The sequence below is a fragment of the Leiobunum rupestre genome, chromosome 8, assembly GCF_980474605.1.
Source record: "Leiobunum rupestre chromosome 8, qqLeiRupe1.1.hap1, whole genome shotgun sequence".
NCBI classification, from domain to species: Eukaryota; Metazoa; Arthropoda; class Arachnida; order Opiliones; family Sclerosomatidae; genus Leiobunum; species Leiobunum rupestre.
Window position 1 is genome coordinate 24,456,160 of NC_143391.1, and position 286,290 is coordinate 24,742,449.

Sequence of the window (286,290 nt, forward strand, 5' to 3'; positions counted from 1 at the left end):
AATGTTACCCAACGTTCGGCGAGCGCGAACGCTTGGCGCGGTTTATCGGCCGGCCGCGGCGATCCACGGTGATGTAGCCGGAAGAGTCATCTTCGGCCAACTCCATACCTTGAGAAACGCCGGCAAATTCCGAGGAAGAAGCCATAGTCCCAAAAGCGGGCGACTAAAACAGGACGGGGAAAGCTAAAAAACTAGGCAGGATAGGGACTGTGAAAGCTAAGACAAAAGAAGCTAGGCCGAAAAGGCTTAGAGAAAAAAAAAAGAACTAGGGAAGGTAAAAGAAAGACGAAGACAAAAAAGACACGTCCTTCCGCACCAAAAAAAAACCGCATTCCGCAGAGCTCTAGTTGGGATCGGATGATAGTTGAGAAGCTACCTCCGTATGCTGACAGATGGCAGCAGCACGCCCTTCGCAGCCGAGAGAGAGGCTCCGGAAATATCTTTCCGTATTGGACGGCGGGAAATCCATGTTTATTCAACTAGAGGGAGTGGGGGCGGGGGGGGGGTTGTGGGCTCGGTTCCAGTGCGGGGTAACCTTGGTGTGTTCATGGACTAATTAGTTCATGAAGTGTCTAAGGTCTCTCTGTCTGACCAGACAAACACGAACGAGACCTTTCGCGCTTACAGGGCCTTGTTCTATGTCTGTATCCCGCTACTAAGCGAGAGGGTGGTTTGGTATCACCTGGCGCTGGTTGGACATCGACCGGCGAAAATTCAACCCACGGTCTCTGAAATTGTCGGGCACATGTAATTTCGCAACGTACGAAAATAATGACAAAAAGTACCCGCGTAGTAGTTGACGGGTATTAAGGCAGATGGCACTATATTTTCTAATTGAGAACTTGGCGCCCTTTCATATCGTTAAATATACACAAGGAAGAAGTATTATTATCCTCTAAACACGTACAAGAGCACTCGCCAATAGCGCCATTCAGGAAATACAAAGAGGAAATGTAGTGAAAAGGGGGGAAAGTCCTCGGACCTGGCAGAGAAAGGGCAAACAAACTCGCTTCTTATGGGCCTACTACGAACAGAGACCACCCGCACGTGCCTCGTCAAAACTTCGTTCTTTGAAATTATAGTCAGAATGGCCCTTGACTAAATACTTTTCCAAAGGGCCAGGAATAAATGAAGATACTTTTAAAGGATAGATAAAGCACGAGCATCGAAAAAAGTCTGCCTTACTTAACAGGCCCTACATGGGTTAGGGTGTGCAATAACTGGTGGCTTTACCGGGGAGTCGGGGTCCGGCTCTTGTAACCCATAAGGGCGGTGGCGCACTGGGAGATGTTAGCTCTGATCAAATGGTCCTATCTCCACCTCCGACTTCGGTCAGGTTTGGGCTGAATACTGAGCTTCGGTTCAGGCTAACGGAGAGGGTCCAGGCAAACTGGCCACCTCAGCGGATTGGGTAGCCTGCTGTGGGGCGGCCTCCATATGCGGGCACGGCGGTCCTGTTTCCCGGCCTTTTGGGGTCCACCGGGATCTCCGGTGCCAGCTGTGCCGGGTTACTTGGACTGCTGTGTGCTCGTCGTTCCCCTTTAGGAGCTCTCTCCAAAGGGTTTGACTCTTTACCTACGTAGGTAGGGTGTCGGCTGGAGATGCTACAGCATCCACTCTTAATCCCACTGCTGTGTGCGAAGTGGGGATTGGTCCACCCATTGCTGCACCTTCTGCTGGATTGAGTGGCTTGCGTCTAAGGTGCGAACATCAGTAGTAGGGTTCTGCTACCCATGCTGGATTTGTCACCTGTCCGGGCTTTGGGACGATGGCGTAGGGCACTATGATGATAGGCCTCCGGTGGTATGGTCTTTGTTACTAGGTACACCGGGCTATAAATTCTGACACACTGCGTTACTTAACATCACTCAACAACTTCAAGATCTTCACTTCACGTCACCTTCATAGGCCTCTTCCACTTATCCTCCTCCATCAGTAGTAGAGAAGGACTAAATATGAACATGTAAAATCCAAGATGGCCGCCAAGATGGCCACCAAAACAACCCTCCACCCCCCCAAAATATTTTCCAAAAATTTTTGTCCTTGGAAAAATTAAAAAAAATATTTTAATTTAAATCTCAAATTTCACCTTGAAGATGATCTTTGACCTCGACGCTCGAACACTGTCCACAACCACTAAGCCTCGGTCTATACTCCCAACAAGTTTGGTCACGATCGGACAAGGTCGAACCGAGATATCGGCGGTAATATGTGACCCCACCAAATACTTCCACTTATTTACTTTTGATATCGTTTTTTCGTTTTTTTCGTTTTTTCGCCGTTTAAAATGCTAATTAGTTATTTGCGAGATGGGGAAACGAATTCGCGACCTTCGCTTTATACCCTTGGCGGTTTTGGCCCCACCCAAAATACTTTAAACGTCTAAACTTGCGATAATAACTATTTCTATAAAAAATATTTGTTTTTACATTTAAAAGTCAAAGGATATGTGTAAGCGTAAGACGTCTCAAAAATCGAGCTCTTTAAAGGTTAAAAAATGAAGTTATTTATGGGGAAACCAGAAATTAAATGCAAATCGCCTAACGATAATCCTTGTTATTATAATGAGCCATGTCGCAAACACGCTTTTAATTTCTTTGATAATTTAAACTTTAGTGTTAAATGCTGGATTTGTCAAGAACAATGTCTTGACAAGACAATTTTTAAACAACACTTAATGGATCACTTATCGAGTAGTTATAAAAATCAAATTCGTATTGATGTTTGCGATTGTCTTCATTCAAAGAAACCAGAATATACAACCAAAGAAGAAATATTAGACGATCAAATTATTGATTATTTGAACGAGTTTAACGTAAAACATCAAGAATGGTTAAACGGTAATTGTTTTCTTAATTTTACATTAACTGTGGAATTCAAAATAGAAATATTAATTGCAGAAGCATGTTCCTTAAAAAAGAGGATATTTAAATCTATTTTTTTAATTTTAAACCTTAATTAACGTGTCATTATTAATTCTGTTTAATTCACAATGCGCTTCTGATTTGATCTGTCTGTTTTAAAATTTAAATATTCAGTTTTTCATGTTTGCAGATTGAATTTCGTACAATTTTACAAGTATATTTAATTTCAGGTTCCGAGTTGAAAATTATCTTATAACTGTATTATTCATTTTGAATTTTTGTTTAAAAACAAAATTTGGAAAAAAGTTATGTTATCAATTTTATTCAAATAAGCAACACTCGTTAGTTGTAAACTAGATTAAGTGTTAAAAACTAAAACCCAAAATTTGTTAGTAAACCATGATTTCCAAAAATTTACATATCAACCTCACAGAATGCTAAGCTTATCAGACAGTAAAGAGAGTCATAAAATCGATTGATTTAAAAGTTATTATAAATCCTACAAAATAAAGGTGTTTCGGATAGTTAAATTGTTCTCTTGGTAATTTGTATGATCGCTTACATGTATCGACTCCATTTTTTAAATTTCAATTAATTTTTAGTTTTTCATGATATTTATTATAAAGAAAAAATATCCAAAATAATGCAATAAAACCTTTAAATAATATTTTACCTCCGTTAATCTCGTAATGAGATTTTATCAAACCGCAAAATCTTCGTCACGAAATTTAAAAAAATATATAAAATATTAAGAAATGAAACATCTACATTTTAAGCAAAAAAATAAAATGTTGTATCTATCTTCGGGGCAAACGTTTCTAATATTACGCAAACATTTAAAAAATTTCTTGTGGTTTCGGGCTACTATTTTTTGCATTGTAACACATTTTCCGTATACAGTACCTGTTTATTTATTTGATCTGCTTTAAAATACTAATTGTCTGATTATTATAGGACAAGAAAATTTACACTTATACGAAATGTTTATTATATTTTCTACAAAAGCATGTTTGGATGTATTATGTAATAATCGTATGATTAAATCTTATAAGAATTATCGCGATGTTTAGTGTTATTTAAAACTTTGAATGTTTGAATTAGTAAAATATTTCAAACCAGGCAAGAATAAGTTCCACTTAACCGAGCGAAGAGTATATGAATCGCAAAACACATTCTAGCCGGGGGCCACACTATTAATGGATAGGTAATTAACTTCTAGTCGTTTTACCTGTGGGTAAAAGTGATGAAAATGTATTCAATCGAACCTGTGGTAAAACTGGGGTGTTATCATGTTGCCGAGCTTGTTCACCTTGGTATTAGGTATTATTTTTACGGTCTGTTATTGAACGTTCACAATTCACTTCTCTGTGATTCAATAGTATTTATTGACCATCGCCTTGATTAATGTGCATTGTATGTTACAATTATTACAATCAGTTTAATTTATTCCGATAGTTGGATTTACCACATACTATACAAATAATCCTTTAAAGTTGATCATAGCAAATTTAACATATTAATAATGGTGTCCTAGGTAAAATATTTACATGCCAAAAGAACATTATTAGATAAATAGACCAAGCTTAAAGACCATTTTCAATATAATAATATATCAAATGGGCTTTGAATTTTATAATGTAAAATATATTATAACAGATTTGACAATATGAAGATTATAGTAGAATATCGCATTAGGAAACATTTCCATAATTTTAGTTTTAATGTAGTATGCAATTGTCAATTTAAAAGTAACAGTCCATCAGTTTGATATTTAAGAACATTTTGCAAATTATGTTATTATTAAATTTTAGAGTCATTCCAGGTGAGATAATATTAAATTATTTTAGAATAAAGTCTTTATCTTTCAAGATTTACTGGTTCTATTAAATAACATGGAACAATGACAACATTTTTATCATCAGAGTAAATCAATCCTATTTCTTTTGAAAGAAATTGTGCACCGTTTTTGCAAAATAGCGCAAATTAATGTATCTTTTGTTGCGATAAATTCTATATTATTAGTGATTTGAAGAAAAAACCCATGGACAATTTCATATAAAATGGGTAAATTTGAATACATTTCGGCTAAATCATATTAAATTGGGTAAGTTCTTATATTATTGGATTAACTGAAATTATTATGATTGACTTGATAATAAATTGAAAACATACATTTTGGTAAATGCTTGTATCTTGGGTTAATTGAAATAAATAAATTTAATAGAAACAACATTGCCTACATTTATATAAATTTTAAGAAATTCAAATGTTATTTTTTATTTGAATAATTTTTGGTAAATTCCAATGATATTGCATAATTAATATCATTTTGTTTAGTTTTTTTAATTTTGACTAAGTTCAATTTACTAAGTGTAAGTTCATTTACCATTGGGTGGTGCCTCAGGTATTAACTTAGGTGATTATTATTATTAATGGGAATAATATCGATACATTTATTATCTAATTAAAATAAATATTGGGTAAATTTATGTAATGTTTTTGTAAATAGATAAGTGCTTGCAACGAACAAATAGACCGAATTATTGAAGAATAACTACGGATTTTATCGGAACATGAGGTATTTGGTGGCAGGTGTTTTGAAAACAAATGGCATGATTAAGAACTAGCTCAAAAACAGGTAGCTGATTTAAACAGCCCTATAATATTACAAATCTTTGTAAAACTTTAGTTTTGGGAAATACCGCTAGAAGACGCCAGTCACATTTATTATAATTATAATTAATTTTTTAGCAAAATATCGGTCGATCGAGTACTATAAAAAATATTATTTAGTTAACATTTAAATTAAAACAAAAGATAAAATAAATATTAAATTGTTTGTAATTTAGACTAAAAATATTACGTTGAATAATAAAAAAAGGTAGTATGAGTTTGAAAGACTTTTATTTTTGAACATGTTTTCAATACTTATAATTGTGTCTAAAAGAAAAGTTAACTACCGAAAAACTCCGAAAATGAAACAGTAAAAATGTTTCAAAGTTAAAAAACCAATGTTTCAAACTTTAAAAAAATGTGTGTGGAATATATAAACCTTACGAACCACCATACAAGTTACAAGCAAGTGTTTTGATAGGTCACAAAACGTCAAACATCAAAGAAATTGGTAAATTATATAAACGGCAAAACTGACAATCAAATATACAATTATACAAATAATTTCAATCCTTATGTGCAAAGATTTATTGAAAAGTTACTCCATCGGATGATATTACTGAAAGCACCCGAATCCAATTTCTACAGGATTAACATCCAAGGAAAAATTGAACGAATTTTTTACACAACGCTATCAACATAATGAAAAATTGAAATTATTTAGAAGTTTGTAAACATTTGAAATTACTTTGAATAAATTTTTTTTTAAACCTTATCAAGCTGGCTTATTTCATATTTACTAAACATTTTGGCTGAGGCAAGGAAGTTTGTACTTTTTTACAGACAAAAATACATTTAAAAAATCGAGATTGTTAATTTTGTGCGACATTATCATTCGTCTAACTTGTTTTCCTCGAGAACGGTGTAAATGACTAAAATCTATGCAAAATTGGTAGTTTGAAATGTTTTTCGTGACAGTGTGCTCAATTCGTGTACGACTGTTTTATAAAGCTTGAAACTATTGCGAAAATATAAAATTTGTTAAGTAGTAAATTTATGAAATTTTGTTTTAATAAATATTTATTTAAATGTGATGACAGAGAATACATTATTTATTTACAAGCTGAAAACACTTTTTAAATATTGTACGTCATTTAAACAATGATCCATTAATTCCCTTACGTCAAATGGGCAATAACCTATAAATTGATCCAAAAAATCTTCTTCCACTTGATAATCCTGTGAAATACGAAAGGCAGCGTAGATTTCTACGAAATCACAGAGTGCGTCTCGTTTTTCCAGTGGTTTATAAAACTCTTGAAATTTCGAAAAATTATCAACCAATACAGAAAACATTTGATTTACAGCAAACATGCTATTTCTTAACAGATTTAACTGTTCATCTATACGCAGTTTAAATTCGTCTAAAGCTATCACTTGCACTCTACTAAGTGAAAAACTGGTTGAATAGTTCATTTCGTATTCAAGATACTTTTGCGTAAAAGGTAATAATGACCACATAAATTTTCCACCATCGGAAGACACTTCAAAACTGTGATGGAAAGTACAATCGGAATAAGGATCAACGATCGGAATTGGCAGGTTAACTTTTTTTTTTATGTAGAGCTTAGATTTTCAATAATTGAAGACCATGATTTTGTGAGGGCGTCCCATGTTTGCAAGGAAATGATAGTGCTTTGGTTCCCATTGGAAATGTAAATTCCGGGCTCTTTCCGAAAAATTGATACTGTTACAACTAGTCGACTGTCCGACCTAAATTTTAAAGATACTACAACAACAAAAAACAATTTTAAAACAATATAAGTTATTTTAAAAATACAAGTTTTAACGTACCCTTTTTAAAAACCATTGTGTATTTAATGAATTCTTCAAGAGAAATAGTACCAAAAATCCACTGTTTTTTTATCAAAATACACAATTTTTGCCGAGTTAATTAGAAATTCAACGTAACGGCTATAAAACACAGTAAATTTAGTTCTAGCTAGATCGAATAAAACGTGCAGGAATGTTTTAATAGAGAGCGTTTCTCACCGTTCTTCCTTATCGTAAGGCTTTTTCTCCCGGTATACCCTGGAGTTGGTGCGCGTAACGTTTTCCCTCACGCTAAGATAGCCCGCCGGCTAAGACAGTTGGGGAAACTCCGCCTCGATGAGGGTTGTTTTATCTGATTGTTTAGTATGTAATATTATTATGTAAATTTATAACATAAAACTCAAAAATGAATAATACAATGTTATAAAATAATTTTCAACTCTGAACCTGAAATTAAATATGTTTGTAAAAAATTGTTATAATTTGTTTTTAAATTATCTTACATCCTTCTAGCTGTCACACTCTAAAATAAAAACTCTGATTTAAAATTTAAAACTTTTATTAATATTTTACAACATTTTTTGTTGACACAAAGGAACTATCGTTAATAACATTTAACACGCTATCTATAAAAACCACTAAATTGTCTATCGCCTTTAAGAACCCAGTTTTTGGGGCTCCTTCCAAAAGCATTTCGTGAGAATTATGCTCTTTTTGAAAATAACTCATTCTTTGTGCAATTAAATCCATTTCAAGATTTCGATTAAGTTTTTTCAATTCTTTATTTAAATGTTTAATCAGTTCATAGTCCTTAAACGGTTCCTTATTTTCTTTATAAGTCATTATTCGCCAACAAAAATCAAAGCGAAACTAGTTTGTATAGAAAGCGATGTGTTTTGTTTTTTCTAACAGACCACGTAATATAAACTACATTAACAACCCGATTTTAAACAGGTTACACAAAAATATTTTATCGTTACACCTTGAAATAAAAATTATAAATAAAAATTTTTTTAACTTTTTTTTGTGATATTATTTTACATTTCCAATTTGGCAAGAATAAATGGACACAAATGAATCTGATTACCGCGAACTATTAATGGTACATCACAATCTTTCCGTCTTTCAACAATTAAACCGTAGAAAGGGCGAAAAAAGCCCCAGGTGGATAATTCATCTTAACTCAATAATCTTTTTTCTTCCGAAATCCTTTGCAAATATTCGTTAGATAGGTTCCTTTCGTATGAAAGGTAACAAACTTTCAAGGAGTATTCTCTCTGCTATATATTCCGCTTGAAGTTTTCGTTTCTGTTTTTTCAATTCTATAATTGTATGCTGTAGTGACAACAATTCATTCTCCTTACACAATTCTTTATTTTGTTCAGCACTCATTTTTTTCGACTGTCGTCAACAGATTTTATTCTGTTATGTGTCAAAAGTAATGAAATAGGCAAAAATCCATAAAAATCAAAATTTTTGGTATTTGTTCATAGAGTGCCGGTTTTAAATAAAATTCTTTTTTTAATCATCACACTAACATCATTATGGAAAGCACGCGCCAGTTCTATTATTCCCGCCCATTATTTCGTTTTCCATGAAACCTAACGATCGTTTTGTCGTTATAAAATACCAACGTGCTTGTGAAAATGATAAATTGACTAATCTAAGTTATATATATTATATTTGCTGTTGCCAATAACTAAGTCTTTAATCCAATCTTGTGACGTATACGCTAAAATATAAAATAATAATAGATGTCTGTATGTATTAAAAATGCAATATACATACATTTTTGTAACGAAATTTTCCATTATTTAATATTTGTACCCAATTAAATTAATTATAAATATAATTAAAATGAAGCATAAGCAAGCAACAATAAAACCATTGACTGTACGCTTAATAAAGAAACCATTCAAATTAAAAATACAGCCCTCTAGAAATAATAATAGTGTTAATAATAAATGTAATTATAAATGTATTTCATAGTTTACACATAATATAGGTTGTTTACATTAAAAGACGGGAGATAAATAACTCCATATGTCATCTTCAAAACTTATTGTAGCCTATTGAACCAGAAAACGTACAAATACAATAAACAGACTAAGATACGATAAGAACGATTTATTCTTAATTTGTTACGTTTATTCAATACACGAAGATAAACGTTCACGAATGCAAATTTTTTCACGCGGACAAATACATGAAATTAAGTTTTAATACGCTTATAGTAGTTAAGATGCCTAAAAATTCCAGATAATAAGACGTACGTAAATTCTGGTACCTTACGATATTCATTTACCTAATTTTAAGTTTAATTTACGCTTAGATTTATCTTTGTTGTCAACTTATTTCAGAAAATTCAATTTACAAACTCAGTGAAATATTTCATGCTTCACATTTATAATTTTTAAAGCTTTTAAATAATTTTGTGTGGGGTCGATGCTATCAATTGTTAATAAAAAAATTATGCGTTATTGAGTTTTTTTATTACTAAACTTGGAGAGACTTATTTTATCAATAATTATATTCATCAAACAATCATAGAAGGGATGATCTGATTTAGAAAGAATTGTTCATATATACCCAGTTAATTTTTTAATCGGAATTGTATTTATACATTGTTGTTTTCTTGTAATAAAATTATATTAACTCTATTTTAACAAATTCTATATATAATCATATATACCAACATTTTTTAACTGTTTGTTAAATATTTATTTAATTATTTTACATAAATTAAATTATAAACATTAAGTTGTGTTAGTTGGTTGAACCGAACCCATGACATCCTCTTTCCGTTTCTTTAAATTTCTGTTTAATAACAAGAAATAGTATATTATGTCAAAACTTTAGGTAAAGTCTTGGTTAAACATACTTCACACTCTACTACTGATGGATAAAATATTCTCTCACAAATCAATTGCGCTATTTTATCATCTCTTATGGAAAATAATAACAGTGTATTTTATAGAAAAAAGATTTATTTACATGTTTTAAATCATTTTACAAGTTTTTTCAAGATTTTGCAATACTTCAATAGAAGTTTCCGCATTGTTGGGGATTAAAATTTGATTATTTTTACAATATTCTTCAAAATAAATAAGTGCTTCCAGCTGATTATCGCTCGGCATTTTCAAATCGTTTGTAAGCACAGGGTTAGACTCCATTAAATAATTCAACGTTTCTTCAGCCATGTTAAGAATATTCGAATCTATACTTTCTTCTTTACTAGTTGGTTCAACATTTGAGTTCGAAGGTTGAATCTTACCGTCGATTACTAAATCATCGTACCATTCTTGATTTTTTACGTTAAACTCGTTCAAATAATCAATAATTTGGTCGTCTAATATTTCTTCTTCGCTTGTGTATTTCGGTTGATTTGAATGAAGACAATCGCAAACATCAATATTAAGAAGTGTTTTATTAGAATAACTAGATGTCAAATGATTCAGCAGATGCATCTTAAAAACTCTTCGTTCCAGAAATAAAGCTTGACAAACCCAGCATTTAACACTAAATTTAAAACTATCTATAAAATCAAACGCGTGTTTTCGACATGGCTGGTCAAAATAACATTCATTATCAACTAGTGAATCGCATTTAAATTCTGGTTTCCCCATAAATAACTTCATTTTTTTAACTTTTAAAGAGGGCGATTTTTGAGACATTTTGCGTTTTCCCATTTCAACTGTGATATAATAAAAAAAATTTACTCGCAATTAGGTTTTACAGTGATATTATACAACTCAACAAATAACTTATATTTTGAAAAATATTAAATTCCTCAAGGTTAGCAGGTTTGTGTATTGATGGGGGAAAGCGCATTCCAACGATACGAACACCCTTTTTAATATATAAAAAGTACATGTATTTACGATAAATTTGTATTATAATTATCGTTTAATAAGGTTGAAAATAATTACAAAATATAAATTATTTTTGAAACATAATTATTTGATTAATTATTTCTAAAGGTGATTTTAAATATACTATATTATGAAAAAAGATTTTACCTTGACTTATTTTTATATAACCTGAAATCTTCGGGGTTTTTAATTTATGATAATATTAATATCTACACATACATAATTTGTATAAAAACTTGAATTATACCTTTAATCATTAGAAATATATTCGCCGTGTAAACGAGAGAGTTGAATATTAAGAAATACAGTTTTTCTTCAATTTTGGAGATAAAAGTATGTTATTTAGTAATTTTAATATTCTTTAATTATATTTTTTTAATTATTTCTTCATTTTATACAGTGGACGAGAGTTCTTGCAAAAATTTGTTAGAAAGAGGTTCTGTTAAAGTACAAAAAGATGGTTTTATTTGTTGTCCTTATTGTTTTGGATATACTGAGTCGTTAGAAACATATGGTGGACTCCTGTATTATTGTTGGAATAAACAATGTCGATTTTACTACCAACCTGTTGTTTTTAGACAAGGCAATTGTTTATCAATGAGAATTCCATCGGATGCATTATTAATCTTTCCTCAACATTTAATTTGTATAATATGTGGTGTAAGAGGAAATAGAAGACGTTCGAGAGATACAGATTGTATAGAATCCGAATATAGTTCGGTATGTATTTATCCTCAATCTAAGAAAAACACTGTGTATAAAATGAAATAAATCTTTTTTTATAAATATTTCTTGTATTATATAGAGAAAAGTTACATAAACAACAGAGCAATACAAAATAAAATTGAATTTTTTGAAAAAAAACCGTTTTTTAATTCACATTAAATATATACAACGTTTGTTAGAGCAACCAGTTTTTTCTTCTCACTGGCTCTGTGGAATGTCTCCTGGCAAAACGTGATCTGCGTTTATAATTTTATTGATTAATTCAATCTGGCGCGGAGATGCGAAAGTTGGGAAAAAATAGAGTAGGATCAATAATACCAGATGTTAATAAACATTTTGGTGTTTAATTGATATAATTAGAAAATTGTTGAAAAATCCAAACTAGTTTTAGAAGGCTGTAATTGTAGTTGATAACATTTACACGTAAGAATAATTAAGGGGTGGGTATCAAATTACTTCTACAAGGTTACAATGTTGAACCTGTTATATCCTAGAGGTAGTTTTTTATTTATGAATTTAAAGATATAGCTCGCAATCCGGCAGAATTTCATAGACCGTGTTTCTGGTAACGTGTTTCAGCAGAAAGTTAAAATTATCAATCAATGTAAGTAATGTTTAATTTTGAAAATAATTCAAATTAATAAACTTAATTTTGTTTTAATTTAGCCACCAATAAATACCCGTTCGTTTACTGTGTATAGTCAGAGAAAATTCTATTTACAATGTTGCTATTTTTAATTTAAAAAAGTTAATTATTTTTTATTTATTTTCAATAAATGGTTCTTGGAATTTTTATTGATTATGTAACTTAAAAATGATTTTCCAACTTTAGAATATATTATTTTACTATTAAAAATTAACCAGCCATCCATTTGGGTAAAATTATAGCCTTTCGAGTTGCAAAAGTTAGTGCTCGGCAGTAGATTAATCCATGAATAAAATAAGCTCGGCTATATTTCAATATTTATTTAAATAACCAATAGTTTAATAAAGATTGCAAAATGTTTAAATAATTGAAAGTGAATAAGCCTATTATTTAAATAAAAACAAACAATTACTTAAATAAATACCGCTTTTATTCATTGTAATTTGCTGTGTTTTTAAAATATGTATTGATTGTTTATTATGTCGTTATTGTATTATTTATTTATCTCCAAAAGTAAATAAAGTTTCATTTCAACAGGGGTAAAACATAAGTTATTGGGCGGATATTGAACAATCAGGCCTATTTGTTGTGTTTTAAAATATGTATTTTATTTCGACAGGGGTAAGCTAAATTGTATTTTATTTCGACCGGGGTTATACATAAGGGGCTATATCTCGGGCGGATATTGACCAGCCCCATTGTAATTTGTTTTAAAATGTGTATACATAGTTTGCACCGAAGGGAGGGGCCTATGGTCTCCAAGGAAACTGGGAGGGCGATCAAAAATTCAAACCATTTCGCGCGTAGCTACTAAATAGGTAGCCATTTTGTTGGTAATCTCGTCAAAGCGACAAAACTAATTAGATTTATGCTTTCAAATTTTAAATGGGCCCTAAACAAAGTCAGATAAGATTCTAAGGCCGGGTTATTTAAATAAAATATCAAATTACGACAGAAATATCTACGAAAAGAAGTTGACAAAGCTTATCAAAGTTAGGCCTTTGCGGTCATCCTTTTTACAATTACCTTCGCTATCGAATAAACAATTTTCGCTCTCCCTTGGTAATTGAACTACTCGAACAATTTTTAACCAGGCAGATAACCATTTTTAACGTGAAACTAATTTCTTAATCATTTGAAAATAATTAAAATCCGCAAACAGACGATTGAAACTGTTAACCCTCCCGTTTTACTAAGAAATCTACACCGGCAAAATGGCGGCATAGAATCGTTCATTCTAGCTCAAATTAAATATTTATTCTTGGTTCTTATATCTATACTTGGAACTGCGTCATTGATGACGTAGGGATGCAAACTATGTATTGATTGTTTATTTATTTATTTCCAGAAAGTAAATAAAGTTTAATTTTCAACAGGGGTAAGTTGGATATTACGTGATTGCCGTGGCCAAAAGTTGCCAAGGCTATAAAGCGAAGGTTTCCCCATCTCGCAAATAACTAATTAGCATTTTAAACGGCTAAAAAACGAAAAAACGAAAAAAACGATATCAAAAGTTAATTAACATAAGTATTTGGTGGGGTCACATATTACCGCCGATATCTCGGTTCGACCTTGTCCGATCGTGACCAAACTTGTTGGGGTGATAGACCGAGGCTTAGTGGTTGTGGACAGTGCTCGAGCGTCGAGGTCAAAGATCATCTTCAAGGTGAAATTTGAGATTGAAAATATTTTCGATTTTTCCAAGGACAAAAATTTTTGAAAATATTTTGGGGGGATGGGGGCGATGTTTTGGTGGCCATCTTGGCGGCCATCTTGGATTTACATGTTCATATTTAGTCCTACTCTACTTCCATCATCTGAAAAAAACCACAACAACAACAATAACAACACCAAAAACCACACCAAAAAAATAAAAAGGAAAAATCAAGACCTTCACTTACCCGCTAGGCCTTCACAACACTTACCACATTCCTTGGCTTCTTCTATTTGTCAAGACCTTAAAACAAAAAAAAACCTCGTCTCCTCATCCACAAACGAAAACGACCATACTCTTCGAAACGCCACATACAACACATAATCTTCGAGATCTTTGAGACCTTCACAAATACTCATTCATATATTCACACAAAAAAAACCCTATTAGTCTACACGACCTTCCAGAACAAACCGATATTTTTCAAAACCTTCACATTTACACTATAATATAATCTTTGAAACCTTCACGAGTAACAAACATAATCTTCGAGACATTCCCAAATTGTAAACATATTATTTTCGAGACCTTCACCAATTACTACATATAATCACATCAGACAACTATACACTCTTCAAGACCTTCGCACATACACGATATATATTCTTCGAGACCTTCACAAATAACAAACATAATCTTCATGATCTTCAGGAATAAACAAACCTATATTCACATCAAGTAAACAATTACTCTTCGCGTATAAACCTATACTCTTCAAGACCTTCACAAATTTAAAATATATCATCTTCGAGACTTTCACATCAAACATATAAACTATTACTCTTCAAGACCTTCAATAACAAACAAACACCTCATCTTCAAGACCTTACATAACAAACAAACATCTAATCTTCAAGACCCTCATACACCAATAATCTTCGAGACCTTCACCAACTCACCTCACTTATCCTCTTAAAAAAAAGTTGGCAAGCCAAAATATACCTCTCCTCGGAAGCATTGTCCCTAGTGGTATTAATTTCTCGAGATAACCCTCTAAGTTATATCTCCCCAATTCAGAGTTATTTATTAATAACGTAATCCCGGTTCAATCCCGCCCGGTATAAAATTTTAATTTGAATTAAAATAATTGAAACGAAACAACCGAGATTAATTTGTTCAGAATATTATAAATTAAGTAGTTACAACAGTGAGTTAGACAAACTAGAACAACGCACAATTGAATTTAACCCTATTTACAGAATAATTTTATCAGTTAAATGTAATACGAAGCAAACTTTAATAAAAGAAATATCTACAGAGGGTATTTGTATTTTTATCGCTTACGATATAACAACACAGAAAACCTTCTTTAAACCACTTCACACGAAAAAATGATAATTAAAGCCAACAATACCGCCCAAAAGCTCAACACAGTCAAAATTAAAATACAACTAGCGGTATTAATTTCTCGAGATGACCCTCAAAGTTATATCTCCCCAATTCAGAGTTATTTACTAATAACGTAATCCCGGTTCAATCCCGCCCGGTATAAAATTTTAATTTGAATTAAAATAATTGAGACGAAACAACCGAGATTAATTTATTCAGAATATTATAAATTAAGTAGTTACAACAGTGAGTTAGACGTACTAAAACAATGCACAATTGACTTTAACCCTATTTACGGTACAAGTTTAGCAGTTAAATATAATACGAAGCCAATTTTAATGAAAGAAATATCTACAGAGGGTATTTGTATTTTTGTCGCTTACGAAATACTTGCCGCATAGTTAACGCTCATTTTATTTCAACGTTCGCCCGATCAAGAAACCGTAGATATCTGGTAGTGGACGACTCGTAGACTGTCGGAACCTGTTGACGTTGTGACACATACCGCATGAAAAAGACCAAAACCGTCCAATTTCCAATATCATATAATGACTCGCACACCCAGGATATCAATGAATTAGGAATCGTAGATATCCAAATATCCACACCAACAAAAAACTTATTAACAAGAAGCGAAAAACTTACCATTCACAAAGCACAGAAAGCCACTTGACTAAACGTATATCAATAAATGACCGTAGAGGGAATAGTTAGGGTTCTTTATAAATAAACACAAACGAACCCAATTGATGAACTGCATTAAACATCTTAATCAGCCGAGAAAACGTTTAAAATAAATTACGACCGAGTTGAAAACCAGACCAACTCGATATGTTGTTAATAAATGAATTATTAAGCTTGAAAACCAATACGCTAAACCTAATAGATAAGAATATACGACTGAAAAAACTAAATAAATTACAAAAAACTAACGGGTTCTACCCTTTATCTTATCTGCTGACTGCGCTAAAACAAGATTTGACCATTAAATTTTTTGAAAATGCGACGTATACACTTTGAAGGTTCCGTCAAAAATTATCCTTTCCCAAACGTAAAGGTTCTCAAAACCTTAATTCACAAAAAATAAGTAAAAAGGTTCCTCCAAAAAATGAACCATTTTGCGGAAGAAGTAAATAATTTTAAAAGAATAAAAGATAAAACAAATATACAACCGCAAAAATAAAACGTCAAATAATAGAAGAAACAATCTTAAACTCCATTCATTAAAATAAAACGTCAAATAATAGAAGAAAAAAATCTTTAACTCCATTCATTAAAAAAACACTAAACAAAAGTACCAAATTGAAATAAAGCAACTTATTATATTAAACAAGATTAAGTCTTTATAATTTTTTCGTAAAAAAACCACATTAGGCCTTCACAATTTCATTCGTAAAAAAATTCAAGACTTTGTTAACTATTATGCTTACAATGAGTGTCTTATTTGCAGTATAGCTTGAAGTTATCGTTGGTTCTGTGGTAGAGCGCTCGACTGCCTAACTGAATGGCCCGGGTTCGAAACCTGGGTGACGCATTTGTTTTTAATCAAATGAGAAATCGCTAAATTAGAATTTCTTCGATGCAATAATTTAAATCTTTCACGAAATCTTGCTCTATTTCAATTAAACCAAAATTTCATGCTCTATTGAATACGCTTTCGATAAAGCTGAAGGTCTAATTTTCAATGAAACGTAATAAGTGTTGGTGGTTCTGTGGTAGAACGTCCGCCTGTCAAACAGGCGGTCTCGGGTTCGAAACCCGCCCGATGCGATCGCAAATTGATACTAAGACGAATACCGTGAACAATTGGTGGAAACCCTGCCATTGGATGTTGAGAGGTAGCATTGCACTCGGTCCGTCCCAAAAGTAAATAAGAAAGAGTTGGAGAATTACCATCCGTACATACACACCACAAACTCAACACCCACAAACGTCATAACAATAACACAACATTACCACCCTACACATAAACATTACAATAGCGAAATTAAACCTGTCGTGACGGCGAGCGTTGACGAAAAAAAAACCACCAAACCAACCCCGACTGCAAATTAATCCGTTAACGCTCACCGTCCCACGGTGGTTTTGTAAACACGGTTTTTCGACTTTGTTCCCTAATTACTAGCAACTGCGAACGCAGAGATCTCGTGAAACTGCGTACGCAGTGATTACACTTTGCACCGAAAATGCGAACGCGTTCGCAGGCCTGACAGACCCACAGACCCACAGACAGACACGGTCGTTGTATAACCCCTCCTAGGGGACTTTGTCCCCTCGGAGAGGTAAAAATGTGTAAAACTTTTCATTTTTATCTATTCTATATTCTGTCAAAAAAAAAGGTTGCGCTTTGCCTCTCCTGTCCTTTCGTGGGGTTGGGTTGGGGTTTGGTTTGACGGGGTGCTCCTTTCTCGTTGTCGTTGCTGGTATGTTCCATTTGCTGTGTTTTCGCTTTATTTTTATATTCAAAATTTCATCGGCAAATCATTCCGTCTATCCTACAGCCCCGGTATGTATTAAACTACGGTACGGGGGTATACAAATAAAGATAACGAATGCCTTACTTAGAGATACCGGTATCTCCGGTGCCCACTGTGCCGGGTCACGTCGGTCACAGTGTGCCCGTCGTTCTCCTTTTGGAGCCTTTTCTGAAGGGCTTGGCTCTCTAACTACGTAGCTAGGGTGTCGGCTAAAGGTGCTAGAGCATCCACTCTCTATCCCCCAGCTGTGTTCGAAATGGATGCTGGTCGTCCCATTGCTGCGTCCTTTGGCGGGATGAGTGGCTTGCGTCGAGGGTATGACTGTCAGTAGTAGGGTTCTATTGCCTATGGCTGTTTTGTCACTTGTCCTGGCTTGTGGACGCTGGCGTAGAGCATAATGATGAGACCACTGGTGTAATAGGACGATTATTCGCTTGGAGCACCGGTATACCAATATCTGACAACATGCCTTCCTTAGACGTATTATATCAATTGTGGCGTAAATTGCAGCCCTGCAGGCTTGGACGAGCCGCCGAAAGTCCCAAAATTATTATTATATTTATAATTATTATGAATGGTCCTTTTGATCAGGAAGAGCCTGAAGTCCAGAAGATCTCGGAAAGGGGGATGAAAAATAAAGGGGGACTACGAATTTGTGGCCGAAATTCGCGGATTTTCTCCGCCTGGTGGTGTTTTGGCGGGGACAATTCGGAAAAGTGGAATAGCGTTACCTCTCCAGTCCAGGTGTAAATGTTCTTAGGTTTCATTCATGAAAGACTATCGAAGAAACTCGGACGGCCACTTATGGAAACTGTCGAATTGAAATTACGTACCTATTATTTGTCGACCCCCAAGTAAAATTAAAGGTATAAGCTTTAGACTACCCCTGGCGCAGGTCTATAATTTCTATATTATCTTTGGTATAATAAGGTCCGTGGTGCGATCCCTCCCACCTTGGAGGAATAAAGTCCCCAGTTAGAGGACCGTGAAGCAGGGCCGTTTTAACCCTTCCGTACTCCCGTAGGCCTTAGGCAAATATCTCATTTACCGACTTTTCGGACCTTCGTAGGCCCTATTATATGGAATCGTAGGCAGTGGCGTAGCTGAGAGCTTAGAGGCCTCCCCGCAAAAATCTCAATGCCCCCCCCCCCCCTTTTCAATATTTTTATGGTGAGCAGGGCCCCCTGAAGCTCTCCCCCCCCCCCCCCGCGCCGCGGACCATCAGCTACGCCACTGATCGTAGGCCCTAATGTCTCCTAAAATTTTCGTAGGCCCTAAGCACTTTGCCTAGTCTGCTTTATGGATAAGGCGGCACTGCCGTGAAGAGCTGCTGAAGCCTCGCGCCATTTCTATGAGTTGGCTTAAGCTATAATCTAATTTGACCTTGAAGTTGGTCATATGAGCTAAAAATGATCCCGTATATTTATAGTACAAACTTATGCTTATGAAAAAGTTAATTATTCCGATAAAAATTTCGACTTATCCTACCTCTATCATCAGTAAAGTAGTGACGAGAGGCTACCCCCGGCCACACTTGTTGGCGCCCACAGTGTGGCTCACTCCGGATTCCAAGATGTCGCTACCTCCGCTAGTTCCACTTTGCGCAAAGCCATACATTTTAGTTCCCTCTCCCTTGTTTGACTCCTTAACTTTGTAGTATTATTTACCGTCCGTGCATAGCCTGATTAAGGCTCCTTTTACCCCCCCCCCCCCTCCCCGTCTACCCGCAAAAAATGTAGTAGACGATAGCGTCGCTTTTCCATTTGATGGCTATCGAGCGCTTGAGATCGCCCAGATCAACTTACCAAATTCGAATTTGCTCCTATAATTTCAACAAATCAACGGACCTAGATTGCCGTCAGAGCAAGGTTTTCACTTTTTATCTCGAGAATAACTCGCTTGAATCTTCGAGACGTGTTTCATTTCTCAATCGGATTGAGATCAATTACGTCAGAGACGGATTAGGAGCGAATCTCGAGCAGTCACAGGGAAAACGTACTTATGCATAGCTGGCTTTCCTTATATTTCCTCCATGAAATTCCCAAAACTTGCCACTTGCAGCAGCTGTCAATAAGAATATTGCGCAAATTTACCATAGAGATTGAAGTTTTTTTAATTGTTCAATCTTAAATGGGGGAAGGAGCCGGGAGTAGTGGCTCACTCCTGTAATCCCAGGCGTCCGGGAGGCAGAGGTTGTGGATTGCCGTTTGAGGACGACCACTAATTCCCCAACGGGTGGTTGTCATACTTCCGCCACGGGTGTCCCAACCCTATCCCCAAGTATCCCTCCGTTGGCGTGGCCGTAACACATATCTCGCACCTGATTAATCAAATGGACGAGCGGACTGAATTGTCCCACCAGTTACAATCGCTCATAACGAGCTTCTAAAAAAAAAAATGGGGGAAGGAGTCACAGTTTGACATATCGGCAAATTCGTGTAAAAATAAGAAATCTACTCTGCTTTCATATGTAACATAATTACACATAAGTATGCCACTAGCTCTATTTCTTCACTAACGGTTTGTTTCACAGATATTGCGTCATCCGTACCCTACGTAATATTGGACGTCATCGAATCTCAAATACCGATAATGCCGTTAGAGGATAGCGCCGCCGATCGAACGCTGCCGATTATTTAGATAACGCCGAAATGCCGCCGCCGATAAATCTAATTTCGGCGGCGCCACCGCCACCGCCGCCGAAACATTTTTATTTCGCCGCCGAATTAATTTCCATTATTAAAGTATAATAATTGCGTTTTGAGATCTAAATTCGAACTACATAGATTTTTCTTTTGGTAGTGCTACGATTCCTAGGCTGTTGGGTGCAGACTTGGAATTAGCGGGAGTCTTGGGGCCAATGGCTCTTAATAAAAATCAGTGGGCTCTTAAAATAAATCATTCGAACGGGGGTTGCGGGCCACCGGGGCTCTCAAAATAATTAAAAAATATTTATTAAACATTTTACGGAAATTTCTGGAACATGATTTGTACGCCGTTTTTGTGTGATATTATAATATATTTGCTTGTTTTAAAGTTAATAAATGTTATGTAAGTAACGTAACCAATTTTTATTTTCCTATTTTCCCTACCTAATTTTAAATTTTTCCCGTTGGTTGTCTGTACGATAATGGCGGATTGGCGGCGCCCAGTAAAAGTTTCTAAAAAGAGTGTATAGATAATAATACTAGTGAAATGGTAGTAAATAAGTACAGTATTGTTATTACTAGCGTAAATGTTTTAGTTTAATAGTATCATATGTAACATAGTTACTCATAAGTGTGCCTCTGTTTAACATCTCTGTATTAAAAAATTAAATGAGACCTTGTTTCACAGAAAACCGTCATCGACTGGGAAGTGACGTCAATTACGTCATATCCTTGCAACAAGGTCTCATTATGAAAAAGTTCTTTCTGGCACACTTATAATTAAATAAGTTACATATGATAGTATGTAACCAAAGTTACCTCTTCTTCATTTTGGAAACAAATGATTCCTATATTAATAAAATACATTCTATTAAACATGTATTTTTTTAAAATGTGTTTAACAGTTTAAGTTGAGGGGAGGGGCAGTTTTCCCCCTTAGGCGCCGCCGCCACCGATTTTTTTCAACGCCGCTGATTATTTTCTCTAAATCGGCGCGCCACGCCGCCGCCGTTGAAAATTGGTTCGGCGCTATGCTCTAAATGCCGTCGCCCAATTAGCTCTACGTGATAAACCGACGGCCATTATTTTAGTAAACAAACTGGTTTGAACAACCAAGGCTCAGGAGCTAAAATGAACTACAATATAGTGTCAAGTTCTGTTAATGTAATTAATTTGCAAATTAATGAAGTTCTCGGAGACTCACGTTCTAAAATAAATTTGCATTATCAAATAAAAGAAGCAGGTTTATTGGAAATTCAGGTTGAGCTTTTCTGGCGCATCTACAAGGTTGGAGTCTTTGCAGATTCTTTTGAGCCTAGGCCTAACTCTACTAGGCTTGATATGGGTTTTAATAACGCTGGTGGAATATTCCACTTCGACGAATTTTTCCATTTTCGGAAAGCGATCACTTATTGATCATTTTCCCCAACCTTTTATTTTTCTAAATTACTCATTATTTAACTTCATCCGCACAAACCGAGCGAGTTTATAAATTTCAATAAAGCTACATTGGGCTGACTAAAATTTCGACGCAAAAAATTCCTTCTTAATTTAGAGGTTTTCCATTGGCTTAAATAAATATTTTAGTAGCCAATAGAGTGTTGTCGTCTGAAACCCTGCGATGCGACATCACCATTGCAATTTGCCTATTGATAACAAGTCGGCCCAGGCCGTAATATTAGTTCCACGTCAGTGTATTCGAGTGGGCAAACCCATACACCCTTAGTAGACACAGGTAGGCAAACTAATACAAAAACTGTTGAGGCAACGTGATTTCTTATCGTTGGATATATAAATTGCCATCCTAAGTTAAAGAGTGGGTGCCCCCACCCTCAGGATACCCGGGTGGGCAAACCAATTTAAAAGCTGTTGAGGCCATGTGATTTCCTATCGTTTGATATATAATTTACCATCCTATGTTAAATAGTGGCCACCGCCCACCCTCAGGATACGTGGGTAGGCAACCCAATACAAAAGCTGTTGAGGCCATGTGATTTCGTATCTTTTGATATATAATTTACCATCCTATGTTAAAGAGTGGCCACCGCCCACCCTCAGGATACCCGGATGGGCAAACCAATACAAAAGCTGTTGAGGCCATATGATTTCCTAGCGTTTGATATATAATTTATCATCCTATGTTAAAGAGTGGGCACCGCCCACCCTCAGGATACCCGGGTGGGCAAACCAATACAAAAGCTGTTCAGGCTATGTGATTTTATATTATCTCGGTGATTAAATTATTATTTTCTTAGAGCAGATATTTAATATGGATTATTAACAACTGCATAAATCATATTATTGCAAGAATGTATTTATGTACTAAGAATATGGCAAGACGGAGATTCTGTCCCCATGGTCGCATACTTTTCAGCTTAAGGGCCTGTGGCCAAAGCCCTAGCCAAAGTGCTAGCCCATTGAATTTAACATGTTTGATTCTAGCAAAGCAGACTTTTGCAACACGCCCTAAGTTCGACTGCTTTGGATTTTTTGGTCTCACTCTTTCAAGTAGACGCTAGCGTAGACGATTCCAATCTTTTACTTTTATTGTTCTATGAGACCAAATTGTTTTTTATCGGTCACTTTCCCTTTAAGGGGGTTGTTCGGAGGGGGCAGAAATTAACGGCACTGCGTGCGCGTCAAAGAGATCTATCGAATGAGACCAACTTGTTTTTTTCGGTCACTTTCCCTTTAAGGGGGTTGGTCGGAGGGGGCGGAAATTAACGGCACTGCGTGCGCGTCAAAGAGATCTATCGAATGAGACCAACTGTGTTTTTTTCGGTCACTTTCCCTTTTAGGGGGGTTGTTGTTAGGGGGCGGAAATTAACGGCACTGCGTGCGCGTCAAAGAGCTCTATCGAATGAGACCAACTGTGTTTTTTTCGGTCACTTTCCCTTTAAGGGGGTTGTTGGGAGGGGCGGAAATTAACGGCACTGCGTGCGCGTCAAAGAGCTCTATCGAATGAGACCCACTTGTTTTTTTGGGTCACTTTCCCTTTAAGGGGGTTGTTCGTAGGGGGCGGAAATTAACGGCACTGCGATAATATTATTTTGTGCCACATATAAACGACTTCGATAAGAAAGTGTCACACTTATTTATTACTTCTGACCACACACGGTTTCGATATGAAAGTGCCACACTTTTTTCTTACTTCTGACCATACACGGTTTCGATAAGGGGGTCGAAATTAGGGTGGGGGGAGGCGAAGTTTGAGGTTAACTTGACCCTAAAACGCCGTAAATATACGTAAAAAAACTCGGAAAAAGGAACGAGAATGGCGACAACTTAACTTGACAAATCCCCCTCCGCGTTGCAAGGAAAGACTAGAAGTTCCGAATAACATATGTACAGAGTGGTGTGGCGTGGTGGGTAGAGGCGTCAGGTTTTGGAGATCACGCGGACCGCGGCTATCTGTGTTCGAGTCTCGGTGAGGCCTCTAATAAAAGTTAAATTAATAAATTATTTTTCGCAGCTCCATAGATAAAATAATTTCGTATATAGATAGGAAACTTCATGTTGTAGAAGTGACGCCAGAATTTTGGCCGACATCTGGTGGCGGCACCCGAATAATATTATTTGATGAAGTTCGCACTACACGAAGTCCGTACTAGAACCTTGGTGTAACGCAATCCCAATTGCAAAGGCTTAAGCGAGCTATATGTATTAAAAGTACTTTTTCTTGAACTGAGACCAAATTTATAAAATAGCACTAAAGAAATAGCATTCAGTAAAGATTTCAAGTTTGTTTTAAACGCTATTTCTGGTATATTTGAAGACATTTACCTTGCAAAATACGTTTATTCCCAAAACTCTGACCTCAAATTCCCAAATACTTTCTACGCTCTTGAGAACACAGCCAACTGGCGCAGTCACTAGATGTCAGGGCAATCTCGTGAGAGTCAGTTTGCCCCATTGAAGTTTCCTATCGATGGTGCCGTCGCTTTTCCACAACAAACTACAACAACACTTAACGACAATCCGTCCATAGCAATAGTCCCACTTCGATATATATATATCTCGATGTGGAACTAAAAAGGTTAAAATCTAACGTAGTCCACCTTTTTACTGGTTCGTGGTGAAACAAACCGTTAGTGAAGATTTCGAATGGAATAAAGGTACAGTGGCATACTTATAAGTAATTATGTTACATATGCTGTTTTCATATTTCCCGCTTTACCGTAGCACAACCAACTTCGATCACGTGTACTGCGCTGTACACGCGATCGAAGTTGGCCTTGACCGTAGTCATGCGCATTTTTCGCTTTTAAATATCAGTCAGTGACCTATGATCATTGCTCATTATTTTATTAACTCCCTCCTTTCTATCTGTCAGAATACTGAAAATCTCTCCTAAGGTGCGATAGTAAGTTATTTCTTTACCTAGGCCATGGACTAATTAATTAGTCCAATAAATATTTCCATTCTAAAAAAATACTAGCTGTTAAGGCTACCCAGCCCTAGCTCTTACTGGAACAGGAGCAAAATAAAAGGCGTCAAGTTTTAATTTTGATCATTCTTTCTCCGTTTTTGGGGCATGATCCTTTCCCCTTCGTAGAGCTTACGTGAAAGTAAGAAATATTATCTCATACTTTTGAAGATATATGCATCTATAAAACGTTTTCATTCAATTTCAGTATCAAAAAGAGGGTGTTATTTAGTTTGCATTAGAATTTCCACGACCAAGGGTTGACAGTAGACATTAAAATTTGAAATTGACAATGGCTTGGTCTAAATATCAAATATTTTTGGCGTTGATGATGGTTGTTACTGGATCAATTAATACTATAGCCACAAAGTAATTACAATTTTACAAATCTATATGTTGCTGAATTAATGTTAAATTAAATTAACCATTAGATATGCGGATAAGGCTAAAGCTGTGGGAAAAGAAGAAGAGTTGGGGAAAAGAAATTTTGATCATCCATTTGTACAGGCTGTTGGAATGTTTTTAGGCGAGCTTTCATGTCTCTTTGCCTTTAAATTGATGTTTTCATTTTATCAAAGAAAACGTCAAACTAATCCTGATGTAACCCTTCCAACTGGTATAACGGGAAACCAAAATTTTAGCCCCTTGATTTTTCTACCTCCTGCGATGTGTGACTTATTAGGAACATCAATTATGTATGTTGGCCTAAATTTAACCTACGCTTCAAGTTTTCAAATGCTTCGAGGTTAGGATTATATATTAATATAACTGTTATATCATTTCTAATTTTTTTAACACTTATCTAGGTTCGGTTATTGTTTTTACTGGATTGTTATCCGTAGCATTTTTAGGCCGCGTTTTAAAGAAATACGAGTGGCTAGGAATTGGATTTGTTATAGTTGGCTTGTTAGTTGTTGGTGTTTCTGATATTTTCTTTAGCAAGAAAGACGATGATATTAAAGGAATTAATAGTTTAATTACTGGTAAATTTAAAATCAACTAACTATTGTTCAATTGATTAATGTTCTTACATGAATTTCAGGTGATTTATTGATAATTCTTGGCCAAATTATCACAGCTACGCAAATGGTAATTGAAGAGAAATTTGTCTCGAAACACGATGTTCCTCCTTTACAAGCTGTTGGTTGGGAAGGTGTGGTCATTTCGTAGTTTCAATGTGAATTGTTTTTTATTTAAAATATTTTATAGGTCTATTCGGGTTTGTTGTTCTCATCACACTTTTAATACCCATGAATTTTATTCCTACTGGAAATAAGTTTTTCAACAATCCTAATCATTGTATGGAAGATCCTATAGATGCGCTGTATCAAATTAAAAACAGTGGGCAAGTCCAACTTGGTGTACTTGGTAATAATTATTTTGAGAAAAATTCATTCATTCTTCGGCTTGTATCTTTTATTTGTAAAACCTTAAATTTTTCAGGAACTGTGGTCAGTATTGCTTTCTTTAATTTTGCTGGCATTAGTGTAACTAAGGAACTCAGCGCAACCACTCGTATGGTGTTAGACAGCGTAAGAACGCTTGTCATTTGGCTATTTTCCTTGGCTGTATCATGGCAAGATTTTAGCTACCTGCAATTGATAGGCTTTTTTGTTTTGATTATTGGAATGTGTTTGTACAATGATGTTTTCATCCGCCCATTCCTTATCCAGAAAGGAATTTTAAGTGGTGGTTACGATAGCCAATCGGTTCCTATTATTAATGATGAGGAACCAATTGCTCAAGAAAAAATACCTAGCCCAGAAAATAGTATCAATGCTGATATTGAAGGTGCTAGGTATTCTTAGAGCTTAAAATATTTTCTTGTACTGTTAATTTCCATTTCTTAATTTCTATTTATCACAATCTCATATCTTGATTTCTGATACTTGTGCAATATAAAACTTTACACTACAATGTTTTTAACTTTTATCTATTGTCTATAATTAATATGAAACTAAAGCCAAAAGAAAATGAACTGTGATAAATTTTATTAAAACAATATAATTGAAAAATCAGTATTGTCAAAGCTACCTTGACAACAATAATATTTAGCAAAATTAAACTTGTATATATAGGGGCCAATTACCATATATTTGAAAAAAAAAATAAAAGTTATTTTCATAACTTAGATTCATTTGTAAATCTTGACATAAAAGTATTTATAACATCAGACACTCTTTCAGGATTATTTAGATGGACATGGTGAGTACCCGGAACTTCCACATATTGAAAATAAGTACAATTTTCATTGTAGATTTCCTTCAGCTCTCTTTCTATTTCAGGTGGGTTTTGTATGTGGCTATTAGTAGCCTTAACTATTATCAGTTCAGTTTTTATGTGAACTGCATAAGCTTTATAAGTTTCATAATCAATACTAGGTAGGAAAGAACATTTTAATCTCAAGTCCCGGGTAAATTCTACTTTGCCATGATCAACCAATTTAGCCCCTCTCTCGAGTAATACAGCTGCTGATTGCTCAGTAAGAGACCCTATTGAACTGAGGGCTAGTTTACCAATCGCTTCTTCTTTCGAATATGAGGGTGGTTTCTGTTTCAGTTTCTCTTCAAGTTCAGAATGTAAATCAAATAGTTGCCTTGAAAGCTTCCTCATATGAGATATAGATGAAACTGGTGGTTTTACGAGATCTAGGGAAATCAGCTGTAAAACTTCTTCAGGAAATATTGAGGCATAGATAAGGGCAATGCAAGCTCCCATGCTGTGTGCCATTATGGTGTATTTCTTCCACTTCAGACATTCGGTTACATATTTAACTTCCCAGCAGTGATCTATCATTCGATAAACATGACCAGGACCCCTATGAGATGAAAGTCCATGTCCAATGAAATCAAAAGCAACAACTTGCAAGTTTTCTGACAGGAGAGGTAGCAGAGTGTCAAATGTGCCAGCGTTATCTTGCCAGCCATGTAATGCCAAAACTGGACGACCGTTGTCTGGGCCCCACACTTTTGCTGCAATGGTACCCAAAGGGGTTTGAAATGACACTTCCTTGGAATTGGCCATATCCTAAATATGTTACAAAAAGGTTTAGTTACATTTGATTGATTAAATAGTTTGATTACTAAAGAACCTTGTGTAAAATATGCCAGATTGAATTTGAAAAGATGTGTTTTTAAAGCTTTTGGCTGCTAGTGATCCTGCTGACATGAACCATTTGTGTGTATGTAAAGCATTTTTCTATGTTTTTCTTAAACACTTAATCGGTCAGACTTTATATTGACGTCAGAATGATAGGTCCGCCTTAAGTAGTTTCTAAGAAGTTCCTAAGTCATTTCATCGACCTTAAATAAAACAGGATGGTAGTAGAGTTGACAACATTGCAAACTTAAACTGTCCGTGACGTCATATTTCCGGTGACGTAATTATCAATGGAAGTAATTCCGTAAATAGTAAACCTCTTGTTTCGAAAAGCAAGCCTTCAGAGAAGAAACGCCGCAAAAGGGCAGGGCAGGGTTTCCCTTTTCTTATTTGAGTTTAATGTTATAAAACTTAGCGTTTATTTATTTTCAAATGTATTAATTGTATCGGTAGTAGAATTACTTATTTTATTTAACTCGTTACAAGTTATCTTAGGTAAGTTCTAATTTATAAAATTCTCATCATATATACAATTGAATTAATATAAGACTTGCCAAGTATTTCTTTGGCTATGGGGGTTGAATTTTTATGTTTAAAGGAGGGGGAGATGCTGCATTAAACCTAGATTGATTTATACCATCTGTGATTCATTTGCAAATTGCCCTTTGTAATCACTAACACTTAATGCTAATTTGAGCTGTTAAATTAACATTTTATGGGAAGCTATTTTTAAACTTGAAAAAAATTTGGTTTTAGAGAATAATTAAAATTTAGGCCAAGTGCTTTTAGGAGGTTACCTACTCAAGGATCCAGTGTACTAATTTAGGGCAACTTTTTTCAGATTGCAAAAATATTATTTATTAAAATGTCAACGTTTATTATTAAAGTTTTTGCTCTTCATTTACTTTACGCATTATATGTTACATCTCAGTGTAAGTTTTCAATACAAAATGTTTCTGTCAAAATTGAACTTTTGTGTAATGTTGAAACTATAGTTGCAGAGAAACAAACAAGCAATCCATGTATATCAAAAGAAACTTGCGGGCAATGCATCACTGCAGCTAGTGAGTGCGGGTGGTGTGATGAGGATGTAAGTTTTTTTTTATATAAGCTAATACTGTAATATAATTTGAACTTTATCCCATAGAATTTCACATTAGATGGAAGTAGGCGATGTGACTACATTAACAATATTGCATTTAAATGTGGAAAGGAACACATAGTTTTTCCTCAAAATCATTTTGATAAGACCCTTGTAAGCTTAAATTAAATCTTGTTTTTTTTTAACCTAATGTAAAATGATAATTAAAATATCAGGATAAAGAACTTAGTAATAAAGGAGCAAAAGAAGGTGCAGTACAGATAAAGCCTCAAAGAGTTCAACTTAAACTTAAGCCCAGTAAGATTTACAGGCTGTAAATGCTGTCAAAAGCAAAGTACTTACGGTTATTTTTTTTAAGATGTACCGTTCCAATTGATGGTGGACTTTAGGCAAGCTGAGGATTATCCAGTTGATTTGTACTATTTGATGGACTTGTCAAAATCGATGGAAGATGATAAAGAAAAACTAGCTGTTCTCGGTGATTTGTTAGCCGAAAAAATGGGAAACATTACGTCAGATTTTAAATTGGGCTTTGGTTCTTTTGTGGATAAAGTTGTGATGCCTTATGTCAGCACTGTCCCTGCAAAGTAATGTTGCAATTTTTTTAAAGAATTATCCCATTTTTAAAATAAAAAATCTCATGAAACTATCTAAATTTTGTAACTAGACTTAAAGAACCATGTGATAAATGCGCAGCTCCTTATGGTTTTTTTAACCAAATGCCGTTAGATTTGAACACTAAGAAGTTTGCGAGTAAAGTTAGCGCTTCACTGGTTTCTGGTAATTTGGATGCCCCTGAAGGTGGTTTTGATGCTATTATGCAAGCTATTGTCTGCCAGGTAAAGAATACTTCTATGGCCAAATAACGTATCTTTAATCACAAGCAATTATAAATTGGGCTTCATTTCCATTTTAGGATGAGATTGGTTGGAGAGAAAAATCAAGGAAAATGCTTGTCTTTTCCTCTGACAGTGGTTTCCATTATGCTGGTGATGGAAAAGTAGGATAAAAATTAATTTCATCATTTCCTGTCTAGATAACACTAATGTATTTGTTCCTAGTTGGGTGGAATTGTGAAACCAAACGATGGACGATGTCATTTGAATAAGGAAGGTTACTATGATCAAAGTACCAATCAAGACTATCCTTCCCTTAGCCAATTAAACCAGAAAATCATAGATCATAAAGTCACTGTCATTTTCGCAATTACTGCCAATCAACTTAATATCTATGAACGTTTAAGTGGTCAATTAGAAGGGTCCAGTACGGGAAAATTGGAGAATGATTCGTCCAATGTTGTAGATTTAGTTAAGGAGCAGTATGATGTAAGTTATTTTTATCTCTTTTGTTTTTAGTAATTTAATCTTTTAAAATTTTACGACAGAAAATAACATCCGAAGTTGAACTAAGAGATAATGCCACTAGTGATGTAAAAATTAGCTACTACTCCACTTGCTTAGAGTAAGGATTTAACTATAATTTGCATCACAGCTAGGTTGATCTTATAATTTTAATTATTTCAGTGGAAAAAGAGAGAAGACCAATGTTTGCAAGGGTCTTAAAGTTGGAACCAATGTAACATTTGAAGCTCAAATTGAAGTTACATCCTGTCCAAAAGATCCCAAACTATGGAATCAAACGATTCAAATTTATCCCATTGGATTAAATGAAGCTATGATTATTGACCTTCAAATGATCTGTGAATGTGAATGTGAAAAGCCTTGGAATGAAGTAAAGTCTAGCTATAACCAATGGTAGCTCACCAGAAAATACAATTTGTACTGTATTTATAATCTAGGTGGAAAACAGTGAGAAGTGTTCTGCGGGTAATGGTACCTATGAATGCGGTATTTGCTCTTGTTATAATAACCGCTATGGTAGAGAATGCGAGTGCGACTCCAAGGACACTAATCAAGCTATCGACGAGGCTGCCTGTTACTTGTAATACCGATTTTTGCACATTGTCTATAGTTTTGGTTGCATAATAATTTTTGTTCCTATTATTGAAGAGGGAATAGTACCAAGCCATGTTCTGACCGAGGGGTTTGTCGATGTGGAGTTTGTGAATGCTTTACTAGACTGGTAAATTTAAAAGCCGCCTAACACCTTTCATCCTCTCAAAATAAAAATAAATTTCTTGCAGAACCCAGCTGAAAAGATTTCTGGTCAATTCTGTGAATGTGACAATTTTTCATGCGATCGTGCTGATGGAAAAATTTGCAGTGGAGAAGAACACGGAACATGTGAATGTGGAAATTGCAAGTGTAAACCTGGATGGACTGGAGTAGCTTGCGAATGTCAAGACTCCCACGAAGCTTGTATTGCACCTAATGGGGTAATTTTTCCTCACAGTTCTTTTTCTTCAAAACCTTTACAAAACGTGTATTTTTTGGAAATTTAGAAAATATGTAGTGGCCATGGCTATTGTGATTGTGGACGTTGTAAGTGCAATGATTCAGAGGTGGAGCGCTACAGCGGAACCTACTGCGAAGATTGCCCTGTAAATATACATTGTGTGGTTTACAAACCACTTTGGAATTGAATAGATAATTTAATTATTTTCCAAAAAATTTTAGACTTGCCCTGGCAAATGTGATCTGTACAAAGACTGTGTCCAATGCCAAATGTTCCAGACTGGCGTACTTACTGAAGAACAATGTAGAAACTGTACATTTGTCCCAATCAAAGTTGAAATGATAGAACGTGAGTATTGGAAATCTTCCTTTAGGTTAACTTTAAAAATATTATTATTGAATGTAAAATATTTGTCAATACAGAAGAAGAAGAGGATGAAAAAATCTGTATATTTAGAGATGAAAGCGATGATTGCAAATTTATCTTCAAGTACAAGCTTGAAGATGAAAATGATCAACTTATCTATGCCCAAATCACTAAAGGTGAGGACTTTTAGTTGGCAAAATTTTTGGTTGTTAACTGGTTGGGAATTTATATATTTAACTTTGCCTTGTATTTATAGATTGCCCTGAAGGTGTAAACATTTTGGCAATAGTTTTGGGTGTAATTGGTGGCATTGTAGCTATTGGATTAGCATTGCTGCTTATATGGAAACTGTTGACAACAATTCATGATCGCCGAGAATTTGCCAAGTTTGAGAAAGAAAGGCAAATGGCCAAGTGGGATACGGTATGTTACTTTTTTTTTCCATTTTGCAATCATGCTGTTGAAATTCCACATATTGAAATATTTTTTTTCTTTACTTACCTAAACTCTAATAGGGTGAGAATCCAATTTATAAACAAGCAACATCAGTATTTCAAAACCCGACTTATGGGGGTAAAAATTAAAAGCCTCCTCTGGTCTTTCATCGATATGCATCTTAATATTGCCTTAAACTCTATTTTTAATGTACATAATCAGAGAATCGGTGCTACAACAAACAACACAAATACCCTGACTTAACATTTTAAACTTAGGATTAAATAACTAGCTTAGTTTTTTCGCGTGTTTTTTAGTGTTGTGAAATGTTTTATTGAACCACTAATATTTGCGTTTCTTCCGCGAAAGAAAACCTTTTAGACTTAGTAGGTAGCTAATCTTCCAAAGCTATTTTTCATAGCTTTTTTAAACAAATATATCTAAGTGATATTTATAGTAAAATATATATTAAGTAGGTTACATTTTTCAAAGAATTAAAACTTAAAAGTGCATTAACAGTTCCACATATACAATTTTTATATGTACATAATTTTATATGCATTTCAACGCTCTTTGTAGGATTTATATTTAAATTTTGTAATGAGCATTTATATTATGTGAAAAAGAGTAGATCTTGTAAAACTTCAAGCTACCTTCTTTTGAATTATAAATGTAATCTAAATATTCTGCTAAAAAGTGAAAATAACTAAAAAGTGCTTCCCTCTAAAACTTTATATAAAGTATAAAAATATAGTGGTTGTGTTTTGTATTTTTTGACATTTTATTTTTGCCTTCAATTATTTAGGCAATGTCCGTGCCAAGTTTAAAACAACCCCAAGTTTTGCCCTACTTGTATTTAGAAATCAGTCATGTAGTAATATTGTGTTCCAAGTAACTTTTAATTTCATGAAACTTTTCATTTTCCATTTACAATTTAAATTGAATTATTGTGTTACTAATGCATGTCAGAACCAAACACCATTTCCAAGAAGGTTTTTCGTAACAGGAAATCGCTGTGAGCTGACTTTTTTAGGAAAGGGAACTACATGTTGTTTTATCACTAAGTTTTGCTCATTTCCTTTTGCTGTTTTTTTTTTCTATCAACGGAAATACCAGATTTGGTCCCAACTGCTTTTCAAACATGAACTGTTTTCGAATATTGTTATTGTAAATATTGTAACATCTTTAGCTCTTTAAAAAATATTAAAATGATCGCGTTAACCAATTTTTGTAGTATTTGTTTATTTATATTAACGTTTATTGGCTCCTTAAATTGTCAAAGTAAGTGCGCAAGATTTGAGAATTGCTATGATAAAGTAGGCTAATTTTTCTATCCACATAGGCAGCCCCAAATCATCGAAAATTGTCAGCAATAACTGCATTTCTAAAGAAACCTGTGGGCAATGCATTGAGTTAGCTGAAAATTGTGCATGGTGCTCTGAGGATGTAAGATTAACTTATATTGTTAATTTAATTTATAATCATACTATTAATTCGTCTCTACCAAATGAAAAATGCTGTTAATTTGAGCTTTATACTAGAAATACACAGGAATCCTGATAGATACTTAGAATCAGTGACAAACTCGGAATTTAATTGCTTGTAATAAATATATAATACCAGAAGTTAATAATTACTCTCAAAGTGTGTCATTTAGCCGAAGTGAATAAAATATAAATTCTGGGCCCCAAAGAGAACCGTAATACTGGAGATAATGATACTTTTTCGGAGAGAAACCCCAGGAGAAGTATACCTCATTTGTTCAATCCCGGGCCCCTAGGCTGCACGGACACCGGTAATTTGTACCGGCTTCCTCTCTCTCTTGTCAGGCCTGATTACTTATAATAGAGAGTTTCAGCAAACCTATTTCTAGGAGCTTACGCGAACCATGGACTAATTAATGTATACACAGGGACGGTCCGCACAACGCCACTCTCTCATAAAATCGGCGACTAAGTCTTGTTAATGCTGTTCTCTCTTTTCCTCCCCCCTTAAGCAAAGTAGCCGAGTCAAAAAGTCATCAAACGGAAAAACGATGCTGCCCTCTATCTGCAAGTCTTGGAGTCTATCGATGTTGGCGTCTGCTTATGATTTGAAAAACAAACGGTTTTTTTCGTTCATTTGAATAAGGTGTATGATTTAAGAGCTTTAATTTATTTAAGTAGTTTTACAAATTAATTATGAGGAAAAAGCTGTGTTTACCCTTCGTGTAAAAGTGATTCGAAGTATTGTCATAAAGAACACACGAAAGATTTCTTTATACCTTTCCTGTTCATCTTTTTCTAAGCCTTGTCCAAAAAAATCTTTGATTTACCATTATCGGAATCACTTAAATCCACTTTTTAAATTTTCTTTTGGTCTGGAGAAATTGAGAATAACGTCTCGAATGTATGGGCCGAAAAATTAATATCAATCAATTTAATTGTTAATATAAATGAATTCATTTACCAAACGCACGTGGAGCTTACAACATCGCCGGCAAGGCGACTGCTTTTTTTTGTACCCTTAAACCTTTCCTCCCGTTTCCATCCCCCTTGACTCAGTTTGTCGTTAGTTCGCACAATCGCCGCTCGAGGGCACATTTAGCAATCGCTAGCCGCTAAATTTCCTATGCGGACCGTCCCTGTGTATACATTAATTAGTCCATGCGCGAACCGTCTGCAACGTTCAAGAGATTGGTAGACGTTCGCGTAAACGCCTAAAAATGGGTTTTGCAGAAACTCTCTAGTATGCGTGGATCGAGTGATATCGTGAATGTATTCATTTCTACTATATCATTACACTTTCTACCATCTCCGTTTAACTTAAGCAAATCAGGTGACAAGCGTTTACGGATGCACAAAACGTTTCCGAAGTTACGAATTTTAAACGCCAAACAAATAATTTGCTAATTTTAGAAAAATAAATATGCTAAAAAATCAGTTGATAATAAAGATATTTTCTGTTAATATTTTTCACGTATTTTTGTTCAATATAAAAGATACGAAATAAATTTCGAGCTAAGCTTTTTTTTAATTATAGCCATTAGTATGTATTATCAAAAGTAAATAGGGGGAGAAAGTCTGGCCCTTGGGTCCAACCGCACGACGTCTTATTTGAGGGGTAAAATTTTTGGGTTTCGGAAATGACTTCCCCCTCGCCTCTTTACAGGGACACAAAGGTATCGGTTGTACTCCGCCACGATGAAACATAGTTCTCTATAAAATACGTGAATAATAAACTTTTGCTTTCGATAATTTGGTTAATTTAGTTCCTAAATAAAGTAGATATATGATAGAAATTAAAATGCGACATTTTAAAAATAATAACACGACTTTTGAAAAGAAATGAACCGTAACTAGAATAACGGTCATTTAAATCGTGGAGAGCGTGGCGCCATCTAAGAGCAGAGATCGGGACTAATTGGTAAATCTACGATGTTAAGGCCTAACAATTTGCAAGTTTAACTGAAATAATAGCTATAGCTACGAGCTTTTTTTGTTTATTTTACAATTGATATAGTAATTATTAATTCAAATCAACCGTTATTGAAGGAAATAATGGTCAGCATTTGACAGAGAGACTATTTGAAATCGCGAGGCGGTGACATGGTTGCCAGGGAATAAAATTCAAAATTTTCATCTTGACCGCGGACCAGAATACCACAAATATATATATGCAAATGTAACGACGTTTTTATTTTTCATAATACATACTAACAACGCATATGGTAACTGTACCATATCACTTACGCCTTAATAATATCCATGTTGCAAGTTACAAAACGTTGATACCAAAAAACGTAAATTAATTAAATGATCCATGGTCAAAATATTTTTTTGAGTGGCGGCTAGTAACCAACGTCATAATAACGAAGCCCACCCACAATAGAGTAATTTAACTTCGTGGCTTTAGCTATGGCCGCCATTTTGCGTGGGTTTTTTCTCTATGCGAAAAAGCATGGATGACGTCGTGTGACGTGAGACTGAAATCACTGAATAGGCGCTTAAATAAAACATCTTCAATGATATGGCCAAGAAGTAATATTTCCGAGAGTCAGGACCTGCAAGTTACTGTTTATATAGTGCTTGTTGAAATAATGGAAACTTTTCACCTGTAAACAGAACGCCGTGTTTTTGCCAAGCCTTAATATGTCAAAAAATCTACCTGGTTAAAAGGGAAAACTTGTTGCATATCGTACAGGTTTCGGAGATATCTAATGAACAGTTTGCAGGGCCGCTTATAACGCCGGTAACCTATACCATACGACATGGCTCGCCACTGTATGCGAAGGGGTAATGGTTACAGCTTGTTAAGTTTCACAAAAAAACTGGCACCGAATAATTTGGCGACGCTATATACTGTTATGGGCAATATAGTCGAACGGGACCTATATGTACCCAATACAGCTACTCCATTTGCTTGGCCCTTAGAAAGACATTGGAAAGACCGACCATCAAATATTAATTATAAGGTTTTACATATATAGGATGACACTTTGAAGAGTAAGGGAATTACCAAACGCTGTGACAACTTTGCAAATTTAGCCAAATGTCACAAAGATCATCTTATTCATCCTTCGAATGACATGGAAATGATAAAGGTATATGTTTTAATTTTTTGCAAAGATAAGAGTATAATATATTTTCGTATTTAGGACGAAAACCTCAGCAATAAAGCGGTCGGAGGCGAACCCATTCAGCTTAAACCTCAACACGTTCGTTTGACACTTAGACCAAGTATGATATAATATTTTATGAAAAAAAAGAAATCAGTGGACGATCTGATCTCACGAAAACACTCCCGGTAGATTCTCCTTATATTTTGGATGTGCAGTTTCGCCAAGCCGAAGATTACCCATTAGATTTGTACTATCTTATGGATTTATCATTTTCGATGAGGGACGACAAGGAAATCCTGAGTAGCTTGGGGAAGGTTTTGGCCCAAACCATGATGAACTTAACGTCCGAATTCAAATTGGGTTTCGGGTCCTTCGTGGATAAAAAAGTTATGCCTTTCGTTAGCATGGTTCCGGAAAAGTAAGTTAAAAATGACTTGCCGTTTATATCTTTATCCAAATGAGAAAATTGAGAATACTTTCTTCAAGGCTGAATCATCCTTGCGATAATGACAAACAGTGCGCCCCTCCGTACGGATTCCGTAATGAAATGCCTTTGAATTCAAATACGGACTTATTTTCGGTGAAAGTCAACGATGCTCCCATTTCGGGCAATTTGGATACACCAGAAGGTGGATTCGACGCTATAATGCAAGCTTTGGTGTGCCACGTAAGTTTGGAGAGAGGTTTATAGTACCGGTACGAGCGCTACAAGCGAAAATTTCAATACCCGAATATATTTTCAGAAAGAAATCGGTTGGCGAGAAAAAGCCAGGAAAATTATAGTGTTTTCGACAGACGCTGGTTTTCATCAAGCTGGAGACGGTTTAGTAAGTTACTAGCGTTATCTTTCCTTCCTATAAAACGATCCGACGTTATTATTTTCACACGTTTCCCTCTTTAGCTAGGTGGAATCGTTAAACCTAACGACGAGCAATGCCATATCGACGCGAGTGGAACCTATACAGAGAGTATTAATCAAGATTACCCATCTATCAGTCAACTTAATCGAAAGATCCGCGAGAACCAAATCAATGTCATTTTTGCCGTGACTAAAGTAAATATTCCTCTTTACGAGCAGCTGACAAAATTGCTGGAGGGTTCTAGCTTTGGAGAACTCGATGATAAATCTAGTAACGTAGTTAATTTTGTCCGAGATCAATACAATGTAAGTATCATTCGTGGTTTTTAAAAGAAATGGCGGATATCGCTTTTGCAATTGATCTACAATTTTGATTTTATAGAAAATAACATCCGCCATAAAATTGAAGCACAACGCACCCGACGACGTCATCATCAGATATTTTACAACCTGTTTGGAGTAATTATTTATTTCTAATTGTCACCTACCCTTGTTAAGCGTATCACCGTAGTTAAACCGTGCACATTTAGCGGAAAACTCGTGGAGAACAACACCTGTGACGGCCTTCAAGTTGGGAAAACAGTGTCGTTCCAAGTAGAAATATCAGTTATGTCTTGTCCGAAAGACAGGAAAGATTGGCAAAAAACTATTAAAATCTACCCCGTCGGTCTCAATGAAAATATCATTGTGGATATAGAACTTATTTGCGAATGTGACTGCGAAATGTACAAAGAAGAAGTATGTATCGAGCGTCTCCGATAGTCTTGGCGGGAAAATGTCCTTTTCACACCAAATTTGTGGTTTTTGAAGGAGCGCAATAGCCCAAGATGTTCCGCTGGTAACGGCACGTATGAATGTGGTATTTGTTCCTGTAACGACAAGAGATACGGCCGTCTTTGCGAATGCGACTTAACGGAAAGTCAATCGCCTCAAAACGAAAGCTCTTGCATAAAGTATGAATAAATTAACATAAAATTAAAGAATACAGGATTATTGTACTTCTATATCCCTCTTTCAGACCGGGTAGCTCGAATGTTATGTGTTCCGGACGCGGTAATTGTAGATGCGGAGTTTGCGAGTGCGAACCCAGAATCGTAATTATTCTTGAAATATTTTAAAATTATTATAGTTGGTTATCAATAGGGCAAAAACTCCTCAACGGAGGCCGTCGACGCAAAACATTTCGTCGTGCCCTCTTGAAACCAGCTCTTACAGAAGACGAAATCATTAATTTAGAAAAACAATTTTCTAGAAAGCAGACGAACAAATAAGCGGAGAGTTTTGCGAATGTGACAATTTCTCGTGTGAAAAATCCGACGAAAAATTATGCGGAGGTTAGAATTAATATTGAAACACTATAACCATGAATCTATTTAAATTTAATTTAATTAAATATATTCATGCTATAACCTATCGGCCTTTGTAGTAGTAATTCGCTTCTTACCCAGGGTCCGAACGTGGAAAATGTGAGTGTGGTACGTGTTCTTGCAATCCTGGCTGGTCGGGGCCTTCTTGCTCCTGTCGTAGTGGCAATAGCACTTGCATTGGACCAGATAAGGTATATTTTAAATCCCTGATACGGGAAATTTACTGGGGTACTTGGTTACTTGCCAATTTTAATTCCCGTAATTATGGCGCAGAAAGTATGTAGCGACCATGGTATCTGCAAGTGTGGCCGATGTAAGTGCCAAGATTCGGATGGTCAAAGACGTAGCGGACTATATTGCGAAGAGTGTAACGTAAGTGGTATTAGGATTAACGGATTTTTCCGTACAATTTTAATATCAGTACGCATCCTCAGACGTGCCCGAAACAGTGCGACTTTTACAAAGATTGCGTTCAATGCCTCATGTTTCAAACTGGTAAATATAAGGACCAAGAGGAATGTGAAAAGCGTTGCCAAAACGTCGATAGCTTTTTAGTCAGAAAAGATACGGTGGAAGGTAATAGTAAGTTTAATTGAAAAAAAGAGTTGAAACATGACGAAATATATTACTATTGCGTGCAGTGATAAACGCCCAAAATCAAAAGCTGTGTCTGCACAAAGACGAAAGCGACGGATGTTTGTTCTTTTTCAAATACTCCGAAGAAGAAGGACAAAACCCTTATATCGTTGCTCAAATTACTAAAGGTAATAATAATATTAATACCATAAATCTATAATTGTGTTCTATAGGTTTGTCAGTCAGTTACGAAAAATTGACGTCATACCCAGAAAGATAAGCACATCTATCGAAAAAAAGCCAATCTAAGAATACATTACCTACGGTACGGCACGGCTCTCCGCCGTTGACGACGAGGTGATAGTCCGCCATAAATGCGTGCTCATTTTACAAATAACTTTCACTTACGTAAACATATTATATACTTATGGTAATACTAATAGCCTATTAACGTACACGAAATAGATTTTTTTTTAAATTAGCTACTAATGGAGACTGTAGCGTAATTATATCAATTAGGATAATTATAATTCTCCGAAGAAGAGAGGGTTTTTATAGTGACAAATTGGGACGGGTTTCTGGAAACCTATAATTAAGAGGAAGATTATATCTATATTGATTAATTGCTCTATTAGCTGCTAGAAACGGAAACAAAAATTTCTACAGTAGCCTATAGTGTTTTATAATAATTTACGGTAGATGGAAAAAAAATTCAAAGAGGGGAATTCTTAATTAAGACGTCGAAGTTGATCGTTTACGGGGAAAGATAAATAGACGAGACAGCTTTTTAGGGCGCCGCGTCCTAATGGGGATTACTTTGATATTTTCAGCGTCGAATAAAGAATGCATCGGTCTTTACATTTTGACAAAAAGCTATTAGGGCCGCTACCATAATAACACGAGAGTTTACGATCGATTTGATGGTTCGCATCATGTATAGTAAATGAATTCAACCATTCGCAGATTGTCCGAAGGGTGCCAATGTGTTGGCCATCGTTCTTGGCGTGACCGGCGGAATAGTTCTCATTGGTGCCATTTTGCTTCTCATCTGGAAAATTTTCACCACGATTCACGATAAGAAGGAATGGGCCGAGTTCGAACGAGAGAGGAAGAAGGCTTTGTGGAATGAGGTATTTAATCTTCCTCTTAAAACAATAATCGTCACAACCCTTGGTTCTTTGCTAGATACATTGTTATCCAATGTGTCCATTAATCAAATTTTAATGCGTACGTATTTTTAGGATGAAAATCCTCTTTACAAACCATCGACTTCGGAATTCAAAAACCCAACTTTTGATCACACTTAAAATCTCAAGTTTTTATTTCGTTCGCGAGTTATATCATGAATCTATTTAACCCAGGAATATTCAGCTCTATCATTAGCCACGGTATACTCCAAGAGAAAGTGGGGCGGTGCCTATTTTCGCGCCACACGAGTGATTTACTTTTTTACCCAATAAGAACGAATTCGGAAATGATGTCATTTTAGCACAAGATAGTTTACGAAATCCATAATTACGAGAGCCATATTATTATTAAATAATAAATTATCTGTTATAATTTTATTATAATAATAACTATTCTAATAATAATATTAAATAAATACATGAATATATTTAATTAAATAGATTAATAATAAATACCGCAAAAAGGAAACAAGCATTACGCGCCATTTTAGGAACTAACGCTTCGATTGCTTACAAATAACCGCTGAGTTCTATTTCGACTACGTCACTATAAATTGGCTCCGCCCCACGCGTCACCGGAGGTGACCTAGGATATTCCAGTTGAATATTCATGGGTGAAATCATTAACGAATTATATAATTATAATTCGTCCATGGTTTAATAGGCTCATGGTTATATGTAAGAACCAGAATGTAGTCGGGTTACGTGGGAAGCACCCAGTTCGCTTCGTGATTCTAGGAAGAAAAACCACGCCCCTCCGCCTTTCCTTGTATATCCCCCCCCCCCCTTTCTGCTGTTAAGGGAGGGAGAGACTCCGGTACGAACGCAATCTCTCTCACATTGTCAGTCCGTGTAGGCGGAGAATATCTTCCGGGGATCATGAAACCGTGTCTATATTCTCCACTTTATATTCTCTCTTAACCCGAATATATTCTTGGTAAGAGTATAATGACTTTGATATTTCTTCGATTTAACGCCACTAGTCATCGTTATTGCGCGAATTTTCTTTTCCCGCTTTTGTGCCAAAACTCGGACATGAAACTTGCATTATCATGAATAATTTATTGAGTTTTTAGTTCGGAAATACAATTGTACGCTAAAATAAATAATGTGCTGATTTGGATGATTGTATAGTAATACAAGGACGTTGTCGGCTGCCGAGTCGTCTTCGTAAACGCTACGGAATGTCCTATTTTTATTTTAAATTAAACACGCAAATTAATAGCCTAACGAAATATCTCGCTAAAATCACTAGGCTGTTTTAAAGTTGGTATTCAGAAATATGACTCGAACCGACTCAACCGACCACCAAGAGACCTAATAATGGAAAAAACAATAAAGCATACCTCTTTAGAAATTTCTAACATATATTTTAATCTTTAGAAAAGGCGATACAAAACAGCTTCTTTAATTTTGGTAAATTTACTTAGAAATGCGTATAATTGTATAAAAAGGGGTGGTAAGAAAAATAAATTCAATTTACGGATCATCATCTCTTCCTCTTGGCAAGTCCTTGCTCGTTCTGGCGACTCCCACTATACTCGCGAGAATGTGGAAAATGGATGAAATAATTCCAAGTGCACCCCCGGTTAAAATACAATTGACGTCTGTGTTGTAATACGCGTCGCCGTAGAGTGCGAGGGTCGCTACGCTGCTTGAGAACAGGAACACCGTAATCACCAATTGATAGATACCGAAGAACAAGCTCTTGGTCACTTCCATGGACTGTTCGTCTCCTCCAGCCGTCAAGACTAACGTCAATCCGAAGAAAATGGACGAGCAAGCCGTGATTAACAGGACAGCGACACTGCTGGCTCCTCTAAAGATCCATGATCCGCGATAGACGTACCCGAGAGGTACCGTTACGGGCTGATTTAAGGGCCCGAATCTCACCGTACGTTCGCCGACTAAACTGGAAGCGTAAGCCGTGGTCCCCATTACTATGATATCCAAAAGCAAGGCTATGGTTGCGAAGCCTAAGGCTGCTCTTGCCGCTGCCGAATTACTAGCCATGCTGTTTGACCGTTTTGCGTTGATAGCGGTTTGGCGGACAACTAGAAACTGATTTTTGTGGTTTTCCGACAACACGGGTCAGAGGAACATCGTGATACGTCATTTTTATATAGGGCGGGGAAATGCTTTTATTAGGCTTTTATAGAAACAGGAAACCTTCGCTCTCTCTACAGCGATTTTTTTTAAGCCAAATACAAGTAGATGCGTGTTACGCTTAATACCATGAAATTATTCATGTATATATTTAATATGTCTAATTCTCCATTTGCCATCGGAGAAACGAATGGGGCTTAATTAAAGGAACACACCGGCGTTTGAATTTGACTCATTTTCCGCGCGAGTTCCGACAGAAGGGCTGTCAAAATGAGGTAAGGAAGTGAAGGAGCTAATCGATTTTTAAACGCCGGTTTGACCCTTTGAAATACGTCAAATTCATCGGTGGGCCGTCGCCACAGAAAAAAAGGCGATTCTCACTAGGAAAATAAACTTACCAGTAAATTAATTTAAAATGTTCTTCGTGAGACTGGTGTAGTTACATATAAATTAACGTTCTGAGATGGTTAAAAATAATGAGGTAAGTTTATTCTAGCCAGGGCCTAATTTCGTGTCGGCGCTCAGTTTTAAGATACCATGGTGCCAGTGCCGATGTGTATTAAAGGGCAACGCAAGTGAACTGGCATTTGTGTGAATATGTATGCAAAGTTACGAAATTTACGGTAAACTCTGCGTGGTCTCGCCAGTACTGAGGGTGGCTGTAGGGGGTTAAAAAGCACATTACTTTTTCATTATTTTGCCACAGAGCTTGCGTTGCCCTTTAAGTGAGTAAGCTTAAACTTATACCAGCTGGTTTGCTAAAGATGGACCGTCAAGTAAAATTTGGCATGATGGTATAGGAGGCAGGGGAGCTTTTACTAAATCTCAGAATTGGTGAAGTGTGATCGTTGGGCAGAGTCAGGACGGCCTATACTAAAGCTTAGACTATATACGTATTGCTATCAGCTTCAGTTCCGAGCTTGAATCCACATGTGTGCACCCACATCCGCGAAGGCACGTTAATTATTTTGGCACACTCGGCTTGAGCCGTAACATCGAGACAGAGATCCTCTAACCAGAAGACTAATAATTATTTCATTGGTAGTCTTGACAACAAGCATTTTTTGCATTGGTATTCTTGACAACAAGTATTTTTGCATTGGTAGTCTTGGCAACAAGTATTAATTCCATTGGTAGTCTTGATAAGAAGTATGTATTTCATTTTAGTCTGGGCAACAAGTATTTATGCCATATTGGTAGTCTTTTGGAAACGAAAAACAGACCTCTGCTTAGAGCACCTCTAGCTCGGTCACGCCAAAGATAATACAAACCTCGTGCCCTAGATTCGAAATCACTGCCTTGTGCGTACTCAAAAGCGTTTATCCACTGTCTGGCCGAACTCCGAACAATTTACCATAGTTACCATGGTAAACGACTATAGATATAGCGTACTGCAGCAACCAATAGAGGCCGATTTATTGGAGGTCGTGTTATTTAAAAGTTCTAAATGGACCACAAAATTTCAAAAATCGTTCTAGTTTGTTATCCGATTTCTATGCCGAAACGTCCAAGTTTGAATAGATGTTTCTATAAATTAACGTGGCCTTCTTGTTTTAACTTAGCTACTACGTCACTGCTTTAACTTCGGTAATATTAAGAGCGCGCGCTTAAATCGCGAGAAACCTCGGATTTTCACGTGCGCGTGCAAACCGCGCGTGTCAAAACTTTTCTAATAGGCTACGTTCAGCGGGATACAGCGGACTCAGCGCTGAGGTCAGCGCTGAGCGTTGAGCTTACTGTACGCTTTTTTTAACTTCCGGTTTCTACGTCATGTTGCTCAACGAAGTCAGCGGTCACAAAAATCTAAAAGTTGTTGTACGATTTATAGTTCGCTGACTTAACGAAGAAAATATCGTCTGCTACCCCTCCTTTAACTTTGTCGAATGACGTCACGATACCAATGAGCAACGGAAAAACCATCTCTCTCAGCCGATGTTTCCGCTGAGTGTCCGATGATCAACGTGACGTCAAAACCGGAAGTCAAAAAACCGCTGACCGTTGAGCTCAGCGCTGAGCTTTTTTAGAGTCGTTGAACGCAGCCAAAGCCAGGACATCGTGACGTGGGAGCAACATAAAAACAAGTTCGGCAAGCGTAGATGAATTTATAGAAAGGCCAATTTCACCGTAAAGTTACTTGTCTTTTAAGATTATAGGGGGCGCTGAGATTGTCTTGATTATTTTGCGTTCTTTTCGAGATTGAGTGTTTCTGGGATTTTTTAATTTTTCTTAAATTAACATAAATGATAAATGATGTTAAACACATCGGCACCCGGAACTAAAGATCGCGAAGTTCTTTATCGATTAATTATAAGGTTATTGCAATCTTGTTTTAAAATAAGCGTATTTATTCTGTTTAAATTTAAGCCTTGGTTTCTTTTTATTAAACTAAATCATTTTGTACAAAGTAAACATTTAACGTAGCAAGAACTAAGCTTTTTTTAACGAAAGACGCGGTACTTTGGCTATATAAGCTGAAGTGCTGCGTTTTACCTTAAATTTAGATAAGTTTTTTATATCCTTTTTAGTGAACTCTTCTATGATGGATACCAAACAATTGCTGTATCACTTTCTAACTTAGTAAGAGCTCATCCACCATGCCCCCCTTCGGATCGTCTTCTACATGTTGTGACAAAAGGGATTCGCCTAGAAAAGGGTGTGTTCATTGAGTCATTGTCACGTTGTAAATATTTGTGATTGTGTTACTTTCCTTGTAATATAGAGGAACAAGCCGAGGAACATATAAGATCAGAAAATCAGGCTTTAGGTGCTGGCATAGATCTTGAATATGAAACTGAAGGTGATGAAGTTGTAACCTTATTGTAAAAAGTTAGAGATTTTGACTTAGAGTTCACTTAAACACTGCAATATTACAGCACCATCATTGGCTGCTGAACCGGCTAGCTATGAAACGTGTTATGTCACGTCACATAAAGCACCCTGTAGAGCAGGAGCATTTAGTTTTGATGGTAATGTTTACTGTTAAGAAATTTAATTTGTAGTAGGTTTAATTTACAAAGACTTGATTATATTCAGGTCAGCTAGTTGCAACTGGCTCTGCAGATGCTTCAATTAAGGTAAAATATTTTGAAACTTGATGAAACGAAAATTTTTTGTACTTTCATTATTCCACTAGATATTAGATGTAGATCGAATGTTGGCAAAGAGTGCCATGCCAGCTGATGTTTTGAATCAAGAATCTACTCAGCAAACGATGGAGACCCACCCTGTTATTAGAACTCTTTACGACCATCTGGAGGAAGTTACCTGTTTGGAATTTCATCCTCACGAACAAGTGCTCATATCTGGCAGTAGAGATCTAACAGTCAAATTCTTTGACTTTTCAAAACCATCTGTGAAAAGAGCCTTTAAAACAATCCAAGTAGGGTTTCTTGCCATTGAAAGAAGTTTAATATTTAATTTATACTGTAATGATGTAACTGTTTTACAGGAAGCTGAAGTAGTTCGTTGTATGTCAATTCATCCGTCGGGAGATTACTTGCTGGTTGGAACGCAGCAGTCTACCTGTAATTTTTCATTTTTAACGCTGCTTTACATTTTCATTGTATGTAATAATTTTTTATTTTGCAGTGAGATTGTACGATGTACATACAACTCAGTGCTTTGTATCTAGCTGTGCTGAAGATCAGCACAAAGCGCCAATATCTAGCGTAAATAAATATTTTATCCAAATTATCAATTTTTGCTTCTTGATGACTTCTTTTTTCTGAGCAGGTAAAGTACAGTCCGAGTGCCAATCTCTATGTAACTGGTTCAAAGGATGGAGATATAAAATTATGGGATGGTGTTAGTAACAAGTGTATTAATACTTTCCCGCAAGCCCACGAAGGAAACGAAATTTGTTCCGTTATGTTTTCCAGAAATTCCAAAGTAACGTAAACTGAGGAAAATATCTTATTCTTATCATGTGTAATACTACCTCTTACTTTCAGTATGTGCTGAGTAGTGGAAAAGATTCATTGGTTAAGCTCTGGGAATTGTCTATGTCAAGATGTCTTATTGCTTACACTGGAGCAGGGGCTACTGGGAAACAATTGCATAGAGCGCAAGCTGTTTTTAATCACACTGAAGATTTTGTATTATTCCCAGATGAAAAAACTACTAGCTTGTGTAGCTGGGATGCTCGTAATGCGGAACGCCAGCGCCTTCTTTCATTAGGTTAACAATTTTCATCGACTACCTCTTTATGACTTGCTTCAATGAATATTATCTTCTAGGGCATAACAATGTTGTTCGATTTATAAGTCATTCTCCAACTGGACCTGCTTTCTTGACTTGCAGTGATGATTTCAGGGCCAGATTTTGGTATAGAAGAGCCGAGTCATATGACTAAACAAAAAGGCCAACATGAGGAAAGTAACCTCTATTCTCATTTGTATGCGCAAAAATTTTTTAAATACATTTTTTTTTACAAAAAAAAACTTTTATTTCAACCCCCTTAAACAATTTGCTCCAGAAGATTGGATTAACATTATCATACATGGAAAAATGATGCATTTACAACTTTAAAAAAATAATTTACACCCCCCTCATAATTTATTTACCCTAAAGTAGGTTAGTTTCCCAATGCATTTCTTGATTGTTAAAGATCTTGAACATTGGGCTACTAGGTTATCTTAAATAGGAAACCAGAATAAAAAATATAGGCACTTTGAAAATACTTTTGGAAGTTTTTAAAGATCAAGGATGAAATTAAGATCGTATGATTTTGGCGTTAAGAACAAGATTGTATTTTGTATATAGAAGCTCGCTCAGTTGAAATATCAGGCCCTAGGTTTAGACGTTGGCGTTATATTTTTAACTTCAAATAGTTTTCGCACAAAGAAGACTTGTAAAGTGGATGATATAATGATAACAATGCATTGTATAAGAGACCAATACTGAACGTATTTGTTGTTAGCTTCAACCAAATACCAATCCCTGGAAACTTGCCGCCGCGATTGATCTTGATATTTAAGCATCTCTCCAATCCTCTCGTCAACTTTCTTTAGTGTTCCCTATAAAGTGATCAAAGTTTTAATAATAGTTAACAAGGCTATAAAATCGCAATTGGTGAAACTTACGGTGAAGTTATCTACTGTAACATCTAAATTTTCCACCTCTTTTACGTAACTTTCCCATTCATTGCGTTTGAAAGAATTGACATATAAGCTAACTAGTTTGGCGGCAAACCTTGATAATGAATTGTCAATACACAATTCATAATACCCTAAGGTCGTAGACATTTTGTTTGTAAGACATTTATATTTATGAATTGAAATATCTTACGAACCTCCAGGATTTGCTGCCTCCTCTTCATATTGGGCTGTAGGTTGCCACTGATATGGCAGAACATGTTGCCCAGATGGGTGCCTCACTGCAAAACCAGCCATTCCATCCCCTCCACGCATTACCTTAATTATAAATTTATATCAATTACTAATACAAGGCCAGCTACACCACAGTTCTAGTAACAGCTGTTGGAAATGGCCAAGGCTTACTTACTTGATAGGCGATGTAAAGCGAGCTTCCTGGGGCTATGTATTGATAAAAACATTCTTCTTTACCGGCATCAATGTGGATTTTAAATTCAAAGGCTATTCCTAAATTATTTTCAAATACATAAGACTCGGAAGACGTGAAATCGCACAATAAAATTAAGAAGAAAGACAGTAAAAAGAGGGAAATGCAACCCCGAGCAGTCGCCGCCATTGCGGGTTCTATAGGGTTCATTCAAATGCCACGAGTAAAAACGTGGCAAGTATTTATATGGACTGATCAAGACTGATAAGCTGGGAATGGGCAGATGATTGTTTAAATGAGAGGCAAACAAACTTGAAAAAAAAATTATCAGATCAACTTTTGGAGAATTTTATTTTGAAAAATAAAAAAACTTATAATTTATTAAGGAAACTTTTTATTTCTTTCAACTTGGAGGATTCTTCATTTTCATCTTTTGCACTGCACTCTGCAAATTCCACAGACATATTCAAATCGGAAAATGCAAAATCTTTTGAACGACGACCCAAGAAAACTGTGTTAGTGCTGGCATCATGTGTAGAATCCAAGGCAGCGCTTCGAGTCAAGCGTAATGTATTTCTAAAAGTACATAGCATTATTAGTTAATATGTCTCAAAAGGAAAAAGTGAGTAAATAGCATTTTACATTTCTTTTTCAAGTTGGGATTGGATAACTTTAGCAGATTTTGCCATTGTTTCATCTAAAACAAGTTATAGTTAGATCAATAAATTTTTGTTAAGCATATTCAATATATACCTTGCTTATTGCAAACAATTAAAACTGGTGGGCTTGTTTTGGTTAGCGTTTTGTCACTTAGGATTACGTAGAGTAATCTGAAAACCAATTGTATGTGAGATTTTATTATTATCTATACTTATGTAAGTACTTACTCCGCAACATCTCTTAATTCTCGAGAAAAAGTGAGACTGTCAATAACAAAAACTACTGCCCTAAAGTAAATATAATTTTAACATTTGGCTCAAACTTCCAAGCTAAACATTTTACCTAGTCATATTTTTATACTCTTCCAAATACTTGGGTCTTAATCTGTCATTTCCAGGTATATCAACCAATCGCATCACCTATTTTTAAATTGAAAATGAAGCAATACTCTCAAAACCTTTGCTTAGTGTTTCTTACTTTGTTCTTTCCAACTACAATAGCTTCGGAGTTTTCTTTCATTGAGCTGTAAGATTGCGGCCTTTTTGATGAGATTAACTATAAAATTATTTGCAATATTATTTAAATATTGCTTTCATATCTTGAAAATAATCTAACACACCCTGACAAACAGTAAAGTTTTTCCGGCTTCTGAAAGACCCACAAGTAAAATACATTTCCTTAGAGTTTTGTTTCGACGTAAGCACCAAAATAATACTATAAAAACACATTGGAAAATCAGTATATTTTAATTTTGGTTAGTAGAAGACATGCAAAAAGCCAAAGGCATTACCTAATGTTATAAATACTACAAAAATTGCGATTATTATGCTGATCGTTACTGCATCAATTTTTCCATTGAGGTAGTCTTGAGTAAACGTTTTACTTAACGTGGGTTTAATTTTTTGCTGTTTATCCATTTAAATGAATAATTGGAGAACAGACGTACCATATGTCAAAACGCCAACACGCCGTGGTCTTTGAGTTGTCGTCTGCTTATAAGTGCCAAGTGGGGGGAAGGGGGAGGCGAGGTTAAAGTTCAGAATATTCGGTTATTAAAAAAAATTACTATGACTTTTCAACCCAGATTAAAGAATGTTTTAAGATTTCATAATTTTGCAGTATTAGCCAGGTAATATTTATTATTTCATTTTAAAACTAGATCACCTGTTTTTCTTAAGCTTAAAAATTTCCCTCGGACTCTGTTCCTAGAATGATGCTTTTATACAGATTACCCATATCTTAAGCCTTTGTTAATGAAACAGACAATTTAAGAAAAAGAGCATTTGTCGATGACCCATGTGTATTTCAGATCAAAGAGAGTCACTGGGCAATATAAATCATATTGCTCAACAGAAAACGGTAAAAATACCAGTGACGCCGAAAAAGTAACTGAAAGTACAGAAGATAAAAATAAGCAAAATGAAGCTTCTAAAAAGCTGACAGCTTTGCTATTGAACATTAAAGTATTTGGAAATACTCTACTACTTCTTTGGAATATTAATTTAGAATATTTCTTTATAATATTTTTAGGTAGAAGAATCATTTTTGAAAGAAAACAAATCATCTATAAAATTGGCTAAACCAGGAGGTGCAAAAACACTTAAAGCACAAACTTACAAAAAACAAATTGAGAAGCTACCACAAAATATTCGAAATGTCCAAGAGTAAGAACTAGCCAGTTATCATTTCTTTTATGAAGATAAATTTTATATTTAATTTTAGATCAAAATTTATGGAAGAGCAACTGAAAGCTGCAGTTAGTGAAGTAGCTGAGAGTTTGGGGGGTGATCATAAGAAGACGGAGTCAGAACTTCTTCAAAGACTGAAAAGCGACTTGATTATTACCAAAGATGGTGATAAGGAATCAGCAAATTTCAGGTATCTATTTTATGATTATTAAATTATCATAATAAACTATTTGATTATATTTATCCAATGGTAGTGACATATTTGTTGGTATGAAAATAGACCGTGAAAAAATGGCTATTCAAACCAAAGAGTACAGCACAACATATGATCCAACGTTTAAAGATATAAGCCATTTTAGCAAATCCTACCAACCCAGGGAGCAACAGAAACAAGACCAAACGTTTCGTACACCTCTCAAGGAAATTTAGTAAGTTATTCATGCGATTAATTATTTTAAAAGGAAAATTTTAATATTTGTTTATTTTAAAGTCAAGAAATTGATTTATATGGAAGCAAACCACTTGGCTTCTTTAAGAGTGGTACTACTGATGAGGAAGAACCAAAAACCTTGTGGAAAAGACTTGAGGAAGAAGAATTGCAATTACTAGTCACGCATCCACCTATCAATGCTTTTGAAGAAATGATCCGTTGGACTGAAGAAGGAAAACTTTGGCAGTTTCCTATTAACAATGAATTTGGTAAATATTAAAGTGTTTACTCTCTTATTTAATAATTTCTTAATTTTTATTTCCATAAATGGATTCTTTTCTTTAATAAAAAGGTTTGGATGAGGAAGCCAAAGTTGGATTTGAAGAGCATGTGTTTTTGGAACCTTTGCTAGAAGGATTCCCAACTAAAGGCCACATAAGGCATTTTATGGAGTTGGTGATAGTTGGACTATCCAAGAACCCTTACATTTCCGTTGAACGAAAAAAAGAAAATATTGAATGGTTTCGAGGATATTTCAAAGAAAAGGAGAGCATTCTTAAAGAAATAGCAACAATTGATGAAGCGGAAAGGTCCCCACCTTTAGAAACTAGTACATCTAGTTAGTTAGTTAATTTTTGAATTGACATAAATAAATTGATTCTTTAAAATTTGTGATTTTTTTAGGCGTAGTTTTTTTTCATATATTACATGAGATCTCCCTTTTCTTTTCTTATCATTTGTGAAAATAAGGTGTTTTTCTAGATTAGAGGGTTTATAGATTTAAGATATTTATGACAAGTCTATCAAACATATTTTTTGATTTAAGGAGCCTAGAAACGCTATAGGTTAGCCTATTTATCAGTGATAAAAATGTCCCAGTTTTTTTATGGCTTATTTAATCTATACAAAACCCTCCTGACTATATATCCCTTTAAATCCTGTATTTATTATTACGTTGATAAAACTAGTTCCTTTACAAAATACTAAAATTTAATATGAATGGGAATACTCTATCTTGGAAGAAAAAAAACCTTGGAATGAAAGTACCCAATGTGGTATTTTTTAAGGCCTTCTTCATTTTTAGAAATATTGTAATTTTATTCCATATATTAAATATATAGCAAATGAAATTAAATTTAGGTATTCTATTCACTTACAAACATTGAAATGTCAATTTTTTAAAGATTTAATTTTATGGCGGCATTCGTTTTTTAATTGCTCGTAGTTGCTGATAGATAATTTTAGGTCTATTTAACTAAATGGAAAAAAACTTATACCCCATTTATTATAAACCGAAGCAGACCAAAGTGATAGTTATTATGGTGGGTTAAAATCGATATAATTAATATTATATCTCGAGTGAAAAAATTATATATAATATAGGGCTTACAACATATTAGATTTTTTCAGCAAACATGTAGTTCGACCATAATAGTCCTAAACTCACTAATTTAGAAATTCCGTAGCCCCTCAATAATTACTAGCCCCCTATCCATATACTTTTGGGTAAAAGGGGAATGCGTTTAAACTTGTTTCATAGCCCAAAGTATGAGCCACATGAATTATTCATGTTTGTTTTATATACATAAAAAATCTAGTACGTTTTATCTCTGAAAGTCTGATCATATATCGTTCAAAAAAGAATTATGGTTTAACAGAATATTTGATTTTAAACACGTTGGAGAGTATTTAAATTCGAAAAGGGGTTTCTTGTAACCCAAAATGGGCTCCCCAGATTGTGTGGTTTTATAGACCCATAGAACTAATGATTTTATTTCTTTACAACAAGAAAGCTTTAAACTCTAAGACTTTCATTTCGAGTTGATTGGTAATCTAGTAGGTTTTAGAAAGAACGTATTTAAGTCAGTAAGAACCGTGAACGGCAACATTAGCTCCTGTTGTTATGCTTTTATAATTTCTAAATACCCACGCCATAAAATAATTATTAAGTGTCATCTGGAGGTTTCAACCCTAAAATATTTTAATTATACGCAGATACGAGTTTTTAAAATGCAAAATATTTCGTGACGTCTGCCAAACAGGACTTGTATATTTGGTTGACTACAATTCTTCCTTACGTCGCAAAGCTTATAAATTAATTTACCCTCGATTTTAGTACCTGTTGGTGGCCAATCTGGCCATACTGATTCAGCTCGCCAAAGCTTAGGGAAGGACATATTAAGATATTATAGTAAGCGGTCAAATAACCCTAAATAGCGCTTAGATAAACCGGAGGATAAACCGATTATGAAATGGTCTACTCTAAACTATTGTCTGCTGCGTTAAAGGACCCCAGAATCGTTTGAGTTTTGAGGGCGAGTCTACATAATCACGTGTTTTGGAAAGTGGGGAGAAATGCCTACGTCACGTGATGGAAAGGGCGGAGCTACCTGAAATTCCGCCCGAATATTTCAAACGATTCTGTGGACCTTTAAACAGATTCAAATCCTATATCCGCCGGGTAAACAGATTTTAAAAACTAAGGTTTACTAAATTACTATAGTTGAAAAATATAATAAAAATTATTTAAAAAAATCAAAAAAATCTTAGATATAGAAAAGTAATTATTTACATTTTATGGTAAATATAATATGTTTAAAAACTATTAAAAATAATTATTCCCCATAGAATGCGTAGTTTGAAACTGGATTATTATCAAAATAACTGCTTTTGCACAGCGTACGAATTATCATTCTCAAAAATACCCAAAATTGCCTTGCTTCTAGACTCTTAGGAACCTAAATACGTTTTAAGTTTTAGTAATAGAATATGTTTGACACCAAAATATTATCTTTCAGTCTGTAAAATTAACAGTTTTGCGGCATTAACAGAATTATCAACACTCCCTACAATCCATACATTGTGATAGTCTGCTGCGCCTTTAAAAACGCTAGTTTTGATATTCTATCTCCCTCTTGTCAGGCTAGTTAGTTGACAGCGCCTTAATGGGTATATTTCTAATTATATCCCGCTTTAATGCCATATTCAAGACGTTTGTCATTATCACTTATTACGTTACCAGCCGCCCAATTTTGTAATAATACCCGTACAATGTAATTTAAAATAATTATCCCCCACCCCTCCAAATGAAACTTCGAAGAGTTTCATGTTTCCCAGTCTCGTTACGAAAACGCGTTTTTGCGGATACCAATTTAATCGTAATATAATTTCCCTAGAGTATTTAGTATGTTGTTACGACGAAGTAATGAGGTACACCCCGAATCGGCTTTCAATTTTGTGAATCTATTTATTTTTAGTATTTACTACTGTACAAAGAGAACCATCTCCAATTTACTAAGGTAATTAACACGCTACTCTTTCGAACTCATCCCGAGAGTCGAGGTATTTCAAAATACATCAGCCTTGTACATTACGTAACTAACTGAACTCCTACGCGTTTTTAGTTTCCGCGTTGATTATTTTTTATTTCTTACAACTATCCAAAGAACTCACAGTGTTCTTAATAAAATGGGGGAGTATTTTGGTTTTTCGCGCTGCGTCCTTTCTCCTTATATAGCCAAAACCTTAGAGGGGGGGGGATTTGTGAACGGCCCCATATCCCCTTGTGAATTTCTACATCACGTTTTTTTTGCGTCTAAGCAGACGACACACCGACATTGACCGACTCAGACTGGCGCGGCCCGCGGGTTTCAAACGAAACTCTTTGCGTTCTTTTTCACTAAATTTAAGACGCCTACGCGTATAAAAAAATAATGAATTGTTAGTCGAATCGGCATAAAGAAATGAAGAAGCCACTTTCTCGGCGATTTTACTGGTGAGCTGTTGCATCCCAACTTTCGGCATTGACGGGAAATCGAGTTAGGCCTAACGCGTGTCGCCGGCGGCAGCGGCTGGCTCGCAACCCCGGCCATCCTCCCTTTCGGAAAATTCGTGAACCACGAATTAGAAAAAATCTTCGGAACGAACGGAGTTAACCGGTGATAAGTTTTTTATTCAGCCCACCGCCGAACGTGAATCATCAACCGCGTTCAATAAGTTCCTTTCGTTGGGGTAAAAAAATAATGTCGGACTCGGTTGAAATTTCGGTTGCCGATATTCAGGAAGAACCCTTCGAAACGGCTAAAAATGTCAACTTTAAAAGTCCAACGCCGGCTTCAGTCAACAACCACAACACTACCCCTACAGTGAGGAAATCACCTTCCGAGATCTTCAAAGAAAGCGTGAGTCACTATTATTTCTTTCGTAATGTACCACTTCGAAACGGATTCATCCCAGCCTGTCATTATCTGTCGGCAGGGTGGACGCGTTATGGAGTTGTACAAAATTGGGCAGCTGGTAACGTTATAATGATAAACAAACACAGACAGGTTAAGTGCCACGCGTCTAAATGTAAACGTGACTTTTGCCGCGTATAAAAGTTCGTTTAAAATCTACGTATGCAAATTAATTCATATTTGTTAAAAAAAAACCCCAAGAATTGAAAGAAATAAAGAAGGCCCCTGTCGCTTTTTAGTAGGAAATAATACCATTTCTGGTCGGCCTTGGGCAAAAGAAAAGATCTATCCATCATTGTTTTATTGCCTCCTTTTTTTATTTTCCGTACAAAGTAAGGAGGGAGGGGGTGGTGGCGCGAACCAGTCTCAAGTTCAGCAGTCGGCGAAATAGTTACACAATGCGGGCTCTGCCTAGGTCTATTTTGACGTAGGATGCTGGCGTTTGCACGGCGAACTTCAGCAAATAACGAGGCGAAGCTGGTGGAAAATATAGACGAATTCTTACGTGTTCTTCGGAAGGGGCAAAAAGGCCGGAGGATTTCCGCCCGACTATTAAACGAATGGAAATTCTATCCAACAATTCGCTATTGTCTAACCTTTTTTGTTAGCAGCTACTGTTTCGGTGAAGAATTTAAGCTTGGTGTACACCCTTTAAATTTTCTCGTTAAGCGGATTCAATATTATTTTCGTCGATAGCATTTACTCGTAACACTTCAATAACTGTTATCGCCTCTTTTAAATGTCGCTCGAACTTATGAGCTCGTACGAAACCGCGTATATTGACTTTGTACTTTATATATTAAAAAAAAAACCCTTTGAACTGAACACGAAACGATTTGAACGCCTAGTTTTTATCTCCTTTATAATTATCATTTATGGTAACCCATAGGTATGGACCAATAAATATTTATAATATGATATCGTGAAGTGGCTAAAATGACCCCCCCCCCCCCCCCCCGACGCGTGGAAATCTTTATAAAATCGGGCAATTTTTTTACATCTTACCCGGAGGTGTGCATCGTGCCCGCCGTGTATCGAAATTGCGGAAACTTCATTAATCACATTAATTCGACATAATAGGTTTTTGCTCTACGTATAGGCTACTGTTAATATTAATACACTCTTAAATTTATTATTTTTTTATCCGACAGATATTTTAACCCCTCCCCCTGAAAATAAAAAAATAAATCATGGCTTGAAATATGAAACTATTTTCCAACTCTTCAAAGGCAAAAAAAGCCGGTTTTTAATCTTTACTCTTCACGTTCACTAATAAAAAAAAACTATAAATTTCCCTCTCTGAAAGAAAAAAAGTGTAATTTTTACAAATATTTCTACCAATGGAAGCTCCGAACCCCCACGTTGAAACAAATTCAATGATGATTTTCCCCTCGTCCCTTAATCTTTACGTCACCGCCGAGCAGCCCGCTCAAAGGCAGCGACGAGGTACAGTTCTCGACTCTGAGCTTCAGTGTACCGTCCATTAAACGCGTGGCGCCTCGGTAACTTGGCGTGTAATTTGTTCCTCGGCCTAATTACAACTCTTTTAATTAATGCGACAACGTCGAAAATTCATTCCAATAATTTAAACTCTCGTACCAAAATGTAAATTTTATCATTGCACGTTGCCATGGCTCGCATGGCTCCTTGTCAAATGGAGTACTTTCTTCCGAAGTCACGATATTTGATAACATTTTGACCTATTTCGAGCACATTTTTCAGTTACAGACAGATAAATTTAATTTTAATCGTTTACTATTTTTCAATTCAAATTTAAATCTTTAATAGAAGTTATAGCAAAATTTTAATTTTTCTAAATAGGGTATATCCGGTGGATAGTTCTTATTTTCCGTAATTTTAATCGCATCGCGGTAGGCCGGTTTTTTATTAAAAAAATAATCAAAAGAAAAAATATTAAAATAATGATAAATTTGGGCCTCCTAAAATTCTTCCTTTTCAATCATGCCAGTAAATCCCGTAAAGATTTCAAAGATTCATTAATAACAATAATTAAAAACCTATTTTGTATAATACAAATATTTATGTCGAACACCTTCGGGGCTGACACGGGAAAAAATCTCGATAGAGGGCGGGAGGGTAGCGTAAGGAAAGAGGGAACGTCAAACGATTTTGTCTACAAGCCATAAAAAGTTGCGTAGAAAAACGCGCTATCATCACTTGTCTCTTCCCCACCTGATCCCATCACATTATACATCAACCATCATTCGAATTGATATAGAAAACGGGGGGAGGCCACCTTCGCTTACAAACTAGATATTTATCAATTCAATCCTGGTATAAATTCGCCCTCCAACTGCGTTATTATTATCTCAAAAGTACAGGGAAATTCGTAATTTACCGCGCTCCAGCTGGCATTTTTACGTCTTTCTGAACCGGTCTCTTTTATTAAGGAGATGTGAAATTCACCCTGTATCTATCTCGAGACTTTTTCGACCAATCATTTTTAAAAATATTATTAATGTAAAGGGCCTAATGGAACGTGTTTGTGGCTATACGGTTCTTATTACTCGGAATTCGATCAAATAGGCGCGAACAGGCCATATTAACCCCCTTTTAAACCCCCCATTCGCCTTTCTTTGAAAAAAGTTTCCTTTTTAAATTATTACAAAGGGGTGCCTTGCCGTTTGTTTTTTGAGTCCGGGCATTAACTACCGATTCAAACGGCGCGGACTATACTCGATTCCTAGCTTTGGTTTTAAATGTCGGATGAGTGCGCGGGTTACTTTTAAATCCCAGTTAATAGCCCCGACGGGAGGTATGGTAAGGGCCATTCTTCGTGACATCATTTCCGATATTTTCCCGCCCATATTCTCGCGCGACTCGGGCGCCGGAAGACTAGTTCGCAACGCGATTTCCGGTTTACATTTAATCCCGGTTTTCTGGATTTGGCGATACGATATTTAATATATCGGCCGGCCCGGGTTGAGATTTTTCTTTTAAGTGTCGCGTGCCAAAAAAAAACGGTGGTAAATTATTGCAGTCGGGTTTCGTTTTTAAATTCGCGTCGTTTTTCTTCCCGTCGCGTTTCCATTGTTTTCACGGTCTCGCCATGAATTCCAATAGTTATTCGTCGATAATGAACGCCTCCCCCGAAAAAACGCGCTTTGTGCCTTCGAAAATGTTCGTGGCTCGCACGACCAGCGCCTGGAGACTGTGGCGGATGATGTACGGCTCCGAGGAAGACGACGATGAGGTGAGCGCCGCGGATTCCACACGATTATTCATATTTATTACCCCCCCCCCCCCCATTCCCTTTCCGCCTACGCGTTTCCGTCTGGGTATACAGCCCCTGTTGAATCACCGCCCAGCTATAGAATGGAAATGGTGGCTAATTTGGTTGAATCGCGCGCCTTTTCCAACTTAATCCAACGACACTGAGACCTTTATTACTCGACCAAGTTTTTAGTGCCTACTCTGTAGTCCAGCATCATATTTTATAAACGACTGAAATGACCTTATACGCTTTAAATTTCATAAGGAATTTTCGTAGGCTTGGTTGGTTGGGAATATTTTTCCTGTCATCGTAAGTATTTAATATCTATCTTTTAAATAAGTATACTTCAAAAGTATACTTATAGCAATGTGACCATTCTCCCTTTTATTTTATAATTTTTCCTATATTTCAATGCTTTCCTTTATTTTTCTATAATTTAAGCATATTTTCTATATTTTCCTATAATTTAACCATATTTTCTATATTTTCCTATAATTTAACCATATTTTCTATATTTTCCTATAATTTAACCATATTTTCTATATTTTCCTATATTTAGGTATTATTATTATTTCGCGTGGTTTTTTCGAATTTCCCGCGTGCCTAGTTCGCTTTTCGTAATACAGATGTACTCAATCCCTTTGATAAAATGTAAACTGCTTCTCTAAAGAACTGCACTGAACGGAATTAAGAATATCGTCGCCTGCTTAAAAGAAGTTCCTTTTATATTAAAACAAATTTTAATTTTATTTATGCAAATTTTCCTATATGTTCCTATATTATCAAAGAAAATACTCCTATATTATCCTATAAATCGACTGTTGAATTTCCTATATTCCTATATATTTTTTTTGGTTTTTCAGTGGTCACCCTGCTATAGTTAGTGCAGAGAAAATATAAGTTCAAAGCTGGTTTCGCTGGAAATTCGCTCTTACTAGAACCCGCGACGGAACATGTTTCTCTTTTATAACGTAGATCAGACTAGTTTCTGAGTCCCTTTCTCACTTAAAATCACTTTTTTTAAATTCTGTCACTAAAAGTAACTTTTTCAAAAATTAGTCACTATTTATCGTTTTTTTTATTTTTGCGTGTTTAATGCTATTTCCCTTTAAAAACTGAAATGAACTCCGTGTGATTTAGCGAAAAGTAAATTATATTTTTAAAAATCCCGCAAATTACTAATTCTGTCGCTGGTTCATTTTGGCGCTGCAGCTGCGCTTGGAAGGAGCCTGAGCATTCGTCTGTTTGTGTGTTTTCGAGTGGCAAAGCATTTTTTTTAACTTTTAAAACCTTGTTTTTTTCTTTTTTAGTCACTTTTCATTCACTATCCAGTAATTATTTTTAAAATTGTTAGTCACTTAAATCATACAATTTTGCCGTGTGATTGAGCAACAGGCCTGTATAGATGAATATAAGAATATTATGTACTTCTGATCACGTGTAGTTTTAGCAATATCAAAAAAGGTTTTATGACCTAAAAAATATTTTACCCAGAATGTAAAAATTCCACTAATACATCTCGTGATATTGTATAAATTCGTAATTACAATACACCACGCAAATCGTGCATTAATTCGAAGAATTAATAGAAATATTAGCATCGCTATTAACCTTAGGTGATGGCGTTGATTATAATTGCTCGATTTCCCACGCCGGCTTTATTTGTCTATTTAAAAAGGGAAAGAGGAAATAAATGACGCGTGAAAAGAATTTTATTTCGCGAGGAGATTTTCACGGTGCTCGAAAGGAGGATGTCACGCCTTTTTAAAAATGAAGGGATGGCCGCGTAATGAAGACCGCGTTTAACGCCTGGGCTTTCATTAGGCGGCCGGACGAATATGAAAATATCGACGAAGATGGGCCAACGGGAGGGGGCTGCCAGACTCGGCAATCGTTTTATTATGCGTAATAAAATGGCCACTTTCCAATGACTTTTAGTACGCCTCTTCACCACACGTTCCCGACTTAAGGGCATACGCTTATTTTGCGGATCGGGATATTTTAGAGTGGGGGGGGGGGGGGCTACCTCGTTAAAAATCAATGCCCTACGTGATACGGATAGTCAGACTTTTTGGCAAATACAGTGATGCAAGAAAGTATTTATAGATACACTTGTTAGTTTATCGCGTGATTGTTTTGCGCATTTCGTGACCAAACGTACCGGTTTAAAAATCGGTAAATAAAATCAAACACTTGACCTCTCTTATAATTCAAATTTTATCCTCTAATAAATTACATTTGGTCAAACCTGAATGTGTTGCTAGCCCTCCTGAAGTAAAGAATTTACAGACTTGCCTATAATAATAACATTAATTTATATGCAGGGAACTACTAAAGTATAGCTATACACTGTAGTTAACAGTAGTTTCCAGGACAATACAAAGCACATGGTGACCACACCTCCCTATATTTTATGTTCCTATATTTTCAATGTGTTTCTGTAACTTCCCATTTTCCTTTGTGGAAATTTTCGGGTTTCATCTGTCGCAAATATGTCTTTTGATATCGAAATTTAAAAATATTTTAGAATTAACCAATTATTAAGCCAAATTCCAATATAAAATATGGAATTTCACTATGTTTTCCTAAATTTTTTATTAAATTTAGCATTTTTTTGTTATTTTTTAATGGAATTTATCCGATATTTTCCTGTAATTTTAATGGAATTTATCCGATATTTTCGTGTAATTTTAATGGAATTTATCCGACATTCGCTTTTACTTTGCAAAATATATATTTTATAAAATCCTATAAATACGTTAAAAGAATGAAATAAAAAATAATTAAGCAAATGAAATGCAAAACCCCATTTAAATAAATGACCGCCATGTTGACCATCTCGAGCTAGGTATAGTCGTTGTAAAAATAGTTTATTTTAAATTGTGACATCACCCTGTATACTGAAGGTTAAAGCTTATAGCTTTGTCGAATAATAATTAATTTCGAGACATGCATATAACTGACGCTTTTTATCACTGCCGGTTTTGGAAGCACGGAAAGCGATTTCTGACAAAATTTTCTTCACTCTTTCTGGCATTTTTATTAATATATTCCGCGCGATGTAAAGGCATAGAAAGAAAAAAACACTTCACACCTAAGGGGGTCTTAAATGTACTAGGTCTTACATTTTTCGAGGTATTTTTTTTTACTTTCAAAGCCTCCCCTCCCTCAGCCGCTCTTAGAGATTTTATCATTCGCTAATGGGGACTTTTTTTAATAAGAAGGTTAGCTTTCGTTGGTTTCTCGGGATCCGCAGACACCTTTTAATTCGTTTTAATTGAAAAGAAAAATTCATTTGAAAGAGTTCAATATCTCTTAACGTCGAGCGTTCGTTTGAAATAATTAAGTTTCGTGTTTTTTCCTGTCTTTGGTCGGGTCTCTTTCGCGTAATTATAGGTGAACGCGAGAATCGAAATGACACCTTTCGATCTGTCCCCGTACGTCGCGTCTAATAAATAGTTAAATACGCTATTTCCGAATCACTTCCGAAGATGCCGCGGGCCCGAATCCGATTTAGCCCCCGAGACGGTGTCGAAGCCTTAAAACCTAATATTCAAACTCGGGATTTTATTTTTTCTAAACGCGATTCGAAACATTTTATTGGACGATGAGGAATCTAATGATAATTATATGATTATACTCTTTGGTGGATTTGTCACCAAGTGATCGATTATACGGGCTACCCTGCTGGAATGCTTCCCTTTGAAGGCCTCCGTCTTTTGTATCTGGCAGTTCTTTGACTCGTACAATTTTTCTACGCTTAACGAAACGTATGGGACTAATTACTCCCTTCTAGCATATGTAACATAATTACTCATAAGTATGCCACTAGCTCTATTTATTCACTAACGGTTTGTTTCACAGATATTGCATCATCCGTACCCTACGTAATATTACCCTACGTAATATTTGACGTCATATTTGATGTCATCGAATCTCAAATGCCGATAATGCCGTCGTCCAATTAGCTCTACGTCTGATAAAACGACGGCCATTATTTTAGTAAACAAACCGGTTTGAACAACCAAGTCTTAGGAGCTAAAATGATCTACAAAGTTGATATGGGTTTTAATAACGCTGGTGGAATATCCCACTTCGACGACTTGTTCCATTTTCGGAAAGCGATCACTTATTTTTCATTTTCCCTAACCTTTTATTTTTCTAAATTACTCATTATTTAACTTCATCCGCACAAACCGAGTGAGTTTATAAATTTCAATAAAGCTACATTGGGCTGACTAAAATTCCGACGCAAAAAATTCCTTCTCAATTTCGAGGTTTTCCATTGGCTTAAATAAATATTTTACTAGCCAATAGTGCGACTCCCAAAATTACTAGGATGAATAAAAAGGTTAAAATCTAACGTAGTCCATCTTTTTACTGATTCGTGGTGAAACAAACCGTTAGTGAAGATTTTTGAATGGAATTAAGGTACAGTGGCATACTTATGAGTAATTATGTTACATATGCTTTTAGTATACCCTCATCGCGTTATTTTAAGGTGATAAATATCGCGGCTCTTTATGTTTTTTCTTTCCAGTGGCAGGGGTAGGAAGAGGGGCGTAATTGTAGCTCCAAGGTGGGCGATAGCCGAGGGGTCGGACACTTGCCATTATTTTGTACGGGATTTCGGGATTTCGTAGAGATTTTGCGATTTTATCACTACTTTTTGAAGTGATTTTGGGATTTCAATGTTAATTTACCATAGAGAGAGTTAAAAGATTTTGAGATTTTAGACAAAGTGTACGGGATTTTGGTAAATGTCCGACCCCTCGGCGATAGCCCTTGTTACATTTCGTTACTGGTTTTCTATACGTTTCATTGTTGCGTTTTTAGCTTGAAGGAAACTTACTTTTTTGCCTGTATGATTTTAAAAGTTCCTTTGGCCTTTTAAAATTTGATATTCGAATTTTGTAGCTCTTAGCTCTACGGTATATGTATCGGCTCTTAAGTTACCAAAGACCTCAACTCAACGACGCAAAAAAAAATTGAAACTTTGTAACCAAGGCTTTAGCTTTGAAGAAAAGAATCGACTGTTTTAGATGCAAAAATCTAGCAGCCTATTTTCTAAAATTCTAAACTGTAAAAAGGATATTTATAAAAATGCTCGTTCAATTTGAGACGTGGTATAGGTCAAGCTCGCTCTGAACGGGTTATAAGTAACGTACGCGAAACGACAAGGATAGATTCTTAACTCTCTTCTTACAAGAAAACAAGCCTTTTGCGTCAGCAAATTACAACACACTCGCGCTTCGAATCGTTTTCCAGGGTAATTTTTAAACTCATCTCTATTCTTAGAATTCGCGGAATACATCCATTATGATCGTAAAATTAAAAAACCAAATGTCCCGTTGGCATAGTGATCACGATATTGGCCCGTAACTGACGCGGCTTTTAGCCCCCTGTTTGTGTTGGGTAATAAATTCAGGCACGACAAAATATAAATAATTAAAAAAAAGGAAAAAGAAAATCTGAGGTGGCATTGAATGCGGGGAGAAGGTGACGGAGAGTTTAATGTTAAATCGAAGCCGATAAAAATCGTCCCGAAAATCGAGTTTTTTGCTGTTGATGGTGCGTCCGATCCCGCGATGTAGTCATCCGGGGCGCGCTTACACCTACGCAAGCTGAGAGCGTGAACGATAATTGATGGCTGTGTAATTACGGGCCGCCGGTTGTTTGGCTTATTAATTACCGCGAAAATGTGTCCCTCGTCGCATCACCTGCTCCGCCGTGAGATTATCAGCCCCCTTCCACGACTCTTTCTCCGCCTGTGTACGCCGCGTGCGCTGATTATATGTTTTGCCCTTTCGATGGTGCTGGCACGAAGCGCCACCCACGCGCGTGCGCTACACCACGATTCGATTTTCAGCCCGTTTTCATCAACCCCACCCTCTATTTCATTAAATTATTATTGCGTAAGCGCCGGCCCATTTGGCTAGTGAGAAGGTCTGTAAAATAATCGGTGTTACAGGTTTCTCGGCGTACAGGCAAACTGTAAGCAATCACCTATTCGGATGTCTTTTCCAGCCCGAGCTAGATTTGCCTTTTTACGGTTACGGATTCAACCCTTCTTTCATACCAGCGTGTATGGCTAGTCAATCGTATTTTCGTATTATGCAATTTTAAGTTGGCAAGCATTATGAAGCGTGATTCATTTTTCATCCGCAGTTGAACCTTTTCGTTTCTCTCCCTAATTAAGAACGATTTAGACAGAGAAAAATGGATGGAATTTCTTGTTTGTGATATTTTTGTTTTTAAGTTATCCATGGTTTTTCTCCTAAATGAACAAACTATATGGTCAGGAATATACCCAAAAATTGGTCAAGGATAAACTGGGAAAATCAGAGATTTTAGATACAAAAATTCAGTTGGTTTGATACAGTAAAATGGTATACGCTTTCTCGTTTTGATCAGCTCTTCTTACAAATATGTGGAAATGGTTTCTGGAAAACACCCCTAACGAGTGATATGTTTTTACAGTGAGCCTACTGCTAGTAGCTCTATAGGTGTTTCTATAAAATACGGGAGGTCACGTGTAAATGTTTTTTCTACGTCACTAGCTATAGTTATTGAAGATAGAGAGCGTGCGCTCGAGTCAATGAAGATTTTGGTATTGGAAGTCGACGTGCGAAACGCGCGTGCCAATAAAGCACTAAAAAGCTTAAGCTCGTGACGCGGGGAAAAACATTTTATACATTTAATTTTTTTATTGATTTATTTTATAGAAACACCTATTTACAAATTCCCATTACTACACACTCTTTTACGAAGTCGGCCATTTCATTACAGGCCTAATTTAAAATAGTACAGGCAAGGGCGCCTGCACGTGCTCATCAGCTCGAGACGTCGCGTACACTTGACCGCGCGAAGCGGCCTTGCACGCGCTATTTGAAATCAGACCTGTAATAAAATGGCAGCTCTCACAAATAAGGATATAAAAGAGTGTATAGCTAAAAACCTTGCCTAAGCGGTCCGGAGCTATACACCACTACCAACATTTTACGTTCATTCGCGGCAAAAATGAAGCTCGGGACGGTCTAAAAATGTTCGTCTATAATTGCTTTGTACCGCGTAAGGTTTCAAATGTATAACCGTATCCCACCCAAAGGAACTAATTATTATTTTTCGTTAAACAAATTTTATTCCATCGTAAAACTTTCTCCCCATGGTGACGCGCCGTCTTCACGTTTTCTATTTATTAGCACCGTCAAAATAGGAAATTGATAAAAGTCTGCTAATGTAGGATGGTTGGTAATTGGAAACCAAGGTTAGTAATCGAACGCTGGTCCCACTGCTTTTACGACAAAAGGTATCACGAACGACGAGCCAGATACCAAGGATATCCATTTTTCCTAAAGCCACTATAAAAAATAAAAGGGGGAATAAGATTTCGCAAAATTGTCGTCAGACTTATTTAAAATTCGCGTAAAAGTACGCGTTCAACGTTTTACGATTTTGTCTCCGGTTACGACAGTTTCAATGACGAAACGGCCAAAAAAAGGCTTCGAACAATGAAGAACCTTGTGAATTTAGCGTGTACCCGATAAAGAATCGACGTATGTTTTGCATATACAGTTTTCAAAATGGGATCTTTTCGAGATCGGGACTCGGTAATAAACACGATATATTCTGACCTAAGCGCAACGTGGGTTGAGTTGGGGAAGACATTCCTAGACTCGAGATTGGGTGCTGACTGCGTCTATATGGGTGGTTCTATATGCCCGGGTCAGACGAGGTCAACTTCGCGATGACCCCTTCTTATTTACCTTAAAGGCTAATCACGACTGCTAACTCCGAGTCACGCGCTGATTTTTTATACATTCAACCAAATAATAGGGTATATTAGTTTCTATCGTTAAATTGTATGCCTTATTTTTTATTTATGAAGTGCGGGCCCTGAGTAACAAGCGTCCTATAATTGACGTACACGTTGTCTGTCTTTACTACCAGATATACAATTTATTTCTGGATTAAGCCAACATTTTTGCGATCTCTGTTGATGATTGCGTTTTCGTTCACAAGCTCCACAAAGAGTTAGCGTGAGCCGATGAAGAAAATTTCTGGTTATTCTCCAAAAAAAAAACCATTGCCTACTCCAAAATATGTCAATATGCATTAATAAAAGTATTTAATATTATTATTATCATTTAGTTTTTGTAATCAAATGATGTGTACGAAAATTATTAAAATCAGCCGTTCTTTCAACTTGGCCAACAAAATCGTTTGTTTGGTATGACCAACACGTTGTAAAAATATTTTCCGAATTCACAGCTAGCAAATTGGTTTGCGGCCCCTGTTTTCCCACAGTGTTTTAGTTTTCCCCGCGACGACTTGTTTGGTGGAAAGGCTTAACTTTAATTAGTGTAACTAGCGAGAGATAGAAAAAGGAGAACGTCGTGTTCGCCCAAGCCTTTGCTATTATTTTTGTAATCGCCGTTTTGCCCGTATAAGGAATTGTAGAGATGTTTCTTTTTTATGCATCTTTACGGTGACGTCATTCGTAAAGACGAAAACGTTCGCGGTGATGCAATATCGTTTTCTTTTTTATATTTCGAAATTGAAAAGTGCGAACGGAGCTAACGTTGGGGCTAAATTGTAGATGGTAGTGTAGACCTAAATGAAACTGAAATCGAAACGGTTTTTCGTTATTTTTTTGCGAGCCTGTTTTCGTTGCAGTTTAGGCTATAGTTTTTCAGTGAGCGGCTGGCCTATGCTAATAATATAAATTACGGAACGTTGGGTTGATGGATCACTACCGCTTCTTCCATAGATGGACCAAGTGTCAAAAACGTCCTTCTATTTAATGAAATTAGGTCCGACCCGGTTTACGCGAATCTAGGTCCTCTAGATGTTATTCAAAGAAAAGCGCCAGTCAGTGAGAGAGTCGCGACTTTTTCTTCTCGTAAACATTCGAGAGATTTATTCTTAAATATGGGCATGGAATTGTTCGCATTTGTGATTTTTTTTAACATCCCTACAGTAGGTCGAGGTTCACCGAATAGTCTTGACAAAAGTAAAACGGGGGTGTAGTTTGTATCCATTTCGTAAGTCGCACATTCCAATTTTCTAGTACCGGTTGCATTCTCATTAATAGCCTACATATTACAATTTCTAAGAGAAATATTCAGACACAAAGAAAGAGAGTTTGCTTGAAAATAATTTCTTATCGTAAATTAATTTTAATTATTATCAGTAACTAATTTTGATACCATTTTCGAGTTAATAAGTCCCTGCAGAAATATAATATACCACAGCGGAATTTCGGACAAATTTTTGAGGCCCCAAAAATATTCTCCTTAAAAACAAGTAAAATTGGCGGAGAAAAATTTAAAATATTTGTAATAAATCTCTCCCAAATATCTATCAAAAGCGGCGCTTTTGTAGGAGGTGGGGTTTCGCAATTTGAACCCTAGATGTCGATAGCGAGCCTACTTCCGCGAGCCGCTTTCTTTCTCCCCTTTGAAAAGCGAGCCACAGCGATAAAGATTTACAGTTTTTTTTTTAGTTATGAAGTCTCTCCTAATTACACATTTTCTCTAATAGCTCGAAGCGTTTATGATAATTTGTTCCAAGTTACCCAACTAACTGAGGTCTAATTAATATTTTTTCGCGTGGCCGTATAACCGAAGAATAATAAAACTATCAAGGGAGGCGGAGACAATTCGGGGATCAAACTAGAATGGCCAGTATATTACCGTTTCCGACGCGCAGTTCCAAAAAAAAAAACCTTCGTTTCGTAAGAAATACATTAATATACGGAGATTCCGAGTCTCGATTAGTCGCGTACTGCATTTTTGCGAAACAGAATGGCTACCGGGCCCATAGGGCTTCTTCCTTCATTCTGAAAAGAACTTTCATATATCAACTTTATTTTTTATATTTTAAAAAGTTCTTAACTTGTTTAATATATTTGACACTAATATTGGACTATTTTACTACTTCGCTAGTACGCGAGGCTAATCTGTTTTAAACGTTTTCGCGTAATTTAATCTGTTTTAAAATTGGTTTAAATTTTAATTTAAATCGAAAAATAATAATGCACGACTTTTTTAAATTATTGGTTTAACGATTTAAAAGTAATTTATTTAATTCTTCTATTTATTTACAAAAAAAATTTCCGTAGCAACGCCAATTCAGAGTAAACCAAATTATAAATACTAATTAAATTTAATTAAGATAAGTTTACATTACCGCTCAAATTATTATTCAATTTACCGGAAAAATACATAATGTGTTTTTATTTAAATCAACCACCCAAGAGAAGACAATGCGCCCTTTCGTAGCTTGTGTATATTTGGCAACGCCAAGTTACCGAATCAGCTGAAGATAAATGTCAAGTTTTAAAAGAGGGGTAATTTTTCACGAAATCCGTCCACCCCGTTTACAAAGTAGGGATAAAAAGAGCGGAGAAGAGGCCGCTAAAAACGCTAATAATATTTTAGCCGCGAACGAGACAAAAAGGGTTCCCATTTTGTACCCATCCCAAAATGTAATCCACACTTTAATCTTCGTCGCTGTTTAAATATTTACGCCCATCCGATATAGTTTTTATTTCGCCGGCCCAAACTGTTTCTGATACATACGTACGATGTCGCGTGTCGATGACGCCCTGAGACATTTTTTTCCTCCTTTTCAAAAAGAAAAAAATCCCATCTCGTTCATTGGGGCGAAGCGGGAGTTTGGCCTCTTCGGGGGATCAGCGTCTTTCATCCCGCTCTTCCTTCTCTCCGCTCCCCAGCATCTTCTCAATCCTTTTCGCCATCCCTTTTGCACGTGTTGCGATACGTCGCTTCTTACTCCTATTAAAAACGGGGAGAATCGGCCGAAAATGCTCCCTAGGATTTCCACGTTATTTTAAAACGGTTTGTTCGACTCGCTCTCGCTATATGTGTTTGTTTTTTTTTGTATTATTTTTCCCCACCGTTTACCGAAATATTTCGTCGTAAATTAACGCGATCTTTTCTGGTGGTGCACACTATGTTTACCTATACTTCCCCGACGCAGTGTCTACAATAAGCGCCCCGAAAGTGTTTAAAAGTTTTCGCCAAGATCTTTCCACTCGTTTTCGCTTTGGTTTTGGAGCGTTCATTCTCGGGAAAACTTTGGAAGCCCGTTTCGAAGCTAGTTTTCGGGGAAAAAAGATGCTATCTCCGATAAATCTAAAATCTTCTACCGTTTGCTAATAACGGTTTGGTCGTTAGTATTTTGTCGTTAGTGGCCAGCCCTAATGTGTTGTCTGCGACCGGCGGCGCAAGCCATTTTCAAAAGACTGGTAAGCCGCTTTATAATAAAAAAAGAACCACTATTGCATGAATGTAAGTTTTCACGCGTCTCCCGCGATTGGTCGCTCGGTTTGTGACGTAGTTAATTGAAGAACCATCGCGTATTACGATTCTTCATTTTTATCCGCTACGCGCGTCTTCGCTCTGAGTTAACTCTCGTAAATAGCCGACTGGATTTTAAGTTTGTTTCAAAGGCGATTTGTATTCGTGTCTACGTTTAGTTAACCCCGTTACGAAACACCAATAACATTAATGGTTATTTTATTTTCGAAGTGGCGTTCGCGAATCGGAGGTTAAAGTCCTCCGAAAGCGCGAACTATTTTTAAGCCTTCTTACCGTCCCGAAAACGTCGTTTTCTGTCGAAAAAGGGCGCGCGTATACCCACTCGGCGTAAATGGTGTAAAAATCCCCTCATAGCCGGCTAATTCCTAATTTTAGAGTGTTTCGAGGGCTACGATAAGGGAGAATCGCATCCTCGCGGCGTCCCCTGCAGAAGAGGGGATCATCCGGAAGTGGAGACTCGGGAGAAACAGACATCGCTCTCAACTTCTTACGCCTCATTTATCGTAGAAATACGCGTACTGCGGGGTTTATTGCGATTGTAGTCTCTTTGGTTCATTTGGAAAATGCCAAGTGTTCCCTCGCGTACTTTCAAATTTTTTGTTACGTAATCTATACTCTAAGACAGTGGTTTTCAACCTGTGTACCGTGGAACCCTGGGGGGTTCGGCGAGATGACTCCTGGGGTTTCGCGGAAACATTAAAAAAATATATAAAAGGGTTAAAAACCCAAATAACAAATTTATCTAGCCTATTCTACTTCATATTTGTTTTGATTAATAAATTTATAATTCTGCAGTTTTGTTTATAATTTTAAATATTATTATTATAAATATTTTTAATGAATAAACTATTATTATAATTTATTTTTAATGAATAAACTATTATTATAATTTATTTTTAATGAATAAACTATTATTATAATTTATTTTTAATGAATAAACTATTATTTATTTTTAATGAATAAACTATTATTTATTTTCAATGAATAAACTATTATTATAATTTATTTTTAATGAATAAACTATTATTATAATTTATTTTTAATGAATAAACTATTAGTTTATTCATTAAAAATAAATTATAATAATAGTTTATTCATTAAAAATAAATTATAATATTATTATAATTTATTTTTAATGGATAAACTATTATTATAATTTATTTTTAATGAATAAACTATTATTATAATTTATTTTTAGTGGATAAACTATTTATTTTTAATGAATAAATTATTATTATAATTTATTTTTAATGAATAAATTATTATTATAATTTATTTTTAATGAATAAATTATTATTATAATTTATTTTTAATGAATAAATTATTATTATAATTTATTTTTAATGAATAAATTATTATTATAATTTATTTTTAATGAATAAATTATTATTATAATTTATTTTTAATGAATAAATTATTATTATAATTTATTTTTAATGAATAAATTATTATTATAATTTATTTTTAATGAATAAATTATTATTATAATTTATTTTTAATGAATAAATTATTATTATAATTTATTTTTAATGAATAAACTATTATTATAATTTATTTTTAATGAATAAACTATTATTATAATTTATTTTTAATGAATAAACTATTATTATAATTTATTTTTAATGAATAAACTATTATTATAATTTATTTTTAATGAATAAACTATTATTATAATTTATTTTTAATGAATAAATTATTATTATAATTTATTTTTAATGAATAAACTATTATAATTTATTTTTAATGAATAAACTATTATAATTTATTTTTCATGAATAAACTGTTATTATAATTTATTTTTAATGAATAAACTGTAATTATAATTTATTTTTAATGAATAAACTGTAATTAAAATTTATTTTTAATGAATAAACTGTAATTAAAATTTATTTTTAATGAATAAACTGTAATTAAGATTTATTTTTAATGAATAAACTATTATAATTTATTTTTAATGAATAAACTGTAATTAAGATTTATTTTTAATGAATAAACTGTAATTAAAATTTATTTTTAATGACTAAACTATTAAAATTTATTTTTACGAATAAACTATTGAAATTTATTTTTACGAATAAACTATTGAAATTTATTTTTACGAATAAACTATTGAAATTTATTTTTACGAATAAACTATTGAAATTTATTTTTACGAATAAACTATTGAAATTTATTTTTACGAATAAACTATTGAAATTTATTTTTACGAATAAACTATTGAAATTTATTTTTACGAATAAACTATTGAAATTTATTTTTACGAATAAACTATTGAAATTTATTTTTACGAATAAACTATTGAAATTTATTTTTACGAATAAACTATTGAAATTTATTTTTACGAATAAACTATTGAAATTTATTTTTACGAATAAACTATTGAAATCTGAGTTGGTATAAACTGTTTCTACAATGAGTTTTCCTCCAGTTTAATTTTTGATACTTATTAACTACCATAGTATAATATAAGTTTAATCCCAAATGCAATTATTAATGCAATTAGTTAGTGGTATTATTTATTACAAGGTCCAACAAAGTTGACCATTTCGACTACCGTCAACGCTTCAAAAGCGTTAATTCGCTTTTTTGTTTAAAAATGTTATTACTAAAGGGTTCGCCAAAAAAAGCAGAAGCTCCCTTCAAAAATAAAGATATTTTATACGATGTTTTACGCTCACCATCTAGTTCCAACAAATGGAAAATGCAGTAAATTAAAGATTTAAAAACGGTGAGTTTTACAAGTAACAAACCTAAGCCTAAAGCTTGTTTTCCACTAGCGCGCGTCATAATGTTATTTTCTTTACGCGCGTAAAAACGTTTGAACGTTTCAAAGCTGAGAAACGCGTCGTTGCGCGCGCTAGTGGAAAACAAGCTTTATAGGTATTTACCCGTTTTTTACGCGCAATCCGTCAGGGATTTGTGTGTACTGGGCCCACGTACAGTGTAGCCGATACCGCCGCTGCCGTATTCCTTAAACTCTACAACAATTAGGTCTAGAAGGGTCAGTGATATGTCAACCGAAAGCCAATAAACCTTCCCCACGGTAGCCCGTTATAATTTTTTGGGAATCGGAGAACAAGAAGTTAATCATTTTCCCATTTTAGTGGTTTTTGGCGATTTTTGCCTTAAAAGTTACATTTTTTTTTTAAATTAAGAGCGACTTGGTTGAATATTATATTTTTAGTTAGTACTAATCATTTCTGAACTACGTTTTCGGTTGGATTTAGAAATTTTAATTTTAAGTGAGATTTCTGCCCAATTCACGTACCAATTGTTACAGGCGCCATCTAACTCGTTCGCGTTTCGTTACCTTATTTACAAAACCAAGTAACTCGAAAAATTCGGTTTGTCTAGAAATTAATTTAAATTATCGTTTCCGCGTTTCGCTACCTTAGTTAACTCGAAAAATTAATTTTCGATAAAATTCCTCTTGGTTTTATTAAGTTAATGTACAAGATGATTGAAAATTTGTTCAAATGTAAATTTAATATTTGAAATATAGTTATAACATCGGGGGGATTGTGTGTACTGAAATGTCAGTGACATCTTGTTTTTTTTTTGTTTTTTTTTCAAAATAATTAATAATAATAATAAGAATAAGAATAATAAGAATAAGAATAATAATAATAATAATAATAATCAGCTAGGCTAATAGCAAATGGTTTCGCGGCACACAGTTTGGGAACCACGGCTCTAACATTGAACCGTTTTCAATAAATATGTCCCGAACGTTTCCCTTCTTTCTACGAGGGTGTAAAGAACTGTTTGCTTATTTAGTAAGAAAATGGGATGGTATTTGGTTGTTATACAACTGCGCAATAGAAATATCGCGTAGACACGGCGATACTGAAGGACAAATTGCAGGCTCGAAAGCCCCGAATTGACTTGGTATCGATTGATAAATATTTGAGTGGAAGGTTAAGCGACGATACGATAATTCCTACGAGTCTAGGCGTTGACGTTCGGGCTGAATCTCTTCTCGCGCCTCTTTGACTGATTTGTTGGCTCGTCTACTTGCACCTTCCATTTGTACCGTTTAAATAAACTTGTTTGCGCAATTTGGCGGCGAGGGCCATCTCGTCGGAGCCAGCCTCTCGCGATCCATCCATCTTTTCGCCAGGCCCCCGCCACGTTCTACTTTTGGAAACGGCGTATTTTCGCGAAACCCGCCCATTGTCGTAAAAGAATCGTTAACGCGCTGGTCTGTTTTTCCGGTCGACGATAAAGCCAGGGGTAAACCCCAATTTCTCGCCGTTAAACCTATTATTTTAGGAGTTCCTCTTCTCGTTAATCCGTTTTATACAGCGCCTCTCTCTCTCTCTCTCTCAGACGCGCGCGGCCACATAATCTCCCCGATACAAATGAGAACAAAGCAGCGCTCACAATATGATCCGCGGGGTCGTTAAAAATTAACGATGTACGCGACCTTCGCTTAGACGTACGGATAGTATTATTTCTTCGATATTGGTTTATTTCCTACAACCCCCGAAGTTTGGTGGTCAAAATTTTTGGATTTCTTTTTTTTACTTTTAACCTCGATTTTAACGGTCGGTCAAATGCCATGACCTTCGTAATAAACCACGTGTTTCTTGTTTTGTTAATTCCTGGGCAGATTACCCCACCTTATTCACCCTACCGCCTTTAATTTTGATCATCTTTGGTCATTTTCTATTCGGAGGCTGAAGAACAACTGTTTTTCGAGAACTAAAATTTTACCCTTTCAATTTAGTAAATCATGGACGTATGATTCTATTAAAATATATGAAAAAATACTGAAAACGATGGACTAGAGAAATGGGTATTATACGTTCTACTATTTATCTACAAAATGATGTTAAAATGGTATATCCACCTCAATTCCTTAAAAATAAAGCTTTGGTATGAAAATAGGTGTCAAGGCAAAATTTAGTATAACCACGATTTTAAACCACCTATGGACTGCATTGTAAAGGATTATATAATTAGCGAATAAGTAGATTAGTCCATTATGAAAAGGGATAATAAAGCTAAACCCTAAACAAATTTGTTTAGGGTTTAGCTTTATTATCCCTTTTCATAATGGACTAATCTACTTATTCGCTAATTATATAATCCTTCACGATTTTAAAGAACGATTCTACGTATCATTCTAAAAATACCGAAATCGGTTTCTACAGCCAACTTTTGACCAAAAGTGGGTTCTATTTCACGATCAGTTTATCCGCAGTTCGTTGGTGTACTCTGGGGTAACCGTCACTAGCTTTACGGCTCGTTCAGTATCATATGAAGTGGAGAAAACATATGGCGAGCATCTAAATTGAGAACTGAAGTGCGCGACTCGTTGTTAAAAGTTTCGAAACAGTCGTTACACGAGATTTATCTTTAGTTTATCGATGACGCGTGAAAAATAGCTCCTTGGTTTTTGGGGTTCACTTTGTCGGGTTAATTAAGAACTAGGCGCCTAAGCGTTTTTCCTCGCTTAAATGCTCCGCTTTTTTCATCCCGTTATCGATTTTATGACGGCTATGCTTCCCTCTATTGGCGAAATAAGTCGCACGATGTTCTTTTTTTTCGTCTGAAGATGGCAGCACGTTCTCTACGTTGTTGTTGATTATTTTTACGTAATCGGTTCCCCCGAATTTTACAATTTTAAACCGGAATTAGAAGATATAGAAGAATAAAAAATAGGGGAAAAGCGACTTCCCGCGTCCTCTGGTTTTTATATTATGGCGGTTTGATTAGATTGGAGTTCCATCATTTTAAGTAGACCTTTTCCATATTTGAAGTTGTAAATTTGTTTAGAACGTAATGAATTAGTCGTTCCTAAGTAGGCCATTTCTCCCGTGTTAAGTTAAACGCATTCCATTGGGTACTTTAATCTACCGGAGGGCTTTTTAAAAGTTGTCAGTCGGCTTTATTTGATATGGTAAAGTACTTTTTTTCCGTAGGCTTTTAGGGTGGTATTCTTTAGGATCACAAGGCCTAAATATTTTCCAACTGAGTATGTCTATTTGAAAACGTTATTTGTTAAGCTATACGCGTATTCTCAAAAATTATATAAATACTTTTGTTTTAATATTTTATGAGGTGCATTACGTAATATTTCTCACGAATTTTGTTGGATAAATTTTAGAAAATGATTTCCAAACAACACACCAGGCTCGCAAAATTATTACAATATAATACGACGAATAAGAAATAACCCTCGTTTTTTCTCGAACTAATGGTAATTCGTGCTGTTAATAAATTGACCTTTTTATCCGTTCAGTCAGTAATGGGGGAAATTCTAAAATAAAGTCACGAAATCGACCATCACGATCTGTATTGAAATTCTCGCTCGGAAATGAACTAAAGAAGGTGAACACTTTAATATACAACGTACTTATGATCGAGTAAATATTTAAAATCGGGGCTTTAGCGACATTTTCCTGGGAGTAAAGCGGAAAAGGCATCTCGTTGCGTCGGTGTCCCGGAGGCGGTTCGCTATTGATCTTCCGTTATTAAGCGAAACACCTGTTGCTTCTTGTATATCTAACACTCTAGGGCGTTTTCAGGGTCTTATATCCGCGCCCGTCTCCCGATAACGGCCTATTCTTCCGGATTTCTGCCTTATCTCGGCCACCCCTTTCACCGTGATTTTAATCATTTCGATTCGCCGATACCTCTCCACTTTGTTTCGGCCCGGTTTGTAATACAAGCGACAACCTAACTCGGGTGCTTGATTTCGCGGCTTAAACGTCTCTAGCGTTTTTTTTAAAATATATGTAGTAGGTTATGTCGCTAAATTCGACGCCGAGTTAGTTATATTTTACACACACCGACATGGTACGTATATTTTCCCATTGTCAGCAGGGTTGCCACGGTGCCTGGAAAACCTCGAATATGGGTCTAAAAGTCAGGGAAATCTTTTTTAAAATATAGGTTAAAAATTACAAAATTATGGTACAAAATAAGTCAGGGAAAATCTCCGGAGATTTTCAGGAAAAACCTGTGAAAGTCAGTAATTTGAATCTTAAAAAATATATGGCCACTCTGGTCAGTTTCGGGGGAGGGTGGAAACTGAGTTTTAGGCTCGCGGAAAAATTAATTCTCAATTGAAAGTGGAACCTCGTAATACGAGTACATCACAAGCTACCTCCGACTTTGTCCTCTGATAATATTAGTTGAGTATCTGAGAAATATTTGATTTGATTAAATTCTTATAAACCGCGTGATAGTCGATGAAGTTGAAAGTGGCGACTGAGGAGGAAGTGAACGCGGCGCAATTTCGGCCTTCTCTCGTATTCGCGCGTAAACACCGTCCCGTTCGTACTCTTATATCCTTCGGAGATATGGTTATATAGATGAAAATATCGCGTGGCCGTATCGATCCAATCCTTTTAACCTGGCGAGGTAATCTTATACAATATTTTCTCTCTCGCTATCAGCCTCCCCCTGATATTCTTACTCCGTCTCTCGCCAGGTAGCGCCGGGGTCCCGGTCCCTGGACCCTCATTTTTTACGTTACCCGCGAGACAAAGTCGCGACCATTTGTCATAGTATCCGTGACGTTGCCAAATAGCCATTTCCATCGTTCCACCCCTCCTTTCTCGTCGCTCGCTCCTTCTCGCGGTAGTTTTTTCTTCCCGGAGCGCGGCATGATCATTCCCGGTGCCTGGAAATAGCGATGCTGGCCGAGCCGTTCCGTCCCCCGCCTCGTCCAGATACAATCTCGTTGTTTCCCGGCTACGTCGATCGAGCGTCGTCATCTCCCCTTCCATTAATTACTCCCCTTATTTCATTTATACACTCTTCGAACGTCGATCGGTGGTAGTAGTTAAATTTCGCGCTATCATGCCTCTGGGCTCGCGTCCCACCGTACGAGACTGCGACAATGACAACCACTCGTTCTCGGTTCCCAACAACGGCCAGTGGAGAAGACCCAGTTTGGGACCCAAACCCTACTCCAGCGTGTTCCAAACTCCCACCAAATGGCCCCAGAGTAAATGGTCGTGGTCCTCGCCGCCGGTTAATTACTGGAGTTCGTCTTCGCGCTACCCTCACTATCTTCACTCCGCTTATAGTTTATCGCAACGAAGAAACGTCGACGTGAGTGTTCATCCGTAATTCCGACTCATTTAAATTGGCCTATTTCTAAGCCGTTCTATTTTTGTGGGGGAATGTTTGGTAGGGGGGTTAAGGTTCGTCTAACCCAGATTCTTCGACACTTGGCGGGACGAGAAACGCGTTGGGTGGTTTCCGAGCTTAATCACAGTCTCGTTAAGTACAGCGCGCGTATGCAAGGTGCTGGATTTACGGAAATTGTTTTGTCCCACTTTGGTACCGCGCCGGGATTATTTAGCGTGCCGAGAGTGATCGGTGGCACTCGCCCAGTTTTTTGCCGGTAAACACTGGGTCACGGACATTGTTTCTAGCCTTAGCCGCGCCTCTAAACCGAAACGTAGCGTGCGAATGTCTAGAATAGTTCAGTGGAATTACCCGCTATTCGGGCTTATTCCCGTTTTGGGTGTCGAGAAAGGTCAGCCCCGCGTGTTCCCTTTCCGACAACGCGATCGCGTTTCACGCTCGATAATTTATTTTAGATGTTTTTTAATATTGTTTACCAACTAGTATTGAATAGCGTCTTCTTTATTACAGGGTGTACTTGTGCAAGAAATAGACGAGGGTCAACCGTGCTTAAACTGTCGAGACAAATGTCCAGGATTCAGTCCGCACATATGGAGGTAAGACTTCTCGCTAGATGACTCGACTCGAGCTACCACCAGCTAGCGCTTGTACGATAAGTTAAATGTTTGGGAAGATGATCGTACTTGATTTGATGGAGCGTGTTAACCGGCCAACTGGGATTTATATCAGAAACGCACGTTGCCATTAGTCGGGATTAAATTCCCGGATTCTTTATCCGTTGCGAAATGGGAAAGAAACGGGCGAGAAAAAGCGCTCGAAGGTGCATGTGATGTTATATAAGCGCTATTCCGCAAAAGCCTATTTTTACGAGAATGACTCCTCGGAGTCATTCACGAATTTCTCCATTGGGAGAAAGAGAGTCTATTCTCTCAGTTGCATTCCGCGATGCGTACTATATGACGTCCTCTCCCCCGCGAGCGCGAAAGGCGTCGAGTCGTAAAGCGTCCTTTCCCGGCCGACACCGCTTGTTCCCGCTGACAGCTCTCTGACATTATTTCGCGTCACTATTTCATTCTTCGTAAGGACCACCGCGGGAATCCCCGTCCAACTGGACGCTGCCAACATCCTTGTTCCGCGTTGCCTACTCTACCCTTATTAGTGGTCGTACTACCCAATCACGATAGTATTGTAGCGTAAGCCTATCCTCTTATTCCAGGTTACGATTTCAATCTCCCCTATCTGATGAAAATTCTTCTCGTTTTACGTATTTCTCATCCTTCGTAACCCATAAATCGTTTTGGTGTGTCCTGTATTCGCGATCGAAACGACCTCCTCCGAAGTAGCGCCTATGATCTAGCGTTTGCTACAGAGAAATTAAAAAGATCAAAGAACGTTTTTTTCTTAAATAAACTTATCAAAACCTAAGCGAAAGATGCAAAAATTATATTAAAATTGCGAGTATCATTATTTATAAAGTCAAATTTACGAATAACGAGGAAGAAAAGCTAATAGCGCTTGCTATTTAGCCTCTACCTATCTAGGTTTCAATGGCGAACCAAAGGGGGTGTAGCGATAGTTTACGGTCGCGAATAGCATTCAAATGATCGTCTTTTGGATATTTCATTTTCAAATCATCGTTACGCGGTGTTCGTAGCTACTTTATGCCGGCCGCTATTTGTTTGGTCTCTAAATTTATTCCAGGAATCCAAGGTTTCACGCGGCGTCGCCAGGCGATAATTTAGTTCGCGGGCGTACCCCTCGTATCGCGTAAAATGGGGAAAATTAGACGGGAAACAATGGTTAACGTAACCACCCGCCCATTCTAAACTCTCTCTCTCTCTGGTAATGGGTTGCCTCTTTGCATTTCTCGAAATTCTAGCGAAACAAATCGGCCCGTAGATAAAAGAAACCATTCGGAACGCGAACTCGGAGTTAACTCTTAATGGGTGGCGTAGAAAGAGTGTCTACCTCTCTGGGAGAAGATGGTGCATCGTCGCGCGCGGAACTCCGCGAGATGAGGAAGAGACGAGCTAGACGCGCCTCACCTGAGCCCTTTCTTCCGGTCGCGGGCCCGTCAGCGCGCTTTCTCAGAGCGCGGCGGAAGGAGAGTGCCGTAGAGGAGGGCCAAGAAGACTCGAGGGGAAACTTGGCAAGGTCCGCGTCTTAAAAAACAAGAGTGCTATTTTTAAAAACGCGTATTTTTTTGGAGCCGATCTCCGGGAGATTTGGTCCCGCCGCGTCAAGCCCCGCTCCGATGCCGGTGGGTTCCAGCGGATACCGACGTGCAAAACCCTTCGCCCGAGCGTCCCGCTTAATTTAGTGCCGCTTTTCGATTATTAATTTCGTCGAGTGTCTAGTCCCGAGTCGCCACCTTCCCTCCTTTCGCCTTCTTCGGGGGGCGGAGAAGACGACGCCCCCTTACGGTGTTTATTTTCTACTCCCAGCGACACCTAGCGAGGTCTATCCTTCTCATTTTAACTTAATTTCGGCTGATCGTCGAGATAAAGGTTCGCCGGTAGATGGCGTCTTTGTTAAAGGGGCGCAAGAAAAAGAAAGCTGGTAAAGCCGGCTCAGCCTCTTCCAATCCGTAAGTTTTAAGTAATCTAATAAGTTTCCTACTATTTCTTTCGCGTTTGTTACGCGCTTTTCACTGGTAAGGTTTTTTAGTCGCTTTACTAGACGCGGACTGCACCCTCCCGTTCGCTTTTGTTTGAACTGTCAAACGACGTTTTCCGGAATTAGCGGAGAACGTACGGGGTATCATCGGCTCTGATGGATTAGGTTAAAACATAGCTAGGCGAATTTTTCAATCTAGTTTTTGTCACGACTCGAATTCTTTCTACAAAGTGGCGCAATTTATAATTTCAAGTCTCGTGGCTTATTCGCATTTGTTAGTTTTAAGGCCTCATTCCGTTTTGTTCCCGATTAGTACGAATAGCGCGTAATAACTAGTGCTCGGAATTGTTTATTCATTATCCACAAATTTTCCGATTTAAAAAAAAAGAATATCATTTTAACTTATTTAATTATGCAGGGTTCGTACGCGACCTGGAATACCTGGAAAAGTCAGGGAATTTGAAAATGTTTCCAAAATATCAGGGAAAAGTCAGGGAATTTGAAAATGTTTCCAAAAGGTCAGGGAAAAGTCAGGGAATTTTAAAATGCCCCCAAAAAAAACCCGCAAATAATTTTTTTAAAGATGTATTAAAAATATATAATCAATATTTTTCAAGATTTTACCTCAAAACATTAATTTATTTTACAAAAATGGTCAGGGGATTTGGCAATTTGGTCAGGGAAAACCTGGAAATGTCAGGGAATTAAATTCCGGAAATTTTGTACGAACCCTGTTATGTTTTTTACGCAACCAAGCATTTATTTGAATAAAAGTGGTATTTATTTAAATAATTGTTTGTTTTATTTAAATAATAGGCTTATTCACTTTCGATTATTTAAACATTTTACAATTTTTATTCAACTATTGGTTATTTAAATAAATATTATTTAAATATCGCCGACCTTATATTGTTCATGGATAAAAATTAATCGAATGCCGAGCACTAGTAATAACTAGGTGACATTGTCGGGTTACTCGGACTCGTTATCGTCCACATCGAAGAGGTGACCCTCAACCCGCTATTTTATAGTAATTAGAAAGTTCCTCGGAGGGAGTCGCTGCGGTATCCGTCATCGTAAGAAATGGTGATTCTGTTTACATTACAGGCGCGGGTTCCCAGTGAGTTCCGTACTCGCACGGAGCTCCTTATATTCTCACTTATCTTAATAGATAGATAGTGGGGGGTGAGCGTCAGGGCTTACGCTCCTCTTGGGCGTGGACTGGGCCACGCTATATCCGCCGGTTCTTTATTTTGACTGTCCCTAGATTTTATTAATTGCTTGGGAGGAGAAGGTCACCTTCGCTTTACCCGGCCTCGGCGCAGTCCCGCGCTCAAATCTGTCATCGCCCTTAATACCCATATGATAAAGTTTTAGCGTACCCCCTTTTTGGGCGAGACCCGCGGAGCTGGTTGTGGCTTACAAATTGACGCTTAAACGTGTTGAACGGAAAGAATCCTGACGCAATCAATTTCTTGACCGCTGATATTACGATGGTCGTTAAAAATTTAATTTCTTATACTCATTCTGTCGAATTGGGGTCTACATAATTCGTGAACCACCGCTACAAACACTTCGCCTTCGGTCGAGGTTGCTAAACACTGCCTATTTACGCGACCCTTTAAAGTGTACGTATATTAAACGACACAACGCACTCTTACTCGAGTCGCGAAAGTATTTAACAACGCGTCTTACATTTCACACCAGTCGAACGACTCGAGACCGTCTAATAGCCTTTACCCATTTCTCTACCTTTCACCAAACTATCTCTCCGCGCTAAAGAGCGCGCGAGGTCGATCACCGAGCTATAGGTTTGTAGAAATAAACGCCGTTCGAGTTGGAGGCGTTGGAATTCGTCCCATTATTGTCTGTATAGTTTCTATTTGTCGCTTTAATTTCTGCCGCAACGAGCGTCAGTCAGACGACAATGCTGATGAGAATCGCCCGCTCTACAAATAGTTTTCGCTCGCTATAATAGCCTCCTAAATTGACATTTTGGCTGGCGACTGACACTTTACAAAATCTTCCTCCGCTACAAGACGAGGAAAAAAAATTGGAACAAAAAGGGGGCTTTGAGACCGAAAGAACCCTTACCTCTCTCCTTAATTGCCGTTTTGCACCTTTGTTTCTTTATTTTTTCCATTTGCAGTTTTAATAGCCTTAGATAAGTTTGTATTCTAAATATAATATCATTCTTTTCAACTAGAAATTTCGATCGCCGTGATTCTTTAATCGTTAAATTTAAGTTCTTGTACTCGTAGACGTTAATTTTCTCGGTATATAGATTGTAAATATCCCCGATCGGACGTGGTGCGTTCTCCCCCTCGGATATTAATGATTCTAATTGCCACGATAATTATCTCCAAATATTTGTTCATCTTTTAATTTCTGCCATCGGGATATCGCTTTGATATAATTATAAAAACCGGTACGTCGCCCGCCGTAATCACTGCCGACTCTTAACTGTAAGGCACGATCATTAACAAAGTGTTAAAACCATTAAAAAAACGACAAATTTGAAGATAAAAAAGGTAGGGGGCCCTCTGGAAAATTGAGAAAGAAGACGGGCTATAAAGTCATCACTTTTTAGTCACCCGTACCCCCGCACGTGCGCTATTTATTATCTCGTATCATTAATCTCGAATTCTTCCACTATCAGCCCACGGCGCAACGAAATTTACTCAAATTTCCAATTGGGAGATAGGTAATTGGTCTTATTTTTAGACATTTCCACAAATTTTGGGGGAGGGGGGGTTGGTGTAGTTGAAAAGCATTTTTTATCCTCCCTAAAATTCATATTTGAACGCGTTGATTATTTTCATCGCCTTGGGTTTGTTTGCGTTCGAAATGAAGTCTTATTTTCACCCAAAGTGTTATTCAGTTTTGAAAGTGTACGCAAATTTTAGCGAGAGACAGCTAGAAAAGGGTGAATTTGTTATTCGTTCGTATATATTCTCCTTCGATGCGCGTTGGCCCAGTAGAGAGCGTTTAACGTTTAGTTTCCCCCGCAGATGTATCGGTGTCAGGTGGCGTTGCTTCGAATCCTGTATGTTTTCTAGCATATTCGCGGATCCCTTCGTTTTTAAGGGATCATTTTTGACAGGGATATCTCCGAGACATCCGTTGTCAAACAAAACGCCTCGAATCGAAGGAGCTTTTGCCCATCCCCATCACTGATAGTGGATTTAGGAAACAGTCGACACTTGGGTCAAGTCTACCGAAAGGGTAAAGTCTCCGTTCTCCCGTGGCAGGAACTCTTCGGTTGCGTTTCGCAATTTTTCCATACTGGGGATCATTCCAGTTCGGTACCGGTGGATTTTATCCATTTTTCTTACTACCCTATTTTTTTCTTGAAGGCGAAAAAATTTACTGGCTAAAGATATCCATTTACACGCTTTCATATTTTTTACTCCCCGTCCATCCCTCGCGATGATATGACTATAAATAACCGTTTGGCATTAATTTTTTCTTCAGCCGGGCGTATAGGGATATCTTTGTTGGTTTTATACATAAGTTCAAGGCTTAATGCAATCTTGCCGGGTGCTCTATATACCTTAAAATATTCCGATGTTTACAAAATAATATTACGCAATATTGTTATCTATTTTTGGTCTACTAGCGCCTGTAGAAGTGTTCGAGTAGCAACGCTCGGGTGCCAGGGAAGGGGCCGACATTTAGAAGTACCGTTAAATATTAGAATGGAGGAGTTTTTAAGCTTTAACTCGATCTATATACAGTTGAATGCCCTATAATGCCAAGAGCCAATGGCGAAAAATGACTTAGTCGTAAATGAATCTCTGTTTTAAACGAGTCGTGACGTAACCGCTACGGTATTTAGATGATTACTCGCTCTCAACGAATGACTTAATGATTTTTATATCGGCTGGGAATTCTTGGCTAGCGATGCCGAGTAGGTTTCGCCGGGCCAATTCGTCATATTTTTCGGGTCATCGATACGAGCGAGTAGCGCCATCCACTCGCAGCCCGATTTTTTTGGCGGTTCTCCAAACTAGATCCCCGCTTTCTCCTATACGCGATGTGACTCAATTTGTTGACGCTTTTTCTGACCTTGTTTGCCCACCCACTTTTTATTTGGCGTCAATAGAGAAAGAAATGTTATAGTTTTTTTTAACCCCCGCTCTGTTTTTGTAACAAGCTGACAGTTGCGGAGTAACTTATGGGGAAGTTTGTTAAGCGCTAGTTCACAAGGTAAAATACAATTTCATTTCCACTCCGTATAGGTAAGCCAAATAATAGTATACTGGAGGAACGTTTATAGATGGTCTTGGTTTAAGTAGTACGTCAAAAATAGCACCCGGAAATCCAATTTTTCGAGTTTTTTTTTTCAGTTAGCCCTTATTCGCATGGTCTTCTTTACTCCAAAATTTAGATCAAAAATAGCCTCCGGAAATACAATTTTTCAAGAACAAACGGTGTATTTAAAGTTTGTTTCAGCGAGACCTTATTCCCCGTTTCTGTTTATTTGCTCGAAATCGTTAAAAAGCGGGGAAAGCTTGAAGTTCAAATTCCTGTTGGGGCGGCGGTGAAGGCTGGAGGCGATTTCTCCCGTTGATTTAAATATTTGCTCTGGGCCCACCGCGCCGCGTTACTATCCCGCTCTTCCAACACTCGCTACGACAAGAATGGCAGAAAAGAAAAATAGCACGCGGAAGTAGTTCTCGGGGCTACACGGAGAAGCTACTTTGTATTTCAAAGGTCGACCGGAACCCATTCCCGCGACAGTGACACTCACTCACTATATCATTCCTTTTCAAAAAAAAGTTCTATCTCGCCACTTCCAAATAAATTCGAAATCTTGGTTTATTCCGAGAGTGTGCCTGTAATAGTGGGGAGAGGGTGAAGGCTAGCTCTGGTTTTTTCATTGGAAGGGCTGGATCAATGAAGGAAGACGAGGAGCGCCGGAAGAGTGTGTATATCTTTTTAAGTGACCCATATAAATGAGTTACGAGCTTATCAATGTCGCTTTTCTTTTCGTACCATTCCGTCATGTTCTTTATAACTGCTTGCGTAGATTCTTCAATGGGAACCGACATTTTTTTTCCACGGCGTATAGCTACAGCCACGCTCGGGTCTTTGACCCAATTTAAGATCCTATTATACCCGTTGAGAGTAGTCTAGTTTGAAGTTCACATTAATGTATCGGCATTTGCAACCAGGTTTAAACTACACTGGTTTAAACCAAGTCATTTAAAAAAAAACCAATGGGTTTTTTAATAATTGTTTTTTTAATTAACTAAAAATTATTCCAAAATGTTTGTACATTTTCTGACCGAAATGATTACATTCCTAAGGAATTGACAAGGTGACCACAATTCCTATATTTTCAATGCCTTAATATAAGTTCCTCATATAACCCGAAAACATTCGGTCGTCGTGTAACCTTCTTCATCCTATATTTCACTTTATTTTAGCTACTGATTTTCAATAGGAATTCTTATTTCTGCATATGGTTTTTTCCTGTATTTTCCTTTAATTCGCTTGAAAATTTCCTATTTTTTCTATAAAATTTTAGTCAGTTTCCTGGTCACCCTGCATTTATACAAAATCAAAAATGAAACTAAATTGAAACTCCGTTCTGGTAAGACTCGTAAAAAACGAAACCGAAACTAAAACTTTGTTCTGGTCACGTGAGGCTTGTTATAATACTCATATTAATTTTTAGTTGATTGGTCAAACAAAAGCGAAAGTAAAATAAAGCAGTGTTTAAAAAACCTGGTTTAAACCTAGTGTTGTTAATTTTCCGGAAAAATAAAATGCGGAAAAATTTTCAGGAACTTTTCCGCAAATCGGAAAAATAAAAAATTGAAACATAAATTACTTTCTAAGGGTTTTTAATGTTTTTAACTTTTTATCGATATAAAATGTCTAATATAAGTAAACATACTACAAAACATTAATAGTGTTACATTATTAATAAGTTCAAACTAGTCTAGAGGTTTAGTTCTACTTTCAGATTCGAAAAAATTAGGCGAAAATGCCGCTTTATTTAAATTTTCAAACAATATATTAGACTAATCATGGAATACATTTTTTTTTAAATTTTTTCGGAAATATACGGAAAATTTTCCGTCTTACAACACTATTTAAACCCAAAAACCCGTTTTTTCTTTTGGGTTTTTACAAAAAAAAACGGGTTTTTCCAACACTGTTTGCAACTGAAGAATCAGATTATATGAAACTAAAGAGTAATTTGAACGCTCGATCGCTCATAATATTGGAATCAATTCAAGAATCAGATCGAATGAAACTCGTGGGGCTGACCACTATCCGCAATCGGTGTACAAGCCCGTAGCTTTGACTCTACTAAAGTGATTACTGATCGATTACAGATTTAGCACTACCAAAGGCTGTACTCGCTGTAATCGGTGTACAGAATTTGAGGAAGTGGCGTGAAGACTAAAGGCCTATTCACGCGATAAATTATTTTTTGAAAACGTAGTTGGCCAAAATGATTCGCAAACCGAGATTGCCCCGTGTGAATGGAAAGGTTTTTGCGCTTAGCTAACAATATTGAAACTTATAATATTAATTAATTTTAAATAATACGTTTTGTTGATTGAATTAAGCGTTATTTTCTTCGCCGGTTAACGCTCGAAATCACGAAAATCTTTCGTGGAGCGTGTAAACTGTATTCACCAAAACAGTTGGGCAAAAATGTGTGGATAATTGGACTTAATTCGGACTTAATTCGGACTCGTTCTCCGATGGCTTATGCTCCAATGAAACAGAGGTCTAAGTCCAATTAATAATGGTCGTTTTCGGTTTTCATAGGGTATTTACCAATTCCTTTTGTCGAAACATCGGATAACGCGAATGACGGATCCTACGCTTTCGTGTTTTGCGGATTACTCGCGGCAACTGCAACGTAGGATGTTGTGGCTTTTGCGATACACCGTTGAAATTGACGACAGGGAGGGGGAATTCGTTTTAGCTTTCGGCGTCTTCAACGGGTGCTGCTGGCTAAGGCTTTTAAAATAAACCCCCGAACTGAATGTATTTTTGTTGGCCGACGCTTTAAACGCGGGAGAGTGCCAGTTGTTGGTTTAGGTATACACGCGTCTCTCTTTTTCACCCAACCATTAAAAAAGGGACATTTTTTAGCGAACCTAGGCGTTTACGTGATCCGTAATTAGCGCCTTGATTGACGGATAAGCAATCGCCGCAAACTTTACTCCCACCTTTACCTTTATAAGAGAGTGTTAGCTCGCGACGATCCGACTACGCGAACGTTCTTGAGAAAAGATAAGGCGAAAATATGGCTGAGACTCGCGCGTCGTTTCCTGGGAAGTCTCCTTGTTGAGCTAGAATAATTCTTGCTGGCGCCAATCACTTTTCAAAACCAGGAACGCCACTAATTAATTATATAGTCGAACGCGATGCCAAAAATTTTACCGATACTAAGAATGGATTAAATTTGACAGAGAATATGTGGCTTGCACCATATTAACATCGGGCCTTCCGGAAGAAAATCCGCAACTATCCGCTTTTCCTCGTTTAATCTTTCTATGTTCCGGGGGGGGGGGGGGGCACTCCTGTACGGTCGAAGGCTCTAGCTTCGGGTACGCGTATCTACCGGAAATCATAGGCTATAATTGCGGCTGTATATTCTCTGTTAACCCGTATATATTCTTGCCGATACTTACAACACATCCACTTTGAAACCTCATATTGTCGTAATACCAAAGGCCGTAAGAGGGTACGGTTTGCCCGGCTTTCAACAGAACGGAAAAGAAACCTATAAGCAGTCCTTATATTGGTTGTAATTTAAATTCCGCTCATTCCCCAATTCACTCGAAATGGCTTTATTTTTTTAGCAAATAAAGAAAAATGTCGGTTTCAATTTTGCGGCTATCAACTTCTCTTTTTCCAGCGCTATTATCTTTTCGTTTAGCCTCGGAAGGGATTTTCTTCCTCCTTCGAGATATTTAATAGCCTATTGGACGCTACGGAGCGCGAAGACTGCGACGCCAGTTCCCTCGGCCGATATTGGGAATCGAATATTTTTTATAAGAGCTTTTGCTTATCGCTCGAATGACAGAGAAAATTTTCTTCTCTTTTCGCGATCAATTTTCAGTCGCCTTCAACGCCATCCCTTAACGCTGCTCCATCTCGACTCGTAAAAGTAAAACTTCTATTCTCAAGAACGATTTTGGCGCGTGAAAATATCTAAGTAAATGAAGAAAACAATGGAAAAATCAGTGGCGTAACTAATAACTCCGGGGGCCCCCCGCTAAAAACAACTCGGGGCCCTTTTAAATAGCACCGATTTTAATCATAAACGTTTGGGGGCCCCTAGCTCCCCCCCCCCCCCCGAGAACTAGGGGTCTGCGGGGGCGCTATTTACGACACTGGAAAAAATAATAACCTAAATAAAATGTTGAAAGATTAATAAATGTTAATGAATAACAAACAGTACGCTTCGTTTGTTTAAAAACATAACCGCAACAACCTAATAGTAAAGAACAACCCTTAATAGTAATTTCTATAACACTTTTTAATCAAATTAACAGAATAGGTTTTACTATATTTAAGGCTCTCAAATTAACAGAATAGGTTTTACTATATTTAAGGCTCTCAAATTAACAGAATAGGTTTTACTATATTTAGGGCTCTTTTTTGTTTTGGGGCGGAAAAATGAAGACGAGATCGGAATTTTTAATTTTTTTTGGGGGATGCCGGACATGCGCGCTGCTCGGTGTATTGAGAGAGTGTCGGTTGTCTCGCGGGGAAGTCGTAGATGCGGGGCGGTTCGGAAGAGGAGCGCGATCAGGAGGAGAGAGAAGAGTTGAGAGAAAGAGATCTTCTCCGTCCACATTCGTCGGCGGCGCATCAAGTAGTCGCGCCGAAAGACGACAGAGAGCGGACGCGAAGGTGTGTGAAAAATAACATTTCCTCTCTCATTTTTTCCGCGCGCTCTCCTTCCAAAAAGTCCTCGAAAGAGGGGAGTTTATTAGCCGCCAGTTATAATAACAATTTAACACCCCCCCCATATCATTCCATCGTAGTTTATTCGTCAAATTTGTCGCCCCCCCACTTGTCTGTCTTCTTCTACTAGCGCGTGTACTTCTTAATTTTCTTCCTCCGTTTTTCCGCCCACATGCAGAAATTCAACAGGTAGGTTTCCTCTTTCTCTTCGCCTTTGGAATGTCGATAATTTCGCACGACGTAGTCTCCGCGTGACCAATTTCAATCCATTAATCAACCTTACGGTTTATTGTTTGACTTAAATCGTTTCGGCTAAAGCGATGACATTTTCCGATCAGGATATGACCAATCGATACGCGCCCAGAAGGCTTTCGGCTTATGATAGTCGTTGGAAACCGATGATTAGACCAGTTTAAGGTTGTTGACGAGCTTACCGTTCAACTACCCGAATTACAATTCCCTAGAAATTTAACAACGCTGGGTTAAGTCGGTAATTGTTGGCTCAATTATTTCATCAATCATCATTAATTAAATCGCTCTCGTCGCGAGCCGGCCAATTCGTTCAAAAAAATCATTCCATTATATTTTAATAACGTAATTGGCGCGAAGTAATTACAAGGTGCGGATCGAGGCGCGTCACATTCATCAAACAAGCTCTTTATCTGTCGTCCCCGTACCACGTAACGCCATCCATTTCTTTATCTTTCGGGCCAGTGGTAAAAACCAATTGGCATTCGTACCCCGTAGTACCTGCCCACTATCAAGATGGCCACATCCATCATTTGACGGGGTCATAGGAAGGTTGCGTTTTCATATTGACTCCTCATTCTAGTTACGGAAGTATAACGTTGGCGAGTGAGAGGTTTCTTTCAGCGCGAACGCCACCCTTGCTAAATACACGTACGATGCCGTACGTAAAGATTTTGATAAACTGTTGAATTTAGTCTTTATTGACAGTCTTAAGTCCGCGCTAAAAACGCGTCGGGGAACTTGTAGGAATATACACGGACTGTTTACCGTACATGTTTTCTCTACGCGTTTTCTAGAACCGGCTTAAATTGTCTATTCAATTGCAGGTTCTCTATTTAATCTGTTTAATGTATGTAAAAGTAAAGTATGCATTTTGAAAGTGATCGGGCTCTGTCCTATATTTCGGTAGAGGTCCCGTCTGTTTCCTTATGCCAGGACGGTCAGTAGGGAGGTTCGCGTGACCATCCATTTTATAACGCGGTTGGCGTTTTCCTGATTCTCGGGTGTCCCTGAAGAGAAAACGTCCGGTGGCTATTGGATGATCCCTTTTCCATATTCCGGCGACATGGCGTGACCTAGCTCTTCCTCCGTCTCCATCTGGCGATCGTCTTTGGACGTTCCTCGGACGGCCCAGACGCTCTAGTATCACTATGCCACTACGACTCTTGGGTGTGTTATCCTTATTTAGTTTTCTATGGCGCGCTATCTACTCTGACCAACTATCCCGGAGAGTGGTCAGTCAATATTGTACGTAGATGGTGTCGTGATTGCCTCCCTTTTGTCGCTCCGCGTTGTGTCACCAACGCTGAAGATTGCGTGCTTTCACACTTGACTCGATCGGCGCGACCCAAATCTATGCCAAATATAAAAACCAGCGCCTTTATTTTCATAATTTATTATACGCAAACTAGGAACGATAGATACAGGAAATTAAATTTATTTCAGTTATGCATTCAATTAGAATATTTATTTAGAATATAGGTAAGGAAACGAAATTTATTTAAATAATAAGTTGCTCTAGAATATTTATTTAGGATTTTGATAAGGAAACGAAATTTATTTAAATAATAAGTTGCTCTAGAATATTTATTTAGGATTTTGATAAGGAAATTAAACTTAAATATGTTGCTCCAGAATATTTATATAGGATTTTGGTAAATAAATGAAATTTATTTAAATAATAAGTTGCTCTAGAATATTTATTTAGGATTTTGATAAGGAAACGAAATTTATTTAAATAATAAGTTGCTCTAGAATATTTATTTAGGCTTTTGATAAGGAAACGAAATTTATTTAAATAATAAGTTGCTCTAGAATATTTATTTAGGATTTTGACAAGGAAATTAAATTTATTAAAATAATAAGTTCCTCTAGAATATTTATTTAGGATTTTGATAAGGAAATTAAACTTAAATATGTTGCTCCAGAATATTTATATAGGATTTTGGTAAATAAATGAAATTTATTTAAATAATAAGTTGCTCTAGAGTATTTATTTAGGATTTTGATAAGGAAACGAAATTTATTTAAATAATAAGTTGCTCTACAGTATTTATTTAGGATTTTGATAAGGAAACGAAATTTATTTAAATAATAAGTTGCTCTAGAATATTTATTTAGGATTTTGATAAGGAAACGAAATTTATTTAAATAATAAGTTGCTCTGGAGTATTTATTTAGGAATTTGATAAGGAAACGAAATTTATTTAAATAATAAGTTGCTCTAGAATATTTATTTAGGATTTTGATAAGGAAACGAAATTTATTTAAATAATAAGTTGCTCTGGAGTATTTATTTAGGAATTTGATAAGGAAACGAAATTTATTTAAATAATAAGTTGCTCTAGAGTATTTATTTAGGATTTTGATAAGGAAACGAAATTTATTTAAATAATAAGTTGCTCTAGAATATTTATTTAGGATTTTGACAAGGAAATTAAATTTATTTAAATAATAAGTTGCTCTAGAATATTTATTTAGGATTTTGACAAGGAAATTAAATTTATTTGAATAATAAGTTGCTCTAGAATTTTTATTTAGGATTTTGATAAGGAAATTAAACTTAAATATGTTGCTATATAGGATTTTGGTAAATAAATGAAATTTATTTAAATAATACGTTGCTCTAGAATATTTATTTAGGATTTTGATAATAAAATTAAATTTATTTAAACCTGTTGCTCGATAATATTTATATGGATGGAATTTTGGTAAGGAAGGAAATTTATGTAAAATAATACGTTGCTCGAGAATATTTATTTCCAATTTTGGTTAAAAAATTAAAGCTATTTAAATAATACATTGCTGTAGAAATTTAAGGAAATTAAATTTATTTAAATAGTTCATTGATGTAGAAATTTGGTAAGGGAATGAAAATTATTTAGATAGTACACTGCGATAGAATATTTATTTAGAAAGTTTGTAAGAATATGAAATTTCAATTATACATTGATCTAGAATATTTAATTGGAAATTTCGTAAGGAAATGAAATTACTTTAAATTATACATTGCTCAATAAATCTTCATTTCCTTAGGAAATTGTTCAATAAATATTCCACAGGAATGCGTATAAATAAATTTAATTTACTTACCAAATTTAATAAATATGCATTCTAGATAAATGTATAATTTAAATAAATTTAATTTACTTTCCAACTTTAAAAAATATGCATTCTAGATAAATGTATAATTTAAATAAATTTAATTTCTGTACAAATTTCTCAATAAATGTTCTAGGGTAATTTGGTAAGGAAAGGGAAATTATTTAAATTAGATATTCCTTAATTTATAATGTTCCTTAACTAAAGGTATAAATGTTTAATTTTTACAGAAAAGTGTGCAACAATTGCAAATGTCCACGAGAAGCGCACGACATTTACCACGAAGAATTTGTAAACGTGAGAGACCGAATCGGCTTTAAGCCGGCGCCCGACCCGCAACAAAACATCTCCAAAGAGAGAAGCTTAGAAGAAGGATACTCTTGGGTTCCTCCCGGACTTTCCAGCGAAAAGGTGAGTATCCCGTCAGACCTGTTTTTGACTCCCCCTTACGCTCGCAAAATCAACGCGATGAAACTAAAAGAAAGGCTTATAGTTGGGAAAAGTTTCTAACTCGAGCTTCGATTGTTCGCGTGGGATGGAAATATACAATTCTCATTAGGTCAACCCTTGATGATTGTTGCTCAGAGCCGTGGACCGGAACCAATTTTAGTTATTTTCTCTTGGCAAACGGTAACTTGATATTGACGCGAAATCCTGTAGGATAGAAATCTAAGGGCGAAGGAAATGAAAGCGGTAGATTCGTCATCCACATTCTATTTCCGGCGACAATCCTCCTTCGGGGTTTTAGCTCGTATTTCGAATAAGCCGACTTGTTATTAGTATTCCAAAAAGTTACTAAGCTATCGCGTATCGACATAGTTTTTCATTTTAAGAAGGTTTTATTGAACGAACGTATAAAATCCTTTTTGTTTTTAAGGGCTGATTTGATTGGCGGTAAAACGTTGTCCCTATTCGAGAGTCGTCAGTTATAAAAGCCCAGTATCAAAAACGCTCTCCCAAAAAGAAGCCTTTTATTTTTATTCGACGTCATTTTTTATCCACGCGTCGAATCGCGACAGCTGGGAAAGCACTTTTTAGGGATCCTTCTCTCTTTCTCTATGTACCGTGTACTTACTGAGCCCGCTATTTTTTTCGATCGTCGAGCGCCTTTTAGCTCGAATACTTCTTTCTAGTCAGCCTCCTAATAATAATCCTATTTTCTTCCCTTCGTATTTATCGTCCCGTCGTCAGTTAGCGAGAAAAGAGAGGAAATCTGTAGTCAAATCACATTTTACGATCTACCGCCAAAGTCGCTTTAAATATAAACTCTAACGCGTCTTCTCCGTCAATGAAATACATTTCTTTTTTGCGTCTATAAACCGATGCTGAAGCGTAGTTGGCAGAGTGTTCGAAGGAAGGGTATTGGTATAATCAGTTCTATTTGACTATAAAGTTAGCAGACTGTCGTTAGAGCAACGTGTCTAAGTTAGCCCTTTTTTCCGAAATAAATTAGACGGACATTCCTTGAAGTCTGTGACTAGTATTGATTTTTTGCCGATATAGTTTACATCATTTGGCAATCCATTTCGGATTATTTACGGAGAGAGCGGTTCCCTATGGTTACGGAGCGGTATTTTCGGATTCATCACTTTTAGGGTGACGGTGGGAAATGCGCGAAAGGTTTCATTATTTGGCGTATTGATTTCCTTAGCGTGGTTTTTTAACGATGCTCTCTTCTGGCGTATTTTTCGTATTGATCGTCGGTTTTTCAATTTACAGATAGAAGAATATTTTCGCCAGCTTCCAAACCACAAAGTGCCGCGCTTAGGGACGCCGGGCGAGAAGTACCGCGACAAGCAGTTAATCCTTCAGCTGCCCAAGCAGGACTTGGCGTTGGCCTATTGCAAGTTCCTCGAGAAGGAATACTATTCCAATTACGAAGAGTTCGTTAACGCGCGAAACGAAATAGCGCTCGACATTGGTTACGTCAGAGATGCCCTCGACCATTCATTGGTGAGTCTTCCGTTTCGAATTATCCGTACAAATACGTACTAAATGTAATTGATTTCCCAGGATTGCCATAAGTGCCGCGGAACCATGGTGTCCGGTGAACTGGCCATCATCGCTCCCAAGTTCGGCGAGACCGTGGCGTGGCACCCAGCCTGTTTCGTCTGCACCGCCTGCGACGAACTTCTGGTCGACTTGACGTACTGCGCCCGGGAGACGCGCCTCTTCTGCGAAAGACATTACGCGGAGCAACTTAAGCCTCGATGTTCGGCCTGTGACGAGGTGAGATTACCATTCCTAAAGCCCCATTTACACGCTCGCTGGTAGCGGGTAAAAATCGTCAAAATTCGCTTCCGCCACTCGCAAGCGTGAAAATAAAGCTAGAATATCTGTTTGAAACAGATCGACGCGGAAAGTGAAAAAGTGTATAGCTGAAGCGGATTTTGACGATTTTTACCCGATATACCAGCGAGCGTGAAAATGGGGCTTTAATCCTTCGAAAATAGCGCCCTATTACGCTTCTTATAGTTCGCGGAAAGGCCAAAGTAGCCATGGTATACGATATTTGCCATAGCTCCCACTTTTAAGCGAACTGTCGACTTTTACTTTCGAGCGGAATATATTTAAATATTTTTTCTCGCTATTTTTAAAGAGCGCCGATTTCTATGTCTCGAGGCTTTTTAGGAGAGCATCCTATTGGGCTTAAAGGGTCGACCACCTTGAGAATTATAAACGAGCTTCTTTTAAAGGATCCGCTATGGCTAGAAAAAAACTTAAAATAGCGTAAAATATTCGCTCGCTTAACGTGTTTTTGGTTGAAAGAATTAATGTCTCGTCTATATTCGCCTCGATTCCCTCGGAAGGAGACAAGCGCCTGTTGCTAAATATTATTGACAAATGCGCGTCTCGAGGCGTTTATCACGACGTTTTCGACACAAATGACGCCCGGGTAAGCTGGAACGGCGACGACCGCGACACCAAATAAACTAAACCCAATCACGGGCCCTCGCTAATACGCGCGCTGATTAAAGCCGAAAGTTTGGTTTTGAATATTGGTGTTGTTTGACACTTTTTGGCCGCGAAAGAGATAAATTTTCGGCTTGGCTCATTCTCTAACATTGGGAAGAACTCCAACTCGCGTTACTTATACTTCCCTTCCAAATCAAAGGGCTTGAAAGGGAGGGAGCACCGCTCTTCTACGTCTGTTTCGCTGTTTATTTTTGACTCCAATCAAGCGAGGCTTAGTTAACGTTACCGGTTAATTACGGAGAAAGGCTTAAGCCCTTAATAGCGCTGCCAAGCGACGTGGTACCGTGGCGACGGATTCCCGCGGGAGGATTCTCCGTACCGAAAGAAAATAGTAAACGCGTATAACTGAATCCGCTTATATTAAGCGGGGGGTTAAAAATAGGCGTGTGTCTGTCGCCCACGGGTTAAGCCTCTCCGAGGTCCCAGGAAGGATCTAGTACAGTCCCTCTTTGATCCTTTAAGCGCTTCACTGTGTTTCGCATCCTCGCGGGGAATGGTAGAAGGGAGTGCGCGGCGACTCGCGTACACGTGTGTTTTCGCCTTTGTTTCACCTGGAATCCGGGACGTCCCGGATGAGAGAAGGAGGCATGGGGGGGGGGGGGCTTGCTAAAAATTAAGCTTCCGCGTCAGCGAATTGTCCCGCGGCCTCCTGCCACTGAAGGACACCTAATTATAGGGTTTCGTGACGTCATAGGGTCACGACGGAAGTCTTTTTTTTTCGGAAGGGAAAGGGTCGACGGAGTGACACACTCCCCCCTCTCTCTCCCTGGGGGGATCGAGCCCCGATTTCGTTCGCAGATATCGTGGCGCGACTTCTCATTTCCTGGGGATCCTATCGCGCGACGCTCATTTCTCGCTCTCGAATCGTCGCGTATCAACCATTTTTGATTTTTGCCATCACTCTCTCAGAGCCCTTATTCTGTCCTTTCACTTTCTATCCAACGAACGAAGTACGAACCATCTTTTAATTAAGTTTTAAAAGCGAGGATTTTGACTGGAGTAAATTTAGACGGAATTTTAAGGGTTTTTGGTGAGTGTTCTTTACTTTCTTTTGCGGGTATTTTGTAATTCTTAAATTTAAACAAAAATGCGATTAAAAAATCCTGATTTTTAAAATCTTTTTTTCTTATTGGTTTCGGTTACGAATGAATTATTATAAACATTTATTAAAGCTAAAGAAAGTAACGCGCTAAACGTTTCCGCGTCCTAAGCGGAGAGTATTAAGGGAGGAATTTCCATTCCCTTCATTCGTCCCGGGTTGTTGCGGAAACCTTTAAGATTAGCTGAAACCGGGATTCGGAGAAAATGTAACGGTGTATAAATTATCCCCGTCTTCCCCGTAACAGTCAGCTTATCTCCCCTCTATATATTCCATTATAAAATTCTACTTTTATTTTTGTGGTATGAAAAAATTGTCTCCATTGCCAAATTTTTGTCGGTAACATAAAAAGGCAGCCTAGCGTCCCCTAGCCTCTTCCCTTTTATTTTCTCCAGTAAATAATTCCGTCCATCTAGAAATTCCCCCCCTGCGTAAGAAGAACGCGCGGAGGTTGAACAATTAAATCCAGCTTTAATTACAACTGCGGTATAAAAAGCGTTTTTCTTCCCAACATATCATTAATTGCACTGAAAGTTTATTTTGGTGGCTGCGAGGATTTGGAACTAGGCGCGCGTTGCAACTTCATATCATATCTTTTTGACTAATTTACACGCTATGGAACGGTAGGGCGTACGGTAGGGATTAGTTATGAATTTTACACGATTGATAAATTATTGAATTGGAAAGATAGGATTATGAATAAAAGGAAGGTTTATTATGAAAAATATTTTCTCCGTTAGAAAGACCTTGAAAAATAACACTTGGAATTTTGTTTCCATTTATTAAAGCGAAAGAGTTTATATTTTCTATAAGCCGCTACAACCTAGGCTCGCCCGTCGAGCAAATTAAAGCACTTTATGGTTCCTCTCAAAGTTCCCCGTGGCGAACCTTGGAGAAACAAAAGGCAGCAGTTGGCTTTGCGGGTGAGCTTACCGCGTAGGGGCTTCATAGAAAATATTAATTATAACTATTTTTGTAGTTATAGATGAAATTAAATGTCAGTTACATATATTATTAATTTTCACGGTTTTTCTAAGGCCAACCATGGTTTTTTTCAACCAGTTTTCGGTTTTGCCGAATTTTAAATATAAACTTTATTTAATGATTGTGAAGTGATTATAATTCCTACCTATTTTTTACGAGGTTTGTTTTCTAAATTAAGAACGCCTTTGAAAATGAAAGACATTTTTTGTTTTTTTTCCTTCAGAAGTGCTTGAAATATTCGGAGAATGTTTTTATCGTAATCCATATTTGTCTTTCATCTGGGGCTTTCTTTTTGTGGGGGGGGCCTTAATATTTGGCTCTATTTTGATCGTGTTTATTTAGCCTATCAGTTGCCTTTTCGTCGCCGCCGCCGGAGCCGCCCCCCTCCCGGCGTTGGCGATGGCTGACTCTCCTCGGTGGTGCCGCCGATGGCGCGTGCCGATCTAATGACTGAATAAGTTCGTCAGCGCTTCTGTTTCCTCCTCATCCTTCTCTTTTTCGAGAGCAGGCTACCCCGCCGTACAAAGATACATTCGGATGCCAATTTCCATCACTCAGCCCTCCTGGCGGATAAAACGAGTATTTTTTGTACTAATTATTAATTTAATCGCGCTAATTGGGGTCTTCGTAAAGTTATTTGGGGTTAGTCTACCTGGTCATTAAAATATCCGGTTTAAAAATTCCGCCTTTACTTATGGAAAACTTCGTAGTTTCGAACGTTAAGAGTAGATGGCGCCAGCATCCGCGTATATTGCTTTTTGGAAAGAAAGTCGCGGTATATTGGAATCGTTCCCGCTCGAGCTGAGGTGTTTCCGAATAGTACTTTACTATTCTTTAGGCGTTGGTTTTCCGATCCCGCCAGATTATTATTCTTCCGTTTTTCGTGACCGCGTCCTGCGATGTAGGTTGATTCGTTGTCAGCAAACCACGTTTGACCCGAGTCTGTCAGCCCCGTCATATTTTGTTTCGTCCGCGGCGACCACTCCCTTCCACAGCGTCCGACGATATTTCGCGGGTTCATAGATTATTGGATCAGGTCCTTCCTTTTTGTTTGGCGTTGCGAAAAGTACAACTTACACCACCACCGGAAGTCGGTTTACGCCCCGTTTCTTCCGTTTTTCGGTCGTTTCCGCTAATCTTTAGTCGTCCCCTTCTCCTCGCTGTTTACCCCGGTGACATCGTTCTGGCTTCCGTCTCGTTAATTGTGGCCAAAATACACTTAGAGATGTCTTCTGATTAGACGAGGGCTTATCCATTCTGTATCCGTATAACTTCGTTCGTAATTAGTCTGGGGAGCGTAGCGTGTTCGACGTCTATTTAACGCCAGTGACTTTTATTAGGAGTAATTTGGACCAAGTCACGAACCATCGGTTATTTCATTAAACTGGATGTCAACTAATCATCTCTCTTCCCGCGCGTGGCCCGTCTACGTATCATCCATCCATCCATTAGACTCATTTTTTCTTACTTTTTTACCGTTAGTTATAAGGAGTAAATTAATTTGACCTATTTTTTATACGTCGCGTCGTACTCTTATCCTAGTCAAAGCGGACACTTTGGCTGGCTATTTATCGCTAAAAGCTTTGACATTTTGAACAAATACGCGATGAATTATTTTTAGGTTATTATTATACGTAAGGCTGCGGTCCACTAAGAGCTGATTACGTTCGGAAAAGCCTTAATATACTTCCCAAGGTTTTATTAGTTCCGCGTAGTCAGCCTCAACCTTCGACGCGTATCCTAATTGCGCTGTACCGAAAAACTCCCAAAATGCTGTTTCTTTTTTAAAAATCGCGATGACATTTTAATATTAAATATTTAGTACCGAGCGTGTTATTTTTTCTACAAATAAACTTTATTACTCAATATAAAGGGTACGCGGATCACTAGACATTTTAGCACTTATCGTCCGTCGATAAGATAAAGAACGCGTTATCTTTTCGGCGAGTTCGGTATTAAAAGGTTTTAGCCCGGTGGAGGGGAGAGAGAGTCGGTTCCATCCATCCATCATATGTATGCCTAACTGCTCCAAAATGTCACGACACTTCACCTTTTCGTCCAAAATACCAAACCATATTATACATAAACTCCGTATAATTTTCATACTGGGGCGTCGTAAAAGGCTTAAAACGAGGTGAAATGTAAAGCATCCGAGCCACCCCCCCCCCCGAGTAGTGAAACTGAAAGTGTAGGTTTGCTAAACGGGGGGGGGGGTAATATGTGCAGGGGCGGACGAGTTATGTAGGTCTTTCTCGGGTTTTGCGGAGGAACGCCACTTGCCCCTTCCCGCAACCTACACGGAGCCCCGCTCACCTACTAACGGGAAGTAGACTTCCACTTCAAACGGGCAACGCCGGTCGTCCTTCGTGGAGCCCGCTTAAGCGCCAACTCGCCCGACGCTTGACTGGGAGGTGAGGGGAGAGGTACGGTTTGCGGGCTTCTCGCCCTTCCTTCTAGTGACGTTTGACTCGGTCGTCGGTCGGGGTGCGCCGTTGCCAGAGGCTCTCCGTTCTTTATACGCGAGGCGGCGTTTGCTGGTGCTGGATGGTCAGAACGAATTTTGGCACGAGTCGCGGTCGTTTAGTTCAATCATTCATAACGCAACAGGCGCTTCATTGTTACTTTGTTTTGAGTGTTTAAAGGTGGTCAACCCCCCCTCACTCCTAATTATCCTCATTATATTTGTACTTCTCCACTCAGTCGCGAATACGCCAGACAAAATGTGATTTCTCGTTGTTTGGACGCTGTTTTAGGATTGTCCATTAGGTAAGGAATTTCTCCTTTATTTCGCCTAGTCGTCATTACTGTTATTTAGCGTTTACGCAATCCCGGTAATCAGTTTAATCGTATTACTAACAAGGAGAGTACCCGAGGTGTTTATTGCCGATTTTGTTCAAAGTCGGGCGTAATGTAGAGATATCAAATTTCCCAAAAGGAGACTTTGCACTACCCATTCCATTTGCCATGGCAACCGAAAATGTTTTTGATCACTTAAAACAAAAAATTATCCATTTAAAAAAGCATAGGATTTTCTCGGTTTCACAGGGTCTAGCTACGAAAATTCTTAAAAAAATTACGAAAGGGGTAATTTGGACCACATTTAGGTAAATTTCATCAAGTTTGGGTAAATTGGAACATTTTTGGGGTAAAATAAGGAAAAAAAAATTTTATTTTGGTTTTAAGTGGTCAAAAACATTTTCGGTTGCCATAGCAAATCGAATGGGTAGTGCAACGTCTCCTTTTGGGAAATTTGATATCTCATATAGGTCTACATTACGGCCGACTTTGAACAAAATCGGCAATAAATACCTCCAGTACTCTCCTTGTTAGTGTAGTCACGTGTCGTGGTACTTTTAATTGAGAGAATGGAAAGCGTCGTTTCGTCACATCCTTGACGAATTTCCACTTTAGGTTGAAACTCGCGTAAATTCCAGACGAGGCAAGTTCTGTATTATTCGGCGCGTACGATCATTTCGCAAAAAGTCGTTTTCTTTCGGTTATGAAAGAGCGAAGACGTTAGAGACAAAAAAATACACTTCGTCGAGAGCGGGCTCACAGAAGCGTTTTGGCCGTCTTTTGACCGCGCCCGCCGAGATACGCCCACCATTTAGAAGCGAGACCCTGGAACGGAATATTACCAAGCAGGCCCCGCCGCTTAAATATTCTCTCCCATTATTCGACCGTATTGAATATTTTCTCCAATGGCGGAATAGTCTGACAATTCAGGTTGACAGTTTCCGAATTTGCATTTTCTCGCGGGCTATATTCCCTTTCATTGCACCGCGTTATAGGGTTCTTTAGTCGGCGTATTTGTACTAATTGACCTCTCTATTTTAACTGTCCTCGCTTTTTCCAGTTTCGTTTTAAAAAGTCGGGATCGTGGGATTTACAATTTTTAGCTACGTCCACCCACGGTCCGTCTTTATACCTGTTATACGAGGATACTCGTGTGGGCAGTTACGGCGAAGAACCGAATTACCGTTGTTTCTCAATAGGTTACGAAACGATTTCCCCTAGAAACGAAAAAAAAACAATTGTTCCACCAACTGTCTAACAAATCTGCACCCCTTATTGACGTAATAATTGCGATGGTGTAGTCTGGTAATGTCCCAACTGGCCCGTTAATTGTTTTCTCGGATAAGGAGTGGGATGGCTAATTGAATCCTACTCGGAGGCCCGCCGCGATTCAAAGGTGTTAATTGAAAATCCTGTCGCGATCCGGTTTACTTTAGATGACCAAAATATGCAAAGATAATTCGATATTTACGCGGTTATTATTGCGATTTTGAAATACAAATTTTTCTTTATATTCGAGAGTTTTTCCTGAAAACACGATTCAGTTTGGATTGGTGGTGTTTCGGAAAGGTATTTCAAACGGATAGGGTAAGTCGAAACCACTCCGAGCAATTAGAGCGAGTTTCTAACTTTAAAGAGCTTAATTTTCTGATAATAACGTATTTGCTGTACGAGCCGCTTATTTGTTTCCGCAGCATCTTCCATCCCTCCGCTTTTCCTCTCCCGTCACACTCATCCCTCTCTATTCATTCTAAAAATAACCGCGATGACGATGCCATCTGCAATTAGTTTTCGAAATAAGTGTAATTTAGTAAATTCAATTTTAAAGTAGGTCGCTCGATTATTTAAATATTAGGGCGTATAAGGTATTTTTAAATAGGTATGGGAAATATTTACAGATGGTGTGGTAGATATCAATTGTTAGATTGTAAATAGGTGGCGGCTCCGCGGATATGAAATATTTGGTATCCACGCCTAACGTGGGTATCAGCCACGATAGGAAAAAACTATTACGTTTAATAGAAGACGAAATATCTAGCGTTTTACGTAGGCGATCTGGCATTCTTAATTAAAAACATTTCGGGAGGAGTTGACATTGAAGCAATTACAGGTTGGATGAAACCCGTGTTTAAAAAGCATTAAAATTGCGCCCGCGGTCCGCTGTAATGACGTTATTTCTATATTAAGTTATTTCAATTGACGGCTTGCAAAATTCCAAAAAAATATTCATGAAAATTCGTATCTAAATAGTGTACTGTCCCTAGCTTTCGCGTGACGTCAATGAGAGTCTATTGTCTACCCCTATTTCTCCATTATACGCCGCCTTGAGCGATGGCCGCCATCTTGAACACATATGTGGTGAAACGCTGTTAATTCAAAATTTGTCTTCAATTACCGTCATCTTTTATGAGAAATTAAAATAATAAAAAACATTTATTTGAAAATAATCGTCGTAAATATCTGAAAGCAATTTTTTCTTCGAATTGTAATCTGAACTAAATCTAGCGTATATCAAATCGGGAATGTCGGCTCCAGGAATGAATTTGTATTTAATTAAAAATCGCGCGGTTGTACGGTTCAACTTAAAGCCGAATTCCAACATCATTTTTTCTTCGCATTCTCTCAAATGTTGATTTTTTTAAAAGCGAACGTAAAAAATGAAATGTCCTCATTTCGTTCGAGCTTAATTCATTCGAGTTTCGGAAGAAAAAAGGATCTTTTTGGCACTACACGCTCTTCTAATTTTTTCTTCTTCGCGAAACAAAAAAAAATACAAAACGGGTTCTTGTTCGCATTCGCTAATTTATTGTAAAAAGAGGTGTGTGGAGCCTTCGCTCTCTATACGCGCCGCTCCCAAAATAGACTTCGAAGCACCTCGAAAAACCCCCGCGTTCAAATTTACCGCCAGTTTTTAAAAGAAACAAATCGCTAAAAAAGAAATATTGCGAAGTGTAACTGAAAGATAACCTTTTTTGCTGTTTCAAATATTTATTCTACGTCAAATTTGTATCTTTCTTGTTTATTTTTGGTTGACGGGGGATTGGAAACCCTTATCTCTGTGTTACATTTAAGAAGGTGAACTATTTCTCTGGATATTTTAAATATATTTTTTTAATATCTTAAATGTTTGGCTTAAAAGTTATTTTATAGTTTCGAAGATCAGCGTGGACTGACTGAGCCAGCTGGGTCTTCTCTCCTTATTTTAGATTTGAACGTCATGTCTCCTGATTTGAATTATATAAGATTTCGACCTTGAGTCGTCGGGCTTTTTTAGTTTCTTGAAAATTAACACGTCTTCGAAGGCCGTTTGGCGTCTTCATTGTAATGTTACCCCGACTGTCAAAGGCGCAGTTGCGGCTTTGTACCTTTTCCTTTCTCGAGATGAATAAATAGGTTAACGTTACGTTTCTACCTGATATTTAAACGCCACTTTGAATTTGATGTACCCGAATGCTTCTCCTGGTTGTCATCTCGCGGATGGTTTGTATTTTGACAAACAATTCTTAGAAAAAGTACAATATTTATTTCCAAATAAGGTCATAGAGGCAGTGGTGGACTGTACATAGGGGGTGGCCTTGCCCGATGGCAAGTGGGCCTTGTGGGCCTTGTGGGCTTCTACCGAAGTGGGCCATCGTAATTATTAGACATTATTTAAACTAAATTATAGTCTTATACTTCTGGAGGGCCCACTGGCGTAGCGAGGATATTTGGCGCACCAATCAAAAAACCAAAATTTGCGCTCCCCCGGCTGCCCCCCTAGCGCATTTATATACCTTGTTTTCAAACGATACATAATCATTATCAGTCATAATATAATTATTTAACTTTTCAAGTTTCAACAATATTGAGTTAAATATATAAACCAAAAAAAATCTATTTTAATACTTTGGGTGCCCCTTCGGTGCCCCCCCCCCCTGCTACGCCACTGGGTGAGCCCTTTGCTCTAATGGCCACCAATATTTTGGGTCACAGTCCGCAACTGCATAGAGGGGTTTCTCAATGATGTCATTGCGCGCTTTGGCTGAATGTAATGAAATATAATTTGGTCTTCTGGAAGCGTTACAATCTAAAATCACGTTGTTGTAGCATTATAGATTACGAATAAACCATTAATTAAGGTTTGCTAGCCTACGTACAAAAGCCGAAACTATCAAGATGCGATTTTTAAAAGTTCTAATTCCGCGTTTACCTCGCGCTCACCGCGGCACAAATCCTACAATAGTACGATATCTTAATGCCATAAAAAAAAATTGGAATTCTGCCTAAGCGTTATTTCTTTACGGATTATTACTCCCTAGTCTCGAAATCGACGAAAAATGGAGGGTAAAGTGTACGCTGATGATGTTGAAAATCCAAGGTGAAGCGAGATGAAGAGTTGCCGATTATATCCCAAAAGCTTCTCTTTGAAATTCCATCCGTAGGTGTTGGGGGAAGAAAAACATCGAAAGTGGGTCAGAGGGGCTCTCGTCGTCTCCATTTTCAGATGATTTTGTCGCGTTTTTCGGGGGAATTCTAAAAACGAAACGGCGCGCGGGGCCCGAACCCGCTTCTCTTTTATTTCGGGAGTCGGCCGACAGTTCAAAGTTCTCTGGAGGGGGAAGAGTCAATTTGACAAAAAGGGAACCCTTTGTGTCCCATTTTACCGTAGTTCTCGGCTCGTGTCTTCTGGAGCGTTTCTCCGGGCTCGCGTCGTCTGGCCCTCTTCCGTTTGGGAGGAGACCTTCTTTTATTTAAAAATTAACGAGCCGTTTTTTAACTTTTAAATCTTTCGAGAGAGAACTACGCTTCTATTGTCTTTACATTGATGTTCCGACGCTTCGCTCGACTTCGAAACGGGGAACTCCCATTGGCTCTTCTCTTCAAATTGCGGAGTAATAGTGAACCTATAGATATTATTAAGCCGAAGATGGTACGGGTTTTGTACGCTAAAAAGCGTGCAAGGACAATCTTACCAGACTGTTTGTTTTAACGTATCGTACAATATCTGCGAGGGTCTGAGGCCACCTCTTAAAAACATTTAAGACGGAACATCTGGTTTGGCTTTTTCCAGATTATTATTTTAAAAGCAATGCCAATGCCAGTTATATACGAAGGCACCCAAAAAACCAGTCGAGGTATCTTTAGATATTTAAGCCCTATTAGCGAAAGCTTTTCTTTTACTATTTCGCTTAAAATTTATTTAAATTTGTAAGCTATGTTTAAGTTATCTCAATGCAAATGTAAAAAAAAACGAATGCGAGGCTTAGCACGATTTTCGAATTATTCCGAGGATAAAAATACATTTTTCTTTAAAAATGTCTAATTGACAAAATCTTTAATCTCTTCAGCCCCAATACCATCAAGGACTCTTTATCTCCATGATTCCATTACCGAAAACGGGAGCTGAATGTTTAAAATACTGGCGTTGTTAGTATCTAACTAATTATCAGTTTCTTCCTACACTCCAAAATTGAAAACATTCCTTTGGCCGCCTCTGCAAATCGAGAACTCGAATTACCCCGACGAAAGCGTCCAAGGCAACAATAAAAACCCAATAAACTCCCTTTTAAATGGGTTTAATATTTCATAAACAAAAATAATGAGCCAGCCAAACTACTCCGAAGCTGTATAGTTCAGCCTCTGGATATCGGATGGGGGGCTTAAAACTTTGGAATGCGTTTCGAATATAAGGCATGATTGAGAGAGTTAAAAAAAATGTTATAATATTTGGTGTAGGGGGATGGGGATGGCATGTCGAGAGGATAGGGATGATCTGGAGGATGGCTCTCGGAGGAGCTAAAGATAGTCCCGCGCGACAGGGCCCGACTCCCTCTCATTTCAGCCTCTCGATTTCTCCGTTGCTTCTCCTATACACGTATAGAGGCGTAATGCGTTCCCAAAAGAGCAACAGCCTTTTCAGCTATTTTCACCGCGTCGCCAAGAATATTTCGTGAACAGTTAACGTGCAGCGCCCGTTTCCGGGTTGTTTTCGCTCGAAAGCTTTCAAAACAATGTCACGAAATACCACCTCGATCTGAACTGTCTCTGTTATATCCAGATTCGATTGATAGCAACGCGATTTCAACGTTTTTCGGATTCTTCGCGCGTAACTTTTAAAAATTTCGAATACGCGTTTACAACTATAGCGCTATCTTCGAAGAAGGTACCATTCGGTAGATTAGTTTAAGAGCTCGGGGATGATCGGGTGACGCATTTCGGTTGTAGGTTGTAATCGAGTATTGACTTTTCTCATATTGGTTGCGCTCTTTTGGGGAAAACCATCGATGGCGGAGTCATCTTTAATTTGATCTAACATTCGACTCTCTTTGGCGGATATTCGCGGTTTATCGCGAGTCTGTTTAGCGACGGAATTTGAGCAACAGGCTTCGGAGCAAGACGGAATTTCGTTCTTCAGCTGTTAAGAAAGAATAATTGATTTTCTGAGCGCGCGTCCGCTCTATACCGTCTGACTGCTACGGCGGATGGATGTAGCATTGTTTTCTTTTGTTTTGGCAGCGCGAGCATACCCCAGGCTTCCAGCCACGTCAGTTTGCGACGACGTTTCCACCAATGAAACGTTGTCCTTTGGAATAGACATGTACCTAAAAAAAAAGGCTTTTGTTCCTTTCCATTAGCTTTCCACATTCCCACTGCTCATTTACCCCGCTTCCAATGTTCCCATTTTTAGACTTGGAAATATCGTGAAAATACGTATTAACAGAAGTTATTTAACTCCGTAAAAGTGTCATATTCGAAAACTTTAACTTACGATTTTCAATTTATAAGATTTTGTCAATTTTTAAGATTAAGTGGAAACGCAGTGTAGAGATATTTAAAAAAACTTATACCGCCATAAAGGCATATCTTACCGAAGTACCGCGATTTGAGTTTAAATAATAATAATCATCATCATCTAAACTAATACTAAAAGAACCACACTAACAAGGAGTCTACCCGATGTGTAACACACCGATTTTGATCAAACTCGGATGTTTGGTAGACCTTCATGTAACTTGAAAATCCCTGAATGGAAATGTCTCCATAGGCAACCGTTTTGCCATGGCAACCAAAAATGTTTTTAACAACACAAAATGGAAATTTTCCTACTGAATATAACATGAGAATCTGACCAATTTTAAGGGTACCCCTGTAAAAATTTTAATCAAATTCGAACTTTTTCATTATTTTTATATTTTTATTTTCTATTTTTAGCATTTTCAAAAAAATTATTTTTTTACAGGGAGGGGGGGGGGGGGGGTACCCTTAAAATTGATCAGATTCCCATGTTATTTTCAATGGGAAAATTTCCATTTTGTGTTGTCAAAAACATTTTTGGTTGCCTATGGAGACATTTCCCTTCAGGGTTTTTCAAGTTACATGAAGGTCTACCAAACATCCGAGTTTGATCAAAATCGGTGTGTTACACCTCGTGTAGTCTCCTTGTAAGTCAACTAGTGAAACCAATTACCGGGTTAAATAGCGTAGGAGGGTGGTGGCAAGCCCTTCATGTCACGAGAGCCAATAGCTTCCTACAGTTACTTTTACCGTTAATTCCAGCAAGTTTTTATGGAAAGGGGAAACTGAAGAGCTCTGGGGAAAACCCCTCGAACCAGCAGGGAGATAACGTACAAACTTAACTCCGAGTATTAAAAATACTGTCTACATTTCGATCGTTTACGGCTTCGTATATTAAGGGATATTCTTTTAAACACATTGTCGCGAGGGGCTAACCACTCTCTGAAAATCTGTACACCGATTACCAATGAGTACAGCCTTTGGTAGTGCTAAATCTGTACTCATTTACGTAATCATTTTAGTGCAGTCAAAGGTACAGGCTTGTACACCGATTACGGGGAGTGGTTAGCCCCTCGCATTGTCGACAATAGTCCTACCAACGTAGAAGAAAAAGCATTGTTTTTGAAGTGGAGCTGGTTAAGTAGCTGCTAGACAATGATTATTTTAGGTATGACACCTACTTAAGGGGGTTAAGAGGCAACCTGTCACTCACTAATCCTCAAACGCGTGGCGAGAACCGTCACGTTATACGTATTGCGGATATTACGAAAACTACTGGTTACTTCTTAAACCTCTTAAAATAATAAAAAAAAGAGTTTGTTTTTTGACTTTCAAGTCGCGGGGGTTTTCAAAGAAAAGGGCATAGTACATATCGCGGCTTCCACGTCCAATACGTCATGATAAATCATCCCGAATATTTCCCACGTATACTAATCAGACTCCAGTTCGGATGATGGCTGGAACAGGGGTGAGGGGGGGGGGCGAACGGGCGTCGAAGAAGCGTCTTCGGATGACGATATAAGCCCGATGCCATTTAAGGCTCTCCCTCCTTTTAGTGTAAGCCTAGATTCATCCTTCCTACGACGAAATGTCCCGTCGGTTCGTAACGGCTCGACTTCACCCTCGCCCGTCCTTTTCTCCAAACTATCAAGTCCGCGTGACGTCTTTGAGCAATGTTTTCTGGAAGAATCTCCCGTTATTTTTTTCTTTTCCCCCGGCGCGCCCCACCCCTGCGAGTTTATTTCGGGAAAGTTTCCGAGAGATCTACGAAGGCTGGCGGGCCCACGTCCCCGCGCGGGAGCTTTCCATCAGCTTCCAAACCTAAGTACGTCTCGGCCCAGACTCCGGGTTTGCGGTAAAAATCCGCCGCTGAAAGGTTTACCGCTCCTTGTATTCAAAAAAGCGGAGATACCCGGATATCGCCCGGAAGCCCCTTTAACGGCGCACCCCGCCACCCGTCACGTGGACACCTTTCGTATACCAGAGTTACGTCATTCCTTCTATAATTACTCGCGGGAGCGAGGGCGTATTTCCGCTCTAAAGAGCGCGTACCTTACAACGCTCCTACCTATACTATATTAGCCGAGAAATGTAGGTTGGGGGGGGGGGGGATTCTTTTAAATACGAGGCCGAATAATTTAATGGCATTCCCGCGTTAAAACTCAGGGTCGAATTATTTCATACAGCGCGTCTAAAATTAGAATACGTATTCGTTCTTTTTGCACCGTTGGCCAACTAACTGATTCTCGTCTTGACACGATCTTACCCCCGTTCTTCGACTTTGATATCGTACCGAACCCGGAAGGTATATTTCCACTCAATTAGGCTCTTCAGGGTGTGGTTCCAAAGACAGTGTCGGACTGGCGGGTTGGGGTAATGTTAAGAATGGAAGAAGATCTACATCCCACTCTTGTGGAGGGATGCTGGAAGATTCGCCTCTGACGCGCGAGGAAAAGGGAGGATGAAGAGGAAGACGTTGGAAAGGGAGCGACGGAGACTGAAAAGTCTACGAGGGGAAAAAAGTTGGCGAATTTTATCCTCCTTCTCGAGGCGCCTTCGCCTTTCCCTCATATCTGGGATGCGGAGGATGGGGAGGAGCTTCGTCGACGGGAAGATGATGGTGTCTCTCTCTCTCTCCGTGCCGAAGGTGGGGGTGGTGTATAAGGACTCTGCCAAGGAGGGATTGAGAGAAGCTGGAAAAGTTTTCGGACCCTCATTTCGAGCGAAGAAGACTCGCAGCTACCTCGACCGCGGAAGTCCAGGGGGGCGAGTTCTTATACGAAAAAAGCGGTTCTTCGGCGGGTTTCCTTCCTAACCGAAAAGGTTTGTCGTGGCTGCTACCCTCGATCTTTGTTGAAGAGTGTGCGCGCACGAAGGAACCGTTTTTAAACCAAGTCGTCTCTTCGATCCCAACGAGCGAAAATCATGTCTGAAGAAGTCGAGGTCAAGCGCATCAAGAAGGTCAAGAAGAAGACCAGGATCCAAGTGGACGTCGACGTCGACGAACAGCCTTACGCCCAAGAAAATGAGCAAAAAGAAGAGGTATTTCCTCCCACCCTTTCACCTACTATCATCCACGAACCGTCACTTATCCCCTCAAATTACAACCCAATAAGCCTTACGTATTAATATTACCTGGACTAAAACTCGTGATATATCCAATATATATAATTATTACGTATCCAATATATATATAATTATTACGTATCCAATATATATATAATTATTACGTATCCAATATATATATAATTATTACGTATCCAATATATAAATAATTATTACGTATCCAATATATTGGAATTTTGTATAATAACGTTCGCTTTATAAAATTTGATTTTTCAAATATCGTGGTTTACTATTAAAGGGCGTGAATTACGAACCAGGGCATTTTTTTTTTAAGAATATAGGAATTTGGGGCTGGGCGAATATATTATTTTTATTCTCGGTATTGCTTTTTCTTCGCGTGATTTAAGTCGCGCGTATTTCTTTCTAAACTTGAATGATATTTATCTGTTTTTGGTAATGGAAGAACATCTTTCGCGCGCCATTCGAAGACGTTTCCGAGAAGCTCTCTATAAATAGGCGCGCGTTTACCTACATTTTTCGTAACGTTAGAGTAGCGAGTGTTGTTTGAAATGATGTATAGAATGACGGGGCTAGCTCGTTGAGTGACTCGAAACAGGTAGCTATTTGTTCGAGGCTGGAAACGTTCTCTCTCTTCGGCGCCGGATCCTCTCCAGCTTCGATCAATGTGTAAAACTGACGTTGCCTTTTACTCAGTGACCCAAATTTTGCCTTTAACGACGAGCCCAATCTACCTCCGCTGAATTTAAAGACGAAACTTCCCTTCTCTCTTTGGTTAAATTTGTCAAAGGCGCTCTCTTAATCCGACAAAGCTTTTGTTCGAGAGCTCCAATCTCGCCCTTGAGTCTTAAGCCGCCTTAATGGCTTTCAAACTTAGGTTGTTTACGCCTATATAATATCGGGATTATCCGTCCAACGTATTTTTTCATTCTCATTCTAGCTCATCTTCTCGGGCGAGTACACTAAGGCCATGTCCAAGGACTGGCATTCCGGTCACTTCTGTTGCTGGCAGTGCGACGAGTCACTGACCGGTCAGCGATACGTCCTCCGCGACGAACACCCTTACTGCGTCCGCTGCTACGAGCAAGTGTTCGCCAATAGCTGCGAAGAATGCTCGAAGCCTATCGGCATCGACTCCAAGGTAATCTTTCGAACGTTTAAAGTTAGTCATTGTAAATACCCCGCGTATATCATTTGAGTCAAACGGTTCTGTCCCACTGGTCCATTGCCATGACCCTCGTGGCGGATTAGGTTAATTTTATGATAATGCGCTGGAAAATGTAGCCCAAACAACCCCGTATTTCGTCTAGGGTTTCCCTTTCTTATCTGAGCCGTCTTTTTAATTTAAATTGGCACTGGGGAGGAGCTCTCTTGATGCTAGTGTTTTTGAGGATGCCAGCCAAATTCGGTAGGGAGTAAAGAGATCTCTCTCTCTCTCTCTCTCTCTCTCTCTCTCTCTCTATCTCTCTCTCTCTCTCTCTCGGATACTAAACATAGCTACCATCCTACAATTAGGCGGAGAACCTCCAGTATGCCTTTCTTTTCACGCTCTCCTTACGCCGAGTAACTTTTTTGACGACAACCTGTTCCTTTAGCCTAAAAGGCTTAACCTACAATATACATTTTTTCTTTCGTCGTGAACCTCCCGAATTTTTTTTTGTCTGGTCTGAGGATTCATTGGCAAAACGACAAGGTCCTTAAAATAAAACTTTTCTACTTTCGTGGCAACCCTTTCCTCAATCTTCGTAGAGACGCCAAACTCAATAAACATATCTGTAGATTGAAGTATGGGTGGCTTAAAGTATATTTCGCGAGAAGATTAAAAAAAAATGGAAAGTTGCCATATAGGAACCTCCGATGGTTAAGCTTAGCAATTCGCTTTGGTATAGCCGAGTATTGAAAAGGAATCGGCTCTTAGTTTGAACTGATTTAATAATGCCACGAAGGCGAATAAGCGTAATGATTGGGAATTTGGTTTTCAGGATTTGTCGTATAAGGAGAAGCATTGGCACGAAGCTTGCTTCTTGTGCAGTAAATGCCGCATGTCCTTGGTTGACAAGCCTTTCGGTTCCAAAGCCGAGAAGGTCTATTGCGCCAGTTGCTACGACGCCGCCTTCGCCACTCGATGCGATGGCTGCGGAGAGATCTTTAGGGCGGGTAAGTAGAACCACGGTCTGTTCTCGTTCGCGAGTCTATACGGGGATATTTAAATCTGATTTGTCCCTCGGATTTAGGTACGAAGAAGATGGAATACAAAGGTCATCAATGGCACGAGAAGTGTTTCTGTTGTTGCATGTGCAAGAACGCCATCGGAACTCGCAGTTTTATTCCCCGAGACAACGAAATTTACTGCACCACTTGCTACGAAGAGAAATACGCCACCCGTTGCATTAAGTGCAATAACGTACGTCTAGTACATACTCCTTTTCCCAATCGGACATTTCAAATGACGATTGCCATCTTATCTTTCAGATCATTACTAGTGGTGGCGTAACATATAGGAGCGAACCCTGGCACAGAGAGTGCTTCTGTTGCACCAACTGCGCAACCTCCTTGGCCGGTCAGCGATTCACATCCAGGGATGACAAACCCTATTGCGCCGATTGCTTTGGCGAACTTTTCGCCAAAAGGTGCACCGCCTGCAGCAAACCCATCACAGGTAAGACGGGTAATTTTTTTATAGGTACGCGTTCATTTAAGTTAGTAGCTAATAGTGCACGAAACTCTACCTGACATTCGAGCCTAGAATTTATCCATTTTAACCATACCCATTTATTAACCTCAATCACGGAGAAAAGCTAGGGAGTCGTCTTGAAAGCGTCGCGGGGGTCCAAACCTGGGGGGCTGTTCTGTAAACATTCGAACGGGAATTCGATCTCGATACCCTGTACCATGTCGAGATCGACTTCGACAATTTACATTGATTTATGCTTATTCGAAATAAAAACTTGTTGCAAGGTTAACGGTAATAGTTAGTGTAGGGAGCTGTTGGCTCGTTCGTGTGGCATGAGGGGCTTGCCACCACCCTCCTACGCATTGTAACCCGGCCACCTGAGTTAAAAGGCTTTAAAAGTCGCTCGATGACTTAGGCCTAGGGTGGTGCCTTGGGTATTAGCCTAGCTAATTATTATCTTTACCGAATACCATTCGTCGAGACCTCGAAGTTCAAAATCTAGTTTTCGATCGAAAATTGGATTTCGAATATTTACAGAATAGGCCCCCAGGTCTTTTTCACGCGTGATAAATGTACTAATCTAGGGGTCAGTCTGTTACCATAATCACGTACAAAGTTTAGATAATAAAAAATTCGAATTTCCCAACGTAGAATTTAAAAGAAAAATTATGCCCGACATCGCGTCAAAAAGCGTTGACATAGACGCGTCACATTCTAAGAGACCCAGTGTCGACCCCTTTGTTGTCAGCCCCCACCCCTGAGGATAATAGTGGCTCGCCCAAACTGTTTCAAAATACGACTCCTTATCATTCGTCCGTGCCTCAATTTATCGAGGTGGTGTCTGGATTGATAGCGTATATCCGCTTGAAAATGCTTTTGGTTAGGTGTTGGATAGCGGTAAAAGAGGCAATTTTGTCTGAGACTTTTTGTGAGTTTTCTCGTCCGTATTTTTGCAGGCATTGGCGGAACCCGATTTATCTCTTTCGAAGACCGCAACTGGCATAATGACTGTTTTATCTGCGCTATGTGCCAGAACTCGCTGGTCGGGAAGGGATTCATTACCGACGCCTCGGATATCCTCTGCCCCGAATGCGCCAAGCAGAAATTGATGTAAATTAAAAACGCAAACAATTACACAATTAATATCGTAACAATAAGCGCCCGGGGAAAAAATAACAGGAATTTTTTTAGATAAAGCGCTTTATGAAACAAATTTTATCGAACGTAAATTTTAAGAAAACCAATATTAAGTTTATATAACCAAATCGCTTCGACTGATAATTTTTTTAGAGAAAAAAAATCAAAAACATAGTTGGCGCGAAAAAAAATCGATATAAAAAAATGTACCCGATTTCTATTATTTAATCTTTTTATTTTTTGTCTTCGCCAACCAGTTGATATATTTATATTTAAGAAACAAAACGAAAAATACGCGATTGAACTGAATTCAAACAAAGGTGCTGTTATAATCTAAAAATATTATCATAACGTAGGCCTATTATCCTATATTTTATAAAAATACGCCATATTAATTATACGAACGCAAAATGCGGGGAGAAACTGAAACGGAACAAAATTGGGGTCGAGGTTGTTCTTCCATCACTGACTGTTTGTTGAAGGCTTAGGGATATCCATTCCACTAAATAAGCTGTTTTTTTATTAAATCGTTTTAAAAGAAATTGAAAAAAATTCGAGTTTTATCTAAAGGGGCTAAATGCTTTGATAAATATCATCAAAAATATATATAATCGCGCCCCACACGTAAATTTCACATTTTTTAAACATCTTACCATCCTATTGGAGACTTATTTGGAGTATTGAGTTTAAAATGAAATCAAACAAAGCATAAAGAGCTGCCATTTTTATTTTAACGGGGAACAAGCTATCGTGTTTAACAAACAGTTACAAAAACCAAATAATCAAAGTAATAGGCCTAGTTGACTGGAATAGTAAACTGTTTGAGGATTAATTATAAACAAATTGCGCTAATTATTTAGGGTTTATAATTAAGGGTTTATCTAATTATACAAAAACGCGTTGCTGTAATTTATTGAGGTTATCTGATATTACATTTAAAAAGGCCTTATTGACATGTCGTCCAATAATTGTCAGTCCAAAATCAGTGGGTTTTTAAAAACGGAGCTGCCACAAAATAGAAATACATATTTTTCGGATTTAATAACTGAAATTTAAGATTATTAGTATAAAATATATATTACAGCCAAGTAAATTACGGCATAGGTTTTTGATAATCAAACTTTTCCCTTTTGGGAGAAAATGATATGAGAGTAAATCAAATGACAAAAAAATCAACAACTATGACTTTTTTTAAAAAAGTGAAAATAAAACTACAAAATGAATCGTGTGATGATAGTTGCCTACTTAATTTTTGTTGCCTTGTGAGTCTATAACAAATTATTGAAATAAAATTGATGGTTAAAAATTTAAATTAAACCAAACGTTATTTTAGTAAATGTATTCCTAAAGAAACCACTGTGGTCATAAACATATCTTTAAAATAAGTCGCGGTTTTTACTAAAAATTCCACCTAAAAGCGAATATTTTAACTAAATACTAAATTGTTTAGTCTCTAGTAACCTTAATAGTGCCAAATTTGTCCTTCGCTTTTGCGCAAAGATTCGGCTGACTTTAATTGTTTTGTCAAATAACATTTGACAAAGGTTGGGATGATAGATCCGAACTGATTTTTTTGGCTTATCGACTGGCTTTGTATATTTTACCAGGTGACTACCCCCTACTATACTTTAACCCAAACGTCTTTTACCAAGTCAGCTGATTCTTAACCTACGCTAAGCGAATTGAATTTTTATAACTTATTTTTGCGTTGTTAGCGTTTTGATGTTACTATTAAAACAAAACTCAGTGAGGTAAATGAAATAACTTAGAATGCTTATAGTTGTTAATGCAATTTAATAAATATTCAATTTTTCATACACATTAACATCTTGTAATTGTAATATGACATATCAATATTGATGAGTATTTCTATTAACAATTCGTGAAAAATAGATTAATAATTGAGCAACAAAAACATTTCCTGGAATGATTAATTTAAGATCACATCGATTACATAATTGAAATGTTATTATTGGAAAATGGGTAATTTCCTTTTTTATGGTTCATCTGGGGGAAGCGAGGCAATTAGAATTTCTGGTAATAGGTTGCAGCTGCGAATTGTGTCAACTTTGTCCTCTAATTGGAAAAGCTCATTGGTGAGTCTTCTTAGTGTACAAGAGACCTCCTGCCAATAATTAAAATTAATATTTAGATTCTTAAGAGTAATTCACGTTACACGTATACGAACTTGCACAAGAAGTTGAGATTTTATTAATTGTTGCGAGATGGCACTTATTTCTTTAGAGGCTGTTTGGTAAGGTTGACAAGCCATTTCAACCAAATCTTGCCTTAAAGTAAGGTTGCGGTCCCCTACATTGAAAAATACACGGCTCTTAACTATCACCATTTAAAAAAGGATAGATAATGGACTTACTTAATTTTTTATGCAACAACCTAAAAATAAAATTTTTAGTTCATAAGTTTAATAATAAAAAAAAAACAAATTTGAAACTGACGTGTTGTATTTGGGCAAATCAAAGTTTGACAAATCTGTTTGGCTACTTTCTCTAGAGGAATGACGACTTCTTTGACTAGTACCCCCAACATCATAATCTAAAAAGTGAAGTTGGTTTAATACTTTGATTTTAATATATTAAGTGAATTTGTAGCACCTGATTGATAAAGTGATCGCGAACGTGTGTCACACAGCTCCTCATCAGATTCTGAAGCCTCCCCCGACACCACTACCCCTTGCTGCGGAACAGGTGGAGCCTTCAAATAAATAAATTGCCTAATTTTACAATAATGATACAGCTTGGATAAATAATTTATCCAAGGATACAGGAGCCTATAAATTACTACTTATGTCACTCATAAATATTAAGCCTTTGCGTTTGTACCATTGGCAAACGTCTGCCTGCCCCTAGATTTGGTTTTGGTGCCGGTCCTGGTATTAAATCAATTTCTATGTCAGATTCTTCGTCTTCTCCTTCCACAACTCGAACTCTATCCGACCCTGAAGCCATTATTTTACAGTTTAATTCCACTTTTAATTACGTCTGAAGGTTTTGACCCAGTGGCAGACGACAGTTATGTACGTTTTCATTTTCTAATAAATTCAAGGCTGCAAGTCTAGATGGCGATAGCTCCGTGTAAAGACTGGAAAGAATCACTTCACAGCGAAAATAACGTAACAATCATTTCCCTTCGGAATAATCTTTCGCAAACGTTGACAAAATCAAACGTAATAATGGTTAGTGGAAATCTAATTATATTATAATAATATTATGAATATGTAATATTATATTTATAAAATTAGTACATTTGAAAAAACTCCCTGAAAAAATATGACGCTCGTGTTTTTAGTTACTTGATAGTTGCTTTTAGCTAGCTATAAGCGGGATTTTTTTAATGTCAACATTAAAGCGCGAAGACCTGTTTAGTTCGCTCCGGAAGACGCAGATGCGGGGATTGTCATAGTGGAAATTTTCTTTTATGAATAATAATAAATAGAATATATTTAATTGCGTACATTACTTTTTTAAATTAGTACTAAATGTGTTCCCCATTTAAGTTTACGAAATTTAAAGATAATTAAAATCAGGAAGCTAAACTACAAAACAAAGATGGTAAGAATTCTTATTTTCGTTCCATATTGACGACTTAACCTTAAACATAGTTTCTAAATTTGAAGATCTATTAAAACAAAAACGTAGTTATCTGGAGTTAAAGGGTTTTGTGGCACATTGGTGTATGCAAATTATATTTTTGAGACGCCTTCCCGTTGGAAAACTTGACTTCGAAGCTTGTTACTTTACGCTCTATTTTATTCCTAATACAGGAAGGGGAAGTATTGTATATAATATAAATAATGCGTTTTGCATCAAAAGCGGAAGGAGCCGGGGTGGAGTTAATTTCATTGTTATTTAAAAAAAAATTTAAGCATAAATTCGTTTAAAAATTTTGAACATTTGAAACCGGTCGAAGCCGGGGTGGCGGTGTAGCTGTTGATACGTCGGCTACTATACATTGTTATATTATCAATTTTATGCAGAAATTCTGTGCACGCGATGAAACTAATATAATCGCAGTATTTTTAAAAAGACCTATTCACGAGTTAATGACGTCAATTAATCACGTGAGTCCTATTTTTTCATTCCCCATCGACTTCATAGTTTCGCCTAATGAATTTTCAAACCGTATACATATAATTAGCATTCACGTCGCTATAAACTGCTGAACATGTCACATTACGTGTATGAGGGGTCGGACATTTACATTTTGGACTATGGGATTTTGGATTTTCTTTGAAGGATTTTCCATATAAAGTCTGTGAAGGAAATTCTTAGATTTTCGTCTTATGTATCAGCTAGGAGCCACAAATAATGCTGTGTTTGTTGCTCCTATCAGCATATAGTTAATAAATGCTAATGGCACAATTTTAGCACCTGCTGTCGGTCGTCTGGTGGAAGCGCTTTAATTAGTGTGGGCGAAATATATAAAAACTGGGAAACAGACGAAGGGGGTGTCACTTTGATACTAAGGTGTAAAAATCGTGGATAATCACTTTAAATCGCTTAAGAAAATCACCGATAAATTGTGAGAAATCCGAGGGATCGTACATTCACTTTCCAAGAAATCCGAAATCCAGCCTGGATTTCTTCAAAATCTCTAAATCCTGCCAGAAATCCCGAAATACCACGAGAAATTGAGAAATCCTGGACAAAAGTGAAGAAATCCGAAATCTAACAAGATCCCGGATTTCAATATTTCAAAAACCCGCACACATTTTTGGTGAATATCCGACCTCTCGGAGAAATCACTGGAAATCACCGGGAAATTGTGAGAAATAATGGAAATAACCGATAAATTTTAATAAGTCACTGGAAATCACCTAGAAATGTCTTTTGAAATTCAGTAATCAGGTGTAGAAAGGTTTTACGAGTGACTATCTACTCGTTTTTAGATTATCTAAATCGGTTGCTGATAAACCAATAATGTATAGTGTACGCAATTAATCGACCTTGCACTTTCCTTGTTCCGTTAGATTACGATCGGGTTTCTTAGACAACAAATAAAAAAATTAAAAATAAAGATTTCGTATTTCAAAAAATTCGCGTTTATAAGTGAAGTTAAAGACATTGCAGTCATTGTTTCCATGGCGACACTTAAAATTTCCGTGGCTATCATTTTAGCGTATTATCGAAGATAATTTATTACAAAAAATTTAAAACAAAAGAATACCCAGATGGTTTGGATTTCTATTATCTAGCTCGGTTCTGGCTAATGGCGGTACAATGGTGATAGGTGAAGAATATATAATGTTTAGACGCGTCTTGACAAGGAACTAGCTGACAGCTACGCAAACAATGGAGTATATCTTTTTTCCTCGTGTTCGGCGAAGATTCTTCCGCCCCCACCAAGTGGTGTCCCCTCTTTAATGGCGATGCGGAGTACGGGTGATTTGGAAAAAAAAGCGATTTCTTCCGAGTCTATTCCCAGAGTGGGAAAACTTTTTCGCTCCGTGATAATAACCTTCGTAGAATAAAACACGCCAATTTTTTTTCGAAGCCACGAAACATGACCAAAAGCGCATTCTTTTCCATGTGGAACAGGCAGATTTTTTTTTATCCCCGGAGCTCTTTGAGGCCTTTTATTCGTAGTTAGCAACACGCGCTCTACGAAAGGTTACGACTATCGTCCCGGTTCAACAAAGAAAATGTTTCATTGCGCGGGTACTTTCACCTGTATAGTAGCCCTTTAAGAGCGCCGCTGGGTTGGAGAAACGCGAATCGCGACTGGATGAGTCGTTTCATTCGACGTAGTTTTTTAACCCGTACCGTAAAAACAAATTGAGGAAAAATGTAGTTTTTTGGCGAGGTTTTTCGTATCTTTTTGCATAGCTAAGAATGCGCTACTATTTTATCTCGGTGCCAACCCCCCTCGTTTTCCATTCTTTGGGCGAGACGTCCATTTCTTTTTTCCTGTTTATCTTTAAATGCATCGATGAATATCTTGATTCCGAAAGTGATTTCTTCCCGAGAGTTCCCTGACCGTTTCGTTCTCCGCTGGAAAACGCGAATAGGTTAACTTTGGTCAATTTATAGGCGTACGTCTCCATTAACACCAGGCGATTGTATAAGTTGAAATCGGCTCCCAGTCGTGCACGTCGGGAATTGACACGCCCACCCTACAGTTATTATTAACGACGATAACAATTACGCTTTGTGAACCGTGTCCTCGCGATTAGCATTACAACGGGGTAGATGGTCCGGGGACGCGGAAAAATCCTTTTAGTATAATCACGTTCGTCGAATTCGTCGTAGCGCTTCTATCCGCGTTCTCTTTATTCGCATTCGCTTTTAGAGTCCCCGCTTTGGCGAAAGCTTTACGAGTTACGTCAAAAAAAGTTTAATTTCCGTAATTGAAGTGGTCCGACCATTCTAATTTTAGAATACATCAATCTAGAATTTAAATGCTTCGGAATTAAATGATAATGTTTTATTCCTTTTACGCAATGGTTGCGAGAAAAACATAAGTACATACTAGTCGTAATCGAGGGGTAGCACATTCATCCAAAATGTGTACGGGATTTTGAAATCCTGGATTTTAAGATTTCTCTTTGGACTTCGTAATTCTTAACTTTTGTCCCGGATTTCGGGATTTCTCGTCGGATTGGGCGATTTTCCCTTTTCTTGTCGGATTTCTGGATGACTAGCCGGATTTCGAGATTTTGAAGAAATCCAGGATTTCCTAGAAAGTGTACGAGATTTATTTGTATGTCCGACCCCTCGGTTGTAATACTTGTATAACTATAATTCTAGGCAATTTTATAATAATTAGCCAAATTCATGTTCTGAATCAAGAAAACGCCCACGACCGCAACAACATTTTAATCGAGGGGTCGGTCATTTGGCCCAATACCGTACAAAATTTGGAATAATATCCAAAAATTTCCCTCCCATACACTTCGTATGACCAATCCACAATAAAAAAATCCAAAACCCCTTACTCAAAACAAGCAAATTTCCGACCCCTCAATTTTAATCCGCATTTTTCATTAATTTCGTGACATATCAAGCCATGGTCGATCAGTTTGTATAAGTAGTTTGCTTTGCATTTGCAGAAAATCTCCAAAATAAATAAATTAAGCTAAGCCTAAAAATCCTGGCTTCGTTCGCGGTGAGCTCAGAAAATCCAAAAATCCGCGAAAGAGAATGTTTTCACTCGGTATAAAATCCTAATGGGAAAATCAACTTACGACTTGTCGAAGAAAACATAGTTCCAAACCAACATAAATAGCTCCCTTTGCCATTACGAATTTACGAAGAGTGAAAATAGACCAACAAAATGAAGGAAATTACGCTGTATTTCCTTTTAAACAAGTTTAAGTATCAAATTCGAAAATCAGTATTTTGTTCCGATCCAATATTTTGCCGAAGTGAGTGTTAAGTTTGATTGGAAAACGTTTTAAAATTGATAAAAGTTAGAAGGCATTTAGAACAAAATTAAATCGGTTACGGCGTCGCGCAGATTCAAGCCAAAATCTTTCCAGCAATATTTGAAATCATCGCTAGATCTTTCAGTCAGTTATTAAACCCTTTAGTTATAAGTATTTGTAACCTTATTTTGGCTGTAATTTCAACATAAATTATCCTATTCTATATTTTCTCAAACATTATCTCATATAAAATCGTATAAACGACTACAAATTTCCTATTTTTATTACAAGATTTTAGCTTTTTTAGGGGATCTACTTTAGATAAAGACGGGGAACTTGATTTCAATATTTCATTTTATTGTCATCAATTTTTATTTAATGAGCGCCGCGTTTCAAATATAATATCGAATTATACAAGAGGACAATATTAGAGGTAAAATATAACCTTCATTTTGTAAGCCCCCATCCATAAACGGCGTGGATTTATATAATTCACCCGTCAGTCTGTTACCTGAGATATTTGAAGTCACTCAAATCTATGAAAAAATCAAAAACGATTCAAATGAAATTTTGAACATTTGGTATTATAATATTTAGAATGTCCTTCAGTCCGTTTACATTGAATGTAAATGGTCTGAGGATGGCCGTAACTTACAAAATTATATGGTGAATTATAAGCAGATAAATAATTATTTCTAATATCTAATATTTTGAAAGTATGTGTATTTAACAAATCTGTGTACAAGGCATGTTTGAATAAATTTGTATTGTCAAAAGCGACGCAGTAGTACAAACTACAAAGTTTTTGTATATAAATCTAAAGTTATTATCCTTAAATACGTACCTTTCGCAGGCTCTCACTGATTTTTCAAAATACGTTTCGAAGAAAAAAATAGTGCGAGGGAAATTCGTTATAAAATTAATTTTCTAATTCTAAAACTTTCATTTGGAAAAACTCAAGTTTGTTAATAAGTAAGCTTCGAGTCTACGAAAGTACGTTACTTTTTTACCGTCTAGATATGTAATTCTTTGTGTGATAGATATTATTTACTTCTGGTATTGTGTTACAATTTACCACGAGTTGCATTTGAAAATTCGAAATTGACGTAGTAGACGTTGTTTTACCGTAAATATGCCTATATATCGAGCGGAAAGTGCAGAGATTAACCAGTATATTTTCCCCGAAGAAAACATTGAATTTCCGTGACATACTTTTTCTCGTTTAAGCTACCTGAGTAATTCTTTACTCCTTGCCCCAAAATGATTATTCTTTTAAACCGGTTCTGGTAGAAGTTACTATCGATTCTCATATGTTGATTTTTGCGCCGTTTTTTATATTTAGAGGTGTGCCTTCTTCGCCTGAAAGGAAGTTAACATTTGGACCATTTGAAATTCAGCGCTAGACTCCTATATCCGTTCGGAATTTTCAGTCGTTTTCTTCACGCCTTCTGGGAAATAAAAATTATCCTTGGCTGTAACATTTATGCCGTCATCGCCGTGACTTTTTGGTTGCAACCTTGAAGACATGTTCCTCAATTTGAACCACCGACCCATGATCAAGAACAGGAGCACCAGTGTTTTACAATGTATGCATTTTTTTAAATAATGACCACAAGTAACTCTAAAACCTAGGCCTTCGACAAGAATTCTTTATTCCCTCCCCCCCACCCAAGATTAAGTACATCTTTTAAAGTTGATTTAGACATGGAAGATTTAGATTTGATTGGGTTGATAAGCCTGTGTCTCTTTTTAGATGAGGAACATGTGGATTCTGGATTGTAGCTTTAAAGGAAAAGAGTAACTGAATCAATGAGAAAAGTTGCCTCATTAAAGTCCTAAATATTCCTTGGATATGGATAATAAAGAGCTAGCCAAAGACATTTACAAAAGCACAATGAGTTATTCTCATAAAGAAGCTTTGACAATATGAGATTTCTGTGTCACGAGGCGACTCTTGCCCATGATATCCAGCTAACAGTCAACTTTTTTTGGCTTAAAGAACCAAAATGTTCACCAATATTTGTCACCAGTGCTTATCACTGGTTACGTATTGCCGTACACATTGCTATAAGATAATATTTATTGTTGTGGTGTTTTTCATCTTCTCTCAATATGCTATGAATCTGATAGTCAAAAACAAAATTCCTAAAATTATAACTCCATCCTTGAGTTGGGTATCTTCATTATCAGCCCGTGGAATGTTTAGAGTTAATGTAGAAAATGAATCTGGCTCCAGAGCAGGCCCTAAAAGCTCTTTAACTAACATTACTGGTGTAAAACTGCCTGCAAATGCAACAAATTTTGTTATTTCAAATGGCTCGCATTCAAGTGACTCAACGAATCCAAGCTTATTAGCTCAAACTACATTGTCTTGGAATATAAGTATAGAAAAGATCAAGTTGCCTAATTGTTCTCTGGTTCCTCCTAACTTAGGTATTATTTTTTTGGTGTTGCGTAATTCCTAAGACAATATAGACCTCGTACCCTAGATTCGAAATGCATCACGCTTAGTCAATTGCATTTACCTACTTACTGCCGGAACTCTGAATAAATTAGGTCCATAGTTACTATGGTAACCAACTATAGAAATCTTACTACAGCAACCGATGAAGCTCGATTTGTCAGAGGTCACGTGCCAGAAATGTAGGCAATCGCTTCGTTTCAAAACTGTGAATCGGGAAGCTCTAAATTCGAATCTACGGTACAGAGTTCTATATTATCTCTGGTAGTTATTTGTTGTTTCTTAAATATATTTTTAAAACAGTTGGAAGACTTAAAGTATTAACGGATGCGCCTGAACTTAAAGAACTGGAGAAAAGGTTTCCTAAGCTTGAAATGGGTGGTAGATTTAAGCCAGAAAAATGTAAAGCCCGCCATAAAGTAGCCATCATTGTACCGTATCGCAATCGAGAGCATCACTTAAGGATGTTTCTCCATAATATTCATCCTATTTTGCAAAGGCAGGAACTTGACTATGGGATTTATATTGTGGAAGAGGTGAAAAGGATCAAAATTGTTTTTTTTAAAAGCGATGGTATAATTAATGATTAAATTACTCCCAGGCTGGCAAAACAAAATTTAATCGCGCCATGCTGATGAATATAGGGTACGTGGAAGCGTCGAAAGATTATGACTATAGTTGCTTTATCTTTCACGACGTAGACTTAATACCCGAAGATGACCGTAACCTATATACTTGCCCCGAGCAACCCAGACATATGTCAGTGGCTATTGATAGCTTCAATTATAGGTAAAAAAAAGTAAAGCTTTTAAAATAATTTCAATTAAAATATTTCAATATTTGTCTTATTTCTTTTGAAAGGCTGCCTTACAAGGACCTTTTTGGAGGTGTGAGCGCTTTATCCAAGAGTCATATGGAGAAAGTGAATGGCTTTTCCAATGAGTTCTGGGGTTGGGGAGGTGAAGATGATGATATGTCGAATCGTTTGAGATATCATGGACTTCATATATCTCGTTATCCACCCAATATCGCTCGTTACAAAATGCTGAAGCACAGTAAAGATGAGCCAAATCCAGAAAGGTGTGTATTTTCTTTTGTTATGTGGTTTTATTTGCCTAAATTGGGAACTAATTATCTCCAAATATTGATTTTCAAGGTATAACAAATTGTACAAAGGTAAACAACGTTTTAAGACTGACGGACTGAATAGTCTACATTATAAACGGTTAGATTTTGTGTTAAAGAAACTTTATACATGGGTGCTAGTTGAATTAAAAAAACCAGAAAAAACAATTCTTAAGAAACACTAAAGACTTTTTTGAACTCTAATCATTTATTAGAGGTGATTAGAAAAATTATCTCCTTGTTTTGGAAAGTTGGGCTTTTTTTACATATGCACTTCCGATAAATGATTTATCCCACCATTTTGAGCTTAGATTTCTTAACTAAGGATTAAAAAATAATCTTAGTTCAATACTGCCATCTTCAAAAACTATTTTGTCACTTAATTTTGCTTTATTGTTTAATATTTTACTCTTTCAAGGGTTCCAATATTTTTCTGCCACTATAAATTTTAGTAGAAATATATCTCGCTCTTACATAGAATTATATATAATTTTAAGCGTAAAATTTATAATTAAGTACTTTATTTTGTGTTATTATCAGAATCATGTTTCATGAGATTAAAAGTAATGAAAACTATAATATTACCTGTTTGGTGCTAACATAAACAAAAGTCGATTGAATTATCACAACTTTTATATTTGTGCACAAATGCTGAAGGCTATAAATGAAATCTAACTACAATTAATCTATAAATGAGGGTGCCAAAACAAATATTTATTACTAGGAAACATGATTTTCTAGTTGGAACAAGTTCTTTACTACTAGAAAAAAAATATTGGAAGAAGTGTTTTTAGGTCTGACTTAAATTATATATTTTCTTGAATCTGCCAGGCGTTAATTTACTCCCATGCAATTTTTATGTCTAAGATTATTACAACCTGTTAAAATGTAAATAGCAAAATGACTTTTCCCATACGGATAAATGTATGTAGAATATAATTGTATGAAGGCTCGTGCCCTAAAAATTTCAGTCTTCTATAAATTCAAAGAAATACTTCCAACTGCTTCTTTAACTATTTAAAAGATTTTACTTTCAAGGTGTCATTGTAGTTTTGCCAGTATTCAATTGGTAAAGTTTCCCAACATTGTCTTTTTTTTATAAAGCTTAAAACCCTAAGCTTTATGGAAAATAGAATGTTCCTGTTAGGGGAGTTTTACACTAAGATAAGCTTATAAAATTAAAAATAGCAAATTTCATTCTGAACCAAAAAATGTTTGTAATATATTTGATACATATCACTAAGTGCCTTAAAAGGTATCTTTATCATTAAATGGATCTACACTGTGAACATCCTGTGAAATTTTGTATGCAATTACAAATGATAAATGTCAAATAAAACTTGAGGCTTCTAAAAGCGTAAATATGTTCAATAATGAAGAACCAAAATTAACATTCCTTTTTATTTTGAATTTCACATATGACATTCAAGTTTAGAATTTTTTAATAATACAAGAAAATTATTTTGCAGGACTTTTCTTGTCCCATACTGCAAATTTTCCCTTTATTAGTTGCTTAGCAATAATGATGTCTTTATCGCAGTTGGTATCTATAAGCTGCACGTAGGTTACAGTTTTATCATTGCAGGGATTAGCCACAGGTTTGGCCATTATTACTTTCCAGTGGGCAGCGTAAGTTAACTTTTCAAATAATTCAGTCGCACCTGTTTTCCAGATACCACCCTCTGGCTTCACATCAGCCAAGCAACATTCTATAGCTTGGAAGGGCAACCATTTGAATTCGGCATTGAGCAAACAGATAACTTCTTTGGAAAGTATTATTGTTTCTCCAAAATCAACGTAGTAAAGCTCGACTTTAATGTCAGATTGGTTGTACTCATCTTGTATAATTCTTCGTACTTTAGCTCGATACCAACTGACGTCCTTCTCAAAAGGCGCCGCTACTACATCATCAACTTTAAGGTTATCTCCGACGGCTTTCTCTTCTTGATTAACTTCTACACTGTAGTAATCTGTCATATCATCCACTAGTTTATCCAAATCAACTGATTTTGTACCAACCAGCTGAACCCAAAATTGGGACGGGTTGTTTACCCCAGAAATGTAAACTTCAGAAAATCCATCCGGAGATTGTGCATGCAGAGATTCCTTTTGAAATTCTTTGAATGATAAACCCTAGATAATAAGATATTTTGTTACTCATTCAATTTTTACTTTCATAACTATATCTTCTTTACATTTTCATTTTTTTCAGAATCAAAATTTAAGGCTAGTCTTTGTTGGTATCTCAATCTTCCAGCTGATGAAAGATTCACTTTTTGACGGAACGCTTCTTCTTCAGCCAGTTTTTCATCAATTAAGTTAATGGCCAAATCAATTTGAGCTCTAGTCCCTCTAATAGTCACCAATTTCATGTTATCTGGGTCTCTTTCATCACCCGCTCGGTCTACGCTGATTTTTGCTTTAGATGCGTAACACATGTGTCTGAAAATGAGCCATGAAGATAAATTTGTGCATTACGTATTCCAGATAAATATTACTATTACCGAATAGTATCTCCATTTCTACCAATTATCCTCCCGCAAGCTCTGACTGGAATAAAGATTTCAACTGTTAAAACTTCAGGTTGGTTATTAATCATAGTGTGAATAATGGTTTCTGCTTCTTGAGCATTTTCGCAAGATCCTGTTATTATTAACACACGGTCAACCTTTTCACCAATGGGGCCTTCCTCTACATTAAGGAAATTTTAACAGTTAGGTGAAAATGTCAAGTCGAATAGACGTCTTTAATTAGAATACCCCTATCTTCAAATTTGATTCTGGTTTTAGTTTTGTCTTGGAGCTCCTTGATAGCAATACCTTGCCTTCCTATGATGGTGCCAACCATTTCGTTGGGGACTTTTACTCTAATAACTGTTTGCCTAGAAGTGGTGCTAATTCCAGCTTTTGCTCTCCTAAGTAACTTTTGACAAATCTCCTCATCATCGGGTTCTTTTCTAAATAATACGTATAAAATCGCCGCCGATGCTGATAAACTCACGCCTAAGCCCGCTAATAACAAAGCTTTTCTCGTTTTATCGTCCATTTAAATTGAATTATAAATTTAGAGGATTAAAAATAGCCTATCCTTTCATTCTTTTGGTACGAACATGCTCGCGTAGTAAACAATTAAAACAAAAGTAATGACAGATTTTCCTGCATGATATATTATTGGTCAGATTCCAGTTGTCCCAGACATGCGCACTGTTGCGCAGTGGGCTATAATTCACCAGATTTATGTGTTGCCAATGTTCGAAAGTCGAAATTCCCATTGCTGGATAGTAAATTTTCCACGTTTTCCCACACCCCTATTTAGCCCCACCCCCAACGAAAACCCCACGGAAAACATGCCATAATTTTCAAAATGTGTGTGAAATTACAATTTTTAAACATTTTGGTTTTCATATTATTTATAAAATCCCAATATTCACGAAAATACACTGCTCTAGATAAATTTGAGCTTCCTATACACTCTTTTTTTGCGGTATTTTCCTGGGCGCGTCCATGTTTGGTTTTCCCCTTTCAACCCCATCCTCCATTACGGGAGCTCAAAAAGTGGATGCTAGTCTCCCCGCTGAGGGCGGAGGCAATGGCTGACGAGCGGGAGGCAAGTAAGAGGGGTAAAATAAAGGCGCGAAAAAGAGTTTATTGAAAGTCAAATTAAAAAAAAAACATAGGATATATACCCGCAGACATGAAAATTCCCACAAAATCAACGTTTTTTAAAAAAAATTACCTATTCCCCACAGAGCCAAAATGTACCCCACACATTCCCACAATATGATAAATGTCCCACAATCTGGCAGCACTGGCTAGGAATATGAATGAGAGAATGGCCCATGGAATGGAAAACTGTATCCCTCCCCACTACGGGCTCTCTGTCGCAGCCATAGACCCCCAGCGGATAGGCTAAGCCTAACAATAAACATGCAAGCAGAGATGCAAGCAAGAACTGGCAATTGTGAGATAAATTCAGTAAATAACAATTCGAAGTTTTCAAAACCTATCTCGCGACATCTACTGAGACTACTGATGGCTAAAAAGTAAAAAACACATAAAAACGAACAAGTTCAGCATCATGCTGGATGGGTTCATGGGATGGGATTCCCTTGCTATGTCCCAGGGCGGTTGACCAAGGTGAACAGTTTGAGCGTCTATGTACGACCATGCAGGTCGCGCTGGACAATGTTTCGTCCTATGGCGTAAGATGGGGCCTAAACTTGCAGCCGCTGAAATGCAAATACATGGTTCTATCAAAAGTAAATAGGGGAAGAAAGTCTGGCACTTGGGTCCAACCGCATGACGTCTTATTCGAGGGGTAAAATTTTTGGGCTTCGTGGCTTCGGAAATGACTTCCCCCTCGTCTCTTTACAGGGACACAAAGGTATCGGTTGTACTCCGCCACGATGAAAAATAGTTCTCTATAAAATACGTGAATAATAAACTTTTGCTTTCGATAATTTGGTTAATTTAGTTCCTAAATAAAGTAGATATATGGTAGAAATTAAAATGCGACGTTTTAAAAATAATAACACGACTTTTGAAAAGAAATTAACCGTAACTAGAATAACGCTCACTTAAATCGTGGAGAGCGTGGCGCCATCTAAGAGCAGAGATCGGGACTAATTGGTAAATCTACGATGTTAAGGCCTAACAATTTGCAAGTTTAACTGAAATAATAGCTATAGCTACGAGCTTTTTTTTGTTTATTTTACAATTGTAATAGTAATTATTAATTAAAATCAACCGTTATCGAAGGAAATAATGTTCAGCATTTGACAGAGAGACTATTTGAAATCGCGAGGCGGTGACATGGTTGCCAGGGAATAAAATTCAAAAATTTCATCTTGAGCGCGGACCGGAATACCACAAATGCACTACTTCGTGCGTAATGTGCAATCCTTATTGGTTAGAAATATCACGTGATCACTAGCTCTTTAAAAAGGGTGTCAACTTGTCAAGCATGGTGGAAGGTAAAATCTGAAGGCAGTGAGAGACTTTCTCCCCCTATTTACTTTTGGTTCTATCCAAGGTCAAACAAATTCCGGACACTCTTCAACTTCAGCTAGGATGCAATATCCTGTCAGGGTGACGTCATACAGATATCTAGGGGTTACTATAGACGACAGTCTCTCATGGGCGGCCCACATCGACGGGCTTATCTCGACTTCTCTGAAGTATATCAATCTTTGGAGGGTGGTTTCGGCGACTGACTGGTGGGCCGACAGAGCAGTCCTTAGACTGCTTTACACCCATCTCATTCGCTCCAGTATGGATTATTCCAGCTCTCTCTATGCGTCGGCCACTTCCACTGTTCTTGCTAAGCTGGACAAAGTTCAAAACGCGGCTCTGAGAGTCATCCTTGGGGTCCCACCCTCAACGGCCATTAGTCTCATGGAGGTGGAAGCAGCGCTTTCATCAGACGCGATCTGTCGGAGCTCCTCAACCTCACTCCGTGCGGTGCAGCGGACACTACTGCTTACTACACCTCCTTTTTGAGGGAAGGATTGTCTCCTCTCGAGACTTTGGAACATCGCTTCCCGTTGGGACGTTTACCATTCCTCCTCAGGGCTTGGCGTTTGGCATAGGACCACAACCTGAGCTGGCTGTTCAATACCTCCCTTCGCCATTTGCCTTTCAATGGTTTGCCGTCCTGGGAACCGCCCACCGCGATGATTCTCTCGACTTGGCTCACAACAGTTCGGATATGCTGCGAGACGGGTGCGGCTTTCGCGATCCCGGCTATCAATGTCGGCGCGACGTGTCTTGTGGATTCCAGTCATCCCATAAATAGGATCGAACTCTTTGCTATTCAAATGGCTTTGTCTTACGCGTCGGTCAACCTCCAAGGCACTTTGGTTATTTGCTCGGATTCTAAAAGCACTCTCGGTCTATGGACCCGGTGGTCACCACTATTCACGACCTTTATGATGGATACTCATAACTCTCCTATGGTGTCCGGCGCATGTTTGTGTTCCGGGCAATGAACTAAGTTACTAAGCTTATACACCCACCAAAGTTGGACTTGCTCCTTCCTTCCATCCTCGCGGAGCTAAAGGCCACCTGCCACACGGCAATTTCATTGGCATGGACTCAAGAGTGGTCCGTAACTAGGACACAATGGCCTCTTCTGGACGCGAAGCCTTTTGCTGGCTTTCAAGCCATTGTGCGTATAACTTTAACGCTGCGGGAGGACACGCTACTCGGGCGCCTTGGCTGTGGCCGACTTCCCTCTAGGGCGGTTCTCCATCGCTTTAATCTAAGTCCCACGGCCTCCTGTGCTCGGTGTGGAGCCGCAGTGGATGACGCCTCCCACACCTTATTCGCTTGCCCATCGTGACGGACGGCTCGGGCTTTTCTTCTTCGGGCGCTTACGTCTAGGGCTCTGCTGGCCAATCTAGTAAGCGTCCTCTATGAGGTACACGCCGAATTCTCCGACGTCGTTGTGGCCACCTGTGACATTTTACGTAAAACCATTCAAGCTTGACTATAACTCTTTTCGGACGTTTTTACTTTGATATGTATTTTGAGCTTTTCTTTTTACCGTTCGTAGTTTGTTTGGCCTTTTGTATTACTTGATGGTATTGTAGTTAATGAGTCCCTTTTCTGTGTGCATGGTGTGAAGGCTTCCAGTCAAATACACCCACCTTTTACAAGTTAATCCCCCCCCCCCCCCACGTGGAATTCAACGTAGGCTTAAAAGAGACGCAAAAAGGTTTGGTATTTACAAGTGCTAAAATGGTCAAACGTTGAGCGTTTTCGCATTCCCGAAATGATAAATTAGGCACAAACGTATCTTTTCATAGGTAGGAGCAAAAGTAAATATTGAGATAAAGTCTAATACTATCGCCTCGACCAAAATAAAGTATATAAAGTAGATATATGATTGAACCTAAAATACGAAATTTTAAAAACAATAATACGACTTTTTAAAATAGATACACATGTAACTTAAATCAGTAAGCCTAATATGACGTGATATCGCGCTAGCCACAAATTTATGTCATGTGGAGTACATTACAAGAAAACGAATATTTAAACGGATTTAAAACTCTCATTCAGGGGGCTATGGTTGAAATATCATTTTACTATAACCTAGTAACCTACTTTTTAAGCCTCTGTCAAATATTATTTACATTTTAAATTTTTATTTTAATATTTATTTTTATTTAAAATAATATAATTTACGATTTGTCTACCTTTCATTTTCTACGAATTAATATATTTATTTGCATAGTTAAAATTAAATACTACCTTCATCAGATTACCAAAGAATAATTTTCTCGACACCCGTGAAATCACATGGGATTATGAAATTTCTTATTTAATCGTGTCACCATATGTAACATAACTACTCATAAGTATGCCACTGTACCTTTATTCCATTCAAAAATCTAGTTTATTAGTTCCATGAGTAACAGCACTTGACAGTATATTGTAGTTCATTTTAGCTCCTAAGCCTTGGTTGTTCAAACCGGTTTGTTTACTAAAATAATGGCCGTCGGTTTATCAGAAGTAGAGCTAATTGGGCGTCGGCATAATCAGCATTTGATATTTGATGACGTCAAATATTACATCAAATATTACGTAGAGTACGGAAGACGCAATATCTGTGAAACAAACCGTTAGTGAAGAAATAGAGCTAGTGGCATACTTATGAGTAATTATGTAATGTTCCATATGGTGTCACCGATGGAAGGCGCTTTCCGCAGTTTTTACCTCACAACTGCTAGGTCTTGCTTGCACACGCGCTCCGTGTAAAATCGGGGATCTATTTTATTTTATATGTCTATGGTCGCACCACGGAGCCGGACAATACCTTATAGCGATTTCCACTGTGAAGCTCCGAGAGCGCCCCGAAATCGATTTCGACGTCACAGCTCGTGTCGAGATTTCCAAGGATCGTGGTCGAGCGAGTCTCCCAGTGAAATACAACCTCGTTTTACGAGCAACTCTCGGGGCGAGTATTTTCCAGCGAAATACGCGGAAAGTCATGGCGGACAATAATATTGTATTCCATAAACTTTATTAATCATCCATGGTTAGGCCTAGGCGTAAAGAAGAACTTACTTCATTTTCAGAGTAGGAATAAACCACATCCTCTATTTATCATATTATTTTAGGCCTTTATACTATTTCCGGCGTTTGCCTTAAAAGAATTGCCTCTATTTCTTCGTCGGAACTATCCGAAGACGATTCTATAAACAAATAAGCAGCCCGAATATTTATTGTCCTATCTAGTTCCGCCATTTTTAAAAATCACGAAAACCGCTCGAAATCTGTTGATCCGTCGAATTTCTCGGATCAAAATTTTCGCTCTCAGAGCACTCGCGCTGAGAGCGAGATTGCCAGTGGAAGACACAGATCTCGTCACGAGCTGCTCTCGATTTCCCAGTGGAGCAGCGTTGCCAGATCGAAAATCTGAAATAATCGTATCTAGGCCAAAAAATTATCAATTTTCCTGGAAAATTATCGTACATTTCTTTTTGGCGATAAATTTTAATTCATACATAAATGCGTTGAATTAAGATGATTTTTTAAAGCACTACAGGAGTTTTATTTCAGGGAAATAAACAAAATGTCTATTATCATTATTAACTGAACTTAATATGTTTAAAAATGTTTTATAAATGCGGTAATAACTAGGAGTAATAAACTCACACTCTGGACTACGCGTACAGAAAATGTATATCATTCATTTTAAGTAGAAAAGTTATATAAATTAATAATGAAATATAAATCGTTCGTAGTTTTTTAAAAAAATATAAAGATTATCGTACATTATAGTACGTTGAGGCAGAATTATCGAAATAATGGTACGATATCGTACGCCATGAAAATTATAGTATATACGCCCTAAAAATTTTGATTAAATTATCGCACTGTGCGATAACTATCGTACGTCTGGCAACGCTGCAGTGGAGGACGAAATCTCATCACGAGCGCTCCCGGAGCGCCCGAAATCCCCCAGTGGAAATCGCTATAAGTAACTTTTCCGTTACTAGCAGAGACACTTTGCGGCCGATTTCGAGTAGCGTAAAATTGTTGGCTGGTATACGCGATTTACGAGGTAAACGCCCCCTTTTTGGAGGCTAGTGGTGTGGAAGCTACCGGCTTCGATGCACCGACAACTAATGTCAGCCAATGAAAAAGGCGTGCCGACATCTTATGACGGTGCCCACAGAAATGCTCTCGTAATCCGGTAACGTAGCTCGAGCTAAAACTTTAACACATAGAGATAGTAAGAAGCTATATCTATGCTTTAACCTGAGTCTATAGCGCCATCTTACGGCAGGCAGTGTTACTATATTAACATATATGCGTATAAATATAATTTCGTCTGCTAGACGTTCGAAATAAGTAGTTTAGTAATGGAAACTGATTTTAATTGGTGGAGGAAGCTGAATGTTTGGTTTTAGTAGCAAAATATTGTAATATCTAATTAAACAATATATATTTACAATTATTTGTCTTTTTTTACTTTTGGGAAAAACAGTATAGTTGTATTCTTGGAAAATTAAATAGGCGCTTAAATAAATCATCCTCCCAGGAAATCGCTTAGAAGTAATATTTCTGAGAGCCAGTGTACTTTGTACGAGCAAATAAAAATCCTTTTAAAACTTTTTAATTCTTTTGAGCAAGATTAGATAGAATTGAGCTTTCACACCATAGAACAAAATTTAAAAAAAATAAATAAAAAATTAACCAAACACTTATAGCAGAGAGTGTATAGTATAGACTTGGATTAGTAATACGTAACCTATTATTGATACAAGGTATAGACCAAGAGTCGTCTTTCTTAAGTTTCTTTCAAAAAGCCGTAATAATTTTTCTAGCGGGAAAATGCCCGTAGGATCCGGATAAGAGATGGCGCCACCGTTACAGCCAGCTAGTAGCGCGCGTTTCAACACTGGTGGAGGACGACGCAAAAACTAACCAGTTTGCATTTGAAATTTTGACAATTTATTTAATTTGTAAAATTGTTTAAATATGCCAGAAACTGTTCCGCAAATGAAAAACAAAACTTTCTTTTTTCTTTTCTCAAGTTTCTAAAGGATAAAGATCGGTGAATTCGCGTTTCAAATTTTGTTTCTGGAAAATGCAAAACTCGACAAACTTAAAAATAAATCAACATAATACATACATGTTAATCATATAATTTACTCTATTTATTTCATCAATGAATGTTTTTTGAAACTTATAACTAACAACATATTCAGCTGTGCCAACAATTTTTTACTTTAATGAAGGCAACAAAAAAAAAACTCCCAGAAGCACTTGAAATTGCTTCTTAATATTTTCTGGAAATTAATAAATACAAAATATAGTTATTTATCAGTATATCTAATCCACAATCGCTTTTTAAACCATAAATTTAGGTATTAGTCAAATCAAATAGGATAAATCAATTATTGACCCTACCAACGTGGTCAATTACTTAAATGTACAAAAAACAGCGAAAGACTTCTTTTGGTACTGTAATTGTACCAACCGATTCTTTCTTGAAATTTATAACAGAAATAAATCAGGTATTTGACACAAGTTTTAATTTGCTCTTACGTGACAAATGTTAAAGGGAATTGCAACGATTCCTCAAGCGGCTAATTGATAACGACTCTGGTTTCATGATTCTGAAACCGTCTTTAAAAAAATTATACATTTCTTTATTGGGTTTTGCATACAAAGTGCCCTCAAAAAAAGATATAGATATGTTCCTTGTATATATCAATGGCCCCGCAAGCAGCCTTGAAAATAAGGTATTTTATTTAACTGGTCCGTATGACCAGTGACCCCTTAGATAATGAATTATTAAACTGGTCATTATGACCAGTGTCCCCCTAGCTTATGAATTATTATACTGGTCTCATATAAAATGTTCTAATGTCATTTTATAAGCCTAAAAAAACCTATACATGTTTAGAAGTTAGATTATGTTGGTAACATTAATTTTAAACGTATTCAAAATAGTTAACTTTATTTTATGAGTATCACAATATCTCATATAAGACTACTGCCATAGCCTAGAAGACCCTCGTAATTTAAAGTATTATCTCTCTCTACTCGAGGCCCCGTAGCTCCCGAGTCCCCGGTCCGTTACCGCGTAGCCTAACGTAATCCGGGGAAAACTAGAAATGAGGTTTTCAAGTTTGAGGCTTTGAGGCCAGAGGGGGCTTCGACAGTTTGACTCATTCGAGGGATGCGAGCGAGGTACTCTGCAATGCCTCAACGTGCGACGGTAGTACGCGATACATAGAAATCCAGTGAATAGAAAATCAAAATTGATAGAAACTTTGAATTAATAAACTAGTCATCTCCTATTATTTGATATTATTTCGAATTAATAAACTGGACACGGTGACCAGTGACCCCCCAAATTCTGAATAAATAAACTGGTCTGAGCAATTAATAAACTGGTCTTTGACCACCTGACCACCGTTATTTCCAAGGCTACCCGCAAGAGCTCTATCAGATTTAGGAATTATATCCCTACTATACGGACTAACAACATGGACCCGGTTAGACGTTTCAGAATCCAATGTCTCCTATTTTCAGACGATATACAGCTATTAACACATACCCCGGAAGATTTTCAGCTGTTACTTGACACATGTACCTCCTTTGCCAATGCCAGGGGTCGGCACTTTAGTAGTGATAATTAAGTCGCGTCTTCTGATTTTTCGAGGGGGTTATCAAAGTGCACCCACCTTAACAGCAACGTTTACTTTACAAAATAAAGCCCTGGGTGAAGCCGATGAGTATTTGTATTTTGGAATTACCTTTGGCACCAAACATAACTACAATGGTAGCGTAAGATGGTGCGTAAGGCTACACGGCTACTCTTGGCTGTAAAAGATTTAGCAAATTAGCAGACAGGTTCCTATAATAAATATACAATGGCTCACACCCTGTGGAAGCAGGGCCGTTGACAGCCCAAACCTTTGGTAAATTGGTACGGCACAATTTTTTAGTTATAGTGTTAGATTTTTAATTATTTATTTCGTACTCGTAAACATAACTAAGTCAATTTTCTATTCATTCAAACAATTTTAAGTAGGGCCAATTACCTTTAAAGGTTTTCATTGTGGGCCAAATTTCCATTATTTCAACAAGCACTATATAAACGGTCACTTGCATGTCCTGGCTCTCCTAAATATTACTTCTTGGCAATTTCCTTGAATATGTTTTATTGAAGCGTCTATATGAACTATCACCATTTAAATAATTGTTTTGGTCTTTTGGTTTTTTAATTATAAATTTATTTATTTTTTAGTTTTTAGTTCTAACTAAACGTTTAGTGTTGGTTTTTTGTCCATTCCCCCGCATATGGTGGTGAGCCCTATGGGATTTTTTTGGGTGAGCCGCTCTTTTTATAAAGAGTTTTATTTTATACGGCTCATTTAATAAATCTTGAATCATGCAGAAATAAAGAGCGATAAAGCAAGCGTAAAGAAATATTCCTTGAGAGGGCCGAGAACGATAGCTAAGGATCATAGGCGCGGCTTCAGAGGGATGGCCCCTGAAATAGTTGATATTTACCAATCGTTTCGACTTTGTACTTTAAATATATAATTTCTATACAAAAATACACACACATAGTAAATTAATATTAATAAAAACCAAGACGATACCACCTGCTTTATTCATAAACAAACTTGCGAAACGAAATTAAAAATATTAAGGACGTCGATGTTTTTTGGACCAAAGTAACGGCGTTCTAGGTCGGCAATAGACCTCAAAACTCGCACCAAAATTAAAACTATGGCTACCACCTCCTTTGGTTCGCCATTGAAACCTAGATAGGTAGCTAAGATACGTCGAGAAAAATACACAATTATTAGGTAGCGGCTAAAGAAAACGCTATTAGTTTTTCCTCATTGTTATTCGTAAAATTGACTTTTTAAACGATGATACCGCATTTTAATCTAATTTTTGCATCGTTAGTTTATGTTTTGATCATTTTATATAACAAAAAAACGTTCTTATGACTTTTTAATTTCTCTGTAGGAGACGCTAGGTCATAGGCCCAACCTCGGAGAAGCTAGCGCAGTTACGCCACCTGGACTCGTTTCGTTCGAGAATAATTATAAGAAATCGATAGTATTATCCTCGAAATGCCACGGCAATTTTATATTTTTTATCTGGCAACGCTTTAAAAGCGGCAATTTTTTGGTTATTCCGTAACTGAAACCGTCCATAGGTGGAAGAAGTTGCATTTTGTTCGGTCGGAAAGTTTGTCAAAATTTTTTTTGTTATTAATAAAATAGTATTTTTTGTTACAACTTTCAAGTGAAGTTTAAATAAGTAAGCAAATATCTTTAAAAAACTTAAACTAGGTATTTTTAGGAAGTTTGGTAATCCTAAGTTTAATTGGGAATTACTTCCTTCGGGATTTTACTGTTCGTAGCCTCGTAGGAAGAATTTTGACTAAATAATGACTAGGGCCCGAAATATGTACTCTTTTATAATTGCGGACCGTTGTTATTTAATCCATGACTCTGAGACGACATTTCATTTAGTGTTCCATTTCCGATTTAGATTGTGAAATATTCATGTTTTCAGATGTCACAAGGCCAAGGGTAAAATATTATTCAGGCATACCACGTTGAGTTACAAAGGTTTTTTTTAATCTGCAACTTTACAAACAATTAAATCTAGTTTAAGAAAAACGGTGATAATTTCTTTACTAAACCCACCTCACTAACAAGGAGACGACCCGAGGTGTTAGTGTTACACCCCGATTTTGTTAAAACTCGGGGGATTGGTAGACCTTCATGTAACTTGAACAATCCTAAAGGGATTTTATTCAATGGGCAACGGTTTTGCCATGGCAACGAAAAATGTTTTTGACAACATAAAATGGAAATTTTGCCATTGAAAATAACATGGGATTTGGACCTTCCCCCCTGTGAAAAATTTAAAAAAAATGAAAAAAATTTAAAATACCAAAATTATAAAAAATTGATAAAAATTTACAAAAAAAATTAAAATTGATCACATTTTGATCAATTTGAACCAAATGGGTGAAAATGAACCGATATGGCTAAAATTGGAAAAAATGTGAGAAAAAAATTAAAAAATACAAACATTGAAAAAAAAATTCAAAATTGATTAAAATTAGTTTTTTTCAAAATTGAAAAAAAAATATAAAATTGAAAAAATATTGATCAAAAACAGTAGTTTTGATCAAAATTCATAGGAATTAACGGAAATTTATAAGTTGTGTAAAATTGGATTAATGTATAGATCAATTGCGATTTTTTGAAAAACAAAGTATTTATTTTGGTCAATTTGATCCAACTTGAGAAAATTGGAAAATAATAGATCTAAATTAGCCCAATTTTTAAGTTTTGTAAAAATTATATAAAAATAAACTAAATTCTACCAACTATCTCAAAATTGTTTGAAATATTTTTTTTTATTCAAAATTGAAAAATGTTAATAACACTGAAAAAATTATCAAAATCAATGGTTTCGATCAAAAACTGCATTAATTTCCAATCTTGTTTTGGTTCTGAAAGTCCTAAAATATTATTTACTTGATAAATAATAAAAAATAAATGAAATTCATTAAAAATTATTTATATCAAATAAAATTGGGTAAAAATCTTTTAAAAATTAAATATTTTGATTAAATTGGGTAAACCTTTGAAGATAAGTTATTTGTAATAAAATTGGGTGAAATTCAATAAAAATTATTTATATCAAATCAAATTGGGTTAGATAAAGAAAATTCGCTAAAATTGAACCAAATTGGGAGAAAAATAAAAAAATACTAAAATTGGGTAAAATAAAGAGATTTCGCTAAAAATGACTAAAATTGGGTAAAATAAAGAGAATTCGCTAAAAATGGCCCAAATTGGTAAAATAAAGAATAGTCGCCAAATGAGCGATTTTGACGATTTTGGGCTTTTATAGGTAATTTTGCATGCCTACAATTAAATACGGATGAAAGCGAACAAATTTGGGTAAAACCAATAAATATTAGTTACTTCAAGTAAAATTGGGAAAAATTATTAATTATTTCAAATAAAATTGGGTAAACGCGTAAATATTTCAATTATACTTGAGTAAACCATCGAATAAGTTACTTTTAATTAAATTCACAATTGTAAGTATACAATCATGTTGGTTGGTAGAAAACGGAAATGACGAACTATAAATATGTTTGGGTAAATATAACGTACTTAAAAAGGTAAAATATGAGAATAAAACAATTTTGTATTACACTGTTTGTTAAAATAATCAATAATAATAATAATTTAAAAATTCTGCTAATTTTGATCTATTATTTTCAAAATTTTGAAAATAATTAAAAAAAAGCAATTTATCTATATAATTAAATATCCATCAATTCCTATCAATTTTGATCGTTTTGGATCGAAACTATTGATTTTGATAATTTTTTCAGTGTTATTAACATTTTTAAATTTTGAAAAAAAAATATTTCAAACAATTTTGAGATAGTTGGTCGAATTTCGTTTATTTTTATATAATTTTTACAAAACATTAAAATTGGGCTAATTTAGATCTATTATTTTCCAATTTTCTCAAGTTGGATCAAATTGACCAAAATAAATACTTTGTTTTTCAAAAAATCGCAATTTATCTATACATTAATCCAATTTTACACAACTTATAAATTTCCGTCAATTCATATGAATTTTGATCGAAACTACTGTTTTTGATCAATATTTTTTCAATTTTATATTTTATTTTCAATTTTGAAAAAAAAAACTAATTTTAATCAATTTTGAAATATTTTTTCAATGTTTGTATTTTTTTATTTTTTTCAATTTTAGCCATATTGGTTCATTTTCACCCATTTGGTTCCAACTGATCAAAATGTGATCAATTTTGATTTTTTTCGTCAATATTTATCAATTTTTTTCGGTCAAAATCCCATGTTATTTTCAATGGCAAAATATCAATTTTATGTTGTCAAAAACATTTTTCGTTGCCATGGCAAAACCGTTGCCCATTGAATAAATTCCCTTTAGGATTTTTCAAGTTACATGAAGATCTACCAATCCCCCGAGTTTGAACCAAATCGGTGTGTAACACCTCGGGTAGTCTCCTTGTAAGATGAACATCTTAGTTTTTGAGTTTTAATTGTCGGCTAAGCCCTGAAACTAATTATCCTACAGCAATTTCATTAACCCTTGCTTTCTGTTTTATACAGAATAAAAGTAACATAAGTATGATACTATTCTCGGAATGCTAATTTTAATTTTGATAGTTCGTTACGCCAATGACCATATAAATCAGTACGTGGTTAAGGACTGAGAAATTATAAATCTTCGCGAACTGTTACTAGTCGTTGGATGTGTCAGGTAACGGCGCTGGTAGCCATGGCTTATTGAAAATTGAAACGCTTTCAACAGTAAAAATAACGTGTACTTTGGCAAAATAATGATAAATTATTGAATCAGAACTTTAAATTGACCATTTTAAACTTTCTTTTCGTTTTTAAACGCAATTTCACTCTTATTTATAGCCGTCACGGTAACCTGGTAGTGTTATTTTGTATGGGGAGACGAGTTTCCTCTTCGAAAACTACCGATAATGCAATCACTTTGCGACAAATATCATTGACCGAAATTTCAATGTCATACTTATGTAATTTCTTATGACACAAACAAGAACTATTTGTGTGCTAATTACGTTCTTGACAGCATGCATACCTTTTAATTTTGTTTCAGATAAATGTGTTAGTTCCCTATATTCGGCATGTTATATTATTTACCGAGCCATATATGACCAACCTTTTTTTTTAGTTTCCTACTTAATTCGTTAGAGGCTCTTATCCTTTTGAGTAAGCGATCAATACTACACCACTCTACATTTAGCTATCAATAACTATTTCGATATTAACTGAACACTTATGACATCACAAATGATTTTTAGTAATTTTGGAGAGTTGACATGGATTACGAAAACTTGTTTGGCCTAATTCTCCAATGCGTCAACAACGAATGCATTAACAATTACATTTGCAAAAGGAGCATCAACAACGCCATCCTTGACATTCATAAGAAGTATTCCAAAGAAGGACTGCATATCAAAAGTGGTGAACCACTTAACTTCAAACTGTTGGAACTTAGGTGCGGGTATCTGTACCTATACGCGACTTCGCACGCCCGTTTAGTGTGTTTCGCTTTTACCGAACTGGAAATGAGAATCCCAAATTTTCTGTCTACTTTCTTAATGGATGGCAAACGTGACCTTAACCTTTGCGCCATCGGTGGAGGCCCAGGGTCCGACGTTGTTGGTACCTTGATGTTCCTGAAAAGCCTGGAATTGTTCGCCGGAAAACGGGCCAACGTACATCTTGTTGATGGCTTTCCACAATGGGGTTCAACCTTCGCCTCGTTGATGCAAAATTTAGATCGCCACAACATTTTCCCCGAAAATCGGTGCCAAGCCAGCTTTCAAAATCTTTTAACCGAGTTGAACCCGACGACCAAATTGGCTATTACTCATGCCAATATTATAACGATGGTTAAGTTTGTTTCAGCTATCTTTGCCCACAAGGAAAAAGCCCTTCTCCTGATGAAGGTAAGAAATGTTTTACACACCGTTCTTTATGTTAATTATCAGTGGTCAACTATCGCGGCAGCCCCCTTTAAAGTAATCCCGTATTTTAGAATATTTTTAACATGGTCCAAGAGGGCTCCGTTATTTTTCTCTGTGATAATTCTGGAGGTGAAGCTTTTAAATTCACGCTGACAATAGCTCTGGAAAACGGCTTGTCCTTGCTTTGCCGGCCAAAAAGACATTGGTGGCATAGAATAAGCGAGGAATTAGAACCAGAACTTTACGTAATAGCTCCAAGTAACGGAAATATTTTAAAACAGCGCGTAGTAAAATAACGCGTTGTTTTGTAGAAATCAACGTATGAAAGACCACCCCAAAAGGATTGTAAAGTGTCTTACGCATTTTTGATCAAAAAAGCCGATAAAACCGAAAGAAGTCTTCAACGGAAGTTAGTAGAGTATTTGTATATTTTGTCGACGGTGAACAGTGGCGGATAAACCAAAAGGCGCAGTAATCTTAAGTCTAGGGGCCTGGAATTAGCCTAAGGGTGGAGAGCCCGAGATGAGCCTATTGCAGAAAGGTCACAGGGGCCCTGAAAAGATCAGGCCCATGGGCCCGGTAGGTTGTTAATCCGCCACTGACGGTGAAGCAAACATATTGTGAAACTAAGACATATGTAAGCTATTCGTATGTTATAAGGTTCTCAGAGACAAGTCCATTCTCGTCTAACATCGATGACACCATATGCGAACCACCTGCCAAGCGTGCCAAATTACCAGTGAAAGATTGTTCGGAAGTCAACTTTTCGTACTCCAACCCCGTTATCTTGTAATAAAACCATCCAGTAGTCGCCCCCATTCATGACACCATAGCTTTAATTGATCAATGGTTTTTAATTAACAGATTTCAAGAAGGTATCAAGGCCCGACGCCAAAACAATTCGTCCTTTTATGGTCAAAGTGGTGGAAATGATCATAGATTGCCTAACGCAGGTATGCGTCATAAGCGTTACTCTGGTTGTCACTATGGAAAGAACGGTTCGAACAAGAAACATTTCCAAGGGAAGAGACGTTTTAGCTACTGTTAAGCCTTCAGATCAAATTTTAGTCTATTGGACCAATACAAATGCTTGGTCGATATTAAAGTTAAATATTTTATCAATATTTTTAAGTAAAAAATATTCTTGTATTAACTCATTTAAATTGTGTTTTTTAAGTACAAAAAGTGCCATTAAAATGACTCATTAAATGAATTTTTTAAAAGTTTTATTTTAATTAATGATATCAAAAGTATATGTTGTGGTTAAAAAATACATGCCAAATGCACTGTAATTATCACATTTTAAATGTTAGGTCGAAAATTTAAGTCATGAGGTGTACACGCAGTGGCGTAAAAGGAGCTGGATCATAAATTCATAATTAGAATAGTTGATTTTATAAAATGTCTTTACGCTTGCTCAACTTGTTGCAGCCAATGCCTAAGAATGAGTTCATAAACTCTTTAGTGGGAGAGAAAACGGATCCACAGCTGAAGCGGGGAGGCAACATTTCAACAAGATGGCCAAAGTTATTTTATAAAAAGAACTATTGACCTCAAAATTAGTTTCCTGAACGGATCCCAGATACCTTAGTTATGCCACTGCAGGCCTGGCTTAGACAAACATTTTCTAAGCGTTTATTCAAGAAAAAAAATTATATTAACATAAGTGTATTTATTAGAGGTCGGGGATGGTTAACTTTTATTCAATAGATAAAGCTCTCAAAATTATTCGTCAAACGTTTTGATCAAGTAATTTATATTTCTGTATTATCCGATTAATTTTTTGATAAATTTGTAAAATTAATCGGAAAAACGACGTTTTTTTCGAAAAAAAGCTCAAATTTTACGAATAATACATGTTTTTTAATCATTTTCCGAAATATTAACCGGTAAATTTCTTTCTTTACATTTTTTGCGCGAAAAAAATCAATTTAATCGTGGATAATGATTAACCGTCCCCGACCTCTAGTATTTATATCAATAATTTACTGAGAAAGGAACAATTATATCACTGAAATAATAACGGTATTGACCCTACTTGTTTTCCCAAAATTTACTGCTTATCTAGGCTCTGCATAGTGGCGACCTCACAATTTTGCGGCCGCTTTTGTAATTACTTTCAAGGTTTGAGAGGGTGTGGGATCGGATGGTTTGGCTAGAGGGCTGAAAATGGGGAAATCGCGGGACCCAAGACTTCATGGCGCGACCCCCTGTGGCGGTTGGTATGTCTGCCCGAAACGAGACCCCGGGGCCCCGATGGGATATACATACCCCTTTCCATTCTACCCCAAATATTATGTCTCTCATTTTCCCGATAAACTCCCTGTTTGAAATAGATAAGTTCAGTTTCTGGTTATTTTCATTTTGGAGCCTTTTTCTTACCGTTGATATTTTTTAATCGTTTGTTTTGCCCTCTTGTACTTCTGTAATGGCGTTCCTTTCGTTTACGAATTGGAAAATACCTCCGAAGGGCTTATGATTATCAACGAAATAAAAGTGAATGATTTCAATAGCTCATTACTAGATTAAATTACTACCTGTACGATAATAGGAGGTATTCTCGTAACGTCAGCATCTCTACAGTGGAAGGCTAGTGTTCGGTTGTACACATCGTAATTTTGTATAGTACATGTACCTATATTCGTTTTCAAATGTTTATATAGCGCACGCGCGCGTGAAAGTGAGTTTTTGGTTGCTGTTAAAAAAGGTGTTATTTTTTGCGCGTGTAAAAATAAATTAACGGCCAGTTCTGTTTTGAAATAAGAGGAAAAAGGTTTACCGGTTTTTATGTCGGAAAAGTTCGCGTCTTTTATTTCGCTGTTCACGACATTTTTTGGTCCGTCGAGCCGGATACATTCGTCAACTTGATTATGTTCCTCAACTAATCATCGAATCGGCTATCTTTCCGTGAGAGACAGTGAAAATTAGCGTGGATTCTCCGTTGGAAACCGTTTAAACCATCGATCATATCCCGATCGTAAACGAATCAACATAAGTCATCATGGATGTTCTGGTGAGAAGAAGAGCAGCTATCAAGGGACAGATCACCAGGATTGAAAATGCGGTGGGTCAAACAGCAACGAATCTATCTGACGTCGCCTTGAAGCTGTATGTAGACAAGGTGGAAAAACTTTCGAAAGACTTGGATGAGGTTCAAGATGCCGTAGTTGCAAATGTCGATCCCGACGACGACGATTTCGCGGATCACGAAGATGAATACAACCCCCTAATCGCTCGACTCGAAGATCTGACAATCCTACTCGTCACTGAATCGAATGAAAGAGCAGCAAACATTCCAGTGAGACAAGTCAGACCAGCTAGTGATGTACGTTTACCGAAGCTGGAACTTCCATCATTCAGCGGTGGTTACGTCGATTGGCTTCCATTTCACGATCTCTTCACGGGCACCGTACACAACAACGAATCGCTCACCGGAGCTCAGAAGTTTCAGTATTTGAAGTCATCATTACGAAACGAAGCAGCGCTCCTCGTTCAATCTATTCCGGTAACTGACGCTAACTATCTGGAGGCTTGGGATATCTTAAACAATCGGTTCAACAATACCCGGGAAATCATCGATGCACACGTAAAACGTCTCTTCAGTCAAACTAACGTCATCCAAGAATCTTCATCCGCTTTACGAACGCTCATCGATACCACCGCCGAATGCATAAGGGCGCTCAAGGTTCTCAAAGAACCAGTACAACATTGGGACTCCATACTACTTCATCTTGTAAAGGAAAAACTGGATTCAGAATCTCGCCGACAATGGGAACTTTCCCTGAGGGGGACCGAAAGACCAACTTTCGAGGATCTCGTTACATTTCTTGAACAACGGGCCAGAGCCTTAGCAGCAGCTCCGCCTACAACTACTGCAATCAAGTCGAAGCCTCCATTACATCAGAGACCGAGTACAAAGGCTCATCATGGTGCTCTGAGCGAGACGTGTCACTTTTGCAACAAAACACACTCTGTATACAAATGTACCAATTTTCTGAATGCAACTTCGGACGAGCGTTGGAACATGGTCAAGAGGAGTGCCATGTGTTTCAATTGCTTACGAACCGGTCATCAAAGCAATGACTGCAAATCTGGTCATTGTAGGAAATGCAACGCACGACATAACACACTTCTACATCAAGAAAAGGAATTAACGAAGACGAAGGCAACCTCCGGTGTAGTTTCATGCCCATCTCGTGAAATAATTGGATCAACCCAAGTTATCTTGGCAACCGCAATGGTCCAAGTCAAGGGACTTGACGAGCAACTTTATCCAGCCCGAGCGCTTCTGGACTCGGGTTCTCAAGCCAGTTTCATCACGGAACAATTCACGAGGAAACTAAGATTGAAGCGAACACGTTTCAACGTCTCAGTTGACGGAATTGGAGCAACCGGAATGAACACCTCTCAAGGCAGTGTCATGGTGAATATTCAGTCAAATATCATTAACACGTCGGAGGTCATCGTCGAGGCAATCGTCCTGAAAAAGGTCACGGATTATTTACCTAACAGTCCGTTCGATCCTGGAAATTGTCTACACTTGAAAGGCTTAACACTTGCTGATCCAACTTTTCATAGCCCTGGACAAGTGGATATTTTACTAGGTGCTGACGTGTATCTAGAGCTCTTACAAGATGGCATTTGCAAGGGGAAAGAAGGTCTTCCAGGTGCCTTTAATACTCTTTTCGGATGGGCAGTTTCCGGTCCATTGCTGATGGCCGGAAGAAGTTCGAAAATAAAGGTCCATCATTGTACATTGGAAGCAGATTTGAAACATCTTTCTGAGCTAGAAGACATCCAGCCTCGAAGAATACTATCTCCAACAGAAATTCAATGTGAAAAGAACTTTGAAGAATCACATACACGTGACTCTACAGGAAGATTCACTGTACGATTACCAAAGATAAACGATGCACCAAAACTTGGAGATTCTAAACAAATGGCAATCCGTCGATTCTCTCACTTAGAACGACGTCTATGTGTTAACCCGAATCTCTATGAGGAGTACCGCAAGTTCATGGGGGAATACATTGCCCTTGGACATATGGAACTCATTCCCTCGAATGAAATAAAAATCGAAACCAATCCATCTTACTACGTGCCTCATCATGCGGTATTCAAAGAAGACAGTACCACCACGAGAGTTCGTGTGGTGTTCGACGCCTCTGCCAAATCTACAACTGGAGTTTCCCTAAACGATCATCTGCTAGTGGGGCCAAAACTTCAAGATGATTTGGTCAACCTCCTTATTCGCTTTCGTCAACATCGCATTGTAATGAAAGCAGACCTTGCCAAAATGTTTCGTCAAATTAGAGTACATCCAGACGACTCCGATCTTCAAAGAATTGTTTGGCGAAACAACTCACACGAACCCTTGCTCGAATACCGTTTGCTAACGGTTACATATGGAACCGCATCAGCGCCAAACCTAGCAACTAAAGTCTTGAAGCAACTCGGCCATGACGTGAAAGAGACACTTCCGTTGGCATCTTCGGCTTTACAAAATGACTTCTACATGGACGATCTAATGACAGGAGACGAAACGATTGAGAACGTTTTAAGACTTCAGTCAGAAATCATTCAAGCTACATCTCAAGCAGGATTTGAAATAAGGAAATGGGCGTCGAATGAAGCTGCATTATTGGATACACTACCAGCAAACATGAAGGATTTACAAAAGCCACTATGCATCGAGAACGACGAATCAGTCAAGACTCTCGGCCTATATTGGACTCCTTCGGCTGATAATTTCTCGTTTATGGTTACTTCTCCAGCGTCAAGAAGTTCAATCACTAAACGTACAATTCTTTCGGATACAGCAAGGATATTCGATCCTCTGGGACTGTTGGCACCAGTAACCGTTCGAGCGAAACTGATGTTACAGGAAATGTGGCAGCTAAAATTGAATTGGGATGAGCAACTTCCCCAACCACTTGAAGCTAAATGGAGGTCGTTTCGAACCGATTTACCAGAAATTGAAAACATTACGGTTCAACGGCACATTTCGCAAGCTAATGCTACAGACATTAGCCTGCATGGATTTTGTGACGCATCGGAGAAAGCGTACGCAGCTGCCGTATACCTGAAGACGGTGAATAACAACGGACAAATCAAAATACAACTGATCGCTGCGAAAACAAGAGTCGCTCCGCTCAAACAAATCACACTTCCGAGACTGGAATTATCTGGTGCATTACTTTTGGCTTCTCTGATTCAACTGATCAGGGAGTCATTGAGATTGGATATAGCTGATGTTCATTGCTGGTCGGACTCAACAATCGTCCTAGCTTGGCTGAAAGCTCCACCGCAACGTTGGAAAACGTTCGTAGCCAATCGAGTGTCAGAAATCCACGAGAAACTACCGAGAGCGCAATGGCATCACATTTCAGGAGACAGCAACCCTGCAGATTGCGCTTCTCGAGGAATATCCGCTAGCGAACTGGGAAATCATGGTCTCTGGTGGCATGGACCGCAGTGCCTTATTTTCGCCGCAACAACGCAAGAACTACATGAACTCTCAGAGCCAAATGAATGTTTATCCGAGGAAAGACGAATTATTTCGTTAGTAACACATCATCAAATGGATTTCACGCTCCTTTCCAAATTTTCAGCGCTTAAAAAACTCATTCATATCACCGCCTACATTCTACGTTTTGTCTTCAATTCGCGAAATGCGACAGAATTGAGGATTACTGGACCTTTATCGAAGGAAGAGAACGAAAAGGCGCTATCCCATTGGATTCGGGTCGTCCAAAGCAACAGTTTTAACGAAGAGATAGCTTGCCTTAAACAAAACAAGGAATTACCACGGAAAAGTAAAATCCTTTCGATGCGTCCGTACATCGATCAAGATGGGATTCTTAGAGTTGGTGGCAGACTTTGCCACTCCAACTTACCATACGAACAAAGGCATCCAGCACTGTTACCGAGACAGAGCAAATTAACAGAACTTCTAATACAACACGAGCACGAAAAACATTTTCACGGAGGTGCTCAACTACTAACTTCTGTCTTACAGAAACGTTATTGGATCGTCGGTCTTCGTGATGCCATACGTTTCCATATCAGAAGATGTGTTTCATGTGTACGACAGCAGGCAGTCACTGTAAAGCAACTTATGGGCGATTTACCACCAGCGAGAGTAAATCCTGCTCGGCCATTTTTGAAGTGTGGAGTCGACTACGCAGGACCATTTACCCTTAAACTAATGAAGGGACGAAGTCACCTCAGGTTTAAGGGATACATTGCCGTCTTCGCTTGCTTTACCACAAGATCAATTCATCTTGAACTTGTCAGTGACATGACCACCGAAGCATTTCTGGCAGCATTGAAACGCTTTGTTGCTCGACGAGGAAAATGCGCCGACATTTACAGCGACTGTGGAACCAACTTTACAGGAGCCGATCGAGAGATGAAAACATTCATCAAATTCCCGAACCAGATCTCACTTCTGAAAACGTCAACCGCCTGTCACGTTGGCAATTGGGCCAACAAGTACTGCAGCACTTTTGGAACCGTTGGCGAAATGAATTCCTCTCTCGCCTTCAACAACGTCCAAAGTGGACTACACCAAAACCGAATCTACGAGTCGGCGACTTGGTCTTGCTCAAAGATGAAGATTTACCTCCAACCAAGTGGAGAATGGCAAGAATCACTGAACTTCATCCAGGACAAGACAATCAAGTTCGCGTCGTAACTGTCAGAACCTCTGACAAATCACTGAAAAGACCCGTAGTTAAATTATGCCAGTTACCACTAGACTGATTTTAATTGTATTCAAACTGTTTACTAAGGGTTATTTATGTATGCAAATGTAACTTTTCGGACTTTTACTATCTCATTTGAAATTCGTTATTTCAAGGCGGGCGGAATGTTCGGTTGTACACATCGTAATTTTGTATAGTACATGTACCTATATTCGTTTTCAAATGTTTATATAGCGCACGCGCGCGTGAAAGTGAGTTTTTGGTTGCTGTTAAAAAAGGTGTTATTTTTTGCGCGTGTAAAAATAAATTAACGGCCAGTTCTGTTTTGAAATAAGAGGAAAAAGGTTTACCGGTTTTTATGTCGGAAAAGTTCGCGTCTTTTATTTCGCTGTTCACGACAGCTAGTGTCCAGTGGCGTAGCTGATGGGGGGCCCCCGCTAACCATACAAAAAATTAAAAAGGGGGCCCCCAAACAGATTTTAGCGGGGGGGGGGCTCTGAGTTCTCAGCTACGCCACTGCTAGTGTCAACCCCCTTTCCCCCATCACGACCTAACTTTGAGCCATGGTTGCCATCTTGTATAAATTTCACGTGATTAACCGGAAACTCGTTTAGAAATAAAGCAATGCTCTTATACTTACAAGGAGAGTACCCGAGGTGTTTATTGCCGATTTTGTTCAAAGTCGGGCGTAATGTAGACCTATATGAGATATGAAATTTCCCAAAAGGAGACGTTGCACTACCCATTCGTTTTGCAATAGCAACCGAAAATGTTTTTGATCACTTAAAACATTAAAATCTCCATTTAAAAAAGCATGGGATTTTCTCGGTTTCACAGGGTCCTAGCTACGAAAATTTTGAAAAATTTTGAAAATCACGAAATGTGTAATTTGGACCACATTTAGGTAAATTTTATCAAGTTTGGGTAAATTGAAACATTTTTAGGGTAAATTTGTAACAAATTTTGGGTAAAATGAGGGAAAAATCTTATTTTGGTTGTAAGTGGTCAAAAACATTTTCGGTTGCCATGGCAAATCGAATGGGTAGTGCAACGTCTCCTTTTGGGAAATTTTATATCTCAAATAGGTCCACATTACGACCGACTTTGAACTAAATCGGAAATAAAGACCTCGGGTACTCTCCTTGTTAGTAGCTGCGCGCAAATGTAGGCTACAAAGTGTGTGGCTCCTATATGATCGTAAGAAATGTCATATAATGGAATAAAGTATTTAAATGGGCTGTTACGTTTTAATAAAAAATTCAAGGATTTTGTTCAGTTTTAATTTTTTTACCTGACTTGACATATTTGTAAAACATATGGTTCTCTAATATATGAGAACTCCTTTATGAGTGAAATGCTATAATAACTAGGGATGCAACGGTTCCACTTTTTTGGACTATCTCGGTTCCGGATCCGGTTCCGGTTCTTAAATTTTTGCTTTATCGGTTCCGGTTCTTAAAATTTTAATTTAATGGTTCCGGTTTCGGTTCCGGTTCTCAAAATTTAGAACCGATTGGTTCCGGTTCCTAAACGGTTCCTATACGGTTCCAGTGTGTTTAGTATTATTTAAAGTTAAATACGCAAGCAATTCAAATGAAGTTAAAGATAAATAAAATCCGCCACATTTATTTATTTAGAATATAAAATTGGTTTTTGATCAATTATATTTTAAAAATAGTATCTTTCTCAGTGACGTGGCTATGGGTTCGGGGTCCTCCCGCGAAACTGTTTTTGGGGTCCCTTATAATCATTAAGGCCGAGTCGCGATTATCGCCTTCTTGAGTTAGGGCTAACATGTATCGCCTTCTACAATTAGCGTCTGGATCATTAAAAACAAAGGTTCTGGCAGAACTTGCAAGTCTGGAGTTCAGACTCCCAAGTCCGACCAGAATCACGATCTAGATGACTTAATGTAAAATAATTAAAAAAAATATTGCTACTATTCTCTCGTAGGGAACTAGTGTAAGCGCGTTATTTGTTTATTCAATAAAGTAGGGTAAAAACGAAATATTCTGTTTGAAAATTCCCACGATTTCATCGTTTCAAGATGGAGGGGGGGGGGGGGAATGATGTACTTTCAAGTTTTGGGGAGACATTGCCTTCCCTTCCGTTTCTCATTTCTGGGGCGTAGGAACGTTTTAGAAGTTGGAGGGGGCAAAGAGAAACGAAACGGGGGTCTAGGAGCTTAGCCCCCGATGTAGAGTGAGAAATCGGTCGCGAATGTCATTAAGGCATTAACAATAACAACAGTTATCATACGAAGTGTATTTTAGTCTTTAGAGTCGTTTATGAATTTAAGATACACAAAACCACAATAATAAAATGAGAATGGTTTTGAATTTTTAAAGGAGTGTAGCTTCACCGAATGCATGTGTTACTGTTTGACTAATATGTAAATTGGCGGGAAAAGACACAGTTGAGCTTCTATAAGCTTAATATGCTTTTAAATTGAGAATTTGTGCTTTTAAAGATTTCAACTCACCAAAAAGTTGAAGAACCATAACATTAGTTGCCCCTCAAAGCAAAATTCTAGGGAGGGGCATTGCCCCCCTGGTTCCTACGCCCCTTCCTCATTTCATTGACAAATATAAAGACGGGATTTCTATGACTCGTTTTGATTTCAGTTGAGTATATCGTTCTAAATGGAGTCCATATTATTTCGTTCAATAAGCATTGTCATTTGTGAAATGTAAGCAAATGCATAAGTTGAAATTTTAGATTTTCTAGACAGAAACTACCCAGGCCAGCGATTATATTATGCAAACGAATTAGCCTTACCTTAAAAACTTTAAATTCAGAAACACAACTTAGTTATTAATTTACAATTTTTAACGATCTGCTATAAAACACGTGTCTCGATACTATTCAAACTTCAGTATGTTACTTTCATTATGTACGTTGTTTGGATATTTATGCGACGGTTATTATGGTTGTATTTATAAAGTTTTAGGCGCGCCTGTTGAAACATAAAGAAATATTTGAAGCAAGTAAAACATTAACTTGAGCTGACAAGAGAAAAACTAGACGAGGCCTCGCGCGGTTGGACTGTACATAATCCCATAAGCAATTTGGGGGCCCCTCGATGGAAGCCCCCCCCCCCGCATTGCGGAGTCTGCCGGGGTTTTATTTACGCCACTGGCTTTTCTGCTGTTCCTCCTCTAAGTCGGTTGCGGAGGGGATCATCAATTATGCTTGCCTATTGCCCCACTAAATAATTGCTCGGAAGGCACACTAGTAGCAGTAGATATTGTGGCCTTTGCTACATTTGTGAAATTGTGTCGAGTTCTCCGACTGAAGAAAATAAATCTAAAACTATCGCGGATTTCCGGATTATGGCAGTTTTTAAAGCAAACATTTGGAGGACGAACCCATTTTCAATTGAGAATACGTAAGGGTGTGTCAGTTGAAAGTTACGTAGAAACCCACGTAGAGTTATCTGAGATAGGATAAAGATGAGCTTATACACTCTTTTTAGAAACGTTTATTGGGCGCTGCCATTATCGTACAGACATCCAACGAGCCAGCCCTCTACCGCAGAAATTTCATCCCCCCAAAACCAGTTTTTTCATCTCCCTCCCCGAAGACTGTAAGGTAATGGCGGTTGACTGGGAAGGCGCGTTTAAGAGTCTATATGAAAAACTAATAGTAAATTAGGAAGTTTAATTACTAAATTTCCACATGCGCTAAATGTTGGTAAATAAAGTTATAGAACCGTTTAAAAACCGTTTAAAACAATGAAAATCTCGGTTCCGGTTCCGGTTTCGGTTATCATTTTGTTACAAACATTCTATGGGTCTCTATGAGTAAAAAATGTCTAATAAACATGGGTCCTAAAGTGCTTCGTTTTAGAGAAACTACCCCCAAAAACGGACACAGCCTTAAATCTGGCAAACAGTATTCTTCCTTGAACCAAATTGTTTTCATTAAACTATCAATTGTTTTTTATCCGTGAGGCGAGAAACTTTAATAACAAGTGACAAAAGTTCATAAGATGAGTTTGAAGACAAAGCCATTTTAATTTAGTGATACGATTTTAATTATTAAATTTAAAGATACAAATGTCATAAAAATTCTAAAGGAATGGTTTTAAAATTGTCTAATTCGTTTTGTAGCTAATATGGCACATTGGTCTAGGAACGCTTATTGCACGGACGGGCTCAAGAAAAATGGGTTAGAAGTTCAAAGATTCAACCAGCAGTAGATTCCTAAAAGACTGGTCACTGGTGTCAGATCGACACAAAGTTTAAACATTGTTTTTTTGTGATTGGCATGTAACCTGGAGAGAGGTACAAATAATATTTCGACTGGTTTTACCAAATAGACGCACGATTGAATCTTTGAACTTCTAACCCAATAAGCGTTCTTGGACGTGCCATATTAACCACAGAACGAATTAGACAAACTTAAAAGCATTCTTTTAGAAATCTTATGACATTTGTATCTTTAATTTTGATAATTAAAATCGTTCATAACGACAAAATGTTTTATTTTATTTGGAACCGTGTCAATAAAATTAAAATGGCTTTGTCTTCAAACTCATTTTACTTCTAAAAGGACATTAAAGAACTTTTGCCACTTGTTATTAAAGTTTCTCGCCTCACGGATAAAAAACAATTGATAGTTTAATGAAAACAATTTGGTTCAAGGAAGAATATTGTTTGCCAGATTTAAGGCTGTGTCCGGTTTTGGGGTAGTTTTTTGAGAGCTCATATCTCTGAAACGAAGCACTTTAGGACCCATGTTGACTAAACATTTTTTACTCATAGAGACCCACAGAATGCATATAGAAAGTTTCGGTACTCTTATCCGTAATACCCTGTATATACAGGGTGTCCACTAAAAAATGAACCAGGGCGAATATTTCATAATCTGTTTTAGGTACGATTTGGAAATTTTCAAGTCGTATTCAAGATGTAGGGGGAAACCTACTGCGAAAATGTTGATGACCTTAAACCATGTCTTCAAGGTCATCCAAAAACTAACTCGAGAACCGTAAGGGTTAGAAAGTAGGTTCCAATTAGAAATGTGTTCCACGTGACTTTTTAAGTATAAATAGCTTTGACCTGATCGGATTTGACCAATAGGAAGCTCATAAATGCTAGATGAAAAACATTAAGTTCGTTACGTTGATAACGTGTCGAAAGCGAGGTTCGGGAGCTGATAACTCTAAAGATACTCGTGTTAGAGTACTGAAATTTGCTACACATCCTCATCAGGATTAAGGGTTTTTAGTTTAAAAATTTCAATGACCTTGAACTATGTCTTCAAGGTCATCCAACAACTAACGCGAGAACCGTAAGTGTTAGAAAAATTGCCGCTGCGAAGCGCGCATTTCTCCAATTTTCATAAAATAAGCAAACCATTTCGACCTTTTCTCGAATAGTATACATAACTTTATTATTTCTAAAGAAAAAACTAACTTTGTGCTTACAAAAATAAACTTCGAATTAATATTAGGCTTAGCGTAAAATAAAATGTCATTTGAAAATATTTTTAAATTTTGTTGTCATGACGAACACCATAATGAGTTTGTCTAGCAAATTTCAATGTAACACGAATTGGTTTCGAGTTATGTGCGTTTTCTTTCAAATTTCATTTTAACGACCTTTGTGATTTTGAAAAACAGTTCCTCGACTTCCTATTGGTCAAATTCGATCGAATCAAAGCTAATTAGACCTACAATATGACGTGGAACACCTTTCTAATTGGAACCAACTTTCTAACACTTACGGTTCTCGCATTAGTTTTTGGATGACCTTGAAGGCATAGTTCAAGGTCATTGAAATTTTTAAACAAAAGACCCTCAATACGGATGAGGATGTGTAGCAAATTTCAGTACTCTAACACGAGTATCTTTAGAGTTATCAGCTCCCGAACCTCGCTTTCGACACGTTATCAACTTAACGACCTTATTGTTTTTCATCTAGCATTTCTGGGCTTCCTATTGGTCAAATCTGATCAGGTCAAAGCTATATGTACTTATAAAGTCACGTGGAACACGTTTCTAATTGGAACCAACTTTCTAAACCTTACGGTTCTCGAGTTAGTTTTTGGATGACCTTGAAGACATGGTTCAAGGTCATCGATATTTACGCAGTAGGTTTCCCCCTACATCTTGTATACGACTTAAAAATTTCCAAATCGTACCTAAAACAGATTTTGAAATATTCGCCCTGGTTCATTTTTAGTGGACACCCTGTATATATAATATCGGTCTCCAAAACTAAACGATTAGGATAGCCATGGATAAAGTTGAGAACATGCAACTAGATATGGCTAATATATTAATTAGCGAATTAATTATGTTCAAATGTAGAAACGCGTGTAGTAGAGCCGCGATTCACGATAAAATAAACAATACCGCGCCAAGAAGAGGTGGTTGTCCGTGTCGGGCTGACTTGCACTCATTTGTGCAAATGCGCACCTGGCAAAGTCCCCTACTCAAAAAATAAGACCAATTCGCAGCTTCCAGATAAAGAAGTAATTTACGGGACCACCGCTGAAAACCTACTTGTCCTAAATTTACTTTATATTGTTTATTTTTCTCTTTCTCCATTTTTCAACAAATTAGACCCTGATTTCATATAACAGCCGGATGTGGTTTAAAAATTTTAACCTTCTTCCTATCGCGGATTCATAAGAGCTCCTAAAAATTCTTCTCTTACTTAATCTCTTCATCAAAAAAAAACCGAGACAGAGAGGATTATCACGTCTACCTAAAAACCAAAGACTATATAAATTCTTACATAGATTATATACACTCTTTTTCGCGCCTTTGTTTTACCCCTCTTACTTGCCTCCTTCTCGACGGCCATAATTGCCTCTGCCCTCAGCGTGGATTTTAGCATCCACTCCATAGACTAATCAAGGACAGTAGATACATGGACGAGAAAGTGTATTGGCGGCCTGTGTTGGAATATATCACCTAAAACGACCTAAACGCAAGGAGAGTTAGTTGTAAACCAAAAAAATGGCGGTCACCTAATTTTAGCGGTTCTTGACGAGGCTTAAGTGTTCCAAACAAATAGGCATTTTTTTATTTACGCTCGTAGTATTATTTTTAATTTAACATCAAAATGGTAAAAACTAACTATAATAATACTGTCCATGGTGAACCACGTCTTAACAATGGCCGCGGTTTGTTTACATCTAACTCCCCATGAATATGAAGACGTTTAATATCGAATTTTTTTCCCCTGCTTTCTCGTCCCTGTATCTACTGTCCTTGGACTAATCCACTCTTTGGGTTCCCGTAATGGTGGATGGGGCTGAAAGGGGAAAACCAAACATGGACGCGCCCAGGAAAATATCGCGAAAAAAAGTGTATAGTCTTTGCTAAAAACTATTTACAATAGTGCACTTGGAGCACACGTGCCTCTTGAGCGGATGCGGGGTTTTTCCTAGAAGCGTCCATTTAGAGCAGAGTTGCCAGATGGGCGGTTTTCCGCCCAAATTGGGCTGCTTTGCGGAGGCTGTTGCGGGGAAAAAAACCTCTGGGCGGGAGGCGGTTTTTTTGGGCTGGTGCCAAAAATTCGAGGCGAAGTAACGGGGTACCGGTTTTCCCCCTTCCAACCCCATCCTTCATAACGGGAATCAACGTTCCTAGAAAATATAAGCTGGAACCAGCTTTGCAAACTGTGATGTTTTCAATAATTTTCCAAAATTATTTTCAAATAACGCGCCAATTCCCGTTCTATAGCAGAAATCGGTAATTTTTCTTGGGCGGGAATTTGGGCTCTTTTGGGGTTAATCGGATTTTGGCTTGTGCGGGAATTTGGGCTAGTTTTAAAGTTGGTTTGTGCGAGATCTAAAATATTATTCTGGCAACTCTGATTTAGAGACTCAATGTGGAACATTCTTTTGCGAAGTTCTACCCCAAATACCTAAATGGACTCTACTATCTTATCTTCCTGGCAAACATAACCACCTGAGTTCGAACATAACTCTTATCGCTATCTTAAAAACGAACTACAAGTCTACAACTCTATTTTTTTTAAATGGGTGGTGATATATTAAGATCAATTTGGCCAAATTGAACAATAGCTCCCGGTGTTTGTTTGTTTTCATTCAAAGGTGAGTAAAAATTTTGACCCACACAGCAAAATTTTAATTTATATGAAAGAAACTGCTATTTCATTACAAGTCGTCTGAAACGCAGACGATTTTAAACCGAAAACACGAATCTACGCAAGACAGGAAGTTCGTCTTCAAATAAATTAAAATTTCGTAGGGTGGGTCGACATTTTTACCCACCTTTTAATATAGACGTATTTTTTTGGCGGAAATGAATATTTAATTTTAAAAAAATTAAAAACTAATTAAGGCTTAGCACTAAAAAAATTGTCTTGAGAGGACTAACAGAATCATAAACAGTATTGGCGCCACACGTTCGCTACGCTCTTGTGCTGAGTTGCGCGCGCATTACATCTTTGGGCCATTTGGAATCGTACCTAGTGACCACGTCTCCCTTTTTTCCTACCTACAATACTAAAAATTATATTATTTTTAATAATATTATTATTCATTTCCACCATTTTATTCCACCACTATTATTTTTCATATATATTACAGTTCCTATATATAAAATATTGAACCAATATATAACCGGGACTCTTTTTGGGGGGCAGTACCCTCTGGAGCCACGCCATTCGGTACGCATGATTTGGCGAAAAATTTGGTCGTATTGTATTGATGACCAGGAACTTGAGGAAGACGCTTGGAGCCTGGTGCTTTTGTAAAAAATTCCAGTTTAGGGGATTAATCCCCCCTTTTAGACTTTCGTAGGGGAGGCGGTATCCTTGGTACGACTTTCTCAAGGTCGGGCATTCTATTATTTCACCCTTTGATTTCACCCTTCACATCTGAAGAAATTCTCTGAATAGAGGGGAGGGGAAAGTAAGTAGGCCTATTAACATAATACCGATAAATTCTGAACTTTTTCTATGCCTTTTTCGTACCACGTGATTTTGGTATTATGGTTTTGAAAATTTGGGATTTATCTTGCCACCGCCAGTGTGGCGCCGAAGCTTTTCTCTTCAAAGTAGAGATGAGTCAGGCCGGCTAGTTTTAAAGCCTGACCCGGGGTACGTTCAGTAACGCTCATCAAAAACATCGCTGAGTAATCGATGCCAACATTTTGTTACTGTACGATTTTTCACGTTTCCGATTTGACGTCACGATAGGCATCCGATGCTCATCAAAAAAAACATCTCGGCGAGAAGGTTTTTTTGATGACTTGACGTCAAACGCGTCGGTGTTAACATTTATAGCCGCCATCTTTAAAAATAGCGCTGACTAAAATAACACCGTTCAGTAACTTCCTACGTCACTATGACGATGAGCGGTCATCAAGCAAACATCAAGTAAAAACCGATTTTTCCCAGATTCGCGTTACTGAACGTACCCCCGATTAAAAAATAAAAAATTGAAACCCGACCCGGCCCGCCAAAATTATTTATTCATTTCGGAAACCCGGCCCGCCAAAGTTGAAATTTTAAAATTTTTAAACCCGATCAAATGCTAGACCAGCCTCCCAGATTCAAATTTGGTCAGTACGTAGATGGCGCTTGGAGCTCTTTGAGAAACTGTACAAAATTAGTGACCTTAAAAGCCCTTAATTCAAGTGGCCGGGTTACAATGCGTAGGAGGGTGGTGACAAGCCCTTCACGCCACGCGAGCCAACAGCTCCCTACACTAACTAAAACCGTTAACCTCAATGAGTTTTATGGAAGGGAAAGCCGAAGAGCTCGAGGGAAAACCCCTATGAGTAACTCGCTTTCTGTGTAGCGATTTGCTGTGGCGAATAAAATAGAAACTTGAAGGCCCGATCACTAATATATTAAAAGCCCGACCCGACCTGGTTAGTTTTATACATAGTCTTTTTTTTGCTCGGAAAAGTGTTTTTTTTTCAAAAACTATTTATAGTACCGATTTCAAATTTGGAAGGTCAATTCTCTATACCGGGGGACATCAGTTTGAGAAATTTGAGCGTTTTCGGTAATGTTTTTCACCAATTTGGAAAAATTATTTTTCGACCACTAGGTGCGAGATAAAAAATTTCTATTATAAAGTTGTAGGCCGTCATCGAAAACCCTTAAAAATTGTTCACTCGACGAAAAACAATTTATTTATTAGTGAAAATTCGAGCTTGAAAAATTTACAAGTTGGTGAAGCCAAATTACGATTGTTTGAAACGATAATTGAAACCGAATTACCTAATCCAGTTGAAACTTTGGTTAAAAAACGACCGGATTTAAAAAACACGAGGCTATAGGTCAATCCTAAACATGCATTGGGTATTTAAAGGAAAACTTTGGGAGATTATTATCAGTGTTTGATAATATTTCGAACAATGCCTCGTTATTCAGTAGCTGAGCGTACCGAGATAGTTGCCATTTACTATGGAGAAGCAGCGCAAAACCTTAGAAGAGTGACTGAAATCTTCGCAGAAAGACATCCAAATGGAGCACCATCTGTAAATACAGTAAGACGAGCAATTCACGATTTCAATCAATTTGGTAACTTGCAACCTAGGTTTCGCGGATTGGGTCAACCGGATTTAGACTTCGAGAACAATGTACTCGCGTACTTTGTGGCATATCCTCGTCACAGTTGCGCTAACGCCGCTGCTGATTTGGGTTGTTCTGCAAATCGTGTGTGGAAAATTCTTCGTAAGAATCGCTATCACCCATACAGAGCTACGCTCCACCAAGGACTAATTGACGGAGACCATCAAAGACGTTATGAATTTAGCAACTGGTTACTAAATGCTGTCCAAGAAGATAGACAATTTTTGCGCCATGTTTTGTTCTCCGACGAAGCGTCATTTTCTAGAGATGGGCCCTTTAATCATCAAAACAGCCATCTTTGGTCTGACATCAACCCACATTGGGGTTTTGAATATCATCACCAGGTTCAATTTGAACGGGTCAATGTTTGGGTTGGACTTGTTGGAAACCGTTTGATTGGTCCCTTTTTCCTGCCGACGAACCTCAACGGCCAAAGGTATTTACATTTTCTACCGAACGAACTGAGTGACGCAATCGACGACCTTCCATTGGCTGAAAGACGTCAGTTGTGGTTTCAGCAAGATGGCGCCCCTCCGCATTTTTCCCGGCAAGTAACTGAGCACCTCAACGAGTTTCCTGAAAGGTGGATAGGGAGAAATGGTCCAGTGCATTGGCCAGCAAGGTCACCTGACCTAACACCGCTGGATTATTTTATCTGGGGATTCGTTAAAGCAAAGGTATACGCCACGCCCATTGAAACTAGGGAGGAACTCATTAGACGAATAATCAGTGCTTGCCGAGACGTCACACCAGAAATGGTAGAGAAAGCGTTTGAGAACTTAATTGTCCGCGCACAAACCTGTGTTGCAGCCAATGGTGATATTATTGAAAATGTTTTGTAAGAATTTATGTGAATAAAATATCTGCATTTAAAAACCAAACGTGTACATTTTTTCAAGTGTGAAAACTCTACTACGTTTGTATTAGACTTGTTCCCTTTTCAATTATCGTTTCAAACAATCGTAATTTGGCTTCACCAACTTGTAAATTTTTCAAGCTCGAATTTTCACTGATAAATAAGTTGTTTTTCGTCGAGTGAACAATTTTTAAGGGTTTTCGATGACGGCCTACAACTTTATAATAGAAATTTTTTATCTCGCACCTAGTGGTCGAAAAATAATTTTTCAAAATTGGTGAAAAACATTACCGAAAACGCTCAAATTTCTCAAACTGATGTCCCCCGGTATAGAAAATTGACCTTCCAAATTTGAAATCGGTACTATAAATAGTTTTTGAAAAAAAACACTTTTCCGAGCAAAAAAAAAGACCCTGTATAAAAAGCCCGACCCGACCCGTTTAAAAAAACGCCCGACCTGGTCCGAAAAAATTATAAAATTAAACCCGACCCGACCCGGCAAAACCATTTATAGTTGGGAATATACGAGGGGTCCGACACTCTATCAAATTTCGTACACGCCAGACATTTGAAAATTTCCAAATTTCAAATTTCTGATCAAATTTTGGCAAATCTTTTAAAAATTTTCAAATTTTAAACGTTTTTGGCAAAATTTACAAATTTTATCAATTCAGACAAATTTCTCAAATTTAATAAATCTTTTAAAATGTGATGGTTTTTCCGCAAATTTTTATGAAATCTTGCAACAAATTCATAAATTTCTATGGGAAATTTAAAAATTTCAAATTTCTGATCAAATTTTGGCAAATCTTTTAAAATTTTTCAAATTTTAAACGTTTTTGGCAAAATTTACAAATTTTATCAATTCAGACAAATTTCTCAAATTTAATAAATCTTTTAAAATGTGATGGTTTTTCCGCAAATTTTTATGAAATCTTGCAACAAATTCATAAATTTCTATGGGAAATTTAAAAATTTCAAATTTCTGATCAAATTTTGGCAAATCTTTTCAAATTTATCAAATTTTTTGGCAAAATTTAAAAAATTTATCAATTCCGACAAACTCTCAAATTTAACAAATCTTATAAAATTTGATGGTTTTCCGCAAATTTTTATGAAATCTTGCAAAAATTCGTAAGTTTGAATTGAAATTTTAGTAAACCTCGTTTTGGTTTCCGTGTCGGTTGTTCGCTCGTTTTTGTTTCTCGCTCGGTCCGAATATTACGAACAAAGAGTTAAAAGAGCGCCAGAAAGCTTCAAAAATTGGGCTACAGAAAAAACCAGCAGGGAAATGCGATTTCAGGGGTACGATGAATTTGCGAACGCTTGGAAACCATAATGTTAATGTTCGCTTAACAAATCTGGGTATCTTGGCAAATTAACAAGAGGTACAAATTGATATTGAGCATGGCATTAAACAGTTCCGAGTTGCAAAATACGCAGAATAAAATTTTAATTTTTAAGCGACTTGAATCCTTTGGCAATCAACAGAGCAGAATTTTCACAGATTTTTTTGCTTAGTTGCGAATATAGAGGAGGCGGGCGGCAAATTTATGGTTGGCCCCGGGTGCAAAAAATACACGCTACGCCACTGAAGCTAAATTACTTTAAAATTATATAAATTTCAAATTTAAATATCTAACTGCAGTAAGTTTCCTAATTACAATCAAAATTTGCGTTTCTCATAAGCTGTGGTCACACGTTGGAATCGATTTCAAAATGGTTTTGGACTACTTTGGAAGGACGGTGTTACGTCACGAAAACGATTTCGAAGCCCTTTGAAACGGTTTGAAGATAATTAACGCGGTTCACAATAGCAGACTTGGAAATAGTGATATTTTTAACAGGGGTCCTACGGGCTCCCAACCCCCCATAACTTCATTTTTATTGAGGGCCACTGGCCCAAGGGGGGTTCAGAAGCGGCGTAAAAAAATTATTTCCAGAAATGTCCATGATATTTGTAATAAATATTTTTTATTTAATCCCCCGTTCGAATGATTTATTTTAAGGGCCACCTGATTTTTTTTAAGAGCCATTGGCCCCAAGACTCCCGCTATTTCCAAGTCTGCACAATAGCCTTTGAGAACCGTTTTCGACCGTTTTGGAATGGTCAACTTGATTTTTTTGAGCCATTAATTTTTCGATAGAGTGATCGTTAAAAAATGAAATTATACTTTTAAAAATTAATTTTGATTTCTCAAAACGATCGAAAACGGTTCTCAAAGTCTCTAGTGTGAACACGACTTGAGTATCGTTAACACTAGAGACTTTGACGAAAACGGTTTGAAGCCCCTTGAATCGATATGAGATAATGAAAGAAATGTGAACCGAACTCGAAAGAGCTATAGATTTTCGAAAAACAGTCAAATTAATGAAATATTAAAATGACGATCACGATCAAATCCCATGAAAATTTTAAAATCCCTATCAAATCTCATGAAAATTTCCAAATCCTAATCAAATCTCATTGAAATTTGATTAGGATTTGGAAATTTGGAAATTCTGCAAATTTTGTAAATTTATGAAATTTTGGTCAAATCTTCAAATCTGGACGAAAAGATTTGAAGATTTTCAAATTTTGTACGCATTGTAGACGAGTGTCGGACCCCTCGGATTTGAAGCTAAAATTTTGTCCTGCGACTACCAGACAGAGGTGGGCAAAAAATTGCGAGCGTTCGGAAAAATGAGCATATAGAGTTTTAAACACGGCTTGCTCAAGTGAGCGAGTACTCAAGGCAAACGAGTTTATTTTCTCAATCTCTTATTGAGAAGCCTCTGGGCGAGCGCCGAATAGTTCGCTCTGGCGTTGATGGCTGACGGCGCGCTGAGGGAGATTCCCCCCTCGACGGGTTAGTTCCCTCACTTTTAAGCGCTCACCGCGCGCTGAGCGAGATCTCCCGATCTTCGGAATAGCCCCCTCACTTTTAAGCGACGCGTTAGTACCCTCAGTAGAAAGCGCTGACGCAGCGTTGAGGGAAAATTACCGAGAGAAGGAATAGTTCGCTCAGATTTGTGCGCTAGCTACGCGCGGATTTTGATCACGGTGAGCGACGGTAAAGTTCGTTTACGCAAATCGCTCACAGCGCGGCGAGCAAAAATTTCAAAAATCAAACATTAAACTATTACTCGGCTATGGGTTTATTATATACTTTTTTTATTAATAAAATGAAGGGTACTCTAAACGTCGGGAGTTAATGATATCTCCGATTGAATAAAATTCAAAGGTTCTTCCTAATTTATCCAACGATAAACTAGACTGCAAATATTCCGTTTAGTGTTAAAAGAGCTTTATTAAATATTAAAAGCCACAAATTATAACAATAGGCGCTAGTATACAATCTTTTGGTCTTGACAAACTTGGCAGGTGAAATGGGCTACGCGGTACGCGTTTCTTAATTTTTAGGGGATTGTGGCTCGCGCTACTTTAATGGAAAATATTAATTAATGATCGGTACCATAAAAACAAGTGGACATTTACTAACCCCTAATCCAACTCATTTGTAAATCTCCAGAATTTAATAGACAGTTTTAGCAACTACCTACAGGGGCGGTGCCAGAAGATTCTTAGGTGTAGGCTAATAATGTTTAAAAAATCAATGTAACAAAAATCAACAGTGAAGAAGCTGTCAACGATCACCGTCAAGCTCAGCATGTGGGGAGTGGGGACCCGCTGGCTGCCGGGAAGTATGAACAAGGAGGGAGGGGGTGGCATTACCAAGGTAACCTATTTAAAGTTACTATAGACAATAGGCTATAATCACTATGCTGTAAACATTGTGTCGCGCGAAAGCGATCCAAATCTAACGACTGACGATTACGATAAAAATTACATCATTCTTCCGAACTTCAAAAGGGCGTTATTTTATTTCTGGGGAGGGGGGATTTCTATTTGAACTTGTAATAACTTACACACAAATATTTTCTTTACATTTTTCTGTTTTTATTGCTTACGATGTTACATTTTATATACAATATCGGAGATATTTCAATAATTATTTAAATCTTCGCTCTTGCTTGATACCTACAAAGATTCTCAAAGATAATTGTGTGGAGCGTGTCATTTTCGCTTAATTTGGTTTGACAACAATGAAACGAAACCAAAATTAGTTACCGCCATACGCCAAACGAGGAGGCAATGAACACCGCTAATGCCCCACAATGGAACATTTTGAATTAAAAAAGGATCCACCGTGGAACTTCGGATGTCATTAGAAAGTGTTCATCTTGTAAAATACGGAACAATTAAAACAGCGAATATATTTTAGTTTCAATAGTTCAGCATTTTAGAATCACACAGCCTAATGGCCTTTAGACCAAACGAAGGTGGTCCTGAAAAGGACCGTTTTGGTTTTAGCCAATTATTTGGCTTCTTCTGGTTTTTGAATTTTTGAGACCTTTACGCAAGAACAACCAGCTACAGCCACTTCGGGGGCTTTGTTGGCATTGTCCAACTGCTCCTTATACAACTGGAGTTCAAATTCCATTGCCCCGTTCTTTAACTTGGCATTCATCAGCTCATCTGGCCTTTGGTCGAGTTCTTGTTCGTTACAGAAAATATCAAAATATTTTTCTGTAAATCGTCCTAAAATATAAAAAAACAAAAATTATCAATAATTAGTAACAATAATAATAACTATAGGTAAAACTAATTTGCTGTATTTACGTTTTAGCGATCGGCTTTCAACTTGAAGCTTGAAAAGAGGGGGGGGGGGGTGGAACCTCAACCCCTTTCCAAACTATCCCAATCGTTTCAATTTTGGGACCCGCAGGTGGAGTCCAGACACGAAGGCGTCTCTTTCGGCATCTTAACGAGAAGGGAAAGGTTGACCACTCATAGGAAACGTCCCTTCGTCGCAGCGGGACATGACTAACCAAATATTTCCCCGAAATAGGCATTCACTCGCTAATTTAGGCTTGACTTATAATATACATATATAAATATACTTTTCGCTAAACTAAACTCCCCCTAAAAATGAGTCGTATAGCTTCATAGACTAGATCAAAACTAGCCCTTCTGAAACCGAAATAAGTATTCTATAATAAAATACCATATAGGAAAACGGAGAAAACCATGTATATTCGGGCCGCGTCTACGGAACGTTAGCTCCAAAGTATATTTTTCTGGACTACGGATAGACTAACATGAAAACGTTAATCAATAAAAATAAAAATACTACGTAATATCATAAATCCATAATTTAATGGAAATAATTCACTAAAACCTATTTACAGAGTGACGTCATCACGGTAAAAAATCACCCCTAGCGAGATGCTGATAAAGGGCACGTCATACACGAGAAGCCCTCTGTATAGAGTGTCTCTTGTGGCTAGTTATCAGTAAACGTTTTGCATATAAAGAATAAGACGTGTCATACTTATGTAACAATATTATTAACTAATGGTATTATTAGCTATTTTTACTACATTTATTTACAATGTTTATTTATTCTGTGTTACTATTTACTAAGTTGCGACTAATCGGGCCGATTAGATATTATTGAACCTTGGAATCTATAGCCGACATATTCAGACATTAGAATAATATTAGTTAATTCAAAAGCATTGAATTGGCGGCTTGGCCCGATTCATAAAATCCTATTTGGCTCTGCAAACCTTTTTTCCCACTTTGGGCTTTTTTTTCCAACACTGCCCATTCCAGACAGCAAGGGCGCCACTTACTCCTTACTGCACCTGACAAAAATATTAAAATAGGGGGACAGTCGATGGAGGTTTTTTTCTATTTAGCATCGAACCCATTTTCTTCATTCTCGCAGTTTTCAATTTCAACAATAGCGTGTACTTCTTAACGTCATATGACGGGGTCAACGCCAGAATTCCGAACTGACGCCAATGAGTCGCCCCTCCCTTGGGTCTTAGCCGTTTAAGATAGCCAATGCTAGGGCAATTTCGAAGTTTCCTATACTTATACCTCGCTTCGTAATCCTTTCTACAATAATAGTATAAATAGTAGGTTCCTTTCTCATTTCGTTACAGTTTCTTGTCGACTTTTCTCAAGTCTGCGTCTTTCGATTCGTATTTCGGTCCTTCCTTAGTTTAATTTTTTCGTGTTTTTTGCTTTAGCTGTTCATAATTTTTCTCGCCTTCGAAGTTTAATTTTTTCGAGTCCATAGTTTTGGAGTTATAGTACTTCGACTGTGGCTTGAGTTTTTTTATTCAGTTTCAGGCTTTAAGTTCGCTTCCGTATTTTACAAGATGAACACTTTCTAATGACATCCGAAGTTCCACGGTTGATCCTTTTTTTCAAAATGTTCCATTGTGGGGCATTAGCGGTGTTCATTGCCTCCTCGTTTGGCGTATGGCGGTAACTAATTTTGGTTTCGTTTCATTGTTGTCAAACCAAATTAGGCGAAAATGACACGCTCCACACAATGTTTTTGAGAATCTTTGTAGGTATCAAGCAAGAGCGAAGATTTAAATAATTATTGAAATATTTCCAATATTGTATATAAAATGTAACATCGTAAGCAATAAAAACAGAAAAATGTAAAGAAAATATTTGTGTGTAAGTTATTACAAGTTCAAATAGAAATCCCCCCCCCCCAGAAATAAAATAACGCCCTTTTGAAGTTCGGAAGAATGATGTAATTTTTATCGTAATCGTCAGTCGTTACATTTGGATCGCTTTCGCGCGACACAGATGTTTACAGCATAGTGATTATAGCCTATTGTCTATAGTAACTTTAAATAGGTTACCTTGGTAATGCCACCCCCCTTATTCCTTGTTCATACTCCCCGGCAGCCAGCGGGTCCCCACTCCCCACATGCTGAGCTTGACGGTGATCGTTGACAGCTTCTTCACTGTTGATTTTTGTTACATTGATTTTTTAAACATTATTAGCCTACACCTAAGAATCTTCTGGCACCGCCCCTGTAGGTAGTTGCTAAAACTGTCTATTAAATTCTGGAGATTTACAAATGAGTTGGATTAGGGGTTAGTAAATGTCCACTTGTTTTTATGGTACCGATCGTTGACAGCTTCTTCACTGTTGATTTTTGTTACCCGCACAAACTAGACATTAGAATTATTCAAACATTTTTATTATTACTAAAATTCGGTGTGAAATAAAAACGAAAAGAACGCTATTAGTTTCAAAACCAGGTATCTAAAAAATATTATTTAAATTTGATAAAAATTTATAACGTAATTCTTTTTAAAAATGGAAAATAATCGATAACTTTGTAACTATACATTGGCCGCTATTTGTAATATTTATATTTTTAGTGTAAAAGAAGTTTGAAAAACGGCAAAAAAGAAAATTCGCGTAAATCGAGTTACCTCAATTTGGAACTAAAACAGTTTTAATATTGGCACAGGCTGGCCATTATATTAATTCCAACCCCTCCCTTTTTTCCTGAAAAAAATTATTATTTAAAAACCGTGAATCTTCGCAATTAGCTTGATCATTTGATGATATGGTTATTTTTGTCGATGTCATAAACAATGGACAAAATCGAAGATGGTTATATGCACAGATATTGTATTATATTTTACATATACATTAAAAATAATCTTATTATTAACTTATTCATACCGTCAAATGTGAAGTTTAATTTTTGAAATGTTTGCTCTTCGCGATTTACCGTAAACGAACTCTGTCGTCGTTCACTGTGATTAAAATCCTGGTGTAGGTAGTCAGGAGCGGCGTTATAGGGGTAGGAAACTAGAGCTATAACCTACTTTTGTGTTCAAATAGGGGCCCACAAATCGATCTGACGGGGCCACATCAAGTCGATTTTTAAATTCAAATAAAATATGTGATGATAGTTAATACTGTAAAATTTTAAAAACCGCACTAATATCAAATAATAAATAAATTACCTGAATTTGCAAAATTGAATTTTAAGTCAATACATAGAGGGGCCCAATATTGAGGAACAGGGGGCCCACAAATGATAAACATTATTAGCCTACACCTAAGAATCTTCTGGCACCGCCCCTGTAGGTAGTTGCTAAAACTGTCTATTAAATTCTGGAGATTTACAAATGAGTTCGATTAGGGGTTAGTAAATGTCCACTTGTTTTTATGGTACCGATCATTAATTAATATTTTCCATTAAAGTAGCGCGAGCCACAATCCCCTAAAAATGAAGAAACGCGTACCGCGTAGCCCATTTCACCTGCCAAGTTTGTCAAGACCAAAAGATTGTATACTAGCGCCTATTGTTATAATTTGTGGCTTTTAATATTTAATAAAGCACTTTTAACACTAAACGGAATATTTGCAGTCTAGTTTATCGTTGGATAAATTAGGAAGAACCTTTGAATTTTATTCAATCGGAGATATCATTAACTCCCGACGTTTAGAGTACCCTTCATTTTATTAATAAAAAAGTAAATAATAAACCCATAGCCGAGTAATGGTTTAATGTTTGATTTTTGAAATTTTTGCTCGCCGCGCTGTGAGCGATTTGCGTAAACGAACTTTACCGTCGCTCACCGTGATCAAAATCCGCGCGTAGCTAGCGCACAAATCTGAGCGAACTATTCCTTCTCTCGGTAATTTTCCCTCAACGCTGCGTCAGCGCTTTCTACTGAGGGTACTAACGCGTCGCTTAAAAGTGAGGGGGCTATTCCGAAGATCGGGAGATCTCGCTCAGCGCGCGGTGAGCGCTTAAAAGTGAGGGAACTAACCCGTTGAGGGGGGAATCTCCCTCAGCGCGCCGTCAGCCATCAACGCCGGAGCGAACTATTCGGCGCTCGCCCAGAGGCTGCTCAATTTAGCCCTCTCGCTGAACAAGAGCAGCTGGAATTCGAATTTGAAGCGCTCGCTCATTACTGCAGGATTTTCAAAAACGAGTGCTCACTATTTTTGCCCACCTCTGCTAGTACCAGATTTCAATTGTACCTTTATTTATTCCCAACTCAATGGCTGCTACATTGAGTTGGGAATATTAATCTAGAGGATTTCAGTATTTCGCGAAACATGTTTTTAAAAAATAAGAAGTATTCTTATTTTTTAAAAACATGTTTCGCGAAATACATAAATGACGAGAAAACTTTATCATTCTACCCGTGGTGCCGTCTATCGTTCAAATAAAACGCGTTTTTCGGCAAAAAGATTTTTTTCAAAAATAATGGATGGCGCCACGGGTCATATGATAACGTTTCCTCGTCATTTTAGAGGGGAAAGCACATTTGTTATTTTCAAAAACTTGTTTCGTGGGGAGTAGATTTGAATGGATCTCTAGATTAATATTCCCAACTCAATGGGCTGCTATGGCTAATAAATAACCTTTAGCCTTTAACTACTCCCTTCTTACTCCAACTCGTTTTATCGACAAAATTGGAGTAAAATGACGTCAATTGAAGATAGAGAGCACGCGCTGGAGTCAACAAAGATTTTGGAATTTGAAGTCCACGTGCGAAACGCGCGTGCCAATAAAGTGCTAAAAAGCTTAAGTTCGTGACGCGGATAAAAATATTTTATACTTATTTTACGTAAACACTATTCTCAGGTCTATTTTCTATCACGTGATTGTGAGAATTTGATTTATATTTGGGGTATGTAAGCTCATTGGGCAGGGGAATATCACGTGATTGTTGAACAAGAAACCACCGTTGGTTATCGCTCGGACTAACCGAAAGTAGTCGCGTAGTACAATTCCTTGTGTAAAGTCGTAGTAAAGTAGTGCAACGCAATCGCACGACACTCACCAAAAAGATCAGACGATTTCCCCTTTCGTTCGTTAATTTCGTTCACTTGGAACATCGGCTTCGTCGGTCTCGTGAATATTTTTCATTCGTTTCTGACATCGGCAATCTTGGATTTCTAAATACAATTTGAAATTGTGCACGGTCTCTAACGTTTCTCGGGCGTCATTTACAGCTGAAGTAATTTTTACCTAGAAATATGGATCTATTGGATGTTTTTAACGATGCCATCGCCGATGAATTGAGTAAAGAAATACCGGAAGATGTCCGAAATAACAAGTTTATTAAGTACATTAACGATGCCATCGATGAGATACACGATAATTATACGCCACAAGGACTAAACGAGAAGTCGAATGCCCTCGATTACCAAAGAATTTACCTTCGGTGTGCCTATGTTTATCTTTACAGTACCAGTCATTCTCATATGGTCGCCGAAGCTTTTCGCGTTTTGTACGAAAAACGCCCAAGATACTTATCAGATTTCATCGGTAGAGCACTCTCTGAACAAGGGGAATTGAGGTACTGTTCTATTGGAGGCGGGCCAGGATCGGACATAGTTGGTACTCTTTTGTTTTTGCAAGAACATCGTCTGATGAATGATAACTTTGTCAAAGTTCATTTGATTGATGGATATCCTGAATGGGCTGAGACCTTCAACAATATCAAGAGAAATTTCGATATTCGAAATATGTTTCCGAGAAATTCGGTCAAAGTGACTTGTCAGGACTTACTCAATGTTGTAAGCCCCATAACGATGAAAGCTATACAACAAGCCAATTTGATTACCATCGTGAAATTTGTGTCAGCGATCAGCTCAGATCTGAAAAAAACTGGAAAACTCCTGGAAGTAAGTTTAATTCAAGATTATTCCTTGTTACAAATTTACTTAACACCTTTTTTTTTAAGAATATTTTCACTACGATTTCAAATGGAACATTGGTGTTATTAATAGACAATGCTGGTGGCCAGCCATTTCAGTTTGCGCTTGAAACTGCAGAAAAGAATGGAATGCAAGCTGTAGTCCCGCCATTGAAACATGTTTTGTTCAGAGTGGATTCCCGCAGAGAACCCTTTATTTATGTAAATATAAATGAAAAGACAAAAATTAAACGTTTAACTAGTCTAATTTTTAGCAAAAAGAGTTTCGTAAGCCACCCCAAAACCACGGTAAGGTTTCAATCGTGTTTTTGGAAAAGATTGATAGGTCTCGAAGAGGAAGGAAAAGGCTCCATTCCTTTTCGAGTGAAAGGTATAAATGGTAACTGACTTTTATTGGGTATGTTATTAATTTTTACACCCTTTTTAGGAATGAGTATGCGGATGACTCTAAAAGCGCACAAAGCCCTCTTTTAATTCAGTACGGGGAATCTACGAAAGCGTATATGCCTTACGCTACACCGTAATTACTAAAAAAATTTATATTAGTTTTTATGTTACTTATTTTTAATTATCCACACAGGTCACGTGAACATAGGATTATAGAGGGAACGGATGAGTGTGGCCACATTTTTTTTACAGCCACTCCAGCCCGAATTAACGAAAGCTCATCTGCGGCAGCAAAGTTGGATTCCTCTCCAGTGTCTGCGCCAAATGAAAGAGTTTCTCTCTTTGCAAGGCGCCGCTTACCACACAGAGTTGCGCAAAAACTTGAGGGTCAGCACCGCCATTATGTTTCATACATGGAACCAAAAACACACTCTCCCTTGCTGCAAGATTGTAAAAGATCAAGACTTGATACTCCAAATGATTCACACCCAGCTGAAAGTCAACAGAAACCAAATGAAAAGATTTCCAAACGAAGAAAAGGTTATTCCAAAAGGAAACGTGAGCGAAGACAAAATGTTTATCCAAGGGACAATTATACCCAAGTTCGTGATACTACTGCTGTGTCAAATACAGACCAATATAACTTTAGATTATATGAAAATACAGCTCCAAATTTTCAATTTGCACCAGTATCAAATGGATTATTTAACTTTGGTGCTAGTCAACAATCTAACCAGCCACTTGTTGCTAGTCAAGGTGGTTTTAATTATGGGTCATCCTTTGGAAACACTGCTACAAACTTTCAATTTGGACCGGTATCAAATGAATTATTTAACTTTGATGCTAGTCAAAATTTTAACCAGTCACTCGTTGCTAGTCAAGATTGTTTTAATTATGAAAACAACTTTAATGAAAGATCAAGTCAGTATTCAAACCAGTCGGTTTGTGGTCATAGTTCTAACAATTGTAACTTTCAAGATGACTCTGTAAGTTCCCAATTCAATAGTTTTGATATCCCATATATTGCAGAGCATGGTAACTTCTATAACGCAGGTCACTTTTAATTAAATAAGTTTTAAAATGTCGCAGGTACTTAGCTTAACGCGTTCTTAATGTTTTTTTCTAAGAGAAAAGTGAATATTTCTGTTTTGATAATTCTGTTTGTTAGTCACTTTGCCTTGAAGTGTGACCCTTTATCTTGTGAAAGGCTAAAGAAAGCCTAGTTTGAAAATAACGAAAAAAAAAAGGTTTTATTCAGGATATATCTAAGAAAGGTGACAGATATCCTAATTTTTATATGCAATGGCACTTGTTCCCCAGGATATATTTGTAATTGCCTATCCTATTTTACGTTTTAAAGTTGTAACACAGTCGGTCTTCAGTGATAAATGATTGTGATCTGTTTTGATACCAAAATAAATAAGTTTATATTTCTTTTGAACTTAAGATTTGTTTCGTTTTTTTGGTTTGGTTCTTGGGAATAGTAACAACGTGGTTTAAATATAATTGGAAAATCGCGCCACATGTCGATTGCCGAAGCGCCGCCTAGCCTTCATTTTATGCTCTTAAGATGCCGGTTGGCAACATTTACAGAAATCCGGCGGAAGAACTCACACGTCGACGTGCTTTTTTCTATATCAAAGTTTTTCGCGTTTATTATGGTTAAATTATAATGGCTGGAGCTAAGTTTCAATACGATGAAAGTGGAGGAACTTTTTTCTACTTTTTATTATCCTTCTTGGCTTTAATAGTAATTCCTTGTACTTATTATTTTTGGCCGAATGAAGGGAAGAATGGTAAGTCCACGATCATTGCTTGCCTTGCACCAAGGCTTCATTGCATGCTATTTTCTGTTAATTCGTGACAAACTGACAGTAAACAGCAAACCACGAAATTTTCTTTTATAACCCTTTTAAAATTCAGGTACCTCCAAAACCCTACAGTCTTTGATAGTATAGTGTCTGCCAATTAATACATTATTGACGGGTTCCTAGCATTGCTTTATAAACAAACACACTTAAAATATGCTATATTTTCAGAACATGAGAGAAGAGATAAGAAAACATGCCACTGTCACAATTGCGCCATTAAAATAAGTAGGCTGCGTGCCAGAGAACCGTGGAGGAAGGCTAAAAATCGTCTAATGTATGTTTACCTATAGTTGAAGGATACTTCTAATATCTGTGATATCTTCTAATGAAATATCTTTTTCTGTGAATTCAGTAAATTTTTATTAGTATTGGGATGGTTGGCTTTATTAGCTACAGGGTACAAAGTTACCCAGATACAACATGATTATGTGGCTTGGGATCCATTTGAAATCCTTCAAATTGATCCGGTATGTAATGAAGTTATCATATTGGAATTCCTTTTATTTAACATTTTATTCTGTTTGAGCAGGCTTCGTCTAGGTCAGAAATTAAAAAGGCTTATCATCGCCTCAGTTTAGTATACCATCCTGATAAAGACACGGGAGATGAAAAGAAATTTATGATGATAGCCAAAGCTTATGCTGCGTAGGTTCATTTATTTTTAAATGATTCCTATATTTTGCCCAAAAAATTAAAAGATTGAATTAAGGTTAACTGACGATGAGTCTCGTAAAAACTGGGAAATGTATGGAAATCCTGATGGACCTGGTGCAACTTCTTTTGGAATTGCTTTACCATCGTGGATAGTAGAGAAAGAAAATTCTGTTTGGGTAATGATAACTTGGTTTATTTTAAACTTTATATGATAGTTTTTAACAAATACCATATATTCTTTAGGTTTTGGGTCTTTATGCCTTAGTTTTTATGGTTGCTCTTCCTGTTGCAGTTGTAAGTATATATTTATGTGCTTTAAATTATTATTTGAAGCTTGTTTGTTAACCTAATTTGCACCACAAAGGGAATTTGGTGGTATCGGTCTGTCAAATTTGGTGGAGACCAAGTTCTTTTAGATACAACACAGTTATACTATTATTTTATACATAAAACATCTCATATGGTTGTTAAACGTAAGGCCTTCATTTTATTTTTTCAAGTTTTGAATCATGATATATTAATTGCACAAATAACTGTTACTTTTACAGGAGTCATAATGATTCTGGCGGCTTCTCTGGAATTTGAGCAGAGTCACAATAGCGAAGTTGTCAAACGACCGAGTGACAATATGGAAGTGCCTCAGCTAATTCGAGAGCTACCCAATCTCTCAGAGAAGAATAAAGAGAGACCTTTATGTTTTGATTATAGTATAAAAGCAAGAGCTTTGCTGCATGCGCATCTCAGTCGAATGGAATTAAATCCAAACACGTTAGACCAAGGTATAAGTATTTTGGTACCCACTTATAGTTGGGAATAATTGATATTAATTTCCCTTTTGTAGATCGATTGTATATTGTAAAAAAATGTCCCTACTTGCTACAAGAATTTGTGCAATGCGTATCTCAAATGACTATGTTGGCTTTAACAGGAAGAAGTACGCTTGTTTAAATTTGGCTATTTTAAGTTATTATTGAATTAATTTTGAAAGTTTTTTAGTCGCCAGACAACCTAGTTTAGACACGATGGAAAATGCCATGAAGCTTTGCCCCATGATCGTACAAGCTTTGTGGGACAATAAAAGTCCATTGCTCCAACTGCCTCACATTAATGAGGATATGCTCAGACACTTCAGCACTAGAAAAGTATATTGAAAATTCAATAGTTCTAATTAATTTGAAAATGTGCTTATAATAATTTCATACAGAGAAATATTAAGAACATAAAGCAGCTGAGTTGCATGAAATCGGATGAGCGCAGGTCTATGCTCAGAAACTTATCCGATGAACAGTACAATGATGTTTTAAATGTTCTTAGTAAAATGCCAATTTTAGAAATGGAAGTCAAATCTGAAGGTGATGCTTCTTTCTTTATTGTCATTAATAGTTTTTAGTTCTATTGGCGTCTAATTTTTAATTTGATTAAACAGTATTGGATGACGAAGACTCTTGTACAATCACGGCTGGAGCTATTGTAACAGTTACAGTTACTTTAATAAGACAGGATTTTTCGACTATATTTGAACAAGAATATGAAAATACAGCAAACAGTTTACCCCAAGAGGATGTTTCTGTTGCTGAGGTAATTTAACTTATCGTTGTTATTTATGTTAATTGACACGCAAATTGCTTGACAGGTAAAGGAAAGCGCTCAATCCCAGACAGCTACACCCCAGCAGTCCAAATTAAAAGTGTGGCAGAAGCAGAAAAAGAAGGGTAAAGGCGGTAAGAGTAAGAAGAAACCCGCGAAAGTTCAAACCAGAAAGCAGTTGCAGAGTCAAAAAGGGTCGGTGGAAAATGCTAATGAGAAGGTAAAGATGGAGAAGAGGTCAAGTTAATTCTTGGAGATTAAATGTTTTAACAATTGCCTTTCAGGATGCAAAGGTGAAAAACCCAGACTCAGATGATGGCGGTAGTGATGGGAGTGATATTGAGTCAGATGTTGGAAGCAGTCATTCTGGGGAGTCCAACAATGAAAAGGATGATTATGTTGATGAGAGGGATGTGGAAATTTCTAGTAAAACTAAAAACTCCAACAAGGGTGGTGGCGAAGGTGGTGAAGAAGATGAGGATGAATGGGTGAAAATTCAACAGAAAATGACAAAAAAAGAGAAAGTTTTGGAAACAAAATCTAAAAAATCTCATAGTGCTCACTGTCCTTTCTTCCCAGAAGTAACGAAACACAATGTTGCTCTGCCTGCATTCATTACAAATACTAAATACTTTTTCAGGATAAGCAAGAATACTGGTGGATATATATAGCAGATAGAAAGAAACATTCCCTAATAACTGTTCCTTACCTTATGACCAATTTAGTTGAGAAAGAAGAAGTAAATATTCTTATTTGATTACTTTTTATCTCTTCAGTTTAATAACATTACCAATAATTGTCTTGTCAAAGGTGGACCTTAAATTTACAGCTCCTAATAAAGCTGGTGCATACAACTATTCTGTTATAGCTAGGAGTGATTCTTACATTGATTTTGATCATATTAAAAATATAAAGGTTAAATATATTTTGATGATATTTCTACTATTTTTTTACCTTCCTCCAATAATGGAAATTTTTCGTATTAGTTGGATGTTAAAGAGGCAAAAATTATTGATCAGAAGAACGTACAATGGGAGATCTCGGATGAAGAGGAAGATAAAGAAGAAGAAGAGGACAGTGCTGTTGAAGATTCTGATTTGAGCTCGGATGGTGATGATTATGATGATAACTAATTTGAGGATGTAGCAGTGCGAATCAGCCTAGTAAGACTATTTTTTACCTATTTCTTGAGTGAAAATGGTGGTTAAAATCTGCATATCAGCGAGAGCCCAACTTCATCGGCGCGGGGGGGGGGGGGGGTATGAATTATTCCGCAAAGATGGGTATTTTTAACAAAGGTCTCGGATTTTGTTCAAAATTTTCACTAGTCTTGCGAGCTTTTGTTGATTAAATGTTCTCAAAATTTGTAATGGTATTGAAAAATAATAGGCGTTTGGTTTCATCGCAGAGCCAAGGTCTTGATTTTACATTTTCATCCACTAAACAGACCAAAATAGTCTGTGGGTTGCGTAGCACGCTACTGTCATTATAAGCTTTAAAAATTGAATTTTGTTTTGTAAGTGTAATTCTGGAAAGGCAAATATGTATTTTATAATTGAAGAGGTTTTAACAGGAAAGGTTAAATCTAAATTAAAGAGGAAAACGCAAAAACTGCATTATGAATTTTGTTATAGTTTGCCAAGATAGAAGCTTAGTCAAGTGCTGGGATAAATTTTTGGAGTAATAACTCTCTTATCTCTGCTTTTGACTAATTCGTCGGCTATTTTACGGCTTGACTAAATATTATTTATTATTAATACCCCTAAAAGTTTAAACCATGTTTTATTTTTAAACGTGGAATTCATTTAAATAATTTTTTAATACTTGACTTTTCAATAAAAGTTCAAATAACTGAAACTGATGTTTTAGTAAAACTAGGTCTCCTAATTGAAGGCGGGAGAATCTCGATAAAGAAAAGTAGTGCGTGTAGTTCCAAGTTTCTACCTGTATAAAATTTTGTAAGGTAGTTTTGTTTTTTCTAATTTCTCATTATTTATATATATATTCCAAAGTTTAAATTGTGTAAAGTAAGACAACCTGTTGGGGGCATTATTTCTTTCATGCTAAAATTTGTTAGATCAAAATTTTCATTAAAAGCTTGGTTTTCTTTTAAATAGATTGAAGTATTTTTTGTTTTTAGGAAATTACTGGTATATTATTAACAACTTTGATGATAGAGATGTACTTAATGTCGTTTAAGAATGAATCCTATTGTTTTTAAGGGAAATAATTGTTTTTTGGTAACTGTGGAATGCCAAACAATTTTATAGTTCCCCTAAGATGATTAATCTGAAAAATGTGAAACTATTTTTGTAGCAGAATGATCTTAACCATCTTTAATTATATATACAATTGCAAACAAATTAAACAATTGGTTGTCTGACGTTGTAATAGACTGATATTTCATTCTATGGTTGAATCCTTTGAGTGGGAGTAGTATAACTAGTAGTTTAAATCTGCTAATACTATTCCCAATTCGATGGTTGAATCAAATTCTATAATATTAAAAGTAATTCAGTTGCTTAAAGTAATGGAGGATTTGTCCCGTAATTCCACAATGGATTTCTTATGGGGTTTCTGAAGAAACATTCGACTAAATTGAGAAGGTTTTTCAAAGGGGTTTTCAAAATAGCCGCGTTTAAACGGTGATGTCATTTCCTATTCCCGATGACGTAGTTTTCGTGATTGCAAGCTTGTGATCATGACGTTATATTTTAGTCTGCTATTATGCCAGTCAGCGGAAGTTATTGAAGATTTTTCGTTAAATTTTGATTGAATGATTTCGTGTTCGTTGAAGATATTTAATTTATTTTAAGGATAATTAGATCATGTTTGTTGCCGGTGCCAATTACAGTAAGCTGAAAACTAATCTTCGATTGGTTGTAAGCAGGCTTAAATTATTAGAGAAAAAGAAAACCGAGTTAGCTCAAAAAGCTAGGCGAGAAATAGCGGATTTCATTGCTAATGGCAAGTTAGAAAGAGCCAGGATTAGAGTTGAACATATTATTAGAGAAGATTATTTAGTCGAAGCCATGGAATTAGTTGAAATGTATTGTGATCTTCTTTTGGCACGATTTGGTCTCATCCAACAAATGAAGTAAGACTGGCTGTTATCTACCGTTGTGTTTTAAAAAATATACTAATGTAAGTTTTTTTATAACAGAACACTAGATGAGGGACTGGCCGAAGCTGTCTCCAGTGTTATTTGGGTGACTCCTAGACTTCAGGCAGATGTGGCAGAACTGAAAGTTGTTTCTGAGCAACTAACTGTGAAATATGGCAAACCATATGCGCAAGCTGCCAGAGAAAACACTTTACAAAGTGTAAATGAGAAACTAATGGCCAAGCTAAGCGTTCAAGCGCCTCCGAGGGTATTGGTTGAAAAATACTTAATTGGTAAAATTGATATTGTCATAAAAAACCAGTACATGTTTCGGTCAACGCTTTTGATTTTTACTAGAAATTGCAAAGAGTCACAATGTTCCATATGAACCTGACGAATCAGTATTGAAGGAAGATGAAATATTAGCGGGTGATATGATGGCTCTTTCGAATGATAGAGAATTGATTAAATTTGAAGATGATGAGAAAAACCCAAATTGTTTTCCTGGATTCCCAAATGTTCCAAACATACCTCCTGGTGGAGGGCCTCCCCATAACTATGGTGGTAGTGGTGGTGGTGGGGGATTGGGTGTTGGTAATCCAAGCATCTCTTTCCCACAACCAATGCACACACCATTCAACTATCCACCCCCGGTATGTATTCATTTTAATATACAATGACTGAAGATGTTTTCAGCTTAGTAATTTCATTTCTTTTACAGAATAATGCGCCTGAAAAACCTCCAAGAGGAGTGGGAAATTCTGTACAACCACCACCTCTACCCATGGTGCCACCAGCTAGTGGTCAGTAAAATTAATTTTATGAAACAAATTGTAGTACGACCAGTTTCTTAAATTTAGGACCTTACCCTGGTGGTGCAGTAGCGCCTGGATCTTACAGTTTGCCACCTGCGTATGATAATGTCGCCCACAGTCAGGTCCCCTCTTACAACTCTGTTGTGTCACCCAACAACAATGTACCCATATCGGCATCTGTCTATCCTGATTTTGCCGCTGGAAATCATGAAGTCAAAGCGAAACCATCAGATTTGGATTTCTTACCAGAGCTGCCTTCGGTGCCCAACACTAATTTACCTGGTTCGGATCCTCCTGGATCTAACTCTGAGGATTTGGATTTCGATGAGCTTACCAAGAGATTTGAAGATTTAAAGAAAAAAAAGTAAACTTTTGTAAGTATTTCGTATATTATCAAAATTATCCTTCGGGGTATAAATGAAATAAGCCTCCTTGTAATATAATTTTCCACACATAATAAATTAATAACTTGGCAAATATTGTTGCCTGATCTGATTTAAAAAAAAACTTGCTTTTATATTTTAATTACTTTTATTATTAACATTTTGCTTGATTAGATTTATAAAATTTCTACTGTAGGAAAATTATAAAATGTGAAAGAGCAAAATAAAATTAATTAACATATAAAAGCTATAAACAAAGTTTATCCTTAATAATGGGAATATTTGTTATTCAAATACAAAACTTATCAATATATATGTTAAATAAATTTAATGATAAAGGGAAGCCTAGCTGATTATTATTATTAGTTTCATTACACTTAGTTTATATTAACCCCTAATGGAAAGAAGCATTTAACCACAGTTGAGGGCTTTGTTCAGTAACATTCCACAAATTCTTAGTTGATTTTCTTACTGTAGGGTTCTTAGCCTTTTAACCTTGCTGATAGACGTCATATCAGTTGTATAACCACATTTTGATGTTAACGCCTAATTGGCTGGAATGTTATTTAGCTTAAAAATTTTGATTAGACTAATAATTATATTTTTTATATATGAAATTGAAAAATCATTAACAGAAAAAAAAATGTATTTGTTATCAACATCAAATAGACTGCTAAGCTACTATAAGCTTCTGTGCAATCCTACAGGAAAAATAATAAATCATAATATACAAAAATATAAACATTTTCAATAAACATAGATTGAGGTAAAGGTGATTGAAATGCAGAGACTTTAAGCAATATTTTATGGCTAAGAACGAAGATGCTCCTTTAGACAATGGCACATTGACGCACGAATGTTAAGAGTTCCACAGTAATCTGAGTTTCATAATTTTAGCATTGTGTTTTCTCTTTTTATGGAGGGAATCAAACTTAGAGAAGGCATAAGGGTCCAGGGCAGAGTTAACCGGCCACCAACACCATACTTGTAAGCTGTCATTTCAAGGCCTTTTGTTAATTTCTTGTAGGCTTTTACTATTTAAGTTTGGTCACCCAACACACTTCAGGAGCATAGTTGATATGGGGGAGCATAAGTTACTGGTATAGAGTACGTATAAATCTCTGGGACCTAAAGAAGAAAGATCTCTTGGTTAAGCCCATTGGTGAATTGATATGCTGGATAACTTTTGTAGTGTGAGAACTTAAGTTGAGGGAGGGGTTGATCCAAACAATAATGTCTCGAATGGGGGAGTCAGCCTTAATGTAGTTATAACCGGAGTTATTGTGTCCCAAGTGATTAACGCCTCTTTTACAAATGACGGGAGGACAACAATGTGTTGACCTCCATTGATCAAGTTAAAAAGGTAAAAATTTATTACATTCATGGGTAAAATCAAAGTTAATTTATTTATTTATTTAGAGAGGTTATCTACAAAGCCGCATAGGCCGACTTTTGCGTAGACTTACAGAATCGCGGGATGAGAATATTAAAAAAAATAACATAAAAGTAAGAATTAAAAAAAAAATAATAATAATAATAATGAGATACATACAAATAATTAAAAGAAAAAGCAAAGCCAACATTAAGAAAACAATAAACAAACGAGAATAAAATAATTATGAGATCATGACCAGGCAGATAAATGTTTTTTTTTTTAATTCAAAGAAGAAAGGGCTGATTGAGTCTGAGAAGACCGCGAGATCGGCGAAGACACCATCTGATTAATCAGGGCGAGATATGTGTAACGGCCACGCCAACGGGGGGATACGTGGGGACACCCGTGGCGGAAGTATTCCGACCACCCGTTGGGGGATTGGTGGTCGTCCTCACAAGGCCATCCACAAACTCTGCCTCCCGGACGCCTGGGATTACAGGAGTGAGCCACTACTCCCGGCCAGATAAATGTTCAGATAATAAATAGCGGAATTTGTGATAATTAGATTGCGTATCAATATTTGATGGCAAAGGATTCCAATCGGTAATGACACTATGGGAAAAAGAATTTAGTCGATTAGTAGAGGCGGCGCGCGGTTTACACAATTTTAAAGAATGGCCACGAGTACGGGAATTGATTTGAGGGGTGAAAAATTCATTAAAGTTAAGATCTAAATTATTGTAAAATAATTTATTAACAGACAAAGGTTATTGATTTTATGACGCGAGTCAACAGGCTGAATACCAAGGGATTTTAAACGAGAAGGGGCAGGCAAATTTTGCAATTTAGTAACAAATTTTTTTTACGCGATTCTGAGAATTTTGTAGGGCAGATAGGTCTGTAGTTAAATGAGGGGTCCAAATGGGGGAACAATAATCAAGAATAGGGAGCGCAAGGGAGTTGTAAAGTTGCTTAATTAAACGGGGGGAACGAAAGTTTAAGTTACGGCGAATGAGCCCGGCAATACTTGATAGACGTTTGGTAACCTTGTTAGTGTGCGTAGAGAATTTGAGGAACGGATCGATTATAATACCTAAATCCCTCTCAGAGAGGGAAGAAGAGAGTGGGACATCTTTAATGTAGTACGTGAAGTTGGGGTTCTTACGGCCTAGGTGGAGGACAGCACTATTCTTAACATTAAAGGAGAGACCATGAGAATCGGCCCAGCCATCCACCGTTTCTAAGTCTTTCTGGAGCGCTTGACAATCCCAAGTAAACCTGATTTTATGGGAAATCTTAGTGTCATCAGCGAAAAGCAACACCAAAGCGACCGACACAACAACAGGCAAAGAGTTAATAAAGATGTTAAAAAAATTGGGTCAATTTTTCAAAGGGGAGGGGGGGGGGGACCCTTTAAATCTGTAATTTCCCCATATTATCTTCAATGGACAAAATCTCACCTTGGTTGCCAAAAAACATTTTTGTTTGCCATGGCAGAAATAAACCCATGGACAAAATTTCCTTTAGCATTATTCATGTTACATGAAGGTCTACCAAATCCCTGAGTTTTATAAAAATCGGTGTAAATTACCACGGGTTATTTCTTTGTTAGTTAAATTGAGTTGTCTGGACCATACAACCGTTACCATTAACGCGAGGAGGAACAGATCCATGCCACAGTTCATGACCTCCGTATTCCAACACGTGTCGGAATCCTTTGACTCAGAATAATAACGACAATTTAAAAAATTCGTGGAATTTGTTTACAAAATTGGAAGTAAGCGTTTGGAAAGATCCTTTTGGGCTACGCTTTCAACGAAATTTTTTCTTCAGAAAACGTTTTATTTATTAACTAGTTTATTTGGCCATGGGAACCTTTTAAAGGGCCACAGAATCGTTTGAGAAATTCGGGACGAATTTCAGGTATCGGCTCCTTTTTTTCACGTGACTAAACATTTTGATGGTTAAAAAAAATTATTTTGTTTTAATTATTGAAAGTTTCAGTGTAAGTGTGTAACCAAGAATATGTTATTTATAATTAGGGAGAAGAGCTAATTTTTAAGGAACCAGTGAGAAACCGTGTTGATTTGATTTAGATTTATGGGGAAGGAGCTTACTCTTCAAGCATGAGGGGGGGATAGGTAGCAAGCTAAAAACCGTCACAACAGTAACGACAAGTTGGCAAGCCAAAATATACCTCTCCTCCGAAGAATTGTCCCTAGCGGTATTAAATTTTCGAGATGACTTTTAAAGATATGTCTCCGCAATTCCGAGTTATTTACTAAAACGTAATCCCGGTTCTATCCCGCCCGGTATAAAATTTTAATTATAATTAAAATAATTGAGACGAAACAACCGAGTATAATTTATTCAGAATATTATAAATTAAGTAGTTACAACAGCGAGTTAAACGTACTAAAACAATGCACAATTGAATTTAACCCTATTTACGGTACAAGTTTATCAGTTAAATATAATACGAAGCCAATTTTAATGAAAGATATATCTACAGAGGGTATTTGTATTTTTCTCGCTTACGAAATACTTGCCGCATCTTTAAAGCTCATTTTATTTCAAATTAAACAGTTTAATCGGTCGAGAAAACGTTTAAAATAAATTACGAAGTAATGACGACCCAGTTAAAAACCAGACCAACATAAGTGTAAGCGCACGATGTATACAACTCGATATTTTCTTCATAAATATACTATTACGCTTGAAAACTAATACGCTAAACACACAATAGATAAAAATATACATTATATAAATTACAAAAACCTAACGGCAGAAATAACGGGTTCTTATCTGCTGACTGCGCTAAAACAAGATTTGACCTTTACATTTTCATACGTAAAAAATTTAGACTTTAACAAGTCCACAAAAATTAAAAAACAAAGCTGTTTTCGAAAAACACCGTATCTTAGCAAGCGTCGGTGGCTCAGTTGTTAAAATCTCTGACACGCAGCAGACCCAGGTTCGATTCCTGGCCGGCGCAAATAAATCGCAAATTGACACTAAGACGAATACCGTGAACAATTGGTGGAAACCCTGCCATTGGACGTTGAGAGGTTGCCATAACACTCAGCACTCGGTCCGTCCCAAAAGTCAATAAGAAGAAGTTAAAGAGAAAACGCCCGTACAAACACAACCACAACCACAAACACAACAGACTCAACACCCACAAACGTCATAACACAAACACAACAAACTCAACTTTCACACCCTACACATAAACATTACAATAAAGAAATATCCAATCAAACTGAGTTAAAACTGTTGCGACGGTGAGCGTTAACGAAAAAAATATCCAAACCGAACCGAACTGCAAATTAATCCGCTAACGCTCACCGTCGCACGGTGGTTTTGCCAATCCTTCGACTTCGTGCCCTAATTCCTAGCAACTGCGAACGCAGAGATTTCGAGAAACTGCGTACGCAATGATTAAGCTTTGCACCGAAAATGCGAACGTGTTCGCAGGCCGTACACACACACAGACAGACAGACGCGGTGATTGTATAAACCCTCCTAGGGGACATAGTCCCCTCGGACTCTCGGAGAGGTAAAAAGTTGTACACTTATTGGGCCCTGATTCGCGATACAAAAGATACTGTAATGCTCGAAACAAAAGAAACTATTTATATTAAAATTGATACAATGATAGTGCCCGAAAATCGAAAATAAAAAAACAGATTTACACAAAAATAAAAGATACATATGATGCGACAGTAATAATAAAAAAAAGGCTAATAGTAAGTATCGCTAAATTGAAAAACAGGTCAGCTCCAGTTTTTATATTTATCTAATCGACACTTGAATGCCGAAGCGGAGGATTTGGTCTTAGCTGCAGCCGGGAGAACATTCCAAAATTTCACAACCCGTTGAGTGAAGAAAACCCGCCTAGCTACCCAGCTGCACCACTTTTTACGGATTGTGGGAGCCTTTCGCCCCTCCCACGATGTCGAAGAAGTCAACTGCACTAACATCATACAGGCCATAAATGATTTTGAAGGTTTCAACTAAGTCAGCGCGAAGACGTCTGTCCTTAAGGGACAGAAGACCCAACCTTTTTAACCTTTCATCATATGGTAAGGTTCTGAACCCTGAAACTAGCTTCGTGGCCTGTCTTCGCACCCTTTCCAGCTTCTCAATGTCTTTGACCAGGTGGGGGGACCAAATGCTGGAACAGTAGTCTAAGTGAGAGCGAATGTAGGCACTGTACAGGATTTTGAAAGATTTGACACTAAAATGAGAGAATGATCTCCGCAGCGTATAGAAAGCCCTTTTACCGCGCGCAGAAGCGGCTTTGCTATGGGTATCCCCGAACATATGGCCTGAAAGCATGACCCCAAGGTCCCGAACCACAGCATGCGCCTCTATCGCTTTACCCCCCAAACTGTACTTATAGCGAGGATTATTAGCCCCGCAATGGAGAACAACCGATTTAGAAGTATTGAAGCTCATATCGTTCGAGGAGACCCAATGGGCCAGAGCATCAATGTCCCGTACTCCCGTTGGAGGAATAGCGAATCAGTCGGTGAAGCTATTTTATGACCAATCTTATTGTCATCGGCAAACAATTGGAGAAAAGACTCCTTGATTACCAGAGGAAGATTATTAATAAATATAACAAAAAGAGTTGGGCCTAACACAGATCCCTGAGGCACCCCACTGGTCACCTTACACCATTCCGAACAGACCCCACGCGGGACCACACGTTGCGTTCTACCACTCAAAAAAACAGCGATCCAATTGACAATCAAAGGTGGAACCTCTAAGTAGGAATTTGTTTGATCGCGGTAACATTAGCCCGCTTCCATAAAAGTGGAAGACGACCCGATGAAATAGAGTAATTGAATATGGCCAATAGAGGGGAAGCTAAGATGGCTGAACCCTCTGAAAGTAATCGTGGATGAAGGTCATCAGGCCCTGGGGATTTAAAAGTAGGCAGTCCCTTTAAATATCGTTGGACTGTAAAATACGATAGGCCAAAGCCTAGGGGACTGAAAAAAAATCAGAGGGCTCAGAACGGTCAAAACCAGAGAAAAAGTCACCCAGATATACTGCCTCCAAATCGGGCTCGCAGGTGAACACGGAACTAAAGAAATCATTAAGCGCCGTTACCATAGCAACCGGATCGCGAATTAATACCCCCGCAGAGATCTCAACCACCATAAGAGAGGGTTTGTGTTTAAGAGAACGGGAAACACGCGAGTAAAGCGCCTTGGGGTTGGTAGGGATTGCATCAATTAAACGGGCTTCGTACCTATATTTCGCGGAAAGAATGTGTTTAGTAAGCAAGTTACGTTTTTTCGCAAAATCAACAATGTTCTTAGAGACCTAAATACGTTCTTGGTGCTACTGAACGCGGCGTTCATCTCTGTTCCCTGTGAATTTCTGTTCCTTTTAAAGATCTTTGCCTTGATTGGTCGAAGATCTTGAGGCGCGAAAGTCAAATAGATCGATTCCAAAAGTCAGCGGGTGATAATTTGGTTCCCGTCATCTTATGAAGACTCACTTCCCCTACGTCATAAAGTCCTGTGTTTCGTCGTCTGATCTCCCTCTCGCGCAAGCTGAAGGGAAGACGACGCGACAAACGACGTTAGGACGCAAGATGAAGTAACCAAATTTTCAGTCCCGGCCTTTGGGCATCGATCTATTGGCCCTTCTTTAAATAAAAGAGAACATGATTGACTAGAAAGTGCAAGACTTGACTTTATTTGTCTCCCCCGTTAAATTTGTACAATAGGCCCAAAATAGGAGTCAAATAAAAAATACCACATTTCCTGGACGGAATGGGACAAAATGATCAACTGATATTTAGGCGTACAATATATTTGGGAATAAATCGATTGGCATTATCATTTTTTTCTTTACAATTTATTTATTTCGAACTTTTAAATGGGCGTCTTAAAATATTTTCATGGTAAATCTGTACACTTTTTTTTTCTGTTAACGAAAACCTAGCGGTTCCCGCGGAGGGGAAAAAGCCTGGCTTTCGTTAACAGAAACAAATCTCCCAGTGTTTATTTTTCCTTCTTATTTATAAAATTACATGATATAGTACAAACCGAATTGCAAACTTAAAATGTTTCTTTTCCCCCCCAGCGCTTACAATCCACGCACAAAAATAAATATATACTTTTTATTTATTATTATATAATTTGATATATAGAATTCTGATATGTCCAATTTTTTTTAATCCGCCTAATATATTATTTTATTATATTTTTTAACTTTCAATTTAATTTTTCGTTGCATTTAACTGCTCCAAAGTAAACCCTTCCGTTTTATCATTATTTACTAAGTTATAAATGGTGTAAACGTCTTTTTATTGCCAAAAAATTATCACGTGGGGTGTTAGGAGTATGACATTGCGAAAAAGAACGGCAAAACAAATTATGGCGTTTTGTGTAAAATAATTGGCAGTTAATCGTGGCCTATTTTTAAACGAAAGAGAAATTGTAGGTATTTTTTGCATTCCAAAATATTAGTTCTTTCTTGCATAGTGCGAAAAAAAATCGAAAGACGACATTTAAGAGTATGGCAATTCACAACAAACGGGAAAGAAACAAAGAAAAACGCGTCACTTGACCACCCCCAATTAACGAAATGATTTACATGAGCAAGATCACAATATTTCGAGACGATGGAAATATTTTTTTTTATATGTACCACGACACGACTTCAGCCCCCCCCCAACGAAAATTCCCTCATTCATTCCCCCTCCCAAACACTCCAAGGCGGCCGATTAGACATAATTTCATCGCCGAAAATAGGCGAATTGCAAAGAAAAGTAGTTCAAAAATTAGGTCAATCGGGTGATTTCGTCATCCGCGCGCTCGTCGAAAACATATTGGAAATACGCGTCCGCGTCATTTGCCCCCTAAACTCCCGACGAGAAGCTACCTTTGACCAGCGGCTTTTTCGCGATTACTCTCCGATTCAACCGTAATTTTTCTTCAATATTTAGTCTTTTAGTCCAAATGATATCGTAATTAGTAATTCGGCTTTCGGTTTGAAATGGTTTGAAATGCGGAGGAACATATTTTGTACAGAAATGAAATGAACAATTTTGGAGAACATCAACGACGGTGATTTCCATTTGGCCTTGGAGTGTTGGGAGCTCGAAGCCAAGGATTAGTTAATTTAAAAAAAGCTCTTTGTGGCGTTAGCCGTAGACTGACAAGTTCATCCCGGGAAGACAATGTCCGCCAAGAAGACTTAAGCGTCTCAGACATTTTGAACACGGATTCTGGTTTTTGCACGTTTCGTGAAAGGTGAACGGAGTTGTTCGCTTTTCCAGAGGATGACTATGGTTGTTCTCGGGTCCCCGGAGGAGGCAGTCAGGAACTATTGCGTTTTCTCCTTGTTCTTGTTGAAGCAGAACATAAGGAAGAGGGTGTAGAAGACGAAAGCCAACGAGATTGCCACCAAAATGTACATGAACAGGTTGAGCTCCGGATGACGATAACGATTCTTCCGTAACCAGTCCAAGACTTCGTCTTCCGCTTCAAGGTCACCTAGAGAGTGGGAAAAGCGGAGAGTCGATCATTTTAATAATTTTTTTGTTTTTGATCCTTGTGTAATTAAGCTATTGCTGGTAGTTTAGGTCGAGGGTAGTCTACTAATACCCGTTTGATATTGGAATAAAACCTCGTTTTTGGCGTGATTTGATATTTACGGGAAGGAGTTGCCCTGTTGAAATGAGTATTCTTTACCTCGGTATATCGACGGAAATTTTCTTCGAAAGTAAACTAAGGCGGGTACTTGGCTGATTCCATACTTCTTGGAATATCGTACATCCTTAATCTTAACGAACATAATGTCCAAGTCGTCCGCTTCGTCATCTATGTGCTCCAATTCCTCTAAGACAACTTCGCATTTCGGACAGTTGTTGTCGTCTTGAAACAACAAAGCGAAATAGAAATTAGAGCTAAATTGTAATTAAGATTCTTAGCTAAGTTTTAGATCTTACAGAAGTAAACGGCCACGAAATCGTTCTCCTCCAAAAGTTTATCTAGCATTTTTCGGTTGACCTCTTCGATTTCGTCCTTAATTTCGAAAACATCCTGACTAGTCAGCCATTGCAGTACCTTCTCTTCGTCAGTCAGTTCCCCTGTTCAAACCGGCGATAGATGTATGAGAAACGTTGGAGGGGCGTTAATTTAACAATTCAAGACGTTACCATCGAAAAAGACCGGAGTTTGTTTCCTGAAGTAGGCGAGGGTGGGCAGAGACAAGACGTTCCATTTCATTGCCGCGTCGCTGTCGCTGATTTTGACGAAGTCGATTCCAAAGACATCGGCTTCGTCGTCGATATTTTCTAGTTCTTTGAGAGACTTGATAGAATCTTCGGCGGTTTCATCGTCTAAATCACGAGGTACGTCATTGGTGAGACCTTTAGCTTAACTAGGATTTACGGTTGTATCTTACAAAAGAAAACGGCCAGGAATGGCGATTCCTCCACCAGTTTATTCAGCATCCTGAGATTGATGGATTCGATCTCGTCTGCCAGTTCGCGGTTGTCATCGTCAATGAGCCATTCCAAAACCATTTCCTCGTTCCGGATATCACCTTTATTGATAAGAAGACTGGTTTGATCTCGTCACTTATTCACGTTACTAGCTTTAGTTTTGTTATTTCACTCGCTAAAGCGGTTAAACTTCATCTAAAACCTACTATTAATATTATCTTCCGAGTTCCAAGCTTTACCGGGTTAACGCGATAGTTTGTTTGAAAACGTATGCAAGTTTAGTACTGGTTAGAGAAAACGGTTTGTACGATATACAAAGTGTAAATCTCACCGTCGAACAAGAGTGGGTTTCCGTTTCGGAAATAGACCAAGGCGGGATAGGTTTTGATGCCGTAGCGTTTGGCCAAGATGTTATCCTGAATCTTAACCATATGAATACCGTACAAGTCCAAATCGTCGTCTATGTTCTCCAGTTCGGCCAACGATTGATCGCACGCCTTGCAATGAGATTTATCTAGCGAAAGATTTTAGATTTAGTGAGACACCTTCTTACCAAGAGACCCTAAAATCCGGGGTTTAAAACGATATAACGTACAAAAATATACTGCCAAGTAATGCGAATCTAATATCAGCTTCTCCAACATGTCCCTGTTAACCGTTTCTATCGTGTCCTCGGATCTCTGGTGTATTAGCCATTGCAATACCTCTTCTTCGGCCAGTAAATCGCCTAATATCGGCACGTTAAGTCATTAGTATAACTCCTCAAATTCGTAATGGCGTCGTTTTACCTTCGTAAACACTGGGGATTCTCCGCTCGAAATAGATGAGGGCTGGAAAATCTTTGACCCCGTAGTCCTCGGCCACGGTGTGGTCGTTGGTCTTGACGAAAGTAATTCCGTGTCGGTCGGTGTCGTCGTCAATGTTTTCGAGTTCTTCCAGAACGGCCTGGCACTCTTGACAATCGGCATCGTCTGACGCGTACGAAAATACCGAATAGTTCCCGTTACACTCTCATCTATTTTATTGATCGTTAATACTACTCTACATTCTATAAGATACTAAGAAATATACTACAGATTAGGTTTTGAAAGATTTTTGGTTTTAGTTAAGACAATTGAATCGTACAAGCCAGAGATAAATAAACAATATAACCATGCTTAAAAATAAAAATAATAATGAAACCAAAGATGGGAATTTTTAGAAGAAAACCAAAAATATAAGATGGAAAAAGATATCCTGCAAAATAAAACGGAAGAAACAAAATCGTGATAGAGAAAAACTGTAAAATCATCGCGAAAAAATAGGCGTTTTAAAACGTTTAAGAATGTCTCTGAAAGATCGTTTACTCGCAAAATGTGTCGGGCGGCGCAAAAACTCATTTCCGCGTACCAAAAATTTTTACCGTTGCAATTTCCTTCTACAAAACTGTCAAAAATAGTCTAAAGGAGTAAGTTTTTAGATACGTTGAAGTATAAGGTTACTGCGTCTAAAGTAAAATAACAAAGAAACGCTACGATACTATTCTAAACTAAAGGCAGCTGTCTATGACATCTAAAGCCACACTAGAAACCGAACTAGACGAATAGCGTACGTTTAGTCTAAATGTTTTCTGTTAGGGTAGGTCATGGCAACTATGAAAAGGATAGAGAAGCAAGCGAAAGGAAGAAGCGAAGGATTTGAGCGCGGGGGGGGGGGGAGTGGTTTGGTTGTGTTGGTTTGGGTAATTAGTCAGGAGGGGGAGCGCTAGCTGACTGCCCGAGAAGGAGGACGTACCCTTCTTGCTCTCGTCGTCGCAGTTGCGGCACTTTTTCTCGTCATCTAAATTTTAAGGCCCCCAATTAGGGAGACAAATGTAAAAACAAAGCAAACATTATTCTCTTTACAAACAAAGATAATGAAAAACAAGAACCCTTGGAAAGTAGAGAAAACTGTTAAAGGGCCACGAGTTTTTTAACGTATCGCGTTACGCGTCAATTTAACAGACACGTTTAATAATTTCGAATCGGGCCTAAAATCTTTGCGATTCAACTTCGCGGTTAGAAATTTAGATTCCGGTAATGGAACTTCGGAGGATGTTTGAAGCGCGCTTTTTTTGTTCCAAATGCAACTGCCCCACCCAAACATTTCGCGCGCAAATTTTTGATCATCTCGTCACTCGAATTTGTCGTGGCCACCTAAACGCTATTAAAAGCGAGATACTTACAAAAGTAAACTGTCAAGTATTCGGCCTTTTTGATCAGGCCTTTCAGCGTTTCGCCGTCCACTTCCTCGATATGGTCGCTAGAAGGGTCTTTCTGGGTCAATAGCCAACCTAAGATCCTTTCGCCGTTCCTCAAGTCACCTGTTCGTCCTTAATCATCCATTATCCAGCCAGGTACTCGCGTATTGTGCGACTAACTTACCGGCGTAGATGATAGGTACATCCCGCTCGCCTTCCCTGAAAAAGACCAGAGCTGGCAAAGCGAAACATCCGAATTTTTTGGCCATGACGTCGTCGTCCATCTTGACGAAATGAATTCCAGCCGCGTCGGCTTCGTCGTCGATTTTCTCCAACTCTTCCAGGACTTTAGGACATTGTTTGCAGTTCTTTCCGTCTAAGATAGCTTTCGTTAAACCTCTTCGGAACTCGGAACATTTAATATTTTCGATATTTACAAAAGAGGACGGCGATGAACTCGTAACGAGGCAAAATTCTCTCGAACATTCTCTTGTTGACTCTTTCAATAGCGTCGCTTAGTTCCATGTTCTCAGGATTGGTTAACCACTCCAACACTTCCTCCTCGTCGAAGAGATCACCTATTATACCGTTCAAATTGTAAACTTTTCGCGTGTCGTCGCGTATCTAGCTTCAATTGTGTCCTACCAGGGTATTTAATGTGTTTGCTGTGTCTGAAGAAAACAATTCCAGGTGGTTTTCTGATACCGTACTTTTTGGCCATCAAGTTGTCGTTCATCTTAACCAGCGTGACCTCATAGTCGGTACAATCGTCGTCAATTTGCTCCAAATGCTCGATTATTTCGTCGCATTCTAGATCACCCGGAACATCTAAGAAAAGATAATCGCGTCAAGACTTTTCGTGAAAAAGTAGGCTTAACTAGAATTTACAGAAAAAGACGGCCAAATAGTCCTTTTCCTGGATCATTCGATTCAACATATCTCGATTAATGTTTTCGATTGTATCTTCGGTTTTCTGTTTCGTCAACCAGTTCAAGATCGCCTCCTCATCCATCAAGTCACCTGCGATAGTTCAGTTTTAGAGTCAGCTGCTGGATATGATTCTATATTTAGATATGGTATAGCGTACCGAAATATAAACTGGGCTCTTCGTTTTCGAAATAAACCAACGATGGGAAATCGGTGATGTCCAACTTCTTGGCGAAGTCAATGTCGTCGGTTTTCACGAAATGAATACCCAATTTATCCGTGTCGTCGTCAATGTGTTCCAGCTCTTGCAAGATGGTGTCGCAGTCCTGGCAGTCATCGTCGTCTAAAAAAAATGGAAGTTATTGGTAATTGGAAAAGGTCCGCGTAGGGCGATAGACGTACAGAAAAAGACGGTGACACTCTCGGCATCTTCCAACAACATTTTCAACATTTTCTCGTCGACGTGTTCGATGACGTCGTCACCTTTGTTTTTCTTTTCGTTCAGCCAAGCCAAAACTTCTTCCTCGTCCTTCAGATCGCCTGCAGCGGGAAGAAAAATAGTTTTCAACAAAATGGAACTTGATAAGAGAGACTCGTAGTAGAAACTTATTCAACTCGCCTTCGTAGAACTGGGGGAACTTGTGCCTGAAAAAGACCAGTGACGGGAAAGTCATAATATTGTACTCTCTGGCCACACCTGGGTCGGACACTTTGACGAAATCGATGTTTGTTTGCTCGGCATCGTCATCGATTTTTTCCAGCTCGTGCAAGACTTTCTTACATTCCGCGTTTTTCTCTTGATCTGAAATTCCAAATACGAAGGCGTCAAAAACCGCGCGACAGCTTGGATCATAAACGAAAAGAGCGCGACGAACAGAAAAGCACGGCGACAAAATGATTGTTGTCCAGCATCTTTTGTAGCATCTTGCTGTTGACTTCGTCGATTTCGTCCGGGTCGTCGAGCGTCTCCTCTTTGGTGACCCATTTTAGAACGGCCTCTTCGTCGATGAGATCGCCTATTTTGAAATGCGTATTCTCTCGTTAAATGGGAAAAATTCCGTAATTGGACCCGGGGGTGCGAGCTTTGGTAAAATATATTCTTAAGCCAAATAAAAATGAGAAATAAATTCAAAGGGGGATAGAAAACTTCACGTCAATGGCCATGCGTTACACAAATTGCATTATAATTTTCAAAGAAAAAGCCAAAAACATCGCGAAAAAATGGGACGAAACATGTGCAAAAACAAGATGTTACCGGCTTTAAAAGGTTTTTATCTTCAAGAAATAAAGAAATTTTGGGCGGTATAGACTTCTTGCGGAGCAACTTATCAGACATGGTTTCGGAGAAAAAGTAACGTATAAAGTTTAGAACGAGGTTCTCGGTTTCAAATAAACCCATGCCAGGATAAAAATAGAATCATAATCGGTTGACTGGGTCACTTTGGCACTTCAAAAATGTTTGAGTGACCAAATTTAACAAAACTTCAATGTGCTAAGAAGAAAAAAGATAGATTTTACGGTACGTATCGGGGGTTACGAAACTTTGGGGAGTAATCGAACGATATCCAATAACAAGGTGGTTGGTAATTGCGTGTTTCGGGATAGGCCTCAGAAATTTGGAAGAGATATATATATTATGGACGCGTTTCGAGACTCACTGCTGCTTCTAAAGGCTTCGGGAATGAGCCAGTCTTTCAGATCCTGTTTGTTCCAGTTCCCTATTAGCCGAAAAAAAGTTTAACAAAGCGTCTCTCCAAACAGAAACAGCGTGCAAATCAACAAGTATTAAAGCCATAAATGTCTAAATGCGCCGTCGATATTTGCGTTTGTCGAGGGTGAACCAAAATAAAATATCTTGTATCTTTATATATCCTGACTAGTAAAATAAAATAGCAAAACGACGGAGAAAAAGCCACAGCCTTAATTATCGAACGCGCGCACGTGCTCTCTAAGCGGCTTTCTGGTTCGAACGCAAAGACCAAATATCCACTAGCCAAACTATCTTCACCTTCGTATGACACTGGCTCTCCGTTCCTGAAGAGGATCAGAGCGGGGAAGTTTTTGACTCCGGCCTTCTTTCTGGCGAAGTCCATGTCGTCCGTCGTAACGAAGTTGATACCGTGTTCATCCGTGTCGTCGTCAATGTTCTCCAGCTCGTGAAGAATTTTATCGCAATTTGTACAAGACTCCGGAGCTGCCAGTCGTATAGTGATCGGGTTAACGGGACACGGTACGCGTTAATTAGTCGAATATTTATCACTTACCGAAGAACGCGAGAACGTATTCCCTCTCTTTGATGAGATTCTCCAGAATTTCCTCCGTCACTTCTTCGATCGTATCCTCTTCCTTCTGTTCAATCAGCCAGACCAAGACGTCTTCTTCCCTGGTTAAGTCGCCTTCGTAAACGCTGGGGATCTGTTCTTCGAAGTAAACCAGGACCGGAAGTTCGTCGTCTACCCCGTAGTCTTTGGCGATACTGTCGTCGTCAATTTTAACGAAGGGAATGCCGCGCTTGTCCGTATCGTCGTCGATGTTTTCCAACTCTTTCAGGACTTTGGCGCTCTTCTCGTGGTCCTTATCGTCTGAATACGATGGAGATTAGAGACTGAAAATATTACCTTTTAACGTATACGTAAGCCAATAGTTACAGAACAAGACGGCTAAGGCGTGCGTGTTTTCGATCAAATTCTTCAACATGTTTTCGGTGATGTCTTCGATTTCGTCGCTGTCCTTTTGCATGAGTAACCACCTCAAAACTTCCTCTTCCTTTAGTAAGTCACCTGAAAAACTTGATCACTGTTAGTTGGGCTGTTCCCCAGAAGAGCTTTGACGGAAACTTACCGTCATAGAGATTGGGAATTTCGTTTTCGAAGAGGACCAAAACGGGAAACTTCTCAATTCCGTATTTGGTGGCCGCTTCGACGTCATCCGTCTTTACGAACGCGATTCCGTTTTGGTCGGCTTCGTCGTCGATGTTTTCCAATTCTCCCAACACTTTCTCACTCGCCCTCGATTTATCGTCTGAAAATAAGTTATCGTATTGTTCCAAACGAGTTTGTTAATTCTACGTCGTTAATGAAAGGAAACTTACAAAATAGAACCACTAAATGTTCTTGATTTTCAATCAGCATATCTAGCATCTTATCAGTCACATCTTCAATTTCGTCCGACTGTTTTTGATGTAAAAGCCATTCCAAAACTTTATCTTCGTTCTTCAAGTCCCCTATTTCCCACGAGATAAAAACATTTTGAAAGAAATGGTTTGCTGGAAAGAAATAAATGGCAAAACGTACCGGTGTAAACGCTGGGTATTGAATTTTCGAAATAAACCAAAACCGGAAGTTCATCGTCAATTCCGAACTCTCCCGCCACATCGTCGCTATCGATTTTGATGAATGGAATTCCAGCCTGGTCCGTTTCGTCGTCAATGTTCTCCAATTCTTTGATGACTTGCTTCGATTTGGCATTTTCACTGTCATCTTAAACATTCGTATAAAGAGGAAAGATTTAAGCGTCTCTATTCTTCCTAGTAACGGACGGGTTAGACGCCTTACAGAATAGAACTGCCAAAAATTCGGAGTCTTCTATCAGTTGTTCCAGAACAGTTTCCGAGACGTCTTCGATTTCGTCCGATTCCATTTGCTCAACCACCCACTTTAGAAGGGAGTCTTCGTTTTTCAAATCGCCTAAAGTCAAAAATATGATTTTGAAATTTCGAAGTCCGTTTGGCGCACGAGTCCTTTAGAGCTTGAAGGACTTATTTTCTAGCTTTGCTCTCCGGGGGATTCGTACCTTCGTATAGGATGGGAACTTTGTGTTCGAAATATATGATTTTGGGCAGCTTATCGATGCCGTACTCCTTGGCCATGTCGTCATCGTCAATTTTGACAAATTGAACTCCCAGTTTGTCCGTATCGTCGTCTATGTTCTCCAGCTCGGACAAAACCTTCTGACTCTCTTTGTCCTCCCTGTCATCTGTCGGAGACGGACGTTTCGCGTGATTGGAAAAATAAATAAAACGTTAAAACGCGTCGGAGTCTATTACGATTCAAGGTGCGCTTTACAAAAGAGAGCCAAGACGTGCGCCGTTTTCTTTATAATCCTCTCCAGAACTTTGTCCGAGACGTCTTCGATCTCGTCCGAGTTCTTTTGGTGTATCAACCATTTCAAGACCTCTTCCTCATTTTTAAGATCACCTACCGAAACGATTAGATTTTACATCAGAGATAATAAAAAACGAATGATCGAATATCCGTTTACCCGAATAGAAATTAGGAATGCCATTTTCAAAATAAACCATGGCCGGTAACTCATCCACCCCGTAAGAATGAGCGATTTTATCATCGTCGATCTTCACGAATGGGATCGAGTGCTTATCCGTATCATCATCGATATTTTCCAGTTCGGCCAGCGTTTTCTTGCTCGCCTCACTGTCATTATCATCTGCAAAATAATATTCGTTAACATCCTCGCCCGTGAATCGCACGCTGATTATTTATTGTACAGAAGAGAACGGCCAAATTAGCATTTTCTTGGATCATCTGCTCGAGGACTTTTCCGCTGACGTCCTCGATTTCGTCGGATGATTTTTGTTTGACTAACCACTCCAGAACCTTCTCTTCCTTAGTCAGGTCGCCTGAAAAGATACAACCCAATTCCATGGATTAGGCGTCGTCCGTCGAGACCAGAAAAAAAGTGACCATGTTTTCATTAATATATTTGAAGAGCGTTCTTTCAGCCTGTCTCGAAGGACGCGTCTTAGTTTGCTAATATAATGGATGGGATAAAAGGGAAATAGGAGAGGCTAATAAGAAGGGGGAGAGGCGAATAGCTTGGATTTCTTACCCTCGTAGAAAGTGGGTGCTTGGTTTTCAAAGAAGATTAATTGGGGCAGCTTATCGATGTCGTACTGTTTGGCGAATTCGTCGTCGTCAGTTTTGACGAAGAGGATACCGTTCTTATCGGTGTCATCGTCGATATCTTCCAGCTCCGCCAGGACCTCCTGGCTTTTCTTATCCTCTTTTTCATCTACGGGGCCGAAATAAATTAGGGCGTCTTATTTATTCCGAAACCATCGCCGCGGAAAGGTGTTTATAATCTACTTAAACAAAGATGAAAATGTCTCACAAAAAAGAACGGCGACGTGCGAGTTTTTCTTAATGAGGATTTCCAGCGCCTCGTCCGAAACGTCTTCGATTTCGTCCGTGTTTTTCTGATTCACGAGCCAGTCGAGCACGTCTTCTTCCGAAGTTAAATCTCCTGAAAGAGTCCAAAATTCCCGGAGGCGTGATAAAACGTAACAAACCGCGAAATTAGCTCCGTATTAGGCGCTTTATCTTAAGGATTTATCTTGTCTCTTTCGCGGGGAAAGTCGAGAATCTCGGAAAACCAGGGAGTGTCCCCCCCACGCGAGGCTCTCCAGGCGTATAAAATAAAGTTCGCTCTTACGAAAGGGGCTTTTGAACATGGAAGCTAAAGCTTTTGAGTTATTCCATCATATTATACTTATGCATATACCTTCGTAGAAATTGGGGACTCCTTTTTCGAAGTAGACGAGAGCGGGCAGGTCTTCAATTCCGTAATTTTGCGCCACCCGGTCGTCGTCAATTTTGACGAAATCGATGGCGTTTCGGTCGGCGTCGTCGTCGATGTTTTCCAGCTCTTCCAAGACTTTTTCACTATCTTTGCCGTCTTTATCATCTACGCGAGAATAAACACGAACGAGGCTTCGTTATTGCAACTGTACGAAACTCTGTTTTATCTCTCTCTTCTATTTAGATCGGTGTGTAAATCAAAACGCGACTCTTACAGAATAACACGGCCAAAAAGTCCGATTCGTCGATCAACGTAACGAGTTTGGTGGCCGAAACGTCTTCGATTTGGTCCGATCCTTCCCCGATGTCTTTAAATTCATTCAGCCATCCCAATACGTCCTGTTCGTTTAACAGATCCCCTAGAGTTACAAAAAATATAATTAACGAAACATTGGATAATCTCAATTTGGCCTATATATGACCTATAAACTCCTGTAGAAGTGTTTCAGTAGCGATATACCGGTGTTCGGGGAAACGTAAACGTTTAGGGGCCTAAGTCTAAGGCTACGATATTTCGATAAAAAAACATCGTACTCCATGAGCGGGATGTACTTTCTAGTACCAACTCTAGGAATACGTGAAAGGTGTTGAAATAACACATTTTTATTTTCATTTAATTTGAATTTTCGATTTACTGAATTTAATAGTAAAATTTAAAATAAGGTTAAAATACATTAATTTCGAGGGGTCGAACATTCGCCAAAATAACGTAGAAAATATCGCAAACAAACCCATAAATCCAAGAAAATATTTTCAATATACTTTATATAGAAAATCTTTGAAAGAAAATGCAAATGTCCGACTCCTCGACTAATTTTTTTTGTTGAGTTACTCGCACCAAAGATAATATTGAACTCCGTACCCTGAATCTGAGAACTTTCTGATTGACGGTTTTGTAACGAAGCGTTTACCCACTTCCGGCACGTGACCTCCGAAAAATCAGCCTCCATCGGTCTCTGCCATAGTCTTCTATGACGTGCCGTTGCGTGAACAGCACGTCATCAAAGTTGGCCGTAGTCTTATCTATAGTTGGTTACCATGGTGACTTTGGAGTAAAATTTTTCGGACTTCCGGCAGGAAGTGGGTAAACGCTATTACCTACGCAGTTATTTCGAATCTAGGGTACGAGGTTTATATTATCTTTACTCCCGCTTAATATACGGTGGGCATTTTTCAAGATGGCAGCCAATCCTGATCCGAATTAACAAAACAATAAAGTCCACTATATTTGACCAGCTTGTTTAAAATAAATTGTTATATTACAATGATAGACTGAAAGTTTCGCGTGGCAGACCGGTTATCGGATTTTGGTAGATTGGTTTAAATACGTAGCCGCCCGTCCCCTTTACGAGCAACGACCCATTTTTTCGCGTTAGTAATAAGATTTTTACCATTGACCTTTAACCTTTTTAGGGCTTTCTCAGTTTCTGAAGACTGCCAAAACACAGCAAGTTGGTAGTTCACTTGGGCAAGGTAGTGCCTTGGGCATTAGCCTCGCTGAATATTATTATTTATTTATTTAGAATAAGAATGACCCGTAATATTTATGCCGGTTAAGTAGTTACCGTTAATTCTACTCGATTTAGGTCCTTCTAACCCAAAGCAAGCGTAAGGCTTCGTGCAATGATGCTAAGCAGGTTAAAGGCCATATAACACTAGCAGGGAAGGTCAAACTTCAATCAGTACTCGCGGATGGCGTGATAGCAGGGGCGCAACAACAAGGGGTCTCCAGGGTGTCCGGATACCCCCTCCTAGTGCTCGGAATTGTTTATTCATTATTCACAAATTTTCCTATTTATTTAACAAGCGTTGGTAAAAAGGATATCATTTTGACTTATTTAATTATGTTTTTTACCCAACCAAGCATTTATTCGGAAAAAAGTGGCATTGATTTTTTTTTTCTATGGAAATGTTATAAAGAGGCATACTTATTAAGGATTATGTTACATATGGTTCCAGACTATGGCGCCACCCGCGAGTACCGATTAAAGCTTGACCTTCCATGCTAAATTTTTCCCTTACAATTTTCCGTTACATAAGCAAATTAATTTTCCTCTTTTCTAAATGCCAAACCCCGAGCCAAACCCTTCCACATCCGTGCAAAGCCAATTTATTATTTTTAATAATACTTAAAGAACTGGTAAAGACGTTTCATTTGAGGTAATATGAAACGTGAATTATGTGAATAGCGGCTGATGTGGGGTGGCGGAGGGGTTAGCGCTTTCGCCTCGCAGCAAGAGGAGGCGGGTTCGATCCCAACTTGTGGCACTGGGTGAAAACTCGGAACAACTCCTTCCGCATTGAGTTTGCGTGTTCTTTCCCCACTGGTTTGAGGGGGTTTCCCCCAAGCTCTTCGGTTTCCCCTTCCATAAAAACTTGTTGAGGTTAAAGGTAATAGTTAGTGGAGGAAGCTGTTGGCTCGCGTGGCGTGAAGGGCTTGCCACCACCCTCCTACGAATTGTAACCCGGCCACCAGTTTAAAGGCATTATAAGTCGCTCGATGACTTGGGCCTAGCTGATTATTATTATAATAAAGACCATAATAAATACGCATTAGCCGCCATTTTGTATAGCTGGCCGATAAAAGCACCATCAAGCGTCGATATGGCGCCCATCTATCCGAAAATCACAATGTCTCTTACTCCGTCGAGTTGATACTCGAACGTGTTATTTTTCGCACCTGGCTATCAAACCTTTTTCTTCTTACATAAGTGACCACTAACTTCTATACTTACGTAAGGAATCCCCCGTTCTTTTATCGCCAAAACCGTATTTTACGAGGTAATTTTACCGCGTAGGCATGTAGTAAATAGGCATTGCTCGTAAAGAAGACAGAACGCGTAAATCAAAATGGTTTCCAAGGATAACAAATACGTCTCGACCCGGTAATGACGAAACCGGCGGCCTCGGAACCCGTTAATCAGAACTGGCCCAACTGGGCGCGCATTAGGATCACCCCAAATTCCCCCCCCTGAAGATATTTTTAGATGCGTCATCTTAACTAAAAATAACGGACGCCATTACCGTGGAATTATAATTATAACGGGTAAATTGAATTTAATATTAATTATTCGTTAAGAAAAAGAACAGCGGTGAATGAGATAAAGCCTGTAATGCAAACGGAAAGAGAGAGACTCGTCTATTTCTCCATCTACCGCGTGACCCTATTCAAATCTTCGCCTTTCTTTTTCATTGTACTCGGTTCCCTTCCCCCGTCCTCTCTTCGACTAATATTTGGCAGTCTAGCGAAGGCCAGTGTTATCCTATATTAGGCTGGCGCGCGTCCAAAGTGAGAAGATCGTACCGGGCTGCTGAAACTTTCTTTGCTGGAAAAAAGTATATTTGACTCTTCTTTTTTAAATCGAAGACCGGTAGCTAGTGACTGAATCTGACCCCATTTTTTTTTCTATTACACTCGACGATTGAGAGAGAAAATTCCGGACTTATTCCGGCGTTTCTTCCGGAGGAACGTCAAAAAACTCTTTAATAATTCCCAACTAGACTCGAGGCGAAATCAATATTTGTCTTTTTGCTTTTCAATAAGTAAATACCTTTCGGGTTTTTTTACGTTGACGCGCATCCAGGCTACCCGGGTTGACTGTAAATTATCGCTTTGAAGCTTTGAATTTTATAAAATTTTTGAGGTTACAAGTTTATAAATAATTTACCCATAAATAAATTAATTACAACGCGAATTAATTAAACCAAATTTTCTAGCACGACTATTAAGCTTCGTCTCTAAGTAGATAGCTAGTGTCAATTTAATACCATAAAAAATAAAAATATTTCAAAAGTAATACAAAAATAGGTTTCGAAAGTTATCAGCTAATCAACAGGTTTTAAAAGTTATGAGAAATCGAAACGTTTGAAAAATAATAAGAAATTGAAAAGTTTTAAAAATAATAAGAAATTGAAAAGTTTTAAAAATAATAAGAAATTGAAAAGTTTTAAAAGTAGTAAAAATGTTTTGAAAAATAATAAGATAGATTTGGAAAGTAATCAAAAATAGTTTTAAAAATAATAAGAAATCGAAACGTTTGAAAAACAATAAGAAATTGAAACGTTTGAAAAATAATAAGAAATTGAAAAGTTTGAAAAATAATAAGAAATTCAAACGTTTGAAAAATAATAAGAAATCGAAACGTTTGAAAAATAATAAGAAATCGAAAAGTTTTAAAATTAATAAATAAATCCGATATATTTTTCAACAGCAAATTATCCAGTTTATACGCGGCGAAATCTCATAAAAACGCATCTTTATACATCAACACAGCAATTTAAACGAGATTTAAATTTTTAAATATAACGTATCCAGTGATTTGATATTCAGTCCGGATTTATTTGACTTTCAACGCAGCTTTTCTCGTCGAGTCGAATGTGGGAGCGAAGAGTAAACGTTGAAAAGAAGATTCTCATTTCGAATTTCTCTGATATTTTTTCTAAACATTAATGCATTTTTTATTCGAGATATCAGATCCTTAGTGAGAAAGGAATGGCCGAATAAATATTTGTAATACATACTTAACGCGTATAATAAACATATAAATGTTTTGTGTCTAATAAACTGGAAATCCAGCGTGGATTTGCCATTAGCGTCAATCGATATAATGAAGATAAGGATAATACATCTAATTATGAAATTATGTAAACTACGATGAGGCTTTTATACGTTATAGCGTTCAATAAGTGATTTGATTTTTTTTGAGATACCAGCTTCAATAAGTGATCAAATAAAGGTGACGCTAGTGGGCTAAAAGCCCCTCCGCTTACAGTCATTACCACTTCCATATTTCCCGACCACTGTATCAGCATTATCGTAATCTCTGAATAAATCACGGAATTTGGGGAGATAACGAATGTCGAGCGAAGCGAAGGGGAAATTCAATACTTAATGGAGGGATTTAGCCGTTACTTAGAACCCGTAACGTACGATTAGAGCATAGCGCCGATATTATTTAAGTCGGCGGCGGCGATTCGAGAAAATCACCCGGCGGCAGCGCAGCGAGTTGATTTTTGGAGAAAAAAAATTCAAAATGTTTTTGAAGGAAAAAAAAAAGTTTCAAAAATAATTCGGCGGCGGGATCAAAATTTATTGGCGGCGTCGGCGGCGTCGGCGCGCCACAAAAGTAAATAACTCGGCGGCGGCAGCGTTGGATCGGCGGCGCTAGGCTCTACGTACAATTTCCTTTCAAACATCTTCTCGAAATATTTGAGCTATTTTGGCGCGCTAGTTTGTTTCCGTCGGTGGAACGCGGATCGTTCGATCGGTCTCCCCGAAATGTCAACCGATACTAGACAGAGTCTACCGACGAACGTATATATGACCGTTTTATCTTTCTTACGTAACAATAGGTGTTGTAAAATCGGTCGTATACTACTTACCGTCGTAAAGAAGAGGAATTTTCTTCCTGTAATAGACGAGGGCCGGCAATTCTTCGAGTCCGTACTCGGTGGACAGGGCGACGTCATTGATTTTCACGAAGGCGATTCCATTTTGGTCCGCTTCGTCGTCGATCTCCTCCAACTCGTGAAGCACCAAGTCGCACTGCTTGCATTTACTTTTATCTATAGAAATAATAATAACAATAATAATAAGTATCGATAAAACTACCCCGTATAAATTCCGCTATTTATTTCCATTAAACGCGAGAGTAAACGGCAAAATTGAAGCGCGCTGCTAAGATTTGAAAATTTAAAATTCAATCGATAAAAGGTCAAAGTTAAGAGCTTTTTTATTCGCGATAATCACTAAAAACTTTACCGCCTTATAAAATTCTAAAACTTTTACAGAGCTTCCCAAAATAACTATTTAAAATATATTTGCTTGGTTTCGCTTTTAAGGTTTTTGCTATAAAAATCAAAATGCATATTTTACGAGGAGTATGCAAATTCTTGCTTTTCGAAAAAGCAATCGTATATATTTAAACATTAATGTACAATATTGTGGTGGGCGCTCATTTACCTTCCTTGGGGGGGAACTAAAATTGTAGCGTCTCGTATAGCAGTAGCTATAGATAGGGAAGAGGGAGAATGGGCCGACACTTACGCAATCTAATAAGGAATTTGACGGCAGTCCAACTTTACTTAGGAACCTTAAGAATGGTTTTCATTTTGAATCGTTTAGCACCCGAATGCCGTTCGTTTTAACGCGTATGACAAGGGGTTTAGGCCTTGTTTTTGCCATGCACTCGAACTTACCCAAACCACGCTAGGACACCCGAGAATCGAAAAACGTGAAGACGGTTTTACAATCCTAAACGAAAAGGGAGGTTTTACGACGCCGAAATCGGATCCTTTTATCACGCGTGCTTGGGCTACTTTCTACGCGGTGGCGGATACATATGGGGGGCGCGCGCCCACCCTTGACGCTTAAGCTTTGCGAGTGACTTGATGATTTGTTATTACACCCATAGCTCAAGATGTCTTTTAGCTCCCCCCCCCTTGAGTTTTTTCTGTATCCGCCACTGTTTCTACGACAGATTCGTGGAACGCGAAACATTCTGATCGTCCATTTTCGGTTTAACTAATCTTGTACCTTTGAACTTTTCGGAGAGTTAAATTACAAGGAATTATTGTACAAACTTAATTTCGTAATAATTGTAATCTTCAAATTATCCCAATTTCGATTGTACCATTTTTTCCAGGGTTGATTCTTGTAAGCCAGCCTTTGATTTTAAAGTATCCTTCAATCAAAGTTATTGAACTTATTACGTAATAATCGGTTATAGGCTTAGACAGAATGTTTATAGTAATTACGCTTTTAATACGTCAACGCTTTAAAGTGTCGGCCCCGGTAGTGGGGTAGTCTATTTTACCCTGAGCTTCGGCTGCTCTTGATAATGACGTCTTTACGGTCGCGAAGCTCTTTTGTCGCGGGCGGGTATCTTTTATCTGATTAATGTAACGAGGAAACCGCGAAGAGTGGTCTTTCTCTCGCCTAATAAGAATGGACGACTCGAGAGCGCGCCTTTATTAAATTTGTTGACAGGCTGCGGCGGACCCTCTAAAAGTCGCGTCGGCTATAATTATAGAGAGCCTAATTGGAATTGGTTCAACAGCTCGACCGCCTGACCCCGCTTTTGGCCGCCATCCCCCGCATTCGTTCTCCTCTTCCATCATTTCTCAACTTCCGTTCCTCGCCCTCCGTCTTGGCTACGCTTCATTCTCTCTACGAACTTTCCCTTTTATCACCTCCGCATGATGGCCTTTGTTGCTCCAATATTTCGCGGACCCGCACCCCGTTCAAATTCATCCGACTGGAAATATTAAACGGTTCATTCATTCTCCGGCGAAATTAACAACCGCCGAATTTCTCTCATCTGACAGTGGGTGTGACGCGTTAGTGGCGTAGTCTCCGCGATTCGAGGGTGTCCCGAAGCTTTATCCCCACAAGCGACGGAAGTGTCGTTTATAATCCCGGGTCGTACGCGGTTGAGGGAAATATTTATTGATTCCCCTTCGAAAGTGGTTTGTACGCGCCGGAATCCGAGTTTCCTTCTACAACAAAGTTCGGTGTAAGCCCTGGCCAATTTTCTAAAAATAAAGTGACAGAGGGGGAACCTAGAAAACGGATGTTTTTGAACGACCCAAAGTAAATTGTCACTCGTCCGACTTCTCTTCTCCGCGAGCGATCCCCCGATTTCTCGCGGTGTCTTTTGGACAGCCCGGGCGCACCTACTCCTACGCTTCTGGGGTGTCGGCGGTAGGCGGCCAGCGGGTTAAGAACAGACGAGAAATTGTAATAAACTTCCAATGTCTATATAGACCTAGCCCGTAAAATGGCGACTTTTGTCGGGTTTATCTCTGGCTGCGGGGAAAAAGGGCGAAGTTGGCTCGCGCGACAGCCCCCCCCCCCCGCTTTCCTCTTTCAGCGAGAAACTTTACTTTCGACGAGGTGAAAAGAAACGAAATAAATGAACGCTTCTCGGTGCCGCTACGGTGGCTCTTATTTCGCGTACTTACAAAATAGAACGGCGACGTAGTCCGTTTCGTCTATGATATTTTGTAGGATCTTGGCGTTGACCTCTTCTATTTTGTCCGGCAGTTCCATGGCTTCCAAATTGGTCAGCCAGTCTAGGACAGCCTCTTCGTTCATCAGGTCACCTGTCGGGAACACGAGTCATTGGGTTTATCGGTTTTATCGGGGAGGTTTCGGGCCCTTATCGGTTATTCGGTAACCCCCCTCCCTCTTTAGGGGCCACTAATTACGTCGGGTAGTGTTCTTTTCGCGGCAGAGTTTACCTTCGTAGAAAGTAGGCTCTTTGTTCCGGAAATAGACGAGTTGAGGGAATGTGGTGATGCCGAATTTCTTGGCCGTGCTTCGCTCGCATATCTTGACGAACGCCACTCCGAATTGGTCCGCTTCATCGTCTATGCGCTCTAGCTCGTGTAAGATTTTGTCACAATCTTTACACGATTTCGTGTCTGAAATAATTTTAAATAATTTCCTTATTTCAATTAAGCTTAAGATATGCCTTATTAATAAAAATATTGTCAGTTTCTGGGTACTACGTCGGGCTTAGAAACTAATTATAAAAAAGTGTATGTTGAGCGTGTTAATACTCTTTTACGAATGGTTGAATTGAGTTTATTTAAAAGGCGTTCCGCGATGTCGCGTATTTAATAATTCTGTCGCGAATGCGATAGGATTCCGGATCCAGACGTGATTTCTTAAGGCGCTTATCTAGCGGTAGACTGAAGTGGTAGTCCTCGCGAGTGTAAGAGCTTAGATCTCAGCGTTCGAAATATAAAATAGCTCCAGGGCAGCTTTTCCTTTTTCGCTGGCTGATCTCTTTAAACTACTTCTCTCGGGCCTATAAAAATATCCTTTGATCCGCGGGGAAAATCCCCTTCCAGGAGTTCCATTATTATATAACGCTTCGGGTCATCGAGTCGCCATTTCGTAAAGCTTCAAACTACATCAAAATAAATATAAGCCTTAGCTTAAGCGGATGTGTCCCGCTCGTACGGTTAGCCTAAGTGAGAAATCCATTTGGCGCGTTTCATCTAGGTATTAAGAAAGCGGAAATTGAAAGAATCAACAAGTTTGTTACAGCCGCATTAGGCTATCCGGACGGCCTCGCCGTAATCCCGAGGGACGGGACGGGAATGCGCCGCTTTTCACTGTCACCGCTCGGCGGCGCTCTAAGCTTCCGTCCGTCCGCTATAGGTCAAATTACAAGCGGGAGAAGCTCCATAATTCGGAGATGGGCGATAAAAAAGCCCGCTTGTTTTTTTTGGGGGAATTTAAGCGTCGTCGCTTTAAAGATTCATCTACAGCGGCGTGTGCTCGGCGGCGTTCAATTATTCGGGTTACGAAAGAAGCCTCCTTTTATTTCGGATGGGCCCTTTTAGACGAGCCTTTCGAGAGAGAGAGTAGTTTTTATCCGGCGGCGACACAGCCGCGATGCCATTTTTGGAAAGCCGCCGCTTCGCGCCTACTAAGTTAATAATAGCAAAGTGGAAATGGCGGCCCGCTTAACGGAGCGAAAGAGAGACGAACTCGTTTCTTTCGTTCTTTCGCGGCTGATATTATTCGTCCAAAGGCTGCCTAAAGAAAGTTCAGATGACTTTTTTTTTCTTCTAAAATCAAAAATCACAACGTATAAAAAAGGGGGTTGCTTTGAAAGTCAAGCCTCGGTTTCTAGCAGACGGGTTTTGGGAGAGATCCGTGGGAACCTTACGTGGGATGGATCGAGGGTGCCCGTTAGGATTTTGGTATAATTACTTACAGAAGAAAACGGCCAAGTATTCTTCGGTTTCGATCAGTTCTTCGAGTTTCTTTCCGTCTATTTCTTCGATGACTTCCTCGGGCGGAGGTTGTTGATTTTTTTTCTTACAATACGTCGCCGAGATGCAAAGGAGTAATAGGAACAACGCGCGGCACAGACGGGCAGCCATCTTGGCCTAGCGGGTGGGCCGGCAAAAAGGGGAAAGCCAGAGAGAGGACTCCGAGAGGCTCAGGAGCGGCCAAAGAGAGATCCTCCGCGACAAGGGGAAGCGAGCGCCGCCACCGACGAAACCGAGAGCCCGAAATTATTATACAAGACGCTGCTACCTACGGACGCTGATGTCTCCCCGTTTCTGACGGAGAAGCCTCCCCATCTTCGCTTTCTCTCCCGTTCCCGGCGCCGCGCGTCGCTTTCCGGGTTCGGTGGCAGCGCTTGGAATTACCGCTCTCTCTCTCTCTCTCTCATCCCGGATTTTACCTATAGTCGATTTTGTCTCTAGGGTTTTAAGTCAAAAGCGTATTTAGCATCCCCGCCTTTCACTTAAGCGTCAAGTGACGGTTGGACCATTTATACGCGAAGAGCCGTCTATTTCGCGGTGCGGAGCGAGGACTTTTTGGACTATAGGCCCGGGCTTTACTATAAAAGTCGAGGCTAGAATTTATTTTAAAGACTGCCCGTGTTTATCGCTTTCCCGCGGAAACCTATACATAGTTACGCATTGACAACTACACAAAAGTTTGTTACTGGGTTAAATTCCACTTTATTTGAGAACCTTCGCTGGTAAAAAGCTTTAAATAGTACCTCGGCGCGTATCGCGACTATATATACAATTTGCTTACAGTCATGCAAATTTCTCAAATTTTAAACGAAAAGACGTATTACAGTCACGCGCTCGTTTAGGAATACTCGCTGAAATAGAGGAGAAAAGGTTTCCGAAAACAAGGAGAAATAACGATACTATAGTATAGGAAAACCTAAAGTTAGAGCAAAATCGCATTTTCAACATCAAAGAATTATTTATTTCCCCCCTTAAAGGAAGAACAGTTTCCAAGCAAACGTGCTTTCAATACTAAACGTAAAAGCAACTCGACAATTCCCCAGCCATCTTCACCCCCAAAATCCACCCGGCCAGAACGTTCTCTTCGTATTGTTTGTAGCTCGGAGGTAGAAGCTCGTCGAGTATCTTTCGTCCTTGGAGAATTATCACGTAAATCATTTACTATATTGATACGTTAGCGTTACTTCTAATTTCTCGTCGGACTCGAGGGCGTCCGAGCGACAACGTCTCCCTTTGGAAGCGTCGGAGTTAACGGATTTTCGTCGCGATCTTTCTTAGGAGTCTTTCGTTTAACCGACGAGTGTCTCATCGAGAGGCTCCGGGTCGAGGTCCTGTTGCTGCTGGAAGTGCGCGAGATGAATGCGCTAAGCGGTCGACCTGATGGGGGGCGTCGGAGGCCGGACATCATCCGATTGAATACCTGAGCGAAAAAGGGGTTTACCGGAATTCGGATTAAAGAGGACTGGGCTGATTCCGTGGAGGGGATGGGGACGCTCGGAGGCGGAAACGGAGAGGGTATGGGTACCGTTTCAGTTTCCCGTCGAAAGTCCTTGGAGAGAAAGAGGTACAGAATGGGATTGTAGAAAGCGGCTGTCTTGCAGAAAAGAGAGGCGACGATGCGAATCGTATTGGTCCCCTGGTGGAAATGGCCGAAAGTTTCCAATAAGCTAACGCTGGCGTACGGAAGCCAGGCTGCCACGTAGCAGGCCGCTATCACCCCCGAGAGCTGCGAAAAATAAATCACGGACGAAATACCTAGTATAGACGAATATTTATTTTTATTTTGACTCAAGGTATAACCCTTGAATAGAAACTCGGATAGGGCTTAATACTAACCTAACTCGCGGGGGGAAAAATGCTACAAAATAAAGACACGCGTTTGTTTTGAATCCTATTAGTTTCGAGAAAGAAGTCGACTGGAATTTCGTATTAGGAGTAGACTCGGGGTAAACAATTTCGGGTAGAGCTGGGAGAGCATCTTGGGTTATTTGGTTTTTGACGAAACCATTCCTCTCGGGAACTTGGCCATAAATTGAACCTCGAGCCTCCATTATCAGTGGTATCTAATGTATTTCGAGAATTTTTTTACGCGTATCTAATCTAAAAGGATTTATTTCCCGTCCCCCATTTAAAACGTGAAATTCGTAAGTGGAATAACAGGCCGAAGCCCCGCGCTCCCGTTCAGAAATGTTAAAGAAGCTAATGTATTTTTTGATGGCCATTAAGAGGCGGCTTACTTTGACTAGTTTGATTTGAACGGCGTAGGCCCGGAAGGATCTGCCTCGGACGGTGTACTTCCTGGAGCCGCCCGTGACGCTGCCCGTTTTATTGAGAAATCTCTTTCGCTTTCCAGCCTCCATCACGATGAGGAAGTAGCAGCGACACAGCACCGCTGCAATATATTCGACCGAGAGAGATGGCCGTCAATCAACGTCCAGAAAGCGCCATTCTTGGCCGCGTATTTGAGCCCTCTTTTTATCGACCCGCCGCCTAATATTATTAGCTTCATATTTCACTCACCCAAAGGGATGAAAAAGACGAAGACAAAGGCGCACGCCACGAATGATTTACCAGATGGCGTCGCGTCCTCGTAGGCGATTGTGCAGCCTACTTCGAAGGGTCGGTAGCGTCCCCAACGAAAAGCCGGACCTACTGACCATAGTAGCGAATAGAAGATGGCTCCCAGTAGAATGAAACGGACGTTCCGGGTCGCTAACCATTCCGCTGAAAGACGATTAATCACCTTAAAATAGAAGGCTTAAGCCGTGTAAGGTGAACTTGTAGCTGAGTGTAGATATTAAGCTATACTTTTACACTCGGCTATACAAGATTCCCATTCACGTTTTCTAGCGTTGATTTCAACCGCCTGTTGTCTTTCAATAGGTGTTTTTTTTCGCCTGTCCCAGGACAAAAAGTGTAAACTTTTTACCCTAAAACGTTTTATTCGCCTGTTCTCGAGGTAAGATTTACCCTGTCCCGAATTTTGTTCGCTTGTTCCAGTGCTCAAAGGTTACACTTTTTACTCCTCCTCGAAAGGAGGTGTAGAGGGAGTAATCTAGCTTATATAGAAAATTCGTCTGTTTAAATTTCGTTTCACGAAAACATGACGGGTTTTGAACATCTTCACATGTGGCAAGCTTTTAATAACGAAAATTCAATTGTTAAATACTATTTAATGACTTTAAAAGTTGCTTGATAACTTAGGCCTAAGGTGGTGTCTTGGGTAAAAGCCTAGCTGATTATTATTATTATTAAATAAATAAGAAAAATGGGTCATATATTGATGACTTCACCACCGGTCGCCATCTTAAAAACAAAACAAATAAATAACCTTTAACCTTTAACTACTCCCTTCTTACTCCAACTCGTTTTTTTCCCGTCAAGATAGAATTGGAGTTAAATGACGTCATAGGGATAGGGCTACACTTTTTTAATGCTAAAAAAACCCAGAACAGGCGAAAAAAAACCACCTATTACCACGTTACGCTTCTTACCTTTTCGACTTTGGCATAAATTGACGTACCGAATAACCGAGATCAACGCGTGAACTATCATGTCGTAACTTCCGAAGAAGAGAGCTAGTATTCCGAAGTAAAGGCATCCTGCAATTGGGAGGAAACAAATTGTATTTTCGTATTTAGTTGATACAGTCTCGCCTTTTGAGTCGTTAATGGACCTTTGGAGTCGAACGTCTTGCGGGGATCGTTTCCGAAAGCGGTGCTGATTGACATGGGATGAATGGTCAAGGCGAATAACGTGTCCGAAATGGCCAATGCCAAGGCGCAAAGTTGAAAGGATCGCGGCTTACGGCGTCTCTTTATTAGAACTATCAAAACCACGCTATTCAACAACACGATCGCCGTCACTGCCAATGGAAGAAAACTCTTATTCATTTAATTCGCTTTATTAGAAAAGTAAGAAATTTGGGACAAGACAATGTGGCAAAGCCTACATCGATTGATCTATGATTAAAAGTTGAAGGTTCTCACATCTAAAACATATTACTTACCACACGCAAGCTCGCAAAAAATATTTCAGGTCAAGGAGTAAACCTCGCTTTTCTCAACAAGATCCGCAACGTTTGTTACGGAACAAATTAAACCCGCATTTTTAAATAAAAAAATTCGTAACACTAACGAAAGTTTGGGAATTAATATTTTTATTTTTAGACGCATTTTCCTAAACTCTATTTATTGGAGAATTTATGGGTATTTCTCCGACATAAGATAGTCGTTTAACGAGGGAGTTTAATACGCGCTCCTTTTCAATTATTTCTAGATATATGCGTGGGGGATATAGGCTTCTCCCGGCGGTCGTTAAAGGCCCCACCCCCTCCCGTATCCGCCTATATTCATAAAGCCCGCCAAGATCTGGGACAGTCTATCCTAAAATGACCCCATTTCTCCCAAAAACTTTCGCCTTTGGTATAAATTCGGGCGACATCAGGCAGGTCGCTCGGGTTTGGGTCGCCGAAAATATAGTCCGTTCTATAAAACGAATTTAAAAACTCGAGCATCGGAATGTCTTAATACCCTTTTTTTTCCACTTCACTTTAGCAGTCGTCAAATATTTGGGTCACAAATCTTAAAGCCATTTTATCCGCGAATAAATCCATATTTTGTGCTTTTCAATTTCGTCACCATTTGTGGTGTTTATCGGTATCTTTACTTTAGTTTCGCCTTACAGATTCACATTGAAAACTTTGCACTTATCCCTTCGGAAGCCAATGAAATTCCCATTTGTAAAATGGGACGCGAGAAACATTTTTAAAGCGAAATTTGTCCCATGCTATTCTCGCGCCTTATTATCCGCGCTTTTAAGATTCAAAATTGACGGCTTTTAAAATTAATTTTGCGCGTGAAAATACCTCTACATGTTATGGTAAAAAAGCAAGCAAAGAAAGCTGTGTGCCCAAGACATGTACCTGTAGTGTCGCGCGCTAAAACGTCATTTCAAAATCCGTCAATTGAAAAATACCTCGGATAAAAAGGCTTCGAGAATGAAAACTTCAGAATCAAAAAATAAAAATTATGTCTATATACATCAACCAACAACAAGCACCAAAATAGGTTTGCTATAGCTGAAATATTAAGTTAAGAAGAACCACCTCTGGACTGCATTGCAAAGAGTGCTAAAATACGCTAAAATAGTCCATAATGAAAAGGGACCAAAAAGCTAAACCCTAAACAAATTTTATTCAGTTTTCCGTTGCTATGCAACGAATTTTGATATTTTTAAAGCTTAGGCTTAGTTTATCTTTTCGGTGTAATTGGTGGATCTTAAAATTCATTTTAGGCGTGAAAATACGCCGCCGTGTTAGGGTATAAAAGCAGGTAAATAAGCCTGTTATACCTCATGAGTATCGCGCGCCAAAAACGTCATTTTGAAATCGGTCAATAGCCTGGAATTACTGCACGGTACTGATAAGTTCCAACATGGACAGTAAATTAAGAGGACTGGCTTTCGATACCCTTCCACAGTGCATTTTATTTCTCCCCGCGTATCAATAAGCTCGACAGACTCCGAGGGAGTCTTGCAAGGTCGTTTGTACCACGTGATCTTAAAATTTCAAAATGGCAATCTAATGCGGTTGATATTGTGACGTAATTTTTTGCGCTTTATATTTTCGTTAAATTTTAATTTTGGTTTTTTAATTCAATAAAAACTATCAACTGATATTTAGTATATCATATTTAATCTATAAAAACGTGAAAAAATACCTTTTGGCGTAAAAATGTACTTCGTCTTTATCTTTTTTCTTTTTTCGAACAGTATCGTCCACTCTTAGCGATACTTGTTTTTTTCAAATAACCTTGGCCGACTCCCTTAGTGTGATTGGTTTACGGGGGCTAAAAACCAGGCTTTTTACCGATCCTCTAAAATCTACTATCCATGGTTCCAAATAGGACGAAACAGGTCTATCGTTTATTTAGTTTTTTACTCGAAGATCTATTTCATCCGAGATTCGCGTCTTTATGTTTGCTCGAAGACCTATTGGTTAATTGTAAGTATTTTAATTTCTTCAAATTTGTTTAGGGCTTAGCTTTTTTGTTCCTTTTCATAATGGACTATTCTACCTATTCACGTGTTTTATCACTCTTTGCTATAGCTGGAGCGAATGACGGCGTTTTCTCGCGAAATATTCTTATTTCCAGCTCCGCGAACCCGGCTTGTAAGAGTACCACTTATTCCTTGTCCGCTTGTAAACGCGGTTCGATGCACTTACCAACTATAATGAGGTAAATTGCAACGATACGACTAGAAATCGGCCAAACTTCCGTGCGGGAATCAGTTTCGGTTGAGGATCTGTTTTCCTGACCGTTGACTAATCCATCCCGATTAACGTCTATAAAGGACATACTTAATCCGCGGGGTCGCATTCGATAACTATCCGATAAAGGATAGAGACGTCTCCCTGTAAAGACATCCTCGATCGGTATTTTGACTTAATTTCCTATTCGACGTCGCTGGCGAAGTCGCTCGCCAATAAGCGGACATCCCACCGAAATCGACTCTTTAAATACCAACGAGCACAAAGACGCGTCTCCTCCTGATTTGATTAGCGCGCAATGTGCCAGTGACACCTTCGCGGTGGCGGTTATTAACTGGTATAAATAGTAGGTGGGCAAATGGGGCTCGGCGGACCCCCGGAGAGGCGAGACAATGGCCTATAAGTCTGCCTCGAATATCCCTACGCCCAATCTCTGTACCATTTGAAAAATGCATCGCGAAACTGATCGAATCTATCTTGAAGCACTCATCTTTTTGGCGGAGGGAAAGGATAAGCCGCATTTATTTGAGGAAAAGATTTCGTGGGTCTCGCTTTTCTCGTCGCTCTGTTCGTACGAATTTTGTTTAACGATTTTCAGCACGTAAGATTTTGTTCAAATCCCTACGAGGACTACTTGTACGAGAGAACTATCAAGGGCTAGCCTGAAAGGCAATCGATCCGTAAGAATTGAATGTTTCTGAACTTTTTAGGCTTCGAAACTGATGGGGAAGTAACTGGACTTTTAAAATAGAATGCCGATCGACCCGACAAAGTCTCTGACCTTCCGAAGACCTGGCGTCTCATCTCATGACAAAAGACCACATCTTAGTTTCTTTTCAGCTTCATCCCCTCTAGATATCGAAGGGAAAGTCGCTATTATTTTCAAATGATGTCGTTAGCGGAGGTGGTGAAGATGGCTCACCGCGAAACGACGATTTCTCCTCAAGGACGCTCGATAAAAGTTTAATTAATGCGTCATTCAATACGTATTATTTTTGTTACATATCTCTTACGAAATGAAATATATTACCGGGGCCTTAAAAAGGATGTTTCGTGGGCCCTTTTTCACCGGGCCTCGATGATTTTGGCCCCCCTGGCCCGCCCTCTCCACCGCCCGGGATCCGAGGCCGTTTTAACGGGAGCGATACACCCCATCATGGCTCGAGATTTATCTCCTGAAGAGGGATTATGTTGCGTTATTTAAAAACCATATTTATACTGTAGCGCAACAAGAGTTGACGTAAACGAAAGTTAATCTTACGGACGGACATACTAACCACGCTCATCGGCTACAATTGACTATTACCCGGGTGCTCGCGTAACGTTGTTGGGTGGGGTTAACGAGGGTCTATTGAAAATCAGTTTTTCCTGGGGAATTTATGGAAGCTAATAAATGTTTTAAAAGGATTTGATTAATAGTTCTTTCTATAAAGTAACGTGTTTTAATGTGGCTCTTACGTCACAGTCTCTTACTTTTACAAGTCTACGTGTGCGCGCTACAATCGCGAAGAATATAGATTTTCCAAGCGCGCGTGCAAATCGAGCGTGCTACGATTATACTAATAAAGCTGTGTCTTGTGACGTAAGAGCGACATTTTAACAAGTTGGGCAAGACAACTTTTTATTTTCTAAAATCTACTATTACCATACCAAGGACCGCATTTAATTGTTGATACTACGAATAGATTATTATAAGTGTGACAATCCCTGTACTTTCGCACGCTAAAGGTTTAATGAATGCTCGACTCGAGAGCGACCACATAAAAGACAATTTATTGTCGCCTTTCTGGATCTTTTTTTAGTCTATGGTATTATATCGTAGGTAGATGGAGATAGCATCTCCACAGAACGACGAAAAATCAAAAAATTCACTAACTTTGACCAGTGCTACTTAATTCCCCCGTTCCTCACTACGAGGCGTTATTTGTAGGTTTTAACTTCCTTCCCTCCCCAAGGCATACTTTCCCTTCTCCCCTCCCAACTTGTATTTCGCTCGTAACATTCATTAAGAAATAGGTCCGATTGACACACTTTTGGTAATTATGTCACTTTTGATATATATAAGACCAAATAAAATGCATGGACACTAAAATAAAATCAAAACAACTATAAAAGAAAACCATTCACCACCCATAAATTGATGCCAGATTATTAGTTACCCTAACTCGTGGCTTTTGCCCAAGGTTCGTAAAAGAAAAGCACTATAAGGTTGGCTCTTGTAAGAGTGGCGGGAAGGTGGATTTCCGCAGCCGCTGGGAAAGGGGAAAGGGAGCGTTGTTTCCCCTAGTCGCTAGTGAAACAAATCAAACAAGACGTGGCGTGATGTTATATTTGTTATAACTACGGCGTTAGATTATTAGTTACCCTAACTCGTGGCTTTTGCCAAGGGGTAACAATTTACACCACCGACACACACACGCCCGAATACTGACTATACCGGCTGATACGTTAATCTTGGCACTTTGGCAGGGATGTCACTATCTATCATAACGCTAACTATAAGCTTTCCCACCACCAGAAAATCAACAACACATAATTCATCAATTTCAAATACAGAAAGAAAACAAATGTCAACAAGTTGGCAAGCCAAAATATACCTCTCCTCGGAAGAGTTTTTAATTTTCAGTGAAGCGTAGCTGTATCCGTGGTTCTGCGGTAGAACGCTCACCTGTCGTTCAAGAGGGCTCGGGTTCAAATCCAGGCCGTTTAAAAAAATTATACTACACCCAATGACAAAAAGAGGGCGTTTTTGGAAAAACCTTTTCCCTGATTCTAAGAAACTGCGTACGCAGTGATTATCCTTTGCCCCGAAAATGCGAACGCGTTCGCAGGCCTGACAGATAGACCCACAGACAGACAGACAGACACGGTGGTTGTATAACCCCTCCTAGGGTACAAAGTCCCCTCGGAGAGGTAAAAATCAGGACTACTGCATGGCGCTAGTATCGATTTCCCACGCAATACCTAAGGGGTTACCTAAACCTAGGAGCAACAAACACAGCACTGCCCACACAAGGAGAACGCAACCCGTCAAAAGTCGTGGATTTTCTTGTGTACGTTTTTCATTGGCTAGACGCTTTAGCGCCTGCTGCCGTCGGAAGGGGAAAATTCGGAAATTGTCTTCAGTGTCCAATGAAATTCCGAAGGGTTGATCACTCCGCGTAATCGGTGTACAGAGCCGTACCTTTGACTGTACTAATCGGATTACGCGTAATCTTTGAAGTCCCTGCCTTTGGCAGTGGTAATGTCAGCGTAATCCGGTGTACAGACTATTTAAGAGTGGTTAGCCCCTCGTGAAATTCGTACACAACCCTTCGTTAGCGTGTTTAAAGGCTAGCTGCGTTCTCCTTGTGTTTGTTGCTCCTAGCCTAAACTAAGAAGTCACCGGAGCCGACCTGAACCAATTATAGTAGACACTTCCCGTAGTCGCGCACTCCCTTTTATTTATCCCTTTTCTTCGTTGGACGGATGGCCAGGAGCAGCCATACTAGGGGACGCGAAAGACCCAAGGTCAAGGTCACTCTGACCGTTCTTAACTTTTGCTTTTTTTATACTTCATACGCGCTATAGCAGCCAAACTATTGAAGTATTGTATTGTAAAAGCTTCAAGGTGCACATAGCCGTCTACTAAATTTTAGCTATGTAAGTTAAGTCTAATCATTATTAAAAATATTTAATTTAGCATTAAAGTACTTTGAAATAGTTTTAGAAAATAACAATAATAATGAATATGTTTCTTTCTAAACTTATTTTATTATTCAAATTAAAACTGAAAATATAGCTCCTAACGAAACGCATTTTTTTTTCTCAACCGCGCTTGATATGAATTTTCTCGAGACGTTGTTCGGTCGTTATTAGTCCTATCGAACCACGCTAATGACTTTTCCGATAGCATTGTCAATTAGAATCCATATCGACAAAAACTATTTTGGTAAACGGGGGCCCATATAATTGGGCCTCTAATATCTCTGAAACCGTTTGGACAAAAGTGAAATTGATGCATCAATGGATAGGAAATAATGACCCTTTGCGATCGTGGTTTTCGGAAGTGGTTGCTTAACTTATAATGGACGTGTGACAGCTACTCAATTTTATTTATTTGTTTAATCGGTCCTTTAGAAAAAACAGATGTTTTTTAAATAATGCGTGACAACTGACACGTTAACTGGGGCTTATGGCAGTTAGTGGTGTAGCGTGGGTCCGCTTGGTTCGTGGATGAAGCTACTATTATGGAATGTGCCATCTAGGAGCAACAAACACAACACCCCACACAAGGAGAACGCAGCCCGTCAAAAGTCGTGGATTTTCTTGTGTACATTTTTCATTGGCTAGACGCTTTAGCGCCTGCTGCCGTCGGAAGGGGAAAATTCGGAAATTGTCTTCCCCCCGCCCCTAAAACGTTCAGCGTAAAGGCTCGTGACGCTCGTCCAATGAAATTCGTACACAACCCTTCGTTAGCGTGTTTAAAGGCTAGCTGCGTTCTCCTTGTGTTTGTTGCTCCTAGATTTTTGTAAGCACAAAGTTAGTTTTTTCTTTAGAAATAATAAAGTTATGTATACTATTCGAGAAAACGGCGAAATGGTTCGGTTATTTTATGAAAATGGGAGAAATGCGCGCTTAGCAGCTGCAATTTTTCTAACACTTACGGTTCTCACGTTATATTTTGGATGACCTTGAAGACATGGCTCAAGGTCATTGAAATTTTTAAACTAAAGGGGAATATTCGGAAATTGCCCGTAAAACGTTCAGCGTAAAGGCTCGTGACGCTCGTCCAATGAAATTCGTACACAACCCTTCGTTAGCGTGTTTAAAGGCTAGCTGCGTTCTCCTTGTGTTTGTTGCTCCTAGGTGCCATCTTGTTTTATTCGTTAAGGGATATTCCCAAAATACTTCAGACCTTATCCGCAACTTTGTAAAGCTTGTTTTCCACTGGCTCGCGCAACGACGCGTTTCTCAGCTTTGAAACGTTCAAACGTTTTTACGCGCGTAAAGAAAATAACATTATGACGCGCGCTAGTGGAAAACAAGCTTAACGCAGTCCCCATTGACGCACACAATGTCGTGAGATGAGTGTTTGGTGCATTACGTCAGGTACATGACGCCGTCGAATTTAGCGGTGGAGTGCGTGTCAGGTTTATCGTGTCACGATTATGGCCCGTGCCATCTTGTTTTGGTTAAGAATGAAAGGTCTCTTTTCGCATTTATCGAATCATTTCAGGCACCAAATGTGTTTATGATTGAATCAACCCGGTATATAGCGGAAAAAGATTTCACCGTTTTCGTTTATTATTTGTTAACCGAAATTTTGGAAATATTAATCAAATGTTCCGCAAAAATGTTGGCTCCTAGGATTTTGCCTTTAGCTCTTGGCACTGGTGATGTTCGGAGAGCCAACGAGGCGTGAAATATATACGGCTAATAGTCGTTTTGAGCTGACTTCGGGGTATTAGCTTAATTATGCAAATATTAATTAAGAAAAATGGGTTCTCGGCGTTCGTCAAGTTTGACAAGTTTATAAGTGAAAATCCATAAAAGTTCCGATTCCTAACTCGAAACGCTCATTTTTAGTTTACAGGCGGAATCTCCTCCACTCCGTCTATACGCGCCCCGAATGAGATCTCCTCTTCCTTAATTAAGCGAAAGTAAACAAAATGATACTAATTTTCTTCTTCAGTGAGCCCGTTAATATTTATATATAAACTATGGTGTAAACACTGGCTAAAATTCTAAATTAAATTTCGTGCGTAAGAGCCTCTGGGATATTATTTTTTTTTGGCGAAATTGAGTATACGACCCGCGGTAAGTTGAAAGCATTGTCTTGTTTATGTACTCTGTCTTTACTCCTTCACTTACGTTTGAAACCTTTCTGTCAATGCCATTGATGTTTTATATAATAATAATAATGATAATCGTAATTCTTCATTGCAACGTGTCAAAGACTCTGTTCCGCGTAGGTGTATTGTGGCTAGCCTCGCCTACACTAGCTATAGATAATAACAGTGCAGTGATAATAACAATGTTGGTAAAGGGTCACCATTTAATATAACAGCTTTTTCTACGTAATAATTACAGTCTGTCCTTCTGCTCAAAGCCGACTCAATTTGTTTGAGATTTTTGTTTGCTCGTGGTCTTAATCTAACGTTTAAAATACAGGCCTATTCACACAAACCAATATTTGTTGGGAGTTAGCAAAATACGTTGCCCCATTAATATATTTAGCGCGTTAATTCTTTGAATAAATACCAATACTTATAAATTAAAATTAATAAAGGTTGGTAAGATTTATATTTCCACTGCATTCTATTCATTCAAAAAGAATTTCTCGGAAATTAATGAATTTAAATATTTGAAGCTAGGTGTCGGTCATAAAAACGTCCACCAGTCAAAATTTTAATAAACGAAAGAATTTGCGTATCCGGATTTATTGTGGAAATATTTTCTTCCTTAGCAAGGAGCAACTCGATTTGCGATAAAATGTTTTCAAATGGTGGCTTTCACAAAATTCAGCGGGAAACTGGTTAAGTGACAACGTACCTTTATTGTGATTACATTGAGCAATCTCTCAAATAACGAAGCTCATTTGACTTGACATTTAGAAGAATAATACGAAATAATTAGTACAAAATACACCGTAGCTGCTCTACTGTGCAAAAATTTATCTATTTAGTCTTCTCTTTAACGTCTTAAGAACGTATATTTTTCACGCAAACGATCGTTCGGCCCGGACTTGATCCTCCTTGTCTTCCGAGTTCGAGGCCACCCTTAAGAAAATCACCAAATTTCATTTATCCATTATCCGCAGCTCGTGTCATCTTGTCAAAACAAATTTGGATTTACGTCGGGATGTATGAGTAACAGCGGGTATACGCGTTATACGAGAACACTGAAAAACTATCTCTTCTCGCGAATGAGGGAAATTTAGAGGAATTAATTTTGCGCTCTTTAACGCGGTGGCTTTTTCGCGCGTTTACGACTTAAGGGAAACGCTCCTTAGGGTTCCCACGTACTGGAAAGTGGTTGGGGAAGAACTATTGGTGTTAGTGTTAAGTTGTTGTCCGCCGTACCTTCTTCGTCCTCGGCTGAAACAGAGGCAGAGCAAGTAACGCTTGTAGAAGGTCTGAAAGACTTCGCTGATGAAGTATAGAGCCACCGGGTTAATGCAGCTACTGACGAAGGTCAGAGTGTATCCCAGAATCTTGAGCGTGTGCCAAAACTCGTTGTAGAGCTCGCTCGAATTTGGATTCAAATAAAACCACAGCAGAAACACGTGATTTGGAAAAAGGCAAACCTGCGGGATGAAATTTTAAGGAAAAATAGCCTTGAGAACGAAATTAAAACAATTTGATATATCTTACCATAAATAGTATGACCAATATTAAGACCATCGTTGCCACTTTCGAACGAGATCTTTTCTGTCTTGCGTGGTTGTTGAACTCTTCGGCCAGCACGTTTCTATAAAAGTGGACAAATTGAGTGAGCTTTTGTATTATGAATGGTCATTTATGGGCCGAGTTTTTATTTAAGACAAAATAATCTACGTTTCTGTATTTTAGGCAAAAAAAACTAAACAATATTTTAAATCCTTTACAAGCTTCTAGTTTTAACTGTATTAAAGCGATTACCAAAGCCTTATCGTGTCTGTAATTGGTGCGTAGGCTTTTATAGTGGTTAGCGGTCGCCGAGGTATAGGATAACGCCCTAATTCTAACTATTATCACAATTCAATTAAGCCACTATAGCTTAAAATCCAGTTTAAGTCGATTTGAACTCTAGTTGGGATCATAGAAACTGAGATAAACTCGCCATGACAACTGATCTCAAATTCTCAAGTGATAGTCTGAACGCCACTTTAGGATTCGAAATGTCATGATGCTAGTGGCGGGATAAAATTTTGTCATATTTCCGACAGTATAAGTAGCCTTTTGTACAGTAAGTATCTTTGCACAAACAAAAAGTTAAATTACGTTGTGTAGATTTTACCCTCTTGTTTTATACATTCATTAAATTGTTGGGAGATGTAGTAGCCATCCACCCGAAAATATCCATATTTTGGTAAACTGCGCAAACGGATGTATTTTCGGATTTAAGTGGGAAGACTACAGTGGCCATTGTCTACTTTCGCGCTATTTCAAGCTGAACTCTTGTAATTTTGTATTTTAACTTATAAAATTAATATTTAAGTGTAGAACAGCCTCTTATTTAGTGCTTAAAATAATTTTGACAATTTTAAATTTAAAAATAATTAAGTTATTACGTTTTAATACGGACCCCCGGAGCTAAACAAGTTAGGCAAGCGCCCAAACTACCCTTTAGTTAGGACCTTATATCTCGTTAACTATTAATATTAGAATTATCAAAATTATTTTAAGCACTAGAGGAAGGTTCAGCTTAATAAGAAAAAGATAATTCAATTATGTAATTGTTAAAACAGATACGTTCAGCTTGAACGAAAAAGAGGCTTCTACTGTATTCTTCCCCCTTAATAGAGCTAAAAAGATAACTGTTGTGACTATTATCTTATGTTAGATGGTTCTTGATATTGACTCGCTTTCACTGCTTATAGAGAATTTCGATTTACGTAGGGAGATACGTATAGTAAAATCATTAGGATCTTGACTGATCTTTCCATACAAACACTTAAAATAATAAAACGCGGAAAACTTTAAGGATATTTGGCAACGAATTGTTTCGTTAACTTTTAAAAATTCTATTTTTATTATAAATTTATCAATTGTTGTAGTCATGCTTCTTTTTACAGGCCTAAGGAATCATAGTCCTATCTAGCGAAACCCTCCGTTGTGCCAACTAGGAGCAACAAACACAACACCCCACACAAGGAGAACACAGCCCGTCAAAAGTCGTGGAATTTCTTGTGTACATTTTTCATTGGCTAGACGCTTTAGCGCCTGCTGCCGTTGGAAGGGGAAAATTCGGAAATTGTCTTCCCCCCGCCCGTAAAACGTTCAGCGTAAAGGCTCGTGACGCTCGTCCAATGAAATTCGTACACAACCCTTCGTTAGCGTGTTTAAAGGCTAGCTGCGTTCTCCTTGTGTTTGTTGCTCCTAGGTGCCAAGAGGTTCCATCTTCTGCGTTGTAATCTCAAGTCTTACCATAGCTTCCTCTATATCTAAAAATACGTGTCAAGGGCCGTAATTCTTTAAATTGAGCTTTTCTCGTTTTCCGTTGAAAGGGTTTCTTCTTTTTAAGGTCAAATTATTTTTGTGGTTTCGACTTCACGACCCCAACCCTTCTCATTACAGGGAGAGAAGCCGTCAAGTGAAAGATGTTATCTTTTAGAAGATGCCGACCATAGGGATCATACATTTCGTTTATCGGAGTGACGTAGACCACTTTGTTTCTCAACTGACGATAGTAACCTTGAACATTCTAGAAAGTTTCAGTGGCTGTATGTGGTATTTAATTGGCCGATGCCCATTATAAACAGCCAATACTTTTAAAAAGATATAGTGACCAAGATTCTGGGGTCACGTGGTCGTCGTTTTAAAAACCCGGTGTCAGGCTGGAGGAAGAGGAGAGAACGATAGAAGACACGACTGAGAGGTCCTAGCAACTTCTGAAGGTCGTGCCATACGGAATCTCATAGTCCGAAGTAGTCATAAGAGTTTGTAGTATCACGTGTTATTCTTCTTGTGCACGCCGGGGACCCAATTAGCACGGTGATGTATCCGTATATTACTATATTGTGTACTTTGCATCTAGTTATGGCGTAGAGCCGTAGACAACGTGAAAAATAATCTATATTAGTTAGCATCTTCTCCCATTTAAAATGTAGTGAATGAATGAATGAATGAATGGTTTTATTGATTCTGCTTAACTAAGCGCCTTTTTACATCAAGGTGGCTCCGCTGATGAGAGCACGACCAGCAAATTAAATTACAACAAATATTTTATATTACATAAATATAAATATATAAGTAAAAATAAAATTCTTGCCACAAATTTTAAAATTGTTTCATTCGATCTTTCTTGTTTTCTCGTTCAAAATTCTTTGCTTCTGCCAATGCCATTTCGTTAATAAATGTTTGAGTAGTGGAGGGTTCCAATAGATGCCAGTGAAGCCAAGATGATCTTCCAAGTAAGATCTTCTCGAAGGCGTCTATTGCCGGACATTCCAGAAGCTCTGGTAATAAACTTTCCATTTACTGAAACGCATTGCAGGCACCTAGGCAAACAGCCAAATAGCTTCCCACATCGTTTTCCAGTTAGCAATGCGCCTGTTCGTGCTTTAAAGAGAAGTCCACTGGATAAACTTACGTCATAGAACTCCTCTGCGCTTGGCTTGGGCTTGCTTTTGTATATTTTGAGATACCTGTTTGCTTCCACCTTATTTTTCCACTTCAGTTCCGCGTGTATGTCGACGTCTCCATCAACGTAGCTACTCCACTGAGCTTTGGACGACACTTTAGCTCTTAGCGAGTCGGTACCATATGCATGGTCCAGAATAGTTGTTCTACTTTTAAAACCTACTCATATTTTGGGCAACGACCTATACTTTTTTGGCTAACCGAATGGGAGGGAGCCATTAATTTAAGAAATAAATGGACCGTGAAGAGCGTATGATGAAGAAGATAGACGCTACTGATAGTACAGGTAAAAGAGGCCCGAAAAGGGCTCTCCATCGGCAAAATTTGGCCCAACTTGCAATGTGGCCTAAAAATTCCATTGTGGTGTCTACTTTGAGGATCTGATGAGTCCGCAGCAATGCGGGGTGGACAACATAGTTTTCAACGAATTAGATCGTGTTTGGTGTTGTTCCCAATGGTACGTCTAAACCTTGCTTTCAGGACTACCGCAATGTACCCGTCTTACGTAACAAGTAAGTGCTGAAGCGAATTTGCGATCCGGAGTTTGAGGTGTAAGTGCCAATTTTAGAACTTTTTGAAAAAAGCACCAATTATGTTCCGCACATATTTCGTTATAACTCGGAAACGATTCATCACACAGACTTGCGGTTGGTCACATTCAATTCGGCACTAAACAGTACGTAATATTCGAAATTATGGTCGGTGATACAACGTTCCAATATTTAGTGAAATTTCTAAAAAACCACGTTTTTGAGTGTACTTTTGCTTACATTCGACTCGGCGTTAAAACATACTACAGAAACGATACCCAACTCGACCCGATGTCTAAATTTAAAATTTGGGATTTTTTTGCATATTAGAGAAAAAACCACGTAATTCAGTACAAATTCGGTCATAACTCAGAAATGGTTCTTCCTACAGACCTGTAGTTGGTCGCATTCGACTCAGCGTGAAACCTACCATCGGAAATAACACCAAATGCAAATTTCGGGGCAACGGCACACTCATGCCCCTTTGCCCCCCCCCTCCCAAAAACTATGTTGTCCACCCCGCATCGTTGCGGACTCATCGGATCCTTACTATGAGAGCAATACGGAACAGAGGATGAGAGCATTTGAGAAGAACGTTTTGAATTTCTATGATGGTTTGCGTATGCAGATAACTGAGATAAGTAAACCAGAATTTCAACCCTCGGATCCTAAAGTTGTGTGTGAGCGAGTGAAAAACGAGGTCAAATCAGAGATAATCGAATTTAATAAACGCTCGGAGAGAAAAGCTAATGTAGTTTTTAACTTAACCGAAGATGTGCCGGCAGAAAACTTGGTTACACAAAGTCAAGGTTGCAGACGTACACTGTTAAAAATAAAGGTTTTAACCATTAACATAGCCAGATTAGGCTGGTTTTCGCTCGGGGGAAATAGCCGAATGAGCGTCCCTGAAGTCGTTGAACGAAGGGAGTTGATCACGTAAAGTATCATTTAATACTTTCAGTTATTGATATACACATACCAAAAATTCTGTAGTGCCGATATTTGGGTTATCATAGTTTGACGCCTTAATCAATATCGCCTATATTTAAAATCTGTTATAAAATTTTTAAAGACTTAACCTTAGTTAAATATTCCTGGTTATTGGAATTTCTTCGCATTACGTTATTTTAAAGAAAATATTAAAATAAAGAAATAACGAAAAAAACTTGTCTAGGTTAACGGTAATAGCTAGTGTAGGGAGCTGTTGGCTCGATCGCGTGGCATGCAGGGCTTGCCACCACCCTCCTACGCATTGTAACCCGGCCGCCTGAATTAAAGGCTTCAAAAGTCGCATGATGACTTAGGCCTAAGGTGGTGCCTTGGGTATTAGCCTAGCTGATTATTATTATACTAGTCTCGAAATTGGTCCATATAATTCTTTTCTCCGTTTAAGGGAATTACATGGGTATTCAAAAGTACTAAATGTTAGAACATCACTTTTTTATACCTTTACCACCAGGACTGGAAAAGGTTTATTATAATAGGGCTCGTTCCCTTTCAATACCCCAAAAGGTATTGTATTCAACATGAAAGAGTAAAATGGGTCTAAAATAATTGATTAGACTCTTTTTAGTAACCAAATGGTTTGAAATAAATTAAAAGTCCAATTTTGGTCGATTTATAAACCTTTATTTTTAACAGTGTATCGACGAGGTATGCAATCATGCAAAGAAGTAGGAGCTCAAAGCCGAAACGAATTGGAAGGGCCTCCAATATATGTTGCGAGAGACCTTACACCGTTAGAAAGACAGGAAGACAAGGCTCTTCGTCAAGAATTAAAGAAGAAAGATAAGGAGGAGACTGTGAATCCGAGGAAAGCAAGTGATTCGAAAGGAGAAAGTGCGAGGTGAAAGCGCTGTCACCAGCCGTAGCGACACTGAGATAGGGGACCGTCGAAAGGTAGTCCCTTTAGAAGAAGAAACAGTCATTAAAGTGAGAAGGCGACGACCGGGAAGAGAGTTCCAAGAAAGGAAGGTGAAGAAAATGGGTGATTTCGGCGAAAAAACTTTAAAATTTGGATTTTAGAATATGTCTGGTGGAACGGGAAAGAGAAAATGGGAGGGAACTTTTGGACATAATAATCTCTCAAAATTATGATTTCCTTGCGGTTTCTGAGACACATTTAATAGAGGATGAATTGACTTATGTGCTGAGTAGCTTGAAATGGTTGAGTTTGAATACAGATAGTGCCGCGAAAAAAGACGGTGGTATTGGTGTATTGTCTAAATCGAACGATCTAGTCCTAAAAAAAATGACACGAACATATGTGGGTTGAATTTAAAGACAATCCGGAAATAGCTTATAGAATCGTATACGGTGGACTGGAATAGGAATATTTACGAATGTCTTACACCGGACATTCAAGAGTTAAAAGCTGAAGCCGTGAAGAAGAAGGTGTATATACTGGGAGATATGAATGGACATTTTGTTGAATTTGTTGGAAAAAACGACGCAAATGGTCATATGTTAAAGGAGTTTAGTTCTCTCATCTGGTCATTGAAAATTAAATGGACGTTTGTGATGGAAAAACCACGTGACAGAAGAAGGGTTTAGGTTCGAATATTGACTATCTATTAGTAAGGGAAGACCTCGTACCTATAGCACGACTTGTTTCGCTTTGCTAAGATCCTCGAATTCCTTGATTACGAAAAGCGCCAAAGTAGCTTCCTCTAATAGCACGCGTTTCTTTTGGGATTTTTCCGATTTGGAGAAGATGGATAACTATACCCAGGAAATTTAAAGATGGGCATCGTCGTCAGGAGACGAGTGCTCCTACACGAGTTTGTTGACGCAATGAAATCATTGATGAAGCAAACGTAGCCACAACAGTCAAGACAAATGCCTGGAAAGTTGGTGGGATGGTGAAGGGAAGATGGTGGTCACCCAGCGAAAGTTAGCGTGTAGAGCACTCCGAAAAGCGTTTGTTCAGAAACAGGATAGAGCGAAATGGGACGTTTACGCGAAGGCTAAACTTGGCTATAAAATCTTGATTGATAAGAAGATACGGTAATGGTCCAATTGCGCGGTTTTCCATTTGCGCAGTTTCCCATTGGTGCGTTTTTCTTTTGCGCATTTTTTAGTAGCGCAGTTTTAAACTTGCGCAGATATTTTCCATTTGAGCGGTTTTCCGTTTGCGAGGTTTTCTCATTTGCGCGGCTCCTCATGACTTAAATAATATATATTAGAAGTTTTTTCCTTGGAAAAGGGTATTTCGTGTCGTTGTTTTTGTCATAACTTGTATAGCATCCAACTGAACTGCTAGTGTATGTTTTATGCTCGGTCGTACTGTAAATTCTAATAATTTTCATGTTTTTCTACGGTTAAATATTGTTCGTTGAACTATTCTCTAGGGTGTATATATTTAGTCGAACAACAAATCGTAGTTTCCAGGCCTTTCGGCTAAGATGTAAATGTAGTATTTGCTACGCTGTTAATAAGTTTCTCGGTTCGAAGGAATATATGTAGCTTGTAACTGTTGCATTAGACCTAATTCAGCTGTATTTTGGACAGGTTAAGCTTATATTCAGGTCGAAAAAGCAATCTAAGCGGGACCAGGGATAAAAATTAGCGCTTACTTAAATTGGAATTACGTATTTCTCAAGGGACAAGAATATTACGGTGGGGAAAGTGCGTTGTGTGAGGAAATCAATACTCTAAGTTGAAATAGCTTAAACCGACCCCAATATTAGTAAATTCGTCATGAGAATGGAAACTTGCGATAATGGGGGAAAACTGCGCAAATGATAAAACTGCGGAAAGGGGAAAATTTGCGCAAATGGTAAACTGCGCAAATGCACAACCGCGCAAATAGGAAAAGCGCCAATGATAAAGTGCGCAAACGGAAACCGCGCAAAAGGGAATTGCGCATTCGGACCCAAATCGAAGATATTGCTACTAGTCCTTTAAATAAAAGATCATTCATAGCCGATTATAGAGTTTGTGCTGCTGCGACTGTACATATAACCGGTTTGTCTATGGTTTATCTTTAATTTTCTGTGCATAGGTCTGGCAGCATTTTTCAACAAGGGGGGGGGCAAGCACGTAGATATAGAAAGTCTAAGGGGGGGGGACGGGTTATAACACAACCAGATGAAATCGCGAGCGTAGCGAGCGCGAAATTTTTCGTTAGCAATAACGCATATTTAAAGTACTGGCTAGACTCGGGACGACTGACAATGACATTTCCGCACGTGTATCAAACGAAGTTTTTTAATACATTTGCGAGAAAATGATAATAAAACAAAGAACAAAATTGACATTGTTTTGCAAAATTTAATTTCGTAAGAAAGGAATTGAGTCCTAAGGGGGGGGGTTTGAATCCCCTAAACCCCCCCCCCCTTATATACGTCCTTGGGGGGGGGGGGGGCAAGACAGTCAGAGAGGGGTTTATTTAACCGCCTATTAATAAAAAGATAGAGAAGGATATAATGGCGGCTGGAAATGCTAACGGAAATAAATTTTTGAAATATTTGAAGAGGTGTATTAAAGATAAAAGTGGCTCGCTGTTATCGAAGAGGAGAGATATTCAAGAATATGTCCGTGATCTCGAATATGATCTACTGTCGACCTCATCGTCGCTTAGCCTATCGATCGGCACCGAAATTGCTCAAAGCGAAACTTCTGTTGATATAGCGCTAGATTGTTTCTTAATAATGGAGCTGAAATCGTTTTACGAACCTTACATTCGGGTAAAGCAGTGGGCACTGGCGGAATTTACGCGGAATGTCTCAAATCACTGGGTCCTGTGGCCAGACGCTGCTTTTTGCGCTTACTAAACAGAGCGTACTATTTAGATTGGACCGGAACGAGAGTTACGCATATTTATAAGGGCAAAGACAAAACAGACGACGAACTGAATTCGTATAGACCAACTTATCCGTACTAACCCAGCTAATAGAAATTACTCAACACCAAAAATAGACTTCTACCTGGGGTTTCTTGATATTGACAAAGCGTACGATAGCGTGAACAGAAATCGCTTATGGAAGAGCCTCGAGGCCAAGGTGTTACATCGAGCAGTGTACAAATGATTAAAAGTCTGCATAATATTTGCACATACACGTATACTCTCAACGATGTGTCAAAGCAACCAGTAGACAGTAGAGTCGGACTGCCCATGGTCTCCATTGTGGTTTTTCTGGAGGACCTCACATTCAAGTTGTCACCTCTAGGATTGGGCTCTTGCAGTGGCGTAGTGAGGTTATTTGACGCCCAGGGCCAAACTCCCAAATTTGCGCCCCCCACCTACGCCGGCCCCAATTTCCGCCATAAAATTCCTTGTTTTTAAACGAAACCTAATCATTATCAATAACAAAATTAATATTAATAATTTCAAGTTTCCAATATCCGCTTTAATACTTTAGGCGCCTCTTTGGCGCCCCCCTGGCCGTCGGCGCCCAGGGCGTATGCCCCCCCTCACTACGCCTCTGGGCTCTTGTATTCCAAAGTAGATATGGGAAACCCAGTGAAGAATGAAGTCACCAACATACCTTGTTTAACGAACGCTGGTGATATTGTTCTGTTGGAAAATACAGGAGGTGATTTGCAGCTTCTTTCGGACGAACGTACGAATTTCGCTGAGAATGTAATGCCACTCCTTAAATTGCGACTTTACCTTCAACAGAGTAAAATGGAAATTGTAGAATCGTACAAGTACTTAGGAATTGAGTTCTCCTCTGGGAAGAACTATCTTGAAAAGTTGGAAACCTCGTTGATAGCGATAAGAAATAAGCTTCAATGGATGGTTCGGAACTTGGCAGAAAAATCTTACAACTCGTATTTAGTTGCAAGAACGCTATGGAAGACGGTTGCAGTTAACCTACGCCAATGAAGACTTAGACGTTCCACATAAAGTCACGGACAATCTTGATTGTAATTGTATTTGTAACTCATTTGTTCTTGGGGGTTGATTTTATTATTATTTGTCGGCGTCCATTGATTGGCTTTATGCGGTTGGTGGGGTTGGTAGGGTTGGTAGGGTTGGTAGGGTTGGTAGGGTTGGTTGATTATTTGTATTGTCGGAAAGTTTTTAGTATTATTGTGGTTTTTGAATTAATTGCGTAATTACGATAAGTTAATTAATTTGTAGGTGCTATTTATAGTATTGGGATATTTGATTGTGGTTTCATAGCGCAATATTATCATTCTAATAAATGTGACCCTTCCGAGTGTTGATTTCCATTCCTTTAACCCTTATTTATAAAGCAGCGCTTGGCACAACGAATCCGATATTTTCAACATAATAACAATAATTAACTTTAATTCCCCATTAACAGCATTTCATAACATATGGTAGTAGTGGTAGAAACATGTCAACGGTGACTACCTTAGGTTACTATTTATTAGTTGTTTGTAAATCATACTCTATGCAGTAGATATACAATACTTTTTGCATAGGTAATTTTTATAAAGGAATTTGCTTTAGAATACCTTTTATCTAGTTATACTTTTTAGAACATATCCAGATCTTAACATTCGAGGTATTTTATTGATTAGAATAATTTTAAATTACTTAATCTGCAGATTTTTTTCAGAACGAACTATAGAATACTTTAAAAGCTATAAATCTCTATACACTTTTTGAAATAACAGATCGAAGAACGAAATCTAAGGCAAATTTGGTTGTGTTAGCTAATTAGTTTTCAAATCGAAGCTTAATTTCAGGTGCTAAAATAAGGATTTTTTAGAACTGCCCAAAAAAATAACTTTGTACAAACTAAACCCCCAAAACATAATTTCAATGAGCTATAAAAACAGTTGGAATTGAGAATTTGTAGCAGATAAATATTTTAAAAAAATTCTGAAAGAAAAAAGGGTTGTAAATAAGTAACTTAGTTCAGAAAAATTGGCTGAGTTTGTCGAGATGTACCGGAAAGACCCGTCGGCCGCGACATCTCCCATCAGGTAATCAGGTATTTTAAATTTGTCATACTTTTTTGCGATAAATTCACGATAAATAGCACTACCCAAATTTAATTTTAGAACTGCAAATCCGAGTTTTAGAACTGCCTAAAACTGCCGGAACTGCCCACTATTTTAGGCCCTGCTTAATTTATAGGAAAATCAGAAAAGAAGACTCAGTGAACGTGAAAATATTTCACAATTAAAGAAAGCCAGTATCAAAATTGTTCCAGCGACAGTTAACTGGGATTTCATACTGAAATAATAAGCTATTGTAAGCCACGGTTGGTGTGAAATGCTAAGAAAACTGGCAGTTAACACAAACATTTGAAAACCTTTTCAGCACCTTTCGGATGATTCACACTAGCTGGAGAAAATATGGCCAAAGACAGCAGAACTAATTGATGGTTGACGCAACCTACTTGTAAACTCGGCGAGATCAAAGCGGTTTTAATCAATAAGTTTTACAACTCGTGTTTGACTACACTTTGAGAGAAGTCTGTGTGTACCAATAACTAGTTAGTGCTGTTAATTACCAACTGCCATAGTACTGCGTGAAATACACGTCCTGGAAAGGGCGCCAATCCGGTTTATCTTTCCCACCAATGCAATATTCATTACCAAACTAAGCAATATTGGGAGTAAATCAATGGCAATTTTTATAACTATAAAGCTTGTTTTCCACTAGCGCGAGTCATAATGTTAATTTCTTTACGCGCGTAGAAACGTTTGAACGTTTCAAAGCTGAGAAACGCGTCGTTGCGCGCGCCAGTGGAAAACAAGATTAAGTCAGAAAAAAACATGTTTGTGTTTTTAAAGCTACTACTATGTGGTGTTATTCGAATAGCCACGGGTTGTACGCGTCCATGCACTGCGGTGTTTCTTTCCATGTGTTCTGGACTATGCTTCTTCAGTTTAGAATCCTTATCTCAAAAAGGATATTACAGCGTTGGAGTGAATCCAACGATTTCACCAGTTTTTATCAAAAGTCTCCTCGACGAAATTTACGTGTTCATATTCCGTATGGAAAACGCCAAGAAACTCTGGATTTTTGGCAGCTACCTGTTCGAAGAGATCTTTGTGACATAACAGCAACGCTCTTGAAATTCGTCAAGTGAACGATATTCCACCTAGGCGATCGTATGACTTTCAATACAATACAGTCTTGCCCTACTATACGTACTAACTAAAGTTCGCTATATGATTAGCTTTAGAAAAATCATTTTTCTTCAGATGTGCCCCAACATGGATCAAATTGGCCGCTGACTATGCTGACATCAGGGAGAATGTCACACAATACTCACTTCTTTCTAATTAGCTTTTTCAAAATTCTTAATTCTTAGCGTAATTTAATTTGTATAATTTTATATATATAATTTATTTCATAACTGTTTGTATTGTCTTGGTAGCCACCATGTATAGGCTATGCCTTAGTGTTTGCCACCAGGTTTTTGCCAAATAAATATTATGGTTATTATTATTACCATTACAAAAGCTTACTACGGCCGGAATTTGGAAAACGTTTTCCCGTCATTAGCACCATGGGTAGAGGCCATTGTTTGTATCTAATTTTGTCATATCTTTCTACTTTCTGTTATACAGGTCAGGTGTGCCAAATGGGTGGTCTTTAGAAGAAAGGAACGATATCAACCTTAAAACCTCGGCCTTCCAAAGGTGTATCTCGAAAATATAGTGAAAGCTTATAAAAAAATAAAATAAATTAAACGATCTACCAAATGTCGATATTATAATTAAAAAAATTGTGCAACCCTGATATTCGCGACCGAAAACTATTGCTACGCCTCCTTTGGTTCGGCATTGAAACCTGGGGTACGTTCAGAATCAGTCAACGGAAAAAACCCGATGGATTTGATATTTTCCACCGATAAGCTTTTTCGTCATAATGACGTCGTAAGTTGCTGAAAGCTTTTATTCAGTCATTGGTGTTTTTTAAAATAGCGTAGCATTAATAGTAGTTTTACGTCAGTAATGACGTCAGTCATCGGAGTAGCTAGCGCCGTTACGCCATCTAGACTCGTTTCGTTCGCGAATAGATGTTTCGCAACTTCCTAGTAGGTGGTTTTCTAAGATATACATGTATGATAAAAATTAAAAAATATTTGGTTTCGGATGACGTTTGAGGGTTTAAAATAAGAGAACCCAATGATACTGCGGCCTTCGAGGGCGCATTTATGGTGGTTCTACCACCCAGAAATGAATAAGTGAGTTTCAATAATAATCAGCTAGGCTAATACCCAAGGCACCACCTTAGGCGACTTTTAAAGTCATTAATTCAGGTGGCCGGGTTACAATGCGTAGGGGGGTGGTGGCCAACTTTGCATGCCACGCCAGCCAACAGCTCCCTAAACTAACTACTACCGTTAACCTCAACAAGTAATAATATACAAGTTTAATATCTGACACATGCGCAGTATAGACGAAAAAGCAGACAAGCACGGTACTTTGACATCATACCTCAGCGTGACCTCGGTGACCTATGAAGTCAGCTTAGGCTTCCCTTTGTTGTGACAAGTATCATCATAATAGGTTTTTTTAAACCCGATATTGAAACTCGCTTAATAAGGTAGGAGAAGCAAATTTTAAAATTTATTTTTCACAACCTTTTAGATCAAAAAGGGGGTGCACAGCTTACACAAAACCCTCTCCGCAAAGACTTTTAAATATACCATTTTAATAATTTTGTGGATAGTGTAAATATTTCAATTATAATATACAGTATACTAGAAATTGAACCTAAAACATACTAAACCACAGCAAGAAATTCGAAACTCCGCTGAACTTATTTAAGAGTCCAACAAAGTAACTGAACGTGAAAAACTCAATCATTTCTTGTTTTGTTTGTCTTACGGCTTCGTTTAAGCTTTGAGGCGCATCAAAGAATACCGAAAGGAGGTCAGAAAAATCCAGGGGGTGGGGAGCCGTCGCCCCTATTTTCCAGAGTCCCTTTTTAGTTCCACATCGATATATATATATTGGTACTATTGCTATGACTGAAATGTTGTAGTAGTAGTAATAGTAGTCCCGTGCCGCGACAGAATTAGAGATGGCGCTAGCGCCGGGATAATGTATATTTTTTTTATTAACTAGACTTAACAGGTTTCGATCCCTAGCTTCTCCGAGAGTGAGACGGAGAGTTTACGCTCGCGACCAAAGATAAATTATATCTGCTGGTCCCCCTCTTATCTCCGTTGGTTTCTCAATTGATGGGCTTGCGCAAAACTGCTATTGAGGGTAGAGTTGCCAGACGTACGAAAACTATTGTTCCTGTCGATAATATTGAACCGATTTTTCGGCCGTACAATGTTTTGGAAATTAATTATATTCTGCGACTCTATCATAGCCGGACACGTCGCAGTGGCGTAGGAACGGGGTGGTACAGGGATATAATGTACCCCCCTTAAAATTGTAAAGGGCGCTAATTTTTGGGCCCTTGATTTTTCAGCGACCACTGAGGCGTAAAAATATGAACGATACGTCCATTAATGGGGCATGGAAAACTCTCAGAGGCCTGATACCCGTAAATTTGGGCCCTTAATTTCTCGGCAACTGCTTAGTCCACAAATATAAACGATACGTCCTTTAATGGGGCATGAAAAAGTCTCAGAGGAGGGAGCTTCCTTCATTCCCCGAAAATGTTTTTCAGCTTTTGACTTTTTTGCAAGAATACAAAACAAAATACAAGTAAAAAAGCATAAACGACTTTTTTCACCCTAGATATAATGAAAACTTCGAAATTAATGACAAATTAGAAGCAAAAATGTTTTCTATAATAGGTTGATACTGTTCGCTTGTTCTGGGATTTCGGGGTACGGTAAGACGTCATTCTATGCCAATTCCTTGGTTATGCTGCGGAATAGTTCGAGTGGAGCTAAAACCATTTTAGCAAAATGGCTGTCTTTGGCCATTAGACTAGGTAAACGGACGATTTTAACAGTTTACTCTCTTTACTCCTGCTTTTGAGGAAGAGTAAAAAGGGTTGCCCCAATAGTCTGAACTTAGAAGTGTATAGTAATTATAATAATCAGCTAGGCTAATACCCAAGGCACCACCTTAGGCCTAAGTCATCGAGCGACTTTTAAAGCCATTAATTCAGGTGGCCGGGTTACATGCCGGGTGGTGGCAAGCCCTTCACGCCACGCGAGCCAACAGCTTCCTCCACTAACTATTACCTTTAACCTCAACAAGTTTTTATGGAAGGGGAAACCGAAGAGCTTGGGGGAAAACCCCTTAAACCAGTGGGGAGAGAACTTGCAAACTCAACGCGGAAGGAGTTGTTCCGAGTTTTCACCCAGTGCTACAAGCTCGGATCGAACCCGGCTCTTCTTGCTGCGAGGTGAAAGTGATAACCACTCCGCCACTCCACTATCAGAACAACCGAATAGTTTAATATAGCGTAAAAAGTGTACATCTTTTGTTCCAGAACAAGCGAAAAGTATATCCATCTTACGTGTGGTTAAGGTGGTCTGGTATAGTTTTAATATTTAAATAGACAACGAAAAGCGAATAACAGACAACATAAACACTTCTTCCAAGCCTAAAGGCTAGTTTACACTAGGGCAAAAACGCCACAACGGTGACAGTCGACGCAAATATATTGCACTAGGCCTAACGGGAAATTTTCGCGTCGACGTTCACCGTCGTGGCGTTTTTGCCCTAGTGTAAACCAGCCTTATCAGAAGACGACGGAGCGGACGACGCTATGACGTAGGGGAAGTGAGTCTTCGCAAGATAGGAGGAAATAAATTCTCACTCGCTGTCTTTCTGAATCGATCTATTCCCTTTTAGTTACAAGAGAAAAGAGCTTGTTTGTTTAGCGCGATGACTTGCTTAGCCGCTCGTGAAGGATCCCTCCGGATGACGTGAGAGAGCCTTAGCCGTGGTCAGGGGTCACGAACCCAAACGCTGTTGGGGGGGAGGGTCAAAAACTAATTTACAAACCATCGATCGCTACGAGATGCACTATCGCCATCTCGTACCGAGAAAACTAGTCATCACTTTTCGGCTTTCCGTTGCTATATGCAACGCGTTTTGAAATTTTAAATGTTTAGGCTTAGTTTCTCCTTTAGATTTGACAGTCGCCAGCCAGATTTCCCGCACGGTACTGATGAGTTCCAAATAGAACGAAACCGGTCTACCGTTGGAATTTCTGGCTATTTTATTTAATTTTAATTTAGTTTATTACTCGAAGATCTATTTGATCCGAGTTTCGCGTTTTTTGCTCGAAGACCTATTGGGTACGAGTTAGTAGTAAGTTTTTTAATTTCTTCAAATTTGTTTAGGATTTAGCTATATTATCCCTTTTAATTATGGACTAATCTACTTTTTCGCGTATTTTATCACTTGTAAAGGGTGATAAACGTTTGGCCATCCAAATTGAATGAAACACTCAGTTTAGGAGGAAAAATGGAAACCGTTGTACAATACTAGAAACTTAACACGTAAAATGAACAAAAAATAATCATATAAAATAATATTGTGAAACGTTAAACTTTATCTTTCAGATATGTTGGCGTGTCTCGAGCTGTTGGCGGCCGGCATATGTCAGGGCCCTCAGGGGCGTAGGAACGTTCTAGAAGTTGGAGGGGGCAAAGAGAAACGAAAAGTGGTCTGGAGAATGGTTTTGAATTTTTAATGGGGTGTAGCTTCTCCGAATGTATGATTGTGTACTGTTTACTACTATGTAAATTGGCGGGAAAAGACTGAAATTTAAACACAGTTGAGGTTCTATAAACTGTATATGCTTTTAAAATGATAATTTGAGCCTTTTGAAAATTTCAACTGACCAAAATGTTGGAGGGGGCAATAACATTAGTTGCCCCTCCCAACATAATTATAGGGAGGGGCATTGCCCCCCTGCCCCTCCCGGTTCCTACGCCCCTGGCATATGTCATTGTCTTCTGATTGTTTTATTTGTAGGATTTGTACTTTTTGTTCCAAGTCGGAATTGGGGTTTTTCGCTTTGCAAAAGTTTGGTCGTCATCGTATAGTTTTAGTAACTCGTTGAGATTTATCTTAAATACTAATCAGCGTCTGAACTTGATTTATTCTTATGTCTCATCGTGTTGAGCTGTAACGAGCCAGAAATTCGTCAAGGGGGGGGGTCGAATTTTGTGAATGTTAAGAGGGGGGTCGAGAAGGGGTGGAAATTTATTACAGTAGGCCCAAGGAGGGGTCTGGAACCAGTACCCCTCTTGTCTACGCCACTGACGAGCTATACCTCGGTGGTTACGTTTACGCTGGGGACTTGAATGTCTCGCACGGTGGCCATTTCCTTCACTTACGAGTTAGTTGACGGAACCGTGGATCAATATATCGACGAGCACCATTTTCGTGCTTTTTCGTTGGAAGATTTCAAACGTGTTTCGTACGATTTTGAAGTCCGTAATGACTTCAAGTTGTCCATACCAAGCTTATGAACGAAATTTTTCTCAACGCAAAACCATCATGAGAGGTCCGATGTGCTTGTGTTCTTCGTCGCGAGTTGTTTGCATTATGCTTTTTCAATAAAAATTGCAGATATTAATGATCTTACTTTACACCTGGGTTGGTGCAATCATGGTGATATAATGCAGTGGCGGCGGAAGGAAAATATTTGGTACGGTACAAAAGTAAAAATCCGGGGCAGCCCACAGCGCTCCGAGAAAATTATGTATTACTATGGCATATTTGCTAGTGATTTTCACGACCATAGAGCGAAGTTTGGCAAATAGCGAGTCTAATTCAGTACTTAATTAAATCACTTCCTTAGTTTATATAATTAAATGAATATATTATGTATAATATAATTATTATTTCAGAGGGTTTAGGAAAATTATATAAAAAAAATGTGATTTGTGAAATTTTTGGATGGACAAATACATTGATTGTACCCGGCCTGAAATCTAGGAGGATACAAAGTCCCTCCTATTCCGCCGCCACTGATATAATGCGATGCCTGGCATTCTCCGAGTTAGCTACCTAACGCGTTCGATGCGTTTTCTTTTTCTTGTTCGTTGGTCCACTCGAAATATGCATTTCTCTTAACGGTTCGGTTGCCATGGAGAAATTCTTAATAAATTCCCAGAAATAACTCGAGATTTCGTGAGCATTTGTTGGTGTAGGAAACACGCGTATACGTTTTTTCCCAGCTCGGCAAGTTGAATCCCGTTGGGTGAAATTTCAAAACCCAGATAATTTAATCTATTCTGAAGGAAAGAGCATTTCTTGAGTTTCAAGGCTAGGTTGGCTTCTATAATTACTCTCGTCCCCATTGGAAACAAAATACGGTTAAGGTACACTAATGCCATCGTATATTGCAAGGGTAACAAACGGAGTCGTAGATGTTCTAATTAGGTTTCGATTAATGCTAACAGAAATGCCTAATTTTCATCAGTGCGCGGTAATCTCAGCGTAATCTTCGTTACGAATGCGATTCCACATCAATGACTGCCTCAGTAGTGCTTCGATCTTTTCCGGTACTCGCGGTAAATCTTGTATAAGGGCTGTACGTCACTGTATTGTCCAACGTCAATTTTATTCATTTTAAAAATTAAAAACTAATGGTTTCTTTCGCTTAAGTGTTTTCCAACGATGATTGCATCTTCTGATATCGCTGGTCGTTATAAGCTAACACTTTTATGGTTTCGTCTCTCGCTCTATTTATAAATCCGAGTTGGATACATTGAAAATCGAAACCGTTGCGTATCCATCTTTATTCGTCGCTTTTTTGGACCAAAGAGTACTGGTCTGTCGTTTTGGCTGAGTAACTTTTATATTCTTCGTCTTACAGTGTTTTTACGTCTGACGATAAAAACAATGGGCCTTTCGATCAGTAGTTGGGATATCAAGAGAGGAATCGATTGAATGTGGACGGAAATGTCAGCCAATGCCTTTGACTGATCAACCTTGACTTTGGCTTGCAGTTGCCTAGTACTCGAGACAACGCTTCCAGATCCTTCAGTTGCCCAGCCGTACCCCACAATTATTATCCCCGGCGAATCTGGTTCATCGCTCTCCTGTAACGCGACCAATCTATTTACCATGTCCACGTAAAATTTAATATTTAATATAAAAAAAAATCATAATGACGTAGGCAATCTCAGGAAAGGGCGCAAACTTCATACATAGTCTATTGTGGGGAACTTCAAACCTTTTTTAGTGCATTCATAGCTCGGCAAAGGGGGTATTTGCCCCGTCTGCCTCCCCCCATGAAGGCCAGTCTCATTCGTATTTTACTCGATATGAAGTGCGTTGTTATTTTTGGTGGTCTCATTCATCGACTATATTTAACGGTCTAAGTTGTGACGTGTTTTTGAAAGCTTTGGCTTCCGCGTGGTCTCTTTCGCGCTTCGGACAATCCTCTCAGACGTGTCCTTGGGAGTGTTCCGCCTATCACCGGGGCTTAGGCGTCCGTATTGATCTCGTCCTTGAGCGGTTGTTGGAGAAATTGTTTCTCATCCTCGCCTTCGTAGATGGACATAATTTCACGCGGTCTTCCATCCTCGTCACGCGCGTTAGTAATTCTTTGGACGTGTCAAAAACGTTGGAGCTCAGAGAACTGATTAGTTTGTCGTTTAACCGAGCAATAAGATAGTCTATCGTGTCCTCATCCGATAAGCCGCAGTGTCTGGACTCGGCGACCTTGTCGTGGTAGTAGTTTCTAGTTCGGTTCTCATTTCGCGGTGGATTTCCTTTGGTATTAAAACCGTATTATCCATATTGCAAACCTAAATTTGTGGGTGGCGGGTTTTTGCTTATTTTCTGGTATAAGAAGAAAAGAAAAGAAAACACATTTTTACGCTTTTCCGTATAACACCATAAGTAACATAATAACAATAAAGCCTTGCCAATGCTTTTTTTCTTACTATAACCTTTCTTCAACATTGACCAATTAGAAGGATTAGCAAATTCTTAATTCGCAAATAGATTAGTCTTTGTTTGTTTCTTTTTGAATTTTGGTCAGCCAAATTCAAAATTAATCCAACTGTATAATTATCAGAAAATATATTTTTAGGTTACTAATTGGAAACAATATATTACTTCAAGGGCGTATTTAGAGGGTTGGAGTACCGGGCAGAAACCTTATTCTCCTTGGTGTAGCCACGTGGTGCAATTTCGTTCTCATTCGCGAATTTTCCGATTTTCTTAGCTCCACACCAACGAACCGAGGATTTATTTATTATGGAGAAAAGAACCGAGTTAGTTTCCGAGAGTTTGACGTTCATTTATGAAGGTTGAAACAATGGCCTTGGACCGTTGGACGCGATATATCTTTACCGCTAGACTCACACCTTGGATTAATAAAGAAGCTTCGCTTTCTGGGCTGCGTTCGGTAACTCTAAAAAAGCTCAGCGCTGAGCTCAACGGTTTTTTACTGATCGGGTTTTTTGGCTTCCGGTTTTGACGTCACGTTGCCATCCGTTGAGAATCGTAGCCAGGCGTACCGTAATTATGGTACACTTCAATAATTTTACTTCGAAATCTTGGTCGTAACATAATTTTTGTCGTGTACCATATGGTACGTTTTTATGCAATAATTTCCTTAAGTTGTACCATATTTTAAATAATTTTTACATAAATCGAATATTATGATTTTAATTCATGTTCAGCCCCAACAGTACAATGAAATTAATCAAATGATTTGATTAATTTCATTGTACTGTTTAAGGTAAGAGCGCCATCTCTTATTTCTTCCCCGAAACACAAAACCACAGACTTCCGCCTTAATATCTCTAAATTGGGTAGTTTTGACTCGTGTTTCATAAATAAAATAATATCAAGAAGGATCACTAGAAGGATCAGTGATCCTTCTTGACAATATTAAAATTTTATATAACTACAATTTCTTTGACTACGGCCTATAAGAGGAAATGCAATAATTTTTCCAAGAATTCAATAATTTTCGATCAGGGGTGGAATAATTTTCAGTTTTTGACCTGGCAACGCTGCAACGAAGTCATCGGCTGTAAGAGCAGGTTTTTCCGTTGCTCAACGGTCACGTGACGTGGCAGCACGGAGTAAGGCTAGCTGAAGACGCCGCAACAGACGATATTTTACAACATTTACAACAAGCGTAAAAAGCGTTCAACAAGATCCTACGTCACGTTAGCAACGGTCTATACGAAAATAAGTTTTCAGATACTTCGTTGAAAGTTACTGAACGCAGCCCTGGATATGTCACTCTTCGGAATACGCGGCCGTCAGAACGCGCCAAAAAAAAAACCGCGAGTATCGCCACCAAACGGTGAACTTTGCATTGGTGGTACAAAGAAAAAACGTATACGTCTAAAGAAATTAACAGGTGCGATTTTGATTACGTCATAGACAAAGGTCATATTCCGTATTCGCGGCGCATGCGCAATAAATTTGTACCACCTTTTTTTAATCGCTTCGGCGCCTTTTAACGGGCAAACGGCCGAGCGTTGGGGAAAGTACGAGTGATATATCCAGGAAGCGAAGCTTCTTTATTTATCCAAGCTCACACAGTGACACTTGGCCCTATATCCAGTCTCCCTTAACAATTTCCCAATCATTATACCCCGTCAGAACATTTCTTTGTTTTATTACATTTTTTTGGATCCTCGGAATTCATGGATTTCGTTATCGCATAAGAACCGCGAGAGGCGCATTTATACAAAATAAATTCGGCAAATAGGGTTCTGCTTTTTTTTACAGAAGGGAAAGGCTATGGCAGATATAGCGCATGCGCAGTCTTTCTTTTTATCTATAAGATAATTTACCCCCCAGCATGGCCACTTTCGTTGACCTTTAAGTATCAAGGGAGGATCAAAACGAAATAGGATTTTAGGTCAAAAAGGGGGTGCTCTGATTAAACACCATCCGAAATGAAATACTGAACACCCACTTTCATTACCTCTAGAGACGAAGCGAGTGCTTTTAATATAAAATTGTTTCTTTTAAATAATTCATCATTATCTTGCTAAAGTAGGAGTTAAATTTCATTTTCAAAGCGTTTTAAATTTCGCTAAGCTTTGAAGTAGGTTCGCTGGGGATTTACAAACGAGTCGCTAGTAGCTCAGCGTTTTTGGTACCCTAGCTAAAGGCTCAAATCGTAAGCGAGCCAGCAGAGTTATGGAGGAAATAAGGAGAGCCCAATCAGGCTTTGGGGTAGGTAAATACATTTTTGAAAATTTACGCTTTTTGAGGATAGACTCTCGTCACTTCTGACCTTTATTGATGACGCCTATCAACAAATGGCTGTAAAATGTAAGACCATATGGATAAGAACTAGCGCTATCTCGTTATCTTCCTTATAAAATTGTATTAGCAACCCATAAAAATAATTAGGTAGTTGACTTCATATTTGACTTCTACCTCCTTCTCTTAGTCAATGGGGAAAGGTTATCACCTCGGCGGGGAGTCACGAATGGCAGTAACACACGGAGACATCATGGTCTCTTGGAGGAGATAATCCTTTTCTTGGCTCTCCTGCCATCTTGCGTGTTCAACTACCGAAAAGGGCGACACACATTTGGATGTGGTAAACTACCTCGCTGTTGGGATATTTTGCGAAAAGCAGTGCAGACTTGTTTCCAAAGCTCAAGCTGAACTTCTGACAGTGCTTTTCGGTGGTCGGTTGCTAGTTTCCACAGATGAAGTTCGTCGAACCACCCTAGCTCGTTTTTACAATCTATAATAGCCTTAATCTTTTTGGCTATTTTATTTTCGGTCGTTTAACTTTACTCTTTACCAAATCTACTTTGAAAAATTTATTGGGATAGATAAGCGGAATAGAGAAATCAGACTCCGATATTTCGAACTCCTCCCCCTCGCCGAGATGTTCTGACCTAGAGACGACCTCAAGGGCGGATGGGGGATACTATCCCAATAATTTTGGTCAGTTGGGAAATCAATATCCATTTGGCAAAACGAATAATTCGGTAACCTTTTATTTACCATTTGAAAAACTCTACCAGCATCCCTATCCTCTTGAGTTTTCAGAGTTACTTGGAAAATATTACTAGAGTAGTTTTTCTATAGGCCAAAAAAATCATCCACTCTGATTCTGTTTACGCCATATTGTTGGATGGCCGAAGTGACTTTAATGTGTTTTTTAATCTTTTTTAAAAGCCATTAGTACTAAAGAAAAACAATGTTTCTTCGTAATGCCATGTGTGAAAATAAAACAAGGTGATAATTATCCATTAAACGGCGTCATTAAAGGCTAAGAAATCTAAAAAGGCAGATCAAAACAAATTTACTATTCATTTTTAGGTCAATAAGCGCTGTCACCCTAAGATAGGACTTAGCCCTCATAGGATAAGTCAACAACTATATCTATCAAGAAATAAATATGCGATGTTTTGCGAATACCCTCAACTTTCCCGTATTGTTGTTTAACGTGCCCAGTACCTAGGCGAAACACTTCCGTTACTATTAATTAGTATTTGGTTTTACGAAGTGTTCAGCTATTCCGAAAGGTTTTCTTAAATGGAATTTCATTATCTAAGCTTAACAACTTGACGAGCACGCCGCCCTTTCCAAGTAGAAAATGTGACCGTTACGGTAGCAGCTATATTTATATCTATATAAGCTACTAAGAAGGGCAATTTTTAAGGGAGATTGAAAATGTACCGTACCTGGATGTCATGACCAAACTTCTGGCCATCAAGGCGTAGAGAGTTCCGATGATTGTCAGTGGTATCGCGTAATAGACTAAGAACTTCAAAACCACGGTAACTTTGGGATACCAGGGTCCCATATCCTCGGGGAACGGATAGCATACCAGGATGGTCTTATTGTGACCGTTGACTGATACCTCCCACAGGAAGCTAAAGTAGCCGCCTTAAACATAGGGACGATCAGTCATTTTACATATATCGGGGAAATTCCAGCTGGACATGACGTGGTAATTACCTGGGAAAGCCAAAATAGCGGAAATGATCCATACCACGGTCACGGTGAGCGTTACCATGGTGCGGTTGGAATGTTGTCGAGGGTAGCGTTGCATCGGTAGAACTATCGCCGAATAACGTTCCACACTTAACGCGGTCAGGGTGAAGACGGTCACTCCCATGGATAAGTCTCTGATAAACTCGCTGAACTTGCAGATGAATGAGCCGAACGGCCACGAATCGACCACGTAGATGGAACTGATAAACGGGACAGTGCCCAAGATGACCGTTAAATCTCCAACCGCCAGATTAGCTATATACAAGTTGGGCGTGCTCCGTAAGGACTTTTGCTTCGCGAAGATAAACAACAGCGTGGCATTTCCAGTTGTACCGAATAAAAAGATGAAACCAAATACCACCGGTATAATGTACGTCTCGGGTCTACTTTCGTAGGGAAGGTATTCTTCGGTTGGCGCCGGATCGCTTAAATTTAAAGTCTGGTTGGAGACGTCTCCTTCCGTAGTGAAAGGGCAAGACATGGCGGAATTAGTCCCGATTTTAAAATGTCCTCTGAGACATCCTTTTTTTCTCCGCGGGTTTCTTCGTACGTGGTCGATAAGACGTATACAGACTTCCCTAACTAGAACGATCGGGTAACGAGGACGTCCTAATGAAGAAGTATTTGCTTTGGCATCAGCCCCATCACCGCCGAATTAAGCAACTTTTAATTAAATACTTCTTTTTTCAAGCTCTTCTTTCCCGTGGTTCGAAGCGCTTCGTCGGAGTGGCCACTATACCTGTAAAAACAAAACGTTATTAATGCGCTTCGTCTTAAATTCGTTATTTTTTTATTTCGGTTAGAATGATCCCCGGGTCCTTGAAAATGCGAAGACTGATTACTTTGGCATAATTAAAGAAAGCTCTCTAGTATGACCAGCAGACTGTCTTTTCGCCACGATAGTTTCGTCTTCCAAGGGCTACCTCGCCCGAAGTATTTTTTGGGCAAGGGCTGTAATACCGATGAGACGGAAAAATCGCCACTCTTCTGTTTTCATAAATCTCTGGGCTAGCAAATCTTTTCCTCGGTTCCATTTATAAACCAGCTTAATATTAGTCTTCCTCATCTGGCGTTCGGCCATTACTTTTTAATTAATTGCGAAGGGATTAAATGTCGCCGCGGTCCTGTGGACCCGAAAGAACAATGTCGTTTGTTAGACGGAAATTGCCAGATGCGCGACGTCGAAAAATAGCCATCGGATATGTTCAGTTATTAATTTATTAGCCAGGCTGTTCCTCGGATACTAGACACATAATGAACCACGAAAATCCATTAAACCACTGTATGGATATTGAATTTCTATAAATATTTGCTCACGTGCTAAAATCTCTCGTTATACTCGAGTACCCGTGCTCTCCCCTCCCCCCCCCCCCCCGATAAAAGAACAAATATTTTACCATGAACTTGAATTAACAACGCTTGATAGAATAAGGTTACGTGAGTAGGGTTTGCATGGACGTAAGAACGGTTGAAAAACTGACTCTGGGGTTAAACGCCAGAAAAGGTCAAAAGTTAAGTATTTTATTCCTTTGAATTAGCGCAAAAATAGTATAATTTGATACAAAAGCAATATTTATTCAAAACTAAAGACCTAGTGTGGATTGTAAAATTACGTCAGATGAATATATTTTGGTTAAGCTTTAATGTCTTTAACTATTAACTGTTAAGTTTTGAGTCGACCAAAAGGCTCGAGATGGCAATTACGTATTCCTTGGTCAAAGAAACGTCTATTATTGTAGTTACGTCTGAGCGAAATATTTGGGAGAGGAACAGCCCCTCCGGCTCTCAGGGCCCTGTCAGTTCCAGTTATCCCTTTTGGCGAAATTAATTGTTCCCTCAAATATTAGAAACCGCGTACGTAACTACTTTCGATCGAACTTTCAACCCACATTTTTTTTGAAATATCGATTACCCGAACCAGCTTCCGCGCGAGATACGTCGAGTAATGTAATTTTGACCCAATTAGGCATTTTGCCCCCAAACGTAAAACGTCACTACGATATTACGTTGCCATTTATAGAAGCTAACAAGATCGGTGTAGTCTTTTTCTAAACCGTCGCTATTCTAGTGGAAACAATGGGCTGAACGAAGATTGATTAATTAGAGTTTAATAGGGGCGCCACTCGGGGCAGGACTCCATTAATGAAGCAGATTCCCGACCGAGAAAAGATACTTTTTCTATCCTCATCTTTTCATTCAAAGTCCGCTCTTCCATTTTCGCGTCGGAATTTTCCCTTATCTCTCTCACTCTTTCCCGGCATCCGTCTTAGGCGAGAAATCCATTAGGTTGTGGGGAGCAAAAAGTTGCGCGATTTTTTGACCTCTCAGCCGACATTTTTTAGGATCCGTGGAAGGGAAATAATATTTGGGGAACTCTTATATCCCCTTGAAATACCATAACACGGCTTCCACATAAAGGTATTTTCTCAAAGAAAATATCGTTCACTATATCCTAGGGCTTCGAGTCAAGAGCTCGGCATACGAAGCCCTATTTGGGATTAATAGCCGCTGCTATTTTTTGCTAGTCTCGCTAATAGCCACGAATGTTTCGTTTACGAAATTGGTCATTTCACGGGCTTCATTACCGTTTACGTCACTGTTTCATTGTAACTCGGATTGATAATAGGTTTCTCCATTTGTCGCACCAGAGCGCTCCGAGAGCATCTCCATCGACATTTACGTTCCATTTATACTTAACGAGATCCGCTACGCATTTCATTTGACAAATCGAGCGCTCCGATAGCACTCGAAACCGATCGGCGGATTTCGATAACGCTGAACGTATATTCAATTTATCTTTCGTCAAACACGGTTTCGGAACCCTAGCTCATGTTCCTTGTTAGATTTCTTTATCTTTTAGTATCGTTTCTTTCTATAATTGGAGGTATTTTAAATGAGGGCTTTAAGACCATTTAAGAACATTCGATACTCCTACGCGAACTTTTCGCGAAGCTCAATTATTTTTAATTTGCTCCATTGCCGCAGCTGTCCTAATAAATTGCTTTTGAAATAATGAAATTTAATTAAAACCTCTTTCGAATGTGGAAATGTTCCAATTAGGCCTTTTTTGTTTCATTTTCTAATTTTCCGTAGTGTTAGTTTTAAATGCCTTCCTTTTTTATGTGATTCAGAGGACGGTGTTGTTCACGAACTTTTACTTTTAATTCGATAAGACGGGCGCTTTTTTATCCATTGAAACAGTGTTTTCGCGAAAGTACGAAATGTTCAATGGAAATTCAGCTCGTTGGTGAAGTGCTCCGGAATAATCCTTATCTCGGCCGCCCATTGTGGTCTTTTAAAATGTGTTGAAAGCTTTTATTTTAATATATTTTAAATAGGACATATTGTTCCCCGCCACTGATGACTGAGTACCGAACGTAACTCATTATTTTTACACCTAGTGCCTTTATATAAATGGTTAATAATAAATAAGCCCTGCCAGCTCTCTTTTGGGAGAACGTTAATGCTAAAATTTTATATTAATGGTTTTCAAAGTTGGGTTCACACTCAAGTACGTTTTACCGGCCCATTAACACCTCGAATGTTGGAGTTTTGAAAGGTTGCAAGTGTACCGTTATCAGTACCGGATTTACTGAGGTGGGGCCCTTGGAAGATTTTGGTGGGGCCTATGTAAGGAAAGCGTAAAAACGCAAAACTCGCGTATTTCAAAGCTGAGCTTATGTCACGAGAATAATGATTTTTCAAATAATAAAGCAATAAGCCTGATATGTTTTTCTTTTAAACCGAATCAGTGAAAAAAACATTGATTTCATCAGTGGTGGGGGCTCATAGGCCTGTGCCTATTAGGCCTAGTCCTTAATCCGGCACTGACCGTTATGTATTCTAGTCGTCAATTTGTATCGTTAATGAGTTCCAAACGAAAGTTCCGACACCTCTAAAGACCTTTTCACGCGAGCCAACTTTTCAAATCAAAATGCTCAGTCAGCAAAAATGGATCAGTGATCCATTTTTTTTCGCGTACTTTTTTGGTGGATCAACTCATCGAACTTTTATTCACACGAACCAACTAGTTGACTCAACTCAGTTGACTATCTAGTTGGGTCAAAAAGTTGGCTCGTGTGAAAAGGCCTTTATAACTCCTTAAACTATCATAAATTAAGTCGATTAATCCCAGAGATAAAAGCTATAACGTTGTTTGTTTTCGCCTCTTCTCGGACTAAATGTGTTCTTTTTTTACCCTAAAACGATTCATTTCCCTGTTCCGGGGGTGAGATTTACACTGCACCATTGCTCCGAATTATTACTCTTTCTGCTCCGCCTCAAAAGCGGGACTCTGCGGGAGTAATGACAGTAAACTGATAATATTCGCTGAACGTTTTGGCCCCGAACTATTCACCTCATAGGGTTACTCTTCTTACTGAAAAAGTGAAAGGAAATTACCTATAAAGTTACAAATCCCGAGTGAAAAAAGAACTCTGATGTTCTAAATCTGGCTTAAGGTGGTTTGAAATGTCCTGGCTACATAGAGATTTAAAACTTTTCGTTTACGGGTGGGTTAAATTCGAACTTGTTCGGACCTTGTTCGTACGATAATTTTAAATTGTTAAAGGGGAACGGCCAAGCTTTTCCAAATAAAGCCCTATTTCCGTATCAAAAGATTAGCAAGACGTTCAATATACTAACACGTACCTTTCTTTGTCTTGAAAAAATAGCTTTTGGCCCAAAAAGTTGAAACGAAAAATAACGCCAGGTGTTTGGGTTTGAATTTTCGACGCCATCTTAGGGGCTGCCGCCAGCGCCCCAAACCCCGTATGAGCGATTTGCGAACTATCCTAACTTTTAAAATCGCGCAATTTAGGCTTAGGTCTCTTATAACTGGAACGCGCCGCGCGTGCAAAACAAATTTTTCGCGTCTTCAGCAGCGCGCGCTTTTACGTTGCTTTTCCGTCTCACAGACTTCTCACCAGGTGTCGCGGCGCACGCGCGCTTTTCGATTTCCCGAAATTTCTTTATTTTATTAAAAATTAACCACTCAATATTTTTTATGCGGTTTTTGCCATAAATTTTAGTTTTTAATGGGCTATAGGGCTATCTAACTGGTTAAAGCTTGACCGTTGTCCTTTAAGGTCTCGAGAACTCTCGAAATGTAGTCGTATCATTTTACGGAGTTTCTCGGACCACTAGCGGTGGTATAGTGAACGTCTCAACTATATCGTTTTTCTTTCCGTTTCCGATAGAGCGCGTAACATCTGAATTTCTCCAGAGGAGGACGGAAGAACTCGTTTTGAGTTGATTTGAGCATTAAATCAGTATATTTGAGGAATTATGCCCGATTTCTTGTCGGGCATTGTTCTCCGTTCCAAACTCCTCTTACCGATATAATCCATTTCGTTTAAAGGGAAACGAGTTCCTATACTTTCACGAATACGCGAAGGATTGAGAACGCCGCGGTAAAGACGAAAACCCTAAAAAGCCGTCGAGAATAGGTATTCGGAGCCGATGGAGGTATTCCGTTTGAAACAGCTTATGTTCTTGTAAACGCGTTGTTTTATTTTTGGTGTGAAAATGGTCTCTCTTTTGGGAATGTAAAAGGTCACTGACAAACGCTTCGAATGAAGACCAATTTATCCGTCGTGTAGCTGGTTTGAAACTCGTCGAACGTTATAAAGCGTATCATGGTCGGGCTATTGGATTTAGACGCTCAATTTCTTTCGATCTCCTAAAGTGTGAAGACGTTGCTAAATTGTTCCCCAAGGTTGAATCTAATCCCGGGCCCAAATAAAGTTAGCGATTTCGCGGTTGACTTCCCGGTTTTCCACCCGAAAAACACTTTTTCTTTTTTCGAAAGAATAAAAGAGCTTTTATCGTGATTTAATAAGACAAAAGCAATTTTCGGCCACCAATAACGTTTAGATTCGCTCGTTTTCGAGTTCGATTCAGTTTCATTACGAACGCGCGTGGTTTTCCCCCGAATCCACCGGGAGATCATCAATGGGAATTTAAAGCGATATCAACCAGAACTGATGATTAACTGAGTTTAGAAAAGAGGTAAGTTGAACTACACTAAATCTATAGTTACTATTGGAGCTTGTTTCCGTAAAAATAAGAATTGATGATTACCCGAGTTTAAAAAAAGAAGTAATTGGAATACACTAAAGCTATAGTTACTATTTGAGCGTGTTTCCGTAAAAACGAAAATTTATGATTATCTGAGTTTCAAAAAGAAGTAATTGGACTACACTAATGCTATAGTTACTATTTGAGCATGTTTCCGTAAAAAACAAAATTGATGATTATCTGAGTTTCAAAAAAAGTAATTGGACTACACTAAAGCTATAGTTACTATTGGAGCAGTGTTTCAAAAGAAACCAGAATTGAAGATTACCCGAGTTTAAAAAAGTTAATAACTTACAACATTTTATATTTATACTTTCATTATTCATTTTATAGTAACATCTCTGATATTTGTTTTGAAACGTGTACGGAATCCAGTTTAAATCTTTGTTTTTTTTTCAAATTTATTTTACCTCAATAAAGAGCGGGTATTTTCTAGGAAATAAACTAATATTAATTTTGCTTCTCTAATTTGATTTTATTAGTTAACGGCGCTAGACTCGAACTTCCCCTTGTCTTCAAAAGAAAAAAATGTATCAATATACTGTCTATTTACATTTTCGAGCGAACTATACTAGTTTGCCAGATATCACTTATTAATATACATACAAAAGAACACATAATTTATCAAGTATAGCTAGTTTGGTTAATTTCCTTGTAATTGTATTTCAATAAAAACATTTAACTCTTAGAACTTGTAAAATTAAAGTGAAAATTAGTGGGAACTCACCTTTAAAACTAGGAAGATCGGAATCCGATGACAAATTATTCAACAGTTGGTTGGAGGGAGCGGAAACGTCATTTTGGTGTCCGTCCGGTCGAAATAGGGTGACATTATTATCCTACTTTTCTTGTTATTGCTGTTGGTCCGAAGAATATCGGAGCGTGTGGCTTTGCCTCCTACTCTGCGCCAGTTGTGACTTTCGAACAAGGATGGGGGCCCCTCTCTCGCCGCCCCGGAAACTCGAAATCCACGGCCGCGCGAAGATGAGCGACGTTTACCGCGCATGCTCCACGGATGCGAGTTATCCCCAAATATATATTGACAGAAGTATATAAGATATATTTTACCAGATAAGTATTCCTCTCCTAATACCGCTAATATCATTCGCGCGAACCACCTACCTTCGCGGGATTCCGTTGAATTTTCAAAACACATTTCGGAAGATAGAAAATAGTGAGGGCTGGAATACATCAAACATCGAGATTCTAAAACTATTACGTGGGTAATATATGATTCAAAAATAAGTACTTTTCCCCACGCGGAGTAATTTTCACATTTTACATCGTAAGGATTTAAAGAGGTGTATTCCTTTCTTTTTCTCAAAAGTGGGCCCTCATTTTCCCCTTTTACTAAAGTAAACGGACCTGCTTGGGGCCCCTTAAAATCTATTTGTGGACCCCCAAGTAAAATTAATAGTAGGCTATAGCCTGCTTAGACTACCTCTAAATGGCATTTGCATCGAGTTTCATTTTAATGACCTAAATGGATACTTCTACCTTAAACTTCTGATATTACGTACAACGGATAGACTACAGAAAGAGAGACCTCAATTTCGCTTCTTTTTTTTGCCCCTGTTCGTTTTTTATCGCCAGGGGGGGGGGGGGGGGGTTATCCCAAAACCACTTGCGCCAATAAATAGTTCTTTGCTGAAAATTCAAAATGAAAAATGTTACCGTGAATGGTACGTTTTATTGACGGTCGAAGTTTTATTAGTGAAAGCGCATGGTTTCAAAACTAAATACCGGAATTGTTAAGAATTGGTATACAGCTCTGAAAATTGATATATACTATAATCTCGACTACCTAATTTTTATTTTTCAAAAAAACCTACTGAAAAAAAGGTTTATAAGCAAAATACCCGCTTGTTGCCGAGGACGCGCGTATCTTCGTGTGTGTGTGTTTTTAAAATAAAATACGAATAAAAAATGGTAAAACGCGTGTATAGCTCGGGTGGTAAAGGTGGTAAATTTATTAATTTTTTTATGATGATACGTGTCATAGTACTACTTAAAACCTGATATGGAACCAGTAGGTTTTTTTTAAAGGCCGACTACATAAATCTTCGGTTTACTCTGTCTTTCACTGGAAGTAGGCTGACTGCATGGCACATGTGTTTTGCAGTAAGCCTACTTCCAGTGAAAGACAGAGTAAACCGAAAATTTATGTAGTCGGCCTTTAAATTAAAATTAGGTAGTCGAGAGTATAGTTCAAAGCACGTGTATATCATTTTTCAGAGCTGTATACCCACAATTTATCACCATGCGCTCTCACTATATCTTTTGAATTCTAGGCGTAGTAAAAACGTTACTAAGGGCTACTGCCCATTTCAATTTTTGCATTTTCCATCGTATTAAATGACCTCTTTGATATCAAGTACGGTTTAACTCATCACAATGATTATTGGAACAATCGCTAATTTATTCAAACACACGGAACGCTTGTGGAATAAATTGGAATAGATAAAAGGGTTAGAAATTCAACCGGAGCCTTCTGGAAACTTACGTAAGAAGGTCTATTTCAAACTATTTCCAAATATGCAAATTAATCGTACGGTTGCGGGTATGTAGTCTTAATTTCTCGCTTTAACCGAGTGTTTAGTTTAGTAGAACTCGTAAAGAGGGTCTGTTATACAAATCAACATTATCCTTCAAAGAGGCCGGATTATATTAATCCCGCTTCAACATCTCTTTGACGCTTAACCGGTTGTAAAGTTAAAACTTGAATCTTATTTAATGGAAATAAAAAGGAAAATGTTGAAAAAGGCCAGTCCTTTCCGTAAAAATTTTCAATTTGGACGTTAAAGCGTGAATTAGGCGTTTTACGGCTAGCCTAATGGATTCTTAGTAACGCGGATGGCCGTTATGCAAATAGGCTAACAAGGAGACATCCCGAAGTGTAACCCACCGATTTTGTTCAAACTCGGGGGATTGGTAGACGTTGATGTATGATGAAAAATCCTAAAGGGAATTTATTCAATGGGCAATCGTTTTGCCATGGCAACGAAAAATGTTTTTGATAATACAAAATATAAAATTTTCCCATTGAAAATAACATGGGATTTTGAACTCAAATTGATCAAAAGTTGATCAATGTTTTTATTGTCAATTTTTATTTATTTTTTCTTTTTTTGGCATTTTCTAAATTTTGAAATTTGTTCAAATTTTTCACAGGGGGGGGGGGGGCTAGGAATCGGTCAAAATCCCATGTTATTTTCAATGGGAAAATTTCCATTTGTTGTTGCCAAAAACATTTTTCGTTGCCATGGCAAAACGGTTGCCCATTGAATAAATTCCTTTTAGGATTTTTCATGATACATAAAGGTCTACCAATTATATATATATATATATATATATATATATATATATATATATAATATCGAAAACACTGCTCAAATTTCTCAATTCTGGTTTGATCATGTTTTAATGTTTAAATCTGATTAAAATGATTAAATCCTGATTGAAACGATTAAATCGTGATTAGTATGAATAAATCGCGATTAGAAATTAGAACGAGAATCAGAATGATTATATTGGTAATTGGAATGATTATAATTGTGCGTGATTAGAACGAGCAGATTAGAATAATTTAATATGAAAAAAAAGTAGTTCCTATTACAATGTTACCTTAATTACTAAGCTGTGATAACTCGTGTTACAAAGTTGAGATAACATGTTACAAAGTTTTGATGTTTACGGATGTTTTAAATAAAATGTGATAAGTTATTTTTTCAATCATTTCAATCAAACACAATTGCGATATAACCATCAATATTAATAATTAATATTAAATTATCGTACTTTAGTTTTGGTTTTAATTATAAAACCTCGATACGACCGATTACATTGATTAAATCGTGATTAAAATGATTAAATAGTGATTAAAATGATTAAATATAATTAAAGTGATTAAATCTGATTAAAATTATTAAATCTGATTAAAATTATTAAATTCTGATTAAAATGATTAGATCATGATTAGAATGATTAAATATCGTTTAAATCGTGATTAGATTGATTAAATCGTGATTAGATTTTCTAATATTGATTAGATTTTTTAATCTTGATTAGATTTTTTAATCTTGACTACCCTGATTTAATAATTTTACTATGATTAAGACGCACCCAAAATGGAAGTGACCTGCCCCTCGGGTTAAAAACAACTAGTAGGACAATTTTTCGAACTAATGGGTTGAAAATATATCCACAAAACACGAAAGGGGGTCAATTACGTATAAGGCGAAATAGGCCATTTTTTGCCAGATTTAGCTATCGGTAAAATGGGACAGTTGTATTAAGTAGTTCGGAAGGTTCGTCTTACGTACGCGACACATTTTACAGGGATGATAGTCGTTTATATATTATGCACGGAACTCCGTCTCTGTGTGTTCGGTCGTCACAACGCCATCATGGTCGTAATATTACGGGAGTAGTTAATCACCTCTCGAAGGTAAACCTCCCGCCCGTTGAAGGCAATATGCCACTGGCCGTTTGTCAAACGCAGATTCCCATACAAACAACGAACGTCCTCAAATTTACCGATATATTAATTTTACAAACTGCCATTATAAACCTTTTAAACACAATGTTTTTTTTAGTATAATGTTAACTACCTTTAAAGAAATTTTAATCTTGTTAGATGCGACATATTATAAATTATAACACAGTGCCTAATTCCAGACTCATATTATTATTGTCCGGCGAAAATAGTCTTCAAAATTTGCTGTACGGGATTTTGAATCTCAAAGTGGTTTCAACAACCCGAAATTATAGGGTTAAGATTATACGGAACAATTTTAGCGCTAACATCAGGGTTCCGAAATGGTATTTAACAGGTGGTAAATAATGATAAATAACTTGATGGTATAAAATGGTAAAAGTTATAAATAATACATAATGGTAAATAATCGCCCGTAAATAATATATACGTCCATTAATTATTTACAGTAGTTAAAACTTAAAGATACATTAATGGAGATAAAACCTTTAACATTTAGAATGTCAGACTTGTAGAGTAATTAAAATAAAGTTTAGGATCTTTTCAAGTTGATTTATTCAGTTTTTTTTATTTTTTTCATGATTTCACGTATGTAAACCAATATTTACCATTTTTTACCATTACTTACCATGATTTACCAGTGGTTTTCACAATATTCCAAAAAAAGTTGTATTTTTGGAACACTGGCTAACATCCGATTGTTAATGCAGATTATAAGATTTAATGACTTATTTTCGACTAAAAAGTAGATTTTAAGATTTCTAATTAGTGTTCTGCGCGGGGCATACGGGACTTTAACGAATGGCCGACCCATCGAAGCCACGTGCCGCCACCATTTGTGGTTTTAAAATACGAGCCTAATATTTTGCATGTCGAATTTAACCGTTCTCCTACGGCTTTGCACCTTGGAACCGCCGCTTTATGCTCGTAATAAAGGTAAAAAACCACGTGACCGGGGCAAAGTATATGGATGAGGAATCGTAGTTGGTGATAAGTAGGCACCTACGAACGGGCTACGAAACCGCAAACTTTACGGTCACTTTCTGTATGAAGGAACCGTCTAGTTACGGTAGATTGATTTAAAAAGGGAGTATAGCGTCATACGAAATACGCGGATGAGGAAACTGGTTTCTCCGAGTTCGGGGGGCCGTGGTCCGGGGGAACGCGTTGTTACCTGGGCTGAAGTTAGTCGCCGTGTTGGGTGGCAAATCCCTATCTCTCCCTCTTTTTTTCCATATTTCCTAGGCTGTATTTTAGGCCATTTGGACAAAGGAAAGACCGATACTTTTCGAGGTTTAATTTTATAGTCTTTACATTTCTTTTCGTATTCGATATCGTTGGTTAGTGAGAGTAAACTGTGGCTTCCTTCTCGTCTCAATACGTTCATCATGAGGGACAATTTGTAATGTTCGCGTCTGGTATTTCGAGGTGTGGCTTCTTTCGTTTGTGCTAGGCCTTGTCCCGTTGAAAATGATGAAGAATCGGTTCGCTATCAGCGGCCGCGGCGCCGTAAGTTCCTTCAGCGTCTTGTCGCTTTTGGTGACCGTCACAGTCACGCTGGGTGACGCTCGAACTTCAGATACCAAAGCGGATATTGCCGTTACCACCGGTTGTCCGGCTGAATTTCAAGGTCAGTGTATTTGCGGTATTCAAAATCAAGCGGGACCATACAAAGGGATGTACGTAACTAATTGCACCGACCAAGGATTCGACGATTCGGTCATGCTGCAACACGTCCCGATCGAGACCGAAATCCTCATCTTCGTCGGTAATGACATATACGATTTGCATTTCAATATCTTCGGCCACGACAATTCTTTGGTTAGACTGCGCACGGTGGATCTCTCTAGCAACCACATTCAGACTATAAAAGGGCGAACCTTCCACAATGTCAATTCGGTTCGCAAGTTGATTCTCAACGACAACGACCTTTACATAGTCAGCAAGGACTTTCATCCCCGAATGTTTAGCAACTTTGCCAACTTGGAGATTCTGGAGATGAGGAATGCGTTTTCGGACAAGGACGTCAAGGCTAACGCGGGCAAGTACTTGGTTAATCTCGCCGAAACGTTCAACGAGAGTTCCCTGGTCAACCTTAAAAGCTTGGATTTGTCCGAAAACGGCTTCGCGGATTTCCGGAACACGTCGTTCTTCCGTTCACTGCCCGCTTTGGAAAAACTGAACCTGAGGAATAATAAAATGTCCAGTTTCGACGCTGACGTCTCTGTCCTGCCGAGTTTGAAATCCCTGGATATGAGCAACAACGCTTTCCCTTATCTTCGACGCGCCACGCTGACAAGTTTGATTAGTTTTCCCCATTTGAAAATAAACTTGGCCGGAAATCCGCTGAGATGCGACTGCAGGATGAAAGACACTTATCTTTTCCTATTAAAGAACATCAACAACGTTATCGACAAGGAGGACTACATTTGCTTCGAAGGCAACCCCAATTCCAACGTCGGAAAGTCTCTCTTCGAGCTTGACCCCCGCGACCTTCACTGCGACGAACTGAAGGAGGACGCTTTCGAAGGACACTTGCACGTGTCCTACATCGTCCTGGGACTCGTTTGCGTCGTCTTCTTCATCCTGCTGATCGTCATGATCTTCAGGAATCGTAAAGTGGTCCATTCGATGGCCCTTAGAGTCTCGGAGCCCGTCCGGAATAAGTTTAACTATTCTTCGTTGGATAAGAAAGACGTCGAAGCCGAGATGGAAGTGTGACTTACTCCTGCAAATCTCTCTGACGTGTGGAAGTCGCTTCTACGTTTCCACTTTTGTAAAATTGATACCTTGTCATTTTACGACGCGAGCAAGAGCTATATATATTTATATTAACAAAAAATGTATAATTTTCTAAACGTAGTTGAAGATTTTACTAACTATAAAGGTATTTTATTTTATCGTTCTACGCGCGCGGGCCCGTGTCAAATTGAAAGGTTCGAGAGACTACCGCTTGATTCGTTAGATATTTTTCGTTTTCGGTTTCATTTCTACCGTCTTCCAATAGCATTTTATCGAATCAGCGAAACGTTAATCTTCACGAATCCTAGCTCTCTTCATTAGTCATTCTCGGTTTATTGAAGTTCTTGGAAGTAAATAAACAAACCGTCTAAGAATTATATATTCCCTATGATAGTTGCCATACGTTATCGAGTCTTGAAGGCGTAAAGGAGTTACGGGAGGTCCGCGTAATGGGATTCCCCTGACTTTACTCTTTCCTTCTAAGCTCTCGGATAACATTTCACGTTGCATTTTTAATCGTGATGACGGATTCGGGAGCACCCGTCAGAGGGTTATTGGAAAAAAGTCAATACTACTTAGTTTAAACAAAACAATGTATTTATTTATATTAATTTACATTTAAATATAAATAAATACATTCTTAGTTTATATTTAGTTTTTCTTATTTTATGTACAGTAGATTTTGTAAGTTTTAAGGAACCCAGTTTTACTGTCCCGTATCTTTTGATATATTTTTGTTAATAATAACCGATTCGATTTCTACAATAAATACTATTTTAACCTTTAAACGTCTTTTTTTTCTGGCAAATAGAATTATCGAAGGTTTAAGCTTTCCGCCTTTACCTTAGAGACATCTGACGGGAAATGAAGACACTTGGATCGTTTACCATATTCTAGAATTAATTTACAAAAAATTGAAATACATTAAGAAAAGCAAAAGCAAAACGTTCAATATAAACTGCACTTAATTTGCTAAAACATTTAGTGATAACAGTTAATATTATTCGTTCATAGATGGAAGTAGTGAGCCTATTTTTCATCAAATACGAGGGAGCAGCTGCAGTTCTAAAGGAGTGATATCAATCGCGAGGAAGAGGAAAAACAAAACGTTCAATATAAACTGCACTTAATTTGCTAAAACATTTAGTGATAACAGTTAATATTATTCGTTCATAGATGGCAGTAATGAGCCTATTTTTCATCAAATACGAGGGAGCAGCTGCAGTTCTAAAGGAGTGAAATCAATCGTGAGGAAGATGAAGCTAGGAGATAAAACAACAGGGACAAAACCTCAAGTCCTTTATATTTTATTGAAATCTTGTCGTAGCCTGAAAACAAAAATTTCGTAACACTGGAAGTATTCTGCAAATTTAAAAAAATGCTTTTCCGAAGAAAAAATAATGCGCCACGATGTGATTTACCAAAATTACTATGTCGGGAAAATATGGTTTATAAATAAGAAAAGATTTAATTTATACATTTGTACATTATTAGTAGGAGCATAAGTGTATAATATTACACATAAGTGTGACACTTCCTATTCTTCACATGGAAAATATTTACAGAGAGCTATTCACAAGGCAGACTGCATTACGGGCTTCGTCGAAGTTTTACGTCCGCTTGCTCGCGCGTCACACGTAGCCTTTCACAGCGCCTCGCTAGGGGGAGATTTTCTTCTTGTTATGACGTCACTTCGTTACTAGCTCTCAGTAAAATATTCCCCAAAGTGACAAACTTATGGAACAATATTATAGACTTATGGTAGGAGTGATACGGGCGGTTTATGTTAAAACGTGATGACGTGTACAAATCCGCGATTTGGTTGGAAAATCGCTGCCATTGGAAACTGCCTAGAAGCTGCGAAGCTACATGTTTCATTTTTATAGCAGATATTTCGTAAGGCATATTATATAGTTATGTTAACACGAATTACGTGGTTATGCCTCAAAATCTATGATACCAGTGACGGGAACCACAATCTTTTATGACAACTTTTCATCAAACACGTGCATTCACTCTACTCTTACCAATATCATAAGTAACTTAAGTATGCACAATTTACGATAATGAAAGCCTGTCGCAAAGCGATTGCGTAACCGGAAGTTTCGGAACAGGAAACTCGCTGCTCCCAGCTCTCATCGTTGGCAAAATTAACACCAGGTTAGTTAAATTTCTATAAATAAAAGCTAAATCGTGTTTATGTCCCAAATTCTGAAATAATTTATTTCGTTAACGAAATAAATATACAATTTTATGTTCCGATTCAATAGTTCATCATAATTTTGCCAAGTAAGCATTATTTTTACTTTTAAAAGGGTTTCAATTTTCACTAAGCCTTGGTTGAGTAGTGAAAAAAGCTGTCGGCGGTTGTAACCTGACTGTTACCTTGGATTAATTAATAATTAATAACTATTAATCCAAGCTGTTACCCAAATAGGTATCGACAAGCGAAGAGTTTCAGTCCTTACCCGCATTGTGATTTCTGGGTTCATTGGCGAAACAAGCTATCATTAAAAAAAAGCGTTGGGAGAGTGGCAAATGTCGTACTACATTATGCTACTTATGAAAATACTTCAATGAATATTTTCAAAACGCCCTCCAAAACGTTACGTGGATTTTGCGTTCAGGTGAAGTTAACCTCATCCGATACCACTACCAACGGTTAAAAGAGACTAGTATTTCACGCTTTTAGTCTTAGGTAACAATACCAGTATAGATGGTTTTCTTGCCGACAATGGCGTTACTTATTTGACGTAAACTTTAGTTGAGTTGAAATGAACTCTGACATTTCGCGGTTTAAGAAAATCGAATTAAAAGTATAATTCGTTTTAATGTAAGTTTTTTTCCGGGAGTGTAATTTAAATTTATGCTTCTGAAGAAAATAATATATTCCGACGTCAGCGAAGTTTTTTTTATTAAAATTAATTTCCATCCCTATTTTATTAGACTCGGGCTTCAGCTCGTTAAAAGCAACGAAACGGTTGTCCAGTTTATGGAACGATAAATCCGGCTGAGATTTAGCTGGACGGCGGATGAAGTTCGGTTTTTACGAGCAACATTAAAACGCGTGTCCTGTCTAATGAGTCGGATCAACGGTCTTGTCAGCGCCGGCCTTGATGTTTTCATCCTAGTTTAAACCAGTTCATTTGTACAAGCTCCAAATATAGATGAATCCTTGGAGCTAAATATTTACATCGTCGCTCAAAAATAACGACGCCAGTAATATATTTTTAAAAGAGGCTGGAAAACTGCCGTTTTCTACGATTTATTTATTTTCAAACATAAATAAAACAAGATTATATTACGTTAAAAGTAGCATTATAGCCTTGAGTATTAGCCTTTAAAAAAAAAAGACCGTATGTAAGTTCTGGCATATGACCTTCTCGCGGACTATCATTGGCACCGACAGGGTTCTTCAGCTTTGGGAGGTTGGATTACGGAAGATTTCGAATGGAGCCCATACGTCAGAATAGGTGTTTTCGTAAAATCCGGCTTTGTTGTTTCCCCCCCTGAAAAAATGGCCCCTCAGACTTTGACGGGAGGTCAGTTCAGTTCGTTCCAGTTCTAAAACCATCGGCACGACTCGCATGAATGTACGTCAACTAGCTGGCAAACATGTTTCCCGAAAAATCAATAAAATCCAAAGATTACAGATCGTTACATGTTCCTTCTTATTGTATACCACATCCTAGGCAGGTTTTTTGATGGGGTATTATGAAAACAACTATTGTGTTCCTCAAATTGCCTCTCTTATAATTTGATATTGCTCGGCAGCGCCATCTAGTTAATTGCATTGAGTAAAAAATACTAAAAATATATCATTATTTAGTTATAAAAGTAAATTAATTTTATTAAGTTATTTTCATAACCACAGCATTGTTTACTGTATTGTACCTGCAATAGAGGTCGTTGTTGACAAATCAAGTGCTTTAAAATCCACGTCTTTCACCCATTTTTGGGGTAGGTCGTCACCGCTTCTATTATTGGTAAAGCGTCGTAATCAAACCTTCTGAAAGTTGGTATAGAAGAAGGCCAATAAGCCAGCTATACCTCATAATGTAGTGCTAGCATCGATCGAAAAAACGTTATTTGAAATCAGTCAAGTCCTTTAAGCCGACGGCGGCGCCTATTTATTTCATTGGTAGTCTTCACAATGTATGTCTATTTCACTAGCATATGGCACGCCAAATCGAACAAAATTCTCACTTGGTTGTGACTTGTCTCAATCGTGTATCTGTACACAAATATCTCTCTTCCATATACTCTATTAACTCTCGCGTCGGCATAGGCAACTCGCGGTGGTATCCATATTCTCGATTCTCTCTCCAGTACCAGATTTACTAAAGGTGGGGGCCTAGGTAAGGAAAGCCGAGAATAATGATTTTTCAAATAATAAAGCAACAAGCCTGATATGTTTTTCTCTTAAACCGAATCATTGAAAAATCCATTGATTTCATAAGTAGTTGGGGCCTTCTGTTGGTGGAGGCCCATAGGCCAGTGCCTAGTAGGCTTAGTCCTTAATCCGGCTCTGTATAATATCTCTCATCCACATAGTGGATTCTCTCTCGCGTCGGCATAGTCAACTCGCTGTGGCATCCATCTAATCAATGCTCTCTCGCGTGGCGTTGGCAGAGTAAACTCGCGGTCGTTTCCACATACTGGATTTTCTCTCGCGTCGGCATAGTCAACTCGGTGTGGCATCCATCTACTCAATGCTCTCTCGCGTGGCGTTGGCAGAGTAAACTCGCGCTCGCTTCCACATAGTGGATTATCTCTCGCGTCGGCATAGTCAACTCGGTGTGGCATCCATCTACTCAATGCTCTCTCGCGTGGCGTTGGCAGAGTAAACTCGCGGTCGTTTCCACGTAGTGGATTCTCTCTCGCGTCGGCATAGTCAACTCGGTGTGGCATCCATCTACTCACTGCTCTCTCACGTGGCGTTGGAAGAGTAAACTCGCGCTCGCTTCCACATAGTGGATTATCTCTCGCGTCGGCATAGTCAACTCGCTGTGGCATCCTACTACCCAATGCTCTCTCGCGTGGCGTTGGCAGAGTAAACTCGCGGTCGTTTCCACATACTGGATTCTCTCTCGCGTCGGCATAGACAACTCGGTGTGGCATCCATCTACTCAATGCTCTCTCGCGTGGCGTTGGCAGAGTAAACTCGCGCTAGCTTCCACATAGTGGATTCTCTCTCGCGTCGGCATAGTCAACTCGGTGTGGCATCCATCTACTCAATGCTCTCTCGCGTGGCGTTGGCAGAGTAAACTCGCGCTAGCTTCCACATAGTGGATTCTCTCTCGCGTCGGCATAGTCAACTCGGTGTGGCATCCATCTACTCAATGCTCTCTCGCGTGGCGTTGGCAGAGTAAACTCGCGCTCGCTTCCACATAGTGGATTCTCTCTCGCGTCGGCATAGTCAACTCGCTGTGGCATCCATCTAATCAATGCTCTCTCGCGTGGCGTTGGCAGAGTAAACTCGCGCTCGCTTCCACATAGTGGATTCTCTCTCGCGTCGGCATAGTCAACTCGGTGTGGCATCCATCTACTCAATGCTCTCTCGCGTGGCGTTGGCAGAGTAAACTCGCGCTAGCTTCCACATAGTGGATTCTCTCTCGCGTCGGCATAGTCAACTCGCTGTGGCATCCATCTACTCAATGCTCTCTCGCGTGGCGTTGGCAGAGTAAACTCGCGCTAGCTTCCACATAGTGGATTCTCTCTCGCGTCGGCATAGTCAACTCGCTGTGGCATCCATCTACTCAATGCTCTCTCGCGTGGCGTTGGCAGAGTAAACTCGCGCTAGCTTCCACATAGTGGATTCTCTCTCGCGTCGGCATAGTCAACTCGCTGTGGCATCCATCTACTCACTGCTCTCTCGCGTGGCGTTGGCAGAGTAAACTCGCGGTCGTTTCCACGTAGTGGATTCTCTCTCGCGTCGGCATAGTCAACTCGCTGTGGCATCCATCTACTCAATGCTCTCTCGCGTGGCGTTGGCAGAGTAAACTCGCGGTGTTTCCACATAGTGGATTCTCTCTCGCGTCGGCATAGTCAACTCGGTGTGGCATCCATCTACTCACTGCTCTCTCACGTGGCGTTGGAAGAGTAAACTCGCGCTCGCTTCCACATAGTGGATTATCTCTCGCGTCGGCATAGTCAACTCGCTGTGGCATCCTACTACCCAATGCTCTCTCGCGTGGCGTTGGCAGAGTAAACTCGCGGTCGTTTCCACATACTGGATTCTCTCTCGCGTCGGCATAGTCAACTCGGTGTGGCATCCATCTACTCAATGCTCTCTCGCGTGGCGTTGGCAGAGTAAACTCGCGCTAGCTTCCACATAGTGGATTCTCTCTCGCGTCGGCATAGTCAACTCGCTGTGGCATCCATCTACTCAATGCTCTCTCGCGTGGCGTTGGCAGAGTAAACTCGCGCTAGCTTCCACATAGTGGATTCTCTCTCGCGTCGGCATAGTCAACTCGCTGTGGCATCCATCTACTCAATGCTCTCTCGCGTGGCGTTGGCAGAGTAAACTCGCGCTAGCTTCCACATAGTGGATTCTCTCTCGCGTCGGCATAGTCAACTCGCTGTGGCATCCATCTACTCACTGCTCTCTCGCGTGGCGTTGGCAGAGTAAACTCGCGGTCGTTTCCACGTAGTGGATTCTCTCTCGCGTCGGCATAGTCAACTCGCTGTGGCATCCATCTACTCAATGCTCTCTCGCGTGGCGTTGGCAGAGTAAACTCGCGGTGTTTCCACATAGTGGATTCTCTCTCGCGTCGGCATAGTCAACTCGGTGTGGCATCCATCTACTCACTGCTCTCTCACGTGGCGTTGGAAGAGTAAACTCGCGCTCGCTTCCACATAGTGGATTATCTCTCGCGTCGGCATAGTCAACTCGCTGTGGCATCCTACTACCCAATGCTCTCTCGCGTGGCGTTGGCAGAGTAAACTCGCGGTCGTTTCCACATACTGGATTCTCTCTCGCGTCGGCATAGTCAACTCGGTGTGGCATCCATCTACTCAATGCTCTCTCGCGTGGCGTTGGCAGAGTAAACTCGCGCTAGCTTCCACATAGTGGATTCTCTCTCGCGTCGGCATAGTCAACTCGCTGTGGCATCCATCTACTCAATGCTCTCTCGCGTGGCGTTGGCAGAGTAAACTCGCGCTAGCTTCCACATAGTGGATTCTCTCTCGCGTCGGCATAGTCAACTCGCTGTGGCATCCATCTACTCAATGCTCTCTCGCGTGGCGTTGGCAGAGTAAACTCGCGCTAGCTTCCACATAGTGGATTCTCTCTCGCGTCGGCCTAGTCAACTTGGTGTGGCATCCATCTACTCAATGCTCTCTCGCGTGGCGTTGGCAGAGTAAACTCGCGCTAGCTTCCACATAGTGGATCCTCTCTCGCGTCGGCATAGTCAACTCGGTGTGGCATCCATCTACTCAATGCTCTCTCGCGTGGCGTTGGCAGAGTAAACTCGCGCTAGCTTCCACATAGTGGATTCTCTCTCGCGTCGGCATAGTCAACTCGGTGTGGCATCCATCTACTCAATGCTCTCTCGCGTGGCGTTGGCAGAGTAAACTCGCGCTAGCTTCCACATAGTGGATTCTCTCTCGCGTCGGCATAGTCAACTCGCTGTGGCATCCATCTACTCACTGCTCTCTCGCGTGGCGTTGGCAGAGTAAACTCGCGGTCGTTTCCACGTAGTGGATTCTCTCTCGCGTCGGCATAGTCAACTCGGTGTGGCATCCATCTACTCACTGCTCTCCCACGTGGCGTTGGCAGAGTAAACTCGCGCTAGCTTCCACATAGTGGATTCTATCTCGCGTCGGCATAGTCAACTCGCTGTGGCATCCATCTACTCAATGCTCTCTCGCGTGGCGTTGGCAGAGTAAACTCGCGGTGTTTCCACATAGTGGATTCTCTCTCGCGTCGGCATAGTGAACTCGGTGTGGCATCCATCTACTCACTGCTCTAATTTTCCCCTTCCGACAGCAGCAGGCGCTAAGGCGTCTAACCAATAAAAATTGTACACAAGAAAATGCACGACTTCTGACGGGTTGCGTTTTCCTTGTGTGGGCAGTGCTGTGTTTGTTGCTCCTAGCTTCCACATAGTCGATTCTCTCTCGCGTCTACAAAGCCAATGAGGCCTGACTTGTGGATAGACAACAATAAATATTTAATATCATAAGTAATATAATACCTCTAACTAAGTATGACATTTGTAGCCTGGCTCATGTATTTTTTGTTACTACATACTTTCGTCAACTTGTAGCCTTGCTCATGCATTTTTTCTTACAACATCCTTTCTTCGAGTGACAATCGAGTATGTGGGTGAGAGAGAGAATCGAGTATATGGATGCCACAGCGAGTTGACTATGCCGACCTGAGAAAGAATCCACTATGTGGAAGTAATTAGGAGCAACAAACACAACACCCCACACAAGGAGAACGCAGCCCGTCAAAAGTCGTCTATTTTCTTGTGTACAATTTTCATTGGCTAGACGCTTCAGCACCTGCTGCCGTCGGAAGGGGAAAATTCGTAAATTGTCTTCCCCCCGCCCGTAAGACGTTCACCGTAAAGGCTCGTCAAATGAAATTTGTACACAACTCTGCCTTAGCGTGTTTAAAGGCTAGCTGCGTTCTCCTTGTGTTTGTTGCTCCTAGGTGGAACAGACCACGAGTTTACTATGTGGATGAGAGAGAATCGACTATATGGATGCCGCAGCGAGTAGAGACGAGTTGGGCCCACTTTTTTTTCCGGCCCGACCCGACCCGACCAAAAAAAAATAAAATAATTTTTGCCCGACCCGACCCGATAAATTAAAAAATCGATTTTGTCCGGCCCGGCCCGAAAACCCGACAAGACCCGAAAACCAGATAATTCCCGAAAACCCGACCCGACCCGGAAACCCGAAAAGACCCGAAGAACCGCCGCAACCCATAGCATGCAGCTTTTTTTCATTTTATTATATAGTGTAGATGTAGATATGCAATATAAAATATAACAAGAGGCATTTATTTATTTAAACAATTTTCCTGAAGAAAAGTTAGTTGCGAAAAAGTTGAACCTTTTAAATTTGTTCTTCGAGGACCAAGTGTCAGTCCCGTGCTGGAAAATACACGTTCGTCATTCTTTTGTGACCCGGGAATACCTAGAATTCTTTTAGCTATATATTTTCAAAGTACGCCGAGACACGCGACTTGCAAATTCGCAATTTAACGCCGGGAAATCGAAAGTAAAACCAAAACTAAACGTAAGAGAAGTTTAGGCGAATCGGACGACTGAGACGACTTTGAAATAATAGTCAATAGACGCTAGTCGCGCTGCTCGCAGTACTCATTACGTCGCTATGTCTCTCTCTCTGCCACCCCATCTCTTCCTCTATCCCTCTTCGTACAACACCCGAAGGGCCGAAACATTTCACACGCCCTACGCAGTACGCAGTTGCGGGTAAGGGTCGGGCCAGGCCTTTAATTAAAATACCGGCCATTTTGAAAATTGGCCCAGCCCGACCCGGCCCATTTAATTTTAAAATAAAAAAAAAACCCGGCCCGACTCGAAATTTAAAAAAATTAATTTTGCCCAAACCGACCCGACCCGTAAAAATTAAAATTTATTTCTGCCTGACCCGGCCCGAAGTGGGCTCGGGCCGGGTCAGGCATAAAAAGGCCGATTGAATCGGAGGCCCGACTCGTCTCTAGCAGCGAGTTGACTATGCCGACGCGAGAGAGTCGCAAACAAGTGAGAATTTTGGCCGATTTGAGCCATACTAGCAGCCCAGGCCATTGCAACGGGAGGCATGGCATAACGCAGCTGCGCCAACCTACGATTTCTAGAGCTCGCAAATTTTGGTTGAGTTGTAGTTGGATTTTAACAAAAACCTTAAAAAAATAAAAAAAATAATAATCAGCTAGGCTAATACCAGAAGTATATAAATAAAACAATAAGTGTACTACTTAGCTTATGCCTTCCTCGTGCATTCCATGAAATTTTGGAAGCAGACGTTAGGCAGACGACGGTAAAAATAGAGGTCACCAATGAGAATAGAGGTTAGAAAACGTAGTGTTCCGAGGTCAGTAAACACGTATAATGGCGTCACCCGGTTTTAAAAAAATTTGTAATAATTTTAAAAGTCGTGTTACTTAATTTTAATCACGATTTATATTTTAAAGGTTTTTATTGCCACGGTGTTTTATTTTGAATTGAATTTAACCCGGTATTTTATTCGAACTAATCTCTAAGCCTTGGTGGTAACGTGGTAGTTTATAACCGGTTGAAACTAGTTGTTAGTTATCATGAAAATTACGTCATCATTAATTCTGCCATTAAGACTCGACGATTCAAATTGCCACGTAAAAACAATCCAGCACAACTTTTGTTACTTCCAAAAAACCAATCTAACTTATTTATTAAACCACGATGAAGATCATCGACATCAGTTGTTAAAAATTCATCATCATAATTTACTAACGTAAGTCTACAGGAAATGTTGGGCCTAATTTGGCTTGGTATACTATACATACAAATATTACTATTATTTTAATATCTTGACAAATAAATATAAATAAGAAAAAATAACCGTTACATACCTTTTTCCAAGTTCTAACATATCTCCAAGGCCTACTACGACCTTTCAAAATTCCGGGGTCTGCTAAAAAAACCATCCATCGACCAATCGCCTTTCGTCCGAGGTATTTTTTTTTGGCTCATCGCCACTACTTTTCTTATGTACCTAGTAAATTAGCTGATGAAGTCATGTGATCGCTGTAGCCGCGTTACCGAACTATTTCCATCCGCGCGAAAGGGGGAAGGCAAACGAAATTACATGGCGCACGAAAATTCTAAGTAGTACACTTCTTGTTTCATTTATATACTTCTGCTAATACCCAAGGCACACTCTTAGGCCTAAGTCATCAAGCGACTTTTGAAGCCATTAATTCAGGTGGCCGGGTGTGGGCTTAAAAATGGTACTATTATTATATAAGTTTCATCGGTAAATATACTATGAACGACTAGAATAATCCCAAAACCATTGGTTGTTTACTCTTAAGCGAACTAATCCAAGGTTTACTACAACCACAAGTTTTGAACAAAGACTTCATACGCGAAGCATTATATAGTCTTTGGTTTTTACAGAACCAGCCGCCAAAAGGGGGCGATAACCTCGTAAATCGGTACTGAACAAAACCTCCGACGATTCCCGGCTTACAAACAGACTAAACAGTAGCGAGTGAACAGGAGGGTCCTGTCATGGAGCTTTGTCCTGTACTTGCTCTCCAGTGATGTAAGTGGGCCCCAAAAGGATTTTTCTAAATCCCATTCGACTTATACATAAAATAGTAATATATTTAAGTATAAAACTTTGCCCAGACTTTACTGGACGTGTAATGCCAAAAGTAAAGCTGCCAATATGTTCTAATTGTTTGGATGAACAGTTATACACCTATATTAAAGTAAAAAACACGTGAAAAAGTACGGTCCTAGCATGTGCTTTTTCATCTATTGGTGTATGTTGAAACTAATTAAAAGTTACTATAGCGCAATACTAAACGAGGGACCCGATTTCAAGACCCATTGTAGCTAGACTAACTTCTTTAGATTTTATTTTTGGCGACACCTATCGAGAGAAATTCGAATCGATTCGGAGCCGAGACTCTCTTTAAGAGGTGGCTAAAAATGTCGACCTACACTGCGAGATTTGAATTCTCATCCCTTTTTCAAGTTTCCATCTATAATAATAATTTTAAATAATTTAAAAACACTTAGATAGCTTAAGCTTTAAAGCAAGGCCAACTTCACTTGGTAAGAAAAATTATAAAAATGAAGCGAGCAAACCCGCCAATCTTTTTAATTTTGAGCCATTGAGATCCGAGACTTTCTTCTTGGGAAAGAAGTGCATCGACAGTCCTGGTGCTGCATTTATTGTTGGAGGAATTACATTCAGATATTAAGTAGAGTGCAACAGGCAATAACTATTTCTCAGTATCATGTTTGGTCATAGTGTAAGGAAATATGCTGTAGCCAGCAGCAGAACGTGTTCCATTAAACTCTTCACAGAAAAGTGCGCTTTACACAATTTATTCGTGTAAGCTTTTTCCTTCGGCATCGAGGAGTGAAATATTTTAACGACGCGACGACTTAGTTTTCAAAAGGTTAGACTTAACATTTTTCCATTGAGACACAGCAAATGTTTGTGATAAATCATTTAAATTAATAAAATTATTTTTTTCTTTAAAGAAACTAAAAAAGTAATTACATCCCAAATTTGTCAATATGAATATTTTATTGCGGGTTAAGCCGAACGCTTAAAAGTACTGTTGATAAATTGCCGGTTTAATAGGGAACGGAGTTAAACCTATCTAGAATTTAAACCAATGAGCATTGCTCGAATCTGGGTAACGTCAAAACTGGCCGACGAATGATATTGAAGCTTTACTAAAATTATTATAGATTACAAGTTCTAAATACTAATTATACAAAAACCAGTTCTTTGAACTGAAAATACGGCGTTTATTCTTTAAAATATTACGGCTAAGAAGGGACAGATATTAACAATTTATATTATATTATGAATATATTCATATATCTATATGTATATATGAATACATTCATGATTATATAAATATTAATATAATACGATTTTTTCAATTCCTTATATGAGTATTTATCAACTTGCCTGATAAATATTTCACATAAATACTGATAGATAGAATTGAAAAAATCGTATTATATTAATATTCATATAATAATTGTTTTTTGAGATCTGTCCCTTCTTAGCCGTAATATCTTAAAGAACTAGTTTTTGTATAATATATGTCCCTTTTTCATTTTTATAATTTTTTATATTAATGTCGAATAATGTTGACTATTTGACTAATTGACTCATTCCGAGTCATTCGTAGTTAATTAATGAAATAATCATAATTCAACTTTGTTTTTATTGATGAATTATTTTCAATTGTATAAATTTTTTATTTCTTTTTAATTCAGACATGAGTTTTTCTCTTAATTCCTGTCATTTTTTATTGATTTACGAGGACATCTTAAATTATGTTGACCGTCTTGAACACTTTGCAAAGCTTGCAGTTTCTTCAATGGAGCTACGAATCCAAGAAGATGACATATTTTGTTCACCGAACAACGAAGCAACCGTGGAACTTCCAGAAATTGATATATTTTCTCCACTAGACAATGGAGCAGCCGAGCCACTTCCAGAAATAAGATTTTGCGGCTTGGTCCTCGGAACCCATAGTTTCCACCCAAACTGGCGTTTAGGTCTGACAAGGAGACTATCCGAGGTGTTACACACCGATTTTGTTCAAACTCGGGGCATTGGTAGACCTTCATGTAACTTGAAAAATCCTAAAGGGATTTTATTCAATGGGCAACGGGTTTGCCATGGCAACGAATTTTTTTTTTGACATTTACAAAATTGAAAAAAAATTCAAATACCAAAATTATAAAAAAATTGATAAAAATTGACGAAAAAAATCAAAATTGGTCACATTTTTATCAATTTTTTAATTTTTTTTTCACGGGGAAATGGGTCAAAATCCCATGTTATTTTATGTTGTCAAAAACATTTTTCGTTGCCATGGCAAACCCGTTGCCCATTGTATAAAATCCCTTTAGGAATTTTCAAGTTACACGAAGGTCTACCAATCACCCGAGTTTGAACAAAATCGGTGGCCGGGAGTAGTGGCTCACTCCTGTAATCCCAGGCGTCCGGGAGCCAGAGTTTGTGGATGGCCGTGTGAGGACGACCACCAATCCCCCAACGGGTGGTCGGAATGCTTCCGCCACGGGTGTCCCCACGTATCCCCCCGTTGGCGTGGCCGTTACACATATCTCGCCCTGATTAATCAGTTATTGTGTGCTGGCGTCTAAGGCCTTGGGTCGACACCGATGTGTGGATGTCAAAAAAAGAAAAAAGAACAAAATCGGTGTGTAACACCTCGGGTCGTCTCCTTGTGAGTGAAACTTCTTTGGTAGGCATATATCTATTTTAAATTAAAAGATTCCCCATTTCACAATTTTTACAAAATATTTAAATGTGAAAGTTAATTTAACAAAAATTTATTTTAGTTAAATTTTTGGACTTTTTTGTATACCTTGAAAATGGTAATTAATGCTCCATTTACCATTCTATCGGTAATGGTTTGAGGGACAGCTTACTCCCAGTTAATGGACCCAAACGCCCAAAATTGAAACGGCCTTGGCGAAGGCACGATATCACCCATAGACAGGGCCGTCTTAAGGCATGGGCTAAATGGGCCCCCACCCAATTTTGGGGCCAGCCATACAGCCTCTACTCTAAGGATAAGGGGTTTGTTTGTTAAATATTATTTATGCTCATTTAATATTATGTATCTGTTAGTTACGTCTAAAGTAATTTGACTCATCGCCATAATCGCGTATCATACGGTACCAACAATTTAGTCATAAACGCAAAATTTAACCATGGTTAATTTAAACTAGTAAATAGTAAGTAATGTACTATAGAGACAGATACTTCATGGTTTAAAATAAACTTTTATTAAACCCAGATAGACAATTTAGACCTAACAGCGAGTCACTGTCATAAAAATTTTATTTTCAGTAGGCCTATGTTATACTTTTAAAATTAAAAGTTTTGTTTTGATTACTGTGTAGTTGAATTTAGACAACGGACATACAAAGGCTGACCGTTGGGGATCGCAAAGGTCTTAAGAAATAATTTAGCCCAGGGCCCCAAAAGGTCTTAAGACGGGCCTGCCCATAGATTGCTGTTTAATTTAAATAAGTAAATGAATCGAATATAGAATGGTTTAGTTAAACAAGTACAGATTTCCAAGCTTTCAGAAATACCTTCCCGTAATGTTTTCGCCTTCTAGCCTTTCTTACGTTGTTACGGATAATCAATAATAGACGCTAGCATAAACTCTATGTCTCTTTCAACTTGTTAAAAAGTTCCACGCGCGTCTTGATAATTTAGCGTAAATGGGCTCGAGCGATTTCGCGCGTACTCCCTGAAAGAAAAAAATTGCGCGAGCCTTTTACGCTAAAATATTAAAGAGCGCGTGGAACATTTTAACAAGTTAAACAAGACATAAATAATTTATGCTAGTGCCTATTGAATTGGTACTAATTCAAACATCACAACAACGCGTATGCCGATTGTTAGGTCCCTCGAATTGGCTTAAATCCTACTTAAAAATTCTTAATGGACCACAGATGGAATACTATTTTCTGTTGATTGACCCTTATATATATATATCTGCTGGAACGTTTTGTAGAATTTAGCCGTGGCATCGGCATTGGCAACATTGTAAGCATTTTCTTGTTCTATTATTTCAGGTCGAGTTTTATTCGGGTCGGGCCGGGTAAAATTTATTTAGGTTTTATTCGGGTCGGGCCGGGTAAAATTTATTTAGGTTTTTTCGGGTCACGAACCAACATAATGATTATAATTTTCGTCGTTTCCCAATTAGAATCCATATTGTTCAGCAATATATATTTTTCCTTTAAAGAAACGAACTTTCTTAGGACTATTTTACTAACGTCCTTTGTACAACCTTCTTAAAGCTAGTCGGTATTGTCTAAGCGCACCCTACCAAACAAGAGGGGTTATACTCCCTTTAATAATTCCCTTTTCTTAGAGTTAAGGGTAAATGTTAAGTTGGAACCACCCCTTTTCAAGTTTCTATCTCTCATGTGGTAAATCTGTAAGAATAAATATAAGCTCTAAGCCAAGGAAAAACTTTACTTGGTAAGACAAAATCCGAAAGTGAAGCATAGCACTGCCAATCTTTTTATTGATTTTTTAATTTTGCTGAAATTTAGATCTAAGATTTTAATTTGTAGGACAAAAAGTACATCAACAGTTACAACCACACGAGTGGGGGGGGGGGGGGGGGGGATGGCTGACCACTGCGTCCCCGAACATCTTGTGGAGTTCGAAAAAGAGGAACTGACGAAGTTCGACATCGGAGAACTCGGTCTTTGAAGAAAGTAGCCAGCGGCAGTTGACTTCCGCCACCACAAGAGTCCGAGGAGAGGGGAAGAGGTTAGACTAGGAGTTGGAACGGAATCATGAAGCTAGTCAAGATTCAGACTAACAAGTAGACGCCAGTACTTGAGGATCGACGGGGTGGTGTGTAACGTCAAGAAGTGTCCGAATTGACTGAGAGTGGAAACCAAACAAGTGATGTAGCGCCTGTAGTAGTCAGGAGAATCATTGGCAGCGGCCAAGTTGACAAAGTGCATAAGCAGTGCCAGCTCTCTACGGTGGGAGAGCAGTTTAATCGCTTCCATTAACTGGATACTCGTTGATTTGGGAACACCTAGGATGACCCGAAGCGCCACGTTTTTGGCACGGTCTGAATGTTGTATCTGTGTAACTGCCGCGGAGTTATAGACGATGCTGTAGTAATCGATCCGGGAGTGAATAAACCGCAAATATAAGACCGCGCGCAACAAATTAACCCGTTTCTGCGACGAGCGACACAAGGCGACGCCAGTTAAGTTTATGATATACGGTAACCCCGAGGCACACAAAGCTTTCCACCTCTCCAATTTTTAGTCGTTTGGAAAGTCAACCCCCATTCGCTGCAATAGTCCACCATATTGTCAAGTGCAGTCTGTAGGTGCTCCTGCAAAGTGACCGTGTGAACAGTGGCGTCGCCAGGGATTTCATTTTTGGGGGGGGGGGTGGGCAATCTGGGCCAACTATTTCTAGTAGAACTTAGATAGGATGAAATGCCGAATATATTTTTCCCTTCGGTTTTACAAAACACACTTAAGCAACCTGATTCCCTAAGATAAGCAGTGGAGTACCTAGAGGGGTGGTCCGCCCCGGGCGGCATTTTCTAAAAAAAATTGCGATTTTAGTAATGGTTACGTTGCATAATAATACGTTTATTTAGAAACGCTACAGCTGTTTCGGGACGTGCGAGTCGTCCCGAAACAGCTGTAGCGTTTCTAAATATAGGTATTATTGTGCAACAGTGGTGTGATTATTTGTTAATTGAGTACTATGCACAAGTTAGACAGTAAATAGTTTAAAATAGTATCATAGTTTTTACTGCGTTTAACTATTAAACGATTTCTCTTTAGGAAATTCGGAGGGGCGGCAAATTCGTGATCCGCCCCGAGCGTCAAAGGGTCTAGGTACGCCACTGAAGATGCGCTGGTAGATCGATACGAAAGTATTATCTTAGTAGTCTATACATTCCTTTGCAGTTGGGGGAGCTACGGCTTACATTTGGGGGGGGCCAATTTTGAATTTGGAGGGGGGCCATGGCACCCCAAAAAGGGTCTGGCGACGCCACTGCGTGTGGAGGCCGGTGACCTAAAGCACATTCAACTCAAATGGCCAAAGGAATAAATGAGATTTTACAAGTAGGATTGCTGTAACGCGCCTTTAACGTTTCAAGCCGAAACAAATTTGTATTTTACTACTTACGTCACTTTTTCAAAAAATTTATAAAATTTGTTGGTCTACTTTTAATAAAAAGGACTGTCAAAATTAAAATTCACACCTCAGATAATCCGAGTACGCCAGGGTGAAGTGAAATGAAGTGAAGACGGGTTTCGAATCAAGTCCAGGCAGTGGCGGATACATATGGGGGTGTCCCCCCTTGACGCTTAAGCTTTGCATGTGACTTGATGATTTGTTATTTCACCCATAGCTCAAGATGTATTTTAGTGCCACCCCCCCCTTGGGTTTTTTCTGTATCCGCCACTGAGTCCGGGCTGAGGTGTCGAGGATAGTAGTTACCTTTCGAGATGGTTTTTTTATTTTAGCGCAGGGGTTACAGTATCTATAGAGGTAGTTAATTCGTTTTCATTTTCGGTCTTTCTGTACTAGCAGAGCCGGACGTCAGAGCCCAATAGATTTTGCAGAGATCGAAGATAGTATAAAAATTCTAAACATTGGTTTTTTTTGATAGGGCTAAACCCTTGGCTAAACCCGTGTCAAGGTTGAAAGTGGACGGCTAAAAACGTCTTCCCACAAGGGCTCCCCATCTAGAGCGATATCGGGATTTTCCGAATTCCGTGTTTCCTACCTCCATGAAAACGTTGTGTATAGTTTTGATATTACCTTTGAAGTGTTTTGTAATTTTTTTAAAATTGAATTTCATTGCTTTACCCTCCTATTAAGTGCATTGTGGCTATTCAGAACCCAATCTAAAAAACCTAAACTTTGAAAAAATAACCTCGATCACTAAAAAATATAGAATAACTAAACTTCCAACTAAATTGCCAAATTTGCCTGCCCCTTTTCGTTTAAAATCTCTTGGTATTCAGCCTGTTAACTCGCGTCATAAAATCATAAAATCAATAACATTTGTCTGTTACACAAATTCTTTTACAATAATTTGGATCTCAAACTTTGAGTTTTTCACCCCTGAAGTCAATTCCCGTACTCGTGGACATTCTTTAAAATTGACTCGACTAAATTCTTTTCCCCATAGTGTCATTACCGATTCAAATGCTTTGCCATCTAATATTGTTACTCAATTTAATTATCACAAATTTCGCTATTTATTATGTGAACATTTATCTGCCTGGTCATGATCTCACAATTATTTTTTTCGTTTGTTCATTGTTTTCTTTGCTTTTTTAAATTATTTGTATGGATTTCATTATTTTTTATTTATTTTTTTACTTTTTTTTAAATAATTTTTTTTCCGTTCATTTTTATTCCCGCGATTCTGTATGTCTACGCAAAAGTCAGCCTTTGCGGCTTTGTAGATAACCTCTAAAAAATAAATAAATAAATAGCTGAGGAGAGAAAAGTGTTAGCTTTGGTATAAGGAAAAAAAATTGTTGCGTTCTAGTTTTGTTAAAATAGTTCTCAAATAATATTATTACAGAAACAATTTATAATAAAACCATTTTAATTAAGAAACTAAAAACATTAATTACACCCCAAATTTGTCATAAGGAATATTGTTATAATGGCATATTTTTGTTGGCTTGATAAATTGCTGATAAACGAAGTCAAATCCCGATATAACTATCAAGAATTTAAACCAATGAGCATTGCTGCAAGCTGAGTGACGTCAAAACTGACCGACGAATTGTATTGACGCTATTCTAAAATTGTTATAGATAAAAAGTTCTAAATTCCATAATCTATCGACCTCCGTGGCCGTGAACGTAAGCCGCTTGGTTTACTATCCGGAGGTCGTGCCTTCAAATCCCACGCCCGACACGAAATTTAAATTTCTTTGTTGACCATGGGATTTGAATCCCACCGTTAAATTAGGGAATTACACGAAGAGGATTTTAGGCGTTCAATATACACGATGAGGATCAAAGGCAAAAACTACATAAATAGGTTTCTACACGAAGAGGATTAAAGGCACAATGAAAAACATTTTTGCCATCAAATATTAATAAATTTGACCTGAGTCAATTGGAATGTCGTGCAATGTCACGCCATCTCTTATTATTTCTAATTAATTTTCATATTAATAATATTTAAACCACATATTTGTGTTATTTTATTTTATATTTTCATTCGCACCTGAAAACTTATTATAATTTATAAAATTACGTAATTCTTCCCTTGATATTGAGAATTCTCACTTCTCAAAAATTTTGACGGTCCTTCTCACAGGAAGTGATGTAATTTCTTCACGAGCATTCTCACTGGGTCAAAAAAGGGGGAAATTATAAATAAAAATGGAAGCTAAAATTCTAGTCAGTTTACTTGATGCTGAAGAAAATGAATTTCAGAGAAAACCGAATGTTAAGTTAATTTCCGATGAAACATTTCCTTTTAAATTATAAATAAAATGTTTTCTTCCTTCATACATTGTCCTGAAATCGTGTAAGAATAATATTTATTGTCAAAGGCTTAGTTTACAACAAGTAAAGTGGCATTCTCGTAAGCCGCCATCTTTAGTGTTTTTGTGTTTTTAGTTCCACATCGAGATATATATATATATCGAAGTGGGACTATTGCTATGGACGGAATGTCGTTAAGTGTTGTTGTTTGTTTGTTTGTTTTTTTTGGCGTGGAAAGCGACGAAACGGTAGATGGAGCTGCGAAAAATAATTTATATTTATATAATTCATATTATTGGCGACACCAGGATTCGAACCCCGATTTCTGGCCGCGTAATCTCCAAAACCGACGCCTTTACCAAGCGAGTCACGCCGTCCTCCGCGGATTTCATGCTTGAACTTTTAGCCTTGAACACTTTTATAGTTTGTATAGTTGGTCCAGAGATTTTCCGCCCCTCACGCGTGCCGAAAATCCGGAAGACCAGATGTAAGCACCCCACACAAGGAGAACGCAGCCCGCCAAAAGTCGTCTATTTTCTTGTGTACAATTTTCATTGGCTAGACGCTTTAGCGCCTGCTGCCGTCGGAAGAGGAAAATTCGGAATCTGTCTTACCCCCGCCCGTAAAACGCTCAGTGTAAAGGCTCGTCCAATGAAATTTGTACGCAACACTGAGTACGCATGTTTAAAGGCTAGCTGCGTTCTCCTTGTGTTTGTCGCTCCTAGGTGGAAGCGTGTTGGATGTTAGACCAATAATAGCTCATTTGTGGCGTAGACGCTAAAACGTTCGTTTATGTACGCTATCATGATGTCACCTAGAGTGGCCGATTTATAACACTTACCACTTAATAAAGGATGTGTGCTTGTCTTTTTAGAAATATTTTGTATTATATAATATATTTTATTAGTGAAAATTTAGAAATTGAGAGATCAGACGATAAGTGTGTTGCGCATAGAATAATTTTAAACAATGAGATAGAATATAGACTAGAGATCTAACTCAAATCTACGCTCTTGGCCACCAGGAGCTCATTGATTATAACAGTGTTACCAGCCAGTTACCAAGAAATAGGCTTCGTTTGATCTGCTTATCTTTCTTCCATGGATTTATCTTCCGATTTACCAATTAATCAATATTTTGCCGAAGCTAGCGGTTTTTTAATTTGAAAATTTTAAAGAGTTTTAGTTTTCAATAAACCTGGGCCTCTGCTAAAAAAAAGGATATATTTAGGGCAAAGACTAGGACTTGGTATCCGCGGAGAAATTCAAATTAGTAATTTGATTTCACTTAACACATATCCCTTCATATTAATTTAGCCGTTAGATCGCGCAACTATCGGATGTTTTTTTTTTCTTGGCCGACGTTATTTTTCGGGTAGAGGCTGGTTTTCATTCGCTGCCTCTGGCAAAAACTCGTCGAAATATTCAAATCTCAATTAAGCCTAATTCAAAATTGTTTTGCTTCAACGCACACCATCGCATCGTGAAAACCATCCTTAAAGCTAGGAGCAACAAACACAGCACCCCACACAAGGAGAAGGCAACCCGTCAATAGTCGTGCATTTTCATGCGTACAGTTTTCATTGGTTAGACGCTTTAGCACCTGCTGCCGTCGGAAGCGGAAATTCGGAAATTGTATTCCCCCCGCCCGTAAAACATTCAGCGAAAAGGCTCGTCTAATTAAATTTGTTACAAACTTCGTTCATAAATGAAAAAACTTAACAACCGGATTATGAAATTCACTGCCAGCTATTAGCAACAAACACAAGGAGAACGCAGCTAGCCTTAAACATGCTAACGCAGTGTTGTGTACAAATTAAATTGGACGAACCTTTACGCTGAACGTTTTACGGAATGGGGGAAGACAATTTCCGAATTTTCCCCTTCAGACGGCCGCTGGCGCTACAGGTATCTTCCCATTGCGCCGAATCCCATTCGACCGAATTCCCATTAGACCGAATTCCGGCAAATGTTTTGGATGAAATTAGTCCATAGGCGGGTTTTGTATTTTTCTAATCGACCGACGCAATATTCACAATTGAGCGACCGCAAAAAAAAAATAGTTTTTCTTTCTATGGAAGCGTTTTAATATATTTTTAAGTCTGTTGGCAACGATTTTTTGGTCTTCTTTTAATTAAATGTTTTTTATTAATACTATAAAATTTTAAGTATTTTTTGTTAAAACGTAATACCTTTATGGTACGCTCAGTTCGCAGTAGGTTAGGTGAGATTAGGTGAGATTAGGTGAGGTGAGGTGAGGTGAGGTGAGGTGATTTAAGGTGAGGTGAGGTTAGGTTAGGTTAGGTTAGGTAACATTGCATGCTGTTCTGACAGATGCTGAAACGGATAAAACCGAATCCTAAACCCGGAGAAGTGCGGGTTTTTCGATCGAATGGGATTGGGTTCGGTCGAATGGGATTCGGCGCAAATGAATAGATTCGCGCTAAAGCGTCTAACCAATGAAAACTGCAGTACACAAGAAAATACACGGCTTTTGACGGGTTGCGTTCTCCTTGCGTGGGGTGCTGTGTTTGTTGCTCCTAGCTGCCAGGTAACCATCTCATTTTTGATAAAGGCCAAGGCCTATCGAAATAAGAACGCACTCCAAAGTAAAAATAAAAGGGAAATAAAGACAAAACATTAATTGGACCAGTACAACTATGAAGACACTTTATTTGAAATTTGAGATCAAAAGATGCTTTTTCCTGATATTTATCGTCATCAATGGTAACCCGACTGCTATTCTGTCATCGTAGACAGATACACTTTTAGCTTTTCCTCATTAGATGAAGCTTAGTTTTTTCGTCTATGAAGAAGAAATATAAAGCCGCATATATGCTCGCCGCCATCAGGGTTGTAGAGAGAAAATACAAAATTTGTCCCAGAATTGATAAAGGAATATCACTGACAATAGTTTTGCCTTTTGGCTTTAATTAGTTTAGGTTTGCTTCGATTGTTTGCAATTTAAAAAAAATAAATTGTTAATTTAGAGATCATATAATGAACAGATTTCGATTGACACGAAAACTTGGTAGTGTTCCTTTTCCCTTGGTACTCGAGTGTTATGAGGTAAAGCCCACAAAATATCTATAGAGGCTACACACTCAAAACTTACTGTTGAAAAAACAGCAAAAACGGTTTATAATTTACAGAAATGTGCAGTTGAAGTGGGTTAACAGCAGTTTATCGTAAAATTTACAGCTTACTGCTGTATTTTGAAGAAAACAGTAGCGACTGCAAAAATTCATATTCGTACTGTTTTTAAAATGACAGTTATATTAAAATTAACAATATGAAACCGTGGTTGACGTTTTACTTCAAAAATGCTGTTTTTTCTGTTAGAAACGGCAAGCGCTAGTATATAAAACAACTAAATATTATTTAGTTGTCAAAACATTTTTTTAAATCGCGCAATTTTCATTTTAGTTTTAAATATAATAATATCCGACGGAAATATTTTTATATACTCTTTTGTATAAGTAGCACCCCACGCAAAATGCTATATTAATTACAACCCTTGTTCATCGTGTGCTTAATAATTTGAAACCAAGTTAATAGCTTAGATTACTTGGGTTTTCCCTATAACTCTAAAGTACAAAGGCTCGAGTTAAAAATGATCAACTAGAGTTATAGTCATTTTTGATATTATAGATAAAATTTTTCCATTGGATAATGGATTATAAAAAATATTTTGTTAACGTTTTTGTTATTATAATTTTAATAATTGATAAAAATTTTCATATATTTCTATCATGAATTGATTAATAAAATATATATTGAAATTTTTTAATTAAACCAACGTGATAATGGTTTGATCCGTAAAATTTATTGTGTCATTTTAAGGTTGTTAAAAGGTTCTGTACTAAACACGTTTGATAACTAAAACTACGGCAAACACTGGAATTTTACTGTAAAAACTGCATGCATTTACCGTATTAAATACGTCCGGAATGAAGGTTAAATAAACAGCAATACAATTTTATCTTTCTGTATTTTTAAACAGCAGAGTGTCCAGTAAACTTAACAGGAAGCATGACAATAAAAGAAAACAGTCAGAGTTGGTTGTGAAATTAACAGCATTCTGCTGGCATCTATGCTGACCGCAGCTTACTGTAAAATTTACAATAATATTTTTCTGTGTGTAGTACGTAGCGTCACTAGCGACCGAGGGGTTAGACACTCTGCGAACTCGGTGTACAATGCCGTACCTTTGACAGTGCTAAATGGAACTCGCGAACTCTTGAAAATATGTACCTTTACAAGCGCTAAATGCACGAACTCTGTGTACAGATTATCTGAGACTGTCTTACCCCTCGACTAGGGCCATCCGTTGTAGAAAAATATTTCGCCAAATAAAAAATCTAAGTGATCGAACCATCTCTATACAACCCTGCCGCCATAGATGATATATTTTATTGGTATATAGGCAGTTCTTACTTGTTAGTCACATTATGTTTTTATGATCAATAATGGAATAGACCATTTGTAGAAATATGAGCTTCGATCGAATATATCACACTAATGTCAAGAACGCATAAAAATAGCTAAGAACTATGTACCATAAAATTAGAGAGTTTCAGCAAACCCATTTCTAGGCGTTTACACGAACGTCTTTCAATCTCCTGAAGGTTGCAGACGTTCGCGTACCTCGAAATGGATTCGCTGCCATCTAGCAGCAACAAGTACAGCACCCCACACAAGGAGAACGCAACCCGTCAAAAGTCGTCTATTTTCTTGTGTACAATTTTCATTGGCTAGACGCTTTAGCACCTGCTGCCGTCGGAAGGGGAAAATTCGGAAACTGTCTTCCCCTTTCCGTAAAGCGTTCAGCGTAAAGGTTCGTTCAATGAAATTTGTACACAACACTGCTTTAGCGTGTTTAAAGGCTAGCTGCGTTCTCGTTTTGTTTGTTGCTCCTACCTGCCATGATCTTATACTTCTCAGAATGGAAACGCCTTAAAAATCTGTCTGTAGCGCCATCTGGGAAATGCAAAAGTGGGATATTATTTCCATGCTCGGATTAAAAATTGAAAAATGGAAAGATAATTTTTTAATATGTATTCGCTAACTGAAATATTTTAATTTAAAATTATATATAATAAATTATCATTTATAAACTAAATTTTTCACAACTAGAGGGCGCCAGTTCTTTACATAGTTCTTAGTTACTTCTACGCGTTCTTGCTAATGTCTATTATGTTACTTATGTGTGAACTGATGGCAATTTCAGGCTGTACGTAAATAATTACGATAACGCAAAAATTAAAGATTTTTTAATCCCCAAATTTGTGGTTTCGTTAGGCTATAAACCCTTTCTTCCAATAGTATAATTAACTTTACGGATTTACACACTTAGATTTCACCTTACTTCACTGTAACGCGCCGCTGCGTACGCGTTAAAAGTATGGACAGCTTAGCCACCGGGCTTCTTAAAGTCGGTCTCTAGATTGTGTCCGCGCGTATTTAACTTTAACTCGACGGAGTCTAGGCAATTTTCGGGCGCGTAGCGTATGAGAGAGATTCTCGATATCTTGGCTGGCTTCGGGGAGAATAGGATGCAACTACAGGAACGGTTTTCATTATAACCGAAAAGGGTTGGCCTCCGCCACTCTGTTTACTTAGGAAAAAGAGACTGGAAATAAGCGGCGAGCGTGAACAGTGTCGGGATTAGCCCTGGGCGACGAGATGCGCCAAAAAGATTCGCGTAAGAAACGGAACGACGGAAAATAGGCCTCGTCCAAGGATTCTATATTTTTCTAAAAATATAGAATGCTTGCCTCTTCTCAGCAGCGCCACTCTTCAAAACGCGCCGCGACCTTTGCAAGTAGCGTAAAAAATATAAGTATTCCACTTCCTATTCTCACAACGCTAAGTTCTTTAATGAGAGTCTGTTTCGCCAATGACCATATAAATCATTATGTTTCTAATGACTGACAAAGCAATTTACTATTGAATTTACGATTATATTAGTTAGTTATTTTTGCAATTTGAGACTTGAACGCGTCG

At 38.2% G+C, this 286,290-nt stretch overlaps 21 protein-coding genes across 33 annotated transcripts; 12 read left to right on the plus strand and 9 right to left on the minus strand.

Annotated features, from left to right (window-relative positions):
* Positions 1–24,979: 24,979 nt before the first annotated feature.
* Tango9 (transport and golgi organization 9) lies at positions 24,980–27,319 on the plus strand. Its single transcript, XM_090156949.1, has 8 exons — positions 24,980–25,077; positions 25,213–25,290; positions 25,357–25,517; positions 25,580–25,893; positions 25,955–26,131; positions 26,191–26,301; positions 26,358–26,516; positions 26,592–27,319. Exons 3-8 carry the CDS (start codon positions 25,441–25,443, stop codon positions 26,954–26,956), a joined length of 1,203 nt encoding a protein of 400 aa, XP_090013075.1. The 5' UTR covers positions 24,980–25,077; positions 25,213–25,290; positions 25,357–25,440; the 3' UTR covers positions 26,957–27,319.
* Positions 27,120–28,489, minus strand: LOC149932833 (putative serine hydrolase). Its single transcript, XM_090156950.1, has 2 exons — positions 28,240–28,489; positions 27,120–28,175 (listed from the first exon to the last, which is right to left on the minus strand). Exon 2 carries the CDS (start codon positions 28,170–28,172, stop codon positions 27,270–27,272), a length of 903 nt encoding a protein of 300 aa, XP_090013076.1. The 5' UTR covers positions 28,173–28,175; positions 28,240–28,489; the 3' UTR covers positions 27,120–27,269.
* mys (position-specific antigen beta subunit myospheroid) lies at positions 28,480–33,730 on the plus strand. Its single transcript, XM_090156948.1, has 19 exons — positions 28,480–28,742; positions 29,089–29,179; positions 29,243–29,337; positions 29,395–29,502; positions 29,565–29,646; positions 29,708–29,936; positions 30,017–30,188; positions 30,266–30,349; positions 30,411–30,674; positions 30,734–30,810; positions 30,873–31,080; positions 31,148–31,290; positions 31,359–31,431; positions 31,493–31,684; positions 31,751–31,849; positions 31,926–32,052; positions 32,127–32,246; positions 32,327–32,493; positions 32,586–33,730. Exons 2-19 carry the CDS (start codon positions 29,113–29,115, stop codon positions 32,652–32,654), a joined length of 2,376 nt encoding a protein of 791 aa, XP_090013074.1. The 5' UTR covers positions 28,480–28,742; positions 29,089–29,112; the 3' UTR covers positions 32,655–33,730.
* Positions 33,714–41,421, plus strand: LOC149932835 (integrin beta-PS-like). Its single transcript, XM_090157190.1, has 19 exons — positions 33,714–33,786; positions 33,848–33,951; positions 36,974–37,087; positions 37,142–37,223; positions 37,295–37,523; positions 37,592–37,772; positions 37,849–37,932; positions 38,007–38,270; positions 38,347–38,423; positions 38,495–38,702; positions 38,775–38,917; positions 38,983–39,058; positions 39,217–39,298; positions 39,413–39,522; positions 39,605–39,703; positions 39,766–39,907; positions 39,973–40,095; positions 40,871–41,037; positions 41,149–41,421. Exons 1-19 carry the CDS (start codon positions 33,714–33,716, stop codon positions 41,212–41,214), a joined length of 2,424 nt encoding a protein of 807 aa, XP_090013316.1. The 3' UTR covers positions 41,215–41,421.
* An 865-nt stretch (positions 41,422–42,286) lies between these two features.
* LOC149932836 (uncharacterized) lies at positions 42,287–43,135 on the minus strand. The gene is made up of 2 exons (XM_090156592.1): positions 42,578–43,135; positions 42,287–42,411 (listed from the first exon to the last, which is right to left on the minus strand). Exons 1-2 carry the CDS (start codon positions 43,105–43,107, stop codon positions 42,369–42,371), a joined length of 573 nt encoding a protein of 190 aa, XP_090012718.1. The 5' UTR covers positions 43,108–43,135; the 3' UTR covers positions 42,287–42,368.
* A 2,240-nt stretch (positions 43,136–45,375) lies between these two features.
* CstF50 (cleavage stimulation factor subunit 1 Cst50) lies at positions 45,376–47,662 on the plus strand. The gene is made up of 11 exons (XM_090155149.1): positions 45,376–45,512; positions 45,726–45,853; positions 45,920–45,997; positions 46,074–46,166; positions 46,234–46,274; positions 46,334–46,579; positions 46,649–46,724; positions 46,789–46,868; positions 46,933–47,088; positions 47,151–47,376; positions 47,436–47,662. The coding sequence occupies exons 1-11, from the start codon at positions 45,448–45,450 to the stop codon at positions 47,549–47,551; spliced, it is 1,305 nt and encodes a 434-aa protein (XP_090011275.1). The 5' UTR covers positions 45,376–45,447; the 3' UTR covers positions 47,552–47,662.
* Positions 47,628–48,963, minus strand: loj (p24 family member logjam). The gene is made up of 4 exons (XM_090155153.1): positions 48,703–48,963; positions 48,491–48,611; positions 48,282–48,427; positions 47,628–48,215 (listed from the first exon to the last, which is right to left on the minus strand). The coding sequence occupies exons 1-4, from the start codon at positions 48,928–48,930 to the stop codon at positions 47,982–47,984; spliced, it is 729 nt and encodes a 242-aa protein (XP_090011279.1). The 5' UTR covers positions 48,931–48,963; the 3' UTR covers positions 47,628–47,981.
* Positions 48,964–49,032: 69 nt separating this feature from the next.
* SrpRbeta (signal recognition particle receptor beta) lies at positions 49,033–50,507 on the minus strand. The gene is made up of 8 exons (XM_090155151.1): positions 50,171–50,507; positions 50,000–50,094; positions 49,858–49,935; positions 49,723–49,799; positions 49,608–49,667; positions 49,474–49,550; positions 49,363–49,417; positions 49,033–49,296 (listed from the first exon to the last, which is right to left on the minus strand). Exons 1-8 carry the CDS (start codon positions 50,295–50,297, stop codon positions 49,092–49,094), a joined length of 774 nt encoding a protein of 257 aa, XP_090011277.1. The 5' UTR covers positions 50,298–50,507; the 3' UTR covers positions 49,033–49,091.
* Positions 50,372–52,166, plus strand: mRpS31 (mitochondrial ribosomal protein S31). The gene is made up of 7 exons (XM_090155150.1): positions 50,372–50,509; positions 50,690–50,843; positions 50,911–51,044; positions 51,103–51,258; positions 51,323–51,496; positions 51,559–51,767; positions 51,851–52,166. The coding sequence occupies exons 1-7, from the start codon at positions 50,448–50,450 to the stop codon at positions 52,120–52,122; spliced, it is 1,161 nt and encodes a 386-aa protein (XP_090011276.1). The 5' UTR covers positions 50,372–50,447; the 3' UTR covers positions 52,123–52,166.
* A 2,954-nt stretch (positions 52,167–55,120) lies between these two features.
* Lmpt (four and a half LIM domains protein limpet) lies at positions 55,121–114,847 on the plus strand. Of its 6 annotated transcripts, none has more exons than XM_090156507.1 (10): positions 55,121–55,679; positions 78,930–79,015; positions 93,563–93,743; positions 95,052–95,285; positions 95,346–95,561; positions 111,986–112,186; positions 113,028–113,202; positions 113,280–113,449; positions 113,518–113,704; positions 114,676–114,847. In XM_090156507.1, exons 1-10 carry the CDS (start codon positions 55,521–55,523, stop codon positions 114,831–114,833), a joined length of 1,767 nt encoding a protein of 588 aa, XP_090012633.1. In that variant the 5' UTR covers positions 55,121–55,520; the 3' UTR covers positions 114,834–114,847. The 6 variants fall into 6 exon arrangements, with proteins under 6 accessions (XP_090012633.1, XP_090012634.1, XP_090012635.1 ...); XM_090156508.1 differs by lacking the exon at positions 55,121–55,679 and adding an exon at positions 58,816–58,947; XM_090156509.1 differs by lacking the exons at positions 55,121–55,679; positions 78,930–79,015 and adding an exon at positions 80,924–81,006.
* Positions 114,848–116,666: 1,819 nt separating this feature from the next.
* On the minus strand, positions 116,667–117,918 carry Blos3 (Biogenesis of lysosome-related organelles complex 1, subunit 3). Of its 2 annotated transcripts, XM_090156514.1 has the most exons (6): positions 117,697–117,918; positions 117,469–117,568; positions 117,313–117,409; positions 117,231–117,250; positions 117,045–117,166; positions 116,667–116,981 (listed from the first exon to the last, which is right to left on the minus strand). In XM_090156514.1, exons 1-6 carry the CDS (start codon positions 117,820–117,822, stop codon positions 116,853–116,855), a joined length of 594 nt encoding a protein of 197 aa, XP_090012640.1. In that variant the 5' UTR covers positions 117,823–117,918; the 3' UTR covers positions 116,667–116,852. The 2 variants fall into 2 exon arrangements, with proteins under 2 accessions (XP_090012640.1, XP_090012639.1); XM_090156513.1 differs by lacking the exon at positions 117,231–117,250 and having other exon boundaries at positions 116,668–116,981; positions 117,045–117,186; positions 117,697–117,917.
* Positions 117,919–118,244: 326 nt separating this feature from the next.
* LOC149932843 (beta-1,4-N-acetylgalactosaminyltransferase bre-4-like) lies at positions 118,245–127,146 on the plus strand. The gene is made up of 7 exons (XM_090155294.1): positions 118,245–118,425; positions 123,580–123,823; positions 123,991–124,670; positions 125,002–125,234; positions 125,300–125,487; positions 125,560–125,778; positions 125,855–127,146. The coding sequence occupies exons 3-7, from the start codon at positions 124,244–124,246 to the stop codon at positions 126,006–126,008; spliced, it is 1,221 nt and encodes a 406-aa protein (XP_090011420.1). The 5' UTR covers positions 118,245–118,425; positions 123,580–123,823; positions 123,991–124,243; the 3' UTR covers positions 126,009–127,146.
* A 74-nt stretch (positions 127,147–127,220) lies between these two features.
* Positions 127,221–129,012, minus strand: LOC149932844 (tudor and KH domain-containing protein-like). The gene is made up of 4 exons (XM_090155293.1): positions 128,583–129,012; positions 128,328–128,514; positions 128,019–128,265; positions 127,221–127,956 (listed from the first exon to the last, which is right to left on the minus strand). Exons 1-4 carry the CDS (start codon positions 128,866–128,868, stop codon positions 127,282–127,284), a joined length of 1,395 nt encoding a protein of 464 aa, XP_090011419.1. The 5' UTR covers positions 128,869–129,012; the 3' UTR covers positions 127,221–127,281.
* A 10,070-nt stretch (positions 129,013–139,082) lies between these two features.
* Positions 139,083–144,444, plus strand: LOC149932845 (uncharacterized). Its single transcript, XM_090157191.1, has 6 exons — positions 139,083–139,124; positions 142,728–143,378; positions 143,468–143,641; positions 143,708–143,805; positions 144,057–144,185; positions 144,261–144,444. Exons 2-6 carry the CDS (start codon positions 142,746–142,748, stop codon positions 144,442–144,444), a joined length of 1,218 nt encoding a protein of 405 aa, XP_090013317.1. The 5' UTR covers positions 139,083–139,124; positions 142,728–142,745.
* Positions 144,445–172,196: 27,752 nt separating this feature from the next.
* LOC149932846 (uncharacterized) lies at positions 172,197–174,899 on the plus strand. Its single transcript, XM_090156603.1, has 5 exons — positions 172,197–173,049; positions 173,109–173,282; positions 173,336–173,451; positions 173,509–173,601; positions 173,662–174,899. Exons 1-5 carry the CDS (start codon positions 172,399–172,401, stop codon positions 174,530–174,532), a joined length of 1,905 nt encoding a protein of 634 aa, XP_090012729.1. The 5' UTR covers positions 172,197–172,398; the 3' UTR covers positions 174,533–174,899.
* A 164-nt stretch (positions 174,900–175,063) lies between these two features.
* Positions 175,064–178,902, plus strand: Sec63 (translocation protein Sec63). The gene is made up of 17 exons (XM_090155697.1): positions 175,064–175,264; positions 175,508–175,613; positions 175,692–175,806; positions 175,869–175,984; positions 176,049–176,169; positions 176,237–176,287; positions 176,358–176,466; positions 176,542–176,772; positions 176,835–176,927; positions 176,990–177,135; positions 177,198–177,345; positions 177,420–177,571; positions 177,627–177,800; positions 177,865–178,161; positions 178,221–178,319; positions 178,391–178,495; positions 178,567–178,902. Exons 1-17 carry the CDS (start codon positions 175,141–175,143, stop codon positions 178,711–178,713), a joined length of 2,334 nt encoding a protein of 777 aa, XP_090011823.1. The 5' UTR covers positions 175,064–175,140; the 3' UTR covers positions 178,714–178,902.
* Positions 178,903–180,298: 1,396 nt separating this feature from the next.
* Ist1 (increased sodium tolerance 1-like protein) lies at positions 180,299–182,490 on the plus strand. 2 transcript variants are annotated; one of them, XM_090155340.1, is made up of 6 exons: positions 180,299–180,677; positions 180,744–180,976; positions 181,041–181,336; positions 181,405–181,486; positions 181,544–181,872; positions 182,359–182,490. In XM_090155340.1, the coding sequence occupies exons 1-5, from the start codon at positions 180,409–180,411 to the stop codon at positions 181,864–181,866; spliced, it is 1,203 nt and encodes a 400-aa protein (XP_090011466.1). In that variant the 5' UTR covers positions 180,299–180,408; the 3' UTR covers positions 181,867–181,872; positions 182,359–182,490. The 2 variants fall into 2 exon arrangements, with proteins under 2 accessions (XP_090011466.1, XP_090011465.1); XM_090155339.1 differs by lacking the exon at positions 182,359–182,490 and having other exon boundaries at positions 181,544–181,979.
* Positions 182,491–188,943: 6,453 nt separating this feature from the next.
* hlk (hulk) lies at positions 188,944–210,576 on the minus strand. Of its 6 annotated transcripts, none has more exons than XM_090156259.1 (38): positions 210,200–210,576; positions 208,710–208,892; positions 208,431–208,571; positions 205,851–206,033; positions 200,684–200,827; positions 200,392–200,574; positions 200,002–200,133; positions 199,720–199,902; positions 199,379–199,510; positions 199,135–199,317; positions 198,939–199,070; positions 198,667–198,849; positions 198,429–198,560; positions 198,168–198,353; positions 197,966–198,097; positions 197,716–197,895; positions 197,523–197,654; positions 197,139–197,456; positions 196,883–197,068; positions 196,533–196,592; positions 195,750–195,890; positions 195,494–195,676; positions 195,277–195,414; positions 195,035–195,217; positions 194,836–194,967; positions 194,593–194,775; positions 194,385–194,525; positions 194,132–194,323; positions 193,933–194,079; positions 193,503–193,547; positions 192,518–192,700; positions 192,325–192,456; positions 192,061–192,243; positions 191,690–191,830; positions 191,442–191,624; positions 191,232–191,372; positions 190,975–191,157; positions 188,944–190,776 (listed from the first exon to the last, which is right to left on the minus strand). In XM_090156259.1, the coding sequence occupies exons 1-38, from the start codon at positions 210,366–210,368 to the stop codon at positions 190,607–190,609; spliced, it is 6,075 nt and encodes a 2,024-aa protein (XP_090012385.1). In that variant the 5' UTR covers positions 210,369–210,576; the 3' UTR covers positions 188,944–190,606. The 6 variants fall into 6 exon arrangements, with proteins under 6 accessions (XP_090012385.1, XP_090012386.1, XP_090012388.1 ...); XM_090156260.1 differs by having other exon boundaries at positions 193,933–194,070; positions 210,200–210,575; XM_090156262.1 differs by lacking the exon at positions 193,503–193,547 and having other exon boundaries at positions 193,933–194,070; positions 210,200–210,575.
* Positions 210,577–211,254: 678 nt separating this feature from the next.
* Positions 211,255–214,030, minus strand: LOC149932850 (rhodopsin-like). The gene is made up of 6 exons (XM_090157192.1): positions 213,934–214,030; positions 213,752–213,859; positions 212,778–212,981; positions 212,495–212,649; positions 211,783–211,983; positions 211,255–211,677 (listed from the first exon to the last, which is right to left on the minus strand). The coding sequence occupies exons 1-6, from the start codon at positions 213,986–213,988 to the stop codon at positions 211,444–211,446; spliced, it is 957 nt and encodes a 318-aa protein (XP_090013318.1). The 5' UTR covers positions 213,989–214,030; the 3' UTR covers positions 211,255–211,443.
* Positions 214,031–223,255: 9,225 nt separating this feature from the next.
* On the minus strand, positions 223,256–223,944 carry LOC149932851 (neuropeptide CCHamide-1 receptor-like). The gene is made up of 2 exons (XM_090157459.1): positions 223,884–223,944; positions 223,256–223,816 (listed from the first exon to the last, which is right to left on the minus strand). The coding sequence occupies exons 1-2, from the start codon at positions 223,911–223,913 to the stop codon at positions 223,496–223,498; spliced, it is 351 nt and encodes a 116-aa protein (XP_090013585.1). The 5' UTR covers positions 223,914–223,944; the 3' UTR covers positions 223,256–223,495.
* Positions 223,945–259,026: 35,082 nt separating this feature from the next.
* On the plus strand, positions 259,027–261,258 carry LOC149932852 (trophoblast glycoprotein). Its single transcript, XM_090155751.1, has one exon. The coding sequence runs from the start codon at positions 259,239–259,241 to the stop codon at positions 260,487–260,489; it is 1,251 nt and encodes a 416-aa protein (XP_090011877.1). The 5' UTR covers positions 259,027–259,238; the 3' UTR covers positions 260,490–261,258.
* Positions 261,259–286,290: the final 25,032 nt, after the last annotated feature.

Coding starts and splice junctions, on each gene's coding strand:
- Sec63 (XM_090155697.1), top strand. CDS start 175,141: ATGGCTGGAGCTAAGTTTCAATACGATGAAAGTGGAGGAACTTTTTTC. Junction 175,807..175,868: donor AAATCCTTCAAATTGATCCG/GTATGTAATGAA, acceptor CTGTTTGAGCAG/GCTTCGTCTAGGTCAGAAAT. Junction 176,928..176,989: donor GTTGGCTTTAACAGGAAGAA/GTACGCTTGTTT, acceptor AAAGTTTTTTAG/TCGCCAGACAACCTAGTTTA.
- LOC149932844 (XM_090155293.1), bottom strand. CDS start 128,868: ATGGACGATAAAACGAGAAAAGCTTTGTTATTAGCGGGCTTAGGCGTG. Junction 128,266..128,327: donor AGAAATGGAGATACTATTCG/GTAATAGTAATA, acceptor GCTCATTTTCAG/ACACATGTGTTACGCATCTA. Junction 127,957..128,018: donor ATTCTGAAAAAAATGAAAAT/GTAAAGAAGATA, acceptor CTTATTATCTAG/GGTTTATCATTCAAAGAATT.
- LOC149932851 (XM_090157459.1), bottom strand. CDS start 223,913: ATGGTCTTAATATTGGTCATACTATTTATG. Junction 223,817..223,883: donor TATTGGTCATACTATTTATG/GTAAGATATATC, acceptor TTCATCCCGCAG/GTTTGCCTTTTTCCAAATCA.
- LOC149932833 (XM_090156950.1), bottom strand. CDS start 28,172: ATGGCCAATTCCAAGGAAGTGTCATTTCAAACCCCTTTGGGTACCATT.
- mys (XM_090156948.1), top strand. CDS start 29,113: ATGTCAACGTTTATTATTAAAGTTTTTGCTCTTCATTTACTTTACGCA. Junction 30,350..30,410: donor ATTATGCTGGTGATGGAAAA/GTAGGATAAAAA, acceptor ATTTGTTCCTAG/TTGGGTGGAATTGTGAAACC. Junction 31,081..31,147: donor GTGAAAAGCCTTGGAATGAA/GTAAAGTCTAGC, acceptor TTTATAATCTAG/GTGGAAAACAGTGAGAAGTG.
- mRpS31 (XM_090155150.1), top strand. CDS start 50,448: ATGACTTTTCAACCCAGATTAAAGAATGTTTTAAGATTTCATAATTTT. Junction 51,259..51,322: donor AAGGAATCAGCAAATTTCAG/GTATCTATTTTA, acceptor ATCCAATGGTAG/TGACATATTTGTTGGTATGA. Junction 51,768..51,850: donor TCCTATTAACAATGAATTTG/GTAAATATTAAA, acceptor TTTAATAAAAAG/GTTTGGATGAGGAAGCCAAA.
- LOC149932843 (XM_090155294.1), top strand. CDS start 124,244: ATGTTCACCAATATTTGTCACCAGTGCTTATCACTGGTTACGTATTGC. Junction 125,488..125,559: donor ATTGATAGCTTCAATTATAG/GTAAAAAAAAGT, acceptor TTCTTTTGAAAG/GCTGCCTTACAAGGACCTTT. Junction 125,779..125,854: donor GATGAGCCAAATCCAGAAAG/GTGTGTATTTTC, acceptor TTGATTTTCAAG/GTATAACAAATTGTACAAAG.
- Blos3 (XM_090156514.1), bottom strand. CDS start 117,822: ATGGCTTCAGGGTCGGATAGAGTTCGAGTTGTGGAAGGAGAAGACGAA. Junction 117,410..117,468: donor GCGATCACTTTATCAATCAG/GTGCTACAAATT, acceptor TTCACTTTTTAG/ATTATGATGTTGGGGGTACT. Junction 116,982..117,044: donor AATCTCAACTTCTTGTGCAA/GTTCGTATACGT, acceptor AATTATTGGCAG/GAGGTCTCTTGTACACTAAG.
- loj (XM_090155153.1), bottom strand. CDS start 48,930: ATGAACCCTATAGAACCCGCAATGGCGGCGACTGCTCGGGGTTGCATT. Junction 48,612..48,702: donor CGCTTTACATCGCCTATCAA/GTAAGTAAGCCT, acceptor TTTATAATTAAG/GTAATGCGTGGAGGGGATGG. Junction 48,216..48,281: donor TTACAGTAGATAACTTCACC/GTAAGTTTCACC, acceptor ATCACTTTATAG/GGAACACTAAAGAAAGTTGA.
- Lmpt (XM_090156507.1), top strand. CDS start 55,521: ATGTCGGACTCGGTTGAAATTTCGGTTGCCGATATTCAGGAAGAACCC. Junction 93,744..95,051: donor CCGGACTTTCCAGCGAAAAG/GTGAGTATCCCG, acceptor TTCAATTTACAG/ATAGAAGAATATTTTCGCCA. Junction 112,187..113,027: donor CTATCGGCATCGACTCCAAG/GTAATCTTTCGA, acceptor TTTGGTTTTCAG/GATTTGTCGTATAAGGAGAA.
- LOC149932852 (XM_090155751.1), top strand. CDS start 259,239: ATGATGAAGAATCGGTTCGCTATCAGCGGCCGCGGCGCCGTAAGTTCC.
- Tango9 (XM_090156949.1), top strand. CDS start 25,441: ATGGCTTGGTCTAAATATCAAATATTTTTGGCGTTGATGATGGTTGTT. Junction 25,894..25,954: donor AAGTTTTCAAATGCTTCGAG/GTTAGGATTATA, acceptor ACACTTATCTAG/GTTCGGTTATTGTTTTTACT. Junction 26,517..26,591: donor AGTCCAACTTGGTGTACTTG/GTAATAATTATT, acceptor TAAATTTTTCAG/GAACTGTGGTCAGTATTGCT.
- SrpRbeta (XM_090155151.1), bottom strand. CDS start 50,297: ATGGATAAACAGCAAAAAATTAAACCCACGTTAAGTAAAACGTTTACT. Junction 49,551..49,607: donor GAATTAAGAGATGTTGCGGA/GTAAGTACTTAC, acceptor ATTGGTTTTCAG/ATTACTCTACGTAATCCTAA. Junction 49,297..49,362: donor TCCCAACTTGAAAAAGAAAT/GTAAAATGCTAT, acceptor ATGTACTTTTAG/AAATACATTACGCTTGACTC.
- hlk (XM_090156259.1), bottom strand. CDS start 210,368: ATGGCTGCCCGTCTGTGCCGCGCGTTGTTCCTATTACTCCTTTGCATC. Junction 194,776..194,835: donor CTATTTGGCCGTCTTTTTCT/GTAAATTCTAGT, acceptor ATCTTTTCTTAG/ATGTTCCGGGTGATCTAGAA. Junction 191,625..191,689: donor ATTCCTGGCCGTTTTCTTTT/GTAAGATACAAC, acceptor CTCGTGATTTAG/ACGATGAAACCGCCGAAGAT.
- LOC149932835 (XM_090157190.1), top strand. CDS start 33,714: ATGATCGCGTTAACCAATTTTTGTAGTATTTGTTTATTTATATTAACG. Junction 33,952..36,973: donor GTGCATGGTGCTCTGAGGAT/GTAAGATTAACT, acceptor TTACATATATAG/GATGACACTTTGAAGAGTAA. Junction 39,704..39,765: donor TATATTGCGAAGAGTGTAAC/GTAAGTGGTATT, acceptor ACGCATCCTCAG/ACGTGCCCGAAACAGTGCGA.
- Ist1 (XM_090155340.1), top strand. CDS start 180,409: ATGTTTGTTGCCGGTGCCAATTACAGTAAGCTGAAAACTAATCTTCGA. Junction 180,977..181,040: donor GGTTGAAAAATACTTAATTG/GTAAAATTGATA, acceptor GATTTTTACTAG/AAATTGCAAAGAGTCACAAT. Junction 181,337..181,404: donor CATTCAACTATCCACCCCCG/GTATGTATTCAT, acceptor TTTCTTTTACAG/AATAATGCGCCTGAAAAACC.
- LOC149932845 (XM_090157191.1), top strand. CDS start 142,746: ATGGATTACGAAAACTTGTTTGGCCTAATTCTCCAATGCGTCAACAAC. Junction 143,642..143,707: donor AATTAGAACCAGAACTTTAC/GTAATAGCTCCA, acceptor GTTGTTTTGTAG/AAATCAACGTATGAAAGACC. Junction 143,806..144,056: donor GAAAGAAGTCTTCAACGGAA/GTTAGTAGAGTA, acceptor GTATGTTATAAG/GTTCTCAGAGACAAGTCCAT.
- LOC149932836 (XM_090156592.1), bottom strand. CDS start 43,107: ATGGCTAGTAATTCGGCAGCGGCAAGAGCAGCCTTAGGCTTCGCAACC. Junction 42,412..42,577: donor AGAGGAAGAGATGATGATCC/GTAAATTGAATT, acceptor TTCCATTATTAG/GTCTCTTGGTGGTCGGTTGA.
- CstF50 (XM_090155149.1), top strand. CDS start 45,448: ATGATGTTAAACACATCGGCACCCGGAACTAAAGATCGCGAAGTTCTT. Junction 45,513..45,725: donor CTTTATCGATTAATTATAAG/GTTATTGCAATC, acceptor TATCCTTTTTAG/TGAACTCTTCTATGATGGAT. Junction 46,167..46,233: donor AGGAGCATTTAGTTTTGATG/GTAATGTTTACT, acceptor GATTATATTCAG/GTCAGCTAGTTGCAACTGGC.
- LOC149932850 (XM_090157192.1), bottom strand. CDS start 213,988: ATGTCAATCAGCACCGCTTTCGGAAACGATCCCCGCAAGACGTTCGAC. Junction 212,982..213,751: donor TTTATGCCAAAGTCGAAAAG/GTAAGAAGCGTA, acceptor ATCGTCTTTCAG/CGGAATGGTTAGCGACCCGG. Junction 212,650..212,777: donor CGTCTTTTTCATCCCTTTGG/GTGAGTGAAATA, acceptor AATATATTGCAG/CGGTGCTGTGTCGCTGCTAC.
- LOC149932846 (XM_090156603.1), top strand. CDS start 172,399: ATGGATCTATTGGATGTTTTTAACGATGCCATCGCCGATGAATTGAGT. Junction 173,050..173,108: donor AAACTGGAAAACTCCTGGAA/GTAAGTTTAATT, acceptor TTTTTTTTTAAG/AATATTTTCACTACGATTTC. Junction 173,283..173,335: donor GCAGAGAACCCTTTATTTAT/GTAAATATAAAT, acceptor TCTAATTTTTAG/CAAAAAGAGTTTCGTAAGCC.